Source organism: Cnephaeus nilssonii, assembly GCF_951640355.1.
Source record: "Cnephaeus nilssonii genome assembly, chromosome: 15".
NCBI classification, from domain to species: Eukaryota; Metazoa; Chordata; class Mammalia; order Chiroptera; family Vespertilionidae; genus Cnephaeus; species Cnephaeus nilssonii.
This window is the reverse complement of record NC_137086.1, coordinates 26356315-26572154: the sequence shown is the minus strand read 5'-3', so window position 1 is coordinate 26572154 and position 215840 is coordinate 26356315. Positions and strand designations below refer to the sequence as shown.

General features: G+C 41.6%; 2 protein-coding genes across 2 annotated transcripts; one reads left to right on the top strand and one right to left on the bottom strand.

Annotated features, from left to right (window-relative positions):
- Positions 1-10320: 10320 nt before the first annotated feature.
- Positions 10321-150910, top strand: FSHR (follicle stimulating hormone receptor; the record flags this gene model as incomplete). Its single annotated transcript, XM_079791494.1, has 10 exons — positions 10321-10472; positions 76261-76332; positions 106718-106792; positions 109229-109303; positions 126710-126781; positions 127986-128063; positions 134869-134937; positions 135049-135123; positions 145117-145302; positions 149677-150910. 10 exons carry the CDS (start codon positions 10321-10323, stop codon positions 150908-150910), a joined length of 2088 nt encoding a protein of 695 aa, XP_079647620.1.
- A 64359-nt stretch (positions 150911-215269) lies between these two features.
- On the bottom strand, positions 215270-215483 carry LOC307112220 (NADH dehydrogenase [ubiquinone] 1 alpha subcomplex subunit 1-like; the record flags this gene model as incomplete). The annotated part of the gene is made up of 1 exon (XM_079792669.1): positions 215270-215483. Exon 1 carries the CDS (start codon positions 215480-215482, stop codon positions 215270-215272), a length of 213 nt encoding a protein of 70 aa, XP_079648795.1. The 5' UTR covers position 215483.
- Positions 215484-215840: the final 357 nt, after the last annotated feature.

The following is a 215840-nucleotide window of genomic DNA, read 5'->3' as shown; positions in this document are numbered from 1 at the left end:
TTTATTTTAATGGAAAAATAGCTATTTGGGAATTGCTAGATAATTTAGAAATAGACTTTCTTGGTTTGGGAGAAATTGACAATTCTCAGACAATACTGATTTCCTCACAAATGTGAATGCAGATGGTGCAGGCTGAAGTTCACATATTTTTAGCTGGGTAAATTGGGTCCATTCATCGTAAGCCACACTGGGCCCTTAAAGATTTAGATAACTGGCCTAAAGTAGGATTAATAATTAATGCTCCTCAAATGGCATTATTTAAATTAGAATACTCCAAACTTGGGGAAATATATTGCTGACTATTTCAAATGCCTTTTCTAGAGTTCCCTTGAAACAGATGGGTGTTTGCATTTGAGAGGAGATAAAAATCCTCTCCAGACTCAGAGACTAGTGCCTGAGGGGGGAGGGGCAGTCCCAGGAGTGACCACTACTTATGACCCTGCATCTTAAACTTGGGGCTGTCTCTCCATTAGTCCACCAGCATTCTGTAATGAGCCGGCCTTAGCAGTGCTTTTGAAGACCTAATGGAGGAGAGTCACCCTTAATAGAGGAGGAGCCAGCAGCCTGGAGAAGTAAATCAGGAGGTAACTCGGTGATGTGGCATTTGGGGACAGCAATGATTTGGAACTGAGTTGGTGGCCAAAGTAACAAGTAACTACCAAGATTCATTTGAGGGACATGTAAGCATTTATTGGGGGCCCTCTTGGAAAATAAACTTGGGAGAAAGATTGGCTTTCCTAAAACTTGGGTCATGAAACACAATTAGGATTTTGAACCCCACAGCTGCATTTATCATTTGTATGTACCAGGCCCAAGATCTGGAATTGGAGATACAAAGGCCAACAGAACACGGCCTCTGCCTTCCAAGTTCTAGTGGGTGGTCATTTTTGTGTGTATGTTGTGAGGAGGAGGGGATGGTGGGCAAGTTGGGAAGATTGCCTTTTAACAGTAGGAGGTCAAAGTATGAGTAGCCATTTTCAGGTTTGTAACCTGTTATAAGAAGAAAGCACTTGGTGCCTCAAAATGTTCCTCCTCTGTAACCAGCCATTGGCTAACCTAGATCAAAGGGCAATGACCGAGCAGAAGCCACTTAGTCACAGGCCTCTGGGAGGGAGGGATTGCTCCCTGGGAACTGTGGTTAATCCCAGTCTTTATAAAGTAAATGAATGGCTATAACAAAAGAGAAATAAATTAACATGTGTTAAAACATCAGAAGAGTGCAAATGAAAAAATGAATCTCTGTGAACTGAATGCCAAAAAGGAGCAGAGAGAGTATCTCATAGCCAACTTCATCTACTACTAAGGAAGAGGAAGGCTGTACTCTGAATTTCAGCCACGGCGTTCTTTCCCATCAACATGGCCAGGTAGCTTTAGCTTCTTCCTTTGGTCCCCTGGGCCGATGGCAGCAGCCAGGATTTCTACACAGAGACTGATGGAAAGCCACTCAATGCATTATGTCTCATGAAGAAAGATGACAGTTCATTCAGACAGTTTTCAAATCGAAAAACATGATTTCTGACTGAAGAGGCAAAACCCAAGCAAGTGTCAGATTTGGAAAAAGCTATTTCTCTTCCCACCTCTCTCTCGACATTGTCCAAGTATTGACAAGTTATTGAAAGGTTTTAAATGACTCACCGAGTATAACTGTCAGACAGAACTGATTTCTCTTGAGGTGGCTTCAGAGACCTTGATCAGCACACTTTCTCTTATGTTTGAATGGTCTCTGTGAATGAGGGAAACTTGCTGATATCTGGGGCTAAGACTGCTTGCTTCCCTTAACTGTAGAAGTTCAATATATACACAATATAATTTTCTGAGGAGTTTGGTGTGCAGCAGAATTTTAGTAATTAGTTTGTGTGTGTCATGAGATGAAAAAGGTTGAAAATCAATGATTCCCAAAATAATGAACTCCTCCCAGCTGCCAGCTGCTGTGGGTAGTTTTATTCCCTCATTCTCAAAATGCAGGCTGTGGTGTTAGGCCAGCAGTGATGTGAAATTGCACAATAAAAGAGTAATTTCTTTGCATATACCTCTTATTAAAGATATTTTATAAAATTTGCCAGTAAATCAAACAGCTATATTGTAAAAATAGAATATAAATTTTGCATGAATTTATAATATAAAATAAGACACTCCAAAGAAATGTTTTTACTGGGGATCTCTCTGGAAAACTCCCGCTCTCCACCCCAACCCCCGCCCACCCGTCCGCCCAGTAAAGGCAGTTTGATAGAAATTGTTGAGGAACCTGGCCTCAGAGAAAGCATCACTTTTCATTTTTGACATTCGTGATGAACATCACTCATGTTTTAAACAAAGGGAATCTTTCTCTCATCCTTGGAAAGACTTAGGCCTGGAAGCCACTATCTAAACTGATACTGTCAAGTTAATCCAAGAAGCATTTCTATGTTTCTTTATTTCTAGACATAACAGAAAACAACATGTCATTTGATCAATGATGCTGTCATGAATGAGCATCCACGTGTCAGCACAAAGACAAAGGGTCAGGGATTGAAAAGTGGAGTGGCCTGGGTTGGAAGTCCACTGTCACACTGGAAGGTGTTCCTGGATCTTTTGGCTTCAAGACATCTAGACTGTGCTCCTTCTCTCTCTCTTCCCCCTTTCTTCCTCCCCACCTCCTTCCCCACTCCTCATCTGTTCTTTTGGAGCCTCAGACCCACAATATGTGATATTTTTCAGATTATTGCAATGCCTTTGGTTAAATTACCTGTTAAAAGAAACTCCAATGTTTTCTATTATGGGCCAATTTATAGAGTTGAGGTAAAAAGTGTTAAAAGATCTTCAAGAATAAGTCCTTTACTTCTTATAAGTTAGGACAGTTCAAATCCACTAACTGTGGCAGTAAGCAAGAGGTTTCCACATAACAATGTCAGTCTGACATGGGAAATCAGAAGTGCCTTGCCTCCTTATGGGATGAATTCAGGTTGGGGGACTGAGCTGCCCAAATGCACACCCCAAATCAGATAGGAGCTAACCTTTGCTGCAGTAGATGACATTCATTTCCATTTGGCTTCTCCCTGTCCTGAAGATGTTCTTGTTTTACTTCCATGTTAAAGGTATCCCTTGATCCCACGCTGGTAAGGTGATCATAAGACTCTGGTGCCCAGGATAGTGCTGGCATAGTTACTAACAGAGTCTCCTTTTACTCATAAGTATCCAAATTTACATGATACATTACATGTTTTCTTTTAAAACTTACTGTAAAAACTAACATTAAAGCTAAACTATTTCCAGTTAAGTCAGAGCCACAAAAATTAAAAAGACCAAAAGCACAGGGATGCAGGCTATTTGGCCACAGTAAGGCTGGAGTGACTCAGCAGGACCATTCAGCAGAAACAAATAAGGAACCACCACCTCCAGGGTCACAAAGGCAACAGAGGGAGGGACTCTCTCCCCTGCTGGCCAGTCACCCAGCCTCAGCTGGCCACTTCCGGTTGGTCCCCTCTCCTGGCTGCCCAGCGTTCCAAGGCAGTGCTGCACCTACACAAAGGGGTGCTGGCTTTGGAGCCCTGGCGCTTGTGTTTTAATTCCGGGCTAAACAGTTACCAGCTATGTGACCTGGGTTGATTCACTCAACCTCTCTAAGCCTCCGTTTTTCCATCCACCAAAGGAGGATAATCAGAGTTGCCTTGTAGCATTGGTGTAGGGATCGGAGATTAGGTAAGTAAAGCATTTAAGCTGGGCTCTAGTACAAAGTTAGCACAAGATAAATGGAAGCTGGTTTTCTTAGCCTAAATCGGAATTTGGGACAATTTAGGAGATGACTCTCCATATCTTGTACAGGGGCCTCAATTTGGATAGCCTCCCTCCCATGAATCCTGGGTGCCAGCAAATCCCTTGAGGACAGTCTTCATTTTATACCTGTTTGCCCACAGCACCCAGTGTTTCAGAGTGCAGGGCACAAAGCTGTCCTTCAATTCACTGCTGAGCGGTTAATCAAATGCCTCCCAAGCCCAGTGCACACTCCTGGCCGGGCCTGCGGCTCTTCCCCTGGCCCTACAAGGCATCAAGGCACCAGGGTTACCCCAGCATCCACAGGGAAGGGGACGCCTTGTGAGGCAAAGGCATGAGGCCCTATGTGGAGTCAAAATAAATTATTCTTTGAAAGCTGTGAAATTTCACTGCTTCTCTTTTCTTTAACTATTTCATAAATAATGGAATGTTGGCATTACTTTTCCTCATTCCAGAGGAAAATAGAAAATAGACCTTGGGTTTTCAGTTTCCAGTGCTGTGTTGCTGGCAAATGAAACTCATGCTTTCATAAACAGATCCCCCACCCCAAGGTGCTATTTGTTTTGAATATGTATATATACTGCATCTGTATACATATTTAACATATATATATACACATATTTAAAATATGTATACTATTGAGAGGTCTAGTGGGTGCAAGAACCAGATAAGCTAGAAAAATGCCAAATCTACTTTAATTTTACTGCTATGGATACTTGGCTTAAAGCCAATGGTTCTTCAAGAAGAACTATGGCATATATAGCTTGCAATTAACTATAATGCAATACATTAATTCTCACTTATATTCCTATGAACTAAAGAACGTCATATGCTATAGTTATGTTATCATAACGAAATGTTTAAGCTCCTCAAGGCAAGGGTCAGTTTCCTAGACTTTGGTACTCACCAACTCCTGAGGCTAAATGTTTTGGTTGATATCAGGTGTTGGTTTATATTAATACTGACTTTACTATAAGCAATCCTGAGAACATTCATTTGCCTTAAATTTATATAAAACTTCCCATGATCAAACCACCACCCCACGTTCCCCAGCCCTGCCTTCATATCAGTGCACTCCAATGCCCTGATCCCTCTCAATCTCCTTACTCTGAAACCTGGAAATGTTGGGCAACAACAGGGAACCAATGACTCAGATGTGATTTGGACTCTTTCGTTTTTAAAGAGCTTGAGACTTTCTGTGTCTCTCTCTGAGAAATTACATTAGTGCAAGAATTTCAAAACCCACTTTTATTTGCTCAAAAGCATCACCCAATTGCCCATCAAGCTTACAAAAATGCCTTCTCTTCACCTAACAGTCTTCAGAGTAACATTTTTGTTGATATAAATTTGGCTGTGGACTTCATAAAGTGGTCAAGGACAAGGCAGGGAGGGTACATCATGTTTCTGCCCACACGGGTCAGCCTTGAACTCCTCAAGTCCTGAGTGGGAGAAAGGGTCTAAGAGGAGAGATAGGGTCAGTGAATGGATCTGTTACCAATGGTTTATGATAACTGGCTCAGGCATGGCCAGTGGCAGGCAGTTTTGAACAATCATGTGACCAAAGTTGTCCACATATCAGTTCACCACATAAACAAACTGGAAAACTGTCATTAAAATGAGTCACTCTTCTGGGGATGAGCAGTTTACTTTTTCCTTTCACAAGAGCAATGAGAAGGATATCACGTTTGTACCAGTTGCTCGTGTGCTTTTCACACGTGCATCTTATTCTGTCTTCACAAGAGCCTTGTAAGCTAACTGCATGAATTCACATTTTAGAGAAGAGGAAACTGAATTCCAGATGATTAAAAATCTCCTGAGATGCCACAGTAGTGACAAAACTATGACCAGAGCCCAGGTTTCCCAACTCCAGCATACCGCTCCTTCCTTTGCTGGCTTATGGAATAGGTAATGCAGACCATCAGCTGGGTGGTGTCTTGAAGGATGCTCCTCTGGACCACGTCCCCATCACTCTGGATACTATCACGTGCTCTCAGCCTCCACTGCTAGTGCCCAATAAACTTACCCTCATCGGGTCAAGCACTCATCACTGGCATCCACCCTGAGTGCTAGTGCAGGGTCACCTGGTGGAGGTGTTTAGCTCGTACACACCCCAACCCAAGAGGGTTCATTAATATTATGGCCAAAATGACTTTCCTGTCTCAATATGCAAAACGTGTGCGATGGCCCATCAGGCCACATATGACTGGTTGTGGAGCTGGTGTGCTAGGCTCATAGGTAATGCCCCATCTAAGTTCTCCCTACTAATTATATGATAGAACAACAAAATATCAATAAATAAAGCCTAACATAAAAAATAAGCATAACAGGAACTATAATTAGTATTATAATTAGTATTATGAGTGCTTGACCCCGTGAGGGTAAGTTTATTGGGCACTGGCAGTGGAGGCTAAGAGCACGTGACAGCATTCAGAGTGATAGGGACGTGGTCCAGAGGAGCATCCTTCAAGACACCACACAGCTGATGGTCTGCATTACCTATTCCGCAGGCCAGCAAAGGAAGGTGTGGTATGCTGGAGTTGAGAGGATTCCAGAATGCTACTTGAAATGAAAAATTATCCTATTTTACTAAAAAATTCAGAAGCTAGATTTTTATGCTCTTTTCATATCATAAGGAATTTTTATTCCTGCCATAAGTCTTACAGTATACTACATTAAAGTCTATAATATTTTAGCAAGGGTACATTAGATTCACATGAACAGCTGAAATTACAGCATGATAATGTATAAAAAGAGAAAAAGAATGTGTTTAAAAAAATAAATATAAGGATACAAAATATGAATTTATGAATGGAGAATATATATCTTTGGCCATTTTATAACATCACTAGAGGCCTGATGCACAAAATTCATGCAAGGGGCTCAACTCTCACAGCCGTGGCAGCTTGCCTTGGCCCCCATACCCCTGGCTTCATCCAGAAGGTCGTTTGGCTGTCTGGTCTAATTAGCATATTATGCTTTTATGATTATAGATAGTTTTAAAAAGACCAGCCTACATTGTTTTTTCTCCTGGGGTAGCAGTGTGCTCAGTTAATAATGGAACACACTACTAAAGGCTGAAAATGAATCTTTAACATTATCATTGTCAGCATCTCTATTCGTTGGCCTAACTTGTACTTTGGAAAACAAGCAAAACAGGATAAAAATACCTAGCAATGACAACGATGTCCTCTCTAAATGCTTATGCACCTTCAGTAAATGTTGGGAAAGTGGCTGCAATAATTTAGACCTACGTCAGCACACCACGTAGCCATGTGCTGTTGTGTTCCTCTCATCAAGAGGCAGTGTCTGTGTCCCCAGCCCTTGAGTCTGATCCGGGCTTGTGACTTGGTGTGACCAACAGATTCCAATAGAAGTTATAGTGTGCCAGTTCTGAGCCTCTTGGAAGGCCACGGTGTGAACAGCACCAAACTAGCCTCCTGGGGGATGAGTGATTATGTGGCACAGATCTAACCCATCCCAGCTGAAGCCATCTCGGACCAGCACATCCCAACTGACCCAATAGCTGACCACAGACACATGAGTGACCTGGGCCAAATCCAGAACTACTCAACTGAACCCAGACCTAACTGCTAACCCCGCAAATCATGAATAAGACAACTGGTTGTTTTAAGACTAACATTTCGGGTTGGTTGTAAAGTGTCAAAACCTAACTGACTCAACATATGAGAGGAACAATCATCTTCTAGTCTTTAAACTTAGTTTCCTTTTGTCAAAAGAGTCTCTAATAAAATGTTCCTACCTCACTTCATTTTACAGTCCTGCTTGTAGGATTTTATTCTTTACTAGAGGCCCAATGCACGAAATTCACACAAGAGTAGGCCTTCCTTCCCTGGGCTACCAGCACTGGCTTCCCTCTGGCACCTGGGACCTGGGCTTCCCTGCAGCCCCAGCTTCATCCGGAAGGATGTCTTGTCTAATTAGCATATTACACTTTTATTATTAAAGATAAAATAGATAGATGTGGCTACTTGCTCTATCATTAGGAAAGCTTTCTGCCCAGCCAGCAAACACAAGGGTATTCTCCCACTGACCCCAGAGGCCCTATTTTTACGTGACTGCCCTAAAAGGAAAATTAGCTTGGAAAATAATTTTTCACATTTATTTATAAGCCATTTCAAATTTCTGACCTGTGACAAGATTTCCATAATGAAGAGCTGTACACAGTTGTGTGAGACCATCAGAGTCCCTGGGATAAAAGTTGCCTGAAGAAATTGCACTCACCCTCCAGTGGTGCAAATACATGCTCCTACCTCATCTTGACGTCTGAGAAACAAACCTATAATTTATGAAATCAGGAAGCTAAAAGGGACCTGAACTTCTAAAATATATGTTCCCAAGAGAATTCTTGACAACAATCATACTCACCATCACCTGATGTTTGCATAATTCTTTTTTTTTTTTTAATCTCTAGGAAATCTACAGGGAAGTCTGAGCAAATGGCCTCATAAGAAAGCTCTTCATGAAATAGAATGAAAAAAAGGGTAAAGGAAGCTAGCAACAGGATCAAAAGGATGATGGTCAGGTGGAAGATACACAGGGGATAAAACAGATCTGTAGCCACACAATTTTTCAGGACCGAACACTCAGTAATAAGATGTCTAACTCGGGTTTATCACCAGGAATCTCTTGGAAAGTAGTTAGAGTCTCATTTTCCACACCTGATTCCCTTTTATATCAGAGAAAGGTTTCTCCCTTCTGTATCCAATCCCAGTGCCAAACAGTTGCCACAATTGCTCTGCCCAGTTCTCTGATTACAGTGTGAGTAGCCATTTCTCTGCCCTGCAGAAGTCTGCGACCCTAGATAACTGCTTCTGAGAGCACCCATATATGTTTACAGCCCACGCAGTGTCTGTCTGGCCAGACTCTCACAAAGCTCCTAGAACTCACAGTGGTGTGAAACAACCCACAATGACATTTCAGGCTTCAGCCCTTGAGCTAAAGCAGCCCATGTTGGAGATTGTTCTCAAGTGAAGACCCAGATAAACTGGAGAACTTGCAAAGCTCTGTCAGATAGGAAATGGCGGAAGGAGTTGGACATTACCTAGGCAAATGAGATGATGATTTGAGAGGTACAAATCAGCCAGTGGTAGGTCCAGCTCCTACCAGCTCCCAAGTGCAGATTGGTAAATGTGCAGGAATTTTACAAGCTGGTTGACATCACATGGGTAGTTTGATATACACTATGACAGAATAATTTACACCATGGAAATGAAAAATGCTACAAATAAAAACTTTTCCTGGAAAGCTGATTATTAAACATTTATCAGCATATTACAGAAAATAGCTATCCTCAATTATTTTAAGGATTAACTTTAGAGAGTTTATATTGGGTCATCAGCAAGGCTTTACAAAGCTTTCCAACCGTGTCCTCAAAGGCAACTTTATCCTAAAATTTCCTTGCTCCTGTTTCCCCTTATTGATAATTTAACTGATTCATGATATGTCATTATTCCTGGGTAAGGTAGGGGAGAGAGAAGGAAAAGAACTGATATATACATATGTAGCAGCTTCTCATAACTCAATTTTATGCAACTAATTACCTAAGTATAATGCTGAAATTTATTTTAGCAAGTAACAGATTATAGGCAGGGTCTTAGAGAATATTCTGCCTTTCAATCTTCATAGATTCTGGAGTTGAAAGTAACAGGCCACTTTACTGAGTGTTGCCAAACATTCCTCAGATCCCTCACCATCAAGGAGATTGTGAATGCCAACAAGAGAGCCGGGACTGTCATCCACAGGGAACATTTAAAACTAAGTTAAAAGCACAGATTAAGTAAACTCATTTCTGTCAACTTCCAGAAAGCAGTGTGTAAAGTGTGTAAAGAAGTCAGAAAGAATATGCAATAGGCGTGGACTGCCAGCATTTACCAAATCTCCACTAAAAACAGCCCATTCCTTAGATCCTTTAGTCAATTACCTCTGGGGATAACCCTCTCAGAAGTGCCTCCCACCCACTGAGATCGGACTGTCCTGGGGCACACTAGCAGCTTGACTTCTGAGCAGCGCCATCTAGGGTCATTAATTACAACAGGAAAGAGGACCAGTGACTACCACAGAAGTTCTGGTCTGGTGTTATATGAAGTGGGCTGGAGGAAGACATTGACGCCAAGACTGGAACAAGTCCCCGCAGTTCACTGAGTGACACTCTTAGTGCCACATTGTAGGTTGTGTCTCTCTGTGAAGAAAGTCATCATGTCACTCTGTTGAGAAAAGAATGGTGACCAGCCGGGATACTTCTACAGTGAAATAATGAAGCCTATGCCAGACATGCAACGAAGTTCTACTTGCTATCTTCCTTGGATCAGGGTGTAAGAAACCCAATTAAAAAGAATGAGGGAGTAGCTTATTTTGCCCCCAAAACACTGGGGCACACAGGACGTTTGCTATTCTCCTGGAATGACAAAAAAAAAAAAAAAAAAAAAAGCATCCCTTGGGTCATGTGACCCTGGAGGCAGATCTCATAAGGGCGCCCAGTGGAGCCTCTGAAATCTGTGGAGATTTTTCTCTGCAAATGCAGAAGGAAAGCAGGTGGATGGATAAATAAGCATGGCCTTGCTCCGGGTCTACTTGCTGGCCTTCCTGAGCTTGGGCTCAGGATGTCATCATCGGATCTGTCACTGCTCTAACAGGGTTTTCCTCTGCCAAGACAGCGAGGTGACAGAGATTCCCTCCGACCTCCCCAGGAATGCCGTTGAACTGTGAGTATCAGAGACTGCGGGAACTGCCACCACAGGCATCTGTGTACTGGGTGCTGGTATTATTTTCACTTTGGGCTGATAACTGTTGAGCTGAAATATTTCTGAATGCTTGAATAAAACAAACTCCCCCATCTCAACACTCGTGCCCTGTGTCTCTCCCAAGGATTTTGGTGAGTGTTGGTCACGGTGTTTGTCTGGGAAGAGCCATGCGGAAACCTGAATGTCTTTTCAATGTATTTGCTCTTGGGTTCCACACTCTCTTTGGTGGAAAAGTAAAACTAAGAAAAAGTAGAAACTTAGAAGACCTAGGAATTAGAGGCAGAAAGACAGCTTTGATTTAAGTGGTATGTACAATGTGAGTCTCCTGATGACACCGAATTTAAGAATCAAAGGGCCATTGTTGCTTTGGAGGCAGGAGCAAATAATTCCCCAACTGAGATTCGGTTTCCTGGGGAGAGAAAGGGATGGAGGAGACAGGGGAAGGGGTGTGAAGAAAGGGAGAGAGAAGAGAAAAATGAGCTGGAGAGGGAAAGAGAAAGACAGGATAATCTTTCATACAGGTGAAAATATATGATTCTCAACTTTAGATTTTTACTGAACTATTTCAAAAGAAAGTAGACAGACAATGTTGGACAAGAACTTCAGTATAATGTAACTCTATCTCTTTATTTTGCAAATGAGATATCTGGGGTCTGAAGAGTCGAGAGAATTGCTCAAACTTTCACAATGACTTGAGGTAGAGCCAAAACTAGAAAACAGGCCTTTGATTCACATTCTACTGCTGTTTTCTCCCCCTGAAATCTCATGTCTGTCTACATTAGAGAAAGATTATTGCTTCCCCTAAGAACTGGCAACTTGTGGCTCAGAGATTATAGCTATCCTTGGTGTTTTTAGTGCAAGGATTTTAAACAGAAGCCACTATTCTGGAAGCCTGTTTCAAACCTGGTCCCCCCTAAAGCTATGGATGACTCTTGCTTTATTGCAAAAGGTGGCCATCTCTTCAGTTCACTCAAACACATCGGTGTTGTATTTCAGAATTTCACTCAGGGACAAATGGTTGCAGACTTGGTTGGTCCTGCGGCTACTTTTTCCCTTGACAACCCAAGTCCTCAGTTCCTACCCAGAGAAAGCAGCAGCGCAGGGAAAATAACTGGTCTGCTCTGTGTTTTGGCTACACTGCTTCAGATGAGACAGTTGTTCCTGATTATGGCAAAGTCAGTCTGGTTTATTAGGTAATTATAAACACAGGAGATGGCCCATGTACCTGAGCTCCTGTAAGAAGTCTCTTGCTTCTATGGCTTTGAACAATTACTTAACCCCCTTTGAGCCTCGGTTTGTCACTTCTAAAGTAGTTTTAATCCAACCTGCTTGGTTGGATTGTTGTGAGCACTAAAAATTATACCACACACACACCCCCAAATACACATGCATTTCCACGTCTCCTGTCTCTTCTCCACTTCTTCCTATTTTTTCCTGTGGGTCAAATAGTAACAACCAGTTAATAAAGCAGAGCACCCCTAATGAGGTTTAATTAGGGGTGCTGCTCCTCTATCAAAAACTCCCTTTTTCACTAGACTATCTGCTTTCTGATATCTTTTTACAAGAAGAGAATAATTAAAAATAGGGATAAAAAAGAGAAAACAAAAGGAAAAAAATAAAACAAAACAAAGAGAATATTTTTTAAAAAAAATTCTGCATTAAAAACAGAAAGAATGCAGGATGGAAGGAAAAGGAAAGAATAAAATTCATCCCCAAACCCCAAACCTCAGGGAGCGTGTGTGCATGAGTTAGTGTGAGAGGAGCAGAGAAAGGATTTTTTTAAAAGTCATACTAAGGTATAAATGAGTAACTACATGTCTCTGCCCAAGAGCTTGCAACTAAGGAAAGAGATTGTAAAAGAGGATGTGTCCAACAGAACAGCAGAAACAAATTTCACACTCTTGACAAAGGCTAACCCATGGTCAACCCCTTACTTAGGGGTACGTAACAGTGCCCAAAGATGCTAAAACTATGAAGGGGAACAGAGTGCTTGCCTGTTATTGTCATTTTCCCCACCTGAGGGATGAGTGTGGTTGTTTGAAAGCTTTGAGGACTCAAGTAGTTCTCCCAGATATTGAATCTTGAGAAGATTCTTTCCTCTGCACACTCATTAGGAAGGCATGAGTTGAACCATTCTAGAGTTCAGATTTGCAATCTTCTCAGCAAGATGTATTGAGGAAAAGAAGATAAATGTTACTTTGGCAGTTAGACAAAAAAAAAAAGAAAGAAAATTATTTGGGGATATTTTTCAGGTCAGTTTGTTAATCTGATAAAGAGCAGATCAAATGCCAAGTGAACTAGAACTCAGACATTGAGTTAGAATGAAAGAGCAATTATTTTTGCTTCCTTAAAAGGACTGGACCAGGGTTATCTGGAACATTGGTAGAAGGAAGATGAAGTGGCTTGCTCAACTATTTCTAATTCACCTTGCAGTCTTCCAAGTTTGGGTATTGACTTTAATGATGATCACATCAGGTGGAGGTTGATGGGATTCCACTATGCAATTGCTTAATCCATCAACATGTCAAAGCTTCATTGTCAGTCAGGTTCACTGGGGGAAACCCCTCCTAATTTTACCACGTACATTTTCATCCTATCAGCTTCCATCCACCTTGCAGTGGTCTCATGTTATGTACCTGCCAGTTATTGCTAAAGATTTCTAATACCCTACAATCTACACATGCTGATATCAATAGCAAAAGCACACAAAAGTACCATCAACAGGCAGATGGATTCATTTACTGAGGGGCCCCTATTGTTTGTTTCATGCATTACACATACTATTTCATTAAAACTTCATGATAGAACTGCAAGTTTGGTATTATTGCTCCATTATTCAAATGAGGCAAACTAAAGAACAGAAAAGTTCATTCAGTAACTGGAACACTGTCACCCTTGCAGCTCCCAGATGTCAGAGCTGGGATCCAAACTTAAGTCTGTTTATATCTCCTCTGTGTGCTGTGTACAGTGAAAGACCTCTGACTCGTTTCACTCCTTCCTCTTTAAAAAAAAAAAAAAGTGTCCTGCTGGGCTGGTGTGGCTCAGTGATTGAGTGCCAACCCATGAACCAAGAGGTCATGGTTTGATTCCTGGTTGACACATGCACAGGTTTCAAGCTTAATCCCCAGTGAGGGGTGTGTAGGATACAGCTGATCAATGATTCTCTCTCATCATTCATTTTTTTCTCTCTTCCTTTCCCTTCCTCTCTCTGAAATCAATATATACACACACACACACACACACACACACACACACACACACACATACATACACTAGAGGCCCAATGCACGAAATTCATATAAGGGGCTCGGCCCTCACAGCCCCAGTCAGAGATGATAGAGTGTAGCATCTAGAATCCCAGAGACAGAGTTCACACCCAGGCTATGCCATGTTTTGCTCTATCAAGTGGGCTCTTGGCTGTACAATGGAAATTGTGTCTTCCAGAGTTGCTATGGGGATTAAGGGAAACCAGGTAAATAAAACGCCTAGCACAATGCCTCTCAGGTGGTGGTGGTGGTGGTGGTGGTGGTGGTGGTGGTGGTAGTGGTTGCTGTTGTCATCTATAAAATACTAGGCAAAAAACACCACAGAGAGCATTCATGATAGAATGAGTCAATAGATACGGAAATGCTTTGGAAAATTTATGTAAAGATCTTCATAACTCCGAGATAGTTTATAGTCTCCCACTTACTTAAAAATAACCTTCTTCTTCTAGTGGCTAGAACATTTATTTTGCGTGCATATTCTTTCTAAGAAAAGGTTTTCCTTCAGGCTTTTCAATAGCTTTCAAGAACTCAGGGAGCGGGTTTCATTCTGACCATAGTCAAAGGAATTTTGATGTCTGACTTATTCGAGAAACTTCACCTGGAGGCAGTCAATGAACCTAGAAAGGACCCTTTGATCTTGCTTTATTCTTCCTATTCAAAATCTGAAATTTTAACTCTAGGTGACACTGTGGATACAGCTAACCTTTTATTTATCAGGGTTCAATGACCACAATACTAAGAGGAGAAAAGGGTCCATTGATGGTCATTCTTGGCATAGGGAGACCTGTACTGGATTATATTGTAAACTGTCTGTATTGACAACTCTCTTCACAGCAAATTCCTATCTCACTACAATCTCAACTGACCAGCACTTCTAATTACCTTATATTTTGCCATTTCTATTTTCTTCCTCTTCCCTATTCCTTATCTTGCTATCTTGGTTTAGATCATTTTTAATATCCTGTTACCACAGAGTATTGTTTAGTGAGGAGCGTTAAAGTGTTCCTAGTTTAGCCTGGCTGGTGTGGCTCAGTGGTTGAGCATACACCTATGAACCAGGATGTCACGGTTCGAGTCCTGGTCAGGGAACATGCCTGGGTTGTGGGCTTGATCCCCAGTAGGGGGTGTACAGGAGGCAGCTGATCAATGATTCTCATCATTCAAGTTTCTATCTCTCTCTCTCCCTCTCCCTTCCTCTGAAATCAATTTTAAAAAATACAACATATATTTTTAAAAGTGTACCTAGTTTCATCTTTCCTTAGTGGGTCCTTAGTTCTACAGGATGTATTAGTGTTGTGTGCCTACTAGGGAAGCCTTTGTTATGCCAATAAGTTCTGTGATCTCCAAGAGGGAAAAAGAATTTTTGATGCTTGTTTAATTGTGGAATCCTTTTCTCTAAGAGCATCTTTATCTAAGAATGAATATTCTGCAGAACATACTTTGGGAAAGGCTGATCCACTTGGGATCTATTCAACCCCAGCCACTGGAACAAACTCCATGCAAAGTCAGAATTGTAGCCCACACCTCCTAAGTCAGTGCTCAGTAACAGCTAGTGATGGACTCTTGGCTGGGTTTTCATTGTTTTGTGCCGGAGCAGTAGCTGGGTAAGGATGTGCTCTGCTCTCCTGAAAGAGCGAGCTCTGAAATGCAGATGATAACCATGATGGAACTAGGTGTTACTCGTTCTGAGTTGATGAAAGAGATGATAAAACAATGGATTACAAACCTGCTAAAACCACCTTGACAATCTCATTTGTTGACTAGTGATGGCTTAAATCTCATCATGCAGGTTTCACTTTCCTGATTGCCCATATTGAATCACTTTTACAAACTCCCTTCATACTACTAAGAATGATTCATTGCCACCATCTTTTCTGGGATCCTGGACATCTAAAGCCTTGATTGTATGATAACTTCCTGTTTTATCGTCTTCCTACCAAACTCTCTCTTCTCCAAACCCACCTGCACACCGTCATCCATCTCTCTCCATAAAATACCACTGCTGCCATGTTATGATTCCCAAGTTCAAAATCCTTCAATAGGGCTCACCTTTTTTACTTTACCTCTCACCATTCTCATAGGAGCCAACTATTCTGCAAGACTGATACATACTTGCTCTCAAGCCCACTTATGCATTTCTCCTCCCTATGTCTTTATGTATGCCTGCTACTTACACTATCCTCAATTTCTTCTTTGCCTCTTGAAATCCAACCTACTTACTAGTATCATAGTCTTACGCAAAGGTTGCCTCTTTCATGAAGTCTTCCCTGACCACTTCCATCTTTATTTAATCTGTGCTGTTCATTGCACAATCTTGCTTTGCACATAACTTTTCATGTGTGTCTTGTTTTCTCAACAGCAGTGAACATTTCCTTTGTACTCCTTATGGTGCCTGGTTCAATGCAGTGTATTATTCTTGGCCCTCAATTATGTGTAGAACAAATGATACAATAAATAAGAGGAAATTATGTCTGTTTATTTGCTCTGCTCCTCAGTACTGACGAAAAGTATCTTATAAGAGACTAGAGGCCTGGTTCATGAATTCGTGCACCAGTGGTGTCCCTCAGCTTGATCTGCACCCTCTTGCAATCCAGGACCCCTCGGGGGATGTTGAACTGCTGGTTTCAGCCTGATCCCCACAGGCCAGGCCAAGGGACCCCACCGGTGCATGAATCCATGCACCAGGCCTCTAGTATACATATAAGATCTTTGGTTAATCTCTTCCCATCCTCCCGCCTCCTCCCTTCCCTCTGATATTCATCAATCTGTTCCATGTTTCGATGCCTGTGCATTGAGTGTCTGTCCCCTGGTGGTCAGTGTGCATCAAAGCTACCAGTCGAACAGTCGAATCGTCACTTAGGCTTTTAGATATATAGAAGATGATTATTGTTCTCCCTGTGGTGCACTACTATAGGATTTGATAGTTTCCTTTCTTTTTTGTGTGTTTGTTTTAAGAAAGTGACTATATGTTATTTGATGATCCATTAATTTATTTAGAAAGAGAGATACATAGACTTGAAACAAGGTTCCTAATTTAAAAAGTTGAATATTCTATATTCTAGGCATATCACTCAGTTCTCTTGACTTAAGTAATAGTACCTGCCCCTCCATACCTACAAAGAATATTAAAAGGACAGATGAAATTGCCAAAACAAAGTCACCTTAAACCAGGCAGAAATGTTCAAAGAAATATAATTTTTTCAATTAAGGTCAGATTCCAAACCCAGAATGTTAGGTTTCCTGTGCTCCCCAGATGTGCTTTGAATATTTAATTCTGTTTGTATAGCAAAAACAAACACCTCATTGTGCAGGTTGCCCTGGGTGCCCATGTCTGGAGACTCCCACTGCCTTGTTTAGATATGTCTCCGAAAGAAACAAACAGCACCGTTTTCATGCTAATGCTGAAATAAGCCTTCCTCTCAAAACAAAAACCCTGCATCTACTTTTGTGAGAAATTATATGTGTATGTCCAACATTTTGAAGTTAATTTGGCTGGGGGTACGGGAGGCTTATATTCACTGCAGAGGAATCAGAAAACTGACTCAAGTAATAGCTAAAGGATGCAGTACCTTGAAAGGGAAAGGTAGAAATTATATTTCAGGGACAGAATGCTTTAAAAGAGAAGATGAACTTTTACCCTGAAAATTGGCTAAGAGCTATAATTTACAGAGTCATTATCAGAAATTGAAGAGTAGGGATTTGATAGCTCAGAAGTGCACTTGCTTGGTGATGATAAAATCCCCTGGTTTACCTAAAGGTGAGTGCTGTCCTTCCTCACCCAAGTCCTCTACCAAAGAAGCCTAAGCTTCAAAAGCAGGACATCTTGGATACAAGTGGGAAATTTATTTAGTTTTTTAAAAATATATTGCGGTGACATTAGTTAATAAAATTATATAGGTTTCATGGGTACAATTCTATCATATATCATCTGTATACTGTATTGTGTGTTCACCACCCCAAGTTAAGTCTCCTTTCATCACCATCTATCCCCCTGTACCCTCTTCTACCTCCCCTCATGTCCCTTTCCCTCTGGTAATCACCATACTGTTATTATATGTGTCTATGCGTTCTGTTTTGTTTTTTGCTTAATCCCTTCACTTTTTTTCAACCAGCCCTCCAAACTCCCTCCCCTCTGACAGCTGTCAGTCTGTTCTCTGCATCTATGAATCTGTTTCTAATTTGTTAGTTTATTTTGTTCATTAGTTTCCACATATGAATGGTATCATATGGTACTTGTCTTTCTCTGACTGGTTTATTTCACTTAGCATAATTGATTATCCTTCTCCAAAGTTACTAACTGTGTTATCTAGTCACTGTGGATGATTGGACTGAACTCTTTTTTTTTTTTAAGCTGCTAGACTTAGACTCTCCAATTTAGCTTTATTTAGACTAGATTCTAGCTTATACATCCTACAAGGTCAGTTAGGAAGAAGAGTACATAATTATTTTAATTGCTTAGGATCTGATTATAATGAGATTTGGATGTTTGTTCTGAATCTGACCTCTCCCTGGAGTATCTTGGAGGATGTTTTGTGTCTCTGACCTGAACATGCCATTACCTTGTTCTTTCATATGGAATATGCCAACTGCTCCAAAAATCCTCAAGGGGTGTACAAAAAATATTTGAATAAAGCAACCAGACTCTTGCCATAAACTTGAACTCAATTATATTTTTAGTCTTAGAAGTGACTTGAGTCCACTTTTTTTCATCGCTTCTCCCAGACCTGTTTCAGCAAGAGCCAACACAGCCATCACAGATGTCTATGTCAGAAATAGTGGAAAATGTACAGCATGAACAAATTGTTTGTAACTCCTTAATGCCAAGCATGATGAAAACCTCTAAGAAACATGGACCCAAAAAGTTCAGCTAAATTTCAATGAAACAAAAAGATCAATTGAGGACATGAAACAGAAAATCCATCAGTAGATAGGTGAAAAGTTGAAGTACAATGATGCTCAGGTTTCCTTCAATTCTACAATGCTTTGATTTCACAAACATCTTTAGGCACCAAACTTCTCAGAATCAATATGCTTTTTCTAAGCCTCAGAGTCCAGGGGGGTATGTAATTCCTAAACTACTGTGAATTCAGATGTGGGCTTTGGGAAAGGGGGCTGGTGAGAAGGGTTCCCTTCATCTTAATAGACAGTTCTGTTAAGCAAGGGGTTTTCGAATTTGACTTTGAAACTAAATAAACAAAGGCTGATGGGAGCCCATGGCATGTTTCATTCAGAATCCTCCTGGAATAAGAAGGGAATAAAAAAGAAAGGCCCCTTATATGGAAGGACCACAGCCTTGAGCACTAGATTTTTAGGAGTGGCTCCAATTTAAAATATCCCGTTCCTTCTAAGAAAGTCTACTAAGTCATCCATCAGAAGACAGGATTAAGTCCCTAGAAGACAGGATTGCCTCCACTTATGCTCTCATCATCTCATGGTAACAGTTCCGAATTGGTCTCTGTCCGTCCTTCCCTCCCCCTCCTTCTTAGCTGGCTCCCCCTCCCCCCAACTCCTGCTCTAAGCTCTTGTCTAATTGCTCTGTGGGCTCCAATGCCCAGATTCGGGACAAAAGTTCAAGATTTGGCATTAAGGTTCTCTATATTTTGGCCTCAAATGAACTCTCCTGTCCTCTCACATCTCCCATTATTTAAACCCTTTGCTCTATGCACGATTTTCTATTCCCCAGCTCCCTGATATATCTTATATTCCCCTACCCCAATACTAGTATTTTCTCCAACCTGAAATGCATTCTCTTACCCCAACATGGTTGTTTTTTGAGACCAGAGTAAAGCCACTCATTTTTATGATGTTTCTTTCAACAGCAAATATTTATTGATTATATTTGTACAAGGCACTATACTGGGCATTTGGGAGAGAAGAATCAATAGGAGAGGCACAGTGCCTGCTCTCACAAAGTTGCTAAAAAAAAGAACATCAAACAGGTAATGACGATAATGTGTTTCCTCACTGTTACCCACAACAATCAAAATCCCGCCTCAGAACCCAGAAGAGTCATTATCAGTACCACTCATTTGACAAGTAATTGCAAGTTGCTTTGTGCATTCTGAAATCATAGTCTGAGCGTTGAAAGATATGCATGCCTAGTGAAAGAAGACACATGCCTGCTTGATGCCAGAAGAAAGCTGATGAGAAAATAGGTGTCTGCCTGTCCTACCAAGATCTGACCTTATGCCAAAGGTTGATTTCAGGAGCTGCATAGGGGCACTTAGAGAATACCCCACACTTTTAAAGGTCAGAAAATCCCTGCTCTATTTTTTAATGAGAACACAAAGCTGAAATAAAACAGAATGACGAATGAACATCAGCAAATTTAAGATAGGGCTGACCTGCCAGATGTCCAATTATTTAAGTTTGACTAGAAGTTTTCAAATTATAATAATACAGGGACTGGTGGAAGCACCAAAGAAGGAAACTTAGGCTGTGCTGTTGCTTTGCCAGTCTCATAATTTTTCCTAAAGTCCTTGTGCTCATGAATACTATGATGTGGATATTGCAGAGAGAGAGAGAGAGCAAAGGGTGTTTACATGTCAATGGGTTGTGTATGCCAGTTTTCCCCCAGAGCAGCTGAGGTCATCCCTGGCATCTGGTAATCACACCATGCGCCTCTCTTCTGAAGAGGACACGCCTTAAAAATGTCTACTTTGACATAAAGGGGATACTAATAAGGAATTATTGCATGCTCTCGAACTCATCAGTAATTTTCCTCTCTTACAAATTTCAAACTATTGTATTTTTTGTATGGCTATGTTTAGAATTTAAAAATGAATTGAGTGCAAAAGAATGATCGATCTCCACCATCAGATCACACCCTGAGCAAGTATCAACAGGCAGACCCTAACCCTTGCCATATTCCCACCAAGACCAATTTCTGGTCAGGGCACAAAAGGAAGAAACCTTCATTTCATTGGTATTTGTTTTGTGGACAAGCAGTGTAACATTTCGAAAAGTATATATTCTGGGCTCAGGGAGGATGGGGGGGGGGGCAGCAGAAAATGCAACCAAAACACCCTTTAAATTAAAAATAAAAAATTTAAAAGGCAAGGGAAGCAAGTACTAAGAATTATGGGGAGCAACAAAGAGGTCATCTGGAATCCTGCATACAAGAGCAAAATTGCTTATCAGGCTCCTGATTGTGAAAATCTGAGTTCCTTCAATAAGCACATACAGTCTTGGAATGGCATCTGATTCCCCCAAACAAATACTAGAGAAAAGAGGAAAGAGAACAAACAGTTATACTAGTGAGATAGGATAATTACAAAGTAGCTCGGGTAAGATTCAGGAGAAAGAAAAACAAAAACAGCAACAGAAAGAAATGGCAGGGCCATTGAATTGGGGAATTGCTCTGTCAGTGCATAGATGTTCCCTCTTGGGCTGGTCAAATTCCCTGGAAAAGATTCTTCCAAACTCCTATATAGAGGGTGAAGCCCTAACTGCCAGCATTCTGGTGAGTGGGGGAAAAAGTGGGGGGGGGCGGGGGAGGTCTCAGCATCCGGCAGTCATAAGTGGTCCCTGGCATCCTCTAGTCTGGAACTCTCTTTTCCGCTTTCTTTAAATAAGAAACCTTTGGTGTTTTGCTCAGGTGAAGAGGAGCATGTGCCTGACTGCTCTGAATGGGACTTAATGGCTGCCTCTTTTTTTTTTTAATGTAGTTTTATTGATTTCAGAGAGGAAGGGAGAGGGAGAGAGAGATCGAAACATAATGCTGAGAGAATCACTGATTGGCTGCCTTCTGCACACCCCGCACTGTCCCCTCCATGATAGCAGCATTTCCACTGCTCCAACATATGACCCTTTTCTTCCTTAAACTTACAGCAATTTGAGTATTTTCATGTTGTTTTCCTATTTATTTCCCCTGCTAAAAGCTAGAACTGAAGTTTTATGTCAGCATGGATTCTAGCGTGTAAAATAGTTCCTTACACAAAGTAAATTGCTCAATACATACATGAATTGAATGAATGAAAGGAAGGGCCTTTCAAGCAAATAGGAACTAGAAGATTGACTGTAACAAATACCTATTAAGTCCTACTATATCACCATGCTTTATGCTTCTTACAGTATTTTGCCCAATTGTCTTGCACTGTAGCTATTATTCTTCCAATTTTAAGAAATAAGAAAAACCAAATCCAAACAACTAGCCCACACAGTGTCAGAATTGAAATTGAATTCCCTGATATACCTGATTAAAAATGCCTAGTGTTATCAGGGGCATCGCTTTCTAAGTTATATAAATGTCTAACCACTATGCTGTACACCTGAAATGAATATAATATTAAATGCCAACTGTAATTAAAAATTAAGGAAAACCATTTTAAAAGCCTAGTTCTTTTTTATTAACTGTGAAAAAAAGGAAAGAGGATCTCCCTGTCCTCTGAACTCCTAAAGCAAAGATCTAAGCTCTTTATCTGAGCTTAAATATTCACAATGCTACAGTCACCCACAGTACAAAACATACATGATCTTGTCTCTCAAATACAGTAGGCTCTCTGAGGGGTAGCACTGCCTCCCTCTCTCACACCCAGCAGGATTGGGTACTCAATAACTACTCAATAAGGAGGACAGAGACAGACCGAAAGACAGAAAATGTGTGAGTGGGGTCATGAATAAATAGGAGGGCTGAAAAGTAAATGTCAATGGCCACTTCCAGTGATAAATTGCAAAATAACCAGGAGCTGCCTAATAATCCTAAAAAGGAATTTGAGCGATATGTGCACCTATGGAGGAGGCAGTTGGAAGGGCTGGTTCCAACTCTCTGTTGTCCTTCACATTTCCGATGACGATGGTTCCCCAGTCATACTTCGCTCTCAGGATGCTGAGTAGCGGATCTTCTGCAGGTGCAGAGGCTTAGCAGCAGTGACTACCATGAGAACATGGAGCACTTGACGGAGGCGTGGGATCTCTGTAGATCCTCCCTAAATGGTTGTCATACAATTAGATGACCCCTGATGACGTTTCAAAAGCTCAACAGAGTTTTGTGTGTTTTTCTTTTTAAGCTGATCTAATATGAACTCACAGCCTCTTTGCTAAGATTTCTTTCTAGATTTGAGGAGTTGTACCTTTGTTTTCTCATTTTGGATATGATTTAAAGTCTGGACCACGGCTACTCTAACTAGTTCACAACTTCCTATGTGATATGATTGGACCAGTTGCCCCCAAATATGGCCCCTGTTATTTATCACAAAACCACCATTAATAAATGAAACCATGAAGCTTTAAAGATTTCCCTAATTTCTAAGACTTTTAAGTTGCAACATGTATAAAGCCCTCTTGGAGGATAAATATCTTAAGCTCTTGAAGTCTAGTCCTTTAACATTTTTAAAAGTGTATTCCTCACAACCGTAGTTTCATGAGACCCTCTGGGAAAAGTAAATGTTTAAAAGATCTTCCATGATCAAATAGGTTTGGAAAATGCTGCATGTTATACAGCTGTTCTAGAGATTCACAATGTCATAACATATTCAAGGCTCTCCAAGGCATTCCAATTTTATAGAACCCATAAGTGTTCCACAGAACACACTAGGAAACTGTGATTTAGTGAGATATAGTTAACCAAAAATATGCTTTCACAAATGGGTCTCCATATATATCCACAGGAACTAAAGGATTGAGAAAGGTATTATATACAACCCCAAATATGTTGTAGACATAAATTTTAAAATTCTATGTGGGCCAAGTCTTCACCTGTGTGAACCGGCTTTGTTCTCTAAATCAAAGAATTGTTTGCTGGATGAACTTGGGTGAGCATACATTTCCTCCCTAACCTTACTTGTTTTAGGAATAAGAAATGAGTTCCAGTAAAATGATTTGTCTCAAGTCATGTGAATAATTGAAAGTATTGTCTATCATCTATTTCCAAAGCCAAAATTTTTAAATCCTCAATTTCCAAGTTTCTATGGCAAGCTTAGTAATAAAACATATCTCTCAACTCCAACAAAACACAGACAATGGCTCCCCGCCCTCAAGCACCACCACCTCTAACTTTTATTCCAGGGCGGGGAGCATTGCACACATGGGCCAGATAAGGCCTGAAAATCATTTGGTCTGGTCCTGCCAGGGCATTAAGGGTGAGTTAATTAAATGTTTGACCAAATATAGCAGGCTAATTTTTAAGTTGATAATTTTGGGTGGCCCACAAATAATGTTATATATATCCTAATAGCCCTTGGCAGAAAAAGTTTCTCCATCTCTGTTTTATCCCCTTACTTTCTGAGGCTCTCTCCATTTCTCTTCTATCCTTTGACTTGCATAATCTCTATTAATCCAGTTTTAGTTTTACTAATTTTTTCTTCTGCAAGTTCAAATCTACTATGGAGATATTCTTGTGATTTTCTTTTAATTTTAATTATTGTATTCTTCAACTCCAGAGTTTCCACTTGGTTCTTAAATATAATTTTTATTTCTTTATCAATATTCTCTATTTGATGCAATATTATCAGCATACTTTATTTTTTTAATCACGCTTTCCTTTACTTCTCTGAACATATTTATAATGACTACTTTGAAATAGTTTTCTGTTAAATCTGGCATTTGGTCAACTCTCACAGGCAGTTTCTGCAGTCTGCTTTATTTTTTAGTGTATGGGCATATTTTCCTATTTCCTTGCATGTCTCGATCTTTTGCTAGAAACAGTTAAATAATATATTACAGCATTCTGGGTACTGGTTCCCCCTCATGACTTGTTAGTGTTACTTGTTTTAGTGGCTAACTGAATAATACTAGTGAAAGCCTCTGATGTTGCTGTCCCCTCTCCCAGAGGCACAGCTTGGGAAATATCCACAGTCACTCTGGGAGAACAGTACTAGTAAGGCTTTTTCATTCTTTTCCTGACCACACCCACATGTTAAACTTCACTACTTAGACTATGCTATTATTTCCAACAATCCCCCAGGGGCATAAATCCTTCTACAAACAAATCCAATCAAATCGTAGCTCCTTTGAGGAGGTCATTTCTGAGATCAGTACTTGATGTTTGTTCTGACCCTGGGGGGTGAGGGGAGGGGGGCTTCCAGCTGTTTTATTTTCCCAGTTCTCTCCTGTAAACCAGCTGGCCTACATTAGATGTTCATTAGATCCACACCTCTATTGCTCTTTTCTCCCCCACAGTCATGTTTTAGTCTTTATTTTTTTCTTTTATTTTTTTAATCTTGAAAGTATTACATATGTCCCCTTTTTCCCCCCATCGACCTCTTATAGCCCACCACCGCCCCCTGACCCAGGCCTTCACCATCCTATTGTCTGTGTCCATGGGTTATGCATACATGCATACATGTTCTTTGGTACTGCTCTTAAGAGTGCTCTTATGCTTAAACATCTCCATGCCCTGTTGCAAATAGAGTGAGTTCCTTTGGGTAGTGAATAAATGTGTATAGTCTGCTTCTCTCCTTGGGCAAGATCTAAACCAGGGCTCTGGAGGCAGGAGTGGATTCATTAACAAGCTACTCTCTAAATCCCTTATTCTAGGAGCTAAGCACTTGGTGGAGGTTAGGGTAACAGCCTGAAATCCTCTGGGCTTGATTCTTCCGTCATTAAACTACCACTCATACACCCAGGCAAGAACTACTGGGACCCAGTACTCTCGGCAGGCTGCACCCCATAAAGCCTCTATGCGCACAAATATGGCTCAGTAAGAAAGCACTTGTCCAGGGACTAGCCAAAGCAACAGGCAGCTGGGGGCAGAATGAGAAATGTCAAGTCCTGCTCCTCCTGGGAGAAAGCCCTCCCGCTGGAACCTGGAGGGAAAGGAGGCCCTGTTCTTAGCTGTAGCTGTCTGGAGTAGGGTGGTATGATAGAGGTGGGCCATGGTCTTGGTTTAAATTACTAAAGACTCTTGCCTTTTTTATGGATTTTCATAGCTTTTTTTTTTTTAATAGCTCTTTCCTCTTTTGCTTTTTGTGCTTAGGACCATTTTCAGAGGCTTTGAATATTGTTTGTTTATTTGGCTTTGTATTTATAATTTTCACCAGTCTCACTACAGAACAGGTCAGCGTAGCTCCTCACAAAGTCATGCTGAAAGTCAGTCCCAAGGCCATGGTTTTGACCAGGCAAAAAAAAACAGGGGGGGGGGGGAGTGGGGGGAGAGGGGGCAGTCGGGGAGGCTGAAAGCAGCAAAGCAGTCTGGTACTTAGAGTTATCATGTCTGAAGTTCTGGGTGTGCCCTTGAACATGGGAGGACAGTTGGGCAAGCAAAGAGGAAATAAATGTTATTACAATGAGGTTTTTATCCCATTTTTACTTTAACATTCTTCATGTGCATTATTAGTTTTAAATAATTCAGTATGCATGTCCTAAATATTGGTCTTGTGACTGGTAATGGCTTTATCACCTACAAAATAAGGCATTAAATGCTCTTCTTGGCAGGCATAACAGTTTCTTAAATGTTGTGATATTGTGAGTAAAACAGAGGGGAATAGAATTACCATGGAAAGGGTGCTTTCCAGGGCTGCTTTGGTTTGTTAGATCAAAGGACAGATTTATTTTCTCCTGAGCAGGATAGAGACAGAATGACCTTCTCCCTGTGTGTTTACAGTCCTGACCATTCGATGACAGTGATTTCAGCAACAGAGAGCATGTACTTGTACCAAATGGAAATAAGCCAAAAGTAATGTCAAAGTCCTGACTGAGTTCAGCATCTTCACAGAAAAATCATTGAGATCCTAAACAGAGCAGCACATCAGCCACAAGCTACTATAGGCAACATACCTTTATCAAATGCTTACTCTGTGTACAGCCATTGCTGAGATGTAAGGGCCGAAGACGCAGCCCGGACACACAGACTATTTTAACCAGCTAACTGCCAAGATATTTTGAATTTAATTTAAAAAGGTCCACCGCTTGCGTCTACAGACACTTATGGCGTAAAATGGTTTATGTAGCGGAAGAGAATGGACACAAATATACAGATACAGAAAAGGAGAATAAGGCTTTTTAAGTCATCATGTGCTAACATGATAAGGATAGGATGTGCAGAACAAAGTTCTCTAAAGGGAAAGGTACCTACACTTGAGAATGAACGAATGAACGTAGGGCACTTTCTTGAAAAGGTCTGACATGTGCTGGATAGAAAAAAAAAGATTTAAATACATGGTAATGAGGGAGATGCATAGTAGTTAGAAAGAAGACCTGGAGAGCCAAATAGCAGTAAATCAAAGAAATCATTTTCTCTCCTAAAGAAAATAGTATTGTTTCTGGATTATCAATTTCATTTTTACAAATGTGCCAAGTATAGCACTTGGTTGAGAGTTTAAGAAATTATATTTTTATTCCAGATCTTCAAATTCAAGAAAGCTTATCTAGCAGAGGGGGGAAAAGTGGTTCTCTTAGTGTGATTCGAGAAAATTAGTGGGGTGCAATACATGGCTTTAAACATCTCCATGACTGAATGTAGAACAAACTAAACCCAGCCTTAGTTTGCAGTTAAGAAATACAAATTATTTAAGTCACTCTAAGTCTTTTCAAATAGAATTATTTTTATTCACTTATTTGTTTTAAATGCCTGGAGCAGGGGCCAGCTGAGATCATATTATGCCTAGAAGAGCTTCGGATCTAAGGCTGCATGTTTCTGAAATAATTCCTTCAGAGAAAGTTACTTAAACATTGGGTTAGTTTCCTCCTTGGCACAGTAAGCAAACAGACTCCATTAGATCTAGATCACTTTTCCTAGAATTAACCTGCACTTACCATTTTTGTTTGTTGATTCCCTAACTCACCTTGCTTTTCAAAAGAAAGGAGTAAAAAAAAAACCAAAAAAAAACAAAAACGAATGAGTATAAAACAATAAATATCAAAATATTTTTCAAATATCCTGCCTCCCCATTGATTATATTTCTCTAACTCTGCCTTCAAGGCGAGAGCAGTCAAGATCAACTACTGATCTGCAGCCCATCTAATTTTGTTTTCTGTATTACTCTGTTTTCTCCAGTCCAATAATCATTATGGTGTAAGTGACACTCCAGGGGAAATCAATTTCTTCGGACTAAACAGAACAGCCCAGTCTACCTCCCTCTAATCATAATTGGGGCTTTGTTTATTTTGCTGTTGTTTGGACTGGCCACCCTCTTGTTTCCACCTAAGTGAAATATTGTCTGCTGCAGCCTCTGGGAAGATTAGCCGGCCTTCAGGAACCGCCCCCTTGAGCAGGGAATAATTAGAACCACTTAGACATCAGAATTGCATTTTCCAGCAGCCGCCTAGATGTTGTTTTCCTCAAGATTGTTTAAAGGAAAAGTCCTTTAAACCCCTAAGAGGATAGAGTCTTTCTTATTTTCTCTCCACTTAGAAGAAAAACAAAAAAAGTGAAGCTACAGAAAGCATTCAGATTTGTTAAGAGTCTCAAAAACAAAGATCCCCATACCTCCTTTCTGTCTTATGTCTGCTAAGTATTATGCATGTCTTGGACCTCAGGAGATGTTTGTGAATAAATGAAATGAGTGACTTGCACTAAACAGAAGAGATGAGTTAAATTGAATTGGATTGGACTGGATTGAACTGAACGGAACTGAGCTGCTCTGGACTGACAGTAGCTATCATGAAACCAGAGGGAAGGGCAGAGTGTCGCAGTCACCAGCCAATCAAGGCCAGAACTTGGAATGATCAGGAAGTCCAGGCCCGCCTGGCAGTTGAGGAGGAAACAGAGGTTACATGGTTTCCCAAGGACAGATAGCAAAATGGAAGCAGCGCAGACTCCAGACATAGAAGCAATGCAGACAAAAACATAACTAGGCTTGCATGGACTGAGTACACACCATGTGTCAGCGCCAGCTCTAAGTGCTTCACTGAATCCGCTCACTTATTCCTCACGGCAACCCCTCAGGGCAGGCCCCACTGTTACCCTCGCCTTCAGATAAGCACCTCTGCATAACACAATTAAGTAACTCATCCCTGTGGCACATCCAGGATTTGGACCCAGGAAGCAAGACCCCAAGATATTGCTCTTAACCATTTCAAGACATCATGGGCAGTGGAGGAAGAGATCATAACATACCTTAAATGAGAATTTTTTAAAAGGAGAATAAATATTAAGGAAATGGGGAAACAGAAGAAAGGAGTCCCCCTCGCCTCCCAACCTCTCTCTTGAGGATTTGAAATAAAAACAAAACAAACAAACAAAAAACTGTTCCAGTTTCCTTGACTTAAACATTTCTAAATATCCATATGTCATATAGCTTGGTTTCCTGAAGTTAGGCCTTGGTAAGGTCTGCCGGACTATACTGTACAGAGCTTTATATGGGTGTAGGGGTTCTAATTTCTGGGACTGCCATACAGGCTTTGTAAAAAACACATAACTCATATTTACCTATCCTTTATATTCCATAACATAGCTCCATAATGTTGAAAATGTTCACTGATGTCTTGGGACTTGAAGGCCCTAGTCAAAGCTGGACACTGTGCTATGCCCTTACTTGCAGAATGACCAGAAATCTTGATGGTATTATCGCTTAGTCTTTGTACCCAAAGGCCTGCCCACCACTGAATGTGTTGCTCCCATCAATGAGGAGCAATTGACTGTCTCTAAGCCCTGCACAATAAGTGGGGTCTGGTCATCCTATTAGAATCAGAACTACAAAATGACTCTAATTATTAACTATTCTCATTCTGAAGATCTGAGCTCTTTAGCATCCTGAGTACATAGAAGTCATTCCATACGTTTTGGGAAGTAACTTAGCAGTCCCTACTCACTAGGAGTCACATAGTGATCAGGCTATCTGGGATGGGTGTGGAGGCAGGGAGGCAAGGGATGGCTCAGAATCCTCAGGGGTTAATGATAGATTTGACCTATGGTGCGAGGAAGAGGCAAGTTGCAGGATAATCCCAGCTCTGACAAGAGATACCCAATGGATGGCAGTATCATTTATTTACTGGGCTATGTGAGGAGCAGATTGGCAGGGAAGGGAAAGTGTGAAGAGAAAATTATAATTTGAGACATAAGTTTAAGATCAGTTTGAAATACATGAGTGGCGATAAGGAAACAGATAAATGATCTGGAATATTCATACCACCATCTGGGATGAAGGTGTGAAGTTAGGATTGTTGTGTCATGCTCTTAATGAATTCAAGCTAGTTTCTAGTAATTTTTAGTTTTGTTTATGTTTCTTTCCATTGTTTTATAAATACTCCTAAACTATCAGTTGCAAGATTTTAGAAAAATTATTAATAGGATTGATGTTAAGTTTTCTGGTCAGTAGTTTCTAGAATCTGTTTTCCAACTTTTGAGAAAAAAGTGGCCATTACTTGTTACTCTCCAGTCGTCTGATATTACTCCTGTTCTTCAAAGATTAAGGCATGTCTTCTCCATTGACCCAAGTTTTTCCAGAGCCTTGAAATGCCACTCATCTGTATATGTAAGTAGAAGCTCAATGGAAGCAGTTAGCTCTTCCTTTCCTCTCTCTTCTCTTATATTGAATTTCATCTCCAATATGACAAAAGATTATTCAACAATTTCCAGGACTATTTTCCCTATTAAGAAGGTAGAAGTCAAATAGGAGTAAGGTGCCTCTGAGTTCTCTTGCCATCTGTGAGTGTCACAGTAGCAACAGGTTGAGCAACTCTAACTTTTCTTCTTGCCCGAAATGTGGATGGAAAGTCTTTTTTTGTAGGTCTTAGAATTTTCCTCAAGCCCCAACACACTCTAAGATTGAGAATCATATCACTCTTTTGTTCTGTCTTTTCTCCTGATTTTATGTTCCTTTTTTATTTTTTTTTGTATACAGTATAACTTTCTTAGCGCAGTATTTTTCAAGACATTTTCTCAGCCATTGTTCCATTTGCTCATGTGTGTATATAATATCCCTTATAAATACTCATAATTGTATTACTGTTACTCTAAGAAAAATTTCCCATTCATTAACTCATTCGCTCAACAAATATCCTTTGAGCATACACTGTGGAAGCTATTGTGAAGCACGGAAGGATGGATCAGAAAGAGATCTGAGTTGAGGAAGCTGAAGGACTAGCATGGAATCAAGCCATGCATGAATCACAGGAGCCACAAGAGACGTGTCTTGTGGGAATTCAGAGGAGGCAGGTGCCAGAGGCAGCATTTGTGGATTAAGGGTGGATCAGAGAAGGAAGGCTTCATGGTGTGGATGGCAGTAGACCTGCACCTGCACCATGAGTAATTTAGATAAGGGAAGATAAAGAAGTGAGTGTATGTCTGCGGGGAGGGGTGTGTGTGTGTGTGTGTGTGTGTGTGTGTGTGTGTGTGTGTGTGGTGTTGTGGCAGTCCTTCTTGAGAGAGAAGCAATATATTCTAGAAGAAATAAAGACATTATTGAATATCAATCTTTAATTAATAAAGGAAACTTAAATGTGTATAGAGTTTCATTTCATTTATTATTCCTTCTTTTTTTTTCATGATCCACTTTTCTTTCTCATAATTTTATTATCATTACTTTTTATATATGCAGATATTTCATTGATTTGTGCCATCTCAGGATTCTTTTTATAAAAAAAATTAGAGTATTTTTTAATTGATTTCAGAGAGAGGAAAGGAAAGGAGGAGAGAGAGAGAGAGAAACATCAGTGATGAGAGAGAATCATCGATTGGTTGCCTGGGGATCAAGCCCACAACAGGCATGTGCCCTGACTGGGAATCGAACCTCCTGATTCATGGGTCAATGCTCAATTACTGGGCCACACTGGCTGGGCAAACCTCAGGCCTCTTTTTCAACCAGGATCATTATTCTCTGCCTTTCCCCACTTCCCTTTCCCTCCCCTGCATCTGCTCAAACCCACCCTTGGTTTATCACCCTTTCTATGCCAGCTTGACAGAAGAAGACAATCTCTCTCTCTGGAAGCACATAGGATGGATGCCTCCTCATGGGCCAGACCTGCAGGCCACCTCTGTAGTCCTTACATTCCACCTAGTGAGACTGTGTCCTAGGGCAAGGAGGCCAAACAGCACAGTCCAATGATCCCAGAGCTATAAAAGATAAGCCCTGGGTTCTGGTTTCAGTCCCAAGAGAACCTCATTATACAGCCTAACATACCTGGGCCACAGCTTACTCCTAAACCATGTGACAGAACTAAGCATGATGATCTCTAAAGTCACTTCCATCCCCACTAGACAGAAGGAATAGTTGAGCCCTGGTAACAAACTGTGACTGAAGTCATTCAACCATTGAATAATTGACACAGTATCATGTCTAGTCACTGGCCTTTCCAGGCTACCACTTCCAGAGACACTTTGCAACTTTGTCAATTGTGACTCTAGGAATCTCACATGTGCAGTGAAAAATCCTGCATTTATTTGCCGGCCTCTTTCTTTTGACTTGTCATGATTAAGTGGCAGCAGGAACAAGTGAAAGGACTCATTGTCTTTTTATTGACAGTTTGCCCTCTAGATCCTGCCCCAGGAGAGGAAGAGCAGAGGTTAACAAGCTCACCAGCCTCTGCAGTTTCCTAGTTTTTATGTCTGTTAGCAACTGACATTCCATCTGCACAGCTAGTGGCAAGACTGGGGAGTAAGGGCCACGCCAAATATATGTGTATGATCATTCCTGGCTTTCCTTTTCCAACTCCAATATTTAATTTAAAATCAACAATTCTACAAATCTGAGGCACAAGATGGCTTTAAAATTCCTCAAGAAATTGAATGGTATTTCCTAGGGAAGAAGAAGGCAATGATTGCTGAGCACCAATTCATTCATTCATTTGTTCATTCATTTGACAAATACTTATTGATTGCCTACTGTGTGCCAGAAACAGCTCTACGTGCTGGAAATACAGCAGAGAATAAAACAGACTGCAGGAAAAGATGGTAAGTTCTTATGGAGCTTATATTTTATACCAGATGACCAATAGTGAACATAAAATATAAATCTTACCTAATAATAGAGAAACATGTAAATTGACCGTACCTCCGCTATGCCCACAGCCAATCAGAGTGAGTATGCAAATTAACCCAACAAAAATGGCAGTTAATTTGCATACATACCTGGGTCCCGGGAACCTACTCGGCACGCAGGTCACTCCCAGTGGGCCATCAGAGGGGTGGGGGGCCCCCTTCCAAAGCCTAAAACCTCAGGCAGAGGCTTTAGGCTTGGGAAGGGGCCGAGCCTGCGATCAGAGGTGCCAGGGGGTGGGGACCCTTCAAAAGCCTAAAGCCTCGGGTGGAGGCTTTATGTTTGGACAGGGGCCGAGCCTGGGATCAGAGGGAAGGGGAAAAAAATCAATGGAAGCATATCCTCAGGTGAGGCTAAAAAGGAAAAGAAAGAAAGAAATGTCATATCCTATGAAAGACACATCTTGAAAATGCCTAAAGAAAGTTGTCATTTTTTCATGGTGAAGGGACTGGAGTCCATGTTGATGAAAATACCTTGGCGGCTGCAGTGACTGGCAGTGGCAGCAAGAGTAGGGTGATGGGGCTGGTGCCTTCCCCTGATCAGCCCGGTCGCCTCCCACAAAGGGAGGCCAGACTGCGGCTTAGGTCCACTCCCAACAGGGAGCAGGCCTAAGCTAACAGTAGGAGATCCCCTGAGGGCTCCCAGTATGTGAGAGGGGGCAGGCTGGGCTGAGGGACCCCTCCCCAGTGCATAAATTTCGCACACCAGGCCCCTAGTAAGATATATAATATGCTAGATCAGCGGTTCTGCTGATGGGGCATACACCGTGGGGCACACACCCACAGGGGGGCAATTTTATTTTTAAGGAGGGCGAGTCGAGAATGAGTTAACAACAGTGAATTTTTTGCATTTCTTATGGTTCTAGGGCCTCGTATATAGTATATAAATATATATTGTGATATATTTATGCATTTCAGTTCTCTATTGAGTTTTGAAACTTTATTTTCTATTTTTCATATCAGTTCATATTATTATTATTTTTTAACAATTTCTTAGTGATTTCTTTCTTAGTACTTCCACTGTCCTCTTGTTCTTTTATTTTTCTCTTTCATGGATGTCATGGTCTTTGGAAGCTTGTTTAGACCAAGTTAATGCCTTTTTAGATTTCCTGCATGTGAATAGGAGTTCACTTTTTGAATAATAAGAATTATATGTCACAGGGGAGGCATCAAGATTTTAGAGATGCTTAGGTGGGGCATGGCCAAAAAAGGTTGGAAACCACTGTGCTATAAGGTGATATATGCTACCAAAATAAATAAATAAATAAATAAAATAAAACATGGAAAGGGGAATATCAGAGATGGTAAACATTTCAGCCAGGAAGACCTTCTGAGAAGGAACCAATTGAGGGAAGCCCTAAAGATGGGAGAGGAAATGACAAGAGCAAGTACTCTGAGGCAGGAACAGGTCTACACCCACAAGGAACAGCAAAGAAATCAGAGTGACCGAATGCATGAGGAGAAAGAGCAGACTATAAAATAAGCCCAGAGAGTCTCAGTGACGTGAGCAAGTGATGAAGAGCCAGTACCCCTGTAAGGACCCTGGCTTCTGTTCAGGGTGAGATGGGAAGCCAAGGGAGGTACGTCATCTGATTTAAGCTTTAACAGAATTACCGTTGAGAATAGAGAAGCAGGAGGATTAATTAGGAAGCTCTCACAATAATTCCATTTGAAAGATTATGGCTCATAGAAGGAGATAAAAGTGGAGATGATGCAAAGGGGTCAGATTCTGGGCATATTTGGAAGGTGGAGACAGCAAGATCACTGACACACTGAATTTGGGGTGTGAGGGAAAATTGTGTCAAAGATGCTGAGAGGGTTATAACCTGAACAAAAATGGAGTTACCTTTCCCAGGAAGGGGAAGAATGCAGGAGAAACACAGCAGGGGACCAGGGGGAGGTAAAAAATTATAAGACAGATTAACCTAAGGAACTCAGATCTTTATCCTCTTAAAAAATAATTCTATTGCCTAAAGACTGTGATTTGGATATTTAATTACATTCTTGTTTTCCGATGCCACCCAGCCTCAACTTTTGCCTAGCCCTAACCCTTGCCATTAGAATGGCACACTAAAAACTTACACTTAAAAAAACTCAAGAGCTTCTGAAGAGTTACATTATAATTTAGGATTAGCTTTTGAAAAAATGCCTTCTGCTCAGGTGGCTCAGTGGGTTGGAGCATCGTCCCATGCACCAAAAAGGTTGTGGGTTCCATTCCTGGTCAGGGTGCATACTTAGGTTGTGGGTTTGATCCCTGGTCAGGGTACACACCGGAGGCAAATGATCAGTGTTTCTCTCTCATATCACTATCTCTTTTTCTCCCCCCCCCCCCCACTTCCTCTTTCTCTAAAGATCAATAAAAACATATCCTCAAGTGATGAATAAATAAATAAGTAAATAAATAAATACTTTTTAAATGTAGAAAATAACATTTCTTTTAAAACTAGAGGTCTGGTGCATGAAATTCATGCACGGGGTGGGGGGGTTGTTGTCCCTCAGACCAGCCTGCACCCTCTCCAATGTGAGACCCCTCAAGGGATGTCTGACTGCCCATTTAAGCACGTTCCAGGATTGCTGGCTCCCAAATGCTTGCCTGCCTTCCTGATTGCCCCTAACCGATTCTGTCTGCCAGCATGATCACCCCCTAACCGCTTTCCTGCCAGCCTGATTGATGCCTAACTGCTCCCCTGCCACCCTGGTCACCCCTAACTGCCCTCTCCTGCAGGCTTGGTCCCCCCAACTGCTCTCCCCTGAAGGCCTGGGTCCCCCTCAACTGCCCTTCCCTGCAGGCCAGATCGCCCCCAACTTCCCTCCTCTGCCAGCCTGGTCACCCCTAACTGCCCTCCCCTGCAGGCTTGATCACCCCCAACTACCCTCCCTTGCAGGCCTGGTGCACCCCAACTGCCCTCCCCTGCTGGCCTGACCACCCACAACTTCCCTCCCTTGCAGGCCTGGTCCCTCCCAACTGTCCTCCCCTACTGGTCATCTTGTGGTGGCCATCTTGTGTCCTCATGGGGGCAGCCATCTTTGACCACATGGGGACAGCAATCTTGTGTGTTGGAGTGATGGTCAATTTGCATATTACTCTTTTATTAGATAGGATAGAGGCCTGGTGCACAGGTAGGGGCCAGCTGGTTTGCCCTGAAGGGTGTCCCGGATCAGGGTGGGGTGTGGGACAGCCTGGGAGAGGGTCCTGTGGTGGTTTGCAGGCTGGCCACACCCCCCAACAACACAAGTGGAGGCCCTGGGATCTGGGATTTATTTATCTTCTATAATTGAAACTTTGTAGCCTTGAGCAGAGGCCAAGGCAGGCCAGCGTATGCAGAAAGCTTGGCTTCCTTCATTGCTGGGGAAACCCAAGCCTCCTGCTCGCTCTGTGGCCCACAGCCATCTTGGTTGGGTTAATTTGCATACTCACTCCTGATTGGCTGTTGGGTATGGCTTGTGGGTGTATCGGAATGATGGTTAATTTGCATATTACTCTTTTATTAGATAGGATGCTTTCTAATAGCTAAACAAGTTCCCTCAGTGGTGAACATGGCCATATACCCTCTTCTCTAATGGTGATGCAGAGAGGACCCTCTCTCTCTTCTCTAAGGACAATGCTGGGTCTATTCATTTTATCAACACTCTCCACCTGTCTGCTTTGTCCCCTCACTTAGCAAAGTCCCAGTGCTGCTATCCAATCCCCTTTCCCCCTCAGCACCCTTTCCCCTGGAGAACAACTCTGGATGGAGGTCTCTAACATCTGAACCTTGCCAGGAGGGCATGGTTCCTTTCAAAACACTTTACAGACACAATATGGGAAGGTAGAGTCTATATCACTCAAGTAAATATGTGACATAAATTCTTCATGTTCTGGTATTTCTTAAATCAAAATGTGGATAAAAATAATAAGGGAGGGCAAAGGAAAAGATGTGCCGAGGGAAGTAAGGAGGGGACTACTACAGCTCCTAGAGAAAAGAATTATAGAAGATTAGGCAAATAAACCCCAATATATTTACTATATGTTTCATTTTATAAAGGTAGAAGTTGAATCCAAAGAGGTGAAGCAACTGCTTCTTGGTCTTTATGGCAGAGAGGTGAGGCCACCATTCTACAGACTCAGATTCAGGGTTTGGCAAAACCAAGAATGGAATACAAGAGTTTAGACCCTAATGTTTAACAGAAGACCTTTTCCACCAGGAAGGACTTTGAATGTGAGTCAGAGGATTGCAGATTTAATACAGCAGGCAATGGAAAGCCATTGTAGGTCCTGGAGCAGGAGTGAGAAGTCATGTTTTTGGAGCATTTGCTTGAAGGTAATTGTCCAAGGCAAATTAGAAAGAGAAGAAACTGGTGAAACAGGGGTGAAACAGAGACGGAGTGAAGACCATTATAGTTTATTCAGTTATGAAGTGAATAAGACTCTTGACCAGAATAAAACTAGAAATGGAGAACAGGGTGGATCCAAGGGAATTTTCCAAGGAAGAAGCAACCAGACTTTGGGGTAATGGAGGTTGAGAACAAGAGACAAGTCAAAGAAGACCCCAACTGCCATAACCATGGAAGTTGGCGCTCTGGTTCACAAGCTTATAGCAACCCTGTGGGTCCATTCCTAGAGGAAGCCAGGGCGGCCCTGACCCCGCAGTAGTAGAATGACAGAGAAATTCATAAGGCACCAGTTCATTTCCGTGCAAGCCAAGATCATGCCCATGTGGCCTGTCAGTCTGTTTTCAGTTCTTTCTGTCTTGAGGGTACACAGCAAAATGCTCAGAGTGTGCTTTAGGCAAAGCATATTTTATCTCAAAGCTGAGACAGTAAAGAGTTCAACTTTCCTGCCAGGATTTTGAAAGCACCAGGAAGTGGATAAAATAAAATAAGCTACCGCAAGGGCTGTTTCTCTAGTTAGGGGCAATTTGCAGTGGCATGTGTATGGCCTGAGTGAGCAGGCATCATGGAGAGGAAACACAAAAGGAGGTTTAATCAAAGTGCTTTAGATGACAATTTTCCTAAATAAATAAATAAATAACTGGAAAGGCATCATGTTCAAGATGAATAATGTGGTGGGGTTATTTTGTTTGTTTGTTTGTTTTTTTGTTTTTCTCCTGAAGACACAGATCATGAAAGATTAGGCAGAGAAGAGATGTTACCTTATGGATATATTCTTTTTTAAGAAAATAAAATCTTTGTTGTTAAAAAATGAAAGAATTGGGGATTTTGATATGGTGGTCCCCAATCTACCTATGGTGGACTTCAAAGCTGGAGCTTAGGTTACTATGCATGTAGCTCTGCCTCTGAGCTTTTGTCACATGCATGGAGGTGTTCCAAATGGTAACTCGAAAGTAACGAAGGTTAAATTATGTAGGACCCCCAGGCAGGCATGCAGAAGCCTTCACAGAATGTACTTTGAGAGCCAAAAAGTGATGAGTCCCCTTCCTGCACTGCTCTCAGCTAGAGCAACGCACACAGGGTGCGGGGTTTTTAGAGATATCAAAACAGGCCCAATTTCTGTTCCTGACAGCTCTTTTAATTCAGAGCAATAGCCAACATTTGCTACGTACTTTGCAGCTTTCAAAACACTTTGACAGGCATTTGGTTCTTATAATGTGTAAGTGTCTTATTCCTTTTGGACTGCTATACCAGAATACCATAGACTTAGAGACAACAGAAATTTATTTCTAACAGTCTGGAGTCTGGGAAGCTCAAGATCAAGTCACTCGTAGATTTGGATTCTGATAAGAGCCTGCTTTCTGGTTCTTAAACCCTTCTCACTGCCTTCCCCTGGGGGAGATGGTGGGGCAGCTCTTTGGGGCCTCTTTTATTAGAGCATTGGCCCTATCCATGAGGGCTCCACCTTCATGACATAGTCATTTCCCCAAGATTCCACTTCCAAATACCATCATTTAGGCATTAGGATTTCAATATATGAAATTTAAAAAGACACAAACACTCACATCATAGCAGTAAGGTAAAGGGTATTATTCTGCACTGTATTGATGAGAAATAATATTAATTATTATCATTATTCTGTACTGATGAGGAAATGGAAGATCAGGTGATTTGTCCAAAGGTACATACTTTATAAATGATAAAAACAGAATCTAAGTCCAAAGTTGCTGTGAAGACTAAAGGTAGTTCATATAAATCCCTCAGCACAGTATCTGGCACATAGATGTTAATAAATAGTGCTGCCTATACCCCAACACACAAGAACTTCACCAAATCAATTTACCTAATACTCCAGCAAGTCTTCCTTCAAAGGACAACCATGCAAAGCAGAATGACTTGATTCACTATCATTTGCTGTCTGGAAGTCTCTAAAGGACTTCTCATTCCTGCTCATTTATTAAGCCAAGAAGAAAAACTCAAATTCACGTTTCCTCTTGCATTTGCTCTCGTGTTCTTTTTTATTTGTTTGTTTGGGTGTTTTTTTTTTTGTTGTTGTTAATATCACATGAGGATATTTTTTCCATTGCTTTTCAGGAGAGTGGAAGTGGGGAGGGAAGAGAGAGAGAGAGAAACATCCATGTGAGACACATCCACATGCCTCCTGCATGCACCCTGACTGAGCCAAAAGCAACTCAGGTACATGCCTTTGACCAGGAATCAAACCCGAGACCCTTTGGTGCTTGGGCCAAGGCTTTAACCACTGAGCCCACCAACCAGCGTGCTCTCATATTCTAATACCAATTAACTTACACTGAGTATAATGTTGATTTAGAACTTAAAAATGAGGAAGAAAGTGAAAAGGAAACCAATATTTACTATAGGTCAGCAACTGTGATGAGCCCTTTTAGAACAGCTGGTATTACTGCCTCTTAGTGCAGAAGACAGAGAGGCTCAGGAAGGCTGTTTAATCTGTCCATGATGTAACTGGTGACAAAATTTCCCCTGACTTATGTTAAAGTGTCAGTTAACTACAAAAGACACCTGTCCAATGGCAGAAACCAGAATTCATTACTTTCATCCTCAAGTTACATTAGTTACCTTCCCCAAAAATTTTGAGTCACAATGAATTCCACTCTCATCTTGACTTAGAAGATGGAAGTCTGTACCTAGAGCACAAAGCTGTAACCATCTACTTCTCTGAAGAGCCACCATCACCAAGGCTCTCTGTGTCTGCACTGCCATGTGCTGTGATTGCATTCTCTCATCTCATCCTCATGGTGACCCTCTGAGGTAGAGACTACTATTACTTCCAGTTTGCAGATGGGAAAACTGAGGGTCAGAGAGTTTGCACAACATGCCAGCTCATGCAACTCTAAGTGTGAAATGGGACACGGATCTGGAATCTGGGCTCCTTCCTCTGTTTTTGTACTTCTGTTCATTCATTCTATGTTGAAAATTGCCTCTTACAATCATCAGCTGAAAAGGGAGTGTGTCCAAGGGTGTTGGGATTTCAGTGACTATATAAATGTTTGTTTAATATTTGCGCAAGAGTCCTGTAAGATCATTTAGTGCTAATCGATCTGGTCAAACAAAGCAAAACAAACCAGTGATTTAAAATTTGCCTTGGCAAAAAAGGAATGGAATCGTGCAGGTGTGAGGTAAATTAAATTGATGGGTTTGAAAGGGAAATCAAAGAAAAAATTTTAGGTGCATGGAACCTCCTACAGAAGAGAAGATTATTGAATGACAAAAAAGGAAAAAGGAAAAAAGAGGGTTCTTCTTGTCTGAATGTTTGGCCAAACTATGCAATATTTGCTTATGGAACTATTGACATAAAAAATGTCCAAAACTATAGAGAATTTTTATAAGAATTTATTTGAGCTCAAACTGATGACAATGCTGAGAGGCAAGATCTCAAATGTTCCCAAGAATGAGTTTTGCAGTTTCCTCTAGACATTTTGAATTAAAGAAGGAACTAAGAAAGATTACTAGGAGGTGGGAGAAAGCAAAAGTATGAGATAGTTAACAAGATTATGTGCTCCCTTGAGGGGTCTGTAAAGAGGATTACTTCTGGCATTTTAAAAGTGTGCTAATCTAGATGTACAAAAACAATGGACAGGGGTGTGACTACCCAGTTAGGAATTTATGATCAGATCACCCTGTGAGGTTACTTTCTATTAGATTTATTACAGCACCCCTTTTTCATTCACAGAACACTTTCTAATGTATGTAGCCTAAATTTCCTCAAAGTCCACCAGCAGAGTAGAAACAAAGCACATTGTAATGACACTAAATTATAAAGTCTCTGGCTTCTTGCCCTATTCCTTCTTGCTATACTCCCCAATAATGTCACTTTTCACTTTGCCCGTAAAGGGTCCCCAAGTTACACTGGCAGTTCCTGGAAGTGTTACAGAATTTACCAGGTGATTGAAAAATACACAGGAGTACCGGGAGATACAGGAAAAACCCATTTATTTCCAGATGTACTAGTACTGTGACTCAGGGGAGCCTGTCTTCAAATCCTGAGCAAACCAATATGGAGGAAGCTTTCTCTTTATACCCTTTGGTTTCTTTGTCCCCCAAATAAGGACCAGACTTCCGTACCTTTCCCAGGTTTTGCAAAAAACCCTGTGTGTTAGGATGGGGGCCGTGAGACCACACCTAAAGGCCTGGCCTGGTGCCAGTGCTGATAACCCCCTCCAAGGGTTGGGTATGGTTCATGGTTTATGGCCTCTGTAAAACGTGAATATTTAGGTAAACAGGTCTTGCAAGACCAGATAATTAAGGAAGGGGCAGTGACTTGATTATAGGCTAACAAGAATGTGCATTAGGGATACTGATTAACTAGGTACAGAGTCAGATTGCTAGCCCCCTCCCAAAAATGTATTTTTATGTTCCCCATCAGAAGTGGACCACATGTGTCCAGAAACAAAATTATCCTACTCTGAGCTTCCTCACCAAAATCCACTGCCCATGAAGCCAATTCATGTGATGCCTCTGATGCCACAATGAGGGCGGTTGGGATAATGAGCCACCGTCTCTCATGGAGCAACTAGTACTACCCTCCCTAGTGGACTGGAGTCATCAGTTGGTCCCATTCAGCCAGCCATTCACCAGATCCCCTGCACTGGCTGTTTCCCTGACACAACCCAAGCTCACCTCCATGTTTCCCTAACCTTCCAATTCCCCTGCACTTCTAACCCCCCCTCACACCCCAAAGAGCTCCCTCAACTTCTACTTCTGCCTGGCGCCCTCCCTGCAGGGCACTCAGATACAGTCCTCAGCCTTGGGAGATGTTAGACATTCTGGGTTTTCCCTGAATGACTTTGCTGCCAGGCCCTCCACACACAAATCCTGTTCCAAGGGGGCATCCTCTCCTCACCAATCCAGCAAAGGAACATTTTCAAAGAGATGCCCCACAGCTCTTGGCCACTCCTACTTATCAGCTAGGCCCAAACACTTCTAAATCTCTACGCGTTGAAGTTATCTGGATCCCGTACATCTGTACCTCACCCTAGTTCCTAGTCCAATGTGCAGCAATGTTTTCTAAATGATTAAACTTGGTTCCGCCTCACATTTCCCTAAGATAATCCCGTAACTCCTTTCACTGGGTTCCCTACCTCTTTGCTATAATGTGTGAGCATCACTGTGATGAAAATAGAACCCATGGAAGTAAATAAAAATGATAACATGAGATCAGGTGGAAAAGTTGGGGTAAAATAATTCACTTTCAAGAATGGTCAGAGACATAAACAATGATAAACAATGAAGGTGGAGCTAGAGGCACACATGGAAAGAAACCTGAGAAATAGACAGAGGTGAAAAGGTTAAAATACGTCTCCCTGGTGCTATACTCAACCCAACTCACTTTAACATGTATTGGGCTCTTGATATTACTGAGCCTTTCTTTTTCTTCCTCTTCAGCTGCACTGTTCAATGCTTCCAGTAAGAGTAATAAAACCCTACTCTTTAGAACCCTGATTAGTCCTCAGCTCAGGTAAACAGAGCAGCTGCTAGTCAGATTGAATTCCAGAGAGAGGAAAGGGTAAAATAATTATTCATGTATAAACCAATTTTCCTTTGCTTCCTCTCTGTCTCCCATTAAGCATTATGGAGCAGATTCTCAGGAGAGCCCGAGTAAGCCCTATCAGATGGGAGATGTTAGCTGGATGTCTCCTTCAGTAGAGAAGTTCCCTCGCTGCCACTCATGGCACAGGAGAGATGCAAAGGTGTGCGTGGTGGGGAGGGAGGGGTTGATTTGGTTTGGAAGGCACATCCTGGAAGCCTAGGAGGATCAGTGTTAAACACGGAAGCTGCATATTCCATAGTTTCCCTCAGTAATTTTTTTTTTTTTAATCTGAAACAGAAGTAGATCTCTCCCTTGAACCTTTTTCCTTGGTCTGCTTTAGGGCTGTTGACCCCAACCTCTGACCAAGCCAATGGCAACAATCCTAGCTAACAATGGTTGGATGCTCAATAAATTCCAGGCCATGTTTTACATAGTGGTAGATGAAAAAGGAAAAGAAACCTTCCCCTCTTTCAAGCTCCCCTTTCTCACATGTTTTTCTTCCTCTTAGAGCTAGCTGAACTAAAATGTTTCCACCCTTATCAAAGTCTCAGGCAGAAATAGTATAGGGCAGGAGAATGCTCCCTTGTTTGCGTTTTGGCATCTAATTAAAGCCAACAAAGCAGATATGGGGGAAGGAGGATGGAATCTTGAACTAAGAGCATTGCTCTAAGAAGTATGGTAGCAAAACGTGGGTGTAGAAAAGGCTATTGCTGACATAGTTGGAGGTTATGAAAAATTCTAGCATTTTCACCTGTCATGTACCAAGTACTTAACTATGTGTTAGGTCTGTGGTCGGCAAACTGCGGCTCGGGAGCCACATGCGGCTCTTTGGCCCCTTGAGTGTGGCTCTTCCACAAAATACCATGGCCTGGGCGAGTCTATTTTGAAGACGTGCTGTTAGAAGAAGTTTAAGTTTAAAAAATTTGGCTCTCAAAAGAAATTTCAATCGTTGTAGTGTTGATATTTGGCTCTGTTGACTAATGAGTTTGCTGGCCACTGTGTTAGGTATTGCGCTAAGGACTGTCCATGCATCTACATTACCTCATTTAAGCCATATTGGGGAATTTGGGCTTTGTCCCCAAGGAAAGTAGGGAGCCCTGAGAGATTTTAAGCAGGGGGGTGAAATGAACAACATCCTTATTCGGAAGTATTATTTTTATCCTCATTGTACAGAGAGGAAAACTGAAGTTCAGTTTTGGCTTATACGTAGCATAGCAAAGACTGAGATCCTGATGAATCTAACACTAAAGTCATACCCTTAACCTCACCATGTTTGTAGAACCTTTGAACTCATCGTCCTGCCTCAGTCTCATCCCTCCCACCCATCTCCACATAGCCGCAGAAGAAACGTCTGAAACGTCAGTTTGTTCATTTCACCCCCCTACTTAAAACCTCTCAGGGCTCCCCACTTTCCTTGGGGACAAAGCCCAAATTCCCCGATATGGCTTAAGAAGAGCCCTCCTGACTTGAATTTTGCTCACATACAGATGCAGCTCTGACAAACTCCTCACCCTTCTGTTCTACCCATGATGATTTTGCTACAATTCCTGGAAAATGACAACTTTCCTCTTATTTGTGGCCTTGGTACAAGATGCTACCACACCCAAAGTGGGCCTGACTACGTGTTTTATTCTCATACAAACACATCTTCAGGGTTTACCTCATCTCAAAAATCTCCAGGGACCCAAAGGCTGTCCTGTTTTCTGGGGTCCTTTAGCCATCCCTGTGCCTGCGTCATGGAACATCTCACACCAAATCAGTTTTCTCATAGCCCTAGGCCGAGTCCTGAGAGCAGCCACTGTTAAGTATTCTGTTTCAGCCCCAGAACCTGGCACCATGAGTGACATAACCTTAGCCGCTCCATAAATCAGCCAAGTGAGTGAAGAAACCTTGGCAGCAAATGTTGACTCTTACTAATATTGCAGAAAAGGCAGATCATGAGAGTAGTTTCTTTACCCTTTCATAAGATAATTTATGACTTGAGTTCAGGGACTGTGTCTCTAGCAGCATGTCCTACTGGAATGCATGTGGTCCCCTAGGTTCAAATCTCAGTTCCATTACTAATGATTCCCTAAAACCAGACATCTCCAAGAGAAGCTTTTCCTTGTCATTATTTTCAATTTCTTAGTAACAGCCCCATGTTTGTTTTCACCCTAACACTTAACCCAAATTACAATGATCACTCCACTAGATTGCATAGTCTTTATGTATCAGGACCATGCCAACCTGTTCTCTCTCTTCTCACAAAGCTAGAATCATGTCTGGCACATAGAAGGTGCTCAACACATATGCTGTTTGGCTTTGGTGTGAGATAATAATAAATATCACAGGGATTGCCATGTCCCACATGTATGAAGTGCTGGGTCTAGAGAGGTCCATCCAACTGTAATGATCTCTCTCTGCTTTCATCCCTCCAGATGTTCTGGTTGGAACCTGTGTAGGGTCATGCAGTGGCCAAGTCTTTCTATCTTCCCTCTTCCTATAACCCAGGGGTTTTCCACTCACAACTTCAGGGTTTCAGGGAGCCAGCTGCTCTCCTTGTACATCCTGTGCCCTAGAACTTGTTTTAGGATCATTCTGTAAGGACAGGAATAAGGCCAAACAAACTTTTCAACCAAATGACTTAAACCTAATTCTAATTCTTTGTATTTTAGCATTAGGTAATAACACTTTTTTCTGTACCTTCTTACCTTTCAAAGGTAAGGTAGCTTGTATCCCCTCATGTCAGATTGTCTTTACCACACTCAAAGGCTTGAACCATCATTGCAACAGTATTCAGCTCTGAGCCTAATATGTTATTAACTAGAGGCCCAGTGCATGTATTCGTGCACCTTGAAAGGAACTGTGGGCCACAAGGTTGCGGTGGACACAGGGACGGATCTCAGCCCATCCTCCACGCCCTTGCCCGGCCCTTCCCACCATAGCCCCCGGTCCCCTGTCTGCTGGCAGCACCACTCCCGCTGCCGCCACTCCCATGCACCGACGGCACCGGCCCCGTTTGCACCCGCTGATGGTGTGGAGTGATTGGGGCTGGTGCCATCAGCGGGTGCGAGGAGTGGTTGCTGCCCCAATCACCCCTCAGGAGCAGGGGGAGGTGGAGAAGCCCTGAGGGGCAATTGGAGCTGGCGCTAGGTACTGACAGTGGAAGCAAGTGGCGGCTCCAGTGCCAGCATCGGGTGCAAGCGGGGCTGGAGCCGGCAGCAGGTGTAAGGACCAGGCAGGACTGTGGTGCGTGGGAGCAAAGAATTTTTAGTAACCACCAGAGGCTTGCCCCAATGACAGCGACCGGCACCCCGCCTTGGTCTGGCACCCCTGCTCACCTGCTCCACCATCCCACTGCAGCCAACACCTGCCATGTTCTACATGTGCCCCCTGGTGGTCAGCACACATCATAGCGACTGGTTGTTCGGTTGTTTGGTTGTTCTGCCATTCGGTCTATTTGCATATTAGGGTTATATATATATATACCAGAGTATATATATATACTCCCTCCACCTACAATTTATGCTTTTATTTGAATTCAGGTTGCCTCAGTCTCCCCAAGGCAGAGTGAGAGAGAAACCATCTAAACTTCTTACTTCTTCAATAATATAAAAGTATTATGGTTGTTCCCATTATCTTGATGATATTTTCCAAGATATTTTCACATATACTACCCATTTTGAGTACCACGGTAGGCCTATAGGCTTCTTACTCTCATTATTTTTCTTCGTTGTGGCAACGGAGACTCAGAAGCAGTAACTTACTCACCCAAGGTCACATAGCTGTTAAGTATTTCAGCCACAGATTGAATGAGGGACTCCAAGTTAATGTGCAGACCTTCTCATTGTGCTTCCCCAAAGGCAAGACTGTAGTTTATGCACAAAGGAAAATCTAGCCCGCTGGCTCTGACACATTATATTAAAGCGATGCATTAAGAGAATATTGTCTTGGTCAAGAATAAATGTATGAGTCCACAGGGGCTTCCCAGGACGCAGAATTAATTGTTCCCTAATCGCCTTATTTAACATTTAGATAACACTCAGCTCTGTGATCTGAGACACAGCAAAGCTTAGGTGCAGGTGGCTATCCTGGCGATGGGGTGGGGCTCCAAAGTTATTCATCCACACAGTGGTCTCTGTGTCACCCTCTGGTAACCACGGAGGGAAGTAGAAGGATGAGTTTGCTGGAGAGCAGGTCTGTAGCCAGAGAGGCACGGGAGCATAACCATCCTGCTGAGGGGACAGCAGTGTGATCTGGATCTGGGGAAATGTGCTTTGACTGACTCTGCCTTTCTCTCTAAGCCTTAACTATTCCATCTTCTGAATGGGAGTAATAAGTTCCTTTAAAACAACTCACAGGTCACTTGAGTATGACGGGAGATAATGGGTGTGAGATAACTAAGGTTCTTTATACGTAATCAAGGCAAAGGCAGAATTTGCTGCCAACAAGTCTTGCCATTTCTGTCGGAGCCGGTGTGCCTGGGCTCCAAGCCTCCCTCAGTGCATTCTGGGGTCCCTTTCTGCTCAGTTTTAGTTCAGAAACCACCTCCACAAAATGTCACTGTCGCAATAGGAAACCAGAAGCCAGGTCTCTAATGGAACAATTCAATTCCATTAAAACTAGTTATTCTGGGGGTGGGGGTAGATAAACAAACTCATGTTCTCACAGGCTCTCCCCTTAGTTATTCTTGACTTAAAGGGGAAAAATACATTTGGGCCAAAGGAAAACAAAAAAAGCCTTGAATGGTTTTTTATTTAAATCTCCTCTCCTAACCTGCTGAGCAAACATCAGCTCTCTCCCTGTCTGTGTAAATCCACAGCTTCCCAGAACATAAGGTGGAGATGTTGCTGGATGAACTGTTTTCATACATAATCATCCTTTGAAAATCCAGTGCCGAGGAGACAAGAACTCGTGGGAGCTGAGAATATAGCTTTCTTGGGCTTAGCCTCTCACCCCAGCACCAACCAGATTTGTAGAGCTACATAAGGCCATCTGCACACTTTCCCAACCCGTGTTTTGCCAGCAGGATAAGCAATGTGTTACAATGGCTTAGCCCTGTCAGGCAGAACTGGCTCTGGGAGCTACGAGCCTCACACATCTGGAGGCATTGGCTTCTCCCCAAGGTCACCGGTAGTTAAGGCTGGTGGTGAAGGGTGCTCTTCCCACAGCGTATCCATTTTCACGTTTGAGGTCACAGCTCCCAGAGCGCTGTCCTGTCTCCCTGGGATCCTCCTTGTTGCTCAAACATGGTCTACCAGCTGACCCTTTCCTTTCCCTTTCGCAGTCCTGGGGACTTTTCTTCTTCCTCTTTCCCCCCAACCCGCCCCAAACGCTTTCTCCCAAAAAGATATTTGGGATTTGTCTCTGGAATAAAAGTTTTCAAGACTGGATCTCATTTTGCCTTAATGCCTCATTCAATATACAGCATGACCAGCTCATCTAAATATCTTGATGCAACTTAAAAATCTAAATAAAGCATTGTTCACAACAAAAGCATCCAATGCTCTCCTGTATATGTCACCCAGTAGTCTGCTACTTCCGCTTGAAGATTTCTCCATCTATCAGTGTATCTTCACTAGTATATGCCTAGAATTTTGTTATAAGATTTAAAAAATATTCAGAAATGTGCAATAAGTAACATAATGACCCCAGTGTCTCAAGACTCAGCTTCAACAATTATCAATAAATAGCCAATCTTGTTTCATCTATGTCCACCACCTTCTCAAAAACCTCCTCTACTGTATTATTTTAAAGAAAATCCAAGACATAATTATCTCATCCATAAATATATTCAAATGAATTGTACCAGAAAAAAAAAAGTGACATTTCTCTTAGGCAACTTCACCTTCTTATCACAATACATATACATTATCCTGAGGCACCTTGGTCATATCTATTTAAAGTTTTGTGAGCAGAAATGTAATTATTAGAATGGGATTTTTCTCTTTGTTGAACTTGAGAACTCCAATTACAAGAAGCTCACACACATAAACAAGGCCTTAATCTTGCTTCCCATGGGAAGTGACACTTTAGGTGAAAAGAATGTGTAGGGGATTCTAGTTGCTACCCTGTCACTTGGAAGCTGAGTATCCTTGAGTAAATTGTCTTTCCTCGGTTTCCTCTTCCATAATTTAGGGGGAAATTGCCTACCCCCACTTGCTTCACCAAGATGTTGGGAGAATCCCATGGGCTGATCCATGTGGAATCATTTTGTAAAGAGGACGTACTGTTCCAGTGTAAAAAATAATTACTAAGTAGAAAAAAATAGACCCATTGCAGAAGCAGAGCGCAGCAGGAATGCATACGGAATATGGAGATTTGCCTGCCAACTGTCCTGTCGTGCTTCCTGGCACCCCCTGTGAAAGCTCCTTATGGACACCTGCCGGGGAGGCAAGGAGAGCAGCAGCTGCAGTGTGTCTGTGGGAGAGGCCTCCTCATACATGATCCCAATCAATAAACCCGCCATCCTGGGCAATGACAGCTGCCTCCACCACTGTCGGGGCGCTCAGACACAAAAGCCACCAGAAAATGATATTTTTCACCTTCTTTTGAGACCTGAACAGAGGGACAAATCACTGTCTCTTTCCCCTCGGAGAGAAGAGAAATCGTCTAATAATACTTTCCCCAGCTGACCAGAGAAACAGAGTAACCAGCTGAGCTGCACACTGATGATTATTCTTTCAGCAGAAACTATGATTGGTCTGCATTCAAAAACCAAAGGCAAAAACACCTGAGGAGAAGAATGGACAGTAGATTAAAACAAAAGTTGCCCTCACCAATTTTCCTCACAGGACCAGCTGAAAAAGAACAGGAGGCAGAGCAGGCACTGGGAAGGAAGGAAATGACAGTTGGTTATACAATGGCCCTGTGTCTGTCAGAGATGGTTCTGGGGCTACCATCTCTCCTGCATTCAGAACATGGGCTCTCTCACGCATCCTGATGGTTCAATGAGGACAAGATGGCGACAACTAATTAGGACAAAGACAAGTCCCAGGGGGGATGGGGGGGGGGGTCTGCCCACATTCAAGTTACATAGCCAAAGGCATGTGTGAAGCAAGACTCAGGACTCCCCCCCCCTTTTTTTTATTTAAAGGAATCACTGTGTATTCATAATCATTGTGTGTTCATAAAACTAAGTGCTATAACAAGCAACCTTGACAAATCACAAGGGCTTACATGACAAAAATGTATATCTCCTTCCAGCCAAGTCCCTGGTCCCTAGCTCATCCACTGATTCCATTGCCAGAATTCCCAAACAGCCCACCCTGGTGCAAGGGGGCTGGAAAAGTTGTCTCTGGCTGAGCAGTGATCTCCAGCCCAAATGTCCGCACGGTGCGAGGGTAGCACAAGAAGCAACTCAGACATAACCTGGTACAGTTGGAAACTGTACGAATTTGTTACAAGTGGGGAGGCGGGATTGACTGATAGGCATTTGCAATCACCTGCTCTATGCAAAGTTCTATACCACTTGTTATAAGGAAGACAGAGAAAATAGAACCCATGTTCCTTAAGAGGCTTAAAACCTAATGACAGTGCCAAAGATGCAATCAACTAAAAATTAACTATATGTTGAACCTCTGCCTATCCCATTTTTCTTGAATTGTGTCAGCTAATTTACTTTTATGGAATATTAGTGAAAGTCATATATCTACCTAGAAATAAATGATTTACAAGACAAGTACTCTTCACAGAAGAGTTCTATTGAGAAATTTAATGAGCAGAGGCAATATATTAAGTGGTAAGGAATTAGCATTAGGGCCGGATGGCTTATGTTCAAATCTTGAGTCTGTCACTTCCAGAAATATATCTGCTCTGTGACTCAGTTTTCTCATCTATGAAATGAGGGTGGAGACTGTTCCTACACTACAGTTATTGAAAGAATAAGCTGAGTTGTAAAGGTAAAGCACATAGAACCATGCTTGGCAGGGAGTGAGCATTAAGTTACTGTTGGCTATTATTACTGGGCAATGATGTATTAAATATAAAGGGTGCAGACCACAGGTAAACATGAAGTCTTGAATGACTCAGTATGCAAACCATCAACATCCAAATCTTGCTCCCAAATGTACCTTCCTGGCCTCCTCTTGTTCTGACCTCAGGCACTTCCCCTGGGCCGGCCACCTCGATGGCCCTGCTCCCCTAGACTGTTTCTATTTCTTACTCCTCAACTCTGGTCCCACCTAAACAGCCTTGTCTTAATTTCCTAGAAGAAGTATAAAAATTTTAATCTTCTTTATTGAAGGACTAGAGGCCCGGTGTATGAAATTCATGATGTGTAGGGTTCCTAGGCCTGGCCGGTGATCAGGGCTGATCTGTGGGGTGACTAGCGGGGCTATCGAGGGACGGGAGGGGGGTGCTGGCACCCACCTTGGCCAGCATGGAGCTGCCTGCTTGCTGGCCTCGCCCCACTCCCTCGATTGCCCTGCCACTGCCACTGATCGCTTCCCTCTGGGGGGCAACCGGCAGGGCAATCAAAGGTGGGGGGCGGGGGCCTGCTGGCACCTGCCTTGGCTGGCCTGGGGCCTGCGGGCTGGGGGCAGCTCCTGTGTTTAGTATCTGCCCCCCTGGTGGTCAGTGCATGTCATAGCAACCGTCGTTCCACCTGTCATTCTGCAGTTCAGTTGATTTGCATATTAGGCTTTTATTATATAGGATATCATATCCTTTTCCTAATTTGAAATTTCATTTTCCTAATGTGGCAGAGTTGCTTTCCATCTTCCTTTTGTGTGGAGAGAAAGCAATTTCTGAGGGATTACAGAGGGCTGCTTAGAAGTGATATTGAGCTGTGCCAGGTTGTGACCAGTGCAGATGCTTTCCATGGCAAGTGGTTTTCTCTTTATTTGACCAGCTCTCATACCCAAAACTATAGTTGCCCTATTTCCCCTCCGCTTCCCAACTTTTCTAACTGTCCATTTATTCTACTCCTGGCACATATTAGGTTATAAATATTTATGGAATGGATGTATGAATGACCCTTCAATGCTCCATAAATAGTTAGCTATCTAAACTTTTGACCCTTTTAACTGTCTCTGGAGTATATCCCCTAATCACAGTAACCTTCACCTTCAGGCCACAACTTGCCCTTCCATTCCAGCCCACTCTCAATGTTCTCAAAAGCACACCCAAACTACTCTCCCCCTGCAGTATGCCTCACTCTGTTTTGCTTTCATTTCTGAAACCCTCCATGCTCAGCTGTTACATGATAGATTCTTGGCATAGAATTATAGATGGGACATAGTCAACACTTAATGAGCCTCCCCAGCCCTCTGCCTACTTTATAACTAGATCTCAAGATGCCAACATTCTAAGCTAGGTTTGGTTGACATGTATAGACCAAAGCAAGGGCTAAGAAGACAAAAGGCATGTGAGAGTTGGAAGGTAAATACACTCAAATATTGATATGTACTGATGTGTCCAGGTGAGGAATGTGTACATAACATGTATCTCAGTATGCATTTCAAAGCCACGGTTGGAGAAAAGAAAGATCTCCATTTTTGTAGTCAGAAATGCCTTCCCTGAAACTCATCTCTTCTGCTGAATAATTGTGTAAACTTTGGAAAGTCACCTAGCCTCTCTCAACCCCAATTTCAACAGTGGGTAGCTGTTCTTGCTTTGTGGGGTTATCAAGAGAACTACAAAGTAGGTATATAAAGCTCCCCTACCCCCATATTGTTCTTGCCACTTAGTACATTTCCAATAAAAGACAGTGATTGTTAAGAATTTTTTGATTAACCATTGTCAATCAGGTTTCTCTTGTACAATCATAGATGGATCAATTATTGTTCAACATGTACTTATTGAACAGCTATTATTTTCAAGACACCAGATGAATAAAATAAAGTGCCTTTCCTTCTGGGGCTACTTATGATAGACCACACATACTCCAGGAAGATGTGCAATGACACATTTACACCAACGGGTCAGTGACTGCATCAGAGATGTCTGGAGAGCCAGGATTGAAGCGGGAGGGAAAGAGAGAGAGTGTTCCTGCAGTTGGCTTGAGGGTAGGGATGTGGGTGCATAGGGAAGGATGAAGACAAGGGAAGACAAGATTCCAGGATAAAAGTCAATTTTACAATTTGGCTGGGGGCTGATCCTACCATTCAGGCCTAGACACTCATAAAGGGAGGTGGGTAGGTAGAAAGCCTTATCTTCACATCCTTGAAATTTCTAACAACAACCACATGGGATTTAATAGTTACCAAAAATTGCTTCCTTTGGCCTTCCTAATAACTTAGAAGGCAGAGCAGATGATCATATACCCACTTTACAGACGAGAAAACTGAGGTCTGGGTGGATTAATTGATTTGCTTAAGGCCATGTAGTTCACTTTTGAGGTAAGGTCTAGTTTTTCTGAATGACAGAAGGAGGGGGTACTCTCAGCTTGCCATGAACCTCTTCTAAGTCAGCATTCAACTCTCATTTCCACTTGGAAGATCCTACCAGCACCACAAGGTGAATCAAGGTCAGTACATCCAGACGCATCTCCTAGTAGAGCTTTGTTTATCTGACTGGTCACCTTGAGTCCTGCAACTCCCAGCTGGATGGCAGGGGGAGGACAGCTTACAAAGACAGAGGTGCTTTGTTCTGAAAGACTAAATGTATCAGTGTTGAGATTGAGATACATTTGGGGAGTGAGAACCAACAGGCACGTTGATGAGAGTTAGTTTGCAGAGCCTAATCTTTCTGAGAAAGCAGAAACTTCAACTGTTTTTCTCATTTAAATCTTTTCCACTTATTTTTTCTTCTCAGCTTCCTGAGTATTGAAATGTAATTGCCAACTTCTGCTTTTAAGCACAGAAGGGGAGGTATTTGGCCTTCTAATGCATGAAGTGACCTTAAGTAAGCTTTCTTGGGACCATAGCCCTTTCACTGAACTTAGGAAAGAGGGCATCCAGTCTCAGGAGTAACTGGGGTGGTGGATAAACCTAAGGAGGGGAGTTTACCAACACAACACAATTGAGGCATATAAATACCAAGAGCATTCCCCCCAAGCTCCCCCCCCCATCCCTGGCCCCACACACACATACACCACACCCCCACCTCCCCCACCAAGGAAACTACCCTTCCTCTTCCAGTGCAAGCTGACTTTCTTTTTCTCTTTAAGACCACTCCTGATATTCAGATAAACCAAATTTCCTTGGTTAAACTACACTCAATCTTTAAGCATTGTGTTATGTTTGAGAAGCATCAAGTATGACTGGCCCCAAATTCTCATCCCCTGCAATTACCCTGTCCAGGATTGATGGCTTGAACCCTTTCCTCCAAAGTCTTAGTATCTACTAATTTTTTTACTCAAAGCAAATATTTCTCTCTGTTACCTGGATTCACTGAACTTTACTTCTGAAGTCTCCACTGTCAAATCCTTTTCACCCTCCACATGCCCCAAGTAGTTTTGGAAATCTGTTCTCCTATCTCCTCCATCTTCCTCCCTCCCCCTGCCACATACCCAGAGGAGCTTCGGGCATCTCAGGGCCAAGCAAGGCTGGACCAGCTAGATTGCCTGGATGGGTGGGGTGACTGCACCCTTCTCTGTCTGCCCTATTCCTTCCAAAAAGAAAGACCCATGTGAAGCAACTAAGACTTCACATTCATGGCATCCTCCAGTCTCTTATCATACCATCCCACAGGCCCTTGGGAACAAAATATATCTTTCTAAAAACCGTTTTCCCTTATTAAGTCTGTAAATCAACTTGCTTCTATCAAAGTTACAGATTGACTAGAATGCAAAGAACAGAAACATTTCTCTTTCTTAACGTTCCCTTTTCTTCTATGTAAAAGAAAAAATCTTGATGGATATGAAAGATAATGGAAGCAGAATGGCTCTCAGAGCAACTTTCCATGGTGAATCATTATAAACTCTGGCTAAACAAAAGCACCGCCATGTTTCTATCCTTACCCTCCTTCACAAAGAATTCTGGCTCTGGGCCCTCTCCATAGCACCACCGGTTCCTACTCAATACAAAGCAAGTCTCTGTCTGTACTACAGGGAAATGGCAACAGCTGACCAGAAGGTCAAGGTGTGCCTGTTAGTCTGACCAGTCTTCTGGGATGCTGGAGAAAAGCAATTTGCCAGCTTCAAGGACCACCCCTTTCTCTGAGGGGTCACTGGGGTCAAGGTCAGCATTTTGCAAAGATTAAATCTACTTTAATCTTCCTCCATGTGAGGGTTTGCTACATAATGACCTTTTCTATTGTCAAAAGAAAACTCAGAGAGCTTTATTGATATTAATATTTTATTAAGCAAGATACAAACTGTTCACACACAGGGATAATTCAAACCTGAGAATGGTATGACTCTCAGAGGGAGGATGCTACAGGATGGCTTATAAAGTGAAAATGAGGACGCTGTTTAACCTTTACAATGATTGGTTATTACAATGAGGGCTTCCAGACAGCAGGGGATTGGTTAAAACTGATTATCTTATATCATTTTCAGAAGATGACTTCAGTTTCACTTATGATTATCAGAAGCACTTACAAGAAATAACCTAAATTAAGTTTCTTTTACATTCATGAAATGTGCTAGATTAAGTTTCACTTACGTGGCTTAACTGTTTTTTTTCTGTTAAAGGGATCATCAAGCCTGGTCTCATTTTATTTTAACACTAGAGGCTCAGTGCATGACATTCGTGCACTGGGGGGGGGGGGGTCCCTCAGCCTGGCCTGTGCCCTCTTGCAGTCTGGGACCCCTCGTGGGATGTCCGACTGCCGGCTTAGGGAGCAGGCCTAAGCCGGCAGTCGGACATCTCCTAAGGGGTCCTTAGCACTGCCACAGAGGTCCTTAGCACCGTCACTGCACTCGCCAGCCATGAGCCCGGCTTCTGGATGAGTGGCGCTCCCCCTATGGGAGTGCACTGACCACCAGGGGGAAGCTCCTGTGTTGAGTGTCTGTCCCCTGGTGGTCAGTGCACATCATAGCGACCCCTTGTTCTGCCGTTTGGTCAATTTGCATATTAGACTTTTATTATATAGGACTATTCTCTCTGGCATGATCACTGATACTGTCATATCCCCCAAACTTTTACAAACTGAAATCACAATGGTAATGGTGAATTCTTTCCATGTCACTCAGATCACAGTAAAAGGGAAAAAAATATAGCTGTTGGTGTCCTCTACTTGCCCTGCTATAAGTTGATCTCTCTTTATTCCAAATTTCATCCAAGGCAAAGAATGGTATGGGCTTTCTTATGTCTGATCTGCAACATCATGAGAAAGAAACCCTGGACCTTATGTAGATTACTAGTGGCCTAGTGCACCAATTCATGCACATTGAAAGGAAATTAATTAAAAGGTGGCAGGTGGGGCAGGACTGGGCAAGACAGGCCAGACACACCCTGGAGCCAATATCCCACAGTCCCACCCCGGCCAGCCGCACCTGGGGCAGCACTGGGGATTGAAGGGTGTCTGCAGAGTGAGCAGGGTCCCTACAGCAGGTGGGGTCCCTCGGCCTGGCCTGTGGGGATCAGGCCGAAACCAGCTCTCCGACAGCCCCCGAGGGGTCCCAAGAGTACGAGAGGGCACTCTGCAAAGTTGCTGTCGCTCGTCAGCTCCTGTGTTGAGCGTCTTCCCCCTGGTAGTCAGTGCATGTCATACCTACCAGCCGGTTGGACGGTCTGTTGGTCGGAGGTCGCTTAGCCTTTTATATATATAGATTATTTCACTAATATCCAGAGTCAGATACACTGGCATAGAGATTCCTGCTACCCCCCCCCCCCCCCCACACACACACACACACATACACACACACTCTACTTTCACCCTCACTTAACAAGACAGGAGCAGGGCCTCTCTCTTGATGAGCCACCCATTAGAAGTAGACCACCAGTTCTGTGGGGATGCCATCTCACAATGTGCCCTCTGCTCTGAGATGTTACCTTCAACCTGCGACCAGCTGAGATAGTAGACACCACTCAAGATGAGTGCTGAGGTCCACGTCAAGTCAGAGGGGCTGCAAGTTTTCAGCTTTGGAAAAGGCAGACAGAAGAGGGACTTTATGGTCCTACCTGAATCAGGCCTTCCTTTGTTTCTAAATCTTGTCTTGCGACCAATTTGTGAGAGATTTGCCCATCCTATTTTTTGATGTGAGGCTGAGTTGATTTATGATCCTTTAATTTCTGTAGGAAAAAGGACCTTACAAATTATTAGAAGAGCCATGCCAACATTTCAGTATCAGCCCTTTTCTAGAAATCCTCAGTGGTTCACATTTCTTCCTCAGTCAAGTCCAAACATCTTTAGCCAGAACATTTCTCCTCAGTAGGACTATATTGCCCCCAAGGAGGCAAAATTGGTTCCTGGTAGGGAGAAGAAATGTTGTTTTTACCTGTTTTATATATCAGAGAGAGGAGAATAGTGTTAAAATGGAGACCAGGCTTGATAATCCCTCGAACAGAAAAAAATCAGTTAAGCCATGTAAGTGAAACTTAATCTAGCATATTTCATGAACAAATATACATACAGTATTTAAACAGATGTATAGTGTGTGTGTGTGTGTGTGTGTGTGTGTGTGTGTGTGTGTGTGTGTGTGTATGGTATAAATGTTTCATGGGAGTAGCAAGAGGAGAATATTAGGGGACAAATTATCTATCAAAAAGCCTCCTTAATGTTTTCTACATTCATTAATATAATCTTGTTTTTCTTCTTTAGTCTTTTAATTAGTCTGTGGGTTACATAGTTTGATTTTTTAAAAATTTATTTTTAAAGATTTTTTTAAGATTGATGGAGAGAGAGATGTGAGAGCAAAACATGGATGGACTGCCTCTTGCAAGCCCCTTTGCCCCCTACCAGGGATTGAACCTGAAATCTGGGCATGTGCCCTAACCAGGAACCAAACTAGCAACTGTTTGATGCATGGGACAACACTCAACCAACTGAGTCACACTGGCAGTGGTAAAGCAGTGGTAAAGCTGCACTGCTTCATTGTTTGAATTTAAAATATTAAAGCAGTCTTGCATTCTTGGGATAAATATCACCTGCTCATTGTATGTATTTCTTATTATATGTTGCTGGATTTGATTTGTAGTGTGTTCTTAAAGATTTTTATGTCTATTCATGAGGGACATTAGTCCATAGCTTTCTTCTTTTGCACTATCCATATCTAGTTTTTGCTATATGAACTTTAGGATCAGCTTGTCACGATGCAAGGTCAACAAGTAAAAATTATTTTTACTTCAAATTAACACTGAATAATGAGAAAGCAAAAATAAAATCCAATACTGTTTGCAATGGCTCAAAAAGTTTTAAAATACTTAGGTATAAATCCATAAAATAGATACAAAATTTATATCCTGTAAGTTACAAATGATGAAAGAAATCAAGAGAAGACTTAAATAAATGGTGAGATATACTATATTGTATTTATAATTGGAAAATGTAATACATTTAAAATGTCAATTCTCCCCAAATTGATCTATAAGTTAACATAATTCCAATCAAAATCCCAGCAGGATTTTTTTGTAGTTACAGATTAGAGCTTGTTCTGACATTTACATGAAAAGGCAAAGAAATTAAAATAACCAAAATAAATTTGTAAAAGAACAAAATCGGAGAATTCACATTAACCAGTTTTAAGATTTACTATACAACTACAGTGATCAAGAAAATATGGCATTGGCAAAAAGATAGATGCATAGATTAATGAAACAGAATAAAGAGTCCAGAAATAGATCCACACAATTATGGCTGATTTTTGACAAAAGTGCAAAAGCAACTCAATGGAAAATAATAACCTTTAAACAAATAGTGTTGGCGCATATGCAAAAATGAAAGAGAAAGAGAGAGAGAGAGAGAGAGAGAGAGAGAGAGAGAGAGAGAGAGAGAACCTTGACCTAAACCTCACACTTTTATTTAAAAATTAACCCAAATCCAATATGGATCATAAATCTAAATGTGCAACATAAAATTATAAAATTATTAGAAGAAAACATTGGAGAAAATTTCTATAACCTGGAGTTAGGCAGAGTTTTTAGAAATGACATTAAAAGCATTATCTATGAAAGAAACAATTGATAAATTGGACTTTATCAAAATTAAAAACTTTTGCTCTGTGTAAAATACTGTTAAGAGAGTAAAGACAAACTACAAATTGGGAGAAAATGTTTTTAAGCCACATATCTAAGAAGGATATGTATCCAGAGCTCTCAGAACTCAACAGAAAGAAAGCAACAACAAAAAAAGTCAGGGTAAAGACTTAGACACTTCACCAAAGAAGATATTAGAATGACAAATAAGCACATGGAGATATGCTCAACATCAGTAGCCATTAAGAAGATAATTAAAACCTCAATGTGATAAAACTGTACACCTATTAGGATAGCCAAAAACAACAACAAAACAAAACTGATACTACCAAGTGCTGACAAGGATGCAGTGCACTTGAATTCTCATATACTGTTAGTAAGAATGCAAAATGGTAAAGCTGCTCTGGAAAACAATTTGGCAAGTACTTATAACCCTCTAATTTCACTACTAGGTATTTATCCTTTAAAAAACGAAAACACACATTCACACAAAAACCTGTGTATCAATTTTTATTGCAGCCCTATTCAAAATTACCTCAAAATGAAAACAACTCAAATGTCTTACAATGGGTGAATGAGTAAACTGTAGTGTATTCTATACAATAAATTACTACTCAGCAACAGGAAAGAACAAGCTATTGGCCTAAACAACAAAATGGATAAATCTCAAGTGAACTATACTGACTGAAAAAAGCCAGTCTCAAAGGTTATATATTGTATAATACCATTTATATAACATTTGGAAAGGCAGAATTACAGCAACAGAAAACAGATCAGTGGTTACCAGGGCTTAAAAGTGGGCGGGTCAGTGTGATTTCAACGTTGTAGCAAAGGGAATTTTATGGTGATGACACTGTTCTGTATTCCAATTGTGGTGGTAGGGGTTACATGAATCTATGCATGTGCTAAACTCATAGAGCTGTATACACACACACTCAATTTTATTGTATGTTCTTTTTTTAAAAATATATATTTTATTGATTTTTTACAGAGAGGAAGGGAGAGGGAGGGATAGAGAGTTAGAAACATTGATGAGAGAGAAACACTGATCAGCTGCCTCCTGCACACTTCCTACTGGGGATGTGCCCGCAACCAAGGTACATGCCTTTGACTGGCATGGAACCTGGGACCCTTGAGTCCGCAGGCCGACGCTCTATCCACTGAGCCAAACCGGTTAGGGCTGTATGTTAGTTCAAAAAGACACACTTACTTTGTTACACTGTAGTGAGAACTAAAAGTGAGATTGTGTAATATACAACTTTGAACTATAGCTGTATATAATAGGTCCTCAATAAATGTTAGTTCATTTCCCCCACTTTTTCTTCCTCTTAACTAAGGTCAAGCCCCCGTCCAGTGACCAGTGCCCCTACTAGCTAGAATCTGTGTGTTTTGCATAGTTCAGAGCTAGAAAAGCCTGACCAAGACTGTGCAGATCTGCACTCCACCCCCTGCAACTCGGCTCCTCACCACCACGTTTTAGTCTAAAATTAGTGTAAAGATTCTGTTTAAGAAGAACATCTATTGCTTAGACCAATGGGTGTTTTCAAAACAGGAAATGTCAAAAGTCAAGATACAGATTTTATTCTTCGAGTAACATGAAATGTATCTCCATGTTCTGGAAATTGGAGACATGCCCTCTGTTAAATGCAAGGTATCAATACTATTCTATCACTCCTGCAAAGCTGTTGCTTTGCCACACACTGTTACTCTAGACATTATCACTTATAAATGTCAGCATTTGTAATGAAGGGTCCCTGTATTTCTATTTACCATTGCTATTTATTTCTACCAATTAAATATTGTAGACAATTGTTTTGTTTCTATTATAACATGTGAACTATTTATTCAGAATCTGCTCTGCGTTAGAAGTTAGTATCTAGAGAAGCATAATGTGAGCTTAATATTATTTTATGTTCTTTTGATGCAAAGCATATGTATTTATCTTGATTTCTGGTGAAATCTCTAGTTCTTATTAGAAAAAAACACACAATGCTAAATAATGCTTTCTTTTCATCCCCACAGAGGAAATGAAAATTTTCAGGGATTTTTCCCTCTGTCAAAATACATGTTGCTCTTAAAGATTAGGTATAGATATCATCAGGTTATTGCCTTGAAGATTAAATAATTCATTCTTCAAAACCCCATAATAAATAACATATTTATTATCTTGGGAGTGAATTTAGATATAGGGTTGCATTCTGAGCACTGTCCTGTTCCCTTTTCTCTGGATCTACTTTAAATAGTTCTATGCATTTGTTCTTATCTCTAACAAAGTTCATTTGAACATTCAACATTTGCATTTTACACAGTCAGTAAAAGATAATTATTCAAGGCATATGCTTTCTGATTAAATGTGTGGAGCTTCTAAATAGAAAACGGACATTAGTTTTAAGTAAGTACATTACAAAATACTTAAATTTATCTTTGGTGCATGGAGCAGTGATCATCTTTCCTGTGGTGTTCCTGTGTTTCATTTTCAGTGACTGTCATAGTTAGCCAGAGCCCATAGATTCTAGAAGGAAGTGTATCCCTGGTTAATCCTCTCACATCTTAGCAAAAGCAGCTCTAAACTGACCTTTATGTGACAATCGCCTTTTATTATTGCATCTTGAGCTAAATGTTGTCAATAAAAATCACAGTAAAATCAGGTTGACATTAACTGAGGGGACCAAAAGAACTGCTTCAGAGACAAAATATGTTTGCCATTTTATCAGATGCTGTCTGAGACCCTGGTGAATCATTAAAGTGGAATCCTGTTTATTCACTCTGACAGAGTAAGGGCAGCCCTCCTTCCATCACCATCCATCCCCCCTACACCCTCTTTACCTCCCCACTCCACTTTTGCTCTGTAATCACCATACTGTTATCTGTCTATGGAGTTTTTTGATTTTGTTTTGTTTAATCCCTTCACCTTTTTCACGCAGCCCCCTACCTCCTCCCCTCTGACAGCTGTCAGTCTGTTCTCTGTATCTATTGAGTCTGTTTCTTTATGTTTGTTATTTTATTTTGTTTTTTAGATGGAAGGAGATTTGGCTTGGCCTGGTGCCTCTCACTTGCTGGCCCCGCACCCCACTGCCCCAGTCGGTTGCCTCCCTCTGTGGGGTGACTAGTGGAATGATTGGGGCCCCGGCTTGCATCGCCTTGGCTGACCTGGTGCCACCCGCTCGCCAGCCCCGCCCCCCACCGCCTCCGATTGGGGCCTGTGATCTGGGGGAAGCTTCTGCATTGAGTGTCTGACCCCTGGTGGTCAGTGCATGTCAAAGCGACCAGTCATTCCACTGGTTATTTCACCGTTCAGTCAATTTGCATATTAGGGTTTTATATAGATAGATTTCATATACTAAGAAGATAGTACATAGACTTGTAGAATTTTAGTACATATATCACCCAAGCCATTTATTAATGGTTAGGGCTTGGCTAGTTTGAATTTATACACAGGAAGTAATAGAACATTTCACTGAAAAGGAAGTGGAGGTAGGTTATGGAGTGCCTCAAATGGAAGACAAATGAGTTAAGATTTCTAAAGGCAATGGTGAGCAATTGAAGAGGCATATTTATGGCTTTTTTTTTTTTCTTTTGCCTTGTCTTACTTTTGAGTAGGAGAGTGTCAAGGCAAGCAGTGTTAGGAGGAACACTCTGATCATGGTAGATGAGACAGACTGGACAATAGAGACCAGAAGAGGAGGATCTCCAATAAGTCATAGCCAAGGCTGCAGACATGAGGGAATGCGATCCCGCCTGGGTGGTGGCAGAGGGATGGGAAGGAAAGGGCAGGCTCAAGTGATTTTGACCTTTACTAGAGAAAAGAAGGGCTAACTATTATTCAGTAATCCCTTCAGATGGGTTTCATTCTGTGTTGAGGACTTAACATAAACTTATCACTTTTGCCTTAAACAGAATATGACTGAAATGGAAGAGCACTTGAAGAGGATTCTACTATATAACACATTGTAAAATTTATCTGATAGGACCTTAGAGATCATCTGGCCCAACCTCCTCACTCCACAGATGGGGCTTGACTTTTCTCAGTCACTTACATACCTAGTAGCAGAGCCAGCATAGAGCCCAGATTTCTAATTTTTTACCCTAGTGATCTTTCCTCTTCACTATGTTGCTTCTTCATGCTGAGCTTTTATATAAATGGGTTATAAATCAGGTATCAGATTCAGGTAAGAAGATGAACGTGAACAGGTGATAAAACGAATGTAAACAAGTGATAAAAATGTGGTATAGAGAGTAATTCCAGAACCATTCAATGCAAACAAGGGATGGGGGAGTCGGGAATGAAAGTCTCCACAACCTTGATATAAAGGTTATACAAAGGAAGAGATAAAGTCAGCAGTGATATACAGTTAGCAATAGTGCCTACATTGCTTTCATCAGCCCAGTACAGATGTTGAGATAAGAGAAACATAAATGGAAATAAAAGGAAAGCAGATTCAAAACAGCTATTAGAAAGCCCTGTTCCCTGGAAGATGATAAAAGTGAGGAATCACCACTCTGGGAAGGTTGTGGAGGGGAAATCGTGGAGGCTCAGGGCACAGTGAGATGTCATTGCAGCTGGGCTCTGAGTAGCGCCTGCCTCATGAGTTTCTCTACTAAATGAAACATCCTGGCATTATAAGTTGACACAATAGCTTGTGCCAGTGTCTACATAGAACAGATTATCCAAAAATTTAGCTGAGTACGTGGTCTAATGGAAACAACATCTACACAATTGGACCACCCCTCTCCAGCCATTCCAGTACCAAGTAGACAATGCATGTGGCTGAGCTCCTGACTTGCAGATGTTTCTGGCAATCCTAAATGGTGCCAAAAGGTAAAGCCAAATTACCCTCCCTGTCCTAAATTCCTCAACAGCCCATGTAATAAGAACTAAATAACAGGGGAGAAAATAAGCATACGAATGCTTTCCATGCCTTTCCTTCCATTCATTCTCCCATTATGTTCATAACTAGAGGCCCGGTGCACGAAATTCGTGCACGGAGGGGGGTTGTCCCTCAGCCCAGCCTGTACCCTCTCCAATATGGGACCCCTCAAGGGATGTCCGAATGCCCGTTTAGGCCTGATCCCGGTGGGCAGTCGGATCCCTAAATGGGCAGACATCCCTCTCACAATCCAGTACTGCTGGCTCCCAACTGCTTGCCTGCCTGCCTTCCTGATTGCCCCTAACTGCTTCTGCCTGCCAGCCTGATCACTCCCTAACCACTCTGCTGCCAGCCTGTTTGCCCCCAACTTCCCTCCTCTGCCGGCCTGGTCACCCCTAACTGCCCTCTCCTGCAGGGTTGATCACCTCCAACTGCCTCCCTTGCAGGCTTGGTCCCTCTCAACTGCCCTCCCTTGCAGGCCAGGTGCCTCCCAACTGCCCTCTCCTGCTGGCCATCTTGTGGTGGCCATCTTTTGTCTACATGGGGGCAGGATCTTTGACCACATGGGGGCAGCTATATTGTGTGTTGCAGTGATGATCAATCTGCAAATTACTTTTTTATTAGATAGGATAGAGGCCTGGTACAGGGGTAGGGGCCAGCTGGTTTGCCCTGAAGGGCGTCCCAGATCAGGTGGGGGTTCCCTTGGGGTGTGGGGCGGCCTGAGCGAGGGGCCTGTGGTGGTTTGCAGGCCGGCCATGCCCCCTGGCAACCCAAGCAGAGGCCCTGGTATCTGGAATTTATTTTCCTTCTACAATTGAAACTTTGTAGCCTGGAGCAGAGCCAAGCCTGGGGCTCCCTCCGAGGAGGCCGGCAGCCATTTGTGTTGGGGTTATAATTGAAACTTTGTTGCCTTAAGCGGGTGGGCCCGGCCAGGGTGTGCAGAAAGCTTTGCTTCCCCTGTTGCCGGCGGCAACCCTGGCCTGCTCTCTCAAGCTCCATTCTGCCGCCATTTGTTTGAATTTGTTTACCTTCTATAATTGAAACTTTGTAGCTTGAGTGGAGGCTTAGGCCTGGCCAGGACAGGCGGAAAGCTTGGCTTCCTCTGTTTCCTAGGAAACCTTGCTCTCTGTGGCTGTAGCCATCTTGGTTTGGGTTAATTTGCATACTCACTCTGATTGGATGGTGGGCATGGCTTGTGGGCGTGTCGGGGGTATGGTCAATTTGCATATTTGCCTATTATTAGATAGGATTATTAGATAGGATACTTTTTCTCTCAGAGACAAAGCATTACAAAGGATGACTTGGGGAAGGTTTTCACCAACTCAGAAATCATAACACATTGATCAAGATGGATTTAGTAGGGTACAAACAGAAAATCACTTGCTTTACTACCACTGCCAGGCAAACCTGCTCTGTTGAAGCATTATCCCCCACCCCAGATGAAATATGGGGCAGGCATAACTGTTCCAGACTCATAAATGTAATGAAAGGCCACTGTTATTATTAAATGTCCACTTTCATCTGATTTAAAACTGCCCTATTCCACTGCTTGGGCCTGCTTCGGACTCAAAAATCTACAACCGGTAAGGAAGGAACAATTTCTTCTCTCGTTCTTATTCCATATCCTTCCCTAGTTGCTGCTGACTCTGGCCTCACCTGGGCTGGGCCCAGGAAGGAGAGAGACTAGAGATAAAGGCCCTGGAGCTAACGCTGCTGGTACAGTGGCCCTCTGCCTCCGGGACCCTCTGGTGTGGCACATGGGCTCCTCGGGATTCCTCACACTGGAGACTTCCACCTGTACTTCCCAGAGATTGATTCCCCTGCCCCGGGCTTCCAGCAGTCCACTCCCTGCAGGCTCTCTTTGAGGTCAGTTCATTATCAAAATAAGTCCATTTTCCTCAGGCTAAGCAGTCCAGCTCTCTTCTGCAGGGTCCAGATTTGGCTCATGGGACACCCACACCTTTGTCCATGGAAAACCAGCTCTCTCCCAAAGCATTTGGCCACTTCTGACCTTTAGAGGTCAACCTTGTCATGTTTCAGTCTCTATATCTCCCCTTTAATTTGTTCTCCTAATACCTCCCACATTTGGCTTAAGGGACAAGCGCCCACTCCACGGAAGAGGGGAGACAAAGAACATTGACACGTCTGTCCCTCAAGGGAGACTTCGCAACCACCAGTGCATCCTTGGCATTTGTGTATACAGCCTAAGTGTGTGTTAAGGGCTAATGCTAACTGAACTCACATTAAGGTAAGGAACACCTGCATCTGTTTAATTGTTCTAAACAGTTAAGACTCAGGCCAAAATGTGGAAAACTTTTGTTTTTAATAAAATTTCAAGTCAAATTGTATATAGAAGCCACCTCTTCCTACCTTGGTACCTCTTTCCCGCTATTCCCTGTCCCACAGGCTTCAAGACCCATGTATAACAACAAGAAAAATGCAAACAAATGGATGTCCAAATGATTTTGACAGTAGGGTAGTCTTCTGCTGGGTCATGGTAAATAGCCAAATCAAGTTATTTAAAATCTTTTTATTTTCTGGATGATTTACTTATTTAGTTCAATCCACCCATTTGTGTACCGTAGTTTTCATGCACACATTTTCAGGAAGTTGATTAGGATGAGTTTGACCTAAAAGTGTGAAGCACAAAAACTCTTGGCATTTTGAGGTCAGGAAGATGATCAATTTCTTTTCTGCATATCTTTTGCCAAGCTGTTCTCACTCTAATTTTTAAACTTGTGTGAAATTCAAAGACCACAGAGCACAGTGTCATTTACACTTGGGCCATCATAAAAAGGCAGCTTTCTCTAAAAGAATATTGGCTGTTTTCCAGGAGGCCAGAAGCTTTTTATGGGATTTTAAAAACTATTCTCCTTTAAGCCACAAAGGGAAATTGAATTTGGCCAAGGGTGAATAGACTGCCCAAGATATGAACTGCTTCTAACAGACACATTCAAGGGATCCTAAAGCCTCCCAATTTCAGGAAAGAAAACAGTAAATCCCACCCACCTCATTTATCAGGGAAGAGATATTAAGTAACTTGCAATAGTAAAGAAAACATTTATTTTCACAGCCAGCATGATAAGTTGTAAATTTTTTACAGAAATCACCCAGGCAATTTATTCCACCTTCCAGAGTGGAATAAAAGTGCCATCTGACAAGAAGGGTATGATGCCACTTCTAAATAGCTCTCTGTGTGTGTGTGTGTTTAAAAAGAAACAAATAAATAAGTGATGCTTGGGATATGGCCTGGTGAGAATTTCAATCTTGAGTAATTAATTATGAAATATTTAAAGCACGAAGTATATAGAATAATAAAAAGTAGAAAATACTATAGATATGGTTATTTACCACTCTTTTTCCTCCTGGCACAGAGGTGAGCACTATGATGATTTTGGTGTTGATCAATCTCAGAATTTTCCAATATATATACATTACTACACATGTTTTAATATATAAGCTTTATTATTACGCAGTTACAGTGAGGCCAACAGATCAGAAGGCTAATGCTATTGAAAGGTAGTTTGTTACACTCACAGGTCCTAAGAGAAGAGTGCATGCCACTCCAAGGAAGGGTACACGGGAAAGCGCCAGTCAGGAAGCAGAGGGAGCCACAGGAAAACGTGGCAAGAGTCATTATTTTGGCTTCCATTTAAATGAACAGCAAAGAGAGGGCAAACAAGTATAGAATTGGCTAGTTTGAATAATTTCAGCAGACTGTGGGGTGTAGGGACTCTCCTGTAGGAGTGATTGGGACAGAGGAATAGTGGCCCAGAGAGTAAGGGCTCCAGAAGGTAGGTGGTGGGTCATACAGAGTTCAGATTGGCTGTTTTGCAGATGAAAGGCACACTCACAGGCCAATTGTGAGCCAACTCTAGGAATTAGTCCTGGGAGGAGGAGTTCCTCCAAAGTCACAAAGCTCCAAGATATCAAAACATCAAAAATACAGAATAAAAAGATGACACATGCAAAATAATATACGATTTTATGTGGCAGGTTGTTAACCTTTATAAAAAACTAGAGGCCCAGTGCACATATTCGTGCACTGGTGGGGTCCCTCAGCCTGGCCTGTGCCCTCTCGCAATCCAGGACCTCTTGGGGGATGTCGGACTGCCGGTTTCGGCCCACTCCCCTGTGGGGCAGGAAGCGGAAGGCAGGCCGAAATCAGCAGTCCAATATCCCCCCGAGGGATGTAGCAGTGCAGGAAGCCGCAGGCAGCCAGGGAGGAGCCCGAGCCACGAGCCTGGCTTCTGGCTGGGTGGTGCTCTTGCTGTGGGAGTGCACTGACCACCAGGAGGCAGCTCCTGCATTATGCGTCTACCCCCTGGTGGTCAGTGCAATGGTTGTTTGGTTGTTTGGTCACTTAGGCTTTTATATATATAGATCATATCATTCTGTACATATTGTATACATATCACCAATCTTTTTTTTCCTCAACATTATGCTTTGGGGATTTATCCACATTGCTGCATGCAGCTCAACTCAGTTCATTCCTTTCCACTGCTTTATAATTTGGCTTTGTGTCAGGAGGCCACATTTCATTACTATGTATTCATTTGTTTATTCATCAGCATTTATTTCCAGTTTTTTCATTATTACAAATGATGTTGCAGCGATTAATCTTTTACCTGCCTCCAGGTGGACATGTGGCAGAAAGACATGGAAATAACTGGTCCAAGAGCGTTTGTATGTTCAGCTTTAATGCATACTAGAGGCCCAGTGCACGAAATTCGTGCACAGGAGAGGGGGTCCCTCAGCCTGGCCTGCACCCTCTCCAATTCAGGACCCCTCAGGGGATGTCTGACTGCCTCTCGCAATCTAGACCACTAGCTCCTAACCCCTCTGCCTACCTGCCTGATCACCCCTAACCACCTCTGCTTGCCTGTCTGATCGCCCCTAACTGCTCCCCTGCTGGCCTGATCTCACCTAACCGCCTCTGCCTCACCCCGCACCCAGGACCCAAGATTCCCTCCTCCAGCTTGTCGCAGGCACCCGGGACCCAGACTTCCCTCCCTCTGGCTGGCCACAGGCACCCAGGATCTGGACCAGCTTCGCCTAGGCCAGCCGCAGCCACAGGGGACCATGGGTGGGCGGCTTTGCCCAGGCTGCAGCCACAGGATCCCGAGACCACGGGGCAGGTAGCTTGTCCCTTTCCTGGGCCACAGGCACAGGTGCAGCCGTTGGCGCCCGGAATCACGGGGTGTGCGTCTTGTCCCTCTCCTGGGCCACAGGCACAGCCACTGGCACCCAGAACCACGGGGCGGGCGGCTTGTCCCTCTCCCGGGCCGCAACCTGGCTGGTCCCCATTCCTCTCTTGCGAGCTCATTTGTGCCTGGCTGGCCCCCATTCCTCTTGTGAGTTCATTTGTGCCTGGCTGGTCCCCATTCCTCTCTCCCCAGTGTTGAGTGTCTAAGCCATTATGGCATGATGGCATGAGGGTGTGACAACCATTTGCATATTAGCTCTTTATTATATAGGATTGCCAACCAGCTAGCTATTCAGAGTACTTGTAGCAATTTACCCTTCCATCAAGAGTATAGAAAATGTCCCATTGTTCCACTACCTCTGCAGTATTGTTATTCTGAAGTTTTCCTTTTAATGTTTGTAAGTAAGATGGCATGTAATGGTATCTAATTAATGTTTAAATTTACATTCTCCAGTTACTAGTGAATTTGAACATCTTTTCATGTGTTTATTGGACATTTGCATTTTCTCTTATGTAAATTGACTAATCACATCTTTTGCCAATTTTCTACTGGGTTGCATTTATATTTTTGTTGTTACTTTGTAAAGGTCTGATTGCTAACACTTTTTTAGTAGTATGTGTTGTAAATATCTTTCCCAAGTCTATATCTCATCTTATCAATTACTTCATGTATCTTTGTTTTACAGAAAATTTAAGTTTAATATAGTCAAGTGTATTGGAAATTTTCTTTCCAATTTTGGTATGCAGTATTTTGTGTCTTTTTAAAGAAAGTCTTCTATACAGAATATTGTATTTTATTTAAAAGTTTTAATGTTTTGCTTTTTCCAATTTAGATCTTTAGTAAACCTAGAAGTGAGATTTTTAGTATGGTAATAAGGAAGGATTTTATGTTATTTTTCCACTAGAATAAACAATAGTATCCCTTATTGATTAGCCCATATTTTTCTCCATTGATTTTTAATGCTACCTGGTCATTTGTCATTTCCTATCTTTTATAGTCTACTGTATTTCTGTGTTCTTTATTCTCTTCCATTGATCTATTTCTTAATCCCTGTCAATACCACAGCATTTTAATCACTATAACTTCATAAAAATCATATTGCCTTGCTTATAATTTCCCCGATCTTGTTTTACTACTTCAAAATTGTTTTGGCTATTCTTCCATATGAATATTCATCAGCTAGTCAATTTCTATGCAAACATATCAAAACAAAAACAATATTGTGCCTTAGATGGGTCTTGCATGTAATTTATGTATTAATGTTGATTAAAATAGATATCTTCACAATATTGAGACTTCCCATTTAGAATGTGCTATTTTTGTTTGTTCAGGGCTTTTCTTAATGCCTTTAAATTAAATATTTGATTATGTTTGCTTCATAAATTGCTGTCTTGTTTTCTTAATATCTTATTGTATAAGTTTTGTGGTCATTATAATTTATATACTTTAAAATATTAAAAGAATGCAAATTATTTTGTGTACTAATTATAAAGCCAGATACCTTACTAGACTTTCTTATTAGTTCTAATAATAATCTCAGATTATTTTAAGAATATAGTTTCTTTGTTGTATAGACAATCATGTTATCTATAAGTAATGACAGTTTTAAAATAAAAAATCCTGACATATCTTTTTCTTCTCTTACTGTGTAGACAAGATATCTAGCACAACATTAAAGAAATATGTAATGGCAGACATCTTGCCTCATTCCTAATTTTAATGGAATGTGTCTAATATTTCACCATTGAGTATATTTATTGTAATGGTTGACAGACTTAATTCTTTAACAGATTAACAACAATCCCTCTTCTCCTTGTTTGTCAAAAGTTTTTTATCATGAATGGGTTTTTGTTTTTATCAAATACATTTTATATGACTCTTAAGAAAATAATGTGGCTTTTCTCTCTTAATTCCTGCTATGTGGAAATTTTCTTTAATAGAGTTTTCTGATATTTAACAACCCTTGAATTCTCAGACAAACCCAAATTGATGATGATGTATTATTTGTTTACACTCTATTGGATATATATTGGCACTATATTATTTCAGATTATTCTATTTACATTAATAAGTGAGATTGACTTAAATCTTTTCATTCTTTTATTGTCTCTGTCTGGCTTTGTTACTGATGTTACACCAGCCACATAAAATGGGCTGGAGAGTATTCTCTTTTGCTAGTCTCTGAAATAGTTTGTATAAGATTGAGGTTTTCTATTATTTTAAAGAGATAGAATTTACTTTTTAAATCAGATGATGCTGACCTGAATCAATAATGACATAACAAATCAATTATCAGAAAGTTTCTGGTTAAAGCCTGGATGATAGGTTGGGTTTGCAACTTTAAGTGATAAACAGTTTTCTTTAAGGAACATTCAAATAATGTTACTTTTCTGTAACAATCATTTTTAGTGTTAGATTTCTAAATCAAGAGTCCTTGAAACTATTGTAATAAATTTTTCAATATTACAAGAAATTTTTTTTACCCTTCTTAGCAATAAATTTATGTAGAAACTTAACCTTATAATTGTGAAATACCACATTTAGTATAGATTGAACTGAAACTCTATGTATCAAATTAAGTTTAGCTGAGTGTTTATCTTCTCAAAACATTTTTATCAACAGTTCCTCATTTCATCAATTTTCTTATTAAACTGCTTTTGAGTTTGCACCTTAAGTTCTGGCCACAAATAGAATAAATACATATTGGATTTATAATTTTCTGATTCCAGGATTCTGCTGTTCTTTCACTAGTTTCCTATGCTGGAAGAGTAGCTCATTTATTTTCCATCTTTTTACTTTTTCTGGTATATTAAAACTACAAATTTATCTATAAGTAACAGTTTAGCTACAACCATTAAGTTTTTTTTTCAATTTTTTTATTAAGGTATTATATGTGTACATATCTTACCATTGCCCCCCCCCAACCCCACTCCCATATATGCCCTCACCCCCCCAGAGTTTTGCATCCATTGGTTATGCTTATATGCATGCATACAAGTCCTTTGATTGATCTCTTATCTTCCCCACCTCTCCCTAACCTTCCTGCTGTAATTTGACAGACTTTTTGATGCTTTACTGACTCTGTATCTATCTTTTTGTTCAAGTTTATAATGTTCTTTATTATCCATAAATGAGTGAGATCATGTGGTATTTTTCTTTCTTTGACTGGCTTATTTCACTTAACATAATGTTCTCCAATTCCATCCAGGTTGCTGCAAATGGTAAGAATTCCTTCTTTTTTATGGCAGCATAATATTCCATTGTGTAGATGTACCATAGTTTTCTGATCCAGTCATCTGCTGATGGGCACCTAGGCTGTTTCCAGATCTTAGCTATTGTAAATTGTGCTGCTATGAACATAGGGGTGCATATATCCTTTCTTACTGGTATTTCTAGTTTCTTCGGATATATTCCCAGGAGTGGGATTACTGGGTCAAATGGGAGTTCCATTTTCAGTTTTTTGAGGAAACTCCATACTGTTCTCCACAGTGGCTGCACCAGTCTGCATTCCCACCAGCAGTGCACGAGGGTTCCTTTTTCTCTGCATCCTCGCCAACACTTGTCGTTTGTTGATTTGTTGATGATAGCCATTCTGACAGGTGTGAGATGGTACCGCATTGTTGTTTTGATTTGCATCTCTCGGATAATTAGTGACGTTGAGCATGTTTTCATGTGTCTCTTGGCCTTCCTCTGTCTTCTTTGGAAAAGATTCTATTTAGGTCCGTTGCCCATTTTTTTATTGGATCATTTATCTTCCTTTTATTAAGTTGTATAAGCTGCCTGTAGATGTTGGAGATTAAACCTTTATCAGTGATGCCATTTGCAAATATGTTCTCCCATGCAGTGGGCTTTCTTGTTGTTTTGTTGATAGTTTCTTTTGCTGTAAAAAAGCTTTTTATTTTGAAGTAGTCCCATTTGTTTATTTTCTCTTTAGCGTCCATTGCCCTAGGGGCAGTATCGGTGAAGAAGTTCTTTTGGCATATGTCTGAGATTTTGCTGCCTGTGGATTCCTCTAGTATTTTTATGGTTTCCCATCTTATGTTTAAGTCCTGTATCCATTTTGAGTTTATTTTTGTGTATGGCGTAAGTTGGTGATCTAGCTTCATTTTTTTGCATGTATCTGTCCAATTTTCCCAACACCATTTATTGAAGAGACTGTCTTTATTCCATTGTATGTTCATGCCTCCTTTGTCAAATATTAATTGAGTGTAGTGGTTTGGGTCAATATCTGGATTCTCTATTCTGTTCCATTGATCTATATGTCTGTTCTTGTGCCAGTACCAGGCTGTTTTGAGAATAGTGGCTTTGTAATACAGCTTGAAATCTGGTATTGAGATCCCTCCTACTTTATTCTTCTTTCTCAGGATTGCTGTGGCTATTCGGGGTCTTTTTTTATTCCAGATGAATTTTTGGAAAGTTCTTTCAAGGTCTGTGAAATATGCCGTTGGTATTTTAATGGGGAGTGCATTGAATCTATAGATTGCTTTGGGTAGTATGGACATTTTAATGATGTTGATTCTACCAATCCATGAACATGGTATGTTCTTCCATCTGTTTACGTCTTCCTCTATCTCTTTTTTCAGTGTCCTGTAGTTTTCCATGTATAGGTCTTTTACCTCCTTAGTTAAGTTTATTCCTAGGTATCTTAATTTTTTTGGTGCGATGGTAAATGGGATTGCCTTTTTAGTCTCTCTGTCTGTAAGTTCACTATTGGTGTATAGAAAGGCCATAGATTTCTTGGCGTTAATTTTGTATCCTGCTACATTGTCGAATTCATTTATTAAATCTATTAGTTTTTTGACGGAGTCTTTCGGATTTTTTATGTACAATATCATGTCGTCTGCAAATAAAGACAGCTTTACTTGTTCTTTTCCAATTTGGATGCCTTTTATTTCTTCTTCTTGTCTAATTGCAATGGCTAATACTTCCAGGACTATGTCAAACAGGAGTGGTGAGAGTGGGCATCCCTGTCTTGTTCCTGTTCTTAGGGGAAATGGTTTTAGTTTTTGTCCATTGAGTATGATGTTTGCTGTGGGTTTATCATATATAGCTTTTATTATGTTGAGGTATGAGCCTTCTATTCCCACCTTGTTGAGAGTTTTTATCAAGAAAGGGTGTTGGATTTTGACAAATGCTTTTTCTGCATCAATTGATATGACTATGTGATTTTTATCTCTCAATTTGTTTATGTGATGTATCACGTTTATTGACTTGCAGATATTATACCATCCTTGCATTCCTGGGATAAATCCTACTTGGTCATGGTGTATGATCTTTCTGATGTACTGCTGGAGCCGATTTGCTAGAATTTTGTTGAGGATTTTGGCATCTATGTTCATGAGGGATATTGGTCTGTAATTCTCTTTCATTGTGTTGTCTTTATCTGGTTTTGGTATTAGGGTGATGCTGGCTTCATAGAAGGAGCTTGGAAGTGTTCCTTCCTCTTGAATTTTTTGGAATAGTCTGAGGAGGATAGGTTTTAGTTCTTCCTTGAATGTTTGGTAAAACTCTCCTGTGAAGCCGTCAGGCCCCGGGCTTTTGTTTGCCGGAAGCTTTTTGATGACTGCTTCAATTTCGTCCATAGTTATTGGCCTATTGAGCTGTTTAGATTCTTCTTGATTGATTTTTGGAAGGTTATATTTTTCTAGGAATATGTCCATTTCCTCCAGGTTGTCCAGTTTGTTGGAATAGAGTTGTTCGTAGTATTTTGTAACAATCCTTTGTATCTCAGCGGGGTCTGTTGTTATTTCACCTCTTTCATTTCTGATTTTGTTTATTTGGGTCCTCTCTCTTTGCTTCTTGGTGAGCCTGGCTAGAGGTCCATCAATCTTGTTTATCCTTTCAAAGAACCAGCTCTTGGTTTTGTTGATCTTTTGTATTGTTTCTTTGGTCTCTATGTCATTTATCTCCGTTCTGATCAAACCATTAAGTTTTATATGTTGTATTTTAATTAAATTCCAAATAATTCCTAATTTTTATTGTAATTTCTTCTTTGACCCATATCATTTAAAAGGATGTTTAGTTTGTTTAGGTTTATGCTTTCCTGTTGGGTATACATGTTTTGGGGTGGGGGTGGAGTTAATTATATTTTCTTGATTTCAAAGTAATTTAATTGCATCATTGTCAAAGAAAATGATTTGTTTGATACCAATTTGTTTGTGACTTAGTTCTTAGTCAATATGCAGTTAGTATTTCTTATTAAGTGGGTAAGTTTTCCAATGATTATGAAAACCCACCTATTCAATAAGGAGCACTAATTTCTTTGTTCAGCATTCCTTCTTGCTTTTTGTTCTTCCCCACTGAATTAAATTTTCTTACTGGTATTAATAAAGGAATTCCTTTGCTAAAACTCTGTGGTTAGTGGATAATTAAATTTGTCTAAATATGTCTTTAGCATCACATTTGAAAATAAACATTTTGTGATATATTACTCTAAATTGGCAATTATTTTCTCTAATAATTGTCATATCTCTAATAATTCTGAAGATATGTTTACAAGTTTTCTAATTTTTAATTTGATGATAATATATCTTTTCCTCTCTGTTTGCATTTAAAATATTTTTATTGTCTACAGTTTTAACTAATAGATATCTGGCAGTGGATTTATTTTTGTTCCTGATCTGGGTTTTGCTGAGATTTCTGAGTCTGAGGATTTATGACTTTTATAAATTATGAAAAATTTCCAGATTATATTTCATTGAAAATTGTCATCCATTTTCTGTACCTTTCTTTCTAAAATGCATGAGAGAGAGAGAGAGAGAGAGAGAGAGAGAGAGAGAGAGAGAATGAACAGACAGAGGAAAGAAATGGATCTTTGCATCCCTCTTCCATGTTTCATCTCATGTACCAGTTTTCCATCAAAATACAAATCCTTTGGCTAAAAAGTCCAGAAAAACTGCCCTTCCCCACACTTTGGCTTCAGTTTACCCTCTTAGTATTCTGGTTTGTATTCATTACTCAGGTTTTCAGTTGGACCCCTGGAGATTTCTCATATATTCTTGCAAGCTCAGCTATGCATTTAGAACAATATTTTTTATATGTTATATAAAAAAATCTAGGCTATTTTCAGTGGAAATATCTTCAAGTTATCTAGTTTATAGCCTTTCAGGAAATGGAAATCAAGACTTTCCATCTTCAGAAAGGATTTAATTATATTAAGTTTTAAACACTTAATACAGGTACAGGCAATGAAAATTCTTAAAATATGCCTGCTACTATTGGGTTCATTGTCTCTTTGAAAGGTCAGCTACGAATGACCAAAAGGGAAGAGGTATTCAGGGTTGGAGTAGAGGAAGGGCTACAGTAGGCAATATGGAATAGTGGTGACAAGCAAAGTTCATATCCGGCTCTAACATGAGCTGTGTGACCCTGGGCAACTTTTTTAACCTCCCTAAACCTCAGTTTCCTTTTATGCAAAATGGGGGTAACAATGGTGCCTGCATCACTGCTTCACTGCTTTGTGGTGAAAATGAAGAGAGACCATGTAAAAGCAATTTCAACCATCATTAAATGGCAAACACTTAGTACATGTTTGCTGTTAGCTGATAATAATACATTAAGCACTTATTTATGAATGGATAGGCTGTGATATTTTTATGTCCACTCTCTTTTCAGGAGGTTTGTCCTCACCAAGCTTCGAGTCATCCCAAAAGGAGCATTTTCTGGATTTGGGGACCTGGAGAAAATGTATGTACCTGACAATACCGTGTATGAAGGCCTCAATCGGGCCATGGGCAACAGCCTCAGATCACATCTAGTGGGATACCCTCTGCTTAGAAGCCAGAAAACTCTCCATACTGGCTCCCATTTTATTTCTGCATCACAGTTCCCAGACAGTAAGGTGGAATCTTTCAGAGTGGGGCACTGAAATGAACACAAGCAATCCAAGAATTCTCACTGCTTTCTTCTATAAGGTGTTGTTTCCAAAGTACTTGTGAGTGGAATTTTTGCAAACAAAAGCCTATTTTCTCTGCTGACATCATTCTTCTTCAGGGAAACCTTCTATCATTTCTGACTAATATTTAATTGAGAGCAGCGCCTAATATTTGTGCGTTAGAGTTTTTCGAGGCTTCCTGTTCCCTAAATGTTGATATATAAACATTTAAAAGTACTGGGAAAGTTTACAGCACTGAGGGAGGTTTCCTTTGAAAAGAGAAAACTCCTTCATTAATGTAAACATTCACTTCTTATTGGGTTAGTTTATGTAGGGATTGTCCCAAATAGGATTTTCTCAAAATGGCGAACAGCAATAAAAAGCAGAACAAATTCTCCCATATTTTAGGTAACCCACTCTCCCTTTGAAGGCTCTTAATTCCATCTCCCAGGCCTTTAGGGCCTAGAAAATGTATTCTTCACTGCAGTGGCAGCCAGATTTCAGGACTTAAGTGCCAATAAACACAGCAACAAATAAACAGATCACACAAAGGGAATGAAAGCAACCCTCCAGGTTACATGTGTTTCTCAGTGAAGCCATTCAATTTTTCCTCTTGGTTCTTTCTCTCTCCCCATCACCCCTTTAAGAAGAATATTTACTGAGGTTTGAGGAAAAGAGAAAGACGCCCATGAATGAAAGAAACACAAAGCAGGTAGTTATTATTAAACCACCTGCTTAGAGGGGAGTGGTCAGAATCCTGGGATTGGGTGTTAGTTTTAATACAAACTCACTGTGTAACCGCAGTTAAGTCACTGTATCTGTCAGGGCCTGATTTCCTCACCTGGGCGCTAAAGGAGGCGTTCTAAAGGGGGGAGATGTGCTCTCTAATTTCTCAGTGCGAGCAACCTCCAGGTGGATGAGAGCCCAGTGGATTTACCTTCTGGAAGACATTCAACACTCACAGGAATTGGGAGGTGGGGCACTCATCTGAGCAGAGCTCACCAAGGGAAACAGGAAAGCAAGAGATTTGGAGAGCTTTTGGCTCAAGGTGTGTTCCTGATGGATCACCTATTGCCCTGCCAGAAATTAACATAGACCAGATGATTGCCCCATAATTGCATCAAAATTATACTAAAATACAGGAATATCAGACATCACAAATAATCCGCCTTAATAAAATTCAATCAGCAATGTGACTGATCGCTAATTGGACGTTCAGCCTCAGACGAGACCTCTCTGTGGTGATGATCTAAATGGTTGAGCTGAGCTGACAGAGCAATGATTTCAGAGACAGGGCAGCTAGCTCAGAAACTCCTCAGCCTCCTCCGATGAAGCTTGTCCATCTCTGCCTCGTTCTTTATTAATCAGCCTGTGCTCGCACAGTGAGGACACAAAAGTTAAAATTATAGTGATCTTATTTTTTCCAACACCTTTTATGTCTTAAGGCTTCAAAAACACTACCTAGTAGAGAGACTGGCACTGAATTGAACTCTGAACAGACTGTTTGTGCCTTTCCATCTCTGCTCACCTTCATTCATTGTCTCCCCTTCTCTGTGAGTTCTCATCTCCTTTCCAGAGCTATCCCCTGCATTTTTCTTTTTCCTTCAGTTTTTAACCAGTTTCCTGAACTTAATAAATATTGGCTTCCTCTCCAATATCACCCTCTCCACAAATCATAAAATTCCTTTCATTGATTTTCAATGTGTGGCCAAGGTTCACCTATCCTTATGTAAAAGAAGGGGGGAGCTTTCTGTATAAATTCTGCCTTCCTTCCCTGCTACCTTCCCCTCTCCTCCCATCACTACCACTCTTAAAAAGCACCTGTATTCACTGCCTCCCTCTTCTTTCCTTTCAATCACTCCGTAGGCTGCCCACGGGCAAGGTGGCCACCGATTACCTAACACTATTATTCTAGTAAAGTCCCTAACAATACCATAACTGGCTGATCTAATTACTTCTACTTTGTCTTCCTGGTACTTAACTCACATGCACTGAAATAGATTTCACTGACCATTCATGCCATTCTTAATGCTCTTCTCCCTTTTAATTTCAGTGATGTCACACCCTTCTGCCTGCCCTCTTACTTTCCCAGACTACTCCATAAGCCATCTCTCCATCTTTCTTGTTCCTCAAAGTTCAGATATTCTGGGGAGCCATTTTTGGCCATTTTTCTTTTTTATAGTCATATCCCTAAATCATTATTCATCAAAGAATGTCATACTATCATGGCACCTTAACCTTCATCTTTAACCCCCACCTCTCTTCTGAGACCGTAATTTTTGTTTTGAAATGGAAAGCCTCCAAAATATCCACACCTAAGTAAACTGCAAGTGCCTCAAATTCAATATGTGCACATTATCTCTATCCTTAAATTTCTCATCTTCCCATGCAGCCCAGAGAATAACATCACCATCTGCCCAGACTCCTAAGCAAGGAAATTCTGTCTTCGTTGACTCAGGCCCCTCTGTCCCTCATATCCAGGTGCTCCTCGAGTCCTATTGACTCCCCCACAAAGTCATCCCCAGAATGCCCTCCTCTCACTCCTGCTGCCATTAGACCCAAAGTCTCATCAACTTACATAGCCTCCTGCATGAGGTTGCCATGCCTGTCCCAGCTTCAATCTCCCTACCACTCTGCTGCCAGACCTGCATGGCTCAAACTCACAGAAGAAACTGGAAGGGACCCTTATTGCTATGGATTTAGTCGTAAGCCCCCGGCACATGCACTGTATCACACACTTTCACCAGGTAGGAAAATGTGCCATTTCCCAAACATTTTCATTACCAGAAATAATATTACCTATTTAGAATGTGATGGCTGGTTCTTTGGACAATGCCTGGCACGTAGAGGGATTAAAAAATAGTAGCAGGTAGAGGAAGGAAGGAAGGAAGGAAGGAAGGAAGGAAGGAAGGAAGGAAGGAAGGAAGGAAGGAAGGAAGGAAGGAAGGAAGGAAGGAAGGAAGGAAATATACTTTCACATTGGGCTTATGTAGATGCTGTCCCTCTGCCTAAAATTCCACTTAAAATTGAAACAGAAATCTTGCTTGTCCTCCAGGCTCCAGTTCAAATGTTACTCTTTTGTCCTGTCTTTCCAGAACTCTTCAGTGTTTCCAAATCACAATCTCATGTTCAGAGTATTAATAGCATATTTATTGGATTATATTCAGAATTTACAAGTTTTTTCAGATCCCTTGATTGTTCTTAATTTTGTATTAAAGTACAAGTCCTATTGCTTTTAACTCCTTGCTATAACTCTTATCTACTTATTGCCTTCTCCAGCTTCCATCAGCATGCTCTCCCCTCAGCCAATCCATTCTCTACAAAGCAAGCAGAGTGATATTTTCTGAATTCATATCGAATCATGTCCCTTCCACACCTGCCCGCCCACACACACACTTTCCCTCCATGCCTTACTACTGCTCTTATCATTGAAAAGAAAGAAAGCAAGAAAGAAAGGAAGGAAGGAAGGAAGGAAGGAAGGAAGGAAGGAAGGAAGGAAGGAAGGAAGGAAGGAAGGAAGGAAGGAAGGAAAGAAAAGAAAACAACCTCTCCCATTCTCTCCTTTGCTCTACTAGCCCCTTTCTAGTTCATAAAATGTACTATGTTGTGCTTCCAACCAAGGCCCTTGCTTGGCACACTCTATTCCCTCTGATTGGAGTGTCTGACGTTAGTTGGCTCCTCCCATCCTTCAGATCCCCACACCAGAGTCATTTGCCCAGGAAAGCCGTCCCTGACCTCCCAATGAGGATAACTCATACCATACACTCATAGCACCACTGGTCTTTATATGCTGGCTATCATTTTAGCAATTTTATACATATTTAGGTGATAATTTAATTAATTTCTAACTCCCCTATTAGACTAAAGAGTCCATGAGCACAAGGACATTTTTGCTTTCACTTGATAGTGGATCCATGGTGCCTCACATAGATTAAATACAATAAATAACTGATAAATGCATGAATAAAAAATGAATGAATAAACAAATATAATTAGTTGGAGAGACAAAGATATCTACATATAAAAAGAAAATACTAAATAGTATGAATAATAATGATAAATAATGTAGAAATTTAGAGGCATTTGAACACTGGCTGAGAATCTCCTATGATCTAGACATTTACATAGCTAGATTTTAAATATAACCCAGGACAAAAAAATGTACAAGCTAATATGTGCAAAATAAGTGGCACAAACTTTGCATTTGTTAGAATTCCTTTTGTTGTGAGAGGCAAAAGAAAATAAAACCTCAAACAGGTTTAAGGGAGAAAAAAGGGAATTTAATGACTCATTTAACTTGACGGTCAGAGAGGAAGAATGGCTTCAGAAACATTCCTATTCAGGTTCAGTGTCCTTAGGACTTGGCCTCTTATCCTCTCTCAGGTCTCCTTCCATTATGTTAATTTCAGTCACCAGCCCCACCACAAGTGGCAATACAGGCAGTCCCAGTCCTGCCTTCCCATCTTGGGTTCTATTCAGAAAGACAGAGCTGACCTTTTCTTGCTCTATCCCAAAAAATCTGTAGATTGGTGTGACTTGCTTAGATCACATAACCATCCCTGGACCAAACACAGCAGCTAAGGAAATGTGATACTCCAATTGGCCGTGGCCTGGGTAAACAGGCCCCATTCTTAGAATTGAATGCATCTACCCCAACCACATGGACTTGGGAGTCAGGGAGGGAGACCCACAGACAAAAACTGATGTCATTGCTGGAGAAATAGTGGAGAGTAGGTGCCAGTAATTGGGCAAACAACTAAGGTCTAAAGAAAACCAGTCCTGTTCTCATCCAGAAGAGAAAGGTCTCTATGGGCAGGATGGATGGGGATTGGATAAATTCGACTCTTCCCTCTTCCTCCTGTTAGAATGATTGAAAGAATCCAATGATTCTGCTCCAGCCCATGCTGATGATTCTCCTTCTTTTATTAACCCAGCTTAACCCACTCCCCTCTGCCTGAATTCAAAAGGGAAAGGAGTCTTCTCGGTAGAACTGGGGCAGGAGTGTCACCATCAGAAATGAAATGATCACTGTTCACACCTTAGCTTTCATCAGCATCACTCTCAAACCTCTTCACTGCTTTGGGGCCAGCTGTGGAAAAAGGAAATCGTTAAACTCTGCAATGTGAAGTGGCTTTGCAAAGTGCACCGTAAACTGTTTACATTGACTTTAATTACTTCGGAGCCTTATGTCAGCTTGGTATAAAGTGTGAAGATTACACTGAATAGGGTGGGGGGACTAGGTGACAATGTGGTGATTTATGGTAACCAGGAAAATTATGTATGGAAATGAGAGCAATTTAAAAACATATCTTCCATGCTATTATAACACTGGAGAGGGAAGAAAAGCCAGTATATAACAAAATATCTTTGAAAATAGGAGCATGATGAATATGTAAATGAGACCAATCAACATCAGCTGAGATACGTATATGCAGATGAGACCGCAATGAGCATAAATGTGAAATAGCTCCCAAACCATAAATATGAACCATATAAAATTCATTTGAAATATTCATGATAACATAAGGACAAAAAATATAATCAAGTGATTTACTTGCATATAAAAATGAGAATACTAGTCTGACACTCCAGCCTCTACTCCCAAATCACAGGGGAAAGAAAAGTTAACAGAGGGACTTATAAAGAAAGATTTATTGGGTGAGAACTGTTGCAAGCACATGAAAAACGTTGAGGATCCTCCAAATTCTCAGTCCGTGGACCTCATTCAGCACAGATAAAAGGAAAGGAAATAAACCAGGTAACTAAAACCATAATGGTGACAGTGCTAGAAAATGTGGGTTCCAATCCACTTTGCCTCCTTGAGCACCTCCTGTTAGATAATGTAGGTGTAGGTATGTTTCTACCCCAGCATTCTATGACTCTGAGAATTAATAGGGAAAGGAACTTTGAGTCCTACTTCCTGGAATAAGAAAGTAAGATGGAGAGGCTGATGATTCTTTAGGCTTCTAGTAAAAAACTGGGGGGCCAGTGTTGGGACAGTTAGATTCTGAATGGGAAGAGGGGATTCGAGTCCCTGGGCATCAAAAGGATAACAAGGTTCAGTGGTTCTCATCTCAGGTTGCACTTTAAAATCCCGTAGGTAGCTTTTAAAATAAACCACAGGCCTACCTTTTCCAGGGATTTTTAAATTCCGTTTGTCTAGGGTGGGGCCAAATATTGATCATTTTTTAAAGCTGCCTCAATGATTCTAACATACATCCTGAGTTAAAGCTACTGAGATGGATGATGTTTAAGTCTGAATCCAACTCACAGAAAGAACATTCATGAACATACGCAGTGTGTCTATATGATGTGGTTGGAGAATTAAAAAAGGGGAGGGTGGTAGGAGATAAGGCCAAAGAAGAAGCTGGGGTATGGCCATGGAGCACATGGCCATGGGGCATGCTCAAATATCATAGTTAATGATAGAAATTAAATGGGTTATTTTGAACAACCACGTGAATGATCTGATTTACATTTTTGCTTTCAAGTTCCAGTGTGCCAGCTCATCTCTGGGTAAAGCTTGGGATCAGACTGGCTTTAGTCCAAGGGTTTGCAAACTGAGATGCCTGCTTTAAGTTGCAAATTAACTTTGTCAGCATTTGGGAAATGTAAGAATTTGGCCAAGTAAGTTGTCATTATTGACCCAGGTCAAACAAACATGAGTTAGTGTCTAGAAGTGAAAGTCCTTACCTCATTTCTGTTCTCCATAAATATTCTGAAAGTAAGTCGTTTTATTGTATTTATTGCTTCACCAAAAACACAAGAAGCTGTTTTCTTGTCACATTTTGGGTTGATGTGGTTTTAGTGTTTCCATTAAGTCTCCTATTTTCAACTGTTTCTATGTGGGTCCTTAAAATAAACTTTACAATATCTGATAGCTACCCAGCTCAAAAAGAGAATAATGTATTAGGTGTGTATTTTTATGCTTGGGTTTTTGCTTGTTTGTTTCTGCTTTGATTTCTTTTTGTGTGATGGGTAGCGGAGGGTGAGTCTGATAGGGAAAACAGATTCTTGAGCTCTAGTGATGTTAGGGATGCTTCCAACACTATATTCCTTATAACTCTCCACATCTCAATCCCTTATGCTTTATCCATAAAGATGGTGCAGGATTTCCTTTGCTAAACAGGATTACATAAAAAATACAAGTAAGAGCTCCACTGTCTTAGTCTGCTCCAGCTGCTATACTGAAATACCAGACTGGGTGGCTCACAGAGCAGACACTTCCATTTTACATTTCTGGAGACTAGAAGTCCAAGACCAGAATGCCAGCATAGTCAGGTTCTGGTGAGAACCACACCTTGGCTTATAGACAACTTGGCTTATAGCCTTCTTGCTATATCCCAACATGGATGAGAGAGAGCTCTGGTCTCTTTATCCCCTTATATGGGCACCAATCTAATCATGACAGTTCTACTCCCATGACCTCATCCTATTACTTCCCAAAGTCCCCACCTCTAAACATCACCACATTAAAAATTAGGACTTCAACATATAAATTGGGAGGGGGGAAGCAAATATTGAGTTCATAGCACGCACTGTGAACTAGCAAGCTTATAGCAATAAAAATGTACATATTGTAGATGATCACTTGATGAGGAAAGCGTAGATCCGCCTTCATGCCTTCATTTACATGTTCCATCTGTAAGACCCTCTACCTTCTTGGCCACTTGATGCTCCAAGGCATTCATGGTCCTGGTGACCTCTGCTTAGTGCCTTTCATTCAGCAGCTAAGGCTTCCAGGAGACAAGACTTGACAGATTACTCAGACAAGGCTTTTCTGGATTGCCATCAAACAAAAACTTCCATTTTCTAATCAACAGCCACGCAACAGCTCCTTTTAAGACTTCTGCTACAGCCATGCTTACCCTTCCGACCTTTCTTGACAAGACAAGCTGTGGGAGAGACCTTCAGATGTTTGTTGGGGCTCACAGATATACCAGAATATGAACTGGCCTTTTTTTCCCCCTCTGCCAGTAACTCGATGTTTTTGTCTACTCAGAGAAGATACAATTAAGGCAGCATAATACTCAAGTTAAAAATAGCCTTCTGGCTCTGCCCTGGAGACTCGTGTGTGCGTGTGTGTGTGTGTGTGCGTGTGTCTTAATAGAACGGTATTAAAATAAAAAAGATGCAATCTAAAAGCAAGCTCCAATCGATGCACAAACTATTCATTTTTATTTCCTCATTTAGCCAATGCCCATCATGACCACATCCATCTGGGTCGTTTATGACTTAATAAGATGCTTTAAACAGTAAAAGGCACAAATAGAATATGGACTCACTTGCCTGCCCAGCCCCTAACAAATAAACTACCTGAATCTTACACTTCATAAACTTCTCTTATGGTGCTCAGATCCACCCTGGTCAGCTTGCGTGGAAATCAAATGATCAGAGATGTGTTTTTATAGTTCAGACCATTCCAGAAGTTAAACAGGCAGAGAGGAAAAGCATAAGAGTGAGGGACCAATGCCAGAGGAGCCTAAATGGATAAAGTGGAAGTTAACAACCCCCGTGGGCCTGAGATTCTGAAATAATCTGGGCACAGAGATAGCAATTGTTGATGCCAAGTGCTTCATAAACATGTAATTTGCACTTGGATGTGAGCGCGCTTCAAAAAGTTAAAAGTGCATATAAAAACAAGGTGTGAATATAAAAAGAGCACATTTGCTCTGCTTCCCCTTCATGGTGTCTCAGCTCAACCGCACACTGACTCCTGCCCTTGCCTTTCTCTCTCCTCATGTCCCTCCGAAGCACCACACAGGGCTGGGCACACTGGAAGAGGGATGGTGGGCAGAGTTCATGGGTCTGTCAGCTTGGGTCCTTTCCCAACCGTTCAGAACTCTTCCTCAAATCAGGCTCTCAACATTTTAAAAAATCTCCTTCATTCTTCTTTCCGAGTAAAACTACCGGCATCTAAAGAATGTGTTGGCATTAAATTCTAAGGAGTTCATGAATTGGCTCCTCCAACACAATTTGCCTTTGGAAAAAGACACGAAGTGGGGAATGACAATTTCAAAGGACTGAATCGCTTCTGGCGGGATTTCAGTTAATGTGGCACATGTGCTTAAGGAGGTTTGCTTTAGGGCATGAAAAACCATATCTGGATTGGACTTACTTGTTTGGCCTGCAAAGTCCATGTGTACACAAACTGAAATTGGAGGAAGATGAGCTTCCCATAATCACACTGACCTCAGTGCCTTCCAGTTCCCATCTACTGAGGACAGGCTCCCTCTCTGTCTGACTGACCAGGTGGAGAACTCAGGTGGTGCTTTTTTTTTCCTCTGAATGTTAAAAATTGAGGTGTCAGTCTTCATGTACTTATTTAAAATGTGCCCCTTACACCTTCCTTTATATTTTATCTTCCCTGCTTCTCTTTATATGTACATAAAACTTCTCAGTCCAATCAAGTAAGACACTTAAGATGTGACTTTTCATTTAGTAAAGCAGACATTTGCTTTGGGGGGGAAAAGGATGGTTGGCTTAGGTCAGCACCAAGTTCCATAATAAAGCAAAAAAAAAAATCCTACAGAGAGAAGTTCCATGCTAACTTCAAGAAAACGAGGCCAAATCAGAGATTGCCTGTTGGGGCTTTTTAAAGGGAGCAGATTTATAGACTTCAGTCAAGTACTCAAGACAAGTGCAGTCTGATGGATGACATGGGCGAATCCATCAAATGATTTATCAGGGTTCACAGAGTAAGTGATTGTGACTTCCATCACTCCCTGAACACCTGTGAGGATGAGGCTTGTAGAGTTAATGAGCTTTCTCAAGCCAGGGACACCTCCTTCTTATGAGTGTATGTGCTGTTGTGTTTGTTCTGTTCTATTTGTGAGCAACTCCAAGACAGACCAAGCAAACTCAGAGAAGCAGAATCCATCCATCAGTCAATAATTCCACAAATTCTCCTTGAGCCGCAAAATATGGGTTAATTAGGTAAGGGAATGATTTGAGGAAGCGTATGTGCCTAGAACATTATCACTAGATATTCTGGGCAATAAAGATAAAGATGCATGGTCCTGCTCTAAAGGAGTTCCCATGTTGGTGAATAATTACAATCACAGCTGTCATTTATTGAGTGATTATTTGCCAGAAACTGAGATAAGCCACTTTACATGCTTTACCTTATTTAATTATCATAATCTTATCATCCTGATTTTACGGTGAGGGCACTGAAACCATACAGATTGTATGACTTGCCCAACATCACGTACCTAATAAGTGATGAAGCCAGGATTTAAACCCAGGCATTCTGACTCCAATGTGCACACAGTAATCTATTATTCTGTAATATCTCTGAATGTAGCATGCAGGTCCAGATAATATATAACATAGGAGGGTGCTAATATTGCTCTCTAATGGAAAGAAGTAGGACATACAGAATTACAAATTTACAAAGTTATCATCCATTTTATTTGTAGTAGTAACAGTAGTATGAATATCTTTGCTTTGGTTTCCTATTTTATGATTTCAAAATGCCTCCTGTACCTAGTAGCTCACCAATCCTTCAGTGGCAGCTGGGGCAGGTATCTGTGCTCATCTCACAGGTAAGTTCAGAGCAGCTGGGTAAGTGGTCAAGATCAACATCTAGGAAGTCATGGAGGTGGGATTCGTCTGATGCCACATCCCATGCATGTTCTCCATGTAGTGCTTTGCTTTTTGCAGTACTGCCACTCACTTATTAAAGACAAGTTACACCTTCAAAGTCTTACAGTTGCATCAGTACAGATTAGTCACAGACTATCCAAATCAAAAGAAAAAACAACAAATATTTCCAACAAGTATGTAACTTCACATGCAGGTGTTTTTGCTCAGCATTTCTCATACTTCCTACTAAATCTTTATGTCCTGCAAGTGGATGAATGTCTGATCCAAGCAGTGAAAATCCAAAACTGGCCTTTTCCATCCCTAAGAGGAAATGCTCCGAAAGGGTGTGTCTATTACTAAAAATTGGTCCAAACTATCTTATCAAAACATCATTTTTAATGGAAATTTCCTTTCTAAGTCAACCATATTTATTGGCTTATTTTCATGTGTTTGCCTACTTCTCTCTGTCTCCCCTTGGAATTAACATTCGAGTAACATGTAGATTCATCCAGAACTTCTTAGTCAAGACACAGAATTTCATCTTTGCAAGAGAGAATTTTTCTTTTGGTTAAATGCAATGAGCACTTTATGAATTCCTTCTAAGTGTCTCCTCCATCTTGGCATCTCAAATCTTCATGTGCATACAAGCCATGTGGGCAGCTAACTAATAAATAGAGTCTGACTGAGGAAATCTGAGTGGAACCTGAGATTCTGCAATACTAACCAGTTCCCAGGTGCGACCAACACTGCTGGTCCATAGTCCATAAGGAGTGACAAAATCTAAAAAATACTGCTCCTGTGTAAGGGGCTGTGTAGTGAAGGATCTGAGATAAATGGCTCACATTCCCTGTTCCAAAGTAGTTGTTGATAAAATACACATGAAACAATTAGAGAAAAGCACAGGACAAATGCATAAACTGGTGCTCCATTGTTATAACCACATGATAATGGGAAAAGGTGTTCTCACTCTATTCCTCATTGTCAGATCACATTCTATTGTTAAAATAGTCCTCAGTTTTTAGTTTAATTAGTCACTATGAAATTATTGTCTCAGATCCTGAAAGCCCCTCTGTCGGTGCTCTGGAAATACAGCCAGACATGGAAAAATGCCATTCACATGCAACTATTTCAAGAGCTAACCCAGTGTATGGTTCATCTGGGCAAACTGAGCCTGAGCACTCCTTCTTGTGCCAGGATTTCTGTATCAAAGGCAAAATGTGGAGACTACATGTGTGCATTTATGTCCTGGCAGTGTGAGGTGGGCAAAGGTCAGAGGGAAGCACATGAGGTTTTATCCAGATCAAGCACGGCTAGGTGTGTGAGTTATGTGGGTTGGAGGAAGTGGAAATGCTGGAAACAGAAAGACCTTCTTGGCTCCTTCCTCCTCCGGCCAAGATCCAGAAGCATTCCTGGCACACCCAATGAAGCTCACTGGAAACCTAGAGCGGAATGAAAGCTACGCTGCTCTGCATGAGCTCCAAAGGAGGAATGCCACAGAGCTAATCACTGGACTGAGATTGCCGTTTAATGCCCTTCCTCCCCAAGCCATCCATCAAGTTTATAGCAGCAAGAGTTCATTACCGAGTTCCTGTTTTGCACATTCTTGAACAAGGTTATGCCTCCAATTTTAAGTGTGGTGTATAAAATGAATGAGGGACGGTAGGAGGGTGAGAGGGTTCCTGGAGGGAATGCTAATAAACAGAATAGGGGCTCCTCACCAACTGGAAGTGTGAATCTCCCCCCTGGCTTACACCTAGATAATCAGAAAGAAAAACGCATCGCAAACTCTCAGGTTCATTCTTATAAGAAGTTCATTAGCTGCTTTTATCGATCTATCATTCATCTTTCGGTCTTGCATATTAGGAGCTGAAAGAAAATATGGGATTTGGATGTAACCCCCAAGAAGTTTGTAATGTAGTTATAGAAAGAAGAGGAATTTGTGTGAAACAGAGAACACAAATCAGAACATAAGAAACCTCTAAATATTGCTGTCCAGACCTCAGGGTGTGGAAAGAAGCTCAAAGAGGTGGGAGTTTGATCAGTGTGGAGCACAGAAGGTTTTACAAAGGGGAGAGGGGAAAGTGTTCTGAGTGGCAGTTATTAATGAAACAGAAGCAAAGTCATAATGAGAATCTGAGGTCTTCCTAAAGAGGTACCCAGGCTCCCACAGCCCTTGTCTTTCCATCACATTACGCACCTGGGGCTTCCACTAAGCTCTGAAAGATCAAATGATAGTAGAAAGAAAAGCTCCATGCTCTAGGACCATGGTTGGCAAACTGTGGCTCGCGAGCCACATGCGGCTCTTTGGCCCCTTGAGTGTGGCTCTTCCACAAAATACCACGTGTGGGCGCGCACGTACAGTGCGATTGAAACTTCGTGGCCCATGCGCAGAAGTCGGTTTTCGGCTCTCAAAAGAAATTTCAAACGTTGTACTGTTGATATTTGGCTCTGTTGACTAATGAGTTTGCCGACCACTGCTCTAGGATAACTACCTGAATTCACCTGCGTATTGACTCCTTTAATGCCCCACCCGTGATTCTATAGGTAAGATGCTAGGAGCTTGTCCATCACTGTCCTGATAGTATACTGGCCTGTGTACATAGGCAGAATCAAATTACATTTAAAATGGCTCAGTGTTATTGATTTGGGGGAACTCTTGTTTAGAAGGTCAGCTCTCTCCATGGAATAGATGTCCCTTAGACTCGGCTTATGAAGAACCAAAGGAAATGGTTCTTCACTTTCCTCAATCTAATTACACAGACAAATCAGGGCACATGCAAAATTCATTTCAGGGCCCAAACTGCCAAATTTCTCTGCTTTCATCGATTTAATTCACTGAGTAAATAATAAACACATGCCATGACCACATCAAGTCAGAAACACAGTAAAAATGATGGACCATGCCTGGGATAGGCTGGTGCAACCAGATCTCTTAGTACAGGTGGTGTTTTTCCTTCCGGAGCACAATAAAATTCCTCAGTGTCCCCACAAACCCAGGTAGGGCTGAAGTCATAAAGGGACAGATTCTTCTCCCAATGAACAACAATAGTGTTTTCCTGACCTCTAGAGAAAGTCAAGTGAATGCTTAGTTTTCTCCGTCATAGAAATATAAGGTGTTAGTATGCTTTTTAAAATGCTCTAAGATCTCCTATATGCCACCTTTTTTTTTCATAGTGTTGTCAATGTCAGGATAAAAAAAAAATAAGCTATGTCTACTCAGTGAGTTTACAGGTGACACAACACTATAGCTGGCCTCTGCCTCTTGGTAATCCTTAAACAATGCAAATGGCAGGATTTGATTGAACTAAATATTCCACTTCTTTGGTCCTTCCTCATCATCTCCCTCCCTTTGGTCCTAATCCATTTGTGCTCCTGGCTCCTGCCACTGGAGTCTAGGAATGCCAAACTTAGAGATTCATTTGGCTCTTTAGAGCTTAATATGTCACATTGAAAGCCATAAAAAAGGGAAATCGCTGTTCCAACATTCACTAATGTATGATTAAAAGCAAAATGATGTCCTTTGAAGGACTTCAAAAGATACAGTGACAAGCACGTGTAGATTCTGTGCCCATCCTATATAGAGGAGAAAATGTTGATGGCAGTGAATTTTTCGGCCCTTAATCAAGGCCATTGGTGAATTTCAATTCCCACCCTTGCCAGATTGCCCCTGGCCCCTAGTGAGACTTACCACACTGCTGACAATCCTTTTGTCAGGTTGCGGTGTCTCTCCACTATCATTCTATCATCCCGTCTTTGGCATTTAGAAATCTCATTCCCCCATCAACATCAAATCTGGTCTGATTCTCACTCCAAAGAATTCTTAAACACAGAGGTAGATGGTCACCTTTAAGCCATAGGCTAAATAACCCAGAATTAGGCCACTGGGCAAAATTTGGGAAGGTCAAGTTTCAAAAGCACCAGCTCCAGACTCTAAAGTATAAAATATGATATGAAGAATGTGCACTTGCCTTGCCTACGTCCCTGGAATACTTCCAAAATGAATTGCTATGTATTTGGAGGGAGGATGGTGAAAGTCCTGTTAAGCCACTATCATGGCACCATTTCTCCAGCGTTTTCTTCCTCTTCACTTCTTAAAAGTAAATGTCCCATGATGACACAGGAAGGAAGCTCTGTCTGAGGCTGGAAGACCCTATGCCTTCCCTTCAGGCAAGGGTGTCAAGGGGATAACAAGGAAAGGATCTCAGAAAGGTCCGCAGGAAGGATCTCAAGGAAACTCCTCAGACCAGACTCGATTATCAACTCTAATAAATTGCATTCCAAGGTTTCCCAGCAACCCTATTTTGAATCTTCCTTAGAATAACCCAGAAATATATTTTTAATCCTGCAGGGTCAGCAATCAAAGATAACATGAGGACCAAAATAATTTTTAATAAGAGATATGCACAGTTCTGGAAAGAGAGGGTCTCAGTTCTGCCCACCCTAATTGCAATTCTGTTTGCTCATATAAGTTAGATTTTCTGCATGGCCGACGGAGCTCTGTGACATCTCACCCTGAGAAGCTGGACTAAGCAAAAAAGTGTGCCCTCCCTTTTTTAGAAACAGCCAAGGTGTGCTCACTGTAGTATGTAAACATTTTATACTGAGTGAATTCCATTTCTACCCATGCTCATCACAAATGAGCCCCACCAAAATGCTCCAATACATATGCATGGGGGAGGGGGGCTCTCAAATGCACTGTATGAAAAAAATTAGAGCTAAGCAGGAGGCACACAGCTCAGTTTCATTTAATTAGAATTTCAGAGAAGCCTAAAGAAAAAAGTCTGTATCTCCTTAAATGTTCTGTTTCTGCACGAGTACAGCTATCTTGCATTGTCAGGTGGCTTGAATTTGAAATGATTCCAAAGGCATAGCCTTTAAACCCTGAATGTTTGACTCAGGTAATGTTATCACAGACAGACAATGAAAGAAACCATCGCACTCATTTCTATTCCGAATTTTGTATCAGTGTCCACTTTTCTTTTAATCAGGGTGAGAGACTATTCCCCCCTATATCAATGCTTGAGCCCTGACATGATGCCATTGCTTTCAGCACATCCCCTGAGTGTGCTCACTCCTTATTTTGATTCTCTCCTGTCTTATCTTCAAGTCTCTTTATTATCATTTCTCCCCAGCTCAACCATCCAACATTGTTTGCTGCTATTCATTTATAAGGACCCTCCTGCTACCCAGATCTGGCTCCTCAGGGGCCCACATCCATGCTCTCCCCTTTCTTGCCTTCTCATTTCTACTCACACTATTCCCCATGCCTCTCTCCATATACACATAAACATGTAACATGCATTTCCTCCCTCGGCATACATTTACCGAGCACCTACTGTACACTAGACACTGGAGAGACAATAGTGACCAAATCAGACAGAGATCCTTACCCTCATGGATTTTAGATTCTTAATCTTTTGAAAAAGATCAAGTACCTAATAGAAAGAGTAAGATGGCAAGTTCTGAGTAGTGATGGGGAGAACAATGAGAGCAGGGTAAGGGATCAGGAGAGCCTCTTCCAAGAAGACCTGCTCCCTGGTCTGAGGTACAACAGTCTACAAGACTCTCAAATTCCACTTTGGACTACCATGCCATACCATCCCCATGCCCACTTCTGCAGCACCTCCCTGGGCCCATTCCTCAAATAAACCCAACTGCACTTGAATAGGAAACACAAAGTACACAACAACTCTTTTTTAAGTAGCTCCCCAAACCACGGCGAATATTGTTTCTCTGGGCCCCGTGTACTGACACTGTACTGTCTGCCTTCCTGTAGCAACCTAGCAGCTCACCCAGACGGTGGAGCCAGGAATACGGTCCCTGATGAAAATGGGTTTTGTTTTGTTTTTTGTAATTAAGATAGGGATTTTTATGACTATAAAAGCAATACATGCTTGCTGTAGGAAAAACAAACAATGCAGAAAGCTTTAAAAAAAAAAAAAGGATGGTTTTATATAAATTCCACAATGAGATATCCGCTGCTAACATTTTGGTGAACAGCCTTTCACAATTCTTATTCTGCTGATACACGGTTTTAAGAAATCAAAATGAGATTATATTATGCATGCTCTTTGTTTTTATTGTTGGCAGTATTACAGACGTCTCCCAATTTCCCCCCTTTACCCACCTCCGCCCAGCCCCTACCCACCCCACCCTCCAGGTCTTCACCACCCTATTGCTCCTTTGTATTCTAATTATTTCATATAACTTCATGCTGACACAATGTTTTAGAGAAAACTGATAGCTATTGAAGTGTTAAAAGACAAGGGCAAGAATCCCTAATTCAGGAAAATGATAACCATAAGGGATCAGGTATCGTTTGGGGAAAAGAAGGAGTCTACAAGGAACATGTCTCCTCTAGTTCAAACCGAAAGCCTTGCAGAGTGCTGAAAAAATCACTGCGGAGACACTTGTATGACATGAGGAAGGTACACTCTTTGTTAGTCTTGGAAAGAAAACGAGAGAGTAGAACATCACTTTCCTTTTCGTGTTCCTCTGAACCCTCCCAGGAGGCTGAGTCTGAGAAGCCCTGTGAGACAGGGGCCTCTCTGAAAGGTTCTGTGAATTCGTTATCTTTATTGTCAAAGGGTTTTGAGTTGTTAGAGGGAAATCAATGTAAAAGACATCCAGTCTCAGGAATCCAAGCCTGGCAACACAAGAAAAACGAGACATTGGGCTCCTTTAAAACTGACCAGGAAACAAGGGTGTAAAAAGCCCCCAGAGGCACCTGCAGCCTGCTTTCTCCGAGATAAAGAACCTGCTGGCTGCAGCAGCATATACACTGTACTTGCTACACCACAGTGAGCTGGGGCAATGCCACTCTGATCTGTGCATATGTTAAAACTTTGCTTTAGACTTACATTTAGGAAATATACCAGGGCCTTACAGAAATAAACTTGTGATCTGTCAGAAGACATTTGGCACTCAGCACATACACATATAAGTACACACATAAACATGCCATAGTAAAACCTTTCCCTTGAATGCTTGAAATGTCACCATTACGCTTTCTTTAGTCTCCCTTTCTTCTTCTCTGCACTTCCAGAAGTTACATGTTCTACTCATTTTATAGTTACCTTATCATTTTTTCAATCCATTAATTGAGTGTTTAATTACCTTGACTGCAAATTGTATCAGCATTTTCCATGAATTTTTTTTATAAATTTGTTCCTTTTCACACTTTTCTGTTTTATCTATGATTCCTATATCTTCCTTTATCTCTTTGAGCATTTGAAAAAATATTTATTTTTAAATCTCTTGTAGTCTTATTTTAACCCCCAGCCATTAAGGTATAAATATTCTCTCTGGTGTGGTATTTCCTTGTATGATTTGCAACATTTTCCCTCAGCCTCTCTTAGGAGCTATGAGGTATGTTCAGTGAGAGTCCCATGCTCTGGGTATAGAAACATCCTAACAAACAGCTTCTCGTTTGCTGCAGTGGAGCGTTTTCATATTCTCCAGTTTGGGGATGATCTTTCCATTAATTTCGTGGCTTGAGGTTACTGTACCCAGCGATGGTGTGAAATCTCAACCAACATCATCATGTGTCACCAGCCCGGTGTTACTGCTACTTGCAGGTGACTGTTCCCACCTGGGGCCTAGGCTGCTTCTTTGATGTTTCCCTAGTCAATAAGGGGAGTTTTGGAACCCCCATCTCATCAATATGCAGCCTTTCCTGACTCCTGACTTTATGCAGGTAATTCAGCTCTAGCTCCTCTCAGACAAATACAGATCTGCAAGTTGGGAGGATCCAAGTGGCTTTGAAGCTTCAAACCTGGCCAGTAAGCTCATTAGAATTGTTCCTTGGTCCTTTGGCTTCAGTATATACTCATCATTCTGATCAGGTTGGGGATAGAGTCACTGTCATAGTTTTCAAATTGACTAAGTATTTTTAAATGCTTGATCTATTTCATCCAGATTGGTATGTGTCTGGAGGTAGAGAGGCCAACATATCAGACTTCCATATCAGCCAGAACTCTCAACATCAATGTTTTATTGTCTATGATAGTATACCATCCTCTTCTGGCTCTCCTTGAAAACAGGATGACAGAGGGAGGTAACCAATTATGTAAATAGAAGATACACTTTAAATTACCTTCTACCTTGACAAACTGGGCTGTTGGAAGCTACTGAGCATCTCAAGGAAGAAGAAATGATAGAAAGGCAGGAAGGAGTTGCAAAAACAAGATGCTGAGGACACCAAAAGCAACTTTCCCCAAGTTTCAGCCCTAAAAATGTATAAATATATATGCATATCTATAAATATGTATATTACTGATAAGCAAGTGGAAAGCTAATACTGGATGGCAGCTGTTGATCTTGTGCACAGGGCTGTGCTCTAAAGGTGTCTCAATGGCCACAGATACTCTGCTAGAGGAGAGATATTTGGGAATGTTAGCCACAGGGGAGCAGGGCAGCTTTCCTTAACTATTCAGGATCCTGTTAGGGGTTGAGCAATATTCCAAAGCCTGATCTCCCCAACTTTCAGGAGCTCCATCTCTCAGCCTCTCCCCTCTTATAACTGGCCTCCTTCCACTCAGTCACTAGGCAGAGAGTGGCTGGGGAAGAGGAGATTGGGAGGAGTATCAGGCAGAAAGCTAATCATGTGGATGTCAATCATTTGAGCCCTCCAGACTCCAGGTCTTGTCTCCTTAACACAATGCTCCTAAGGAGCATGGCTTTGTGTTTGCTTTCCAGGATGTTGCATTGTATCTGAGAGAAACATACAGTTAAGCTGCTAGAACAATTACTTCATTTTCCTCTTTCTTGTGAGTGGGTGAGGAGCTGGAACTCATTTTTAACCAGCCTGTTATGAAATCATGGTAGATCAAAGATATGATTTAAGGGTCTCCAGAAAGATCCAAAGGCTCCAAAAGTACTTCTACTATCTGTTCCTTTGTGTCCAATATTCATAACAACTCTTTTGTTAAAGTTGCTCCCTATTGACATGTAATCCCCACCCACCTCAATCAGATTTAACCAGTTGTCAGACACTGGCACTGGTGTAAGTTTTCCTGTAAAGCTGAGATTACCACAGGGAGGGAAGGAAGTGGAAGCCACTGAAAGAAGCTCAGATGATGCAGGATTATAGGCTAATTCAGCTCCCTATGATGCCAGGAGCTACACTCAACTCAACTGGCCCCCCTCCAGGCAAACTTGGTTATGGACCATCCCATCTCATTTCCTCTCAAATACCTTCATTCCCTACTCAAGCTGAAAATAACTCCCCTTTCAGCTACTATTTATCCTCACTTTTAACTTGGAAATTTTTAGTCCTTAGTTTTATAAAGTGTTTGGGGACTAGAAGAAAGAAAAACCAACCTCAACTGAACATCTTTCAGCCTCCATTCCCCAGTTCTTGCTAGCAGGTTATAGACTGTTGCCACTATAAGACACCTCTTTAGGTTATACAAGCAGCAAGCAATAAAAGACTCACTCTCAACTCTGGGGAGAGATTTTTCCAATAGTTTTCTCATTTCTTCCTTGTTTTTGCACCTCCACAGCTCCCTGGAAAGACTATGGGGCTTACTCCGTCACTGACCTTGTCTAATCATATTGATTGTCAGTGATTGCAGTCTAATTGGAAAAGCAAGTTGCTATGGTAATTCCTGTGTCTTATATCTTACATTTAAAGATACAATAATCCTAAAAGGAGGGAAATTGCTTGCAGTTGGTGACATAGGAAAACATAATTAGATATACAAGTTGTGAAACTAATCTATTCAAATGAATTCTGAAATCTAAATCAGGATTTGATGTAATAAATTGATCCCAGAATTTCTACCATTTGGTCAGAATGTTTTTCTTTTCCTCCAAATACTTACATTTTTTGGAAAAAAATAAAGAAAATGTATCATAAACAAGCAAGAAGGAGGTGACAACTCATAACCTAAAGTTAGATACAAGGATCCATAGCATCAGGAGGCTGCATTGTGTGCTTGGAAGAACATCAGCATGGAAGTTGACAGACACAGGTTCTGCTTCTCTACCTTTAACTTGCTGTGTGACTTTAGGTAAATTACCATACCTTTCTGTGCATTATCATTTTCACTGATAACAGCTTTTGCTTCTTTCATTAATTTAGTCAATCAACAATCACTTATTGAACAGGAAGCCTTGAAAATCAATCTCACTGGAAAAGATTAAAGAGCAATTTCTTATTAGAAGCATCTTGAAGGCAGAAATTGTATTCTGTTGAGTATGACTGAATAAGAGGCCTGAAAAGTAATTTGAGATTTGGTACCAAAAATGCTAAAGCATTGTTAATACCTCTTCCCTCCAACTCAGTAAAACTTAAAGCCTGCATGGTGTGATGTAATGGATTTGTTCTATTGAGAATTCAACAGTGGCCACAGTTCCAGCCCTAAAGGGCTTAGGACTAGAAGGCAGCATAGCCAGCATGACTGTTAGTCCAACTATGATAAAATACACTGGTAATGACACAGGAGTGTGCTAGGGAAGCTCAGAGGAAGGCAAATGTCCTGATTCTGGAGGATGAGAGAATTCTCCTTGGAGAAAACTTTAAAGGTTGAGCCTTAGTATTGGGATGGGTTTCCTTCCTGCTCCACTACTCAGGTGTGAGGGCAAAGCAAATGTTTGCTTTAATCAATAAAAGACAAAGGAGCCTAGCTGGTGGTGCTCAGTGGTTGAGCATCGAGGTCAACCCACACAGTAAGAGGTCACAGGTTCGATTCCTGATCAGGGCATATGCCAGGGTTGCTGGCTCGATCCTCAGTAGGGGGCATGCAGGAGACAGCCGATCAATATTGATGTTTCTCTCTCATCAATGTTTCTATCTCTCTCTCCCTCTCCCTTCCACTCTCTCTAAAATCAATAAAAACGTATTTAAAGGACTTCAAGCCCTGCAGATCCTATGTGTCCATTCAGCACACAGTTACAGAGTGCGTGCTTGGTGCACTGATGACAAGTTAGGAATATAACAAATTCCTTAGCCCTAAAAATTTCCAGTCACTAGACTCCATAAAAAAATAACAATAGTACTAAAAAACAATTTCTTTAACACTAAGCTTCAGATACTTAAAATGTAATTATTTAACAAGGTAAATACTACCGTCCTCATTTCAGATATGAGCCTCAGAGAGGTTAAATAACTTTACCTGTTTCACACAGCTTGTCAGAGTCTGCAAGGCTAGTTCTACTGTCTGGCTTAGAACACAGATAGCCCCTTTCCTGGAAGTCAGCTAGCTTTGACTATTGTTTCTACAACTCCAGCAAGGAGACCCATGTAATGGAACTTGTTTGGATGAGTAAAAATTCACTCTTATCATCATAAATAAGGAACATTTTAAGCAAGACCAGCTCAGTTATTATTTTCTCACATAAATACAGTAAATACAGTGTCTTGTGCTCTTGTTAATTTTTCTGTTACTTTATCTGAAGAGGGGAGAGGAGGCATGAGTAGGAAAGTAACTAGAAGATAGCTACTAAAATCCCTTCCTTCCTGTGCTGATACCAGGAAATTCTCTTTTCAAGGGCATCACAAAACAAGATAACTTTTCCTAAAAGATGTCTTCCTGACAGGATCTTCATGACCTGAAATTATTTTAGTAAAACACAAATGTGTATTTCACAATTAAATTGCACACATGCCTAGGGGTACAGAAGAGCCCCTCAAAGCTCCTTAAGTGAGGGAAGAGATCTCGGTTCTCTTCTGCCCCATGCAGCCGACACCCCAGACCTCAACTGGAACAACCCCACCATTCATTGTTTTGCTTCTTTCCTTCTTTTAAAATGTATTCTTATTGATATCAGAGAGGAAGGGAGAGGGAGAGGATAGAAACATCAATGATGAGAGAGAATCATTGATCAGCTGCCTCCTGCATGCCCCCCACTAGGGATTGAAGCTGCCTCCTGCATGCCCTTGACTGGAGATTGAGCTTGCAACCTGGGCATGTGCCCTGACTGGGAATCGAACCAGTGACCTCCTGGTTCAAAGGTCGACACTCAACCGCTGAGCCACACCAGCCGGGCTGTTTTGCTTCTTTCTAAGTGTTTGTTTAAACAAAGGTTTCCAAAGCACAGAAAAGGCCTGGACATAAACTGAACTGGTTCCCAACATCTTGGGTGGCCTTGACCAGCTGAATCAAAGACTCATGTTGGCAGAGAATCCAGTCTCCTCCTTACTTTCTAGAATGACTGCATTTTTCTCCAGGCAGTGGCAAAGTCTCATAAAATAGGAAGCTCTTTTTAAAAACCATCTTCCTTTTTCCTGACCTAGAGATCTCTTTGCTATAAAAACAGGGACATTTTCAGGACCAATGTGAAGCAAAAAAGAGCCTGGAGTAGGGCTTTGGATTGCCATTTGGGGTGGGATAGGTAAATGTACTGCTCAGAAAGGGATTATGGAGTCGGTGAAAATAGGCCCCTGAATTTCTAAATTCAAAGAAATTCAGAAAACGTAGCAAAGAGCAGAATGGATAACAGCTCTGCATGCAGGGTGCTTATGAGGGTGCTACACTCAAGCATTCCAAGAGGAAAAGAAAACAATCAATGTGACTCAAATTCAGAAATGGCCAAATGTGATTTCCTTGTTGTTCCCTCATTGCAGCCCATAAAGGGGGCACTTTTGTGCCAAGAATAAGAGTTAATGGGGTGGAAAATGAAGGAGCATAAAAGACAGAGTAATTACGTATTACAGAGTGAAAACAGAGGCTGGGAGGAGGATGAAAGCCAATTGGGGGAGGGTGGGTCATGTTACAGGTGTGCCAAGGATAGCAAAAAGGCACAACAGATCCCAGAGAGATTATTAAGGAAGATTTCTGGGTGCTGTGGGGTGAAGGAAGTGGACAGGAAAGCCCACAATAACTGCCATGTATACACACATTTGGTGTTTCTTTGGTAAAGAAGCTCGGGATAGATGACAAGGAATAAATCAACACTGGCTTACAGGGAGCTCAATGGAGCCCTCTTTAAGCTGACAATAAAAGCTTCAGGAGAAAAATGACTCAGGCCAGGGGTACTTTTTTACTGTGTCCAGGGCTCAGGGAGAACGGCCCTGGCTGCATACCCTGCTGCTGCTCCTTCATAGGTCTGCCCACAGAGCTGCTCCTAAGGGAACAGGTGCAGTGCCTTAAGAAGGATGCTTCACAGAGCCCCTGCCTGCACCCCAGCTTGTTAGAAATGAAAGCTGGCTGTCATGGAGAACTGCCAACCATGTGGCTGGCTGTCTTTAAATAACAGAATCACAGAAATAATTAAAATCATGGAATTCTAGGGCTAGAAGGAACCCACAAGATTATCTGAATCAATAGTGTTGTTTTATAGATGAGAAACAAAGGCCCAGCAAAGGTAACTGATTTGACTCAAGGAGAGTGGTTAATTAGTGGCAGAGTTGAGACTAGAACCTACATCTCCTGGCTCCAGTGATGTAATAAAAATAATAGTAAGCAGCATAACCTTTGCAAACACTGTGTGCTTTGGTTCCCCCTGCATGACATGCATTATTCATATGGTCATCAATAGTCCCGCCAACTACAGAGGATGGAGTATGCAATGTACTGAGAGACAGGGTCTTAGCAATATCCCACAGAGGAAATGGATCTCAGAGAGCTTCAGCGATTTGCTAAAGTGATGAAAGACTTCCTCCTGCCACTTGGGAGTCCTTGTCTCCTCATACAGCTCTACATTACTGCAGTGTAGACAGCGGAAGGTTCAAATTCCTTAATATGAACACCTCCCAGGGTCTGTGTGCTAATGGATTTAGTAGTCCCCATGGTTAAAATGTTGTTCTTTCTGGCAGACCACACTGAAGCCAAGGAACCCAATCAATGTCTCTTCCCTTTCTTCTCTACACACAATGTCCATTCCCTTATGACCTTCCCAACCCTTTGTCTTCCATTACTTAGAACTCAATGAATGAATGTTTAAACAACTTCTGAAATGCATACACAGAGTAATAAAGGAATTGTCTACCTTTTCTAACTTCTAACTTTAATACCATTCTACCTCCAGAAAATCTCTTTCCCTTTCCCTCCTTCTCTTTCTCCCTCCTTCACTTTTTATCCCTCTCTTTTAATTCCATTTGCTTTTCCAAACAACAATCATACTCATGGCACTCAATCGTAAGTACTAGATACACTCCTATATCCAGACAGAGATAAACTCTTAGGCCATCACCTTCTACTCCACCCTTTTCTCCACTAGCCACTCCATTTTTATTTTCTTGCATATTACATACATTACCTTGAATCTACTCCAAATTTTAATTAAGTCATCAGAACACTTAATTGTTTGAAAGAAAATGACTCATGGCCCACTCAAACCTCTCCTGAGTCATCAGTTAAGAACTGCTGGTCTAACGGAAATTGCAAAGAGCCATTATTACGATAATGATGGTGGGCAATAAAGAGACATTTGCAAGAAATACTGAAAAAAGTAATTGAGAGGATTTAGGATATATTCAATTTTAAAGAGTAGTCAGAGATGACCCCAGGATTTAAAGCTTGGGTTGGGCCACTGAGCCAAGAGGGAGACAGATGGAGCTATTGGACACATCTGTGATTAGGGAGGGGAAGAGTTGGAAGAGGAAAATAAACCTGCCCTAGACTAGTTGTCCATGAAGGGTTTGCAGAACATGTAGTAGAATATGACTTTGGCAGCTACAGTTCTGGGACTCTGGTCTAACAAGGAAACTTGTTCCAATGACATGTGAGGCATCAACAAAAAGGTACTAACAGGACAAGCTTGAGGGATACGAAAACAGAACTTGAGAAATGCTGACATCTAGAGTGGTTTGAGAGGGAAAATATGGTATATGGGTGTTTTGTGAATTCAAGGACCTCATCTTGGACCTAGGTAAGTAGAGCTAAAGGCATGCAGACACCATAGTACAGCAGACCAAATACATACAGGTGCCCATTGTATGCTGTATTAAATGTAAAAACCACTGGGACAAAAGCCTATCTCACAGACAAGCTAGCCTTGCCACCTTTTACCAGACTTGGGCATATTGCCTAGAGAAAAGAGGGTAAATAAATACCGAAGACAAACTTCACCTTCTTTGCAGTTTTGTGGGTGCCATTATCAGGATTCAAAGACTACTTTTCCTTCAACTATCCATCCATCCACTAAACATTTGTTGAGTACCTAATACATTCCAACTTATCACTAGATGCTGGAGATACAAAGATGGACAGATAAGATACCATCCAGAAACACAAAGTCAGGTTGGGGAGTTAAACAATGCCACCACCACCACTCCCAAAAAGCAATGACAACACAATGTGTGAAGTGCTTTAACTGAGAAATTAAAGAAGTCTTGTGAGAATGGGTAGGGAAACTTGAATGATGAGAGAGTAAGGGAAAGCTTTTCAGAGAGGATGTTGGGTTCTTAAAATCAAGTACTTCATTCCTCTTCAGTTGATTTAGACTCCTCTATCATCCTTTGTCTGTGTTTGGGAGAAAGATCTGGTGGGGTGTTATTAACCTTTCTTCTAAAGAGCCTTGCAGTCCAAAGTGTGATCTCAATAGTAGCATGATCCCCTTACCTGAGGTACTAGAAATGCCACTCAAGATCTCAGCCCCACTCAAGATCTTCCCCCTGGGAATCTGAATTTTAACAAGATCCCCAGGTGATTCACATGTGCAGGAACACCTGGAAAGCACTGTCATAGAGGATGAGAGCCTCACCTCAGGAAATAAACTTCCCACAGTGAGGACCCCTCACCCAAGAAGGGCAGCATTCAGTGTCTACCTTGGAATGAGAGTGAAAATTTCTATTTTAGCATTATTATAAAAAATTGTTTTTCCATACAGACCACCGGGCCACTTTGAGATCTATCCCAACCCTAGAGCTCTCCTCTCTCAAGAACCTTTACCTCTAACTTTTAAGAAACACCATCACACCTTGAAATTGTGCCAATTGTAATGATTTGTCACAACTACAAAGAATATTCTTAACAGGATCATTTGAGACAAAGAATGATTTCTTAATTAGGTAAGTTCTTTGGGTGGAAAGATTCATATCCCCCCTTCAAAGACCAGTTGAGTGATCCCCACAATTGTGTTATCTTAGCCAAGCCAGATCACCTCTGTTAATCTACCTGGAGATGGTATTGGCTGCACTAACTCTAATTTACACAGGTGCACTGAAAATGAAGGGAAGCTATACATCAAAAAATATATACATATTGTTAATTATCAACACTAACTAAATGTAAGGTGTTACTACATATTTTTCACATCTCTTGCTACCCATTTGCAGTGTTGTGACTTCTTGTTGAAACTTTCTTACTTATGAAAAAATTAACCTAACTCATGCCTGCTCTACTTACTCCTGTCTCCAGGTTCTATCTCCGGGTTTCTCTTGCTTCTATTTAGTCTCGTTATCTTGTACTCCAGGAACCTTGTTTATTTAATTTATTGTCTTAGCAACCATGGAAAAAATGTTCCTTGTCCTGAAGCAAGTTTTAAGACAGAAATCATAGATCTAAAAGGACCTTTTGGCCATTTAGTCCAGCAGGTCTCAATCCTTCATGCGCATTAGACTCACCATTGCTTGGAGAATTAAAGGGAGAAAAAAACAACACCAGAGTCAAACTCCAGACCAACAAATCTAACTCTCTGGTGTGGACCCAGACTTTGGAATTTGTAAAGGTCCACCAGAAGATTCTAATGTGCAGCTAAGGCTGAGAAACTCTGATCTAGTCCAACTCTTAACTTTCCAGATGTGGGATGGGGAGAAAGACAGTCAAGTTGGGAAGGAACCTAACATAGAATCACCAAGATAGAACTAGGATTTGAACACCACATTCTGGCCAGACAACATGACCAAGATTCTTCCATTGTTCTCTTAATTCAGTTTTCAAAATGAAACAAACAAAAATGGAGTTTTAGTCTTCTTCCTTAAAAAGAAGGCATTTTCAAATAACTTTAAAGTATATTTTATATACAATAAAATATATGTACCCATTTTAAGTTTCAAGTTCAATAAGTTAGACACATATATACACACCCACCCATGTTACTACCTCCCCAACCTTGACATAGAATATTTTCATCACCCCAGAAAGTTCCCGTGCCTCTGCCCTGTCAGCAACCTCCATCCAGGCCTCAGGCAATAATTACCCTGGTTTCCCTCAGTGCAGATTGGTTTTTCCTGTTTTAGAACCACGTAGAAATGGAATTATACAGTACGCATTCTTTTATGTCTGCATTCTTTCACTCAGCATAATTTTTTAAAGATTCAATGATGTTGTATCAGCAGTTTGTTCCAGTTTATCGACGAGCAGTATTCCATCGCATGAATATTCCATAGTTTATCCAATTGGGTTGCTTCCGGTTTGGGGCTATTACAAATAAAGCTGCTATGAGCATTTGTGTACAAGTCTTTGAAAGTGCATAAATTTTTGTTTCTCTTGAGTAAAGATATAGGAGTGGAAATATTGGGCCCATCATGGCCCGGGAGGCAAGGTACATACAAGAAAATGGTTCTCGCCCTAGCCAGTTTGGCTCAGTGGATAGAGCATCGACCTGCAGACCGAAGGGTCCCAGGTTCAATTCCGGCCAAGGGCACATGCCCAGGTTGTGGGCTCAATCCCCAGTAGGGGGCGTGCAGGAGGCAGCCAATCAATGATTCTCATCATTGATGTTTCTATCTCTCTCTCCCTATCCCTTCCTCTTCGAAATCAATAAAGAAATAAATTAAAAAAAAAAAAAGAAAGAAAATGGTTCTGCAGCCAGGCAGGTCTCTTTATTAACATAGAGATCAAAATGCCAACTTCATGGGCATGTCCAAAGGATGGGAGAGAAAGTATGTAAAATGGCTGGTAAATTGTAGACACTTAATAAATGATAATAGAAATATCTAGAAACAGAATTGGGTTGGACTGTTCTCAGTGAGGTACTTTCCCACTACAGCACACTGTTCACCTCCCCCCAATGCTCATCCAGCCAAAGGCTCCCCCACCCCCCAACCCTTATACCCCCTCCTATCCTTCAAGGTGAGGCCATAAAATGTGAACTACCTTCTGAATTAATTTAGAAGTGTTTCTTGGCTTGTTTGTTCTATTAATTTTTAGTTATCTTTTAAGGGGAAATGCCTACTTTGGGGGCACTATTAGACTAAGATATGACCATAAGCGGTGACCAACCTATTGGTAACTGTAAGTGAACCTGAAAATAGCTTTAGGAAAATATGACTTTATCTGCATTTAAACCCCCTCTGTCGTCTAGTTCTCCCCCCTATGCCTTATTATCCACCTGTGCAACTCTTCCACTCCTTCCATCTGCAGGCCAGAGGAGCAAGATAAATGGCCAACGTCCGACGTGTTCTATTACACACACACACACACACACACACACACACACACACACACACATACACACACACCCCTAATCTATGTTCAACGGTAAAAGTTGTGAAGACTTCAATTTACCAAATGAATCATAAAAGATGCTTTCCTAGAATAAGAAGCAGTTTTCTCTCATAAAATGTCTTCCTCCCTCATGCAGCCTTGTGAGAAATGACCCTATCTTCAGTGAGGTGACAAGCCCCAGATGTCACCAGCCCCCCTCACTGAGGTGGCTGCTGTTCACAGTTACACTTCCCCTCTCCCACCAGGCAGTCTCCTGTCCTGCCCTCCAGGCTGGTCCCTTGATCAAGGGCCTTTTTTGAGTTCTTCAGCTAAACAGGCCAGCAAACAGGCTTCTTCCTCAGCCAATTTGAATGCATGCTGCCTTGAGATTTCTGGAGACACTCAGGTTTGGCTTTGGAACTGCATGCGGGTCTTCCTTGGGAAGCCTAATAGCTTGTTTGATCTGTGAGCCACTTTATAAAAATTAACTGACTAAGCCACCCTCTCTCTTCACAAACTCTAGGCTTTTGCACAGTGGACTTCATTCTCCACTGCTCTCAAATTACTCCAGGAGGAAAGAAACTGGGGCTAAAGGATCTTTGGGGGGGGGTATTTTAGACAACATTAATGCCAAAGATGTTGAAACAGCAACCCCCGCTTGGGTAATGACTTGACCAGGGAAGGATTTAAATCCATGTTTGTTTAAAAGACACTAAATTGAGGTTCTCATCTCCCACAGCCAGGTCAGCAGACAGAAGAACTTGTCTTCATGGTCTAGGGCAGGGTAACTGAGTACAGCCCATGGCACTAAGTGCAACCTGCCACTTGTCTTTATAAATAATACTTTATTGGAACACAGTCATGCTCATTTACATGTTATCTATGGCTACTTTTGCCCTAAATTATCAGTTGAGTAGTTGCAACTGAACCAAAAAATATTTATTCTCTGGCCCTGTAGAAAAAGTTAACCAACTCCCAGTGGAAGGAACTTAAAGTTTGTTCTCATCCTACACGTTCCCTAAATATCTTTAAGCAAGTCTTTTTCCCTCTGCAGACTCAGTCTCTACTTCTATTGATTGAAAAGCCTGTAAAGTGAGGCACCGCCTTGGGTTTGTTCTCCCATTGTTTTGCAAGTATTAGCATCTAATAAATTTGCTTTATTATAGCTGACTTCATGGAGGGCAGAAAAGTGTTTTGTGAGTCTCATGAATCATCAACCACCAGCCTCTATGCTAAGCCCTGAGTCCATTTATGGAGTATAATTGTACTGACTTGAATTATACATCTTTCTTCACAGAGAGATCTCACAGAATGATGTCTTGGAAGTGATAGAGGCGAATGTGTTCTCCAATCTGCCCAAATTACATGAAATGTAAGCAAGAAACTATGGGGTTTGCCCATGACTGTTCTTGACAATCACCTGAAAGTCTGCTTCTATTCCCAGCTCTGCTCTGTCCTCAGATCCCTGAAATTTCATTTTAAGATGAAAGTCAGCCCAAAGGGAACTCAGCCTAGTATCCAGGCACCAATCCAGAACCTAGTCTTACCCCATTTCCCCTACTCCCAGAGTTGTTTGCATAGTAAACCCAAGAACTTGGCTCTGACACTGCCAGCAAGTATCTCCACCTCATCCTCTCATTCAAGGTTATTCCACAGTCAAAACCCAAAATTAGTCTCACATGATGTAGCTGAAGATGAGTAGTCCTAGTCTGAATACTTGCCTATGCCATATAATCACAAAAAAACTTTGGCCAAGATACAAAATCATTCTGAGCCTTAGTTTTCTTATCTATAAAATGGGAACAATATAATTGCATGCCTCATAATATCACTGTGATAAATGAATGATATGATAAATGTAAATTAGATCTAACACATCAACTGGCATGAGTGTGTCAATGATTCTTGCTTCTCCTACTCTCCCAATCAAATTTCCTTTCTCTTGTTGACATTCTAGGTTACAATATGTCAGTACTCACACAGATCCACTTCTGTTTCATATAATGACTATAAATTACTTCGTAGAATAATAGTCTAGCAGACACTTTAGAAATGGTCTAGTCCAGAATTTTCCAAAGTAGGTTGTGTATCATTAAACACTAAGGAATTCTTTGTGTTTTAAAAAGAGTGGGAAATTATATGGTCAAATAAGATTGGGAAAATCTATCTAAATTCACTTACTATAGAAAAACTTCTCAGAACCTGCAATATGAGGATATACACTTGGAATCGCCAAGAAAGATATTATATTAAAGGGCTCTCAACTAATGTCACTGCAAAGGTTTCTTCTGTGGCGCATACATTAACATCTCACAAAATTTCCATGAAACATAGTTAAAAGAGCCAATGAATCGCTCTTCTAATTTTACAGATGAGTGATGAAAGGCACAGAGAAGTTATGAGGGTTGCCTAGAGTCACCCAGCAAAATCCACAGCAAGATAAGAACTTGAACATAAATCTCTCAACTTTTGTATCTTTTTAAAAAGTATTAAGTATTTGCCAAGTATCAGTAGGGAATAGACATATACATACATATATGGTCTCTAATGACCAGCATGTAATACACACACACACACACACACACACACACACACCACACTTTGTTTAGGAAAGACAGATACTCAGTCTGTCCATTTTGGCAGACTCTCCCTCCCTTTTCCTTCCTACCACCCACCCAGTCCCCCACCCCCTTTCTCCCTCATTGTCATTAATCCTCTGCAACTGTGCCTTCCCTTCCTCTTCCCATCGCCCTCCTGCTCCATCTTTTCTCCACTCTCTGCGTGGCCTCTCCTTCCCCTAGTGGGAAAAGGAGACATGACCAGAGCCTTAGAACCCACAGGAAATATCAGAGAAATGAACCACAGGGCAGCCAGCCCTCTGAGCAGGGTCAAGCAGACGTCCCCCTATGCAGTGGGCAGTAGAGCTAATGGGACACCTTTCCTGCATGGAGAGGTGCTCACCCCATGTAGTACTGACTGTACTTAAAATGATCAATTACCTGGTACTTGGATCTGGGTAGCTACATGTTACTACAACATAAAAACCAATGAAACAGGGAGGAAGTAATTAACACAGAGCGTCTCTGCAAATATACATTGATTCAGCAAGATAAGGAAATGGCAGCTTCTCTGTTGGAATACAAATGCGAACATGCTCACCTCCAAACTATTGATCAGGACATGGCACAGGCCAGCCTGGAGAAGTCACCACCTCCCACCAGCCGCAAGGGAGCAGCCTCAGTCTATAGCAGGAAGAGAATCACTGGCATATCCGCAGCTACTGTCTGCTGGGATTTCAGGGTTAAAACCAGAGATGCCCACTGTTTGCCCCCAACCTTTGTCTTCCTTTGCCTCTTCACTCTTTTGTTCTCCACCCTATTTCATTGTTTTCCATCCCCTTCTCTTTTGTCTGCTGACCATACAAAAGCTCCATTCCCCATATTGGTCTCATCCCTATATTCTTAGCATCCTCACACCCTGGGAGAGCCTTACTAGTAAAAGACTCAGCTGTACTCAGGGTGAAAATGACCCACCCAGCCAGGGCTTTGTTTGCCTCTGACGGACAGACCAGAAGGACTTTGGTGATGAGAGTTAAATAGGACAGAGTTAATATTTAGTTTGTGTGGGTTAGCAAGGTAAAAGGCACTGCATGCATGCTCAATTTTTATTGAAACAATAGATGGATAAATGGATGGATGGATGGATGGATGGATGGATGGATGGATGGATGACATTGATATATTCTGCATAATGTGAAAAATACTACAGTATTCCTTACTGTTGAGATTATGTTCATGTTCTTTTACAGAAGAATTGAAAAGGCCAACAACCTGCTGTACATCGACCCTGATGCCTTCCAGAACCTGCCCAACCTCCGATATTTGTAAGAACTCCTGTATTCTGGTCCTCCCTCTATGATCAAAGTGTGTGTAATCCTATTTTAGCAAAATGTCCACTTGCTACTCTGGGAAGCAGTTGCTTCTTATCAAAGATGTGAGGCAGAAATGGAGGTGGAGAGACACTTGCTGGTGAATTTTAGTTGAGTTTAATGAGTGAATTTCACTAATATAATTGCATTTTGTTTTCATTTACTAAAACAGACATCACAAGAAATGCCATTTGCATTAATGGGACTATCACACAGACCTCTTGCAGAACTCAGTCTTAATTTAGTGTTAATGCAATGCAGCCAAAACTTCTGCTAGCATTTACTTTGCAACCTTGACCTCAAAGACATCATCTCCTCTGTTCTGCATATATGCATTTTTTTTCTTTGACAGATTAAAGTGTTTGATTTTGTAAGTTTTGGTTAATAATAGACATGGTATTGATCAGCAGAGATTCCTGGTGTTTGAGCTCCATCCCTTGGGCTTGCCCCCATCAGCAAAAATACTGCTTCTTCTACTTAAATGGCTTTTAAATTAGCCAAGGGCTTGACAGAGCCCTGGATGCTATGACGTGGCCCCACAAAATAACAGACAAGAATTTGGGCTACGGAGCAAACTTTTTCTAGGCCCATTATTCATCTCAGACAAGCTTATTTCCTTGTTGAGAGAATAGAAATAATAAATCTGTTACTTATTAAATAATCATGATGCATAATCAACTACCCTATAAGAAAGAGTTTTAAAGCAACAACTATTTATCCTTTCTCACCTGTGAGTTGATCAGAGGAATGGTGCTGCTGACAGGACTCTCGTTTTCCTGACCTCAGCTTAGCTCACTCACGCATCTGCAGATAGTTGGCAGGTCAGTGGGAAGCTGGCTGATCTGGGTGGTCTCAGTTGAAATGACAGCTCTCCTCTGAGTGGTGCTCATTTCCAGCAGGCTAGCACAGGCTTGTCCTCATGGCAGCCTAGGATTCCAGGAGAGAGAGCTGAAGCTTTCAAGCCTCTTGAGACTTAACCCCTGAACTAGCACACCATCTCTTCTGGTGAATTTTATTAGCCAAAGAAATTTAAGACCAGCCCAGGTTCAAGAGGGGCAGAAACAGACTATTCTTTTTGATGGGAAAAGCTGAAGTCACAACACCAGGTATGTGGACACAGGGAATGACACACAATTGAGGCCATGTTGGCAATTAATTTAAAGCAATTCTTATACATACAAAATTTTGCACAGTATCTGTCACATAGTAAATGCTCAATACATATTAGCTACTATTGATGTTATGTCTCTGTCCCTAAATTTTGATCTATAAGAACTGGAGTTAGTAGGTATACTAAGGAACACTAGGCCATTGTGTGCCATAGATCTCTGAATGGAGACTGACTGAAGGAATAAACAATTTCACAGAACAGAGTCCATATGATCTGGATCTGAGAAAAAAAAAAAAAAGGTCATCCACTTCTGAGTTAATGTCAGTGGGAGGACTGGCTTTGTTGGCACACAACCTGTGCAGTTGCACAGGGCCCTGTGTTCAAAAGGGCCCCACACTCTGAGAACCTCAGACTAGGTTTAGTTCTCTGCTGTTTTGTCTTAAAATAAACATTTCTGAACAAGGGGGCCTGCATTTTCATGTTGCACTGAACCCCATAAATTATGTAGGCAGTCCTGCTCAGAGTTAGTTTCAGAGTTGGGAGTCTTGGCTCCCTAAATGGACTTTGCTCTACTCTCTGCAGAGGCTAGCGTAGGTGAGGCACAGAAGTGGAGGAAATGTGGATTAACAAATAAGGCATGGGTCTTAGACTCAGAAAATCTAGGGCTCCATCCTGACCCCACCACTTACTCTTGGGCCAGTCACTGCACTGCTGGGATGTACATGGCTCTCATGAGCCTCAAGTGAGATTTATATGTGAAAATATTTTTTACAGAATATTTTATACTAAAAAGTGCACAAAAAACATTTTAAAATATACTGTTATTTGTAGAATGATTATTTCTGATCAACCGAAGTCTATGAGTCCATCCTCAGGAAAATTCCTATAAGTGTTGAATAGTTAAGTGTTGAAAAACTAAGACCTTTAGCTTTTACCTAGGGAGTTTGCAATGAGTTCAAAATGAGAAATTTGGGACATGCCTGAGCAGTATAGAAAAGAATATATATATATATACTAGGTGTACCAGTTAATAATGCGGATTTTTTTTCAATAGGTGGAGTTACACACATGTTGATATATATGCGATTTGATATGTATGCTATTTTGTTGTATTGACAGCAAGCTTCAAAACTTCATATACAAATTTTCTGAAGGTGTTAACATTATAGATATTTTTACGATTAATAATGTCTAATTTCGTGCCAAAAAGGAGCATTTGCAGGAAGTTTTAATTCATTACTTTATTTTGAAGAAAAGTGCTGCTGAAAGTTATTGTATACTTTGGGAAGCTTATGGTGAACATGCTCCATCTCAAGATAACACTGGTTTAAACGCTTTAAAAGTGATGATTTTGATGTGAAAGACAAAGAACATCCAGGTCAACTGAAAAAGTTTGAAGACTAACAATAACAAGCATTATTGGATGAAGATGCATGTCAAAGTCAAAATCAACTTGCAGAAAGATTAAACATTGCTCAGCAAACAATTTCCAATCGTTTACAAGCAATGAGAAAGATTTTAAAGGAAGGAAAATGGGTGCCACATCAACTGAACAAAAGACAAATGGAAAATCGAAAAGTCATCAGTAAAATGTTGCTTCAATGGCACAAAAGAAAGTCTTTTTTGCATCAAATTGTTGTGACTGGTGATGAAAAGTGGATTTATTTTGAGAATCCCAACTGCACAAAATCATGGGTTGATCCAGGTCAACCATCAACATATACTGCAAGGCCAAATTGCTTCGGAAAGAAGACAATGTTCTGCGTTTGGTGGGATCAGGAAGGTGTGGTATTATGAGCTTTTAAAACCAGGTGAAACCATTAATACTGATCGTTACCGACAACAAATAATCAATTTGAACCACACTTTGATCGTAAAACCACCAGAATGGGCCAGAAGACACGGCAAAGTAATTTTGCTTCATGATAACGCACCATCACACACTTCAAAACAGTTAAAGACATGTTAAAAGATCTTGCCTGGGAAGTATTAACCCACCCGCCATATTCACCAGACTTTGCTCCTTCAGATTATGTTCTAATCGATGGCACACGCACTTTCTGAGCAGCACTTCAAAACATACTAAGAAGTGGAAAATTGGGTCTCTGAATGGTTTGCCTTAAAACAAGAAAAGTTCTATTGGGACAGTATCCACAAATTATCTGAAAGATGGGGGAATGTGTAGCTATCGTTGGACATTACCTTGATTCTCTTGAAATTATCATGTTTTCTTTGATTATAAAATCTGCATTTTTAACCGGTAAAGGGTCAATACGCATTTTTAACTGGTACTGGTTAAAATAGCATGAATAACAATGAAAATGGTAGACTGGGAGCAGATGAATAAAGAGATGAAGAATCATTGCAGCCTTGGCCAGGTGGCTCAGTTTGTTGGAGTGTCTTCCCATCCACCAAAAGGCTGTGGGTTCAGTTCCTGGTCAGGCCACATACCTAGTTGCAGGTTCAATCCCCAATCAGAGTGTCTATAGGGAGGCAAACTGATCTCTCTCTCTCTCTCTCTCTCTCTCTCTCTCTCTCGCCCCCCCCCCCAATAAAAACATATTCTTAGGTGAGGAATAAAAAAATAAAAATTAAAAAAGAATCAGTGCAAAAAAAAAGAATCGTTGCAAAATAAAATTTTTAGAAAGAATCATTGATGCAGAATTTGGCCCCAACATTGGCCCCCACTTGTGGTCAGCACCATTCATTCTTATTAACAAGGACCCTGGGCCTTTACTCTAGGGGCTGGGGTCTGGGGAGGAACTAGGGAGGATGTGGGCATAGAAGAAGAGGAAACTTTGGCAGAACGCAGAGGACAAAGGTGTGACTTTGACTCTGGAAGAGGCTGAAATCTGTGTCATCTGTCATCACATCCAGCCTCTCCTTGGTGTCCTTTTCTCACGTTGAGGTGTTGAGTAGTCCCCATTCCCATCTGGCTCCCTATCACATTCAGACAAAGCTGGAGGTGACCGACTCCAGCTCCATCCTTTCCTGAGAGGAGAATATTGTTCACGGAGCATTTAAAATGTGCTTTCTAACTGGGAAGAGAAAAGAGTTAGTAAGCAGTTTGGAGTTCTGTCATTGTCAAAGGATCTTTCATGACTGCTCTGAAAAAAATATCCTTACATAATTCTACAGTGTCCAAAAGTCTGTCACATCCACTGCCATGCAATTCTGCATCAGGAAGTTGAGACAAAGGGTTGTTCATCTTAAGCCTTTTTCACTTATTGCCCAAGGTGGGCCTTCCCCACCTGCACACTCCTCCCCAGGATGTGGCATCCAGTGACCCTAAGAATCCAAAGACATTTCTACTGGCAATATGTCTATTCAAGATTCAGAAATATTTTCCCAACTGTAACGAGGAATCACCTAAATTCATGGTTGGTCCTCTAATCTGAAAGATTATATTATGGAAACAAAGCCCAGTTAAGCTTCCTTCCACACTTAGTATCTGAGCAGAAGTCATAAACAACGTTACCATCCAGCAACCAGGCAGAGGTAGACGGCAACGATTTCAGATATTCTTTTGGATGATGAACTACTTGCTAAAGAAAAGTAAAAACACACAAAATGGATGAAGAAATCAGAGGGACCAGTAGGATTGAGTAGTTGTTTATTTCCTTAAGCCAGGATAAATGTTTATAATCACAGCCACCAAAGCAAGAAATTAGAAGGGGTAGGGGTGAGTTGTCATTTGACTTGAGCATCCTAATTGCTGCACACACACACTGAGAAATGCTTTTCTTCCATTTGATGTTGATCATTTTATGGCACAGCATTCAAGACAACCAGAAATCAGTATTCTTCATCACTGCCTTCATATTTCACTGAGGAACCCAAAGTGGTTAGGGAAAACACTCATGAATAAAGAAATGTACTTTGACTAAAAGAATATACATCAAAGAATTCACCTGGGTGGATTTTTTTTATATCAATATTGTACTTGCAGGCAATGTTTCTCTCTTATCACTCCGCCTTCCTGGAGTTGACCTTTTGTTTATGAAATATTACCTGTTGATCTATAAACAAGGTTCACACAATATTCTCTTGCCTTTGCATCCTGTCAATGTAATTCTCAGGCAGCTGGATGTTGCTTTTTGCTACTCAATAAACCATAATCCCATCTTAGCAAACCCTTCACACACACTGGTAGGCCCCATCTAACTGATGACCACCTTCCACTCACATGTGGGCCTGTCAGACCTCCTTAGGATATCTGCTAAGGGCAATCACGCCCTCTGCTTTCTCCAGTTGGGGATAATTCCTGGAGATTCTTTCACTGGGATTCGCCTCAGTAATTCAGGCTATTTCTTTCCCTGCCCTCTGTCTAAATTCCTCTCTGTCTTTCCTTCATTTCTCTCTTTCATTTGGTTTGTGGGGATAATGAAAGTAGCTTTTAGCCCTAGCCGGTTTGGCTCAGTGGATAGAGCGTTGGCCTTTGAACTGAAGGGTCCCGGGTTCGATTCTGGCAAAGGGCACATGCCTGGGTTGCGAGCTCGATCCCCAGTAGGGGGTGTGCAGGAGGCAGCCAATCAGTGATTCTCTCTCATCATTGATGTTTCTATCTCTCTATCCCTCTCCCTTCCTCTCTAAAATCAATAAAAATATATATTTTTTTAAAAAAAGAATGTAGCTTTTCTTGTTATAAAAGCATTTGTTGGACATTGCATGGCCAAGGCACAAAGGGCAGGGACTGGGGGGGGGATAGTATACAGTAGCAAGGAAGCACACAGGTTCCACTGCCACCTGTCTGGGCCAGGTGTCAGCTTCTGCCCTTACTAGTTGTGTGACCTTGGATAATTGGCTTACCTTCTCTAAGTCTCAGTCTTACTTTCCTCAACTTGGAAATAGCATTGTCTGCATCCTTGGATTGCATTAAATGAAGTACTTGGAAGAATGACTGACATTTAGAAAATTCTCAGTAAATGTTAGCAATTCTTATTCAATTCCTGGCCCTGTGATTTATTAGCTAAGGGAGCCCCTGTAAGGAACTTCATCTCTTTGTACCTTAGTTCTCTCCTCTTCTTAAAGGAATAATAATACCTACCTTTTGAGATTGATGTAAGGATTAATTCAATAATTATAATCATGGTGATGGTGGTGGTATCTCCTTCCCTTTCTAATATTTATTGAAGGCCTCTTTAACTGTTTCTTTTGGATAGAATCCACTGATCAGCATTCCAACATGGAAATACATCATTTCTATTTTTCTAAGGACAAAGGCATCCTTCTTACTGAATTCCTGAGATATCCATAAATATCCTTCCAACAAACAACAGTACATTATCCTGCAGAGTTCTAATAGAGGGCTCCTAACTTCCCTGTACTGTTATTTCCAACCTTGTGGTCTACAATCTCTCTTACCATCTCCATCAAAATAAAGTTCAGTTCTTCATACTGCCAGCTGGTTGGCTAATGCTTCCCATGTTTATGTTGATTTACAATTTAATGCTTTTTTTAAATCATACTTCACTGCATTTGAACCTCACAGCAATTCAAAGAGTAAGCAGCACAGTAAGAGAATATATGCATTTTATAGAAGTAAGCTAGCCTTGCCTGTGGTCGCTGGTTAGTGGGCTCTTCCGAAAGGAATGTGCAGTGCCCCTACAGACTGTATTACTCTCAAACATTAGATAGTCAGCAACACTTCCTATGGTGGCTTGGAAAGGATACATACTGGAGTTCAAGTTTAGATGTTATGGCAGCCACACAGTGGAAAGGGTTGTTGCCTCCCCATTTCTCCATCATTTTGAATGTGAATTGGCCAATGAATGCAAACTCATTTGTTCAGTCAACATTCATTTATTGAAGTCACAGTACATCCGGGGCTTTGTTGTGGATGTTGGGTGTACAAAATATGACAAGGCAAATGAAGCCCCTACCCTTATGGAGCTTATTGTTTGAGGAGATAAACAATGTTAGATAATGTCATGTGGTGAAAGTGGTATTATGAAAAATAAAGCAAAGAAAGTGGAGAGTGATGCCTTAGAAAGGGTGGTTGAGGAAGGATGGAAGGCCTTGTGAGAGATACAGCAGACATCTGTAGACAGCTCTGGCTCACCTCAAGGAGCTCAGTCTTCTGGGGGAAAAAGACTATTACATTAACCCCTGAAAATAATAACACATCTGTAGAGCTGTGTGGCACTGGTAATAGACAAAGAGTACTGACCCAATGCCTTGGGCTGGACTCATCAGGGAAAGCTTCTTTGGAATAAAGTGAACTCAGCTGCAATTTGAAGAATAGGCAAAATTTAAAAGACAGTAAAGAAGGAAAAACTTCCTGTGAAAAAATAGTTGAATAAAAACAAAAATGTGGAAGAACCATTATGGAATAGGCAGAGGATGGGGAGAAACTGGGTCCCAACTAAAAAGGTATGCATATATGCATAACTCAGGGACAGAGACAATAGGGTGGTGAAGGCCTGGGGTGGGGCAGGCTGGAGGGGATAAAAATGGGACATGTGTAGTGCTTTCAACAATAAATTTTTTTTGAAGGTGTGCACTGGAGAGAAAGAAGATTGGGTTTGGTAAGATTGGAAAAACATTAAGGCAGAGGAGTTTAGGTCTAATGCAATAGGAAAGAGTAAGTCATAGAGATTCTTGAGTAGAAGAGTGGCAAGATGACAGTGACTTGGGCTGTGGATTGACTATTGGCAGGGTATAGACAAACTCAAGGGAGTCCTGCTAAGGGGAAGTGGCCATAATCCAGGGGTACATTAATGGTGGCATCTGGAGAAATAGAAAGGTAATGGGGGACACATTTCTGCACAACTACCACTGGTATATGATTCACCTCTATGTCAGACATAGACCAAGTGACTGCAGTGATTTTTGCCCACTCATATCTCGTAAATCCCAGTGCTTTCCACACAGAATCATCCTGCAGACAGCACTCATCAAGAATTCAGTCTGGGCCAGAAGTCATCTTACACAGGGACTGTGATTATTGGGAAGAAATTATTAGCCACCTCCCTGGTTGTCAGCATTATAAGTATCTAAACATGTTGTCATGACTACGAGGATGTTAGGGCACAATGGAAATTACACAATTGCTTCTTTTATCAGGAATCTATCTAGCACAGCCAACTTTGCCTGCCATTGTCAACTCCAGGAAAATACGGCCAGATTTCCCTTCTGGAACACTAAAGTTCAGGATGAGATTTTAGCCTGAGCATGTCAGTTCAAGGAGGGTAGGACCTCCTCTCGTCAGAGGGCCTGATCTGAAAGAAGGTGACATTTTTATGCCAATAACCTCTCCTCCTTGTTCCTCTAACCTTCCCAGTGTGCCTTCTCCTGCAAAAAGACCAGGTCCTTTCCATCTGCAAGATAATTATTTGATCCATTAAACTCACACCAATATGTTCAGGTCTCGATATTCTTTCCAGGGGATTTTGTATTTTTAAAAAAGAAGCCTGGAAAAGGCAATGCTAAGCCCAAGAACTGATCATGACAGACTCCCAGGCAAGGGGGCTCTGAGAGAGAGAAAAGTCCCTACAGGAGCCCCTCATATAGCGTACAGGTAACCATCTACTCCACCCGCCTGCAGAGTCTCCGAATTATATTTTCCCAGGATACACCTTCTTATGAGGTAGGTGTATCCTCAGCTCAATTATTTTGAAATAAGATCTGTCTCTGTCATCAACAGAAATCAGATATAAGAACAAGTCTAGAGAAGGCTCAGAGAGAAAGGAGTCTCAGATTAGCTGTGTAAAATCAGCCCAATTTCTTCCTCCTTGCTAGTATCACCCCCAGACAATGATAGACTAATCCCTTTAAGTCTCAGTTTCTTCATCTGCAAAATGGAAATAACAGAATATGTTTCCTGAGGTTAGTCAGGTGAGGAAATGGACTCTACATCCTTGATGATCTCTTTAAGCCTTGGTGTCTAATTGTCATCTTCATCAACCTGGGACTCCCAGTGTCACTGTCTGTCCTGAGTTCAGCATATTCAGACTCAGTATGGAAGGAGAAAGCCCTTCCACGAGACAGGAGGATCATCATCTTGTAGATCACTATTTCCCAGATCAGGCTCCTCTCCAGGATTCCAGCTGAGATCCTATGGGCACATTAAACCATCTATCAATTACTCTCCAAAGCTCAACTCCTGGAGCTAAAGGAATGGTAGGATGAACCCCTGCCACTTCGGTCCCTCAGGGATGAGCCCAGCCAGCCCCAGGAGGGCCCGAGAGGCCCCGCAGGTGGAGGTAAGGCTTCGGAGGCAGACAGCCCCCAGCGGGCATTGGAGAGGCAAATCACAAATCCTGGGTGCCTGCCTCAGTCACAGGCAGGAGGGAAGACAGCTTAGTGAGCAGGATCTGAAGGGGCATCAGGAGAATCACAGCCCCATGTTGCTTCTTCCACCACTGCAGCCTCCATGTTGGGAGTTTTATATGCCATTATTGTCCTTACAGGCCCTTTTAGATTTGCAGTTATCCCTGGGAGAGGCCACACACTAAGATTTAGAGCGAATACAGGAACTATCAGCCATATCTCTGTAGGGATGAAGGCAGACCCTGAAGCAGAGATGGGCCAGAGGAGGCTGGGAAGTACAGTGGGCAGCAGGGGTAGGCTGGACAATGATAGGGGGGAGGGTGTCAACTGCAATTACCAGATTCTGTGCCACACCAGGGTCATGACCAGGTTTTCTTCATCTCTATATCCCCAGTGCCAGGCACAAAAAAAGGCCCACAACTATTCATTTTTTTCTTCCAGAAGATCCTGGCTGTGATCTAGACCTCTCGTGCACCTGTTCTCAAATCCTCTGCCACACTTATTGAGGGACCCATTATTTTCCTGTCTTCCCTCATTCATCTCATCTGCTTTACCCTTCACAATGGGAGTGAACACAGGCATATTCTGGCTGGATGCTCCCAAAGTTAGTCTGTCCATCTGGGAAGGTGTGTTCTGTCTTCTCCATGGCCCGGCTGCAGGAGGAATGCAGTCCAGCTGGCTCAGGACTGGGGGCAATGAAGTGACAGATGTTACCACCTGATTCCACTGACCTCTAATCTAGAGCAAAGGCTATGTCCGAGTACAGGGTCTGCCACAGGTCAGGCCCCACACAGGGGCCCTCAATGGGAACGTGTCGGAGTTGAACCTTTCTGTTTGGGTGGTGGAGGGTAGCAGCTGCTGTTTTTAGAGAAATATCTTGGGGCGTGACAGCGTGTGAACACTGCAGTGACAAATGCTCTAAGGAAGAGAATTTTCCTCTCCAGCAGATATTGTGCAATCTGCTGCCGTTTAATCATGAGCTCACCCACACCAAACACTCCACAAATAATGTCTAGTTCTAGAGGCCATGAGTTTGAGATTCAAAGATAGTAGTGCTAGGAAGAGGGAGCAGGATGTTTGGGAGACATGCATGGGAAGAAATTAGGCAGCAGCCTTTCTCACAAAGCTCACCCAGCGCCATCTCCCTAGACAAGAGCCAAACCACAGCAGCCACCAGAACACAGATTCACTGGGCAGGACACCAGGAGAAGCTCTTCTCCTTACAGGAGAGCCACACACCCAGGTCCCAGTCCTGCCTCTGTTTGTGAGAACTTGTAAGCAAGGAACCAAGCTTCTTTGGGCCTTGAGTGAAGTGGAGAGAAAAAGAATGACCCTATGTCCTTCAAGCCGATGTTGTAAGAAAGGGAGGAGATGAGTCCGAGTGGGAGAACTTTAAAAGTTCAAGATAGCAAATGAGTGCAAGCCCTGCTAATCGCTCGAGGCATTGCTGGGTGATGTAGGCTGGGGAACAGAATCATAATTTAGGAAGTACTCTCACTTTGTATTAACTTATGTAGACTTTTCAAAGCCCTGTGAGATATTTATGCATGGCTCCATTTTACAGATGGGAAACTTGAGGTTTGGAGATGACTGAATTGCCCAAACTCACAGAATGGGCTTAAGAAATGATCTTGGGGCAGGAGGGCAGGGAAAATGGTACTTGTTGCGCATCTACTTACTATCTGGCAGACCCTACACTAGGTATCTCATTCACACAATTCATCTCATCTTCCAGTCTTCCAAAAGAGTGAGGCCTGTATTTTCCCTGACTCACAAATGAGGATTGTGTGAAACTCAGAGATTATGTAGTTGATAGAACCGAAAACTCCCACCCAGTTCGTCCTGCTCTCGGCACCGCATAGCTGGAGAGGCGTAGGGTGTGGATGACACCTACGCAAGTGGACCCAGTGTTCTGAGCACAATGTTGACATTTTATTCATGTTTGCCATCTGGGACCTGTGAGCAAGTACCTACACAGGCTAAATTGAAATATACCTAAGAAATAGCTTTCTAAATAATTTATGTTCGAAATGAGTTTGGGGAAGGGTGTGCAAACTGTTTAAAATATTAACTCTTCTGCAACTCCCCTATGTAATTTAAAAGTAACTGCTTACCACAAATTAATAGTTTGATTAAAGTTATTCTTACATCAGCATCCAGGAAGGTCTCAAAAGAGTACCACTTGGCAATGCTCTGTTAGCATAGGTCTAACCTGGAGAGAGCTTTCAGTTTTGAAAGTCCTTGTTGGCCAATGTGGTATAATGGGGAAAAAAATCACCAAGAAGCATGGGAACCAGAATGCCTAGATTTTTTTCTTCCACCTTCTAGGAGACAAGTTAACTGAAACTCTCTAAGCCTCAGTTTCTTCATATACAAAATGGAGCTAATAATACCTGCCTCGTGAGTTGTGGGCAAGATTAAATGACTTTATTGTAGGAAAGACCTTTACAATGATGCCTAATATGGAAGTAAGGGCATTGGTAAGCATCAACTGTTATTCTTTCTCGTTCAAGTCTAGACATTTGGGTGATCCATTTACTCTCTGTGAGCATAGCCTCCCTTCTCTATAAGGTGCAAATCATAATTCTGCTCATCTTAGAAACTCACTGTGAAGTCAAATGAGGTACTGTAACTCTGTCGGTCATATATGCTACACAAATATGAAGCAAGGTTATTTTCCAGTCGTTTTTTTGTTAGAAGCCTGGGTCAGAACTGTGACTGGATCCTAGCGCTCCGGTTACTTTCTAAATAGCGGTCCACTAAGCTCCAAACTGAAAGAACAAATAACCAATAGTGAGAGCTGCAAAGTAGCCCATCACAAACTTCTTTTTGTACATTAAAAAACACACCTTTTATCTAAGATTTATCTTCAGTTTAGTTGCCTTTTGATTTGGTTGGCCATTAAAGAACATGGTTTCTTTTTACCCAGACATGGTATGTGTAGAGGTTAATGGTTGGGCTAGGAGTAGGGATCTCATCCTGTGACTAAGGTATTCTGTACAACTACAGAGAAGTTTTTCAGAGCCTCTAACCTTACCTCTCCAGGTTGTAATCTAAAGGGGGCCACCCAAAAATACCTGACCTCATTCAGCTGGACCCCCTCCACTCTGATATGAGGATGATAATGATACCTGTCTCCTAAGGTAGAGGGGAGGAATAAATAAAATAATCAATGTTAAGTGCATGGTGCGGTGCCTGGTGCAGAGGAAGTGTTCAATAAATGTTGGCCATTGTTATTATTAATACTACTTTCCAGAGCATCACAGCACAAATCTATTACCATTTCCTCCTGGCAGCCCTTCAGAATCTCAGGCTTATCTTCCCAAGCAAAACATCCTATGCACTGGACAATATAGTCTTGATTCCTTACTCCATCAGCAAAAAAAAAAAAAAAAGAAAGAAAACTTGTCCCAAAATAACTGTATTTATTTATAAGGCAGATGCACATGCAATTGCAGTATAAATGTGTGCATTACAAAATATACACAAAAATAATATTGTAAAGCATAAATTAAATAATATGCTTTTACATTTACATCTTGCCTTAAATGCCATTTTATATGGCACAAAAAGCCTATTTTACTTTCACTACATTTGTTATAATAACAACACTTTAAAGAAAGAAGGTCATAGGATGTGCTTCATTGTTTTTTAACTAGAGGCCCAGTGCACGAAATTTGTGCACTGAGGGGGGATATGGAGCACCTCAGCCCGAATTGTGAGAGGGAGGGCACAGGCCAGGCCAAGGGACCCCACCGGTGCACGATCAGGGCTGGGGAGGGATGCAGGAGGTTGGCCAGCTGGAGAGGGACTGCAGGAGGGCTCCAGGGTATGTCCAGCCCATCTTGTTCAGTCCCGATCTGCCGGACCCCAGCAGCAAGCTATCCTACCAGTCAGAGTGTCTGCCCCCTGGTGGTCAGTGCATGTCATAGCAACTGGTTGACTGGTCAACTGTCTGCCCCCTGGTGGTCAGTGCATGTCATAGCAAGTGGTTGAGCGGCCTTAGCATATCATTGGAATATTATGCTTTGATTGGTTGAACAGACAACCAGACGACTGGACACTTAGCATATTAGGCTTTTATGATATAGGATCCTTTGTTTAACACTGAGAAAAGCAATTCACAGATTATATCGATACTAGATGTCAATGGCTGTCAAAGCTGAGAACAAAACTTCACTGAAATAAGTAGATCCAATGGAATGCAAGCTTATAGCCTCATCCTTGACTCATGCTTAGTGTTCAACTCCTAAACTTTTATGCAAATATTTTTATGAAAGTTAGCTAGTATATTTCCTTTCCTAATGTCAATCAGATGTTCTTACCAACAACCCATAAGATGTGTACTTTTATAATTCTCATTAAAGTATGCAAAACCTAAAAAAAATTAAATAGGTTACAAAGTTGTATTTTCTTGTTTTTAAAAATATGCGAAAGTGTTCATAAATGACATGCATTATTTTCAGCAATAAATTAACCATTTCCATGCATTTTTAAAAATTCTTTCTATGCCACAGATTTCTTTCAAATGCTATTTTATTCCTTCTCATTGATACATCACCTTTCACTTAAAGATACAAATAAAATATGTCTAATTTGAAAATATCTGTCTTTTAACACTATTTGACAGCCATTTGTCAGAACAGAAAAAGTAAAAAAATTTGTAACACTTGTATGTTTTTTTAAAAAAAATGTGTAAATCACAATTTTGTCAAGTCTTTGTAGTAATTGCCCTTGAGATGGCCAACAAACCTCTAGGTGATGATATGATCAGGACCCAGAGACTAAACAGAATCAGACAGAAAAAAGGGTGGATCTAGGCAGGTTTAACAGAAGAAAGAGGAAGAAATTAGAGGAAAGAGGCAGGAAGAATCTGGGAGACTTAGCTGTGGCTTCCAGTGGTTCCAAAAAGACACAAGGAGCATCAGGCAGCAGATAACAATCCAGACCACTCAGGCATGGTGGAAGCCCCACGGAGACAATGAAGAACCAGACCTAGAAACCGCATTGCAGTGCCCAAGAGAACTAAGGAAAAGCAAGACATGCTCCTAGGGGAAAAGGGATATCAGACGGGTCTCAGTTATGGCAAATGGAATATAAGGCTGAAGCATGACCTTGGATGTGGTGCTAAGTTCTCCTGTAAGGTCAATTTATCATTTCCCTGGATACAAGGTGAAGGAGCTAAAGTCTTCAGGTATCCCCTTAAGGCCATACATCTTAAAAAGTGGTATAGCTAGGACTTGAACCCAGATCCTCTAGCACCAGAACTGCTAGCTTTGAGGCTTTGCTACTTACCCTGAGAATAGGACCAGGGCCCAATTATTAAACCAGAATACTAGGTCAAAACAGAATGTGCAGCCAGGCTAATAGGGCTAAACTCTTTAAAATCCTGCCCTTGGGCTCATTAAATTCCCCTTGATTGCTAAGGTGTCTGGTTTCCATGGAGACTGAGCCAAGTTTGAGCTGAGTATAAGTTAAATGGGCCCAGTTATGAAAGCGTGAGACTGAGGAGGCAGGAAACCGGGCAGGATGTGAAACAGGGCACAGAGGTGTCTAACTTGATATTACTCAGTCTACAACCTTTCCAGTCCAGAGATATGAAATGGCTTGTGTCCAGTTTATGCCAGAGTTGGCATGTTGGTTCTCCTGATCCCTGACCTCCAAACCTCCCCGCCTGTTTAAGATTAATTACTCCAAGTAGCAGTGATACCTGACAAGTATGTTAACTAGAATTTTGATACATTCTTGGTGAAAAAAAGCAAGAAACATCTTTGAAACATCAACCAATTAACTCAATATTTTATGAACACATAATGCATTCCAAATCTGCACACAGATTTAATAGATTGTCAGAAAATATTAAATATGATCCTTGTTTTGATGTTTCATTAAGGGAATGTTGCATAGACACATGAGAAGAGATCTAAAAATAAAAGGCTGCTATGATTAAATAACAAATGTGGAGTAGGACTGTGCCAAGCTAGTAGGTATTTAGTTATGGCAATGTTTCTGTTGGGAATGAGCAGAATCGCAGAGGTTATAGAAAGCAACCATGAAAGCTAATTGTTCTGGATGACCCTTTAAACTCCAAATTAACAGAAGCTATCTCTCAGTAGTGAAACTAGAGATAATTTTTACTTTCTTCTGTAGATGTTCCCATACTTTTCATAAGTCTCACAATAAATAGATATTACTATTATATTCAAAGAAGATATTTTTTAAAATAACCAAAGGATATAGAACAACTAGAACTCTCTTACATTGCTGGTGGGAAAGCAAAATGGTATAGCCACTTTGGAGAGCAGTTTGGCAGTTTCTAACAAAGTTAAGCATTCACTTACCATACTAGCCAGAAATCCCACTCACAGTTATTTACCCAATAAAAATGTTTTCCTTCCCTCCCCTCCCTCTTCCCACAGTATACAAATGTTTAAAAACGCTTTTTTTTTTCTATAACCACAAAAAGTGGAAACAACCTATGTGCCCTTCATGATGAAGGTGAATGGATAAACTATGGTATATCAATGCAATAGACTACTACTCAGCAATAAAATGCAATGAACTGATACACACCACGACATGGAAGAATCTCACGTGCATTATACTATGTGAAAGAAGCCAGATTCAAAAATTTCGCAATATATGATTGCACTGATATGACATTTTAGAAAAGGCAGACTTTCAGGAACAGAAATAAATTCGCCGTTGCTAGGTATAGCATATTAACAATCCCTTCCCCCAAATAAAAAGCATTGGAAGACCATCTCAAGGGCGGCTGAAGATGGGTTCTATATAGATAATTGGGAAAAAAGAGGGAACAAAAGATTTGAGAACCATCACAGGGAGCACATCCCTGACTCTTTAAATACAGAGAACAAGACCCCAACGTCTACTCTAAAACCATAAGCGCCAAAAGACACAATCCTTCACAATGATGAGAGTACCAGTGAAGGTTCTTTAGACTGAAGCGATCATGACCAACTCTGGCTTAGGAAGCCACACACAGGAAAGGTAAATGGGAGCGGGGAGGTATTGGAAGGATTCTGAGTAACTCACAAGAGTGAGAGAAACACTGAGGAACAATGTGTCAGACAATTCTCAGATGCCCCTTGAAAACCTTCTTCACCACTGCTGTGGCACCCAGATCCACCCAAATGTCAACCAGATTAATGCAGGTACAACTGAACAGCACCCAGTGGCCTTGAATATCACTCTATCCTGGGAATTCTTTCATACCACTCTAAATACCCAGTAGGAACTCACTGGGCACTCACAGTGTGCGAGGCAGAAGCAAAGTTAACACCATCAGGACACATTGGACCAAGAGGAAATAGTAGTCTATAGATAAATGCTTTCCTTTGTCCCTTATTCAGAGCAACAGTTCTGAGATCCTTTTTGAAAACTTCTAAATCAAGTCCTTGGCATTAAGTACCAGTCACCAATTGTGGTGGCCAACTCAATACCTTATCCTTTTATTACTTATCTTTCCTCCCTCCCTGTTTCATTCTCCCATCCCAAACTCTCTGAACTCATATTATCAAATATATACTAGCTCTGCAATTTCAGCTGTAGAAATTCATAGACTGTCTCTCAATGGACTTGACTCTAACCAGACTCCAACCTTTTCCCAGGAGATAGTTACATGCATACTCTGCTGTGAAGAGGCATGGAACTCTTTGGTTAATCTTTTGGATCATACTGACTTCTTAATCTTTAAAAAAACAGTCTGCATTGTGGCATACTAGACCCTGTGTGCCTAAGGTGCACGTTTCTCTTCTCTAAGGAATCAATAGCTCACTAGACCTTAGTTAAAGCCTTAAAATAGAAAATGTAAGCATGATTCATATATATTATGGGATTTTCTGGTACCTTTTTCTAATAGCTCAAAATTAATATTTTAAACATAAAAAGCTTATACTTTAGCAATTGTTAAAATAGCCAGTTTTATTTTACCTCATTCTCATTTTCTCTCTTTCTAGGTTAATATCCAACACAGGTATTAAGCACTTTCCAACTGTTCACAAGATTCAGTCTCTCCAAAAGGTTCTACTGTAAGTTTCTCCTTGAACAGTTACCAATACTTTACTCGGGTACTGTCTTGCTCAATAGCCTCTGGGCCTGTAATATGCATTGTTTAGTCTGCATCTTCCAAATATGTTGTTTTGGCTGAGCAGAGATAGGAAAGCAAACAGTGAGTGGCCTTGGTTTTACCTAAAGGCCTCTAATCTCAGTGTGGAGGAAGTCAGCAGGCTCCTCAATGAGACAGGTGTCAACAGAGGCAGCTTATAGTAAATCAAGCAGTCTCTCCTGTCTTCGCTATTTAGTGCCTGGTATACGGTTCCCCTGAAATGTCCCTGTCTTCCACCATCCTCCCCGCCCCCTGCCCCTCCCCCCCCCCCCCCCCCGCCAGAATTCCCATGCTTCTCTAGGACTAAAGAAACCACCTGACAAACAAATTCAAACTATATTAGTGACATAATGTATTTGCCTTTTCTCAAGGCACCTGATTTTGAAAGAGGAGGAGAAAGGCAATATATAATGGCAAGTGAAGTTGTAAGACTCTGAACAGACCCAGAAGGAAATGGTAGGGTGGGGGGACATAAGCAGCTAAAGGAGGAAGGAGGGGAAAGGGAGACTGGGAGGGACAAAGAAAGATAGAGAATCTCCCAAAATTTCTCAGATTATTCTGAGCAATTTACTACTTCTACGATTATATGTTAGATCAGACCCCACAGGGAATCTTAATGAGAGGACAGAAAAATGAGACTTTCTCCAGCCTTTTGTTCAGGAGAGAAAAATCAATGATAACATTTTCCTGTGACCCCAGGAGAACAGAAGACAGGAAACTGGCATATGAAGGGGATGGAGGTAGGAGGAAGATGAAGGCCCAGCTAAGGTGAATGGAGGAGTTTGGGATAGAGATGAAAGGTCAGTTTAGGTGTTTTTGTAATATTTGAGCAGACACCAACTGTGGAGATAAGGACAATAAATGTTATGACCTTAACACAGTGAAATTAGCTGAGAAAACTTTCAAAGAGAATGTATTACATGTATATAATTCCATTGTTAATAACTAATATACAAAAGATAAATTAGATGCCATTTACTTCCCAAACTTTAAACTCATCATTCTTCAGACAATAACAATTGAAACATTACCTCAGCTAAAGACTACATTATGCCAAGCAACTAAAAGTGGGAAGGTCACATGAGTGGAGCTAACTAAACATCTAATTCATCTGCAATTTCTTCTAGAGATGTTCAAGACAATATACACATCCACACAGTGGAAAGAAATTCTTTCATGGGACTGAGTTTTGAGAGTCTGATTCTGTAAGTAGAGAAAAACAAAATCCAGTGGAGGACCGTTTGGTTTTTCATTTAATCATCTCTCTCATAATAGGATACTCCTTTTACGTCTGGGTAACTTTGGCATCTCACCATTTAAATTTCTCCCTGGTTCTGTGTTTTTCTCTCATGGCCCATCTTTGCATTTCGGAATCGCAACATGGAATCCTGTTAATAATGTATGAAGCTGTGGTGTGATTCAAGTATTTAAAATTGCTCTTTGAATGATGGTCTCCTGTGATGCAACATCTGTTCCGAAGGACAGAATAGCTCACGCATCAATAAAGCTAGTTATTGCCTGGCAAGGCTTTTGTTGCCCAAAGAAAAAGACAGGAAGGAGGCTGAATCCAGGAAGATATGAATCTTCCCTGAGAACTATGCGAAGCAGCTCCATTCAGCCCCATGCTGAGCATAAGATGACTTCTCATTTTCTTGGAACAATCACGTTTTTTTAATGAGCTTGAGTTACTCCCTCTGACTTCTGGGAAAGTTCTTAATGCACTTTGTGTCATTAATGAACTACCTTCTAATATTCTGTGCCAGGAGCCTGAGTGGCAGTGTAGCCACTTCCCAACATGACCAAGAAATAGGGCACTAGGGGCTCCCCAAGTGTTTGTGAGATCCTTGGAAGTCAGATGAACAGATGACTTTTAGGGAACCAGTAACTGCAATTACATCTGTAAGGAAAGCATTTTATCTTTCTACTAGAAGCCCGGTGCACGAAATTCGTGCACGGCGGGAGGTTGTCCCTCAACCCAGCCTGTACCCTCTCCAATCGGGGACTCCTGGAGGGATGTCCGACTGCCCGTTTAGGCCCAATCCTGGTGGGATCGGGCCTAAACGGGCAGTCGGACATCCCTCTCACAATCCAGGACTGCTGGCTCCCAACTGCTTGCCTGCCTGCCTTCCTGATTGCCCCTAACCGCTTCTGCCTGCCAGCCTGATCACCCCCTAACCACTCCGCTGCCAGCCTGGTTGATGCTTAACTGCTCCCCTGCCAGCCTGTTTGCCCCCAACTTCCCTCCTCTGCCAGCCTGGTCACCCCTAACTGCCCTCTCCTGCAGGGTTGATCACCTCCAACTGCCCTCCTCTGCCGGCCTGGTCACCCCTAACTGCCCTCTCCTGAAGGGTTGATCACCTCCAACTGCCCTCCCTTGCAAGCCTGGTCCCTCTCAACTGCCCACCCTTGCAGGCCGGGTGCCTCCCAACTGCCCTCCCCTGCTGGCCATCTTGTAGTGGCCATCTTGTGTCCACATGGGGGCAGGATCTTTGACCACATGGGGGCAGCTATATTGTGTGTTGCAGTGATGATCAAGCTGTATATTACTCTTTTATTAGACTAGTAGCCCATTTGCAGGAAGAATCCTGCACGCGGCTGCTGTGGCCGTTGCAGCCACCATGCCTGCACCCGCGGGCCGCTGCCGCACGCCCCGCTCCACCCCGCCCCACCCGGGCTTTCCCTCTGGCAGCCACCTTGCTTTCCGCTTTTCCTCCCTCTTCCTTCTAAGTTGTCTCCAGTCTTCACTCCTCCCTCCCTCAGCGTATGCAAATTAACCGCCATCTTTGTTGGATAATTTGCATACTCGCCCTGATTGCTGGTGGGCGTGGCTTGGGCTGGTGGGCATGGCTTGGGCATAGCAAAGGTGTGGTCAATTTGCATATTACTATTTTATTAGGTAGGATAAGATAGAGGCCTGGTGCACGGGTGGGGGCCAGCTGGTTTGCCCTGAAGGGTGTCCCGGATCAGGGTGGGGTTTCCTTGGGGCATGGAGCGGCCTGAGCGAGGGGCCTGTGGTGGTTTGCAGGCCGGCCATGCCCCCTGGCAACCCAAGCAGAGGCCCTGGTATCTGGGATTTATTTTCCTTCTACAACTGAAACTTTGTAGCCTGGAGTGGAGCCAAGCCTGCTGTTCCCTCCGGGGCAGAAGCCATTTCTGTGGCAGTTAATTCACCTTTTACAATTGAAACTTTGTAGCCTTAAGCGGGTGAGCCTGGCCAAGGTGTGCGGAAAGCTTTGCTTCCCCTGTTGCCGCCGGCAACCCTGGCCTGCTCTCTCAAGCTCCATTCTGCTGCCATTTGTTTGAATTTGTTTACCTTCTATAATTGAAACTTTGTAGCTTGAGTGGAGGCTTAGGCCTGCAACGGCTATGGAAAGCTTGGCTTGCTCTGTTACCTGGGAAACCTTGCTCTCTGTGGCTGTAGCCATCTTGGTTTGGGTTAATTTGCATACTTGCCCTGATTGGCTGGTGGGCATGGCTTGGCTGGTGGGTGTGGCTTATGTAGCGGAGTGATGGTTAATTTGCATATTACCATTTTATTAGAGAAGATTTCACACATTGTTGTATTATTTTAAAATATATAAATATATGTGTGTGTTTTTAATATGCCAATGTGTACAAAAGGTAAGTTTCAGTCTGGAAAGAATTTTCATCCTTTTCAAAACAATAATATGACCAGCTGGGGAGAGAGGGAGAAGGTAAGGCAGAAGGAGAGGAAGAGGGAGAGAAGAAAGAAACAGCGAAATAGTAGAGATAAGGACATACTAAAGAATAAAGCTAAGCACAGTATTTGATATAAATTAATTAGAGAATAAAGGAAAAGGTTTGAAAGAGACTAGCAGAGGAATTGGATGTGAAAAGGAAAAAATAAAATCAAAGGCATATATATTCAGAGTACACAGTATTAGAATAAAAATTATAGATGAATAATACTTAATCCTTTCACTTAATATGTTTTTGGTAATTGGAATTTGTGTGTGTATATGTGTATGTGTTGGAATGAGTTGATGGAGGTGTGGCAAGTATGAGAAATGGGAAAGGAAAAGAAATTAACTAAAATACAAACAGAATAAAAGACATGCAAAGTAAAATCAACTATTCTAAGAATAAAGAAGAAAATTTTTATTCTGATTGGCCTGTGATGTGAAGGTTGAAGGAAAAGTTAAACTGAGGAAAAGAAGGTTGAGAAAGGAGATTGTGTCCAGTTGGGCTTTAAAAGATGAGTGGGGTTAGGCAGAGCAAAGGGCAAGCAGAGGAAGGAGAATCATCAAGACCATGGAGGTTGAAAAAGACAAAGGTAAAGGAGCTTCTGGAAACTAGTGAGTACCTGCCCATTGCGTGTAACACAAACACAATGGTAAAAGGATTCCCGGGCCACAGTACAGAGGGAGAAGATTAGTGACCAATGTACCAGTTGTACCTGTATGTTGGCATTTCTTTAAATCTTGCTCTAAGCATATGTATTATTTTTAAACTCAGTTATTCAAAATTAGTTAATATTATAATATGGCAAATTTATCAATAGACTATCTTTCTAGAAAATATATAAGTAAGCAGGAGTGTGCTGTCATTCTCACAGTTTAGCACACTAACATATATCTTTTTTGTCTAGAACCTAAGACAGAAAGCAAGGCATCCCAACCCTCCTAGCCTTACCTCTCCCCAAGTGGAGGCAAAGAACCTGAGGGAATAAGAATTTATGAAGGATCCTTGCAAACCCAAATCAACAAAAGAAATGTATAGACCGTAACTGCTCTTTCCCAACTCCTATTCATGGACACTGTGGTTCCTCAGAATTCAGAACATACTTTCCTTTCCAAAGAGTCAAAACTTGTCAGACATGTCTCTAAGGATAAAGTCACATTTGTAAGAACAAAATCTATTTTTCTTACTTCAGATGGTTCTTAATCCACAAATAATAGAATCAGAAGATCCATTCAACACAGCTTAAGATGCCCCTTGTTCTTAGTTTGGGTGCTATGACTAGACACAGGAGCACTTCCTCCCACCAGGGACATCCAAGTGCATGCAGAAAAAAAAAAGCATGGCAAATGGCACTGATGAGTGAAAAAGTTCTCAGTGCATTTTTCAAAATCCTGAGGCCTTATTCAGATAGATAGATAGATAGATAGATAGATAGATAGATAGATAGATATAGACTAGAGGCCCGGTGCACGAAATTCATGCATGTGGGTGTGGGGGGGTGTCCCTCAGCCTGGCCTGCACCCTCTGGCAATCCAGGACCACTGGCTCCTAACCGCTCCCCTGCCTGCCTACCTGATCGCACCTAACCACTCTGCCTGCCTGCCTCATTGTCCCTAACCCCTCTGCATGCCTGCCTGATTGCCTCTAACCACTCTGCCTGCCTGCCTGATCTCCCCTAACCACCTCTGCCTTGGCCCCCACTACCACAGCTTCGTCTGGAAGGACGTCCAGAAGGTCGTTCAGCTGTCCGGTCTAATTAGTAAATTACACTTTTATTATTATAGATATATCTATAGATATATATAGTTATAGATATATATCCAATAATGAAGGATTGTCAGTTGACTAGTGCCTTGGGGGAAATAGCAGTAAAAACCTACCGTGTGCAGGCCTCTGAGTCCTTCCCCACCACTACCTGCTCCTACAACCCAAGGGTCTGAATGGAGAAAGCACCTAGTTATGGCCAACCAGCAGACTGGCATAATTCAGAAAAAAAATAAAATAAAATGAGGTCACATGCATGCCAGTTCCCAGCACACCCTGGCCACAGGAGAGGCTCACTCCAGGTGAATTTCCTTCCTTCCTCATTGGCTTCCATCTCACCTGCTTGCCTCTCAATGAAGTTCCATGGGCCAGCACCTTGACTCTGTAGGCTGAAGACAGACTTTGTTTCTGGAGCCTCCTAATCCTCTACTGAGTCAATACTCTAGGGACACCATGACTTGGTTAGTCTTTAGCTGACACTCTGTCCAGCTGTCATCATCATTGCTGTCATCATCGTTGCTATCATCATCATCATCATCATCTTATTTTAAAACCAGCAATACTTCTCTTAAGAGACTAAGAACGTAGTTAATAAATGTTGGCTTCTCTGTGTTAGTTGTTTGAGAGTCAACAGCCTAACATAAACTCCAGGGTAAGAGTTCTGGACACAATTTGTTTTTTTGTATGATGATTCACTGTTGACATAAAAAAATGCCACCACCACCATCACCACCCCATATAATGGTATTATTGATTGAGATAATACATAAAAGACAAAAGGGCTACTTTGAATATAATAATCTTTTAAATTGGTCTGTGTATTATTTATTCATAGTGACATCCATTTGTAGGACATATATGTTCAGAAAATAATATCTATTCTACAGAAAAACAGATGGAGCCCATACGGATTTACACAGCCCTGTGAAGATTAAAGGTCAGCCAACCATGGCCCATGAGCTAAGGCTGGTTTCTACATTTTGATGATAGAAGCAATTACATCTAACCTAAATTAAGCCAAATGCTATTCCCATGGAAAGAAAAAATTATTATTTTTAATAGTAGACCTATACCCCCCCCCCAAATGTACTCAATTATTACTATTATATTTTAAATTTGGTCAAAAATTTTGTGGAAATTATTTTATAAGTAAATATTATAAGGTATCTATGTAGTAATCCCCATTTTGCCTCTTGGCCCACAAAACCTAAAGTTTACTAACTGGCCCTTGGCTTACAAAGTTTGCTGACTCCTGTGTTTGCTCCAAAAACCCCTAGGGATCCCACAGGGGCAGCTGCTCCCACAACTCTCACTACCTGGGAGAGGCTGACAAAGAAGTCAGGAGGCTGGATGTGCCTGGGCCAGGCTTTCTCCTGGGTAGGGGATGGGCTGGCAGGATGTGAGGGGAGATGCTTTGCTACTCCTAAGCCATCAGAAGCCACCAATTAAATGCTAATGTTTTAAAAGATTTATCTTGCTTAGGTCTGGATTTTTTTAGCTAAACTGGCTTCCAGGAGGAAGAAAATAATCATAATTGTTCTGTGATTTTCAGCATCTGCTAGCGATCCATTGCAGTCCAGAAGCTAGAGTCCCCAGTACGCAGGAGCTTCACTGGGCCAGCTTGTGAACAGTGTTATTTGTAAACCCACCAAGCCCCACAGGGAAAAGAACCTGGCAGCACATCAAAAGCAGGTGGTCAGAGGCTCTTAGGGCTAAGCTCTCCCGCCCTTGGGTTTCAGTTTTGTCTCCAGATCCACCCAGGAACACAGCAATGCAGAGCTGATGGCCCAAGGGTCCTTGGGCTCCATGTCCAGGCAAACCTGGGCTCCCTGTCCAGGAAAACCTGCTCACTAACCTTCTTTGCACAGTCAGGATTGCCTGTTCCACATCTAGCCTCCTCCATGCTCATTCACAACACCTCGCCCCACCACAACCCACAGTCTCTATAATTGATTTCTCTTCCTTTCTGACTTAACCCAGAGCCACCTCCACAAACCTCCAATAACCAGGTCCCTATGGGTTACAGGAGATGTTCAGGTTGTGTGACAGCTTAATTAGATCACTTTTTGATGACAGCCAGGCCTGCTGCTGTGGGTGAGCATGGGTGAGAGGCTTAAGGCCTTAGAGAAAGGTGATACAAAATGTTCGCTGTCTTATAAACAGTTGTTCAATTGTCGTTTGATTTCTATCCTTCAGGAGGAGGATTTCCATCAGCTCCCCCATGGCATTGACCCTGCACACAAATGATGTGTGCAAAGACCTTACAGGATCCAGGCTGCTATGCCTAAGTGTGCCTTTTCAAAATCAAATTTCATTTATTTCTCTGAATAGGTAAAACATGCACATAATGTGAATGTCAAACATTTCAAAAGGTTATGCAGTAATAAATCAGTCTCCTGTCCACCCCATCCCCAAGCCTTAGGGTGGCATTGTATTTATGGCACTTACCTGCACTGTCTGACCTTGCCCCAGTGCTTCCAATTATGAAACCTTGTATGGTTTGCATCTGACATTATTGGTTTTTTAATGGGCCTTTTATTTCAGATGGCTGAGTAAGAATGGGATTGAAGAAATCCAGAGCTGTGCATTCAATGGAACCCAACTAGATGAGCTGTAAGTAGCCCTGACTATTCTTCCAGGCCATTGAGAGGGAAATGGCTCTTAGAACAGTGATGTTTATGTGGCTTTGTGTTTCCCTTCTTCTTTCCTCAACTCCATCCCTAGGAATCTAAGTGATAACAATAATTTGGAAGAATTGCCTAATGATGTTTTCCAGGGAGCCTCTGGACCAGTCATTCTGTGAGTAGCTTGTCCCATTACCATGCACAAGAGATCAGCATGTAAAAATAGGCCGAAACCAGTTTGGCTCAATGGATAGAGCATCGGTCTGCGGACTGAAGGGTCCTAGATTCGATTCCTGTCAAGGGCATGTACCTTGGTTGCGGGCACATCCCCGGTAGGGGGTGTGCAGGAGGCAGCTGGTCGATGTTTCTCTCTCATCGATGTTTCTAACTCTCTATCTCTCTCCCTTCCTCTCTGTGGAAAATCAATAAAATATATTTAAAAAAATAAGTTAGAAGTCAACCTTCTCCAATTCCTAAAAGCTTCAAGATAGGGCTGGCAATCAAGGTCAATTTTGGTCTGTCATCTGCAAACTATAGAGACAATTTAGGGCTGGTCCACATTCTCTAACTTTCAGTGAAATAACATTTAAGGAGCACTTACCAAGTTCCAGACAGTGTTTTAAAAGTTTAAGATGCCTTTTCTAATTTAATCCTTAAAATAACCTTTGCAGTAGAAGCTACTAGTCTCATTTTAGAGAAGGAAAAACTGGCTTCCCTAGAGGGGTTAACTAACTCATCCACAGTCGCACAAATTTTAGAGCAGGACTTTCACACCAAACTGATCTGACTCAGTACAGACTCTTAACCACTCTGCCAGATTCCTCTTCCCTGGAAGGGAGAACACGTTCCTCCCTTACCCTCAATGCACAGAAGTTTTCCTCACCCAGTGAGATTCACACACATCAATTTTTGAATCCTCGCTACCTTGATTCCAGGTCTCCTGGGATTCATTCAGTGCCTCATAGTCCTGCATCAGCACTTTTGTCTCTATTGTTGCTTCCACATCTCCCTCTCTCCCTCCAGGAGTGACTTTCCCTTATTCTCTTCTCATCTGCCTCTGCCCTTCCACAGGGTCATTCTAATTCCCACCTCTTCCCTCAGCCAACAGTGAATTCTTCCTTCTGTGACTCCCACAGCCTTCATGGCTGAAAGGACCAAAATCTGCAAGAGCTTTTAGAAAATGTGTTTTCCAGGGCTCTAAGCAAGACCTACTACACCTACTGATGAATTTACTTTGGGAAGAAGGAGGGAACCCAGAAGGAAGGAGTCAGATGCAAGAAGAAATAATGAGTAAAAAAAAAAAAAAAAAAAAAAGCAAAAACAGATAAACTCATGAATAAATCTAAAGGTTTTCTAGATGATCCTATATAGCTGTCTAAGGTCAGTGAGCATCTGGGAGCCACTGGTCTATACCTCTTATTCGGCAATCAGTATAATATACTATGTGTGGTTTCCTACCTATCACCTATCAACATCACTTTCATTTTCACCAAAAAGCTTATATTCTTCTTCTGGCTGGAACTTATGTATCTTCTAGGTTCTTTTCCCTATTGGGCTTAGTGGGTTTACAAATAACACTAGACCCTGTAGGGTGAAGCAGAAATTTGAAAAATGGTTGGTATTAATGATAAAGGATGTGTTGTAACCGATACATGAGACTCTGCCTCTTTGAAGAAAAAAAAAGTTCAAAGAAATATAAGCAAAAGGAAGAAGTGTGAGCACTTAAAGGGGAGGTGCCAGACAGACTGCCTGGGTTTAAAGCCAGTTCCTTCCCCGCTGCAAGCCATGGTTTCCTCACCAAAAGAAAGTGGCAAAAACTATATAATACCTAATTCCTAATACTATTGGAGGCTTAACAATATTATATATGTACGTAAATGTGTGTATGTGTATATTTATATATTCACCCATTGAAAAGATGGATGTTAAGAACCAGCCCTGTGCCACACACTATATATAGTACAGGAGACAAAAGAAAGCTCCTCCTCACAGAAAGCTTGTATTCTCGTAATGGGCAGTCAGACCCTAACTAAGCATATAACAACATGCCATGATGCATGCTATTAACACTAAATAGGAAACAGCATAACAAATAAAGAGTGCCAGGCATAGTCCATGGGCCCAATTACACAAAGTACTTAGAACTTGTAATGCGTAATTAATGTTTCCTATTCTTAGCATACTCGAAGATAAATAAACTTAGAGAAAGTGCTTTGGATGTCTTTGACCACCAGAATAGCCGTTTGTCAGTTTCACATAGCTAAAATTCCTAGGGGGCTTGAATGTTCCGAAATAGGTACCTCCCTCTGTTATGGCCGAAAATACTTGAATAGGAAGGAGAGGTTTCCATAAGTCACCTATATCAGGTGCACTATTAAGTCATAGCACCTTCACCGCTGACTGCTACCGAGAACATTCAAGTTGGACAGAATCCCGTTATCCTGGGAAGTGACCTGCTAGAGATCACACTGCCACCGTAAGCCACAGAGCTTGGACCAGAAACTAGGTCTTCTGCCTCACGTGCCATGTATTCCCACAATCTCATGTTGCCTCAAGTACAGAAATATGTCTAATTAGATAAGGCCCCTGCCATTGGCTGTGAACTAAAACAGAGGAGGAAATAATTATAAAAACCAGGCTTCCATCCCAAGAACATACACACAGCACAGAAGACTGTCTTCTGTGGTTGTACAAGCAGGTCCCAGGCTGAGGCATATGTGTGCAGTGTGTGCCCTCGGGGGTCTGATGGAGAACACATAGGAGCCCACCAGCTGCCTGACCACATGGCCGGCAAGAAGAGGGATGTTCACCACCACAGGCAGCTATGCAGGGTCCTCAAGTTACAGGCCCATTTTTCACCCCTTTTACCACAGGAACATATCTGGCCAAAAAGAAGTAAATGAAATTTACAGAAAATCCAAAGGAACTATGAGCACTTGCCATGACTTAAAAGGGTAGAGAGCGATACTGCATTCCTCCACCTTTCAATCTCAATGCATGAGAATATATATGCAAGATCCTTGCCAAGAACCCCGCCTATCCTGTAGTACTTGCTAGTGTCCTTCTCCTCCCTTTAGACGAGGGAAGAAGGTTGATCACCTTAACATCAAGGCTCCCATTCTGGGGCTTTTAGGTTAGTCCACAGATGTCTTTCCAGCCTCTCTGCTTGCTGACCTGGGACTATGGCCTTTCCCATCTTCTACTTCTGCAACCTGATGTGCCAACCCAAGCTACTAAACCCTAGCCTGTGAGCTGCTTGGTGAGGTATGTGCAGAAGACCTGCCCACTCTAGGTGCTGTGGGTTGATGGGTAGGAGAAGGAGTGTGTACAGACTGCTCAGCCCACAGGAGATGCCGCCCAGGCTAGTGCTGCGACTGTGCCTTGGGTCAGGTTCCTCTCCCTGCCAATGAGACTGTGATATGGGTATTTGCATACAGGGGGTTTCCTGGGAAGTGCTTGATGGAAGAAAACGCAGGCTAAGAGGGAAGTTGACAGCAATGCATTTGCAACAGAGGCCTCAGCTGATCCCACGGGGGGCTCTGGAGTTTAGATGGCCCTTCAAAGTTGTACTGGATTAAAGCAAGGGGCCAGACCTCTTCATCAGCAGTTACTGGGTGCAGGCTGTCCCTGGGTAGGAGCCAAATCTTGGGTAAGTCAAACAAGGGCAATTCCCAAAGAAGAGCTCAGCTATGAGCCATCTCAGCAGTGAGATGGTGCACAACTGCCCTCAAGCAGTGGTGCTAAATTTGACCATACATCAAACTCACCTGGCATGCTGGTGAAAGCCTCCAGAGCCGATACCCACACCCAGAGTTTTTGATTCAGCAAGTCGGGGACGGGATGGGGGGGGGGCGGGGCGGGGGGGGGGGGGGGGAGGGACAGTTTGAGAAACTGCAGCTCTGAGAACTTCCCAGCTGACATTGCTGGTCCTCACAGCACAGAATCACTGCCTTCGCACCAATGCTGGGGCTTGAGAAGCCTCGCCCTGTTCTCTACACATTCTCCTCCATGAGCCAGCTCTGTGAATCTTCCTCCCCAGCAGCAGGCATGTGCAAGGAATCCTAAGGGAGTTCAGGCGAGGGCACCCAAACCAATGATAACTCCTTTCCTGAAGGCAAAAATGTTAGTTGAGTGTAAAACAGGGAGCCTCTGGACACCTGAGGGTACAAGGGTGAGCTGTTCCATTGCAAAGAGAAATAGATTCAGAGAAAGCCAGGGGCACACAGACAAGCTGCATCAGGTTTCAGAGGAGCAGCCTAGCATCCTGATTTCCCCCCATGAGTCTTGACCTTGAACGCCAGTGGCCATCTGAGTTTTCACCTGATATTCTGAACTCACTCAAGTTTGTTTTTTTAAGCAATCAAGCAATTGCTGTTTCTTTAGGAAACAGTTTCCTGTGGGAAAATTTTAATACATTGCCTTTGCAAGCTGGAGCCAGTACAATCATATTCTGATAGTTTATCAAATTGATTTGGCTATAGTTCAGATTCATTTGATAGTTGAGATTCAAACACTGAGTTATTTGTATAAGAATGATTCTCTTCCATTACCAGTGTACCCACAGTCCTATAGACAGTAAATTGCCTTTTTATTCCGCCTGGGATCATGAAAGAGAGGTCTTCTAACCATCTGTCAGTGTAGTACACACCAGAAATGTGCTGGCACTTATGGAAATGATTGACCTATAATAACATCTTTGCTGGGAAAAATAGAAATTGTTCAAATCAAATTTGTGGCGCTAGCTATAACACACTTTATTAAACGGGGCACAGAGCAAATTTAACTCCTGCCTCTCCTGACTCAGCGTCTTATTACTAACTGCTGTCTTCCTCTCCACTTCACATCTCAAAATCAAGAATCCTAACAATGTTGAAACAGTTTAGGATTACTAAATCTCTTCAGCGCCAGCCATCATCCATGAAGACTCCCATTGGTACATGTCAGGATTTAAATTCTCAAAACCAGTCACTGCCAGAACGTAGCATGTGCTGAAATGTTAACCAGAGTGACATTTTAAGACTGCAGCCATTAAACCAACCAGGAAGACAAGGATTAAAAACACCAGCCTGCCAAGACTACCCCGTCCCCTTGCCCAGCCCCCTATCCCTATAAATGTCAGCAATAAAGCAAACATTCTCAGCTATTCATTGAGCATATTAGGTCTTACACGTTATACATGTAGTAGATGTTGATTGAGTACCTACTATGTGTCTGATAATATATTAGGTGTAGGGAATAGAGGGACTTAAAAACAAATAGTACCTGAAATATCCTGTAGAGGGACAAATGTCACTGCCCAGAACAATAAGCTCTGCAGAAATTGCCACAGGAGGTTACAGTAACATAGCAGGTGTCCAATAAATCTCTGTCATGTGATACAGTGACTTTCAATAGATGAAGTGACAATGTGTGGGAAGGAGACCTCCTAGCTTCTGCCTAAATTTCTGCATCAGCCTTCATCTCCTTCCTATCTTCAATCCTTTCTCCTTCTGACTCGTTTAACAAGTATTTATGAGCACCTACTATGTGCCAGGCTCAAGGTTCTCAAGATTAATCTTATAGGAGAAACCAAGATGGCGGCTTAGGTAAACACCTATATTCCCGCCTCGCACAACAATTTCAAAACTGCAACTGGATGAGAGAGCGGACATTGTCCAGAACCACCGGAAAGCTGGCTTAGTGGAAAATCTACAACTAGAATGAAAGATAGAAGGACACAGACTCAGAGGAACTGTGGAGGACAGGTGCGGAGTCCCGCGCTAGTGCAAAGGGCGGGTGGCTAAATACGCAGCTGGGAGACTCATGGCATGGCTGGGAGAAACGCTGCCTGGCTGGGAGACGCACAGCACTGCTCAGACACCTGCAGCGCGGACGGCCGACAGCAAGCTTGCGGTTAGCTTCCTCTTTCAGGAGGAAAACAAAACCTCCACTGAAATTGAGTTCCGGGTGAGACTACCCAAACTCACTCAGGGAGAACCTGGACTGTCTGGCAGCAGGCAAAACTCAGGGCAGCCTTCTCTCAGAAGTGCGTGCAGCCTTTGCCACGGGACACTGAGACACGGGCCTCGTAGGGAGGGGCTGCCGGGAAACCAAGGCTGTCCACTCAGCCCTGAGATGCTGCCCCACCGAAGCTGAGCACAGAAGCTCTCCCAGCAGAGACACTGCTGATCCTCACAGCCAATTGGCCTGGAGGTCAACTTCCCCCAGTGATACCAACAACAATCAAGGCTTAACTACAACAAGACTGCACATACAGCCCACAAAGGGGTGCACCCCACCTCAGGTAACTGGGGAGGCAGAACCACTGGGACCTGCTGGGACATCTAGCACACAAAGCCACTCCATCAACCAAGGGAAGCAGCTAAAATGAGAAGACAAAGAGGCAGGCCACAAATGAAGGAAATGGATGAAAGCAAAAGACTGGATATAGAGTTCAAAACCACGGTTATAAGGTTTTTCAAGAATTTCCTAGAAAAGGCCGATAAACTTAACGAGAACCTCGAAGATATGAAAAAGGATCAACTAGAAATTAAGCATACACTGACTGAAATAAAAAATATTATACAGAGACCTAAAAGCAGACTAGAGGATTGCAAGAATCAAGTCAAAGATTTGGAATATAAAGAAGCAAAAAACACTCCTCGAGAAATGCAAAAAAAAAAAGAAAAAAGAATCCAAAAAGTTGAAGATAGTGTAAGAAGCCTCCAGGACAACTTCAAGCGTACCAACATCAGAATTATGGGGTGCCAGAAGAAGAGAGAGAGCAAGATACTGAAAACCTATTTGAAGAAATAATGCCTGAAAACTTCTCCCTGGTGGAAGAAATAGACTTACAAGTCCAGGAAGCACACAGAACTCCAAACAAAAGGAATCCAAAGAGGACCACACCAAGACACATCATAATTAAAATGCCAAGAGCAAAGGACAAAGAGAGAATATTAAAAGCAGCAAGAGAAAAACAGTTAGTTACCTACAAGGGAGCACCCATACGATTGTCAGCTGATTTCTCAACAGAAACTATACAGGCCAGACGGGAATGGCAAGAAATATTCAAAGAGATGAATAGTAAGAACCTACAACAAAGATTAATCTACCCAGCAAAGCTATCATTCAGAATTGAAGATCAGATAAAGATAAGAAAAAGCTAAAGGAATTCATCACCGCCAAACCAGAATTATATGAAATGCTGAAAGGTATTCTTTAAGAAGAGGAAGAAGAAAAAAAAGATAAAGATAAAAATTATGAACAATAAATACTTATTGATCAACAAGTGAATCTAAAAACCAGGGGAATAAAAAATCTGACGAACAGTATTAACGGGTGAATATAATAGAATCAGGGGCATAGAAAGGGAGTGGGAGTGTGGGGTGCGGGAAGAGACTGGACAAAAAGCATACACCTATGGGATGAGGACAGTGGGGGGGGCGGGTAAGGGCAGAGGGTGGGGTAGGAACCTGGTGTAGGGGAGCTATGGGGGGGGGGGGGAAGAGTAACAATTGTAATAATCTGAACAATAAAGATTTATTAAATTTAAAAAAAAGATTAATCTTATAAAAACACAGCTTTCGATAAGCCATTCTTCTGCTTATATAAATTTTAAACTCTGATACCTGGCTTTCAAGGTTTTGTGGTTTCCCCTCCCTCCCCCGCTTTAGACCTCAAAATCTGGTTGCCCAGAATAATCCTTCTAAAAATATCTCACTGCCACACTTTGTGTTCTGGGGCTCTCAACAAGCCTACCTTATCCTATAATCATAATAACCTACTTCCATTAGATGTGAATAACTGATAATGTCTTATTTTGTTACTTCCCCAGGGATATTTGCATCCTAAGAGTGGAAAGTGCTTTTACAAAGGAATTAAAACCTAACATTAGATTTTCAGGCCACATGGAAGGCCACAGCCAGGGAATGGACTGTGTGTGTCTGTGTGCCCATGTGTTTGTGTGTGTGTGAATAGTATCTGTTAAGTGTCAAATCACACGGAACAGTATCCTCTTATCTTTATCACTGCTGACATAAATTTCTATGAACTTTTCTTACTCCATGGAGAAACCAGAGAAATATTTCTCTGCCAGCCCAAAATGTAGAAGTCTTGAAAGGTTCCATGTCTGCTAACTTCAGCAAGTATCCAGTAACCTTTAAGCAAACACATCTACAATCACTTTTATTTCCCAACCACCCAGGAACCACTTTTACTAAAACTTTTGCTTTATCAAACCCTAAGTGTCTACCAACCATTCCCTCCTTTCAACATCAACCAGGAGAAGATCTGGGTGCCAGGACTTTGACAAGATGCCTTACTCTCACGGCAGCAAAGCCACCTGGTGCGAATGACAGCAGCTCACAGATTTTGTATCTGTGAAAGGAGGAATCAGCTGACTCCAGATCACTGAGCAGACAGAAAGGCACCAGAGCTTCCGAAACAGGTTCCCAATCAAACACCAAGGCATTGGATTGCATTCATGTCAACCCACCCAACACATTATCCTGCTTATTCTATCTCCTTGTAAACTTTGCGCAGGTTGCTCCTTTCCTGGTGGCTTTGATGCTGCCAGTCACATAGAACTGCCTGCTGCAGAAACACCCTTTTGCTGAGCTCCCTGTAAATCCAGATTTTCTCTCTCAGTCTATGTTGCATATTTCTTTTTTAAAATTGCTCCCCTGTAAGACTTGCTCCAGCATCTCATTGTTATTATGCTGCTGAGGCATCTCTGCTCATCAGACAAGTATCTATTGAGTAGATTTCATGAGCACAACCATGTGCCAGATAAGATGTAGAACATAAAAATATCTTAATAATCCCTGCTCTTAGAGCATCTGAAATCTGGCCGAGGAGACAAAACAAATATACATGAAAAGTCAAACAATATGAAACCATAGAAGAGATAATACAAGGTACAAGATCCTTTGTAATTGCTAGAGGTTAGAAGACATCACAGTTGGCTGGGGTGATCTATTCATTCCCTTCCCCAATCTTTCAGTGTTACTCCCCAGCCTATCTTCAAACAAAACAACCATTTCCTGAGTGCTTACAATGTGAAAGGCACTGTTTAGAATGCAAGGAACCCTCTGCCCTCTAGGAGAGATAAAATGCAAATACAAAGAGCTACTTTATAAAGCAAAAGATAGTAAGTGGTGAGAGAGGCAGAAAGCATACAAACATAATGCTATTGTGCTCCTCATGGCTTTCAAGGAAAAATACTTCTACAACTGGTAAAAATGATAGAGATGATGGAATCACAGAGACTTCAATGGGAGTGTGCTTTGGTTTGGCACTGCTGCATAAAAATTACCCTAAAACGTATTAGCTTAAATCATTCCACTTTGCTCACAATTTTGTGTTTCAGAAATCTTGCTGTTTTGTCTCTGATCATGTGATGTGTGAGAGAGAAAGAGAGATTGATTAATTTATGGATAATAGCTGCCAGCCACGTGCTGTCTTTTGCCCAGGAAGTTCTTTATGTATTTTATTTAACTCATTTAATTCTCACAACAACCTTCTGAGGTGGATATGATTATTATCATTCCTATTTTATAGCTGAGGAAGTTGAAACATGGAGAAGTGACATTTGAGCAAGGCCACAAATCTGAGAGGTAGAGGGGCAGGGTACATATGCAGGCAGATCTGGCTGTGGATGCCATGTTCATAACTACTATTCTATATTGCCATTTTGACTTTGTGCTGAGGGTGCTCTACTACCCGCCAGATTCCTCTTCCCCTTACAGTGTATTCTCTTCTCACCCTTTTCTGATATTTGGCCACAGTTTCTACCCCAGCTCATCAGAACTATTTTTAAGCTGGTTTTACAGTGGGAAGGAGATGATCAGAGTCCCTCACTCCTATGCAAATTTATTGGTCTATTCTATAGACTGTAGAAAGGGAGATGGCTACAGTTAAGCCCCAGATCAGCCAGGATGCAAGTATATTCAGAATTCAATGTGTCCTGGTACCTAAGTCTTCCTACCACGAACACAAGGGCCAGGGCTTCTACTGAACCAAATTTCCTGTTAGCAGAATATTGATCTGACCGAGGTATGTTGGATGAATTGGAGTCTCCCTCCTCACCCATGTAAGAGGATCACTACTGTGTCTGCTATTTTGCCTACTAATGGAGAACATTTTAGACCCATGGTAATCAGGTTATGTTTACTTTTTCTCTTTTTAGAGATATTTCAAGAACCAGGATCCATTCCTTGCCTAGCTATGGCTTAGAAAATCTTAAGAAGCTACGGGCCAGGTCGACGTACAACTTAAAAAAGCTTCCCAGTCTAGAAAAGCTTGTTGCACTTACGGAGGCCACCCTCACCTACCCCAGCCACTGCTGTGCCTTTGCAAACTGGAGACAGCAAATGTGAGTCTTCTCCTATCCACCCCTTGAGCCTTGCTTGGGAGTTCTCCAATGCAGAAGTTGGTCCACAACTTCTATGTACCTGTGGCATTAAGAGAATCCACTGGATGCGAGATCTTCCTGATGAAAGCCCTTAGACACATTCTAGATCAAAGCCTTGGTATTGTGGAGTGTTTCTAGTTTCTTTGAAAATGGGCTCATGGAAGAAGGCTACCCACATGGTAGACTAGCTACCAAATATTAAATGAGATAACATGAAAAACACCAAGTATAGTGCCTAACGCATGGCTGATGCTAAATTAATATTTCTTCCCTTTTGCCTCTAAATATGGATTTATCCTTCAAGTCCCAACTCTGTGCCCCATAAGTGTCCCAGAGACCACCAATGTCAACTTTGGAGGAAAGAAGCATAAACACCACACCAGAGACTGATGCACACACGTCCATGGCACATCCCAGCCACACCTTAGCCAACGCCTTAGCCACACATGTCCATGGCACATCCCAGCCACGCCTCTCTAATCCATCTTTGGATTTTAGCACCTCATAGGAAGGACAAAGTTTGGGACATCTGTTCATTTTGCTTTCAAGGTTCGTCCGATTAAAGATGGTGATCCCAATAGAGCCATATCCCAGAAGATAACTGGACCCAAAAAAATTGAGATAATCATTGCTAGGATCTGGAGAGAGTGAAGAGAGAATATTGTGGAGCTTGTACATGTTCCAGACATTCAAAGGATCCATTGGAGGTAGAATTATGGCATACCAGGAGTTCTCCAGGCACTCACCCACCCCTGAACTGATACAATCCACACTATGCAGTACACTCAATCATGTGATGCCTTGTCACCACTCCTATATGGTAGCCCAGTACTGATACAGCTTTCTGGTGCTGTTATTTCACTGTTTAATGCAGTCTCCTCTATTATGCAACTTTTAACATGCATTGACCTGTTCATGTAGACATACCTCCTGCTCAAAAGCAAAACAAAACAAAAAACTACAAACAAAACATCTTAAAGTGGTTTTGAAGTAACTAGAGGTTCACCCTCAGACCCATCTGAAAGATTTTCAAGAAAGGGATCACTTTTCAGAATTTGCATGCAAATTCACTGGGAAACAATCCAATACTGGGCACTCCTCACCGATTAGCTCAAGGACCAGAGAATTTCTTCCTAACAACTAAAATTCTTCAGGGCTTGGGCTGAGGCAGGAGGCTTGCCTCTTTTATATTCCACACAAGAGTTGTTCTAGCCAGGGCAAGAAATATACCAGCTCACTGCCAAAACCCTGGAACTGAATACCTCTCAGGAGAAATCTCAAAGGATATTAAGATCACTGCAAGCACAGCACATGGTATGCTGTTGGGCCCCGTGCCAACATGCCACAGGAATATATATTATCTTACTGTGTTGCTCCTACTCCTCTGGTCTTGCCACCTGCTATAGTGTAGATGTAGCCTCAGGGCTCTCCCAACCAGAAATCTCCAGGGCGGCCTTGCACTGTCCCATGACTGAGAGCCTTCCATGTCCCTCCAGACCACCCAGCTCTCTCCTTCTCTAGGTCCCTGTAGTAACTTGCCATCAGGGCCCATGCCTCTTCTTTAAAAAAAAAAATGCCAAAACAAAGGAAAATAGCAGTAGGTGTTTAGTCTTTAATTGACACATTTACACACACAAACACAAAACAAAATAGTTATGCAATTCAGAAGATAAACACAGGATATTTTTAATGGTGTCATTTCATTGATTACCATATTAGGTGTAGTTTGGTAATGAGATTCGAGTTCAAAGTTGCAGGATGAAATTGTTCTTCCAGTCCTCATTTGGAAATGCCCAAAGTGTAAGTATTAGGCCCTCATGACTGTGAGGTTTTGGTCATTGGCCCTCCTGGCCTCTCACCGAAAGACTTTGTTAACCACACCCCTCATTTGTGACTGAACCAGTTAGTTCCTTGTCATAGTTATACTTAGCTTGCACTGTTGTTTTGTTCATTTTGTTATTTAATTTCTCTCGTATCTAGACCTTTTCTTCACAGCTAGCTTTTAAACTGATGCACAATGACATATGCCTCTAAATGCCCACACAGGGCCTTTACCACAACATGATAGTAGCCACCATCATCTGTCTTCTTACTGCTGCTACTTGCTGAGGGCTCTCCGCCAGGCACTGTAATGCTTTGTACCTTTATCTATTTAATTCTCACAAAGGTAACAGTGCTATTTCTATTCCCTTCCCACAGAGACAGAAACTGGGGCTCAGAGACAGTAAATAACTTGACCAGCACCAACCAAACTCAGATCCAAACCCTCTGGTCTGTGTGTCTCCAAATCTCAGGCTCTGGGCCACCCTACCATGCACTTCCCAAATATCTGTTCATTGATTTATCAGGGTCTGAGAGTACCACTTTCTTAACTGACCCTAAACTGAATTCCCAACTCTCTGATTCTTAGAATTTGCAAAGGGACTGCAGGGGCAAGATGTTGTTTTCCTTGTTTGCATCTTTGTTTGTATTGTTTACCTTTTCTGCACTCATGTTGTTGGGTCACTTCTATTTTGGGAAATGAAAGCATCAATATTTAAAATATATTGGTAGTGTTATCAACAGTAAGAATCTTCTCAGAATCCAACATCAGCCCTGGGAAGTGAAGGCTGTCTCTAGATGGTTAAGCCAGATTTGTTCCAATGAACAGATTAGAGTCTGCAGGCACCAGATTACTTACTGTTTGTAGATTGTGTTGTCACTGATCCAGTGACAGCTGTGACAGGGTTTGGGAGTCAGAAGTTAGAATAAAGACCACAGAGCATTCTCTTGTCCCCTCTATGCCTATCTCTGAGCTTGCCTCGCCTTTCTTGTAAGATCTCTGACTAAAACAAAAGATTTCTGTGCATTTTTCAATTACATGTAGGTTAACTGTGTAGCTCCCTTTGTGCAACCCATGATTGATGTGAGAAGCCCTATTACTCTCTAAAACAAAAGATGGCACAGTCTCTAACAACAACCAAAACAGAGAGAGTCCTTTGGGCCAAGAGAAAATGATTTCCTGGCAAACCAACTCACTTCTCAGAGGAAGAAAAGAGATGAAAGGATTCTCCCTAACAACCCTGCTCCTAGACATTAGGGGGGAGTTCAGTCTGCACAGGTTGGGACACTGGCTGCACTCACCCTTGACTGTCAAATGGTATCTCTACTTCCTCCACTCCCTCAGCCATTCTCTCCTGCTTATGAGGGTCTTTGAAGAGTTTTAACACTCACTTCCCACTCACATGTAACAATGTTAAGGTTTGAGAGAAATGCAGTCATTTACTTTGCTGTGAGCTTGTCCCTCAGGGAAGGAGGGAGTTAGGGAACCTCGTAGTGCTGGTGATTCTGATTACCAGACAATACAAACTCACAGTCCCCCAGTTCCATCCCAAAAGAGACTCAGTGTGAAACATACCATTCCTTTGAAGCCTTCACTTCAAAACAGAACTGTTGCCCTCTCTGTCTCTACCTGTGCAATTCACCTGTCTGGGTAGAATATTTATGATCTGGCTGTCATTCACATCCCTTCTGAAAGTGTCCCTTTTCTGTTGCCAAGGCCTCTTGTACATTTGGGTATAAAAGGAAAACTGAGACTGAAAAGTGAGCCCAAGAAGAGCCAGCTCCCAGGAGATGACTTACAATCTTGGGATAAATTAGGGCCCCTTGCAACCTGCATTTGCTCGTTGGGGCATTCACTAGGGAACAATTTAATATGAGAGAGCTGTGGACAAATGCATGTCTGAAGCCTACTTGACCCCTAGAGAGTGAGATAATAATAGGACCCTTAGTAATGTTTCAAGCAAATTAGCAGATCTCCCAATACCCTAAGTATCAAGGAGCCAGGGACAGGGGCTGGCTGGGAACTAACTACAGACATATCCTCCAATTTATGTAGATAAAAGAAGTATATTCTCATTTGAGTCAGAAAACTGTCCAGATCTCCCAGCGACCTGAGCACAGAGTACAGGAATGGGACTAGACACTACTCGGGCATATTAAAAGATAGCTGAATGGAGATGGGGGAGGGAAGGAGTTGATATGAGATCTGTAAATTATTTGCACTTAACAGCAAAGGTTTAGCTAGTCCCAGGCGCCTTCCTCCCCACATTCAGGTTGTGGCCAGATGGTTTCCCCAGTGGGTCATCTAACTCTAGGAATATATACATGAGTTGTTCTGCTCATTTACAGGAAGCAGCATTAACCCTTGATCTCAGCCTCAAGGGCAGACAGACTGGTAGAAAGGGGGGAAATCTCAGAAAGAAACCCCATCATTCCTATCCTATGCAAAGACAGTGATATATTTGCCATTCTGGATCCAGTATGTTGATTCTATTCCTTTGTGTATTTTTCTAGTTCTGAGCATCATCCAATTTGCAACAAATCTATTTTAAGGCAAGAAGTTGATGATATGACTCAGGCTAGGGGTCAGAGAATCTCTTTGGCAGAAGACGATGAGTCCAGTTACATCAAAGGATTTGACATGATGTACAGTGAATTTGACTATGGCTTATGCAGTGAAGTGGTTGATGTGACTTGCTCTCCTAAGCCAGATGCATTCAATCCATGTGAAGATATCATGGGGTATGATATTCTCAGAATCTTGATATGGTTTATTAGCATCCTGGCCATCACTGGGAACATTGTGGTGCTGGTGATTCTGATTACCAGCCAATACAAACTCACAGTCCCCCGGTTCCTAATGTGCAACCTGGCCTTTGCTGATCTCTGCATTGGAATCTACCTGCTGCTCATAGCATCTGTTGATATCCACACCAAAAGCCAGTACCACAACTATGCCATTGACTGGCAAACTGGAGCAGGCTGTGATGCTGCCGGCTTTTTCACTGTCTTTGCCAGTGAGCTCTCAGTCTACACACTAATAGCCATCACTCTGGAGAGATGGCATACCATCACCCATGCCATGCAGCTGGAATGTAGGGTGCAGCTCCGTCATGCTGCCAGTGTCATGCTTGGAGGCTGGATCTTTGCTTTTGCAGTCGCCCTCTTTCCCATCTTTGGCATTAGCAGCTACATGAAGGTGAGCATCTGCCTGCCCATGGATATTGACAGCCCCTTGTCACAGCTGTATGTTATGTCCCTCCTTGTGCTCAATGTCCTGGCCTTTGTGGTGATCTGTGTCTGCTACACTCACATCTACCTCACAGTGAGAAACCCCAACATCGTGTCCTCCTCTAGTGATACCAAAATTGCCAAGCGCATGGCCGTGCTCATCTTCACAGACTTCCTCTGCATGGCACCCATCTCCTTCTTTGCCATCTCTGCCTCCCTCAAAGTGCCCCTCATCACTGTATCCAAGTCAAAGATCCTCCTGGTCCTGTTCTACCCCATCAACTCCTGTGCAAACCCTTTCCTCTATGCCATCTTCACCAAGAACTTCCGCAGGGATTTCTTCATTCTGCTGAGCAAGTTCGGCTGCTATGAAATGCAAGCCCAGATTTACAGGACAGAAAACTCATCCAGTGCCCACAACTCCCATCCAAGGAATGGCCACTGCCCTACAGTTCCCAGGGTCACCAATGGCTCCAATTACACACTTGTCCCTCTAAGCCATTTAGCCCAGAAATAAAACAATGTGTAAATATATCCAAGTGTGGAATGATAATTGTCTTGCCTCAGAAAATTATGCCATGGAATAGCTGACAAAGTGTTTCAACATACTTCATCTAACTTTCTTTTCCTTGCTTACCTATCAGATAAATTAGTTGGGAACTGTTAACTCCATATGGTATATTAGGAAGCTGATGTATTAATCACAACATTAATAATTAAAAGAATACAATACTACAAAATCACATTTCTCTTGCACTTTATAATGTTCACAGTGCTTTTGTTCAGACCACCAGAACTGATCCCTATAAAAGTCCTATTAAATAGGCAGAACATGGGTTATTCTTGGAGTTTTTCAGATGAGGAAATCAAGGGGTTAAGTGACTCAAAGGGTTAAGTGACTTGTTCAAAATTGCTTGGCTTGTAAGAGGTAAAGCCAGGATTAGGTGTTCTGACAACCAGAAAACTTCCAAAAGCAGCAGCACAATATTCATTCATTCAACAAATATTTATTGAGAACCCACATGATGGCTTTGCAATGTGTCAAATTGGGTAGGCTGAACTACATTTCCCAGAATTCCCTGCCTAATGTTTCCTACCAGGGTGGGCCACAGGGAGGATTCCTGGAAAAACAGGAGAACAGCAAGGATGATGCAGCCATTTTGTCATTCATACAGTTTATTGCTGATCTGCTGATTCAGCTCATTGCTATGCAGCAGCAGCTGGGCCAGCAACTGCTCCACCTTACCCTGGATCCTGCTTCAAGTTCTCTGACTCCTGGACTAGGTTCTATATTCTACCAATTAGGGTTCAACTAAAGAAGCAGAGCCAGTCATGTATACACACAGGTGTATATATAAGATGTCCCAAAAATGTAAATACACTTTAAATAATTATAAAGGCAATGTTTATTAAAATACATTTCATTTTCAAGATTGATCTATGAGCTGTTAAAGTATATATACATTTTTCAGGGACACCCTGTATATGTTACAGGGAACTGGCTTATACTTGTGGGGATTGATTAAGCAGCCTTTATAAAGATGTCCTCTCTACATCTGATGCTGGAGAGTGAAGTCCACAGGGCAAGTAGTCAGAAAGGGAAGATCATGAGCATTCAGGAAATTATAAGCATGATATGAAACCCTACAAGGTCAAACTGAGCCACATTTTTGTTCTTATTGCCTCTAATCTTGATGATAAAAGTATTCTGCAAAATCTGAGGGATCTTCATCATGGAGCTAAACACTAGGGCTCCATGGGTTAAACATAGGGAAACCTTCAGACCTTGCTTCTGGAAGGAAGACATGAAGGGAGGAATAAAACAAGAGGGAAAGCCCTTCTTCACTTGTATCACCAAGCTGTGACAGATCTTACCAGAAGTGACACTCTGCCTTATTTAGACCAACATTACATAGCATTCGTTAGAAGAGCAAAAACAAATTGTTGAAACTGATTTTTTTTTTATTCTAGTATGATGGCCACAAGCTTTGGGCTCATAAAGTATTTTATTAGGAGAGTTTACAAAGACAGGTAAGGAATGAACTTTCAGCATTTGGATAATAAGAGGCATTGGAGAAAGAAGACACATATATAGGATGTTTTGTATGTTTAATATATTAAAGAAAGGAACTAAAAGCACACAATAAAGCCAACCATGAGATTGTGTTTGCTGCTTGTCATCAAATGCTTTCAGCTGCAAGAAGCAGACTCCAACTAAAAATGGCTGAAACAATGAGGCCAATGACATGAGATGCTCCAGACTTGTATGGGAAACTCAGTGGTCTCAAGGACCCAGAACCCATGGAGTCTTCAGCCGTGATTCCCTGGTGGTGGTAGCAAGGTTGCTATAGCAATTACAGATGCCACATATAGGCATGATTGGTCCAGTAACAAAGAAGGGAGGTCTTTCTTTCTATGCATCTGTCATTTCAAAGGGAAGAAAATTTCTTCCCAGAGACCCTCAGGAAACATTCCTTCTTACCCATTATCTAAGATTACTGCCATGGCTGCAAGAGAGATGGCAAAACGAATCTCTGTCACATTTTGCCTCTACAGGAGAAGGATGTCTCTGCCAGCCTGTAAGGTGGAAGGGGGAGCTGCAGTGGGAGGAATGTTGGGTCAGCAATCCCATCCTCCAACCTGAGTAAACCCAAATCCTCTCCCTTGGGAGGAAGCCCAGGGGGTTCAAGGTCACGGTGCACATGGCACCTTCACACCTCACATCTTATGTCCTTATCCCTCTCTCCTCTCCCTCTCTACCTATATACCCTGTAGTCCTCCCCAGGTTGATCTGTTCTAGTCCTCCCTAGAACAAACTCTGAAAGTTGCTCAGATCTGAAGGCAACCACTGAAATCAGACACTACCCAAGAAATGTCCTGTTTGAGACAAAATGTAAAAGGAGAAAGAAAAGAAAAAAGTCACAAATAAAAGAAATGCATTAGGACAGAAAGAGGGGAGATATGAGAAGAGAAAGAGAAGAGCAAGATCAATTAAAGAAAGGAGCAATGTGAAAGGGAGCCAGGCCCTGATTGTGTCTCTTTGGGCTACTACTTGCCCACCTTGGTCCTAAAACCCTTTCAATTTGTGGCAAAGGTTTCAACTCAGAACACCAAAAAGGCTCTGTCTTAGATACCAGAAGTAAGGTCCACTGCTTCTACCATGGTGTTCTAGACTTCCCAGGGCTCCACACACCATGGTCTGGTCCCTGGGATCTAGTTTAAAGAATGAGTAATGGAAAAATATTTCTGAAGGTCCTCAAAGCCTCCTCACTTCAGACATCAGATAATGTAAGGACAACTTGATCCTTTTCATGAAGACCTTCATAATATCATATTTTCTCCAATAGCATTATCCACAGTCCCTGAGCATTCTGTTCTAGGATAACAGGCCTCAAAATGCACTAAATTCCAAAGTTTGTAAGAGTGCTCTATCTGCATTCTCTTGCTTCATTTTCTTCTGTTTACAACACAGAATCTTGAGGCATTTCTTATTAAACAAACATAAAGGAAGAAAAATATCATAAAAAGCAACTGATTTTTAGTGATAGTTTCCATATGATAAGATACAAAAGCACTTTCAGCTCTGCATTTGGAGAATTTTCAGGCAATTCTCCCCCACGTATCATTAGCTAGGGTCATTTAAACTTCCAGGTATTAATGATCTGAATAAAGATGAGATTTGGGTACAGAAGGTTTTTAGTTGTCTCATAAATAGCAGAAGCTATAGTGCAGGGTTCCTGTTTTTGAAAAATAAATCTACCAAAGAGCTATATGTTCCTGATTTTCATAAAGTGGGTGAGAGGAGAGGAAGAAGAGGAAGGAAAAAACTTGAAAAATACCAATTAGGGTACACTGCCTATAAAGTGATGGGAACACTCTATAGGCCACATCACTGCAGAAATCCCAATAAAATTATCCCCTCCATCTTTTTCAAGTAGAGCATGAGCTTCTTCCGCCAAGGTTCCCCCATATCTAGTAAGTCAAGGTAGTTCTCCATCAGGAAATGGCCCAAGGAGACCTCCGTCCACATTGAGCTAACCAACCTTGGGCTGGGGTCAATCAGGCTGGCTTGCTAAGCCCTCCTTCCTAGGATGTCTGGAGTGCTTCAGGCAGCTTATTTGCTATGTATTTCAGTGGACAGCTTTTATATCAAAATTCAAGAGCCAACTTACCTGTGGAAGGGAGTCCATTCAAAAGACATACTGCTTAGCATTTGGAATTGTGATAAATTATATCTCTGGTGACCACTTACCAAAATCAAAAGCTGTAAAGAAACCCAGCTCTGTTTTCCATTCATTCACTCATTCAATAAATATTTATTGAGTGCCTACTCTAAGCCAAACATGATTCCAGTCACTGGAAATACAGTGGTAAATAATCAGACAAAATTCTTCCCACATGGAGTTTACATTCTAGTCGAGGTTATAGAGGACATATGAGCTCAATAAGTCAAATGTATTGAGTGCTAGGCAGTGACAAGTGCTAATGACAAAACACAAATCAGGGAAGCAAGATAAGATATGAAATGTCAGGAGGTCACCTGAAAAGGTGACCTTTGACTAAAGACAGGAAGGAAATGGAAGTGAGACATGTGGACACTGAGAAAAGGGTGTTCCGGACAGAAGGGACAGCAAGCACAAAAGCCTTCAGGCTAAGCTAAGCGTGTTATGTTGCAGAAAAATAAGGTCAATGTGGCTGGAGCAGAGAAAAGGGGATAAGAGAAAATAGTAAGAGACAAAGCCAAAAAATATTACAGGGAGCCAGATTATTTTTATTACCTCTAAAAAGTTGAAGGTGAAGTGGTAGAAAAATATCTGAAAGTTCATACTAAGTATGAATTGAGCCTATGTGTATAGATCTCCCAGCCTAGTACTGACTGAACACTAAGAGATCTTGAATTCTAGTCACTTTTCATTTCCTTTAACAGCTGTTGCACCTCCTCCTCCTCCTCCTCATCCTTCTGGATTCCCCAGCCCCTCTTTCATCCTCATCATCTCTCCACCCTCCCCATAGCAAAGCTGCTCTCCTGCAGAGCTGTCACTGTGCAAGGGATATGATAAATGATTCACACCACAGTGATAATAATCTCTTAAATTTCAATGGGCTTTACACATTCTAGAAGACTTGGACTTGCACTGGCTCATTAGATCCTTAAAATGTTCCTGTGAGGTAGAAGGATTCTCTTGTTATGAGAGAAGAAATCACATTTAGAGGTTTAGTGACCTATCCAGGGTCATGCAGCTAACAGAAGGCATAGCAAGATTAGAATTTAAGTTGCTTATTGTCCCCTTGCTGGAGGTACATAACAGTAGAGATACTGGAAACACCAGTCTTAGCATGAATGAAGGGCAGTGGCCGTGGCAGACACCTCTGGCAGCAGGACTGGCCCCGCTGCTGACGGCTACTGTGTTCTCACACAGCCAGTGAGAGAAGGGTCCCAGGGAAGCCACCATGGTGCGATGTTAATCAGATGAACAAGGAAAACGGAGCACAGTATGGCACTCAGGTGAGCAGGATTTTCATTAATTGCCTGCAACACTATTTCTCCTCCTCATCTAACAGGGCCACCCTGGCTGACCTGCAGCTGAGCTCAGCAGAAGCCAGGGGGAGAGTAAAAGTCCATGAAGTGCACTCTAACCCAGGAGAGCCCTAAGTCACGGGCGAAACTTGGCGGGGGGCCAAGGTCCATAAGAAGGAGTTTGAACACTCTAAGGTATTCCCTCAAGAAGGGCATAACCTTTAAGTGTATTTTTGCTCATCCCTATAAGAGCCCATTTGTATGAAAAGTGGCCAGAGCCCTTTTCTCTGCTATCATCAGTCATCTCACAAATGAAACACTACGAGGTCAGAAGCGCCCTTAGACCACTATGAGGCCTCACTTCGGCCATGCCTCACCCACAACTAGGGAGTGCAGCAGCCACAAGGCCCAGGGAACATGAACACCCAGCCTGCATTGAACATGCTGATACTTGTGGTCCCGAAATCTCCTGCCAAAATCATCAGGGTCTGCCTTGTCCTCCCTACAGTGAGCCACACCCCCAATGTGCACACCCCCAGGACCACTGTTTGCAGGGTGTTGATGGAGCCGAGAGGTGCAGCCTCCATGCATGCAGGATGGGATTAGAATGGGAAGAGAAGGGAGGAGCAGGGGGCCAGCATCTCCACTGGCACCCTGCCCTGAGTCCTGCAGGTGTTCATGGTGGTCTGCATGAGGAGTAGAAATGAATTGGTGCCCTCCCATCCCCACTACTGAGAAACCAGTCGAGGTTTCCCAGGCAGCTTTTCCGCCCTAGATGAAGCGCATTTTTAGAGCAACCATACAAAGTTAATATAATAATCCTTCAATATACAAATTGCAATCACAATAGCATCCACATAGCAGTGAGGGGTTGGAGTGCAGTGGGGAAATGGCAGGGGAGAAGAAGGTTTGCAGGATTCCAAATGCTTCTTTTGCCCACAGTCACTCTGTAGCCTGTGAGAGCATGAGGTCTCCCTCTCTGGGCCAATCAAGCCAGCCAGAGGCAGGGGAGCCTGATGCTGACATTGAGACAAACCAGGCACAGCAAGTCCCTCCAACATGCCATCTTCCCACTGTGGCAGCCTCCGGGTAAAGCCAGATCCAGTTAGGAGGTAACAGGAAGGTGGTTGTGACTCAAAGGAGACTCATCCTTCTCATCACACCTTTGGGAACAGTTTTCCAGGGGCTGTTGAATTGAAAAGACCTAAAAATCATCCTATTCCTTCTCAGTTCACAGGCCAGTATTGTCACTTTCATTTGGGATACATCCATGTTGACCCTGCTCTGCCCGCAGAGAATTCCACCACATTATAAACCCCAGGCAAAAGGGTGTTTATTAAAACCTCTGTCTCCACCTCCTTCCCCGGTTCTGCATTTTCCGGGTGACTTCAGCATCCACACGGATCCCCCAGCCTAGACCTCAGCTTCACAATTGTTTGACTTACTCATTTCCAGTGCCTTACACCTTCATGGACTTTGGTAACATGTGGCTACAATCCTGATCTTATAATTTCCAGAAATTGTCCTCTCCCTCAGAGGTTTTCCCCTTCAAAAATCTGCTCCCTGGTTCCCTCACTATTCTACCACCTTTCTCAATGCAACCTTTCTCCTGTAACCTGCCTGTCTTTCAGGCTGTCATGCCTTTGCACTTGCTATGCCACCTACCTGGAAGACCCTCCCTGTATCCGCCTGCCTAATAAGCCCACCTCATCTATAAAAACTCAAAAACTCAACTCAACCCAGCTGGCGTGGCTCAGTGGTTGAGCGTTGACCTATGATCCAGGAGGTCACGGTTCTATTCCCAGTCAGGTCAGGGCACATACCCAGATTGCAGCTTGATCTCCAGTAGGGGGCATGCGGGAGGCAGCCAAACAATGATTCTCTCCTATCATTGATGTTTCTATCTGCCTCTCCCTCTCCCTTCCTCTCTGAAATCAATAAAAAATATATTTTTTTAAAAAACTCAGCTCAAACAACAATTTTTCATTTAACATATGTTAATTAAGCGCCTACTCAGGAGCAAATACTGTGCTAGGCAGCAGGATTATAAAACTGAGTAAAATGTCTTCTTTTCCCTGTAGAGACTAGCTCAGGAAACAGACCAGGGAACATATAATTCCATCTGTGTGGGAATTCGTCACAACTAGACCTACCTTACAAGAAATGCCAAAGGCATTCTTCAAGAAGAAATAAAAAGATGCTAATTAACATCATAAAACATGGGTATGTGTGTGTGTAAAACTCACTGGTGATGGTAAATACATAGCCAAAGTCAGATTCTCTAGTATTGTTATGGTGGTGCATTGTTTACTTAAAATTAGTTTAAAAGTTAAAAAGAATATATTAAAAATAACTGCAAATATATGGTGACAGAAGATGATTTGACTTTGGAGGGTGAGCACACAATGCAATATGTAAGTCATATATCACAGAAACGTATACTTGAAACCTATATGATCTTATTAACCAATAAAAAATAAAAAATAATAACTACAATAATTTTTATTGGATACACAATATAAAAACATAAATTATAACATCAATAACCTAAAATGTGAGGGGGAGAGAAGTATAATGTTTCTATATGCTAAGGAAGTTAAGCTGTTTTCAACTTAAGATGTTACAAAAATAAGATATTTTATGTCAGCCTCATGGTAACCACAAAGGAAAAACCTGCAGTAGATACACAATGGATTATGATAAAGTAGTCAAAGCACAACACTACAAGTCAAGTTTAGGAGCAAGGAATAAAGGCTCTACAGAACAGTCAGAAAACAATAAACAAAATGGCAATAGTAAGTCCTTACTACCAATAATTACTTTAAACATAAATTAAATGCTCCAATCAAAAGACAGAATGACTAAATGGATTTTTTTTAAAAAAAGATCCAACAATATGCTGCTTACAAGAGATTCACGTTAGCTTTGAGGATACACACCAACTGAGAGTGAAGGGATGGGAAAAAGTGTTTTTCAAGTAAATAGCAACCCAAAGAAAGAAGTAACTATATTCACAAGAGACAAAATACACTAAGCTGAAAAGGGTCAAAAGAGATAACAAAGGGCATTTCAAAAGGGTCAATCCATCAAGAATATATAACAATCGTAAATATTTATGCATCCAACACCTTAGCACCTAAATATGTAAAGCCAATAATAACAGAATATTCTCAATACATATCTCTAACAAAGGATTTATATCCAGAATAAAGAACTCTTACAAATGAACAATAAAAATATAAACAATCCAATAAAAAAGAGGAAAACAGTAAAGGATATCAAAGAATTTTTAAAAAATACATCATAAAAAAATATGTACATAGTAGCCTTATTCATAAAAACCAAAAACATTTCTAAATGCAAATGTACATCAAAAGGTGAATGGATAAATAAATTTTGGTATATTTAAACAATGGAATATTACTCAGCTATAGAAATAGCATACCATACACTGATGAACCTCAAAAACATTACATGAAGTTAATGAAGCCAGACACAAAAGACCAAATTCCATATTATTCCATTTATATGAAGTTTAAGAATAAGTAAAATTAATGTGTGGTGACTGAAGTCCAAAAGTGGTTGTCCTGGGGTAAGGTTTTGAATTTGAATAGTGATGGAAGCAGTCTGTTTTGTGTGGTGGTTACACAGATGTAATTACTATGAGATGTTTTATGCCCCAAAATATCTGTATTTCAACCTCACATTTAAATAATAGTTTTGCTCATTGTAAAATTCTAATTTTCTTCAACATTTTGAAGATATTGATTCATTGCTTTCCCATATCAAGTACAGCTGTTGATTATACATATCCTATATAATAAAAGCCTAATATGCAAATTGTCCCCTCGACTAGGATTTCAACCGCTCACTATGACGTGCACTAACCACCAGGGAGCGGTGCGGAACATGGCGGCATTGCCAATGTGCTGCAACCTCTCACCGGCTACTTGGGGGCGGGGGTGATGGGGACGAAGGTGTGGTAAGAATGCGGGGTGTCCTCCAAGCTCGCTCCACTTCTCCTGCTACCCCCCCTCCGGGATGCCAGGGCTTGCATACCAAGGAAGCCCCTACACTCAGGTGCTGGGCACCCGCAAGGAGCCCGCCCCACACCCACGCAGCCTCTTTCGAGTGAGCCAGGCTGCAGCCACCGGGACCACAAGGTTCACACAGGAGCCAGTCTGTGAGGCTGGCCGGAGAGAGCACGCTGCCCACTCGGCTTCCATGCAGCACTGCTGGGCAACCCAGAGGCCCACGCTGTGCCCCAGCCCACGGCATCTGGCCACGCTCACCGCATCTCCATGTGGGGACTCAGGCGCCATGACTCAGGCAGAGGGGGGCACACAGAAGCCCAGGGGTCCATGTGCTGCCCAGGGCCCAGAGGTCAGCTGGGACCTGCCCTTCCACGCCAGATGCTCATGCTTTGATCACCAGCCAGACCTAGGGACCACACCCATGCATGAATTTCGTGCACCGGGCCTCTAGTAAGTATATAAAGTATGTAAGTATAGTCATATAAAGTATGATTATAATATGATTTTCTTATTCCTCTGGGTAATGTGCTTTTCATCTTTGAAATATTTCAGAATTTTCTCTTTTTCTTTGATATCTTTTACTGTCCCTAGCACATCTCTGCCTGAAGTCACCTCTTCTACGCAATACTCTCTGTGTCTTTCCAGTTAAAGGTATTTTCTTATATGATTCTGTTGAGGGAAATTTATACTTCTACTTCAGTTCTCCACATCTCTCAACTTGCCATCTTGTCATCCTTTTCCAATGCTCTCTGAGAAAATTCCTGTTTCAACATTTTAGTCTAATATGTTCTTTGGCTGGATCCATTCTCATATGTAGCCAATCCACTGAATTCTTTATGTCAACAATAATATTTAGGTGTGTAATATCTCCAATTGGTTTCTCTTCCTATTTGCTTCCCTCTGTTTTATTTTTTTAATATCCTCCTTTATCTTTAAAGATAATCACTATGTTTATTTGCTAAAGTATTGTTCATTCAGTTTCCTGTGGTTTAGCTTATTGTGTTAAATTTATTTCATAGAACATTTACTCCTCACATGTCTCACCAATTTTTTCTTTGTAAGCTCATCTTTCATTCCCTTAGGATTACCAACTGGTTTGCAAATAATGTCTACCCAGGAGAGATGTAAAAACTTAGGCTTTGCCCTAGCTAGTTTGGCTCAGTGGATAGAGCATTGGCCTGTGGACTGAAGGGTCCCAGGTTCTATTCTAGTCAAGGACATGTGCCCAGGTTGCGGGCTCGATCCCCAATGGGGGCATGCAGGAGGCAGCGATCAATGATTCTCTCTCATCATTGATGTTTCTATCTCTCTCTTCCTCTCCCTTCCTCTCTGAAATCAATAAAAATATTTTTTAAAAAACAACAACAAACTTAGGCTTTGCTTGTTCTCCAGGTGAGTTAAAAAAGGATGGTCTTCAAGGTAGAAAGTCTCAAAAGTTGCAATCTGAATTCCCTGATCATCACCATGCATTCTTCTGGCCATTCACCTCATCTCCAGGCATCTATATATATAAAAGCCTAAGCGACCTTTACAACTGGTCAACTGGTCACTATAACATTGCACTGACCACCAGGCAGAGGCGCTCAACGCAGGAGCTGCCCCCTGGTGGTCAGTGCACTCTGACAGCCAACCTCCTGCACACCCCTCACTGGGCAAGACAGCCCCAATTGGCCCCGATCGCAGGCCAAGCTGAGGCACCCCACTCATGCACAAATTCATGCACCAGGCCTCTAGTGTTCTCATAAGCACAGTCAGCCTCTGGTACAATGCCTAGCCCACTGGATGGAAGAAGAATACAGGATAAGGGAATGCTCATGGTGTATAGAGGAATTGTAGCTACAGGCTTCTCACTTTGGCTCTGGAGCTGCCCTCACACTACCTTGGTACTGCCACTTCTGCCTGGTACTGCTGCTTGCCTGCTCACATCACCAGAGGAGAAAGGACCCATTAGAAATCTCTCTGCCAGCCAATCCCTTGGATGTCCCTGGCCTTCTTCCTCTCCAGTCCATCATTTCTCCCACCTGGGCAGCCAAACACATTTATCTCCCTAGGGTCCTCACAGTTTTTGCCTTAGTTAATGAAAATGGTTGAAATCCAACAATCATTTTTTTCCTGTGACATCTCTGTTGTTAGGTTCAGAGAAGAAAGAAAACACCACTGAAAGACAGTGCCAAGGGACTCCAGGTATATTAAGGCTATACAATAAAAACTTTGGTAAGAGAAATTGTTAAAAACATACTGTAAGACAAGGGTATTTATGACTAAGTGTAGAGCTAGGTTACATGCCCACTTCCAGCTCAGGCTACAAAGCTTTTCTGACCATCCTCAGAACAAAGAGAGAATTTCAGAATCGATATAATTTAATCAAAGCTCACCAGGAGCACTAGAGAGAGAATATTTGACTACTTTCAACAATTGCTCAAAGGCAGTAACTCCTGAGAGGACTAAGTACACAATCACAGAAATATATCCTATAGGACACAGTGCCTGCCCTCATCTAATTCACCGTTTCTCTTAATGTATCTTTTCAAACTTTCATAGCTCTTTATCTGTTCCTTTCCCTCTCTGATAGCAAATCTTTGTCTAATTTATTTGTTCTGTTCCAATAAAAAGATATAGACAATGGCTAGGATAAAGAGTCTTCAGAGATTCTCATATGAGAAAGGCTACAATTCAATTCCTTCAATGAATTCTGGGTTAACACAAATTACTCTGAAAGAGAGCAAGACACTCTCCATGGCTCAATTATGGAAATCCTAAATCACAGAGGATAGAACCCAGTTCCTTTTCTCAGTTATATATTATCAGAATTCTCCATTATCTTATTTGTTTGTTTGTTTCTTAGAGAGGGAGGGAGAGGAAGGGAGAGGGAGAGGGAGAGGGAGAGGGAGAGGGAGAGGGAGAGGGAGAGGGAGAGGGAGAGGGAGAGGGAGGGGGAGAGGGAGAGAGAGTGAGAGAGGGAGAGGGAGGGAGAGAGAGAGAGAAGAGAGAAGAGAGAGAGAGAGAGAGAGAGAGAGAGAGAGTGAGAGAGAGAGAGAGAGAGAGAGAGAAGAGAAGAGAAGAGAAAAGCAGCCATGACTTTTTTTTTCTCCCGGAAATTTGCCTGGTAGAGGCATTATTTTCTTCTAATGAAACAGTATCAATTTAAAACTCAAACCACTTCTGGATAAATGTCTAAAGTGTTCCTCATACAAGGCTCTGTGAGTAAGCATGAAATAAAAATGTTGTCATTATTATATTGATGATGAGATTAAAAATAAATCTTTAAATATATTGAGTATCACAAGACTTTCCCCAAATCCCTCAACTGTAGAAACATAAGACCATCATCATCACAGGTTATGAGGATTCAAGATAACTGAGAATGGCCCTGACCAGTGTGGCACAGTTGGTTGAAGCATCATCCCATGTACCAGAGGGTCACAGGCTCACCTCCCAGTCAGAGCACATGCCTAGGTTGTGGGTTTGATCCATGGTCAGGATGTGTATGGGAAGCAACTTATCAATGCATATCCCCCACATTGATGTTGCTCTTTTTCTCCCTTCCTCCCTCTCTAAGAAACAAACAAACAAGATAACTGAAAATTCTTAACCAATCAATAATTCCCAGAAATAATAAGCATTTTCTCTTTCTATTTCTCCTCCTTTCTTGGTTCTGGACCTGAGCAGATCCATATGCAGATACATATGCACATATCACAATACCATTATAGAACTTTTTCCATTTCAGCCTCTACCTCTCTTCCCTTCCCTATGCCCAGCCTGTGGCAAAAACTCATACCCATGGCTCTCCCAATGAGAGAAGCATCAACAAAGCCTCCATCCACCTGACCAAATAACGAAGTTACAAAGTAGATAATGACCAACCAAGATTCTTTAATCCCTTCTTTAGTCTCCTTTCAGAGATTCTAAAGCTCAACCTCTTTTTTCCTTCACTGGTAAAACAGGAAAAGCTCTTGGGAGAAACTGGCCCAGTCATTGACAAGTTAGGTATTATAATTTCCCATTTTACAGGTGAAGCAACTGAGGCCCCTAGAAGTTAAGTGACTTGCCAAAAATATCACAAGCAAATGGCAACAACTGAACAAAAATGCAGCTTTTATGCTTCCTAAAACAATATTCCCATTTCCTACATTGTAGGTTTTTAGCCAGATGTTCAAGTATTCTCAATTCATCAAAGTCTGCAAAGAGTTGGGAGGACACTGGTATTCCTCAATTTTTATTACTTCAAATCTCAACAACCATTTGATTTCACAACATCAAAATGCTTATCTATTTCATTGTGGTGGGTTTCAACCACCTGTAATTGACTCTGCCACCCTTAGTTAATGGGCAATTCATCAGTGCAAGGTCACCATCTAGTGGTAAAAGCCACTCACTGCTGGCTACACAGCACATCTTGACATTCTTCTAAGCTCCCCTCTTTGCCCTATTCCCACACCAACCTCCTACCCAGCAGTAATTTCCAGAAGACTTCCAGAAACAATTTACAAAGGAAATAAAAAATGTCCAGGTATATAAAACATAAAGTGATTTTAAAATTATTTTGTGATTTAGGCATTTACTAAGTTGATACACTTAGACTCACATATAGATAATGATCTATCCTATCAGCTGATTGCTATTAGCAGCCTGGAGCTTGAGGAGACATCAAGGAAATACTACATATGAACCATGTGGCAGATAATTGTTGATTAACACAACTTGAGGTCAGTGCTGGATTCGACTTCACTAAAGAGCTCTATGGTCTCAGCAACTTCCTGAGAATCTAACAAGTACTGAGAATTGAGAAGAGCAAAAACGGCTACTTCATTAAAAAAAAAAAAGTAAATTCTGATTCTACTCTAAAACAAGTATTTATTGAATACCTACTATAGGCTTAAATAATAATATGAGGTGTGTTAGGTAAGTATTAATCCTCTAGCAATCTCGCTTTTGCCCACAACTCTCTATTCCATAGAATCTACTATCTTAGTCAATAATATTGTAATAACTATGTATGGTGTTAGATTAGTATGAGATTTATCAGGATGATCATTTAGTAAGTTATACAATGTCTAATCACTGGGGTATACACATGAAACTAATATTATATGTCAACTGTAATTTAAAAAATTTTTAAATGATTTAGTATGAATTAAACAAGCCTGTTTTAGATGTCAAATTCTTTTTTTCTGTCTTAAATATTATGAGCTTCTCTACAGCCATTAGCACCATTGACCAAGAGCTCTTCCTAAGACTCTTTCCTATCTTTAATTCCTTGACCTTCACTTTCTTGATTGTATATCCACCTCTCTGATCACACTTCCAATATTTAGTACCCCCCATGCCTCTCAAGGTATGTATTCCCCAGAGATCTAGCTTGGGGCTCCTTCTCTTTTCATTCATTTCACTTTATCTTGACAATCTATCATATTTGTGTCTTCAACTATTTTTATATATATATAAAACTTCAACTATTTTTATATATATATATATATCCCTGACTTTTTCTCTAAGCTCTAGATCCATATTTTCAACTGCCTACTGGGTATCTCTCACTAGAATTTCAAACTCAACATGCCTAAATCAGAGATCAGCAACTTCCCCTCCAAACTCAACTGCTCTGTGTTCACCATTTCAATCCATGGGGCTCCATACTTTGTTACTACTTTAACTCCTTCCTTTCCCAAGGTGCTCTCACCTAATCAGTTCCAGGGGCAGTCATTTCTGTATCTGCACTGATCTCTCACCATCCCTTCCTGCCTTTCCCCAAGGCCATTACTCTGATCCAGGTCCTCATTCTCTTCCACTCTGACCACATCATTCAAATATCATTTCAAATATTATTCACTCTGCGTATGTTTTTTGAAAACCTAATGTGTACCATTTATTAGGTTCTAGGACTATAGCAGGGACCAAATGAGACAGCAGCCTTGTTCTGATGGGGTTTATATCTTACTACAAGAAAAGAGAAAATAAGCAAATATGGGGAATGAGGAAAAGCATAAAGAGAAAACATTTTCATTCTGCCACCTTGCCAACAAAACAAGATCTCTATCATTATCTCAAATCTTTAGTTTTTTAGTTATTCTACTCTTCCCATCTTGAGTACCTGTAATAAAAAAACAAAAATTGAAGTTGTACATAGTTGATGGAAAAAAGTTGAAAAGCAAAAGTCTATATTGTTTCCCTAAACCTCAAACGCTTTCTTAACTTTAACATTATTTTCATAAATTAAGAAACAACTTCTAAACTTCTCAGAGTGGATAATTAGGCAAAAAAAAAAATTGTACATGTGCCTTGATAGGTCAAAGGCTGTGAAACAACCAGCTTCTGTTACCAGGAGGCAAATTAGAGGCCTTTAGTTGGAAACCTAAAAGTCTAAATTATGTTTATAGTCCTTACTAGAAAGTATCAGCCCATCAAACTGATACTCATTTAGCCTAAGAAGCAATCAACAAGATGTGTGTTTGCTCATATTTTCAGTATTAAATGCTGATACTTAAGTCTTTATATACTTGAGTGATTCATTCTTTCTTTCATTGAACAAGTATTTATAGCATGCCTACTATGTGCCACATGGGTCTGGTTTCCGGGGTAGAGCAATATGACATTGTAATTACCCTCAAGACATTTGCAGACTAGCATGACAAAGATCTGTGGAACAGTGAGAGAGATGAGAGTTATAATGAAAGTTCACATAAAGTTCTATGGGAAGAAATGGACAGGAGTCAAGCAAAGCTTCACCAGAGACTCTTGGGCTGATCTTGAGAGTTGTTCCTCAATAAAGATGAAGAAGATAATGCAGACAGAAGGAAAGATGCCCTCGGGGGCATGACATAACAGGACTGAGGCAGCTGCCAAGACAGGACTTAGAGTCCCCACATAGAGTCCCAACATTAGATAACAGAGGGAGGAATAAATCAATTATCAAACTGAAACAGAAATATCCATACAGGGTCATACTTGCACAAAATTGAGATATTGGCCAGTTTCCAATGTTAGCTTGTTTGACACATACTAAGATGACCAAGCGATATGAATAGACAAACACATGAATCTACTCCAAAAACAGAAATCGCTGGTAACTTTTCAGCCACTGACTCTGCCTTGAATAATTTCATAATTCCTCCAAGATCTTAAATTAACATACCATCAGTGTGCCCAGTTTTCCCAAGACAACGATGAATTTATTAAAAGAAACTTTAGCGCTACCCGCTGGTTTGTGTTATAAATTGTTTGGCTGTTTATGTTGTTACCACAGCAACAGGTAAACAGTTAAAATTGGCACAGAACATGGGGTACTGCTAACATATTGCTTTATGAAGTACTTTCTGGTAGTATTGCCATTGGAAGAGTTTAAGATAACATAATGAGTCACTGTCTCTGAGGAGAAATCAAAACAGAAGTAGAGGTAGTAAGACAAGGGGCTGGGACCTAGAGGGGTTTCATGGACCATATCCTGTGTCAAGGAACTAATAGCTCTTACTGGGAAAATCTCTGAGGCAAAGAGTGGGGTAAACAATGTTCAGAATGCCAGTGTGAACTTCACATCCCAAAGAAGGAGGGGGTACTCAGGCTTTCCAACCTAATTGACCAGGGATCACTTTTTCACCTAGAGGCTTGGGGACCATCCATGAAAAATCCATTGAGGAAATGCTGAGTCAGATAGTATTATAGTTTTAAAAGCTATATTAAGAACCTTAAATGAATATTATTAAGTGAAAGAAGCCAATTTGAAAAGATTTCGTATTGTTTGATTCCAACCATATGGCATTCCAGAAGAGGCAAAACTATGAGGATAGTTTTAAAAAAAAAATCAGTGGTTGCCATGGGCTAGAGAGCAATGAATAGGCAGAGCACAGAGGACTTTTAGAGCAGTGAAAATATTCTATAATGGCAGATACATGTCATTTTACATTTGTCCAAACGCATAGAATGTACACCACCAAGAGTGAACCTAATGTGAACTATGGACTCTGGGCGATGATGAAGTGTCAGTGCAGGCTCATCGGCAGTAACAAATGGCCCTCTCTGGTGGGGGGTGTTAATAGTATGGGAGGCTGTGCACGTGTGGAGTCATAGGCCATGTGGAAAATTCTCTGCACTTTCTGCTAAATTTTGCTGTGATGCAATTGCTCTAAAAAAAACTGCTCTGAAAAATAAAGTCATTTTATTTCAAATAGTTAAAACTCAGACAGTGGCAATCTGGTACAGGCCTCCCCTCCTCTGCATCTTTTCCTTCCCAATCTTAACTGGGCATCAGGAGGCCCAGCTGCAGACGCTGCTGTTGCTCTGGCTGAGTGACCTTGAGTAAGTCACTTCACTTCTCTGAGCCCTTAGCTTCATCACTTCGTCACTCTAGTGAGAATTGAACTACATGCTCATGGAGGTCCTTTTCATGCTAACTTTGATTCTTCACTAAAAGAAAGCCCGTCCTTGAAACCTCTCACAGCAGCAAAGGGGCATAGAGAGGGGCGGGGGAGGCAAAAGAGAGGGGACAAGGAAAGGTTCTGCATTTTTTCCCCAAAGTCAGTTCCCTTTATTAAATGACTTTTTTCACAGACCAGAAATACAAAATAAAAGTAGAAATAGACCCCACTTAGGAGCTATTTAAGGGAAATATGTCTAAAAACTTCTACATTCACTGTAGCAGGGCAAACCAAGTAAAATGGCGTTAAAGGCAAATATTCAATACACCATTTTAAACCAAAAAAAAAAAAATGAACATATGAAATGCCATGCACAGCACACACCATTCCTTTTTTCATTTTTACAGTTGTTGCGTTCACACCAGCCCTGCTGCCTGCCTGTGTCACTCCCTGGTGACAGGCACTGGGCTTGTTAAGGAACAGCCCAGGGGCTGTGAGAGTGCCCAGATGCAGAGGTATTCTGCTGCATGCTCCCTGCAGCCTGTTTAGTTTTTCATCCTCCAAGCAAGTCCGCGATGTGCAATCCTGCCTCACACTGCCAAGGTGGGGAGAGCACTGACATTTTAAAGTGTGAGTTTAGAATGCCTGCCTCCCAGGAGTCACTGATGATAATCAAATACTGTCAGATCAGATTGCTTTTGGAAATATCCAAAGTTTGGCTTTCATAGGTTAAAAAATATCCTATTTTATCAAAATATTTTTGAAATAGCTTTGCATTTTGACACAGTGTTCTCATACATTAAGAACGTACATGAGGGGAATATCAAGATAGATTTGCTTGATATTGACAGGTGGTGAAACTGGGTGATGGGTACATGGGGATTAAATATACTGTTCTTTTTAGTTTATGTCTGTTTGAAATTTTGCCCATTAAAGTTTTAAACATAGAGTGAATTTGGAAACTCTAAAATGTACCCAGGTCGAATTTTCCAAATATATCTGTAAGTTCCATGAATAAAACTAGATGGCTGAATAGATTGGGTATTGACAATCCTCAGCCTGTGGGCCACATATGGCCTATTTTTTGTTTTTTGTGAACAAAGTCTCCTTCCAACTTAGCCTCATCTTCTTTGAGGAACATCTGTGTCAAGCAAGATCCCTTTCCCTGGGAAATAGGACTGGGACTATTGGTACCCAAGAAAAGCAAGAACAATGTACCTACTTCTCAAATCTAGAATACTGGAAGATTCCAAAGAAGTTTAGTGTTCGCAATATAAATCATCCCAGCAGCAATCCTACTTCAAGCCTACTGCCATCACAAGGACCAGACAGAAGAGGGAAAGTGGCAGAGGTTAAGACTTACAAACCTGCAGTTCTGCTCAAAGTGATTCGCTGCCAACTCAAAACTGAGGCATAGGCCCAGGATGGCAAGGCCTGAACTCCCATTGCTCTTCCTCCGAAGTCATGGAGCTCAGAGACTTTTATTTTGGGGCTCAATTTTTCACAGAAGGAGTTACCCACTAGCCTCATATATTGTTTTAAACTGGGGGAAATGAGAAGAGAAAGTAAGCTGTTGGACACAGGACACTGAGAGCTAGGGATTAGAGAGGAGAAAGAAGAGGATGAGCTTGATGGGAGTGGAAAAGGCGAAGAGGAAAATCAGAGGATGTGGAATAGCAAAAATAAGAAGCCAAAATTAAACTAGATAGAGGCCATTCTTCTACAGTATTACTGCAGAAGATACTGAAGACCCAAGGTACCAGAAAGGGGTGAGAGGGAGGAAAATCAGGGTAGCATTCAATAAATAATGACTGAGCCATGATCACCGAGCTAGGTGCTGCGGAGACAAGGTAAATAGTGTCTGGCCCTGAGCCCCAGGTGCATACTCATGAGGGAGAGAGAGAGCTGTAAATGGGAAATTACAATATGGCATGATGGTTTCAATGGGGAAGGGAAGTTCTGAAAGCAAGGCATCTAATCTAGGGAAGTCTTCATGGAAGAAATGTCATTATCAACACCAATACCTGAAGAATGCGTGAATAGGAGCTAAGCAGGGGGAGGTAAGAGAAGGACATTCCTGACAGCCAGAATGACATAACAGGAGCCTAAGTATTCCTGGGTGCATTGGTGTGTGGCCATCCCTGTTCGTCTGGGCTGCCCTGGTTTGTTCTTGTTATCAATAACTAATTATCAAGTCACATTCAAAAAGTGTCCCCATTTTAGATAAGTTATGCGGTTTCTCTGTCATCTGGCAGAACATGGACGAAAAACATGAAGAGGCACGTGGTCACCTCCTTCTACCCCACCCCTCTACTTTCTGCTGCAAAAGAAATCTATGCAATGGTGCAAGTGTGTTCTGGAAGGATAGTCTGGAAAAATAATGAGTGGCAACCAAATTAAGAGCAGGTCCTGCCAGTACTGGAAAGAAACAGGAAAAGTAAGACCGAAGGGGAAGGCAAGTGTTTCTGAAAGCCTGAACCTCATAGAGCAGCTAAACTTCGGTTCTCCCAGAAAGTGGTATAAAAGTGTCTCCAGGCAAAACCAGAGAGAAACTTGACTGTATTGATCCATTAGCACAGGATTTTTTATTCTTCATATAAATTATTGGAGCAAACTTTCAGGGGAATTTAATGCTAGAAAATGGGCAAAGAGAGTCAGACCTAGACTTTCTCCCCCAACAAACAGTACAGGTGGAGAAGCCAGAAGAGAGTGGATGTTCCTAAAATGTTCTGTCGCCATCACAACAGAAGAGGATATAACCTCTATTATTGGGCAGACAATCATGTGAGTGCTCTTGAAAACCTAAGGCCTTTCGTGAGTTGGAGATGATAGAACAATAACTAAAGAAAGACAATTCTTTTATCACCTGAAAATAAGTGTTAGTTCTTAAACAACATTTATACAGCTCAACGTCTGGGTGATATTTTTCAGTGACCACCATAGGGCTTAGGAATAGAAATTGTGTCACCCTGTTCAAGGTGACTGAGATCTTGCCTTTCCGTCGGGTTTCAGGTGGGTAGAGCCAACCTGCGAGACTGAGACAGGACATGTGAGGGACCCAGAATTGTCCTTGATTGTTGGTTCCAACTTATTCTGTCTTAAAGCAAGGGAATCTTGCCATTAGCACCTTTGTCTTCTTTCTGAACCCTCTCTTCTTCCATCCCAGGTTCCTGACGGCTACTTATTCTTTTCTTTTGGATCTATGGAGTTCCTAAGCTATCCCCAGAATCACTAGGAAATTGACCAGTGTTACCAATGGCTGGCTCCATCACTTGTCATCATTCCCCTTGACTCTGAAAATAAGTGGGTGCCTTCATGTGCACCCACATTTCCACTCAGGGCCCAGGGGAGATTTTGTCAGTCAAGAGGTGTCCTTTATAGAGAAACCTTAATTAGCCAAAATATTCAAGGAGGGAGCACTGCTCAATCCAGTTAATCTGATTCTCTAGTAAACAGATGATTCAAGACCAGGGCCAGAATTGCAGTGGGCTGTGGTAAAATGAAGACATGTGAGGAAGACCATCAGCACCTATTGTTTATGCCTAAAATCTATGGGCTCTTAGAATATGAAAAAGCTCACAAATAGCTTAGACATCACCTAGTCCAGCCCATCAATTTGCAGATATGAAACAGGTCTAGGGAGATTATTACCCAAATTCACATATTTCATCATAACAAAAGAATACTTGTTACAACAGAAATGCCATGTGTGCTAGGCAGGTACCACCCCCAGCTGCTTCTGATGACCAGCAGGGTCCCTCTTTGCCTTTGTTGCAGTTATTTGTCAAAAGTCTAACACGTGGTCCCCAGTGTTGTCAAGAAGGGAAGCACAGAGGCTAGCACTCAGATGGAAAGGGAACCTAAGGATAATATGTCATTCATTCCAGCATCTCTTAGACATTTTTCTGTTTGGGTCAATTTTTCTGGAGGGCTGGAAGACTTGCAAGAGAAAACCATTGGCCTGGCCACTTATTCTTGGTTAGTCCAAGAAAAGGATAAAATTGTTTTTGTTACCCATAGCAAGTTAGGTATGGCCAGAAAAATCAGCAGTCATATGGACTTCAAGCAACAGCCAACATTCAGAATTTGCTGGCACACTGCAATATTAACTAAGACCACTACTGAAAATGTGAGGTAAATGGGAAATTAGGAATAGAACAAAAGGAAAAACAATAGGGTTGTTTTCTAGATTGTACTGAGATTTCACACTATAACTTTCAAGTTGGAACCAGGTTCATTTTCTGGTTAAAAATACCTGTTTATACTAAGGTGCCCTGTGGACATGTCTTCCCAAGTATTACTATGGCCAATAGCAAGTTTGTTGGTGTAAAACCTACAAAACCATCGCTGACCCAGAGGACTACTCAGAGAGAGGTGACTCTTGAAGAGGTATAGTCCGGTAAACTGAAATGTATTTCCAAAATGACTGTGCTTGTGTTTCTCAAATACTATGAATGGGGATGGGGATGGGGATGGGGATGTATCCTGTGGAGTTTCTTTACTCCCCCATTCACTTTCCTCATACCTGTAGTTATAGAGTACCTGCCTTCCTAATCCCAACCTTTCAAAAATCTCTTCTCCCAGCTCCATCCAAAGCCTCTTGCTTCCCTCATCACTTTACCTTCCACTCAACCACATCACAAAAGTCTATAAAATCTACCCAGCGGCGGCAGAACACTGCTTCAAAAAGGGAAGAGAAAAAATTGAACAAGCAAAGCCAGGCCTGCTACTCCCCCTCCCCTTAGCAGAATTGATGCAGGAAAAGCTGCACTCTTGTTTGTGAATCCATTTGACCCATCATAAGTGAGATATGGGTATTTTTGCTCAACACTTAAAACAAGCTATTAAAGAATAATTTTTTAAAAGATAACAGCATGACTCTGGTACAAATATAAGATGGAACCTGTATTAAAAATATTATTTAACTTATTAATGAGAAAACTAATGGAGAATCAAGAGCAGACACATATAGGCAACCAGGACCACTGAAATTATGTAAATTCAGACCATGAAAGATGCACACCGCAAGAAGACTTAATAATCCAGAAGGGGGCACTATACAACACCTAGTAATCCATTGAAGGGACCCTGTAATATTTTTCCCCATTAAAAAGTTGTTCAATTTCTCCTGACAAGATCTAGCATTTCTGTATTGACAAGCACCCTTCCCAAGGCTTCTTTGTGCGAGCATCTGATTGATTTCTGTGCCAAAATAACCAATCCAGATGTGGAAAGAGCTGTTGCTCATCTTGGCAAAATTCATTGGCACCCTAAGTACTCTGCAGTCCCCCCACACTATCCAAAAAAGCAGGGAAGAATCCCACTCCCTGAACTTTATGTAATATTGATACATAAGTCCCCAAAAAAGGATGCCTTTTACCACTAACGATAAAGTTTGTGAATTTGGTGACATAACTCACCCAGTCTTCATTTTTAGATTTGTCTTCCTAGCATCCAGGTATCCCTCCCTGGGGACTGGACTGAGTGTTCATCGCTATCCACATTCAAAATCAGCACTCCATTTCAACTGGAAGACTGACCTCAACTAACAGGACCCAATTCATTTCCTCGATATCCCATAGAAATATATTATAGGCATACCTCGGGGATATTGTAAGTTCCAGACCACCACAATAAAGTAAGTATCACAATAAAGCAAGTTGTAATCCTTTTGCTCCTGGTGGAGGGTCTTGCCTTCAATTTATTTAAAAAAAAAAAAAGCAACATTTTTGAAGAGCAACAAAGCTAAGTACAATAAAGCGAGGTCTGCCTGTATTGGAAGTACAACTCACCATTCCTTGGGATTCATCTTAATCCTAAGGTTAGAACAGTTTCACCTCAAGCTAACAGCCCTTCTACTTAGAAATGTCTTCCTAGAGAGGCAGTGCCATGCTGCGGAGAGTTCTACCTTTGTCCTCAGAAAGACCAGGATTTAGTACCAGATGTTATTAAAATCAGAATAATAACATCAAACTTTCAGGGTTGTTATGAGGATAAAAATGAAATAGTATATATACCAAAGGTATATTTTAATGCTTCTTATCCTGTTGGTCACTCTAGGAACTGGCAGCTGCCCTGGCTTTGCTCCCATCAGTGTATTTGTCAGTTGCAGTCTGCATCTCATCTCCATAAAGGGCCTCTCACCTCCCCTCCCAGGTGGTTCATGTGTTTCCTATCTCGCCTTGCTCCAGGCTCAATGTCTCCCACTTCACTTGCTGATGAATGTGTCCACAGGCCTGATGGTCTGTCTGCTGTACTGCATACCTGCCCTGACACGAGCCCTCAGCAGTTATGCATCCATAAAAAGAAAAGATGCCTCTTTCCTTTCACCCAAGGCTCATAGCACCCAGTTCCTGAGCCACTGAGACTGCCTTGGTTTTGAATGGAAGTTTGTCAAAATCCTCATAAAGGGTTCGTATGCAATTCCGTTAGCAAGAGGCTTCTGTAGAGATGACAATGGTAATAAAATATATTGATTAGAGCAGCAAAGCTCAACTTTTTAGCAGTCAACATTATACCTTTTCATTAAATTGAGGCCCCATGGAGCAAAAGAATGATAATTAAACAGATTTATGATGAAAAAGTACAGGTAACATCTTCCTGTTCAAAGCAATCAGAAGCAGAGACATGCGGAGAAGGAAGCATGGTATGCAGAAATCTGGAAGAGCTGCCTCCATAGGACATTCAAATTGTGATCCCTTCTCCCAGCAGCCTCCTCACTGCCACTCCTCAGAGGCCACCTCTGAGTCAGCATCAGAGCAGCATGCAGCATCTGTGACTTCCACGAGAGATGCAGGGAGCTCAGTAGCAACAAGTAGAGCCCATGGAAGAAGCTCCCGAAGGCAACGTCCAGACTTACACATAAGATCACTCATTGCTCTGCTCAAGACTCACCAGGGGTTGGCTCTTACATACTGCATCAAGCCCTAACTGCTTAGCTGGACACCCAAGGTCCTCTCCAGGCCAGCATAGGCCTGCTTTCTCCATCTGTGTTGGTTAGAGCATCATCCCAATGTGCCAAGGTTGTGAGTTCGATTCTCAGTAAGGACACATACAAGAATCAATCAATAAATGAAATGCATAAATAATTGGAACAATAAATTTCTCTCTCAAAAAAATCAATAATTGAATTCCTTGCCTACAAAATTGTGCTACCCAATTTTACAGATTAAAAAAAATCCAGGGAGATAAAGCAACTCATCAAGGGTAGGACAATTTGTAAATGACAGATCAGAATTCAAACTCGGGTCAGTTTGACTCCAAAGCATGTGCTCTTTCCAAGGATTTTTATCACTGTCATCATTGTCACCATAACCATGCTCATCTGCATTGGCATTGAGCCATTTAGCTACAGAGAGGCCTTTAATTGACATTCTCTGTATCTTTGCAGGCAACAGGCTTTGGGTGAATAATGGAAGACATGAACTTATCCATAACAAGGCACAAACCTTCACATTTTCCTCAGCCCCTTTCCAGAAGGATCCATCAAAGAGGCAAAGAGCACCAGTTCCAACAGGCCCTTTGCCAAAATTTAATCATCTAACCTTTGACTGACTCACTGACTGACAATGGTGAAGACCTGGGTCATATAAATACACAAATAACTAAAAGGTAATATGAGGAAAGGATAATTCCTTGCTCTACTAGATCCTAGCTGTGTGTACCTGGGTAAGTTTCTTTACTTCCCTGAGCTTCATCAGTAACTTAAGATCCTTTAAGTCTCCGCAAAAGGGTGTGAGGGTAAGTGCTATATAAATGTTGAAAATGAAGATCCTAAATGCTCACATTAAAGAGTGGAATCAATCTTACCTCTTTTGGAGAAGATATTTAACCAAATAATGAAAGTGATTTTTGAAGAACAATACTTTTTAAAGGATAAAAATCATACCTTTTGCACAAATATAAACTAAATGTGCCAAATATTTTATTTAAATCATTGGGTAATGAGGGAACTAGTACAATGATGCAATCAATTCAAGGGAGAATTCAAAGAACACACACATGTAGACACAGGAAAACTGAAATTCATTTATAAATAGATGTGGTCAATATCCACATGGCAGTAATCATGCATGTTATGGGACACATTTTACTTGCATTTCTATAGACAGGGATCATTTGTATTATACTTACAGTTCTACAATTTGCAGGTTAAATAATACATCAAAGATAATAGGAGTAGACCGCTATAGAATCAGATAATCCAGGTGACAAGACCTAAAATTCCATAGGGTACCCAGTAATTTCTTATTGCCATTACAAAGTCTTTTACATGATTAACAGTATCCCATATTTCCAAGATCCTATTCCTATGGGAGAAGCAAGAAAAGAGTGTCAGAGTCAACAGTGAAGGAAAAAAATTCATCTGAAGAGTCAGAGCCTCATAAACCAGACCTTGCTTCACTGGCCTTACTGGACATCCTTGTTCAGTGAGCTCACCTCAGCATGCCATCTATGAGAGCCCACCTTGACTGAGTGCTCTTGAGCATCCTTCCATGCCTTAACCCATCATTCTCTCTGAAGGAGGTATTCAGGAATGGCTTAGGACCGTGGTCGGCAAACTGCAGCTCGCGAGCCACATGCGGCTCTTTGGCCCCTTGAGTGTGGCTCTTCCACAAAATACCATGGCCTGGGCGAGTCTATTTTGAAGAAGTGGCATTAGAAGTTTAAGTTTTAAAAATTTGGCTCTCAAAAGAAATTTCAATCGTTGTACTGTTGATATTTGGCTCTGTTGACTAATGAGTTTGCCAACCACTGGCTTAGGATTAGGTCCCAGCTACTTAATAAATCAGTGTTGCCCAAGAAACAGTACCATCAGTATCACCTGGAGCATGTAAGAATGCAGGTTCTCAAGAGGCTAACGGGGGGAAAAGGAGGACCTATCTAATACTTTCAACAATTAAGATTTTAAAATGCAGATTTTCAGGCCATGTCTCCAGCCCCCTGAATCTGAATCTACATTTTTAACATGATCTCCTAGTGACTTGTATGAAAATAAACATTTGAGTGGCTTGAGTAATCATATCATAGCTCCACCACTAATTAACTGTGTCACCTTGAGCAAGTCAACTCATTTCTCTAGGTCTCACTGTTTCCTTGTCTGTAAAATAAGGTCAGGTCCCTGGTCTTAGAGGTCCCCTCCTAGTCTCTGAACCCATCTTACAAAGGTTTATTTCTCTGATGTCAAGACCCAAAAGCTAATGTCAGGCCACCAACTTCTGGAGCTCTCAGCATGTAGAGATTTAGATAAACCTTGCTTACATTTTCCTCTTGTGTCCTTCTCCAGGGAAGATAAATTGACACAGAGACCTAAAGACATTATCCTGCTTTCTGAAGCACCAACAATGTGCCCAGATTTCCTGAGAGCCAAATGAGTAAGAAATCTCACCATCTGCTTTCAAGTCAGGATTTTCCACAGTTTTGCTCCCTGATTGAATGTATTGCTTTTTAAAGTCCCAAAATAATCAATTCTGACAAGAAAGATTCAGATATGCTTTTCAAATTATAAAAACACACACAACACACACAAATTTCCTGACAACCTGATAAGATGAGAAAGTGAATTACCAGCTTGTTATTTTTAAACGTATTCATTTTCTTCAAGCAAGCCTACTTGTTCTTCGGGGAACCTCCGACCCCAGTTACAGCATATAACACAGAACTTTACAAAACCCTGTCTTCACCATGGCAACATAGAGCCCCCTCTGTAGTGAATCAGAACTACACTTAGTCCATATTTGGGGGATGTGGAGGGGGGAAGAGGATGCTTCCAGGTAGATGCAAACAGTGCCACCACATGCAGATGAGGTGTTTTCCCGCCTTGACCTTCATTACATGCACATTGCAAAATGTCCTTCATCACATGCACATTGCTGCTATCCCAAAATGGGTTCCCAACTGAATTCAATGTCTACTCAAAAAGTATACAGAGCACAAAGATTTGGTACCAATGGGTTCCACAACAATGTTTAAGCCCTTACTGTAGCTATAAAGCCCATATTTGTCTATGCAGTTCTCTCTCTGCCCCTTGGATACCACAACCCACCTGCTGTCAGACTGATCTCCTGTCTCTTCAGATTATTCAACAGTTTAATGAGAATTTATAGAACACTTACTCTCTGCCAGGTCCTATGCTTAGAGCAAAACAGACATTATCCCAGATCTCTTGTGAAGCTGAGTTTGGTGAGACACATGAACCTCACAGTGACACAGACACAGTCACTTCAGCATGGAATTTCAGCCTGTACCAGTGGGGCCTGATCTGGTGCTGACATTGAAGAGGGCTTTTGTGGTGGATTAATTTCTTGAACAATCAAAGTACTTCCAACTCAATAAATTAATAAGATCAAATAAACCAAAGAAAACTAGAGAGAGAATAAATAAAGATGAAAGAAAAAATGGGGAATAAGAAAATAGAGGTAAATACAGTGGCACAGGCTGACTAAAAGCTCATGTCTAGATGATATAAGGAACACCTACAATTCAATAAATAGAAACACAACCCAATATAAAAATAAGTAAGGAACTTAAATAGTCACTTAACAAAAAAAATCCAAGTGGTTAATAAATATATGAAAAGTTGCTTACCCTCATAAACCTTTAGCAAAATTAAAGTTGAAAACATGAGATTTCATTCCCATGAAAACAGCTAAAATTAAACAGATTAACAATATCAAGGGTTGGTGAGAATGAGAATCAATAAAAACATTTATATCCTGATGGTAAAAGTATAAACTTGTACAACCACTTGAAAAACTGGTAGTATTTGTCAAATATAAAATTTTAAAAATACATATTTATAAATGTATAAAGCAATGTATAAAAATCTTCATAGCAGCATCATTCACAATAACCCAAATACAAAATATCCATAAACAAAGAATAGATATAGTTTGGTATATTTATATCATGAAGCAATCAAAATTCATGAACTATTACTACATGCATATGAATCTTACAACTGAATACCTCAGAGAAGCCACACACAAAAGTTTACATACTATATAATTCCATTTATATAAAATACTAAAATAAAAGCAAAATGATGGTACTAAAAGTCAAAATGGTAGTGTCTGTAACTGAGAGGGGGTCGTGAAGAGGGGGGCTATAAATGGTGTCCCTGAGTGCTGGTTACTTGGGTGTCCACTTTTTTTAATAACGTGAGCTACAAACTTTTGATGTGTGCATTTTTAACCTGGTTATGCTTCAGTTTTAAAAGTCTATTTTAAAAAAGAAAAAACTGCAGTCCTGCTTAGTGTGGTTCAGTGGTTGAGTGTCAACCCATGAACCAGGAGGTCATGGTTTCTAATCTCCGCCAAGACACATGCCCAGGTTGTGGGCTTGCTCTCCAGTGTGGGGTATGCAGGAAGCAGCCGATCAATGATTCTCTTTCATCATTGATGTTTCTATCTCTCTCTCCCTCTTTCTTCCTCTCTCTGAAATCAATAAAAACATATCTTTTAAAAAAATTTTTAAAGAAAAATCTTCAACTATCAAAAGTACTTTTATATTTTTAAGTATGTTTACTTCTTTGGACTAAGCCTCTGGAACTGTAGAGTTTGTTACAACAGCTAAAGCTATTCTAATACAGAACCTTAGCAGTTGTCAACATTCATTGTATAGATAAGGGAACTATGGTCTGGAAAATTAAGGCACTTACCGAGTGTCACAGAACTAGTTAGTGAAAAGCTCTGGTTTGTTAAGCTACAAATCCAGGTGGTCATTTTCTTTATCGCTCTCTCTGTCTCACTGTCCCAACTCACTTAACACTCTCATCCCTAGTGGCTCCCAGAAAATAAACCGTAATAGAAAGTGATATCCACTGACTCAGCAGACAATTTCATATCATAGTACCTACCCTGGAATTGCTCCTGAAATTACCAGATGTCTTTCTGTAAATCTTGGTCATCGAGTTTGGTGTAACACACTTTGAAAAATAATACTTTTTCCAAAATGAAAACTTCATTAGCTAATCCCAGGTCTTTGGTTATCCAAAAATCATATGTATATTCTGCAATTTTTTTACCTATTAGCATCAAGATGGACTGGACTATTGTGATTAAACCAAATTATGCCCTATAATGTCTTTTAAAAAGTGTTATCAAAGGAAAACTTATTTAAAATAAACATGTGAGGATAAAAAAAAAACAACTATGAAGAAAATCACGTTTCTTAGCCATTCAAAAAAGCAAACTACATAATCTTAAGCATTCTTAGAAGACCTGGTAGCATTTGGGGTATTTTCTTCCCAGTGAAAATCTCAACCACACCCAGGCAGCTGTCCTGGATGTTTAGTTTAACTCAGACACCCACGGGAGGCCGAGAGAGTGGACCAAATGGAACCCCACCCACCCACCATCTTTCCCAGGGCTGGGGTTCTGGGATATGGGAGTTAAACGCAGAGTCCTCCTGGTGAGAGCTGCCCTGGTCTTACCACAGGAAAACTCAGCAAAACAGGTTTGTGTCATAATGAAGCCAGACTTCCAGTCTCCTTTATTATTATTATTATTATTATTATTATTATTATTATTATCACCCTCTGTTTTCTTGAGCCTTGCTGTTATGGACTAGACTGTCTCCCTCTAAAATGTTGAAGCCCTACTTCCCAAAGTAACAGTATTTTGAGATATGACCTTTTTAACCTTCATTATTTCCCTAAAGGTCCCAAGGGCAAGGTCCTAACCCAATAGGACTAGTGACTTTATAAGAAGAGGAAGAGACTTCTCCCTCCCTCCTTACCCACAGAGGAAAAGTTAAGTGAGGACATAGAGAGAAGGTGGCTATCTACTGAATCAGCTGAATCAGGACCATGGACTTCAAGCCTCCAGAATGGTAAGAAAACAAACATCTGTGGCTTAGTCACCCAGCCTGTGGTATTTTGTTAAAGTAGCCTAAACAGACTAATACACTTGTCAACCTGAACAACTATGTTGCTGCCGGACCATCTCCAGGCAAAATCCTCCCTTAGTAGCATTTGCATTTTCAGAGAAAGTACTTAGAGACCCCCAAGTTTTCAGTATCCAAGAGTTCGGTCCAAGAATTCGTGTTAGGGTGAAATTCCAGACATCATGGAGGGCCTGGTAGGAAGTCATGGATAAGAAATTGACTGGCAAGTTGGATGAGCACATATCAGAGAAATTTAAATGCCCAGCTGAGTGGAGTTTATTTTAGAAACAATGATGAATCACTGAAAGTTTTTGAGAAGGAGTATCATGACCAAAACTTTACTTCAAGAAGCTAACTCTGCCAGCAGAGTAAACAATTTTTATTACTTCTATTAACTCCAGTGATTTTTATGATAACTAGCAGGTATTGAATATCTACTCTTTGTCGAGCACTCTATATGCACTATCTCTAATTAAGTGCGGGAAATTGTGAGAAAGACTTTGAAATGGACAAAAAAGGTTACTGGGTGTCTCTGATGAAAATCTAGATATAATCTGAGTTGTGATTTTTTTGAGCTATTCTATAACTCTGTAAGATGTAGAAAACTGGTAATAACTAATACAAATAACGTTGTCCATTGAAATGCAAATGAAATATGCCCAGTGGAATGCAATTTATTATTGCCTTGTGGAAAAATTCAGTTTGCACCTATTTTTAAATTCATTGTGGCATCATTGCCTATATCATATGTGGTTCTTTGAATTTCCCTTTAAGCCTATGGTATCATCTTACTGGTTCCCTTGTTAATTAATAAAATCTTTGTCACATATTCATTATATATTGGTATGTCATGATTTTACCTAATAATTCTCACAACTCTATGAAATTAATCCTATTATTATCTCCTGCTTCTTTAAAAAAAAAACAAACAGCTTCAGGAAGAAAAGTAACTTGTGAAGGTCACATTGACCTTGAAATTGGGATGGGATGGCAGACTACTTGTTTGCCATCTTGATACTTGATCCCTGAAGCCTGTCTCTGAAGTCCTCCCCATCACCTCTCAGCTGAGAAGTTCTCTGCTGCATCATATTATCACTGTCCACAATATTCCCACCATCATCTGAGCCATCTGACCAAGTAATCACTGTAAACCAGTAACGGAAAAGTAATAGCCAGAATTGATGTTTGTAACTGAGATTTGGACAAACAGAGTCTCCATCTTTTCTGAATATTCTGTCAGGCACCACCATTTGAGTGTATGTAAGTGGGGAATGGCTGTGGGACAGGGCGATGGACAACATAGGTGAGCATTTACTCTGTCTGATAATAAACAGGCTAACGCCATCCAGCACCACAAAGAGAGGCTCCACTTCTCTGCTTCTAATAACAGCACTGAAAGTATTAAATCTGTTGTTCATGATGGTGATTCTAATCACTCACTTTCACATAACCCCAGTGGTAGCCTTCCCAAGTGAAACCATAGAATGACAATGATAATTCCTTAAAAGTGTATAATACTGTATGCCCTTTCATATCTATTGTTATGAAATAGCTTTGGGAAACAAACCAAATTTATGTTAGCTCCATTCTACAGATGTAGAAATTAAGTTCTATACAGATGAGGTGACTTGCCTAAAGTCAGCCAATAAAATATTGCAAAAACTGGATTCTTCTTAATCCAAATCAGGTCTCTACTATCGAAACCTGTTTCCCCTCACCCCTCCCCATCCCATTGTTCTCCCCCCTTACATACATGTACACGTGCTCACACATATGCAATGTTAACCTTGGGCCATATCAGCAGGTCAGTACACATAGCCCCTCAGCTGTGCCCTCTGCATCCCACACTCCCACACTCACCCCCAGCCCCGCTGCTCTAGGCTAATTCCTTCTGCTCCACTGGGGCTTCATTTACATGCCCCATCTTTCACAGTCCTGGACTGGATTAGCTCCTACTTGCTCCCATGGTGCCCTATGCCTCCCCCATGAATGCATCCATCACACTACAATGCAATTGCCTCTTTACTTGACTGTGTCACCTAATAAATTGTGAGCTCTATAAATGCATAAATGTGGCACACTGAAGGTGATCGATAAATGCCTCGAGAACAGCTGCAACCTCGGGTCAGACCAAGTCTTCCCGGTAAATCTCAAATGTACACCAACAGCTAGGCTCAGGAGCGGCTTTTAGTGAAGCTGAGCAGGCAAGTCTTGTGAATTTCCAACAAGCCATGTTTTCTGTGAGAAACAAAAACGTCCCCCCTCAGGCCCAGCATTTCTCCAGGCCCACATATATTCCCAAAGAGCAAATTAAGCTCTTCAGGACACTGGTTTCCAGATCTCAGCCACCCAGGAAGCATCACTGTCTTCAGGTAAGTCAAGGGATAAATGTTTTGCCCTTGGCTGTGTCACTAGTGAAATGGAATGAATCAGGCCTCCAGCCTTGGCTGGGAGGGAGCATAAATTTGACCTGAATTCTTTCTCCTGCCTCTGAGATCTGGCTTCTCCTTTCCGCCTATCCAAATGCCCCCAGTCTTCAATAAAAATAGCTAATATTTATTCAACAACACTTACTAGATGCCAGGCACTGTTTTCAACATTTAAGATGTGCCAACTTAATCCTTAAAACCATCTTATGAGATATGTATTATTATTATCCCAATTTTACAAATGAGGAAACTGAGTCACAGAAAGACTAAGTAACCTACTAAGGTCACACAGCGTGACATGTATCCACCTTAAGGACAAGTTCAGGCTTCACCAGTTCACGGACCATGCCCTCCAAGAAGCCTACCAGAGTACCCCAACTAAAGGACAAATCCTGAAGTTCTCTAGCAATTGTTTTTAGTACTATTTACTTGGTAATTAATTTCTCCTCTGATGTTCTTATATGAAAGAGAATGGCGGGGTGAAAGATCAAGGGAAGATGGGCCTGGGACACGCAAAAGGAGAGTGAGATCATTAATTAGCTAAGACAGTGGTCGGCAAACTCATTAGTCAACAGAGCGGCAAACCGCTGCTCACGAGCCGCATGTAGCTCGCAAGCTGCGGTTTGCCGACCACTGAGCTAAGAGAACACTAGTCACTCCACAGGAGAGCCTGGGTGTAATCCTAAGGAAAATCTCCACAAGATCATTCAGCAAGTTATCTGAGCTCTGAGAGAACTTCTCTCTAGTGCTTCTCATAGACTAAAAAAAAATAAAACTCCCTTTGCTCTCTGTTGGATAGGACGAGAGCCCTGGAGCCACTAGGAAGCAGTAGAGTGTGGAGGTAAGGCTCTGGGCACCAGACCCTGTTCCATCTCCATTTCATAAATGCTTCATAATTAATAATGCAAAGATGACAATCTATCCTAGTTAGCCAATTATTTTGCAGAAATCAATAGTCTGTCAGAGGAAATTTTTTGGGGCAGAGGCTGTTTAATCATCTTCATTGCCATCATCATTATCACCATGATAGATAACACAGTGAATTCTTATGTGCAAGGCGCTATTTATGAATTATCACATCTCATCCTCTTTCTATCCTTGGGAAACCTTTTAGTAACTATCAGATGGCACAGGGCACTGATTCTTCACATTAAACCAAGCCAGTGCCTGTCCTCAGATGGTTTTAAGAAGCCTGACAGCAGACCCACAGAATAAAACAAAATTTCTGTCGTGTGCATTACTGAAAAACGAGTTTTCTATGTAAATGGTGCTGTGAGCTACATGGCCTAGGGCAGTGGTTGGCAAACTGTGGCTCACGAGCCACATGCGGCTCTTTGGCCCCTTGAGTGTGGCTCTTCCACAAAATATGACAGCCTGGGCGAGTCTATTTTGAAGAAGTGGTGTTAGAAGAAGTTTAAGTTTAAAAAAAAGAAATTTCAATCATTGTACTGTTGATATTTGTCTCTGTTGACTAATGAGTTTGCCGACCACTGACCTAGGAAGTAGGTTCGAATACCTTCCTCAGCTACTCACTAGCTATGTGACAATAAGCAAGTTACCTTTTATCTCTGTGCCTGTTTCCCTAGAGATAAAACTGAATTTGAACATTTCACCAAGCTCTGATGATCAAATGATGCAATAGCTGAGGGCTCTTAACACAAGGTGACCCCAGGAGAGGGAACTTGTTGACCAACTTTTAGAGAAAACTTTCTATAATTCTTCCCTGATTTATTAAACAGAAAAAAGGGTAGATTTTTAACCTTTTCTTAATATCCTGAATCTTGATATTGATTATTCTATCATATCATAATAGAGATGCAAGACTGTTTGCTTCCATACTGAGCGACCTCAGTTTTTGGCTCTGCCTTCTCCCTCCACTTTGCAGGGACTTCTCAGAGTGCCAGCTTCACACAGTGCTCCCTCCCACCATCTCTCTCCCTTTCTCTACTGGCTTTGCCACATCAGCAACCTCATTTTTCACAAAACAATTACTCAAAATTGATTCTGGCCAGGGGATGCCCCTGCTGTCCCTCCTACAGAGTGACCGTCACTGGATTCATGCCAGGCTCTCCGCTTTGCCCCTAGAGGTCTTTGGGTCTGACTTCTTCCATATGTGGGGATGTTTTTCAGATTGTTAAAGCACTCCCCCAAAATGTAGGGAACACCCGAAATTGTAGTTACTAAAGACATGTATAACTTACAACTTTTATTTTCCCTTAGACCTGTGTTAGTCATTAAGCCTTATGGGAGTGGGGGGAGATAGAGACTGCTTTCTGATTATTCCTTTTTTCCCCTTATATTCCAAAACTAGAGGCCCAGTGCACGAAAATTGTGCACTCAGGGACGAGGTGGGGGTGGGGGCCCCTCAGCCTGGATTGCAAGAGGGAACAGGCCAGGCTGAGGGATCCCACTGGTGCATGATCAGGGCTGAGGAGGGATACAGGAGGTTGGCCAGCTGGGGAGCAACCACGGGAGGGCTCAGGGAGTGTCTGGCCCATCTTGCTTAGTCCTGATCGGCCGGACCCCAACAGCAAGTTAACCTACCGGTCAGAGCATCTGTCCCCTGGTGGTCAGTGCATGTCATAGTGAGTGGTTGAGCGGCCTTAGCATGTCATTAGTATATTACACCTTGATTGGTTGAATGGTGGACCGGATGACCAGATACTTAGCATATTAGGCTTTTATTATATAGGGTACTTGGTGCAGGCATATGCAGCTAAAACTGAGCATAGCTCTGAAATCTATAGCTTTCCCTTTCAGTGGTAGACAAGTCATGGCTGAAATCCAAAGCAAAGAGAAGTCTTTCTAACAGTCCTCACATGAAAAGTTTCCCCTTCCTCTTTGCCTGTGCAAATGAAACCCATGCTTGCAGGCCAGTTAATATCCTGTCTCTACACGGAGCCTTCCCTGACTAGCCCAGTGCACCCTGAGCAGTCCTGTTCTGAACATGAGCTCTTACTTTTTTTTTAATTCTTTATTTTTAAAAGTAGTACATATAGTATTACATATGTCTCTTTTTTCCCTCATTGACCTCTCCCCGGCCACCCCCACACCCCCAGCACATGCCCTCACCCCCCTACTGTCTGTGTCCATTGGTTATGCTTATATGCATGCATACAAGTCCTTTGGTTGATCTCTTACCCCCCCTCCCCTGCCTTCCCTCTGAAGTTTGACAGACTGTTCAATGCTTCTCTGTCTCTAGATCTATTTTTGTCCATCAGTTTATGTTGTTCAATATATCCCACATATTAAGGAGATCATGTGATATTTATCTTGCTCTGACTGGCTTATTTTGCTTAGCATAATGCTCTCCAGGTCTATCCATGCTATTGCAAATGGTAAAAGTTCCTTCTTTTTTATAGCAGCATAGTATCCCATTGTGTAGATGTACCACAGCTTTTTAATCCACTCATCTGCTGATGTGCACTTAGGCTGTTTCCAAATCTTAGCATTGTAAATTGTGCTGCTATGAATATAGCAATGCATATGTTCTTCCTGATTGGTGTTTCTGATTTCTTGGGATATATTCCTAGAAGTGGGATCACTTTTAATTTTTTGAGGAAACTCCATACTGTTTTCCACAGTGGCTGCACCATTCTGCATTCCCACCAGCAGTGCATGAGGGTTCCTTTTTCTCCACATCCTCACCAGCACTTGTCCTTTGTTGATGTGTTGACAACAGCCATTCTGACAGGTGTGAGATGGTATCTCATTGTCGTTTTGATTTGCATATCTTGGATGATTAGTGACTTTGAGCATGTTTTCATATGTCTCTTGGCCTTCTATATGTCCACTTTCAAAAAGTCTCTTATGTCCTTTGCCCATTTTTTATTGGATTATCTTCCTTTTGTTAAGATGTATGAGTTCCCTATAAATTTTGGAGATTAGGCCCTTATCAGATATAACATTGGCAAATATGTCCTCCAATGTAGTGGACTTCCTTGTTGTTTTGTTAATTTCCTTTGCTGTGCAGAAACTTTTTATTTTGATGTAGTCCCATTTGTTTATTTTCTCCTTAGTTTCCATTGCCCTAGGAGCTGTATCTGTAAAGATATTGCTACAACATATGTCTGATATTTTGCTGCCTATGGATTCTTCTAAGATTTTTATGGTTTCCATTTTACCTTTAAGTCCTTTATCCATTTTATTTTTGTGTATGGTGTAAGTTGGGGGTCTAGTTCCATTTTTTTTTTGCATGTATCTCTCCAATTTTCCCAATAACATTTATTGAAGAGACTGTCTTAACTCCAATGTATGCTCTTGCCTCCTTTGTCAAATATTAATTAAGCATAATGGCTTGGGTCGATTTCTGGGTTCTCTGTTCTGTTCCATTGGTCTATATGTTTGTTCTTGTGCCAGTACCATGCAGTTTTGAGAACAGTGACTTTGTAATATAGCTTGATATCTGATATTGTGATCCCTCCAACTTTGTTCTTCTTTCTCAAGATTGCTGTGGCTATTCAGGGGTCTTTTTTTATTCCATATGAATTTTTGGAGAGTTTGTTCTAGGTCTGTGAAATATGCTGTTGGTATTTTAATGGGGATTGCATTAAATCTGTAGAGTACTTTGGGTGGTATGGACATTTTAATGATGTTGATTCTACTAATCCATGAACACGGTATATTCTTTATTATGTCTTCCTCTATTTCTTTTTTAAATGTCCTGTAGTTTTCTGAGTATAGGTCTTTTAACTTCCTTAGTTAGGTTTATTACTAAGTATCTTAATTTTTTTGGTACAATGGTAAATGGGATTGTTTTTTTGTTTGTTTGTTTCTCTTTCTGTGAGTTCATTATTGGTATATAAAAAAGCCATAGATTTCTGGGTGTTAATTTTGTATCCTGCTACATTGCTGAATTCCTTTATTAAATCTAGTAGTTTTTTAATGGAGTTTTCTATGTACAATATCGTGTCATCTGCGAATAATGACAGTTTTACTTCTTCTTTTCCAATTTGGATGTCTTTTATTTCTTCTTCTTGTCTGATCACTATGGCTAGCACTTCCAGTACTATGTCAAACAGGAGTAGTGAGAGTGGGCATCCCTGTCTTGTTCCTGTTCTTAGGGGAAATGGTTTTAGTTTTTGCCCATTGAGTATGATGTTGGCTGTAGGTTTGTCATATAAGACTTTTATTATGTTGCGGTATGATCCCTCTATTCCCACTTTGCTGACAGTTTTTATCCAGAAAGGGTATTGGGTTTTATAAAATGCTTTTTCTTCATCAATTGATATGATTATGTGATTTTTACATCTCAATTTGTTTATCACATTTATTGATTTGTGGATATTGTATCATCTTTGCATCCCCAGAATAAATCCCAGTTGGTCATGGTGTATGATCTTTCTAATGTAATGTTCAATCAGATTTGCTAGGATTTTGTTGAGGATTTTTACATCTATGTTCATCAGAGATATTGGCTTGTAATTCTCTTTCTTTGTAGTGTCTTTATCTGGTTATGGTATTAGGGTAATGCTGGCTTCATAGAAAAAGCTTGGAAGTGTTCCTTCCTCTTGAATTTTTTTGGAATAGTCTGAGGAGGATATGTTTTAGTTCTTCTTTGAATGTTTGGTAAAACTCCCCTGTAAAGTTGTCTGTCCAGGGCTTTCGTTTGCTGGAAGTTTTTTGATTATTGCTTCACTTTCCTCGCTAGTTATCAGCCTATTCAGATTTTTTATTCTTCCTGATTGAGTTTTGGAAGGTCATATCCAGCTCTTACTTTTTACCACACAGTTTTCTGGCTCCTTAAGATCACCTGGGGAAGGATGCCTCTGATTCGTATTTAATTCTTCAACTGGGACCTTTTCTCCTTATTCTAACCTCTGATCACATATAGAGTTTTGTAGGGAGCAGCTATAGGGTTAAGCCTCGACTGACCTGTTGGCAAAGCCACAAACAAGTCCCAGCTTAGAGGGCAACAGCCCTCTTAGCATAATTAAGCTTGACCTTATACCGCTCCCTAGATCTTATCTGGGTAGCTAATGGGCTGTGGGAGGTGCAGCAAGTGCTGCCAAAAAAAGTGAAACTCACAAGAACATTGTAACTATGGTGACCACTACCTTGTTTACCTCTGGCTATAAAATAAAGGCTCAGCTTGCCGTCTGGATCTCTCTCTGCGGTCTTAGCCAGGCACAGGAGATCCACCTAGACCCAGTTTATTATCTTTGTCTGTCTTTTCTTCAATCCTTTGCCGCCCCCCCTCAGGTTCACCGAACCCTTGGCTGTGCTGGCACGGCACAGAGTTTACACTACCTGAATATTTTACTTTAATCTTCTTGGACAAGGAATTTGTAGAAATGTCTGTCCTACCTCTACCTGACCGTCTGGCTCGGTCTGTAAGGAGGGGCATGCCTGGGGACAGGATTTCCCCCAGCTTTGCCACACACACACCACCACCACCACCACCCCTGCCATAGGCCAAAGGGGAAGCTTCTGGCAGATGAAAAGCTCTTGTTTCCAACTGGCCTGTTGTTTCCAGTGTGGAATTATTCAGCTGGTTTGGGTGCATAACTAACTCTGAGTCAGAATAAAACTCAGGCTTCCAGAGTGTGAAGAGCTAATAAATCCTTAGTGAATAAGCCTTTCTAAATTGAGTTTCCTTTCTGAGGCAATCCGTGAGCACGTCTGGCTTTTTCTATTGAAGCAGCAAACTGCAACTATAAATATTAACAAGATGGTAGATGAGAATGAGAGTGTGGGGACAGAGAAATTGGGAGTCAGACATAGTTCCTAAACAGGATTGCCAGTTTAGCAGGGTTCCTTCTCCCAGCCTCTTGTTCACTAACCCAGGCGGCTTTTAGGGAACTGCAATTCCAAAAAAGAAAAACCTGCACTCCAATAGAAAGGACAGCATCTCATTATGCTAAAACCATGGGAGCATGAATATTATTAATTCTGTGATTGACAAGTTAAGGTTCTGACCCAAAAACAGATTCTCCCATTACCTGAGTCACCTGTGGAGTGTTTTGTATGTGTGCTGTATGTATGTAAGTATGTTGTTTGTGTGTGTGTGTGTGTGTGTGTGTGTGTGTGTGGTTGTTGCTATTTTGTGTTTCTGTCAGTTTGTTTTGGTGAATAAACACAGGGCATCTTTATTTTTCTTAAGCGTTCAAATAATTGCTCTGGCTGGTGTGGCTCAGTTGGTTGGACCAACGTCCCATAAACCAAAAGATCTTGGGTTCCATTCCCAGTCAGGGCACATACCTAGGATGTGGGTTCAATCCCCAGTTGGGATGCATACAGGTGGCAACTGATGGATATTTCATTATCACATCTCTATCTCTCTATCCATCTATCTATTTACCTATCTATCTATATCTCTCTTCCTTACTCTAAAATAAAAATAAAAAGTTCCCTACCAAAAAAGGAGTTAAAATAATTTAATATTTTCATTTCAAAGAACTCATTTGGTAATATGAGGCCAATAATAAAAGTAACAAGTTCAGAAACAAAAGTTGAGTATTTCTAAGTACCAAGTACTGTCTTGCTGTCTTTCTGGAAGTTTCCACATACTAATTTTATAAGAGTATTGGTTATAGCCTAGAAGGTGTTGCTCAGTGGTTGAGCATTGACCCATGAACCAGGAGGTCATGGTTCGATTCCCAGACACATGCCTTGGTTTTGGGTTCTGCCCCCAGTAGGGGGCGCGCAGAAGGCAGACAATCAATGATTCTCATCATTGATGTTTCTATCTCTCCCTCTCCCTTCTTCTCTCTGGAATTAGGAAAAAAATTAAAGAGTAATGGTTATAGAAAAATAGAATATGCTTCACATGGATTATGTTGCTATTATTCCCACATTAAAGATGGGAAAACTAAGGCCCAAAAAACAGTCATCTGCTCAAGGTTATACAATTTGTGATTTAAATGATAAAGATTCAAACTTAGGTCTCCTCACTCCAGGAATAAGGCTCCTAACCCCGCTGCTTTCCACTGCAATGAGCCAACAGACCTTGTAGTGAAAAGCAGTGGTTCCAAAGGAGTTCATGAGCCTCCCCAGAGCTATTCTGAGACCCTCACTCTATTGAGAGTGGATCTCTCCACTAGGTAGAACGACTGCAATGCAAGAGGCCTTTCTTGGCAATAGGAACATCCCCTGAGATTTGCTAGCCCAGGAGTCAGGCAACATGCATTCTTCCCTGAGCTTTGCCCTCGAGAGCTGTATATGCCTGGACAGTTCAGCCCATCTGTACACACAATTTCAACAGGACAATGATATAACTCACAAGAAACTGAGAAAAGGCCTAGTCAGGACCATGATCTAGGACATGGGTTCCACAGTGTGAGTCAAAGTGTTAGCATATCAGTAAGCCCCTCCTGCTCCATTGTGGGCACTATGCCCTTGTCAAGTGTCTGTGGGTTGGGGATTTGGGCTCACATGGATCAAAAGATTATCCCTAGACCAGTGATGGGCAACCTTTTGAGCTTGGTGTGTCAAACTTCGCCAAAAAACTGAGTATAATTCAGGTAGTGTGTCACTTTGAGGAAAAAACATTATTTCGCAAATGTTTCATCCTCAGGAGCAGCAAATGTTTCATCCTCGGCATGCGGCCGCGTGTCATCAGAAATGGCTACACGTGTCAGTGCTGACACGCGTGTCAGGTTCGCCATCACTGCCCTAGACTATAGTTGGCTTACATGGGTCAATTGAAACCCAAAGAGCCTACAAACAGTCCTCAATCGAGAAAGGCAATTTTAATCACTTTCCAAGCCCCCAGAAAGAACACTGTCACCCAATAAAAACTGTCCTATACCCTCACCTCTGCTCACACCAACCTCTGAGGGATCCAATTAGCAGCAAACAAAGGGGGTGAGGAGGCAGAGGAGAAGCAAAAGGCCCCCATTCCCACTTGGAAAACTTCCAGAGTGAGAGAGATCCAGTATTGGGGTGAGGCAAGAGGCAAGGGAATGTTTCATGCTGGTCAAGTTCAGGGCTTTAATACATATACATATATATATTGGACTGGGTATTCTGATTTCTGAATTGAGTCTGTGTAACTAACTGATTGAGTCCATTGGACTGTATTTCCTATGGAGCTTGCCAGAATTCTCCTCCAGAGGCAGAGAAAGAGCTCCCCACTGAATTAAATCTAAATGTAAGTAATGTGGTATTCTCTTTCTCACACAAGTCCTGCTTCTTGAACATACTGGTCATACATTTTTTAAAATACATACATATCTACAGTCTGGTCTCCAGAGCTCTTCATTACCACCAGCCCCTCCAGTCCCCACCACAAACACATGCCACCTGACAGCAGTTTTCTAAGGAGCGTTCAAGGAGAAAGAGTTACCAGCTGGAGGGTCAAGAAGGGGAACCGCCCAGCCAGTGTGGCTCAGTGGTTGGGCATCGACCCATGAACTAAGAGGTCACTAGTTCGATTCCCGGTCAGGGCACATGCCTGGGTTGCCAGTAGGAGGCACCCAATAGATATTTCTCTCTCATCGATGTTTCCATCTCTCTACCCCTTCCCTTCCTCTCTCTCTGAAATCAATAAAAACATTTTTTTTAAAGAGGGAAACCAATGAGTGTAATCTCCCCAATATTCTTTCAAACCGTTTGGGCTCTGTGGGGTATAATTTTGGGTACTTCTCAGAAATCCTCTGGCTCCCTCATCTTTCTCATTGACCTGCTCCACTGTAGAAATCTCATCATTCCTTTGTCATAGCCACATGTTAAAATTAAAGTATTCTGTAGAAGGTCAGACACTTTATGTTCATCATTCACACCTTATTATGAATTACTATATTTCTTAAAATTTTAATTTATGCTCCTTTCTTATAAACAGAGACATTTTATGCATGTTGGTAGTATTTAACATTATCACAATTTAAGTACCATGACTAAAACAAATAAAAGTAATTATGATATTGAATATGTTCTCCAGAAATCTCAATCCTTCCATCTCAGAGGGCTCTTCACAGCCACCACACCCCATCACACAGCTGAGAGCATAATTTAGAAAACACACAAGTGAAACTGTTTCGTATTTGTTGGTCAGAAGGTGGGGGAAAATGGGAGCAGACTTGCTGAAAATTGTAGCAAAATTATGGGTATCATCTAGGAACAGCCATCTCAGGCCAAGGAGAGACAGTAGGCATGTTGGGACCTTAGGGTTCACTTTTCTAATGACTGCTACAGAATATTTTTCCCCAAAGGATTTAGGATGATATGTTTAGAGTTGAGACCGTAAAATTCTGCCTCATAAAATAGCATCCCATTTCTTATAATAATTCACTGTTCATCTATAAAGGTGTTTCAGAAAACCTGCTGGGGATCAGAGCAGGGAGGAGGCAGCTTTGAAGCCACAGTCCAGCACCTCTTAACAAGCTGCATGACCCTGGGCTCTCCCATACCTCCTCCAGGCCTATTTTTTTCATCTGTAAAAATAGGATAAAAATAGAATCCCTGAACCGTCCCACTGTGAAGCTTGAACCATCGCTAGAAAAAGTGTCAAGCACAGTACATTGCACACACTAAGGGTTTGATGTCATTCTCAGCTATATATATAAGGGACCACAGAAGCTTCCCCTGCAGATTCTTGCATTCCGGGAGAAACAAAAAGATGAAGGTTTAAGGACCCCATAAGATAAACCATAAAGTGAGCAGGATTTCCCCCAGGGGTATGGATAATGATGCAGTCCTGCTGCTGTCTGCTTGGAATTGGCTGGCAGACAGCAGCCCTTCATCTTCACAATCATGGAATTCTAGGAGGTAATCACCCTGAAGATCTTGGGGTAACCTCAGCCCCACCTCATCCAGGTCAATCCCCGAGGGAAAGGGCTGTGGGGAAATCCAAAAGTGCTGGGTAGCTGAAGAGGAAAGTGCCATGGGGAGAGAAAATGGGAAAGCTCCCCCCTCCCCAAATTTTCTTTGTCCATTTCACAGTCCTGCCCCAGCCTTTCTCTCCTCCCATTGCCACTGCCTTGCCCTGGCCCACACACCAGACACAATTAATTTGAGTCACACAAAGCCAGTCTTGTCACACTCCAGGCTAGGAAATGACAGGCTGTGTTATCTGCACCCAGCTATTAGCAGGCACTAGAAGGCTTCCTGCTATCTCTGCCATCTTCCCTTATCAACAGCCAGGCAGCAGCTGCAGCAACCCCAGCGGGATGGCTCCAGCCAGGATGCAGATGAGCTGGAGCCTTGCTGGAACATTCCTGTTTCTTAAAGGGACCCTCTCACCCAAGCAGCTTAGGACCTCAGGAGTAGGGTGTCCTTACTGGAGGAAATTGGGACCAGGGAGATGCCGAGAAAAGAGGTGCCAGTTCATCACTTGATGCCCCTGGACTGAGAAGAGGAGCCTGATTCTCAACTTTCCAAGAGGTTAGAAACCTATTATTCAATCTGACCAAGGAAGTGTGTTCCCGAGGCTGTTTCTCAGCCCAGCAGTGAAACACAGCCTCTCTCCTCACTCCCTGGTTGCCAGCCATTTCAGAGAGCCCCTCCTCCCACCGGTGAGAAGATTCTATAGTGTTCCCACCCCTGCCCTATGGCTGTCGTTTTCACCATAACAGACATTATCTTATTTAAGGCAAGGTAAGCATTTTTTGTATTATTAAAAAACCTTTCAACACAGATGTAATTATATATATTTTACATTTCAGAAAAGTGAAGGTTATGGCTGATAATTAACCTGCCCCAAATCACAACTTAAGTAAGTAATAATTGAAGATTTTAAGCAAGTTTGCCTGCCTACAAAGTTGGCGCTCTTTATTACAACAATCAACTATCCACTAATTCCAGACTGGACACAAAAATTTGGGTGACCACGGCTCCCAAATCCAAGCAATTAGGTCTTTCCCATTTCCCTCCCAACCCACAGGAAAGGCTCTTGGAATTGACAACAACTCCAAGCTTCATGTCACAGGTCAAGTCTGGGGACATTATTCTGTCGGCCCCTGGAACACAGATAAATAACTGACCAAAATGCTCCCCTTCTATATGACAGCCATGGCTGGGAACAGCACCCGACCTGAGATGGTATCTCACAGCCTACCTTGCACTCAGGGTGGCCCCACATCTCTTGCCGATGGAATGTGAGCAGAAGCAATGTCCACCAAAAGTGAGCTGAGGTTTTTCAGACATAAATGCGCCCTCTTCTCTGTTTCTTTCCTCTTCTTATGGTCAAAAATAGAGGACGCCAAAATGTGCTGGTGGTTCATTAGCTACACATTAGAATCATCTGAGGCTTTAAAAATTCCAGCGTGAGGGTCACACCAGAAACCAATTTAATCAGAATCTCGGGATGGGAACCAAGTACAATTGTCAGTTTTTAAAGTTCCAAGGTGATTCTAGTGATCAGCCAAGGTAGAGAACCACTACCCTAAGGGGATGGTGAAGCCAGTAGGTAGAAGAAGCCTGGGTCTCTAAACAATGCAAGGAGAAAACCTACTCACAGACAGTAAACACAGTTAATGAGTGAGAAATAAACGTTTGGCATTTTAAGCTTCATTTCCCAAGACAGAAGACAGGAAACAATTTTAAGCTACTGATACTTTGGGATTTTATTTCTAACAGAAGCCAGTATCACTCTAATATGGACCATTCGGAATCCAGATTTAAGGAAAGATCATTATTTTTTATTCGAAAGGAAACTAAAGATGCGCTTCATGCTATGATCTACATTGCCATGGGATGGGGCTCAGATCTTTGTGTCAGGAAACTACACCTGTTTCTGTCCAGAGGCCCCTGGGATCAAGCCAAACTATGCTAAACAGCAAACATGAAACAATATTCACATTCCTACAGCACAAATAGTGTTTCAAATACCTTCTCATTCATTATCTAGTTTTATCATAGTAAGAGCTCTAAGAGGAGGACCTCCTCCTATGTTATGTGATGATACCATTTATAAATGGAGAAACTGTGACCCAGACAGGGAAATGGACTTGTCCAAAATGTACATAGCCAATGAGTGGCAGAGGCAAGTCTAGAGCTCAATTTTCTACCAGACCCAGAAATTCTGACCTTTACAGTCCCTAAGACAGAAGACAGGAAACAATTTGCCATGGAGAGGGCCAAACTTTGAGTTTACCTTAAAGCCCTGTATGGTGGCATTAGATCCTGGGAGGAGGGATCAGGTATGAATCTAATGAGAAGCTCCATGCCCAGAAACAGGACAAGTCTATAAGCTCTAATGTAAAGGGCACAGTCTGTCTAGTCAGCAAGACTGAAATCCCATTACTGGAATATCCTCCTCCCTTTGGGGGCAAGCATTGTTGTTTTCCAAAGTCTTCTGCTAAAGCCCCAGTGTCCTCCTGGTATTGAGCCCCTGCCAGCCCAGGGTACTGAGTTTTAGAAGCTTCCCCCAAACTCCAGTAGGAGAGATCTGCAAAATCATGAGAAACTTGTTAAGAAAATAAAACTTCTCATTTCAATTCCACAAGGTTGCCAAGGGCTAGATGTACAGCCTGCCCTGTTAGCCTACTAAGGTATTGAATGGAGGGTATGTGGCAAATAAAAGAGGCCCAAGGTAGTATAAAAAGAAACATGGAGGTCATAGTTATGTTTCTGGTGATGTCAAAGATGTCAGTAGCCCAGGCCTAACTAGGTTAAAATAGCAATGGGATCCCAATGAAGTTCATTTCCTTTAACAATGCAATTTGTTCACACTGCTTACTGGACTGTGTCCTGGCTCTCCATATAGGTCACTGGGACCAAGAAAAAATGCATTGGGAGGTAGCCTCAGAAGCTTAATCTGCATCATCGCCATCTCCCAAGCTCCTAGTGAAATGATTCAGAGATGACTTTAAAAGCAGCTGTCATAGGGCCACTACACTGCACGATATGATGGCACTATCTTCTTCAGTCTACACCATCCCCCCTAGAGTTGTGCAGTGCACAGCCTGCAGAGCAAAACACTCCAGCCCCTCCCCTGCGTGCTCCTCCTTTTACCTCATCCAGCTGAATATAAGTTTACTCGAATAGACAGGAATTTACTGACTTGGAGAGGTAACAGGTGGCAACACTAAATAAAAATTAGGCAGCATCCCAAATGAAAAGAGAGCTGTCCTCTTCATTCAACCAGGCACTTGGTAACACTTGTAGATACCTCATATTAAAACTGAGTTATTGGTTCACTTGCCCAGATTATGAGCTCCCTGAGGCCAGAGACTCTATCCTATCCCAGCATCTGGCACAGAGTCTGGCACATAGTAGGTGCTCAATACACCTTTGTCAACAGATGATGGATGAATGAATGGATGCACTTGTTTACAAATTTACTGAATGCATATTCTATATGAAGCACTGTCCTAGGAACTGGGGGTACAATAGTAAATAAAGCAGGCAAAAATCCCATCCATGCCCATGGAGCTTAGACATTCTAGAAACTGAGTAAGTGAATAAATGAGTAAAAGCACTGAATAAATTTAGGCCTTAGGGGCAATGTTTGTATGATAAGGGTTGACAGTTACTGAGTGCTAACCAGATTATGAGGCTGAATGAACCTTCATAATCTAGAAAGCAGTGTGGTGAACTGGTTAAGAGCATGACTACAAAATCATACTCTCAATCACACTCAATTCTGCCACTTGCTAACTGTGTGACCTTAGTCAAGTTACTTAGCCATCTCTGAGTGTCAGCTACCAAGTGAGATATTACAGTTGTTGTAAAGATTAAATGATGTAATTCCCATAGAGCTCACTTAAACTGGTTCATGGTACACACTAAGCATCCATAGGTCAATAACTACTATTACTTTTCCACTTACCCTCACATCAGCCCTATGAGTAGGTACCATCAGCATTTTGCTAGTGTGGAAACAGAGGCTTATACAAGTAAAAGAAAATATCTAAGGGCACAAAGATGGGAACTGACAGAGCCAGATAAAAATCCATCTTGTTCAATTCCAAAGACCATGTTGTTAACCACTTTGACTTGTGTAAAGACCAGCCTTGCCAGAGTGGGCATCACAGAGAGCCTGGAGGAGCTCTAGGAAGAGCTTCTACCCAAAATATCTCCCCATAAGCCAACCACAGTGCCTATTAGCCTTTCAAGGCAAAGCATCTCACTCCAAGTCCCTTCTATAAAGTAAAGACATCCCCCACCCCCACCCCCAACTAATCACAGGTGGTCAGCTGCAAAAGGATCATCAGATAATGAAATTATGGGGTTACTGATGTTATTCTAAGCTTTGTTTTGTTGGTGGGGGAGGTTGGACTAGAGACTAAGGTATCATCTGAGAAAATCAGGCTTGGGCAGGAGCTTCACTGAGATGGTATCATGAGGGTTTGAGAGGGAGAAGTGGTTACAGAAGGGAAAATTCCCACAAGAGCACCACAAGTTGTGGGTATTACACTTTGTATGATCTGGAGCAGAAGGAAAAGGGAATAGATGTGGTGAGAGGTTGATGCTACTGGGAAACACATGTGGGCAGACTTAGTGCAGAGATTATCCTTACAGAATTTTCCCTCATAAATGGTTTCTTAAAATTACTTATAAGGAGGGGAGAGGTGAGTTTTCTATCCTGCTATAGGTATTGAGCACCCTGACCTTCCCTTATTGGTGTGACAGGATAGGGACCAAGAGCACAGGTGAAATGGAGACTGAGTTGGCCAAACCCTCATCCCCACCAAAGAAAGGATATAGATCACTCTGAACTCCTAAGAAAGCTGATCTAGAGTAAGTCAGTGATTTAGGAGTAGAAGAGGAGAGGAGGGGGAAGGGGAAAGGAGTAAGAAGAAAAGGATAGAGAAGGACCTCCCACCATCCCAGACCAAAGTAATAGTTTTCTCCTCACATTCCTTTGATGACTCCATCCCTATACATTTTCCATATTACCCTTTCCAGGGTCTGGAATAAAAACTATCCACAAAACAACTTATCTTACCACCCCTACCCAAATTACACTCTCTTCTTGCAGATCACCGCCCCCCCCCCCACCCCTGATATTGAAGGTACCAATAACTATATTTCCTAATAACAAGAAGATGATCAAATTCTAGACCCAAGGGACAAAGTAAGAAGTATGGAATTGCTGAGGGACAGAAGAAAGAGGCGAGTGCCTGCAGCTCACTGCTAAGGCTGATGAAACATTTTCAGAGCTGACATCTAATCTCTGAAGGCTCTGATATCCTCCTTCAGCATTATTTCCCCATTGGTTACAGAAGTAAGGGGGGAAAGGTCCAAAAATCAATTTTAGGATTTAAGGATGCTTGTCAATTTTGCTCCAAATAAGATTTCACTTTAATAGCAACTGGGTGTTAAGATTTATTAGTGGTGCTGGAAAGTCTCTGTTGCTTAACTTATCCTAGAATAGCCATCCCATATGTATGTTGGAGAGATCCTGGGTCAGAGAATGGGTGGCTAAGTAGATGGAAGGATGCATGGATGGAGATAGAAATGGATGAGTGTGTGGGTGGGTGGATAAATGGGTGGATCTCTACATCACATATGAAGATTCATCCTTTGCTTGCAGAAAGAAGAATTTTTAAACAGTGGTCATTGGGAGTGGTATATAGCATCAGAAATGGTACCATTACTAATTTAGCTGTCTATATCATGGAAGCATATTTAGACTAACCCATCAGCCCCATCTAAGAACTCCATGGTTTCTCATGAAGTCACATTTTTTAGTCTTTTTTTAAAATCTTCTTTGCACTCCCTCAGATACCTAATTTTCTCCCACAGAAAATAGCACCTAGTAGAAGAGAACTTCAACATCCTCACCCCCAGACCTGATCTCTGTCCTGTTCTCCCATCCTTTCTCTAGCTGCCTGCTCTGTGTGTTCCTCTGGATGCCCCAGGAGCACTTCAGTCCCAGCATGCCTACACAACTGCTGACGTGTCCTCTCCCACCTCGTTCTAGCTCCCTTATCTAACTTCTCTATTTTTAAAGAGTTACTATTTCCATTCTTCAAAGTTTTAATAATAAACTTAAAATCAGTTTTTATTTCCTTCCATTCATCTGGGATCGATCCCCGTGTCATTTTATCACACTATTACAAAGGCCTTTTGAAAATGCTCCCAGGCTCTGATTTCTCCTCTCTACCATCGGTGCCATGCACATATTTATTCATTCATTCATTTATTCATTAACAATACTCAACGTGTTCATGCCTCCATAATGTTCAGTGCTGAGTTCTGTACTAGCAACACAGAGATGAATAAAACATAGTTGCAGACCTGAAGTATCTCAAAACCTCAGTAAATACTTCATAAAACAATACATTGACTATATCTGTCCCCTCCTCAAAATTTTGGGCCGCTCTTTATTGTCTGGGATCCATTACCATTGCCGAAAACCTGCCTTAGCCGTGGCCGGGGAGACTGGTTTTTAGTGCAAATTCAATTCTGTGCTTACAGAATAATTACTATGAGTCATAACCAGCTGTATTGGAGCCTGGGCCCATGCTCTATACCTTCTCCTCTTGGAATTATGAGGCCGAGACTTGGAATGCTGACTTGGGGCTCAAAGAAATAACAGAAATGGCTAAAATTAAAATATTGGTGATAAATCAGTTGGTCACCTGGAGCAAAGAATGCTGGTGCTGAGAGAGCAGGAAAAAAAGAATATGAATAATAATAGTAAAAATACTCTCCTGGAATTTAAGTAATCAAGAAGCTCCACCCCGGTTAGCAGGCCTGGCACTTCTTAGCCACGCTAGGCACAGGTCCTAAAAATATCAGAACGACTCCTAGAATCACACCAGACAACAGATTTTACATCTAGAAATGCTTTATAAGCACAAGACTATATAAAAGCGATTTTATTTGGATGGCTTGAGGAAAGAAATGAAAACAATTTGGGAAAAGGATATTGACTTCAAGAGAAGCCTGCCCTTATGAGCCAGAAGGAAGAAAGGAAGGATGGGCCGGGACAAATTCCACCCCATGTACTGACAAACTGCTCTGTTTTACATGCGCCTGGAAGAGTTGGGAGGATCAGAGGAAATGTGTCTATTTACAAGCTAAGCAAAGAGAAAAATGCCACCATAAAACTGAGGGGGTGGATAATACAATAAAACAATACAGAGTGTCCTATAACCACGGAAACAATAACAACGCTAAAACAGAAATAGCTTATTAAGTTAAAACAACAGTAAATCTGTCAGAACAGCCCATAGAAACTCTCATCTTGTGATAGTGAAAAGCCTCTGCCAGGCCTATCGTCTTATACTTTCATTAAACTACAATTTTATAAGCTAAATTATGGTCAATTCTTGTTCAATTCCCAGAATGAAATCGAGTTAAGCTCTTAATCTGGGAGATCTATCTTTTGCAAGTGACAAATCCTTAGTGGACAGTTTCCAACGCCTGACAACTTGGGAATGCAGGGAACCAAGACATAGAAGGGCTGCCCAACAGTCTGGATTTGGGACCCTTCCCAGATGTAGCCAATTGTGATTACACAAAGGGGGCTGTCCAGGCTAATCTGACCATTTCCCCGGGCACCTTCTGACCAAGGAAAAATGGGACAAGGAAACTGAGGCTTTCCTCCTCCAGCTAAAAGGGGAAGTTGAAGTTTGAACCAGCAGTTCTATTACCTCTATTTCCTCAAAAGCTAGGTCAACAGTCCCTGCAGGTCCCCCTGCCACCCAGCACCATATATACCAAGGAGATGTAACCAAGAAATTCCCTGTATGTCCCTGCTGTTTAAGCCTTCATTCTGAACAACTTACCTGACAGCCTGGATTTTCTTTTTTTTTTCTTTTTTTTTTTCTTTTTTAATATTTTTTATTGATTTCTTACAGAGAGGAAGGGAGAGGAATAGAGAGCTACAAACATCGATGAGAGAGAAACATCGACCAGCTGCCTCCTGCACACCCCCCACCTGGGGTGTGCCCGCAACCAATGTACATGCCCTTGACCGGAATCGAACCCGGGACCTTTCAGTCCACAGGCCGACGCTCTATCCACTGAGCCAAACCGGTTTCGGCTGGATTTTCTTTATCTGGGGGACAAACATTTTTGTAGCATTGTCTCAGGAAAGCATTCTTGTTTTCACCCACATATCCATAAGCTAAATTATTTCCACTACTTGAGAACCGCCAAGGATGAACTTAAGTGCTTAATATAGCCACATTACTTTTCACACAGCTTAGCACCCTACCTAACAGCCACCAACCCCTCTTTCACTTTCCAAACCCTAGCCCCACTTTTTCCTCCCCACCTTCCACCTCACACACACACAAACTAAATGTTCTCCCCCTGGTTCCACCCCGCTACTGCAGGCCTGGCTCAAGCTTTCCCCTTCACCTGCAATGACCTTGCCTTCAGAGCAAACCTCTCCATCCTCCACAGCTCTGGTCAAATCTCACCTCTTCCTTGGAGCCCTCCCAGGATCCCCCAGGTTCACAGTAATCTCTCTCACCCTTGATAGCCCAAGGCCCTTTGCTAATCCCATTAGAGCATATACCCTTGTCTACCTTGTGTATGAAATTATTGAGCAAGTTACTGGTGTGAATATTGTTTTCTTCTCATCCACCTCAGGACAAAGGAGCCAACACTGCTTTTCTTCCAAGATTCAAGTTGAAATTTATGCACACATACATGCGTACACATGCACACAGACACACACACAAACAGAATTTATATTTCAGACCCATTGAGGAAGACGAGGCTGGGTTGCTGAGGGGGAGGCATGGATATGAAGCTAAGAGGGGAGAGAAGCTAACAGTTTGAGGAATATTGTTTCCTTTGAGGCAGGGGTTAAGGTGAGATGCCAATGGCTCACTAAGAGCAGTGCCTTGGACAGGTGGGGAGATAGGAGGGTGGGGCTGTTGGATGAGGTCACTGGGGGAGGTACAAGAGGGGCATCTCTGTGACTTCCCCACGGCACCAGGACTGGGAGGCAGAGAGATAGGATCACTTTGTACAGGGCCACTGTGTAGGCAAAAAGCCAATGTGAAAATGGAGACACGTGGCCCAAGGGTCTAGCCCCTCCCGGTTGGGGTACCCTGTAAGCCCAGGATTCATCTATGATCTCATAGAGAAGGAACCCCAATAATGACTGAGAATCTCCCACCCAACAGGCAGATGGAGACTCAGAGTAGATAAAATTTGACCTAGAAGAGTAAAGGTTTATGACATAGTTTGTATTAAAAATTCACACCTGCTACATTTGTGTTAAATCACTCATGGGCACACCTGCCTTCTATGCTGGATTGAGAATCCCTGGACTCAGGGGTCATTTCCTCCCTCATCCCACCTTTCCTCCCCTGCAAGCTTTCCTAGTCTAAATTATTGAGAGCATTCCCTGAGGCGGCAAAATAAAAACTGAAGGAAATGATGCCATTTCACCCGCAGTTTGCAATCCACAACCGTAAAAGGCGAGTGGCTAGGTCATCTCTCCATAAATCCCCAATTCTGCTGGAAAAGCAGACAGAGTCAGCTGGGGAGCCAGGCTACTGCTTTGTTTTTGCAACTTTTCCATTGCAGTGCCCTTTATATATACAGCCTGGGTGGAATGCATCATAAAATGTGACATTTTATCACAGCAGTTTGTAAATTTTACAGAAGCAGCCTCCCTGTAAATCACCCAGCTTATTCCCTTGCTGACTTTATTACAGCAAATCCAGTCATGGATAAACTGTATGCCCGTTTACTTGAAATTTATCTTTTTTATTCAAGCCGAACTGAGTCCTTTTAATATTCTTCTCTCTTCTAATGATAAGGCATAATGATGACCTTATTTTCTATTCAGACAGTTTTAAGGACTCCCCTTTCTCTGGAAATGAAATTCCTATTTAGGGCCTCTTTTCTCCCAGAGCCATTTAGAATTTGTTTGTTGTGTCAGAAAATGTGGGGACCTGCCTGCACCAAGTCTTATAAGTCCCTGGAACCTGCACTTATTTTTATTCCTACAGCATGTCTGCTTCCTCAGGCCCAGGACTTTTCCAAGACCTCCCTCTGCCCACCTAGCCCATTCCCCAGGGCCCCGCCCTCTAGACCATACATGTAGGGCCAAAAGACTGGTGTGGCTCTCATGCCAATGGTGGCTTATGTAAGCAAACCAAAATCTAAGTGCAGAACAACCCATCAAAAACAGCCACCTAGGCTTTAAACTATGCCAATCAAATCATTTCCTTTCTTTGCTTCCACACTTTATATAAGTCTTTCCCATGGCCCCTGTCAGCACAGGGCTCTGAACCACTTCCAGTTTGGTGCTGCCTGATTCTATTTAAATTTTGCTCAAATGAACACTTAAAATGTTTAATAGGGCTCAGTTGGTCTTTTAACAATGGCTACATGGAATTGCTCATCCACCCACCTCCTATGCTGTCCAATCCTTGTGGCTACAAAGCATTTGAAATGTGGCTGGCCCAAGTGGGGCTGTGTAGGATATATAAAATACACACTGGACCTCAACATTAATATCAAAAGAGAATAAAATAGCTTATTCATAATTTTATATTGAGTTCATGTTGAAAGGATAATTCTTTGGATATATTGGGTTTAACAAGACATATTGAAATTAATTTCACTGGTTTCTTTTTACTTTTTAAATGTGGCTACCTCAAAACTTAAAATGGCATCTGTGGCTCTCATCAGATTACTACTAGACTGTGCTACTCCGGGCACATTCTAACCCTTTGCTAGATGAAGTCTCACCCGCTCCATCTGGCCTTTCTCATCGCAATGTTCTCTTCCTGCACTGGCTTCTATTTCACTTAGAGATCTCATAATTTAACAGAAAATTGTTAATTTTCTCATTCCAAGCCCACAGGTTTCTCCATATAGACTCTGAGGCTCATGAAATCAGGGAGAGTATTTTTTTAGTGACTTAAATTCCCCCTCGGTACCTTTAATAGGTTTTGTGCACAGTAAGGGACTCAGAGAATAGATAAATGAATAGATTCAGAACAGACCGACAATTCTTAAACCTGAATGGCACAGGGCCAGGATCCAGCAGCCAGGAACACAGCTCTTTACTAGATTACAATTTTCTTGAAATGAGGGTCCCTGTCCTGATTATTTACATATCCTCTACAGAGACTAACTACAGAGACTAATTGCAAACAAAGAAGTGTCTGAGTAAATGTGTATTGAGCTGAGTTCATATTGTACTATGGGAGCCCAACCCAAGGTAAAGGATTTTCATTAGGCCAAAGAACCAAGGGCATACCCAGAACTGGGCTCCCAGGATAGTGGCCAGAGCCACTGATGAACTCCTTGACTAATATTACAATTGCATTCTCTCTTAGACCATTTCCTACTCCTCTACCCAATATTATCTTCCCAGAAAAATGCTTCTTATCACATCTCTGCCTCATTCAAGAATCTACCATGGCTCCCTGTAATCACAAGACAGTAAACTCTTTAATGTGTCAATCTACCACCCCATCTTCATTTTACACTTCCCAATACATTCATTCCAGTGAGTGTCCTGCCTGTTCAGGATGTGTGTGCAGTAGGATCCCTCATCCCATACCAGCCTCTCCCTTAATTATCCCTGCCCATTTGATGTCTACCTGTGCCTAGAAACTCAGGAAAACTGCACCAGCTTCTCCAAGAAGCCTTCCCAACTCCTCCAGCCCATTCCCATCTCCTCATCCCCGAAGACCTATGCTCCTGTATGGAATCCTTACCCAGTTTCGTGCACTGACTTTGTGTTTCCCAGCCAGATGGAAAGCCACTTATCTGCAGGGATCATAGCTCATAAACTCTTGCAGAGTGCTAGACACATTGTAACGCTGAGTGAATTTAGGCCAAATTAAATTGCTCCAGTTAAAATATTACTACTCTGAAAATGGCACTATCTAGTGTCTCCACAGGACTAGGGGGTGGGGGGAGGTAAGCCCTGGAAGTGACACAAAGAGCAGCAGTGGCTGTCCTACAGCATCCTCAAGGGGAAGAACTCTGCCTTGTGCCTGAAGAGGGAATACGCAAGGCTAACCAAGGAGCCATACCTCAGAGGACCTCCATAAAGGCAATTCTGATACTATTATGAGCCTTCTCTAGGGCCACAGCACCCCCAACAGAGTTTTAGGAACTTAAAACTATAAGGAGCCAAATAAATTACCGGACACAACCCCTCGTTATTTTTTAAATGTTTTTATTTATTTCAGAGAGAGGAAGGGAGATGGAGAGAGAGAGAGAGAAACATCAATGAGAGAGAAACATCAATTGGCTGCCTCCTGCACAACCCCTACTGGGGGTCAAGCCCACAACCCATTTAATTTCTTGACTGGGAATTAAACCTGTGACCTCCTGGTGCATGGCACAATGCTCAACCAACTGAGCCACAATGGCCAGGCACCATCCATCATTTTTATAGATTTGAAAACAGAGGCCTATGACAGAGAAATCAATCTGCCGAGGGCCCAGAAATTAGTGGTGACAGGGCTCATCCTTGATTGCCAGCCTGGTATGAGGGTTTTTCCCTTCCATACACAAGGTTCCTGAAGGCTGGTCAAAGAACCTGCTGTATCAGCATCACCTAGGAACCTTTCCCAAAAGACAGAGTTTGGGGTCCCCACCTACTGAGATTCTGAATCACTAGATCTAGGTGAGGCTGGAAATCAGTATTTTTCTCAAATTCCCCAAGTGACTCTGGCATGTTGCTAGGTCACTGAGCTTACTTGTTCTTGCTGGGGCTTTCATGGGATTGATGGCCCACGGAGCCCTGCACTTTTAGGGGGCCCCTGCTGTATGAAGGTTGTACCAGAAGATGGGTGTTGAAACAACCCCTGCCCATAACTCACTGGTTGGACTCTACCCCCAAGACCACACAGCAACCATAGGTGTGGTCAGAAGGTAGGGCTGGGGGAGGTTGGGGTAAAGGAGGAGGATATGGGAGGGGCAGTTGTAAGCCCAGTCCCAGGCTATTCCCTGAATTCACCACCCACCTATATATGCCATTTGGTTGAAAGCCAAACACCCCAATCAGGAGAGTAATGAATAAATATTGAGAAAAGGCTTTAAACGCTATTAGGTTCTGTAAATTACAGAGGATTACATGGTCTGGGTAATTCAGGGGAAATTGCAGAGCAGACAAAGAACACTGTGAGCTTTCCAACAGTGTTCCATTTATGAGGAGTCTTGTCTTCCAAGGGGCTCTCGTTAACTGGAGTCAAGCTGACCATATGCCCCCAGCTGCCCGCTCCACAGCGAACCTCAGTTGAAAATACTGCATGGTTATTCAGGGTCTGAGGCTGCTTAAGGTATTATATCCACTTCTTAGTCAACATACCTGAAATACCTCTACTTCAGTGTGGTGGACAGAATCAGGATTTGGGATGAAGAAAAATGAATATGAACTCCAGCTCTTTTGTTTATTATCAGAAAGATTTATCCTCTCTAATCTTAGTTTCCTCGGCTATAAAATGGAAAAGAGAAAAATCCTGCCTCTAATGTAATATGCTAAGAAAATATCAGTTCCTTTTCTGGACTCTTTTTCTAGGTAAACAGTATTTGTGGCCATTCACGTTTGTCCACACATAGCCTGCTCACTAGAAATCACCTGGACCCATGCTACTTAAAGTGTGGTCCATGGGCCAGCAGCATCAGTATTAGATTGTTAGAAGTACAGATTCTCATTTCCTTCTCTAGCAGGGTGATTGGAGCTGGAAGTGAGACATAGTTGAAGAGGTTGAGAGCATGTTTTAATCTGAATTTAGGGATTCAGAATAAAATGCACAACCTTGGCTTTCTTAGCAACTTGTTTTAGTCTATGGGGTCTTTGAGAGATCGAGGTACGAGGTTAACCAGGCCACACAGATCAGTGTAATCCACTCAATTTCCAGCTGCAACCTGAACTTAAAATAGGTCAGCCTTGGGCTTCAGTGAGGGGAGCAGCAGTGATTCCCTTGCAAGGAAATCAGGTCACACTCTTCCTTCTACATAGAATGGATATTGGGTTTTAGTATCAGCTCAGGTAGAAAGATATACTTTCACAAGATGGGCAGAGCTTCCTTATTGTGGGGTTCTTCTCCTGTAATGTACCCAACCTTATGTGCAGTTGCCACCTGGCCTTCACCATATCACCATATGGAAATTGGGGCTTGGAGAACTGATTCTAAGAAGTTGCAGTGTTTGCTATGCACAATGAAGTGTCTTTGTCTCCAACTCAGAGGTCATCTGTTTTGTTACACAACACACACACAAAAAAAACACCACTATGGCCTGATAACTTGTTAGCTTGCTTGTAGAATAAAATCTCAGAACCTTCACAGTTTCTGACTTAACAATATAGTAGACTTAAAATAATTAAATGGAAAACACAATGCTGTTGACCCAGGACAGATAAAATATATGATGTCACTGTTCAGAAAAATTACATGATAAAAGAATATAATTCTATGCTCTTCTACAGGCAGTGACTAGACTTCCTGGCCATTGCTCTTATCTGGATGATATTTTTTAGTGTGAATTAGAAGGTTTAGCATGACATGGAACAGTAGAAATAGGAATTAAGGCAGCTAGAGTTTCAGGAATGCAGTCTGAATTTAAATGACTGCAGGTGAAGACACTGAAAACTCTCCTTAATTGATATTAAAGTCTAGCCTTCAATAAAAAAATTCTAAGGCCATTTTTATGGGATGGAAACGGCAGTGAACATTGACAAGAAATTGAAAGCCAGAGTATTGAAAGAAGATAATCTGAATAAAAACTAGAAATGTCTAGAATTTTTTTCCATTTCTTAGTAAGGAGAATAAGGTAATAAAATAATCACACTATATCCTGATTGCAGTTCAGCCTATAAGTTATACTTAACTCCTCTGTAAATTATACATCCATTCCACAGAGTGGGTTCAGTCAACCCAAAATGAGTCACTTTATCCTATTTATCAAATCCTAATGGAAAAACACTTTCTACCAGTTGTAAGAAAAAGTTCATGAAGCACTTCGACAAACCAAACCATCTCAGTTAAGAGTTAACAAGAGGCACAAAACCTTTATAGGATAAAAAACGCGTGACCCCCATTGTCTCCCCTACCTCCCTAACAACTTCTCCCACTCTATTTCATGTCAAGTCCCCAGACTACCACACCCACACTGCATTATGCAGAGCCAATTCACACTATGCTTTTCATCTTCATCCCAAATTTTTATAATTTACCCAAGAAAGCTTTGTCTTCATTCACTCAAAGCAATATTCGCCTCCTCCCATCTTTCAGGAAAGGGAGCTACTGAGCAGCATCAACATCCAGGTCTCTTCTAGGGAAAATGTCAATGTGAGAAAGGGTCTGCCGTCCTCCCAGAGATTTATCAACAAGGAAAGATGGTTTTCCCAACTCCATCCAGTCCTCAAGAGCAACACTAATGTGACTGGAAAGGGCACTTCATTGGAAGTCAAAAGAATTGCTTCTAAAAATAACTTATTTTTAGAATGAAACTTAGGCAAACCACTTCACCTCTCTGGACCTCAGTTTCATCTGCAAAATGGGGGTGTTTTATCGAGGATATCTGCCAGCTTTAAAAAGCTACACCTGTATTAGTAAGAAGAGAATAGTGACCTAGATATAGAAAATGAAAACAAAAAAGATCTCCCAAACCCCCAAATAAACACAGAAAATCAAATGTAACACAAAGACCTGCTTTATAATTTTCTTTGCCCTTTTCCATACCCTTTGTCCATTTGGCCCCACACTAAATGAACTAAAAAGAACATTTTTTAGGTACATATCCCAGATGAGGAATCAGAAAAATCACAGTGCTGGTCAATGGCAGATCTGGCACCAAAATTAAGTGTGCTAACTCCCAGCCTAGGACATTTTATCTACCTCTTAGGGGTTGTCCTCAAGTTCTAATGAAAGGAGCATTTTAAGCCATATAATTTGTTTTTATTATTTTAATTGAATTTATTGGGGTGACATTGGTTAATAAAATTAGATAGATTTCACATGTATAATTCTATAATATATCATCTGAATATTGTACTGTGTTCCTCACCCCAAGTCATATCATTTGGCTTCAATTGGAGGGGTTTCAACTTCCCCAATACAGCAGCTATAACCAGGTCTTAGCTCATTGATACAGAATGAAAAAGGAGCAAAAGACTCCCTTTGATCCTTTCTGGGTACTCTCTGGAGGAGTATTCTTTCAAATTCATTTTAAAAAAACTGGGGATCTCACAAATATGAAACATCTCCATCAACTTGGAACTCCTATAATGAATTTGCCGAAGGATAAAAATATAATACATCCAAATATTTCGTTGCAAATAAAATGCATACAAAATACCGGGAAAATTAATCCAACTCTAATTCCAAGACTGAACATGTAACTCCAGCGTTATGCATGCAGTGCATTCTGAATTTCCTCTTCCAGAATTCAGTCACTGCCTCCATGTCTGTCACCTTCTATTTTGTGTGATCTGAAATGAAACTGGCATTTCCTTTCATTTTTTTCAAACCCCCTAATTGGTTTTTGAATCATAAGCTACTTTTCTAAAATAAAAGATATGAATAAAATTTAATTGTCATCCCTCCCCCCAAAAATAGATGTATGGTTTGAAAATAAAATACAAAGTTATTATTTACCTATCAGAGGAAAAGGGTGTTGTTAATAATTTAGAGGAATAGGATACACCCATTCAACTGTGGGGTAAAGTGAAAGTCTTAAGTGACCTGTGTGTAGATTTTGGGACAACTTTTGGACAAAGTAGAATAAAGACTCTAAAGTGGTGTTGCATTTTCAAGTCTCTGATTACAGGGTGTAGTTACTTAACTACATATTGTTACTACCTGATTACATAGATCTGCACTAATTTTGTAATTGTGCTTAATTACACTAATTAGGCCAATAAGCAACCCACAAAAAAACACAAAGAATTTTGTATGAAGAAAATCCTTAGTAACCTGGACTATACTTAGCAAAAAATAGCCTTTAAAAGAAAGCTGTGGAGTGGTGAGCACACAATACAATACACAGATGGTGTATTATAGAATTGTACACCTGAAACTTATATAATTTTATTAATCAATGTCACCCCAATAAATTAAAAATAAATAAATAAAACAAAATAGATAAATAAATAAAAGCAAAGCCGTGTCTCACACTTGTCCCAGTCACAACCTCTTAATCTATAACTACTGTCCCAAAGTAGTACTCTACACAGATCTACTCCCAGTGCAGATGCAACACAGGGTGAGAGAAACAGTGACTTAAAGCAATGGAAGGAAACTTTGAGATCTACTCCTACATCTCTGTCTTTACATTAGGGGAAAATAAGCCCCAGAGAGGCTATCCAACTTGTCCAAAATGACACAACTAGTGAATGGCAGAAATGGGCATAGAACCCAGTTTTCCATATTCCCAGTTCAATGTCCTTTCCCTTCACCAAGTCTTCATGTAGAAGTCAAGCATGCTTTAGGTCTTAGGTTCTGGAGTCTCTGAAACCAGGGCAATTGGAGATATTAATCTGAACACGTCAGCTCCAAGATCTTGCTTTTTCTGTTTAACTCAATGTTATCCATCTGGGATGGGGTTTGACAACCCAAAATCCAAATAGCGGTGCCTTAACTAGATATTTTTATTTCCTTCACATAACATAAATCCAGAGGAGATAGATGAGAGCTCCACAAAAGTTATCTAAGACCCAGGCCCTTCTGTTCTGCTAGTCTTAGAGTATGAATCTTGTCCTCATCCTCTCAGAATGGCTGTGTGATTTCCATCCATGATGTCTGCATCCCAGGCAATAGGAGGAAGTAAAAGGGAGAGCAAGATGTGGTGGTGCTTATATTAAGGAAGTAGAGCTTTCCCAGAAATTTCAGCTTGCTTATCATGATCTAGAACATTGTTACATGGATGCCACTAGCTGCAAGCTAGGCTGGGAAATGAGGTTCTTTAGCTGAGCACAAACTGAGGTTCTAGTAGTAAGAAAAAAAGGAGTATATGAATATTAGTAAGAAACCAGCAGTGACTGCCACATTCAGTCAGCGTGCCCTTAGGCATGTTCAACAAAGAGAGGAAACAAAGATAAGAGAGGTCAGCCTGCTATAATAGAAAGGGTACTATGTTTGGAATCAGGGAAGTTGGGCCTCAGTTTTCTCACCTGAAAAACAAGAGGGTGGGATAGGAATAGTGATGCCCAAACTTTTGTTATCAATAGAAGTCATCCTTAAAAGAGACTCTTGTATAGCTCCCTAACTATCAAACAGATCAAAGAAGAGCTGCTTCTCTCTCGGTGAAGTTGGGTGGGGAAGCAGGGAGGAAGACTATGGTAGGCACTGCCCAGACCCCCCTTAAGGAAGGTCTTGTTGCCACAGCTTCTGAGACTGAGGACAAGAGACAGCCTTTAGCTGACAGCCCTTCGGGGACTGCCTCCGTTCAGAAAGCCCCTTCAACCAAGATCATACTCCCTCCCCTGGGCAGCCCACTTTCAATGATGACCCAGCCATCTTGGCCCAACTCAGAACAACTATGAAAGACCATTCTAGCTCCAGACTCCTGCATAGTCAACTTGCACTCTGTTTTGTTTTGTTGTTTTGTTTGTTTTTTGGTTTGTTTTTGGTTAATCCTCATTCGAGGATATTTTCCATTGACTTTAGGAGAGAATGGAAGGGAGGGGGAGAGACAAAGAGAGAAACATTGATGTGAGAGACATACATCCATTGGTTGCCTCCTGCACATGCCCTGACCAGGCTGGGGATTGAGCCTGCAACCAAGGTACCTGGCCTTGACTGGAATTGAACCTGAGACCCTTCAGTCTGCAGGCCAACGCTCTATCCACTGAGCCAAACTAGCTAGGCTCAAATTGCATTCTTGCTGGGCTGCATCACAGCCCGACTTCTCCCTCTGCCCATTCCTGGTTTCCATACCCTCACCTAGGTATTGACCCCAGTGGTGTTCTGTAATAAACATCCTCCACTTTAAACTCTACCTCTGGGTTGACTTCCTGAGAAACCCAACCTGCTACAAAGAGGTCAACAGGCTGCCCTTCAATCTCCCCCAGGAACTACTGTGGAGGCTAAGCCCTAGTGCTCCATGGAACTCAGTATGATAACCATTTAGTCAATTCCTTCAAGTTTTCAAAGGCAACAATGCTACGAAACTAACCAGAAAAGATGAGTGTTAAAGTGCAGGGAGAACTGGACGCTGAGATACCCAGTCCAGGAGGACTTCTTGGGAAAAGTGATTAGAGCAAATAAATGGAGGAGCAAGAAATAACAAGATATACTTGGGGTTAAAAAAAAGTAAAGGTGGAACATCTTTTTGACTGTGGGTTCTGCTGTCAGGTTTAAACAACTTGTATCCAACTCTATTAAAAACTGATATTGTCAGGAATATATGTAATCTAAATTCTTTGCTAATTAGCAGTCTGTCTCCTCACAGATACTTATCAAGCCTCCAGGATGGCTTGTCCAGAAAGGCTTTTGCTGCATTTACATTTCACTGTGCTTATTCATGGCCTGGTTTTCTTCCTCGGAGAGGCCAATCAGAACAGTGCTAATGGACATCGCTCCTCTGGCCAGCCTGGAACTCCCAACCTGTGTTGCAGGTCATGTGTTAGGCATTGAAATTGGTTCTTCCAATAAATAGGCCCTCCTGTCCCATCCAAGAAGAAATGCCAGTGTACCACCTGAGGTTCAGGGAGTACCGAGGACCACCAGGGTTAGGGTTAGGGTTAGGGTTAGGGTTAGGGTTAGGGTTAGGGTTAGAGCAGAAAGGGCTTCTCTGAATCACAGAGTCTCAAATATGGGAAGGACTTTAACAAGCACCTGACAATCACACACTTACCAGACTTTACTCTGCCCCTGCTAACAGCTTTCCCAACTGGATCTGAGCAACACTGGGAATGCACCAAGGCAACCCTATCCCACCTTTGCAAAACTCCATCCATCAGAAAGTTCTTGCTTATACTGATCCCAAATTTGTCTTCCTATAGTTTCCATGCATTGGAGCCTGATTTGAGAGGTGTGTGCGTGGAGCCGGGTCCCGTTACAGGAATATAATATCAGTTTTAGTGCCTAGATGAATCCAGTCATAATACATAACCCAGTGCAACACCTTCTTGGTCAAGCACATAAGGAACAGAGACGTTTTAAAGAATTTAACATTTTAAGTAAATTTTAAAAAATTAATGAGTTCACATGCAACTTAAAATGTGTGCTGTTTATGGAATACATGTTATATCTCAATAAACATTTTTTTTTAAAGAAGGGCACACACCTGGGTTGCGGGCTTGATCCCCAGTAGGGGCCATGCAGGAAGCAGGTGATCCATGATTCTCTCTCATCATTAATGTTTCCATCTCTTTCTCCCTCTCCCTTCCTCTCTCTGAAATCAATAAAAACATATTTTAAAAATAAGAAAGAGAGAGATGCCTACAACTATTAGAAATATCAAAATAATACCTTATATTTGTCTCACATTTTAAAATTTTCTGGGCAATTTCACATTCAGTATGCTAACAGTTCTTTCTTTTTTTTTTTTTTTTACTTTCTTAAAATTGAATTTATTGGGCTAACATTGGTTAATAAAATTATATAGCTTTCAGGTGTAAAATTCTATATCATCTATTATTGTATTGTGTGTTCACCACCTCAAGTCAAATCTCCTTCCATCACCATCTACTCTCTTCTACCTCTCCCACCCACCTATCCCTTTGGTAATCACCATGCTGTTGTCTGTGTCTGAGTTTTTGTTTGTATGTTTGTTTGTTTTTTACTTTTTAACTTTTATTAGGCATTACATAATACACTGCATAACCTTCTAGCAGGAGTAGATGAGCAAAACTGAGTTATTTTTCATTAATCAGGAAGTGCTTCCTTAATCAATATTCTCCAAACCCTTTGACACATAGTAATGATTAACTCCAGAGACATGCTTATCTCTTTCCACCAAAGACCACTGACATGAATAATAGGCAACCCTTTTTTCCTTGCCCCCATTGCTGAACCTATGAATGTGAGCTGTGGCAATTCCGGGGATGAGCAAGCACACGCCCATGACAGCGAGCCCGGGGAGCATCTCGAACCACATCGTGGCAAGGTTACCAAGGCCAAAAAAATACCTCCAGGTCCTTAAAATGACCAACTTGGATTTGTGTCTGAGTTTTGTTGTGATTTATTTTTATTTTTTTACTTAACCCCTTCACCTTTCCTCCCAGCCCACAACCCCTCTCCCCTCTGAAAGGTGTCAGTCTGTTCTCTATCTATGAGTCTGTTTTTATTTTGGCTAACAATTCTTGACATTGGTTGAGTCACCAATGTGAGTCTTGATTTTAGAACAGAAAAATGGCAACTTGCTTGATGTGTTGGTGGCAGATTCTGCATTAGAACATTTGTCTCCATCAATTTCTAATCTGGCAGCAGCATTATAATTATTCTGCCCTGGATAA